General features: G+C 42.2%; 1 protein-coding gene across 2 annotated transcripts; it reads left to right on the forward strand.

Moving 5' to 3' along the window:
- The first annotated feature begins 2304 nt into the window (after positions 1-2304).
- SPSB4 (splA/ryanodine receptor domain and SOCS box containing 4) lies at positions 2305-213645 on the forward strand. 2 transcript variants are annotated; one of them, XM_077488280.1, is made up of 3 exons: positions 2305-2879; positions 87036-87901; positions 208877-213645. In XM_077488280.1, the coding sequence occupies exons 2-3, from the start codon at positions 87208-87210 to the stop codon at positions 209002-209004; spliced, it is 822 nt and encodes a 273-aa protein (XP_077344406.1). In that variant the 5' UTR covers positions 2305-2879; positions 87036-87207; the 3' UTR covers positions 209005-213645. The 2 variants fall into 2 exon arrangements, with proteins under 2 accessions (XP_077344406.1, XP_077344407.1); XM_077488281.1 differs by lacking the exon at positions 2305-2879 and adding an exon at positions 86446-86639.
- Positions 213646-288358: the final 74713 nt, after the last annotated feature.

Below are 288358 nucleotides of genomic sequence, written 5' to 3' on the forward strand. Positions count from 1 at the left end.
CTGCATTAAATATAGGTACTGCATGTGAACTCATATGAACATACACCCATTTATATCCATATGAGCTGAGATGTGTACTGCATTCTGTCCCCATGCCACTGATTACACACTATTGTTGTTTACGTGTCAGTCCTGAGCAGCAGCAGATAAGGTCGGTTTATGCTGTACTCATTTAAAGGGCTCTTGTACATGGACATATGGTAAATATAGGCCTATGGCTGTGCAGCATAAAATACACCTTTATTTGTGGCACGTTTGGGAAAGTACACCCATAAGTGTCCACATACAGTATAAACACAAGCCTCACTATTTACGGGCATATACCCATGTACAGTGTATTCTGTCAGTGCAGTTCTATGGGCAGAATTACACACCAGCTGGGGCTCCCATGCACTGCAAATACATGTGTATTTTATGTCCTTATTGCTTGCACAAATGTTTACATGCATACAGCATAAAATGCATCTATATTTGATGTGCCTTAAGGAATTTATGCCCATATGCATGCCTGTGAAAACAAAAGTACCATGTTTACAGGTATATACCAAAGTATAGTGTATTCTGTCAACAGTCCTATGGGCAGAATTATGCACTAGTTGGGGCTCCCGGGCAACACAAATACAGGTGCCTTTTAAGTTGTACGCCCATATGTCTGTATTTTCATGCGCATGAGTCGTTAACGTTAGCACTAACGTTTACTTCCATTAATAAAGGCAGACCATAAACACAGCTTTTTCTAGCTTTGGTTTGTATAACTAAAGACCAAAGTGGAGCAGTGAAACTGGGCCCATGGCATACAATACTGCTGCGTTCACATAATAAATTATGGATCTGAATGCAGAAAACTTTACACCCGTGTACATGAGCCCTTAGCTGCAGCAACAGTAGGAGTGGTATTATTAATAATTAATAATAAATATTAAAGAGCCCTTATTAGCCACAACACCAATAATAGTCATACCAATAATAAAAATAAGACAATGACGCTGACTGTGTTCCACAGCAGAGCCTTTATTAGCCACAACAACAGTAAAAATAATAATGATGATAATAATAATTATTATTATTTTTACTGTTGTTGTGGCTAATAAAGGCTCTGCTGTGGAACACAGTCATCATCATCAGCATCATTGTCTTTTTTATTTTTATTTAGTATGATTATTATTATTGTTGTGGCTAATATGAGCTCTGTTTTTAAATATGGTCCATATCATATTATTATTATTATCATCATCATCACATTATTATTTTTACTGTTGTTGTGGCTAATATGGGCTAAATAATAATATTCATACCAATAATAAAAATAAGACAATGATGTTGATGATGACTGTGTTCTACAGCAGAGCCTTTCTTAGCCACAACAACAATAAAAAGAATAGTGTTATAAATGTTGAAGAAACCGCGCTAATGTAATACAGGTAGTGGAGAAGATAAGTAAATAAAGATAAAAAAATAATTTTTTAAAGGAAGAATAATAAATAGGTTGCAGCCCCCCCCCCCCCCCAACAAAGAAATCCCCACAAGGGGTTTTCACAAATAATAAAGATCTAAAAAGATCTAGATCTAGAGCTAGATACCCCGTTTTTTAGATCTTTAATAAAAAGAATAATGATGATGATGATAATAATAATAATAATAACAATAATAATAAGATGATATGGACCATATTCCCCAGCAGAGCCCTTATTAGTCACAACAACAGTAAACATAATAATGTGATGATGATAATAATAATAATAATAATAATAATAATAATAATAATATGATATGGACCATATTTAAAAACAGAGCTTGTAGTAGCCACAACAATAACAATAATCATACCAATAATAAAAATAAGACAATGATGTTGATGATGACTGTGTTCCATAGCAGAGCCTTTATTAGCCACAACAACAGTAAAAATAATGATGATGATAGTAATAATGATAATAATAATAAGATGATATGGACCATATTCCCAAGCAGAGCCCTTATTAGCCTCAAGAGCAATAATAATAATAATAATAATAATAATAATAATAATATGAAAAGGACAATGTTTTATTAGACACAGTACTATTATTATATAGGATTTATATAGTACCACTACTAATAATATTAATGATATTAGAAGGAATAAGAAGATGTCAGTGTTCTGGATTGTGCAGAGTAATAATGCTGGTGGTGTCCCCCCTATTGGCGTCCAGGACTGGGCAGGACCTCTGTTGGTAGGGACCTCTTCCCACTTGCAGCCAGCTGGTGGGCTCATGTCATTGTGCTGGGAGAGGAGGCAGAGAAGGGGCGGCTCCATGTGCTCCTAATTCCCCCACCATTGGATTACTTAGTTGTAAGTGATGAGATCAGCAGGGATCAGCTTTCAGGATGGGGCACTGCTTCCATAGCAGGCTCTTCCCATCTGGGCTGTCTCTCTCCTATGCAGGCGCTGGGGGTGACAAAGGTAATCTTTAAACACAAAGCCCAACTGCCCCCTCAGGGCTCCGCTGAAAGGGAGAAGAAATAAAGGAGATCTGGAGAGGAGAGCCTGTGTGCTGGATGGCGGTGGTGGCAGCCCTGATCTGTGACATGCCGCTGAGAAGAGTAGATTTTGGGGGAGGCAGTTAGCTGTGCCTGCACTGCATCTGTGGATCGGAGAGAAGACACACAACTGTATTCCTCCTCTGTGCCTACATTGGGAGTACCATCATTCCTCCAGGAACTTTATCTGGATACCCAGGCTGCTGCTACTGCTGGAAGCTCTACCATCTACCCCCTGGCTAGGCTGGGGAGTTGTACTTTTCCAAGGATCCTGTTGTTTGTTTTTGTTTTTTTTGTTACTCTTTCTGGATTTTGGGGCTTTTATAACACCCTCTGGATGTGTGATTACTAAGTGAGAGGTAAGTGTTGTGTATGATCACCCCTGATCCAGCTTTATTTGATCCTGGAGGTTTGCAGGGACAGCATTGCTTTTATGAAGCTGTCTGGAGCCACAAGTCTATGTGTATTGCTTGCTTGTGATGTTCCTGCTATGAAAATCTGAAGATCTTTGTCTTAGAAACAGACATCTTGTGAGGTCAGCCAGCATCAATGAACTGGGTGCCAGCAGGACCTTCTGTGCTTTCTGTAGTGGTACTGAGCATTGACCTTTGTACATCACACTAGTGTCCATAGGCTGAATTCTATAGTGGTTCTCAACAATGATCTTTTTACATCACACTAGTGTCTATAGGCTGATTTCTATAGTGGTTCTCCACAATGACCTTTGTGCATCACACTAGTGTCCATAGGCTGATTTCTATAGTGGTTCTCAACAATGACCTGTGTACATCACACTAGTGTCCATAGGCTGAATTATATAGTGGTTCTCAACAATGACCTTTGTACATCTCACTAGTGTCCATAGGCTGAATTGTATAGTGGTTCTCAACAATGACCTGTGTACATCACACTAGTGTCCATAGGCTGCATTGTATAGTGCTACTCAACAATGACCTTTGTACATCACACTAGTATCCATAGGCTGCATTGTATAGTGCTACTCAACAATGACCTTTGTACATCACACTAGTATCCATAGGCTGCATTGTATAGTGCTACTCAACAATGACCTTTGTACATCACACTAGTGTCCATAGGCTGAATTGTATAGTAGTACTCAGCATTGACCTGTGTACATCTCACTAGTGTCTATAGGTTGAATTCTATAGTGGTACTCATCAATGAACTGTGTACACCAACATTCGTGTTCATAGACTGAATTGTATGGTGGGACTCCTCAATGAACAGTGTACACCTACATCAGTGTCTATAGGTTCATTTATATAGTGATACTCAACAATGGAGTGTGTAAATCCCACTAGTGTCCATAGGCTGAACTCTGTAGTGATACTCATTAATGAACTGTGTACATCAACATTAGTGTTCATAGACTGAATTGTATGGTGGTGGTACTCCTCAATGATTAGTGTACACCTACATTAGTGTCTATAGGTTTGATTTATATAGTTGTACTCGACAATAAGCTGTGTACATCCATGGTCAGTACTCACCATAACCTGTGTACATCCCACTAGTGTCCATGGACTGAATTGTATAGTGGTACCCATCAATGGACTTATGTAAATCCCATAGATGGAACTCTGTAGTGGTACTCATCAATAAACTGTGTACATCAACATTCATGTACATAGACTTAATTGTATGGTGGTACTCCTCAATGAACAGTGTACACCTACATCAGTGTCTATAGGTTCATTTATATAGTGATATTCAACAATGAACTGTGTACATCCATAGTCAGTACTAACCATGACCTGTGTACATCCCACTAGTGTCCACGGACTGAATTGTATAGTGGTACTCAACAATGATCTATATGTACATCCCACTAGTGGATTGAATTATATAGCTCAACAATGACCAGTGTACCTCTATAGGCTGAATTCTATACCGTTTCTCGGGCTTGATATGAATACACCTACATTAGTGTTTATAGGCTGAATTATCTAGTAATGATACTCAATAATGATCCATGTACATCACACTAGTTCCATAGGCTGAATTGTATAGTGGTACTGAACAATGAATTGGGTACATCACACTAGTTCCATAGGCTGAATCTTATAGTAGCACTCAACAATGAACTGTGTACATCCCAAGGGTGGCATAGGCTAAATCCTCATTGAATACTCTGGGCACACGTCATTTGTTTCCATGCATCATGAAATAAGCCTTTGTATTTATGTTTATCATCGCTTGTTGTGAGTTAGTATAGTGCTGATGTTTCCTTTGTTTGTTCTTTATTGCAGCATTGGCTTGCTCTGGCCACCCTTCTCACTTGATATTCTTGACATCCTTTTGTGCAAAGCCAAATGTCTATTGATTGTGTCCCAGGACAGCTAAATGCACTTTGTGCTGAGAAGCTGAATAGTCCCAGCAAGTTTCTGATGTTTTATCTGATCTTGTCCAGGACAAATGCTGACTACTTCAATTTTATGCTCCCCGCATCTAGAATTGTCTTAGCTATGGTAAATGACATGTCACCCTCCTTTAAGGCGAGGGCACACAGTGGGTGGCATATTACCAGACCTTTCAGGCAAGTTATTATCCTGACAATAATGACAATTGTGTGCTGGCCATTGAATTGGGATCTGCAATTATCCCTTATTACCAGCACTTGTCTTGCAGCAATTTGGACATTTGTGAGTGGATGGAGTGTCTTATGAAAGGCAGATTTGGAAATAAGGTTGGTGGTGTCTGGTTTATATAATCATATGTGTGGAATACACTGATAGTTTTGTTTCACAAGAATACAGCAGCAACTGAGGTCACCCAGAAAATCGAAAGTGTTCTTGTAGTTCCTCTTATGCCCCGTACACACGACCGGACTTTGCAGCAGACTAGATCCGATGGAATCAGGCCGTCAGACAATCCGATCATGTGTGGGCTAATCCGATCGTTTTTCGTAAAAAAAATCAGACGGACCTAGAAATAGAACATGTTTCAAATCTGTCTGATGGAATCAATTCCTATCGGGAAAACTGTTAGTCTGTATGCTGGTCCGACGGACCAAATACGATGCAAGGGAAGCTATTGGCTACTGGCTATTGAACTTAATTTTTTAGTCTCTTCCTAATCACGTTCAAAACAAACTGAATTTCGAACGGACTTAGTCCGTTCGTGTGTGGGCAAGTCCGTTCATTCGGAAGGTCCATCGGAACTCCAGTGAAGTCCGTCGGAACTCTAATGAAAGTCCATCGGGAGGACCGTCGGACCTAGTCTGCCGGAAAATCCGGTCGTGTGTACGCGGCATTAGGAGGTTGTAAGAAGCAGTTTATATATATATATAAGAGTGGACATCTGTGCTACCCCCGTGAAGTGAGGTTCAAGGGAATATTTGGAATCACCATGTCTCCCCTACTATCCCGTTTCTGATAAAGCTGATAGCCATCATTTGGTAATGTCCCAGGCATTATACTGCTCTAGGGATACAGTCTATTCCCATAGAATGAATGTATTTGTTTTATCCTGTCTTAATATAGTCCTGGTATGTTATATGGTAATGTTAATTTATTCACTCTTCAGTGCTATTTCTAATCTAATTGTGTAAACACAAGCACTAGAGTGACAAGCAGATAGGAATAATTGTTCCCCCAAAGATTCCTAATCCCGAACTCAATTGTAATGCACCAAATGCAAATGACCTGTTTATTGCACAGCGATTACCTAGATGGTAGCAGTGGGCTTTATCTGCTCTCCGGCATCAGATACAATTTACAGCTTGACTAATCAACTTTTTCAGAATTTAGGTCTGCAAAGTTATCTGTTGGGTTTATTTATACCATATAAACTTTCAGTTACTGGCCAAACATTATTATTATACAGGATTTATATAGCGCCAACAGTTTGCACAGCACTTTACAAAATAAATGGGGGGGGGGGGCGGCGATACAGGCACCATACACTTCAGGACAAGAGGGTTAGGAGGGCCTCATTCCAGAGAGCTTACAGTCCACAATGGGACAGGCAGTTGTTTCAAAAGATAATAGCTGTGAAGGGATGAGTTGATGTACAAAGTAAAAGTTCAGTTACTAGGTAGAAAAAGGAAAAAGCCAGCCATAGACAGATTGACTGGATGAATTTCTATCCTTCTATGAACAAGCTGGTTGTACTGAAGTCAATCTATCGATCAATTTCAGTACAGCCACCCTGTTGTATATTTTTCGTACACTATAGTGATCGCTGTATTCTGACGGTGGGGGAAACCTCCCGCTGTCAGAATACTTTAGCACAGCGGGAGGGATTCCTCCATCAACACTGACAGTGTCAATGGGGGAATCAAGCAATTTTCAAGCTTAAACTGGCCATACATGCATACATGGATTGAAATTCAGCCGGTTCAGTAGAGACTAGCTGAATTTTGCTCCATGTATGGGCAGGCTGGTTGTACTGAGTCAATCTACTGATCAACTTTTGTACAACCAGCATGTTGGAAAATTTCTGCATGATCAGCGTCAACCGCTATAGCTGATCAGTCTTGCCACGGTCAGAATACAAAGGCACAGCGGAACTGATTCTCCTATCCACCTTGAAGGTGTGGATGGGGGAATCAGGTCATTTTTTTCTTTCAACAGCCTATTTGTATGGGCTGCCATAGGTTTCCTGAATGTTGAGTAAAGGGCAAACATACCTAATATTTAAGTCAGAAACTATTTACTATTTAGTAGTATAGTAAAAATACCAGTATGTTCCCCCACCAGGGAAGCCACACAAGCTGCGTACAGCTACCTATAGAAGTCAATGGTTGTATGTGGCTATAAATAGGCATATGCATGATGGGTAAAAATCTAAAGGCAGGAGTTTGCACCCATACCAGAACATAAAGTTGTTCAGGCGTGGATGGAGAGTTGTACCACCTCTAATGTCTTTTTGTCAGTGCCCAGAAACAAACCTACAGATCAAGAGTTCTGATTGCACTCTGACTTATTCTGCATGGTTGTTCCAAGGTCAGTGGCTCAGAATGTTTTTTTAAACCATAGGATTAATATTAGCACCAGACAAATAGCATTTTAACCACTTCAATACAGGGCACTTCCCCCTTCCTGCCCAGGCCAATTTTCAGCTTTCAGCACTGTCGCTGTTTAAATAAAAATTGCGTGGTCATGCTACACTGTACTCAAACAACATTTTTATCATTTTGTTCCCACAAATAGAGCTTTCTTTTGGTGGTATTTGATCGGCTCTGCATTTTTTTTTGCTAAACAAATAAAAAAAGACCAAAAATGTAGAAAAAAAAAAAAAAAGAGAAGACGTTTTTCTTTCTTTCTGTTATAAAATTTTGTAAATAACTATGTTTTCTCCTTCACTGACAGGCGCTGATGAGGCAGCACTGACGGGCATTGATAATGTTGAGCCAATCAGATGGCACTGATGAGGTGCACTGATAGACAGCACTGATAGGCTGCACTGATGGGCACTTATGGGTGGCACTGATGGACACTGATGGGTGGTAATGATAGGCATTGCTGGTGGGCACTGACCGTCATCCCTGGTGGTCCAGGGTGGCATACATGGTGGCCATCCATTGCGGGCATCCCTGGTGGTCCAGTGTGGGCATCCGCAGTGTCAGGAGAGCCACCGATCAGCTCTCCTCTACTCGCGTCTGTCAGATGCGAGCGAGGAAAAGCCGATAAACAGCTCTTCCTGTTTCCACTATGATCAGCCATGATTGGATATGGCGACCATGTGGTAAAGCATCTCTGTCAGAGACTCTTAACCGAGATCGGTGTTGCGGTGTGTCAGTCTGACACACCGCACTACTGATCGCCGTGCGCCGGCTGTTATCCTGAAATCATATAACGTCCAGTCAAGATAACGGGACCATTGCCTGCCCATCATTCTGCTATAGGCCAGGCAGGAAGTAGTTAAGGTGGGCAGCAATATAGGCCTCTGGAGTTTTCTTAGCACAGGTTTCTTTTGAGTTCACACTAGTGCAAATTGGATGTGGGTTTCCCAGCATCCAATTCGCATGATAGGAGAGTGTTCCCAGCTCTCTGTGGAGCCAGTTCACACAAATCTCCGCGAGGGCCACTGAGTGGATTGCACAGAGTCCTGTGCGTCTTTGGCTCTGTTTCATGTCTGATTCATCCCTAAAATGGAGAACAGGAACACATCAAACCCCTGCTGTGAGCTGCATCTGCAAGTGTGAACCCAGCCCTAAGCTAACTACGCGTTCTTGTACAATAAGAAGAAACTCTGATGAAACGCAAGTATTAAAAGATTAGGGTTGCTAACTGTCAGTAAATTCATGGACAGTTTTATAATCCGTTATTTGTACATCTGTACATGAATGTTCATAGACAGATGTAAACATCATGGATTTTACAAACTGTCCATGAATTTACTGACAGTTGGCAACCCCGAAATAGATTATTGAAACTACCACACATGAAAAATTCTATTTACTATAAAATTAAATGACCCAGATCTGGAAAGAACAGTTCACAACATTGCAGTGAGGATCTGTTGTAGAAATTGACTTGCATTTTCCAGCATGGTCCAAGGACAATGTAAAGTATGCCTTGAAGCCATTAACGCATTTACTTTGCACGGATAAGCATGCATACTGCGTTTTTTTTTTTTTTTGATCAAACAAGGTTGCACAGCACTGGTGTGAACTGGGTCATAGGAAAGAATGAGCAGAAACTTTCATTGCATTACTCCTACAACTTAGATGTGATCAAAACTGCTATGTATAGAGATGGTCACTATGGAAAAGCTATCATTTGGCATATATTTTGTACAAAATATCATTCTTGTCCTATAATTTGTGATTTGCATGCAAAAACATTACTTCCAGTGCATTGCATCAAAAGATATTAGGACTTATGAACAGACACTGGATGTATCATTGGAGATACCACTTGACACTGTGCATCATGTATGCTCTGATGTGTATTGATGGTTTCAGGGCAATCACTCTTCCGGTCTATAGTGAAAGGAGGTTGGCATGGATGTGTAATACAGATTAATGCTGCTGCATACATTGACAGACTGCGAGTGTACAGTGGTATATGTTGGCATCTGCCAAAGTGTGCTGAAGCATTGTGCTTAACAAGCTCTATTCATCTGTAAGTGGAGCAACAATAAGGATGCCAGGTGCAGCTTGGGACATGTGTTCTCTGTAGTGAGTCTCGTCATGATTACGATAAGCCTGTGGTATGCAATCTATTGCTTTTACCTTTATTTAGAAAATGTTGAACTGGAAGGAAATGGATTGTGACTTCTTTTATTGGGGAATCTCTATTAACTGATATGGCTAAATGTAAACCATGGCTCTCCCTACCCAATTGTGACTGCCTTCCCTCCTTAGTGTTTGTACTGCACATTATTGTAATGAAGAAGAGTAAATCTGAAGGGTTAGTCAGCAGAACTAATTGGATAGAGTGCATTCTATACAATAAGATCAAGTCTGCAATCGTCTCCAAAATACTCCATTTCATCGTGCTTGTGGAGCACATGCAGCACACGCTCTGCCTTGCAGTATAATGCAGTACTATGCTCCTGACAAAGCCAAGGCTCTTCTAAATTGTCAATTCACTTTAACTTGGCAGCATTGTTAATACGTCTGTAGCTTGCCAACATGGTTAGAATATATTTCAGTGTTTTACATAGTAGAGAATACTACAGGAATGTACAATATATCTGTAACCACAGATGACCCCATTGAGGTTTCAGTTACGTGTGTGTGTGAATTTTCCCATTGCATGGCGTTATGTGTCCATATTTACCATTGTGCAGATGGACTATTTTAGATAGTGTTAAGTTCACCTTGAAAACCACAGTGCTGCCAATACAAAAACAATATTATATTCTAGTATGTAGATATAGTCTTGTAAAACACAGATGCCTGTGGATGTCCATTTATACTAAAGCAATGTACAGAAAGAACACAACAGCCAATCAGAAATGACTGTTCATTGTTCTGAGTATTGTAAATATAGCAACCTCCAGTACCCTAGAGGCACAATGACACCTAACAGAGAATGTGCCAATACTTAGCTCATGGCGGAATCCATGGCTATAATGGGGAATCTTGAACAGAAGTCGGGCGCTGGTCACTTTTTGTCTTTTCAAAGTTTTTAATGCCAAACTGGAAATGAGCTGGAAGAAGTGAGAGTTAGGGGGTCCAGAGACCACAGCAGGTCTCTTAACTTTTTGGAGCCAGTGCCTCCAGGCCCTTTAAGGGGTTTAGGATGCCGGAAGGTGTGTTTATAATCATGTGACTTCCGTGATTGGCTGTCACAGTGGTCACATGCAAGTAGCGATTGGGAGCTTTCCGTTAGTCTCCAAGGACTCTGCCTGCATCACGTGCCCTGGGCACAGCTGTATTTACACTAATGAATACAAATATGCCACCACTCGGCACCAAGGCCCACTTGCTGACAAGCCACCAAGGGGTTAAAGACTCTTCAGATCCATAATAAAATCCAGCTTCACAGTGCCAAGATTTTTAAGCCAACCTGGCAACACTGAAAGCCCGTAAGTCCTCCAAGCAAGTCACCAGGCCCTTCTGAGAGACCAGTCTTCATCCTGGCTCTCTCTAGCAAGGGACCTCCCCTGGATCTTCTCACCTTGGTACTGCTTCCTCCACCCCAGCAGGACAGCCTCAGGACCGCCTCAGCATACATAGGCTCCAAATAGGCCTTTGGGCCTAGTCACAGAGCTCCCTCCAATAGCATCTCCTTAGGCCTCAGCCTGAGGCAAAAAGACCCCACCCATCAACTGTGACAGAAATATATATCTTTCCCCGGAATGCATAAGTGGTAGAGAACCTGCAGTAACAGTGCTACCTACAGGCAACAGTGGGAAAATCAGACCCCCACTAAGCTTGGAGAAAAACAACAATTTGAAAACAATACAATCAGTCTGAGCTGCCTACAGCGGAGCTAGACTAAATTTACATAGTAGCCCCAGTTTAGGACCAGGGGGCTACATCAAGACCACATTTTCTGTAGGGCAGACAGACGGCCTGATCCTCGTGAGATTTGGCCATATATTATGACCTTCAAATTTCAGAAGTCTGGCAGTGTAATTCACTGCTAGTAATCAATGATAGCAATGTTCAAGGTGCAAAACTTCTTCATGGGATACTCCCATAGGCCTCAAAGAATAGTCACACATGTATGAATGAGATCACCATCTCTTGGTCTGCACACTCTGGACACATACATTGTACTGTTTTAGGCACTGAAACAAGGAGGGTGGTCCAGCTTTACAAAAAGTAGATACGGATATTGGCTTTTTTTTAGGTGAATCAACTTATTCCTCCAGGAACAGTCTACATGACTGTCTGAAGGTTAGTCAAAGACATTAGATTAGTTTGCCCAGTCTGTAAATCAAATGATGTGTGACCTTTTCATACTCTGGGATAACTGATGAGAACATTGGCTCTTTATCTTGAAAGTTGCCAGGGTTTACGTCTAGGCAGAATATCAGAAAGGAAGGCCTCTACCGATTATCTGTTTGTACATGTACATCTTAAACATATCTAAACCAAAAAATAAGTTTTAAATATATTGAAGCTTACCAGTCTGTAGATGAGCTGTTTGTAGCAGTTTTCTTTTTCAGGACTTTATTCCTTTATTTTCACCTTGTAATCCTTTGAATAATGCACTTCCTGCCTCTGGCTGTCTATGCTCACTCCTCTACTGTATCTATCGAGGGAGCCCTGGTTGTCACAGTAGCTGAACGATATATATGTAGGCCTTGGTTCGCATCCATTCCATGGGGAATGGGGAGCTTAGTACGGTAGCATATAGAAGAAACATAATATTGTTTTATGCTTCCAGTTCAGCTCACAGGAAGTGACAAGGATACTGAATTTCTTGCAAGGTCAGCAGACATTTTCTGTACTTGTTGGAAATTGTCTTCATTTAAGAAAAAAAAAAAAAAAAAAAAAAGGAAAACTAAAGCAGACACTACATATAAGGACTGGTAAGCTGCAACATATTACACTTTTGTTTCTGGAGTTAGTTATCCTATTCACATCAGACTTTTTTCAGCTTGAAGCTCTGAAAATGGGTGTAGTGCTACCCCTGTAGAAGCTGCTGGATCTGATGGGTACTCTGTTCTTTGCCTCAACTTTCTTAAGAGCCTCAGCCCCTCTGACACACCGATTTGAGTGTATAAACATATAATGTCACAGGAATTCACTGAAAGTAATACTTAGTACCCAGTAGTAGTGCTTTAGCAAAGAAAACTGGCACCAAACCAGGTAGTAAAGGCAAACTTAAAATGGGGTTGCACACACACAAAAAAAAAAAAAATCATTAATATTACTAAAAAAAAATGTAAAAAAAATGTGGAAATGTTTTTTTAACTCACCTCTAAATGGCTGTTGCTAGGGGGTCCCTCGTAATCTACGTCCTTCAGTGCCTGGGCTGGTGATATCACTTCCCCTCAGCGCAGGAAGGGCTCAGCTCTGCTCCCTCCTGCCTGTCAATCATCTGGGACACGTGACAGGTCCCAGGTGACATGCGCGGCCACTCATGGCGAGCGGCAGTGGCTGCCTGGCTGTGAAGCCAGAGCCGGGTGCCCACACTTACAATGCCGGCGCTGCCAGACGGAGGGGGGGACGAACAGGGCTTCGATCCCCTACATCGCTGGACCCTAGGAAGGTAAGTGTCCGATTATTAAAAGTCAACAGCTGCAGTATTTGTAGCTGCTGACTTTAAAAATGTTTTTGTTTTTAAATGCGCACCCCGCTTTAATATATTGTCTTCCAATGTGGTTGATAACTAGGCAAGCATAAAATGGAATGACCATAGCAATAACACAATTTAGATCAGCATAAACAGTAGAAAGGCTACCTCAAAGGCAAGAGTGAGTAGTAGTAAAGTTTAATCTACTGAGTGTTGGAACTATACCGCCAAACTGCCAAAGCACATTTACGGTGGCAATGCTAGTCCAAGACTGACTGGGTATGCAGTGTCCAAAAGAAAAGGAGGATAGTGAAAAGTGGGCTTGCAGAATAATTATTACAGGGGGAGGGGGGCAGTTCTTATGGTATTTTTTTTGCCTGCTATTGTTGGGGCCCTATAAAAGCAGTGCATTTAACAACAGTCCCAGTTAACCTGCATTCAGTATAGGTGCGGTATAGTCTCTGCACAGGTGCAGGGTAGATGTGGTTCAGATGTGGTAAAGGTTTTGTATAATGCGGCATAGAGTTGGTATAGGTACAGTCGAGATCTGGAATTAGAGCGATATAGAGTGCAGTATGGATTGGGTACACTAAGTGTCCTGCTCTCAGTGGTTCAGTCCCTGCTAACAGTATCGGCAATGGGAAAATAGCCCTCTTACCAGTTCCTGGGATGCTGTGGTGACCTCTCGTTGTAGAAAAGGGGACCCCTAGGTCTCTCCCTGAAAGTCTCCAGTCTGGTGATCAGCGGTGGGAAGCAGAGGTGAGTGGATGCTCCAGTCTCCCTGCTGCAGCAGTGCAGGAGCTATGATGTGAGTGGTGCTGTACCCCGGGTGCCCTCAGTCCTAGCCTCAGGCTTGGATCTCCGCTGGTATGGTCTCCTGCTGGCAGGTGAATATCCAGACAGAGGTGCTCTCTCTCACTCTCTTGGTTCCATGAGGAAGAACTTTCCCGGGCAGTTTAATAAAAACTTCTCCACTCCTCCTATTGCACAGTTCCTATTGGGATCTGTGGGAATGGAATGAATAGACTCCTTACAATATATGTCGGCTATCTCAAACTACAACTCCCAGGATTCATAGTGCTCTGCATAGAAGTCTATGGGCTAGCTTGGCTTTAGCTTTCCCCTTGCTATCTGGAGAAGAATGGTGCAGCATAACATCAGTATCTCAGTAGAGGGAGAGAAGTATATAAGGCAATGTCTCCTTCTCCATATTGCTGTAGCCCAGAACCTGGCTACACATGCAATGTTCAAACTCCCAAGGTCTTCAGCTGCGTCTGTTCACACCAGAAATTCAAGCTTGAAGCTCCAAAAAGCTTTTTTTTAACTACATGCTTTAAGGATTTTTGGCCTCAACAGACTTTAATGGGGGTGCCTGAAAAATGAACATGTCCCCCCTTTTTTTCCCCTTGTAAATAGCTTTCTATTGGCTGACAGTAATGAAAAAAAGGCTCAAGTCTCAGATGCCCGCAAGAACACTTGTAAAATGCTGAACAAAAAGCCTGCAAAACAGCAAGAGATGCACAGCTCAAATGTGCATGCCTCATTTACAAAGTGGTTAAAAGCCTGGATGTTTTTTGTGTTATAAATCATCCACCCCCTTGGCAAATCTTCCTATTGCAACAAGGATTTAGGAAGCGCCTTTGTGTTTGCAAACCTAGGTGAATCATTAACATGTGAATAGCAAACTAATTCTCTTGTCTAAGGATTTGGCCATTACTTTGAAGATTGCAGGTCAGAGTTCTGCCCAAGATAAAAACTTGCTTGTGACATCACAAAGACCTTAGCAGACAATCTAACATGACCACCATTATCTGGATGAACATATGCCTTGTTCTGTAGTCTCCAGTTCAAGCTGATCAAATGTGCTTCCCATTAAATAGCTTTGTATGACATTTATATAGAGTGTGTGCCTAGAAATACTGTCACTGTTCATTTCCGGGAAAATAAAAAATAGAAGAGAACTAAATCACTCAGAATTTTTGTTGGATTCTACTGGTAGAACATAGTTTGATATTCAGCAAACTAGGTCAGAGTTTAGCAATTAAGGTAAAAAACAAAAAAAAAAAACACCCTAATACCTTTCTGTGGCCCCCTGTCCCCAAACACCTGCAGTCACTGTTGGTGGCTCCCGTGACAACCTGCGCCACTTCCTGGATCTGCCATGCTATAGAAGAGGGAGGGTGCTGAAGTGAAGTGATAGGCCCCTGCTGCTGTCAGCCAAATTGATGGGTGCAGGAGGGAGCAGTCATGTTGCTTGCTTGGTGCTATGTGTGTCTATGGATGCACACAGCAGTGACCGGTAGCGCATGCACAGGTATCTCCTTAGCAGCTGGCTAGCTAGGGAGAAATCAGGAAACAGGCAGGGGGAGCTAGGGCTTGAGGAATGGCCACAGGAAACTCCACCAGGAGATACAGTTTCCTCTATGGGTGGTCAGGTGTAAGTGGACCGACCGGCTGTCCGTTTTATACATGACTGCCATCCGATCCGCTAGACAGAAAGGGAACAGATCCCCATCCATCTGTTTTTTTTTTTTTTATTGGATGTTTGCAGATGTAAGCGGACACATTTTCATTTACACCCGCCGCTCCATAGAGGAGAATGGAAGGTCCAATTGGGTCTGCCTGAAAAACTGACAGACAGACCCGATTGGCCCGCTTGTGTGAAAGGGGCTTTAAACAGGTAATTTTTATTAAAAGATTCATCATATCATGCAAGTGTACTTCTTTAAAACATAAAGTAAAAATAAGTTTAATGTTACTTTAAGGATATTGTGATGGTTGGAATGCTGATAACAACCACAAGCACCAACATAATTGTCAGCCCTCAGGGTATAGCACACATTCCCACAGAGTGAATAGAGTCAATGAATATGGCAAGATCAAGGAATTATTGTCTTATAATATCTATGTTGGCCTCCTTTTGAAAATTCTAGCTGACTGGCTGCCTTCAATAGTTCTTTAGAGTCTTCTGCCCCGTACACATGATTGGATTTTCCATCAACAAATGTTGGATGTGAGCTTGTTGGTGGAAAGTCCGACTGTGTGTATGCTCCATCGGACATTTGTTGTCGGACTTTCAGCCAACAAATGTTGGCTAGCAGGCTCTCAAATTTTCCGCGAACAAATGTTTGTTGTGGGACTTTCCGATCGTGTGTACACAAGTCCATCGGACAAAATTCTAAGCATGCTTGGAATCAAGCGATCGGTCTTGCAAAACTAGCGTTCGTAATGGAGATATCACGTACGTCTTGTACATTACTACGTTCGTAATTGTTGGCCAACATTTGTGTGACCCGTGTGTATGCAAGTCAAGTTGGAGCCAACACCTTTCAAACAAAAATCCACGTTTTTTTTTGTCTGAAAATCCGATCGTGTGTACCGGCATTATACCTGAACAGACATGCAGCCAGAAGTCAGGATACTTGAAAGTATTAATGCCAAATCATGAGCCAGAGAACTAGAATTTTCAAAAGGAGCTGTAAGGCTTAATGTACTTGGGACGTTTTTACAACCTCTCCTGAACGATTTAACTTGACAGATAGTAACCCATGTTTAAAACATCTGTTTTGCTGCGTTTAGACGCATTTGCATTTAGAAGCGTTTGAAAAATTTATTTTTTTCAGAATCTCCAAAAATGAAAAACTCCTGTAAACGAAACGTGACTAAATGCGAGTTAACGTGTTTAGCCGCGTTTGGCATCCTGAAATGTTGGAAACTTCGGTGTCTAAACTCTTTTTTTTTTTTTGCCTTCAAAGAAAAGCCTAAAAATGTCAATAAACAAACCTGTGTACATGTACACAAGGTTGTTTATAGTCATTTCTAGGCAGTTGAGTTTAGATAAGGGAAGGCAAAAAAATGGGTTCAGACGGATGTTCGGAGTCATTTAAAACTCCAAATGCCTGTAACAGCGTTTTATTTACAGATGTTTTTCATTTTAACAAAAAAGAAAAAAACTAGTTTTTTTTTACAAACGCAAAAAAATGGGTTCATGTAAACGCGGTTAAACGACTGTTTTTAGACACTGGTTTCTAGCTGTCAACTTAAATAGTTTAGGAGAGGTTGAACAACGTCCCAAGTTCATGAAAGAATAAGGACTAAGTTCCTTCAATAACAGGTGTACTTCAGTTCACAAGTAGTTAGCAAAAACACAAAAGCACACAAACATCTCCTTAATGAAATGGGTTGTGATGGCATGTCTGCAGTGGAGACAAGTCAGATTTTACAAGACAGAGACGATGGTATAAGCAGTCATGCTGAATGGGGTCACAGCTATAAACAAGGAGTTTAGTCTCATCATCGAGCTGGAGCCAGTTTGTCAGTACTGTCACCGGGCCAACATTCGCTGAATTGCACTTTATGTGTTAATTGCTATACTGGCAGAGATGCAGTGTTATGATGGGAGGTAAAATAGAAGTGGGCGTCCCTCAGCCATAATTAACTGGTCATGTGAATCATGTTTCAGACCTTTTTGGTTTCCTGTAATAATTGATGAGATCATGGAAATGAATCGGGCTTGTGCTAGTGGTATGTTCATAAAGCAGTGTGCTGTCAGCTGCTCCTCTCTGAGTGGAAGCCTAGTCATTGCGTCATGGCGTCCTGCATAGGGGGCCAGCTGTGGAGTGGACGCTCACATTGCTTTCAATATATATAGTGCAAAGTATATCTGCAGCCTCCACGGTGGATTCAGTTACACAGAATTATTATTATTTAAAGTACTGCCCTCAAGGAGCTTACAATCTAAGGTCCCTAACTCACATTCATATACTAGGGCCAATTTAGACAGAAGCCAATTAACCTACCAGCATGTCTTTGGAGTGTGGGAGGAAACCGCAGTGCCCGGAGGAAACCCACGAAGGCACAGGGAGGACATCCAAACTCCAGGCAGGTAGTGTCATGGTTGGGATTCAAACCAGCGACCCTTTTTACTGCTAGGCAAAATAAGTAGTAACTGTAATATTTATAATATATAAATATACATGTATATATCTATATATAGATAGATATAGATATATCTATCTATCTATCTATATATTTATTTATATATATATATATATATATATATATATATATATATATCATATCAAACTCATAAATAACAGTATTTCTGTCCTAGCTTTACAAAGTATGTAAACCCAACTTTTTTTATTCCTGATATGCACATGCTGTACCATGTACTTGTATGAAAAAGTATCCTGTTCTCTTTGTATTGTTCGCTTTGTGTGAAATCCCTGTTGTTCCTGACAGTCACTTTGCTTTCCTATTAAAAACTGACCACACGAAGTAAGAAAACACACTGTGGTCAGTTTTCTGGCTATGCTGGGAACTCAGTCTGCTTTCCTCCAGTGATCACACTTGTCCTGATGTTCCCACAACTACACAGACTTTCACTGGGAAGCTCAGCATACTGCTGTTTTTCTCTTCCCCTAGCTATTATTCAGCTGAGAACACAGGGAATGTGATCATTTAACCACTTTCAGACCGGACCAATTTGCTGGTCAAAGACCAGACCACTTTTTGCGATTCGGCACTGCGTCGCTTTAACTGACAATTGCGCGGTCGTGCGACGTGGTTCCCAAACAAAATTGACGTCCTTTTTTTCCCACAAATAGAGCTTTCTTTTGGTGGTATTTGATCACCCCTGCGGTTTTTATTTTTTGCGCTATAAACAAAAATAGAGCGACAATTTTGAAAAAAACGCATTATTTGTTACTTTTTGTTATAATAAATATCCCCCAAAAATATATAAAAAAACTTTTTTTCCCTCAGTTTAGGCCGATACGTATTCTTCTACATATTTTTGGTAAAAAAAATGCAATAAGCGATTATTGATTGGTTTGCGCAATAGTTATAACGTTTACAAAATAGGGATAGTTTTATAGCATTTTTATTAATAATTTTTTTTTTTTTTTTTTTTTACTAGTAATGGCGGCGATCAGAGATTTTTATTGTGACTGCGACATTGTGGGGGACCCATCGGACATTTTTGACACATTTTTGGGACCATTGTCATTTATACTGTAATCACTGCTATATAAATGCAGTGATTCCTGTGTAAATGACACTGGCAGTGAAGGGGTTAACCAGTGGGTGGCAGTGTAGGGGTTAAGTGTTCCTAGGGGCGTGTTACTAACTGTGGGGGGGTTGGGCTTTCATTTAGTGAACACTGATCTCTGCTCCAATCATATGGAGCAGAGATCAGTGTCACTAGTTGCTAGGCAGAATGGAGAAATGTTGTTTACAACGGCACTTCTCCATTCGGCCGCTCCGTGAGACGATCGCGGGATGCCCGCGGCGATCGAGTCCGCGGGTCCCGCGACCGGACTCACGGGGGTCCCGACCAGCGCGGGAGCGCGCCGCCGGCGGCGCGCTACCGAAGGCAGGGCGGCAAATTTAAAGGGATGTACATGTACGCCCATTTGCCTGCCCGTGCCATTCTGTCGACGTACATCGTCGTGCGCTGGTCGGCAAGTGGTTAAAAAAGAATGGAAACAAGGGTTTATATATATATATATATATATATATATATATATATATATATATATATTATTTTTTTTATATATATTTAATATATATCTAAACACAAATGTTTTGCCTTTCATTTCTATTTTAAATTAAATGGGTTGTTTTAAAAGGTGATTGTATAGAAACACTTTGGGGTTTATTTACTAAAGCTAGAGAGTGCAAAATCAGGCTTACTTCTGCATAGAAACCAATCAGCTTCTAACCTCAATCTGAAACCTGGAAGCTGATTGGTTGCTATTCAGAAATTAGCCTGATTTTGCACCCTCCAGCTCTAGTAAATGAATCCCTTTAAAAAGGAACAGCAGTCTGCTGACATAATTTGTGATAAAACATCTTTGCCATTCTGAAGCTTCCCTCCAACCACTTTGCATATTATTTTATATATACTGTCATGCTGTATTTGCCAAATATGCTGCAGAAATCTCCCTCCACTGAGTCTGGCTGCAACCATTTTAACTGTGGGCAGCTGAAGCTGCTGCCTGTTCACTTCCTGGATTTACACAGACATACAGAGGTGCATCTCCAGCGTCGCAGCTCTCATTGACCCTCTTATGACTCACCCCCCCACCCCCACCCTTCCTGGCAGACTCTCACCAGAGTGAGAGAGAGAGCTGTGCACAATGCCATAAGCCTAGGCTAATGACCAGACAAGAAACAAGAAGTGCCATCAATTTTCCAGTACATGGGAGTGTCATTAGGAATTATTAGCACCCTTGCACATTTGCTAACAGCAGCAGATTTTGCTGTAGGTGTGGAAAAGCGTGCGATTTACATGTAGTCCCGCACCCGCAGAAGTGTGAACGTAGCCTATAGTTCTGTATCAAAATTTTGATACTTATCTTAATCCACACTCCTCTCTCTGTCTGGAACATTAGAAGATATAAGCTAATGGACGGATTGCCATTTTTAACTGCAGATCTATATATACACTGCTTATGGAAACCTACATTGTGAACTCTGTAAAAACCGGATAATGTAGGACATATAGTTCAGGAAGTATGCTTGAAAGATTCTTGTTCAAACATTTTCTTTCCCTGCGCTGTTGTTAGCGTGTAAGTCTTGTTTGCTGAGTGCTCCATGTACTTTGTTCAGTGTTGAATGCAGTCGTCATTGTAATCTTTAAAGTGCCGTGACTCTCTAATTAGCAGGCTACCCTTTTTAAATACTATTTTCTCTTTAAACACAGAAGGTCAGCCAGATCATTGTCTGCCATATATTTTCTTAAAATTTATAAGAATAAAATCTGCAGTCAATCTAAATTATTAAAAGGCTGCCCTACATAGTTACATAGTAGGCGAGGTTGAAAAAAGTCCATCAAGTCCAACCCATGTGTGTGCTTATATGTCAGTATTATATGGTATATCCCTGTATGTTGTGGTCGTTTAGGTGCTTATCTAATAGTTTCTTGAAACTACCGATACTCCCCGCTGAGACCACCGCCTGTGAAAGAGAATTCCACATCCTTGCCACTCTTAGCCCCTGTACACACGGTCGGAGATTTCGACAACCAAATCCGTCGGATTTTGTTCGTCGGATCTTGTCCGAAACTGTGGCATACACACGGTCGGACAAAGTTGTCGAAAAATCCGATCTTTCAGAACGTGATGATGTAATTTCGTTACGATGGGACTACATTCAGGCTAGTAGCCAATAGCTTTGATGTAGGAATTTGATCTGAGCATGCGTGGCACTTGGTCTGATCAAAATTCTGTACACATGATCGGAGTATGTCCGATCGGACCAGTTTGTCGGGAAATATTTCCAACAAGTTTGAAAATTGGGTCCGACGGATATTCCGACGGAATCAGTCCGATGCATACCACACACAGTCGGATTATCCGACGACACATTATCCGATAGGACACATTCCGACGGATTCTCCGACCGTGTGTACAAGGGCTTACAGTAAAGAACCCTCTACGCAGTTTAAGGTTAAACGTTTTTTCTTCTAATTTTAATAAGTGGCCACATGTCTTATTAAACTCCCTTCCTAGGAAAAGTTTTATCCCTATTGTGAGGTCACCAGTACGGTATTTGTAAATTGAAAATCATATCCCCCTTAACCTTCCTAGCGGTAATCCCGAGTCTGGCTCGGGTTGGGATTTTACTAACACGAGCGGTAACCCCGAGCCAGACTCGGGATCGCATCACTGGATGCAGGGAGGACACAGGGAGAGTTACTTACCTTGTCCCCTGGATCCAGTGGTGTCCTCCGCGCTGTGTGATCGAGCTGTCCTCCACTCGATTCACAGTGCCGAATGCCGTTACGGCGCACGGGAGCGGAGATCGGCGGCAAATTCAAAAAAGTTAAAAGACACAAAACACACACACAGCACTGTAATCTTACAGATTACAGTACTGTATTAAAAAATTACACACCCCCTTTGTCCCTAGTGGTCTGTGCAGTGCCCTGCATGCACTTATATATTATAAATACTGTTTTTTCTGCCTGAAATTTGGAGATTGTCCATAGCAACCAAAAAGTGTCCCCTTTTCAGTGTTTTAGGATTTGATTACATTATTGAATAATTTTTATTATATTATAAACTTTATCATACCCGGGATGTCTAATAGACTCTGGTTTGAACAGATTTAAGAGAGTTATTCCTAAGAATTACAGGACTACAATATAAAATGCCAAATTTACATGCAAAATAATTGTACCGCTTTCAGCACCTAAGACCAGAATGAATCATACCGCCAGGGAGGTTAAGCTTCTCTTCTCCAGAGAGAATAAGTTCAGTGCTCACAACCTTTCTTCATAACTTCATTTTGCTCTCCTCCGCTATGTGTCTTTAGCATTCTATCTTAGCTGCTCTAATTGCACCCTTACATTTCTTGTTGCATTCGTTGTAAAGTAGGAATGCTGATGATGACACTGATCATTGTGCTCTGACAGTGTGGAAGGCCCCCTACCGTGAGAACACAATAGCGCAGCAGAAGTGATTCTTCCATCCACCTTGATTGTGTGGATGGGTGAAACGGCACTTTTTTTTTTTTTTTTTCGTTCAACTCGCTGATTGAACAAAAAAAAATGTATGTCTTACTTTGAACAATTGTAACCTTCCATAGTCTTCATCTTGTTTATAGGTATTTGTATGCATCTGCCTGTATACTTTTATCCAGCACTAAAAAATAATATAGCATATGCAATTACGCTTTAAATCACAAAACTTAAAATGTGCAAATTCATCAAGCACACGTTTGTCTGGTTTCCCGGAATGAAATATCTGTTACTAGTCTGAATTTTACTCTAGGCTGTTTGTACTATTTATTATACATGTGTCGGTCAAATGTTTGTCTGCTCGGCAATTTACCATAGTCTGTAGATTTAAAAATAGTAATAACTTGGGATCAGTGCAGACAGCAGCAAAGCAGACGGTTCATTTGAGCCCTGAAAGTAATTACTGAGATTTACAGTACACAAGTGAAGCACCAAATATTTATTGTTCTATAAAACAGTAATTGCGACATATTGCGTTTATGGCGTGATGCACTTGTTCAGAATGTGGCTAGTGTACAGTAAACACAAGACGCGCAGAGCTGGTATTTTCATGCGTAACAGTTACAGGAAAAGTGTAAGCCGGAAAATCTCTGAGTCACCATTTTTTACAAACTTTACAGTATTTCTAACTAATAATCTTACAAGCAACATGATTACAGGAAGAGAGTCAGAAAATTGGGAAAGCCATTGTATTTATAATAATGCACCTATAATTACAGTCTGTAATTATTATCCCTTATGTATATAGGGCAAACACGAAACTGAGGTTTAAAGACAACTGTATTAAAAATAAAATAAAATTGAGGTCCTGTAATAAGCAGATTCCAACCTGCCAGGCTGTAGGCATTAAGGAATTTCTTTCAATACTTTTCCTTTATGGGGTCATTGCAGTATGTACAACTGTCATAGACCTTTATACAAGGTGGACATATACTGTACACCAGGAGTGGAATGCAATGGTGGTGGTCTGTGTCAGATGGGCCATTATTCACTGCAAGCTATTTTCTACAGACCCAGCAGTCCTTATTGCCCCCTTGCCGGGGTTAGTTCTGCTATGTATTTTGTAAGGTACTTATACTCAGGGCTTTTTTTCACCTTGAACTTGGTGGAACTCAGTTCCACCACCTCTGGCTCGGGCTTCTGCTCCCTGCTCATCACTAGTAAACACAAAAGTCCAGCTTCTGTGTTTACAAGTGATACCCTGTTTCCCCTAAAATAAGACCTAGCGTGAGTGTCGGTGATGGCTGCAATATAAGCCCTACCCCCCAAACAAGCCCCACCCTCTTTCCCTGAAAATAAGCCCTACCCTGAGAATAAGACATAGAAGGACTTTAACTAGGGCTTATTTGGGGGGTAGGGCTTATATTGCAGCCATCGTCGACAATCATGCTAGGTCTTATTTTAGGGGAAACAGGGTAGCTTGTCTCAGTGGCTGCCATGGAATGGATCTCTTGAGTAAATCCCTCTGAGTGCAGAAGAGGCAAGGGAAATGCCGGTGCAATTTCCATTTTATGCCTGCATGCTAATGCCCCCCCGCTGGATGATCTCCCTGCCAGTGAAAGAGGCAGAGCCACTTACAGAGTGGTGGAGGGGAGTTTGTGTGTGTGTGTGTGTGTGTATGTGTGAGTGTGTGTGTGTGTGGGGGGGGGGGGGGGTACTCATGGTTGAGTTCTAGCACCTTTTTCTGAGTAAAGAAGCCCTGCTTATACTAGCTGTTTTTAAAGGTATGTGAGAGTACCGTACTACATGTAAAGGGAAATTTAGAATGTGTTGATAATCTCAGGAACATGAATGTTGTCATTTTGGCAAAATTCGGTATGGGATGCACAAGCATATTGTTAACGGGATCAGCAGATGAGATCAGAGAAGCAAGTGTCCATGCAGATACAATGTTCATCATTAGACCCATTGACACCTAAGTGATTTGAAGTGTACTTCCCAAAGAGCGTCATTGCTCAGCATCAAGATTCTCATTATATTCAGTGATTCTTGTTCACACTTGAGTGCCGTGTCGCTTGAAGCTTACCATGCAAAACTTGAAAAAACATAAATGTAATGGATGGCCGCACACTCCACAGGGATGATGCCAAAGGATTTTATTGTAGATCTCAAAAATCAATATACAAAAACATCACAGAACCTTGGCATAGCAGGAAGAATTGACCCGTTTCATGCTGAATAGCGCCTAATCATAACAAACAACAGCTGAGAGTGACTCTATTCAGCGTGAAACGCGTCAATCCTTGTTGTGCAGTGATGTTTGTTCTACAATAAAGTCTATTTGCATCATCCTTGTGGAGTGTGCGGCCATCCATTACATTTATATTGATGTGTCGGAGGCAAGCCGGGCGGGCCACCTCTAATACCGGGACGGAGGGAGAGGGGCTTACTTGCACAGACCTGCAGCGGTGCTTCTTTGGTTTGTGTTTGAATTTGAAAAAAACATGAACTTCTTTTGGGCAGATTTGCATGTTTTTGGCCCCCATGGAATTCAGTGGGAGTCCCTGAAATTGCAATTTTTCTTGTTTTTTCTCTAGTAACTAGCTTTCTGGCTAAACCTGAAATGATTAAGCCTGAAATCGGCCAAAAAAATACATGTACAAACAAAATTGACTGCAAACGCTTGTTCCCAAGTGTAAATGGGGGCTTAGGGTCAATTAACAAAGGCAGATAGGAAAGATGTAATTGGAATGGAGAGGTAGAGGGAGGTAAAGGCAGCTACAGAAGTGTAAAGGAGAGAAAACAGGAACAGCTGCATGCACGCTCATTAGCTGCTTGTGCTGAGAAGATGACAGCCGCCAGGAAGAGTCTGAGCACGGGGCGGTTTGACCTCTAGCTCCAGGACATTTTTCCACCAAACAGCCCTTTTGGTTTATCAGTAGCCACCAATATGGCAGCAGCCAAGACAATTTGACCCCTAGAGTGTAGATATGTGAGCTTGCCCCTACTAATCTTCCTGCTCAGCTCTTTGTTTGACTTGTGTAATGGTTAGTGCCTCCCATCCTACCTCCCTACCACTTCCTTCTCCTTCATGTCTTCTGGGGAAGGCACACCCTATGAGTGTCCTTCACTGCTCAAGTGACATTGTGTCAAATATAGGATATATGGATTTTAAATTCTACATAACTGGGTGATATTTTATTACCTGTCTGGAGTTCAGATTGTACAAAGTGAAGCTGACCACAGACATAATAAAGAGGGACATTATATTGTAGGTCACCAGGGTACATGGAAAGACGTTTTAGTTATTACAAAGTTAATTTGCAATCTCCATTTCTTGTCCGTGGTGCCAGCAAGCCGACCGTTTTTTTTTTTTTTTTTTTTAGCTAGAAATGGGTTAATGAGTTCTGGGACTAAAAGCTATGCTGCTCAATGCTGCTGTGACACAAATTGCATGCCAATTCCTCATGCCAACTCTAGGCAAATGAGACAGATGCAGTGAGGAATAGTAATGGTTTCAGGGCTGGGAAAAGTCTCCGTTTGCATTATGTAAGCCAAGAAATGAACCTTGACGTGTGCCTATTGAGGCGCAAAGAATTCAATCTTTGCAGAAGACACTTTTCATTCATTTGCAGAGCTAATTTATTTCCATTGTCCTGGGACCACAGAGCTGAGGTATTTATTATTTATTTGTTAATAATGATTTATATTGTACCATCATTGTCTGCGGAGCTGTAAAAGTGGACCTGCAGGTAATAGAGAGTAATACAGATAGCATAAATACGTTTAATAAAAATTGAAAGTATGAGTACATTAACTAAATGGAAAAATAAAAGTTTTTTTAACTTATGACTGCACTTTTTGCGTTGTGTATCATGCATCTGAATGTAACTTTTGATGTAAACGTGACATAATTAAATACTTGCTGTTACATATTTTGATCATTGTAATTGATACACGGGTTTGTAATTTTTCTTGCCTTTAGAGTCGGTTCACACTGAGGCAGCACAACTTGCAGCGTGACTGCCTCAAGCGACCTGCCTCTGACTTCAGCGGCGGGTTGCAAAATGACTTCTGTATAGAAGTCAATGCAAGTCGCCTGAAGTTAGCCCAAAAGTAGTACAGGGTACAGGAACCCTTTTCTAAGTCAGAGCGACTTGTGTCGCTCCTATTAGAACGGTTCCATTGTACAGAATGCGACTTGTCAGGCGGCTAAGTCGCCTGACAAGTCTCCCCTGTGTGAACTGGCACTTAGTGGCTGTCCTGAAAATCATTGTATCCTTGCTCTAAAAGAAACTTGACCCCTTCAGGCCTAAAACAAAGGGTAAAACAAGCACAATTTTGCAACTTTGATATGTTAGTTAGTAAAACCTTACATATCATCACTACTACTTTGCACATCCAAGTGAATTATACCTTTTTTTCAGGACAAATTGGACTTTCATTTGGTGGGAAATGGTTATGGATATCTTCCAATTTGTTATTTTTTTGTTTTTTAACAAAGGAAAACTGGCCCAAAATAGTAAAAGAAAAATATATATATTTTTAAAATGTTGCTGTATATTTCTTGCTACTGCCACAGCCTACCACCAAAAAACAACCCACAATAAATTCTCCTGCTCCTGAGGATCGCAGCGATACCACATATGTGTGTTATTTGTTGTCTTGTACCCGTAGTACAGCCCAGAAACAATTGCACGCATTTTGTGTTTTTTTTTTATTTTTGGTCCTAAAACACTGACACTGATACCATTTAAAAAAAAGTAAATCCTGCCCAAAATATAGTAACCCTGACCATGACCTTTGGCCCTTACTTGACCCAAACATTAACCCTGACACTTAACTAGGTCAAACCTTGATCTACCGTAGGTATTTTTTATTTATATATACATACAGCCCAGACTGATCACTGTGGAAGCCAATCAGAGGCCACTACATTGATTAGGTGACCTGTAATTGGGAGTTCTGGGTCTTGATTGTTCGTACAGGGCCCGAGCTCTTGGTGAGGCCTTGGTTTCTGTGCTGGGAGCACTCTCCCATCACAAAGGGAGACAAATATGCGGCCCCACGGAAAAAAAGCTCAGTCCAGTGGGACTGCATATTTGTGTTATGCTGGTGTCAAGGGGTTAAAGGAGAGGTATGAATAAAGCTCTTTTGGCCATAATTCTCCTTTGAGTCACTGTAGTGCACTTAGTTCTGCACTCTTGTGACCCAGAATCAGCCGACAGTGAGCTAATGCCTACTGTCAGCTGACATCACTCAGCAGGTTCAGGCTCTGCAGGAATCCCTACAGTAATATCGGGATCTGCCCAGTGCCTGACCAACACCTGGCTCAGCCTCTCAGCACGCCGCTGAGAGCCTGAGCCAGCTTGTCCCGCCCCCTGCACAGCCCGGATGCTCCAGTGAGCATTAAAGGGGCAGAGCAGAGAACTGGTGACTGTAGCCCCATACACACTATCAGATTTTCTGATGATTTTTGTCTTCAGATTTACCAAAACCATGTAGTGCAAGGGCCTGCCTGATTGCATACAAATTAAAACTCCTAAGGTTTGACCTCATATATTATATGGTTTTGGTAAATCTGAAGGAAAAAATCTGCAGAAAATCTAATAGTGTGTATGGGGCTTGACAGTCACCACTTTGTGCTCAGAGCAGACCAGGGAACCAGAGCTCCAGCTTGGATCAATGAAACAATGTATTTACCATACCTGGCAGATGCCCCTGGAAATCCATTAAGTAGACACTGCTACTCCAGTGGGAGTATGCCCTGGTAAATTGTGAACATGGTGTTGACTGCTCAGCACTTATGCAATTCAGAGACTGCTTTGAAAAGTGTGAGAATGCTTTTGAAAAAGCCCTAATGGTCACAACACATGTTACAGTCTGACTGTACATTCAATTTTAGATTTAACAAAACTATGCAACACAGAGAGCTTGATTTCAATTGATAATTATGATACATTTGTAATTTATCGATTGCATCTCTGATTTCACCATGTACGCTCATATTTTGATTAATGTATTCATGAAGGATGAAAGTATTAATAATTCTCTGCCCTGGTCAAATTTTGTAAATTGAGTCTAAATCTATTGGAATTAAGTTATGGCTATTCAATTATTTACAGATTTGATCATTTGATCACATTGAAAAGTGATTGAATAATAAAATGGAAGCATGTGTGGTTACCATAAAGGAGAAAATACAATTAGATTGTAATGTATAAAGGTGAGCTTTACTAGACTGAGCTTTATGTTACTTGACTAGCCAGAGGATAGGCACATAGCTGGCAATATGGCTGCCCAATGCAACCAACACTCAGTGGTTAAATGCCTAATGTGTACATACAGTATATAACCAGATTTAACAGCAAACTTCTGCTTCTTTAACAATAATACCCATTCTTAGCCATTATTTAAAAGGAATAGCTGTCCATCAGTTGCTTGTCCCATAAATACAGTGGTGTGAAAAAGTGTTTGCCCCCTTCCTCATTTCCTGTTCCTTTGCATGTTTGTCACACTTAAGTGTTTCGGAACATCAAACCAATTTAAACAATAGTCAAGGACAACACAAGTAAACACAAAATGCAATTTGTAAATGAAGGTGTTTATTATTAAAGGTGAAAAAAAATCCAAACCATCATGGCCCTGTGTGAAAAAGTGATTGCCCCCCTTGTTAAAACATACTATAACTGTGGTTGTCCACACCTGAGTTCAATTTCTCTAGCCACACCCAGGCCTGATTATTGCCACACCTGTTCACAATCAAGGCATCACTTAAATAGGAGCTGCTTGACACAGTAAGGTCCACCAGAAGATCCTTAAAAGCTACACATCATGCCGAGACCCAAAGAAATTCAGGAACAATTGAGAAAGAAAGTAATTGAGATCTATCAGTCTGGAAAGGGTTATAAAGCCATTTCCAAAGCTTTGGGAATCCAGCGAACCACAGTGAGAGCCATTATCCACAAATGGCGAAGACATGGAACAGTGGTGAACCTTCCCAGGAGTGGCCGGCCGCCCAAAATTACCCCAAGAGCGCAGCGACGACTCATCCAAGAGGTCACAAAAGACCCCACAACAACGTCCAAGGAACTGCAGGCCTCACTTGCCTCAGTTAAGGTCAGCGTTCATGCCTCCACCATCAGGAAAAGACTGGGCAAAAATGGCCTGCATGGCAGAGTTCCAAGGAGAAAACCACTGCTGAGCAAAAAGAACATCAAAGCTCGTCTCAATTTCTCCACAACACATCTTGATGATCCCCAAGACTTTTGGGACAACATTCTGTGGACCGATGAGACAAAAGTGGAACTCTTTGGAAGGTGTGTGTCCAAGTATATCTGGCGTAGAAGGAACACTGCATTTCATAAAAAGAACATTATACCAACAGTAAAATATGGTGGTGGTAGTGTGATGGTCTGGGGCTGTTTTGCTGCTTCAGGACCTGGAAGACTTGCCGTGATAAAAGGAACTATGAATTCTGCTGTTTACCAAGAGATCCTGAAGGAGAATGTCCGACCATCTGTTCGTGTACTCAAGCTGAAACGAACTTGGGTTCTGCAACAGGACAATGATCCTAGATACACACCAGCAAGTCCACCACCGAATGGCTGCAGAAAAACAAAACGAAGACTTTGGAGTGGCCTAGCCAAAGTCCTGACCTGAATCCTATTGATATGTTGTGGTATGACCTTAAAAAGGCCGTTCATGCTCGAAAACCCTCTAATGTAACTGAATTAGGACAATTCTGCAAAGATGAGTGGGCCAAAATTCCTCCAGGACGCTGTAAAAGCCTCATTGCACGTTATCGCAAACGCTTGGTTGCAGTTGTTGCTGCTAAGGGTGGCCCAACCAGTTATTAGGTTTAGGGGGCAATCACTTTTTCACACAGGGCCATGATGGTTTGGATTTTTTTTCACCTTTAATAATAAACACCTTCATTTACAAATTGCATTTTGTGTTTACTTGTGTTGTCCTTGACTATTGTTTAAATTGGTTTGATGTTCCGAAACACTTAAGTGTGACAAACATGCAAAGGAACAGGAAATGAGGAAGGGGGCAAACACTTTTTCACACCACTGTAAGCCTATTATTGTCAAAAATATATATATATTGATTTGCTTGACTCAGTTGTACATACGTTTAGGCTTGTTATCTTGATACTTGGGCATTATTTCAAGTGTTCTTTGTGATTGTTCTTCTATAGATGAGGGCTTTAAACAACTTCCTGTACAAGCCTGTGTTATCTGATACTACACTATTGTTTGTTATTATAAGGATGTTTCCTACTTCAGCTCTAAAACCCCGTACACACGGGCAGAATCGGCCCATTTGTATGTCGGTCTGTCCAACAGAAGCTATTCAGAAAACCAGCAGTCCACTGACTCCCGATCAGCCCTCTCAGCCAATGACAGAGAGCACTGATCGGAGTGTTCTGGCAGGAGGGCCGTCCCCCTGTCAAAACACAACAGCTCAATGGGGGAAATCACTGGACTAACCTCGCATGGTTAGTACAATGTCTCCAACCAGAGCTGTCAGGGTTTTTTGGGGTTTTTTGTTTGTGTAACCCACTGGGTTGCATGAAAAAAAAACCTGTAGTGTGCACCTGGCTTTTTTTCCCCCATTCACATCCAAGCATAGTGTTTTCAAGAGCGTGTGAAAAACATGCTAAAACGTGCATGTAGTGCTATTTTTTCTTAGTGGCACATCAAATGCACATGCAGAAACGTGTTACCAAACGCCTGTCTTAGTGTCAAAATTTTGTAGTTGAGCTTATTTGTCACGCTTTTCTGATGGCAGACAGCCCATTGAAGTAAATGGGCTGTTGGGTGAAGAACAACCCTAAAACGTGCGTCGCAAAATGAGATGCATCGCTAGGGTCAGATGTAAATGTAGCTTTATAGCTGCCCATACATTACTCTGTTTTTTTCTTTGAGCTAGGTGGCTGAACAGAAAAAACTGAGCCAATTTTCCCACCAGCTTCCTCCTAAACCGACCAAATTTTGTTCCATGTATGGCCAGCTTAGGTGTAGCATAAACACTCAAATATACTGTATTGTTTAGCTGTCCTCTCCCAGACACATGGGCATGGCCGCAAAGCAGGTGATCGGCAACCGTGGTCTGTGAAAGCTTAGTGCGGACCACATTTTCCACTCATCTCTTGCTATGCGGTCCGGTCAACGCTGGAAGCTGGAAATCACTATAGTAGGCACCACTACTTTAGGGATATCCACTAGCTTCTGGGTCTAGTTGCCCTACTGCACTGTGAACACATGAGTTTACCTACTCAGCACAGGCACCATTTGGAGAACACTTCCTATCTTCCTTAAATGGTGGCCTTGCCAATTGTACAAACCTCCTGTGTTCACAGGGCAGCAGGGCAGCCACTCAACATGGGACTAGCTAAAAGCTAGTGGAGATCACTAAAGTAAGGATATCTAATACAGTGATTTTTAGCTTCCGTGGGGATCCCACAGGCATGAGATATATATATATATATATATATATATATATATATATATATATATATATATATATACAGTATCTCACAAAAGTGAGTACACTCCTCACATTTTTGTAAATATTTTATTATATGTTATATTATGACAACACTGAAGAAATGACACTTTGCTACAATGTAAAGTAGTGAGTGTACAGCTTGTATAACAGTATAAATTTTCTGTTCCCATCAAAATAACTCAACACACAGCTATTAATGTCTAAAACGCTGGCAACAAAAGTGAGTACACCCCTAAGTGAAAATGTTCAAATTGGGCCCAGAGTGTCAATATTTTGTGTGGCCACCATTATTTTCCAGCACTGCCTTAACCCTCTTGGGCATGGAGTTCACAAGAGCTTCACAGGTTGCCACTGGAGTCTTGCATTACTCCATAATGAAATCACAGACCTTGTGCTCCTCCACCTTCCGTTTGAGGATGCCCCACAGATACTTAATAGGGTTTAGGTCTGGAGACCTGCTTGACCAGTCCATCACCTTTACCCTCAGCTTCTTTAACAAGGCAGTGGTCTTCTTGCAGGTGTGTTTGGGTCATTATCATGTTGAAATACTGCCCGGTGGCCCAGTCTCCGAAGTGAGGGGATCATGCTCTGCTTCAGTATGTCACAATACATGTTGGCATTGATGGCTCCCTCAATGAACTGTATCTCCCTAGTGTTGGCAGCACTCATGCAGCCCCAGACCATGACACACCCATGACCATGCTTGACTGTAGGCAAGATACACTTGTCTTTGGACTCCTCACCTGGTTGCCACCATACACGCTTAAAACCATCTGAACCAAATAATTTTTTCTTGGTCTCATCTGTAATCCAAATCCTCAGTCTGCTTGTCTTCAGCAAACTGTTTGCAGGCTTTCATGTGCATCATCTTTATAAGAGGCTTCCTTCTGGGATGACAGCCATGCAGACCAATTTGATGCAGCGTGCAGCATATGGTCTGAGCACTGACAGGCTACCCCCCCCCCCTCACCCTTTCAACCTCTGCAGCAATGCTGGTAGCATTTATACATCTGTTTCCCAAAGACAACCTCTGGATATGACGCTGAGCAAGTGCACTCAACTTCTTTGGTCGACCATGGCAAGGCCTGTTCTGAGTGGAACCTGTCCTGTTAAACCGCTGTATGGTCTTGGCCACTGTGCTGCAGCTCAGTTTCAGGGTCTTCTTATAGCCTAGGCCATCTTTATGTAGAACAGCAAATCTTTTTTTTCAGATCCTCAGATAGTTATTTGCCAAGAGGTGCCCTTTTGAGCTTACAGTGACCAGTATGAGAGAGCGACACCAAATTTAACACATCTGCTACCCATTCACACCTGAGACCTTGTAATACTAACGAGTCACATGACACCGGGGAGGTAAAATGGCTAAATGGGCCCAATTTGAACATTTTCACTTAGAGGTGTACTTATTCTTGTTGTCAGCGGTTTAGACATTAATGGCTGTGTGTTGAGTTATTTTGAGGGGACAGCAAATTTACACTGTTGTACAAGCTGTACTCACTACTTTACTTTACATTGCAGCAAAGTGTAATTTCTTCAGTGTTGTCACATGAAAAGATATAATAAAATATTTACAATGTGTAAATAATTACAATTACCAAATGGGAGGGGTGTACTCACTTTTGTGAGATACTGTATGTATATATATATATATATATATATATATTGGTCCATGTAAAACTTTCCATACCTGAAATTCGGCTTTAGGCACAGCAGCCAGAAGAAAATCTTTTAGAGGTCATTCTAGTGGTTAGATGGTGCTTGCCACCTGATTGCTTCAAGTGTTGTAATATTAAAGTGGTTCTACAGGCAGGACACTTTTTACTTTAATGCATGTGTTAGGGTAAAAAGTGTCCCAGTATTTGTTTTGCATCTTCGTTATCCCAATCTTCTAAGCCTGACCATACCCTTTCACAGCTATACCAGATTTTGCTGAAGGAATCATACCCAGTGCCACCTCCGTTCCTTTTGAAGTGGGAACAGCAATTCCAAGTCTCATGGGAAAATATGGAATGGGACAAAGTATTACCTATATCTTCTTAGATGTCAATCTCTTCCCAGACACAGGAGTGAAACTACAGTCTTTTAGCAAGGTGATATAGCTGCCCTACACTCCTCCATAAAATAGAGTTATCTGTTCCTGACACTTGCTGGTGGTGTTCGCAGGCCCCTGGCACCATGACTCATATTTGGGGTACATGCCTAAAAGTTTTCCCATTTTGCAATAAAATTTTACACTTGTTTGATAAACTTGTTGGACATAAAATTCCCAACAAACCCCGGATCACTATATTGTCAATGCTGCCAAGCTCCTATAGACAAATTACGAAAAGCTTAGGCATTTCATCACTGCTGCCCGCTCTGTAATCACAAGACAACAACAGGCCGAAGTACCATCGCTGACTGAATGGGCTTGTGAAATGGATAAAATTGACTATAATTGCGTGAGATGAGGATAACCCTGAATCCTACAATCTTATGTGGACAGTGTGGTCTCATTTCAGACTCATTCATCTCTTCGAAAGTGTGAAAGCTTAGTCACTTCGAAAAACTTCCCATTGGCTTTCCCTCTTCCCCCCCCCCCCCCTTTCTCTCCTATTTGCCCCTTATTCTTTCCTCCTTCCAACTTTTCTCCTTATGTCCTCGCTAAAAGTTTGGTCATATTACCTACAAGACCATATCTTACGTTATGTAGGTTGGGCTGGGGGGGCCCCTAATTTTTCAAGTACGTTTTCCTTTTCAGTTGATCTTGTATCTGGCACTGTTTATTAGATATAACCCACCTAATAATATACCCGATAATGTTCCTTATATGCATGTTCTGCTAATAATGTGTAATGCTATCTTCCAATCTGAATTATATTCCGATTTGTCCTAATCCCGAGCTGTCAATATTTGATCATAGAACATATAAATACAGAGCTCGCAAACATACTAAATGAAAAATGAAAAATATATACGATAAACCAACACAAAGTCCAAAACAAATGACTGAAGGTGCTCCAATCCAAAGTGAATGAATGGAAACTTCAGGTGCACAACACCCCCTTAAGAGTCCCCACTCACCAGATCCATGTGACCCCCAGCTTTTCAGTCTGGAGGGTCAGTTTAGGCTTGTTATCGATGTCTTTAGGATGGTGTGTGGAAAGCCAAGTCAGCAGATCCAGGGTTCCTCAATGGAGAGTTTGAGCCAGATAGACACGTACCCAGAAGTAAAAAAAGAACTAATAGTGAAGAACCATCAAAAATTATTTAAATAAAAGATGGGTACTTACAAAAAGAGGGATTGAAACAAGGATTAAGCCTGGAACAGATCATATGAAACCGTTGTTGGTAGCGAGTGCTGTATTTATATGTTCTATGGTTTTCAAGTGATTAGCACTTTGTGTATAGCAGCTGCAATTTTTTTCACTTTACGGATTTTACCTTTTTTGTCAAACCGTCAGCGCAAGTTTGTAAATTTAGTCTATATTTCAAATATTTGATCATATTTGCAGACTGGGCTCTGTTTTGTAGGAATATATTGTTTGCATTCTTCTAATAAAACTTGAATAAATATATTTCATATTTATCTGACTAAAGATAAATAAAAATGAATATATTTTATTTATGAGCTTAGCAGGTAAGGCAAAAAAAGCAAAGAACATTTTATTTTCCCTTTAAAATGGTTCACTTAAGTTATACTATATTTAATTCATCTTGGCTGTATTCCAGCAAACCGGTATATGACAAAGGACTGCTACAGATCCAAAACATCTTGTAATATAAGTGACTTCAATATATTTTATTTTTAATATAATTACGGACCACTCTGTGTCTCCTTCCATGTCCCCTTACCCCATATCTAATATAAAGTGCGTTGAAATTACCCAAGTTTTACTTCTGCTGTTGCATTGTTTGCGTACCATTCAGGAAACATCTAGCATGCACAGTGGGATCTCCTTGTAATGACCACAGTAGGTATGTGTTCTAGGAGTTCAGGTACAGAGTAGAAGTCATTCTCTGAAAACATATCTTAATCAGTCTTTTTGTTTATTCTAGGTTTAGAAAGCAGCATTATGATCATATCGCGTGATTGGCATATTCAATGATTTTAATGAACTAAATGTGCTGAATGTACATTTTAGTAGGTAGTCAGCATTGTTCTAGTGTACGTAGGATAGCTGGGAAAGCAGGGACTGATGATAAATAGCCCTCCAGAGAGAACAGTCTGGATGCGTTGTATATTCTGATAAAGGCATTTTATCTTCCACATGGACAAACAGATGGATCCCGGTGGCGTAAATGCAGCAGACTTTGCTCATCAGGAGGTATCAAAATAAAACCTGTGTACATTATAGGATATAGCACAGTAATAAAACTTCATGTGGATTTTTTTTATTTTGTTTGTGACTGACATACACACACTACGTTACTTGATGGAAAAGCTAATATTGCTTTACTTTGCTTCCCACATGGCAAAATGTGGATACTTTCTTTCCAGTTGTGCCTCCCCTAAGTGAAATATGGGGCCACCATTTCTAACTTCCTTTTAAAAATTCTAGCTGACTGATGCTAAGCCTCTGGCTTTAAAAGTTGTGTTGTTTTTTTTGCCACCAGCCAATACCAGTTGTGTTTTTTTGCCAACAGCCAACTGCTCCCTTAAGCTGCAATAGGCAGTGGATAAGGGGGTTTACATGCTGTGGCCGCAATGCTTCGTTTGTGGCAAAGTTGACCAGACATGTAGTGCTCGTGGGCAGTAAGCCCACCCAACGCTACACATTTAAGTAAATGAGGAAGTGCCACAAATGCATTGTACGTGATTGCGGAGCGTTTGTTGGCAAAAAATAGATTCAGGCTGGGTTCACACTGGTGCGAACACAGAAATAGCATGCGATTCATGCCGCATTGCTGTGAAGATCAAATGCGATGTCTGTGCGATACAAATTCAGCCATACATGTTGTATGACTGAATTTGCATTGCATTCGCACCAAAATGGTGCAGGACCCTTTTTTGGTCCGCACTGGAATCAGATCGCATGGGTATTCACACCCGTGCAATCCGATTCCTGTACCATTTGTCAGTTTGCACTGCGATCTGCGAACCGAACTGGGGGTGTCATTGACTTTCTATTGACACCCACATCAGTTTGCAGAGGGCAGTGTGAACTGCCTGCAAGTGACGTGATGCGGAAACCCACGCACAGGTATTGCCCTGGTTCCTGCATCGCATAGGTTTGAACTCAGCCTAAAACAGGTGGTGAGGAGGCATCGCATCGCTTCCTCTCTGCCTGGCAGTAGCCTCTGAGGCACTATCTGAACACGGATCAGACTTCAGATGCAGGAGAGATTTAAATGCAATGGACAAAGATAGCGCAGCTCAGGAGTGAGCCTGCATGAGTCCCCTTTTATCAGGTGGTTTGCAATGGGGACACTCAGTAGGGGGGAGGAGCCAGGAATGCTGGCAGGTGACACCAAAACCATTGCATGGAACAGTTAAGTATGGCCTGTTTATTATTTTATAAGAATGTACCTTTAGAATCAATTTAAGTTTTCCTTTTGCAAAAAAATAATAAATACACCCCAAAAAATAAGTATTTTTTATTTCTTTGCAAATGAGTCTGCAAAGCATTGTATCCACGATCAATAATAACAAATTTATACTTTAGGCTCAATTTGATATTTTAAACCAAGGACTCTCTGCTTGTACTACTTCCTTGCAGCTGCATGACTGTGACATAAAAGAATTATGTCATGTGTCTGTCTTTATTTTTTTCTTAATTCTGCATTGATACTGACAGTTAGATTATTCCTGGATTTGACTTTTCTTTAACCCAAGGATCCATAATTCTCATATTTGTATATGAAACACAGTTTATTAAAATGCTTCTGTAGCATACAAAAATATGGTGTTTTCTTAGTAAGAAGAAGATTAACATGGACGATGATATGATAAGGATATGTCTAATGGGAAAGCAGAATGTTTGTTTTTGTAGGTACACAAATTGAGTTATTTTGGCGTATGTCTGAAGTAATTTTTGATGTAACTTTTTTTTTAAACTTTTGATTAGTAATTGTCAAACCTCATTCACAACATAGTTACATAGAAGGTGAGGTTGAAAAAAGACACAGGTTCATCAAGTATAACCTATGTTATGATTTAATGTCAGTATTACATTGTATATCCCTGTATGTTGCAGTCATTCGGGTGTTTATCTAATAGTTTCTTGAAACTACCGATGCTCCCCTCTAAAACCACCACCTGTGGAAGGGAATTCCACATCCTTGCCACTCTTACAGTAAAGAATCCTCTACACAGTTTAAGGTTAAACCTCTTCCCTTCTAATTTTAATGAGTGGGCATGTGTTTTATTAAACTCCCTTCTGCGGAAAACTTTTATCCCTATTGTGGGGTCACCAGTACGGTATTTGTAAATTGAAATCATATCCCCTCTCAAGTGCCTCTTCTCTAGAGAGAATAAGATCAGCCCCCACAACCTTTCCTCGTAACAAAGGTCCTCCAGTCCCTTTATTAGTTTTGTTGCCCTTCTCTGTACTCACTCCATTTCCAGCACATCCTTTCTGAGGACACATGCGGCCAGACAGCATACTCCAGGTGCGGCCGGACCACAGTCTGTAGAGTGGGAGAATTATCGCTTTATCTCTTGAGTTAATCCCGTTTTTTAATGCATGCCATTATTCTGTTTGCTTTGTTAGCAGCAGCTTGGCATTGCATGCCATTGCTGAGCCTATCATCTACTAGGACCCCCAGGTCCTTTTCCATCCTTGATTCCCCCAGTGGTTCTCCCCCCAGTGAGTAGATTGCATTCATATTTTAGTCACCTAAATGCATTATTTTACATTTTTCCACATTAAACCTCATTTGCCATGTAGATGCCCACCCAATTAATTTGTTCAGATATACTTCCAAGGTTTTCACATCCTGCAGAGAAGTTATTGCCCTGCTTAGCTTAGTATCATCCCAAATACAAAGATTGAGCTGTTCACCCCATCCTCCAGGTCGTTTATGAATAAATTAAATAGGATTGGTCCCAGGACAGAACCCTGGGGGACCCCACTTTCCACCCCTGACCATTTTTTGTTTTTTTTGCTCTCCTCCGCTATGTGTCTTTCGTGCTCTATCTTAGCCACTCTAATTGCACCCTTACATTTCTTGTTGCATTCTTTGTAAAGTCTGAATGCTGATGATGATCCCTCAGCCTTGTATTTTTTGAAGGTCTTCTTTTGCTTTTATGTGCATTTTTCCATTGGATTTAAGCCATCCAGGACTTCTGTTTGCTCTTTTAAATTTATTTTCCAATGGGTTGCACGGGCTAATGCCCTTATTTAATATGCTTTTAAAGCAAACCCATCTTTCCTCTGTGTTCTTTGTTCCTAAGATTTTATCCCAATTTATATCTTCTAGCAAGGTTTGTAGCTTAGGGAGGTTGGCTCTTTTGAAATTCAGTATCTTTGTATTTCCCTTATGTTTCCTATTTGTGTGATTTATACTGAAGCTTATTGACCTGTGATCGCTGTTTCCTAAATTGCCATTTATTTCCACACCTGTGATCAGTTCTGTATTGTTGGTGATCAGTAGGTCTAGTAACGCTTTGTTTCTAGTTGGTACATCTACCATCTGAGCCATGAAATTTTCCTGCAAGACATTTAGGAACTGGCGAGCCTTAGACTAATGCGTGGTTCCTTCTGCCCTGTCTATGTCTGGATAATTAAAATCCCCCATTATGATGACACCTCCCATCCTTGCCGCTAATCCAATTTGTGATAGGAGGTCCGTCTCCCTCTCCTCCCTCAGGTTAGGGGGCCTGTAGCATACTCCCAGTTTTACTTTCCTCTTAGTTTCGTCCCTTTGGAGCTCTGCCCATAAGGATTCCACCTCCTCCCTAGCTCCCCTAGTGATGTCATTCACTTGTACATTATTCTTGATATACAGGCATACCCCTCCCCCTTTTTTACCCTCCCTATCCCTGAAATAAAGGGAATATCCTTGAATGGTTGCCAGCCAATCATGAGAGCTGTTGAACCTGAAATTCCGACAAAATCAAAATCCTCTTCGTACAACAATTCTCCCATCTTGTCCCCCATGCTCCTGGCATTGGTGAACATGCCACATAGTTTAGACGGGTCTCCTACTGTCTTCTTATTGGGTGTTCTGAGGTTGCAAATAGGACTTGTTACTATACTTACCTCGGGTTTATGTGCTTTAGTCAACCTACCACTAATGCCCCCAATACTACCCTCTGGAATATGTTTCGTGCTGACTATCTCTACCTCTGGACCCTCCCCCCGTCACCTAGTTTGCAAGCCTGTCTAACTTTTTGGCCATCTTCACTCCCAGCTAACCTGCTATCTGCTTTGTTGCAGGGTAAATAATATTCACTCTGGATCGCCATCTAAAATTCAACTGTTAAAGTGGTTGTAAATGAAAAATAAACATAGCACATCCTTCTATTGTGTGTGCGTGCCTCAATCCAAAGCACTGAGTGTGATTTCTATCTGTAGTCTCGTCCCTCTGCTATCTGCATGAGTCATTTCTGACTAGCTGTACTGACTCCAAGAGATTAAGGGGTACAGGGAAGGGGACGACCTCCAGCACACAGCCTGTGATTGACAGTCTCAACTGTATTTTTCCCTATAGGACTGTATAGAGAGTTGTGTGTGTCTTCCCTTCCGCTGAAGTCTCAGATTACACTTTGCAGCTTTGTGCTGTGCAGTGTGTGACATCAGATCCCCTCCCCCTGTAGGCTCAGAAAAGCTGTGTAAAGTCTGGACTTTAAAGTGTTACTAAACCCAGTAATATGAAAATAGTTCATCCCTCCCAGTGCCCACAGCTTATAAATCTTCTTTTACCTTAAACTACTGACACTATGTACATTTTTGGCTGATCTGTATACCAAGGTCACGTAATAAACTGCAGTGTCTGTCCAGTGCTGAGTGTTCAGGTAGGAGGAGATTATCACTATAGCCTGCATTTTCATGCTATTATGGGAGGTGGATCTTCCTTGAAATAAGATGTGACATCCCACCCACTGTGTTCTTTTTTAGTTACTGGGCATGGAGGAGGAGGGAGGGACTGGGCTGTCATTTAGAATCTGTATACACACCCATGTGTGATGTGATATCATGTGACCTGAAAAGCTCAGCTCAAGACAGGAAAAGTTCTCTCCAGCAATAGAGACCAAACTGAGCATGTGCAGAACTACCCTTACTGTGTATTATCTGGCCTTGCCAAGAGAGAACCTACAGGAGGGGGAGGATACATGCATACAGGATCAAAGAGCTTTTTAAAACCATACAGATGATATGGGGTTAAACAAGCAAGCTATTCTGCATATACAGTCAGATTTTACTGTTGTGGGTTTAATAACACTTTAAATAGAAGTAGGAGAGATGAATGCAGATAAACACTTCCAATTTATGTAGGAGGATTTGTTATCTTTGTGTATCACCCAAGGCCAGTCACTTCACTGGGTAAATGCAAAGGTTTACAACCACTGTAAAGCAGTTGACTGACCGCCTATCAAAAAGAGAATGGGTTAGTAGATGATGACATATAGTCATCATATGCATAGCTCCCAACTGTCCCTGATTTTGAGGGACTGTCCCTCATTCAGAACAAAGTCCCTCTGTCCCTCTTTACTCCTCATTTGTCCCTCATTTTGGTCTGATCTATATAGTTGTATATAAAATGTATTACTTATCTATCAAAAAGTGTTTTGCAGTGCTAAACCTTTCATCCGATTTTTAAATCGCTACATTTGTAAATTCCAAAATCATTTTTTTGTACAAGGGGGGTGTGGCAAGGGGGTGTGTTCTATGCCTACATACTATTGCTAATTCTCCTCTCAGAAAGTTGGGAGGTGTGCATGTGGCACATTGCCTCCTAGGTGGATCCTCATGCTGTAGATACCCTTTTTGGACTTTACTTTGCTCATATTTGGATTTGGTAAAGTATAACTAAGAGCAGTGAGGTCGTGGTGTTTTAGCAAATCCACAAAGTCTGTGATGCTCCATGATTGAAAAAACGAATCTCCTAATGACCTGTGGTGGGTGGAGGAGCCATGTTCTAAAAGAAGCAAACTCCAAAAGATCCCTTTTTTAAAGTTCATTGAGTTGATTGTAGTTCCAGAAGAGTGAATCAGCCTTCTGCATCAAATGTCCTACACAAAGGTGCAATCAGTGTAATGCAGTACTGAGCAGGATACACATCTTTATAGTTATTGATTTTAGTCACGAATATATGAGATTTCTGCCATCCATGCATGACAAACACCACCTCGGAAATGGCGACGGCATATTCTGTCAGCACCATTTAATAGTTGATGATAGGGCATTCTCCGTTAAGACAGCACATTCCTGATTGAACTGCCAAGTTTATGTGCATTTCCAATTCTCCATGCCACTATATGCCAGGAGTGAGATATCATTATATTGCATGAATATTACCACCATTTCTAAACTGGTTCTCCCATTTTTTAGTCTTGCACAATATGCCTTAAACTACCCACCAACCTATCTGAACATACCCATGCCCATGATTTGAATGCTTAAAGTAAGTCTAAACCCTAACTGGATGCCATTATTTTCCTAAAATAGTGTGTATCATAAGCAAAAGTCACATTTTCTCTTTTCCTCGTTGTTTTTTCTATATCAGCACTGCTGATCTGCAGTCTTTTCAGCCACTTCCTGTGCCTGGCCACAACTTCAGCTTTATATCATTGCTCTGGACCAGCTTCTTGATAGTGATAGCAGAAAAAACATTCCTGAACAGTGTAGGTCTGCATGGCCACTTGTATTCTTTGCCAAGGGCATGTGTGACAAGGAGCATGCAGGGGCAGAATTGGCAGCAGTGCCTAAATAAGAACCCTAGAAAGCTGCAGAATTATAATAATTTTGAAATGACATTAATGCCGCTTTCACATGGGAAGACTCCGCCAGTCGATCCTCCTGTCCATTTCCATCCAAATGTCATCCGATCGAATTCACCAGATGGATGGGGAACGGATCCCCCATCTGTCTGTTTTTAGCAGATTGGACACATTTCTGTTGACATCCACCGCTCCATAGAGGCCAATGGATGGTCCAATCAGGTCCACCTGTCAGTTTTTTAGGTGGACCTGATTGGTCTGCCTGAGTGAAAGGGGGGCCTAATATAATATTTTAGAAATTAGGTTTAAATTAGCTTTAATAAACATTTGATGGATTTGTGATGGTGGTGGAAGTGGTGACAACCAGTTGGGCCATTTAATTCTAATCTGCCACTAATTGCTTTATGAATGGGTCTGGAACACAAAAAGGTTTCTGAGATTAGTTAGTGGTTGACAACTAAGCTTTGTATAGGTGAACCAAAGTAAACAACTCCGAAAAGAAGAAAATGGAACCACACACAGGGAAGCCACCCTAGGTTCACAGATTATCAAAAAGGCTTCACTCCTGCCTCCTCCCAAGCCACGTCCTCCAGCGCATTTCACCCGCTCATGGGCTTAGTAGTAGAGGCTAAGGTAGGCAACCATTGTAGCTTCATGGGAAGATATTGATATACATAGGGATTAAATGTTGAGAATGGGTCCCCACATAGATAGAACCTATATCATAAATAGCACAAGTGATATCCATTTGGAGAATTCTGCCATTATTAAATGCTACAATGTGCTACTTCCACAGCTTACATCATAAGGAACCATTTATTTCATTTGTAAAGTGATCTATCTTTACTCTTGAAGAGGAAGTAAACCCTGATGGGTTTACTTTCTCTTTGATTCCCTGCAAAGGTAAAGCATAATGGACTACTAGGCATCGCATAGTAGTCCATTATGTGTCACTTACCTGACACAGGAGCCAGCAAAGTCACCGCTGTCCCCTGTAGTCCGGAGTAGTGATGGCCGAACGGTTCGCCCGGCGGTCGTTTCGCGGCGAATTTCCGACTTTCGCCGTCCGCGGGTTCGAACGCCTTTTTCCGTCGTTCGCCCCGGCGGACTTACGTGTTTAATGTATACAAGAACTTTAACCTTTCGTGACACGTTTATCATGTGTTACAGGACAACCAATTGAGACATGACAGCTCATGGACACTTGGACATTCCCCCTAACCTATAAATACACCCGATCCGGTGGCCATTTTACATTCTTTCTTCTGTCACTGTAGGGAAAGGATCCTGTGTGGAGTAGGGACAGAGAAAACGCTAGCTATTTGGTACACAAAAGTTCTTTTCAGGACTGGTATAGGTGTTAGGTCAGCAGCCTGAGTTTCTTTTGTCAGTTTAGATAAAGGGACAGAGCGCTGTATGCTGCTATTTTAGGGACAGCTCAGCCAGATTAGTCTTTCTTCATCATCATCATCATCATCATCATTAGCTGTTACTATCAGGTCCACAAAAGAGCTGTTCCAGCTAATCGTTCCAGCCTACTCTTTTTTGCTAATTTGTATAGGGACAGGCAGGAAGCAGTGTGTCAGGCAGTGAGGATAATTTTAAAGACTTGCTGTTACTATTAGTTCCACAAAGGTTCTTTTCAGGACTGGTATCAGTGGTACGGTAATAGGCTTGTACACGTATAATATTCTTTCTTCCAAATATAGAAAGAATATTATACTTGACTGCTGCCCTTCTGCTGCAGTCTGCTAATCATTCACAACTCACTTGTTCCACAAAGCTCTTTATCAGGACTGGTAACTTGGTCTGTCTAGGGTGCTACGGTACATAGGCTTGGGTGCGGTACAGTCTGCTGTTCTGTAAGGACCGCTATCGGTCCACAATAGATAGGGTTGCCGTGCACTACTGCTGACCGCTGCCCTATACTGCAGCAGTCCTTCAGCGGTATAGGGACTGACGCACAGTCTGCTAAACACTAATACACAACCTGCTTGGTCCACAAAAGTTCTTATAAGGACTGGTAACTTGGTATAGGGTGCTACGGTACATAGGCCTGAGTGCGTTACAGTCTGCTGTTCTGTAAGGACCGCTATCGGTCCACAATACATAGGGTTGACGTGCACTACTGCTGACCGCTGCCCTATACTGCAGCAGTCCTTCAGCGGTATAGGGACTGACGCACAGTCTGCTAAACACTAACACACAACCTGCTTGGTCCACAAAAGTTCTTATAAGGACTGGTAACTTGGTATAGGGTGCTACGGTACATAGGCCTGAGTGCAGTACAGTCTGCTGTTCTGTAAGGACTGCTATCGGTCCACAATACATAGGGTTGCCGTGCACTACTGCTGACCGCTGCCCTATACTGCAGCAGTCCTTCAGCGGTATAGGGACTGACGCACAGTCTGCTAAACACTAATACACAACCTGCTTGGTCCACAAAAGTTCTTATAAGGACTGGTAACTTGGTATAGGGTGCTACGGTACATAGGCCTGAGTGCGTTACAGTCTGCTGTTCTGTAAGGACCGCTATCGGTCCACAATACATAGGGTTGCCGTGCACTACTGCTGACCGCTGCCCTATACTGCAGCAGTCCTTCATTGGTATAGGGACTGACGTACAGTCTGCTAATCACTAACACACAACCTGCTTGGTCCACAAAAGTTCTTATAAGGACTGGTAACTTGGTATAGGGTGCTACGGTACATAGGCCTGAGTGCGTTACAGTCTGCTGTTCTGTAAGGACCGCTATCGGTCCACAATACATAGGGTTGCCGTGCACTACTGCTGACCGCTGCCCTATACTGCAGCAGTCCTTCAGCGGTATAGGGACTGACGCACAGTCTGCTAAACACTAACACACAACCTGCTTGGTCCACAAAAGTTCTTATAAGGACTGGTAACTTGGTATAGGGTGCTACGGTACATAGGCCTGAGTGCAGTACAGTCTGCTGTTCTGTAAGGACCGCTATCGGTCCACAATACATAGGGTTGCCGTGCACTACTGCTGACCGCTGCCCTATACTGCAGCAGTCCTTCATTGGTATAGGGACTGACGTACAGTCTGCTAATCACTAACACACAACCTGCTTGGTCCACAAAAGTTCTTATAAGGACTGGTAACTTGGTATAGGGTGCTACGGTACATAGGCCTGAGTGCGTTACAGTCTGCTGTTCTGTAAGGACCGCTATCGGTCCACAATACATAGGGTTGCCGTGCACTACTGCTGACCGCTGCCCTATACTGCAGCAGTCCTTCATTGGTATAGGGACTGACGTACAGTCTGCTAATCACTAACACACAACCTGCTTGGTCCACAAAAGTTCTTATAAGGACTGGTAACTTGGTATAGGGTGCTACGGTACATAGGCCTGAGTGCGTTACAGTCTGCTGTTCTGTAAGGACCGCTATCGGTCCACAATACATAGGGTTGCCGTGCACTACTGCTGACCGCTGCCCTATACTGCAGCAGTCCTTCAGCGGTATAGGGACTGACGCACAGTCTGCTAAACACTAACACACAACCTGCTTGGTCCACAAAAGTTCTTATAAGGACTGGTAACTTGGTATAGGGTGCTACGGTACATAGGCCTGAGTGCAGTACAGTCTGCTGTTCTGTAAGGACCGCTATCGGTCCACAATACATAGGGTTGCCGTGCACTACTGCTGACCGCTGCCCTATACTGCAGCAGTCCTTCATTGGTATAGGGACTGACGTACAGTCTGCTAATCACTAACACACAACCTGCTTGGTCCACAAAAGTTCTTATAAGGACTGGTAACTTGGTATAGGGTGCTACGGTACATAGGCCTGAGTGCGTTACAGTCTGCTGTTCTGTAAGGACCGCTATCGGTCCACAATACATAGGGTTGCCGTGCACTACTGCTGACCGCTGCCCTATACTGCAGCAGTCCTTCATTGGTATAGGGACTGACGTACAGTCTGCTAATCACTAACACACAACCTGCTTGGTCCACAAAAGTTCTTATAAGGACTGGTAACTTGGTATAGGGTGCTACGGTACATAGGCCTGAGTGCGTTACAGTCTGCTGTTCTGTAAGGACCGCTATCGGTCCACAATACATAGGGTTGCCGTGCACTACTGCTGACCGCTGCCCTATACTGCAGCAGTCCTTCATTGGTATAGGGACTGACGTACAGTCTGCTAATCACTAACACACAACCTGCTTGGTCCACAAAAGTTCTTATAAGGACTGGTAACTTGGTATAGGGTGCTACGGTACATAGGCCTGAGTGCGTTACAGTCTGCTGTTCTGTAAGGACCGCTATCGGTCCACAATACATAGGGTTGCCGTGCACTACTGCTGACCGCTGCCCTATACTGCAGCAGTCCTTCAGCGGTATAGGGACTGACGCACAGTCTGCTAAACACTAACACACAACCTGCTTGGTCCACAAAAGTTCTTATAAGGACTGGTAACTTGGTATAGGGTGCTACGGTACATAGGCCTGAGTGCAGTACAGTCTGCTGTTCTGTAAGGACCGCTATCGGTCCACAATACATAGGGTTGCCGTGCACTACTGCTGACCGCTGCCCTATACTGCAGCAGTCCTTCATTGGTATAGGGACTGACGTACAGTCTGCTAATCACTAACACACAACCTGCTTGGTCCACAAAAGTTTTTATAAGGACTGGTAACTTGGTATAGGGTGCTACGGTACATAGGCCTGAGTGCAGTACAGTCTGCTGTTCTGTAAGGACCGCTATCGGTCCACAATACATAGGGTTGACGTGCACTACTGCTGACCGCTGCCCTATACTGCAGCAGTCCTTCAGCGGTATAGGGACTAAGAGTTTTGTCACAGGGTGATTTAAAAAATGACAGGCAGAGGAAGAGGCAGGCCCTTCCGCAGGGGTGGTAGGGGTAGGGCAGGAGCAACAGCCTTGAGCCAAAGTGGGAAGTTGCAGAAGGTGCGTTCAATTACTTTAAAGGACGCACCAGACTTGGTTGAGTGGCTCACTCAGCCTTATTCTTCTGCACCCTCCTCATCCTCTCGATCTGCACCCTCTTCTTCACTCTCTGCTATGTGCACCCCCAAAGACACTACCACCAACAACACCACCACCACCACATACCTTCCGCTTGAGTGCAAATGGGGGCCTTCATGCTCCAGTGTTTTAATAGGGACCCCCGTATAAAAAGCATGAGGGTCAAGGACCAGTACTGGGTGGCAACGTACTTAGATCCCCGGTACAAACACAAAATGGCGGAAATGTTACCGCCGTCGCAGAGGGCTGTCAGAATGCAGCACTTCCAGGCCTTGCTTCGAGAAATGCTGCATTCTGCTTTTGCGTGCGCTGGCAGAGGAGCAATTCCCACTCCCAGAGAAGGATTTGCGGGTACCAATCCAACAGCGCCTGCAAGAAGAGGCCGGTTTGAAGATGTGTTGGTGACTTCGGATATGAGGTCATTCTTTCAGCCGACCCATCGACAGGTGTCATCCGGATCCAGCATCAGGGAACGCCTAGACCGTCAGGTGTCCGACTACATTGGGTTAACGGCCGATGTGGACGCTCTGAGGAGTGATGAACCCCTAGACTACTGGGTGGGCAGGCTTGACCTCTGGCCAGAGCTTGCCCAATTTGCAATCGAACTGTTGGCTTGCCCCTCATCCAGTGTCCTGTCCGAAAGGACGTTCAGCGCAGCAGGGGGGATTGTGACCGATAAGCGTACTCGCCTAGCTCACGACAGTGTTAACTACCTCACATTTCTAAAAATGAATGAGGCATGGATCTCGGAGGAATTCAACACATGTGATCAGTAGACCATGTATATGTCTATAAACAATTTTTGGAATCAAGCACACAGACCTTCTTAATTCATTTGGCTCACTTCCCTGACCCAAAAAAGCACACCGTACTATATGCCCCTACCCTCCTCTTTGAAGAGGTTGAGCGGTGTCATATTTCTACTGGGGCTGCTTATTATGAGGGGTTCCCACCATCCCTGTGCTGTGCTGACTTCCTCCTGGGTGTTCTTATTATGAGGGGCTCCCACCATCCCTGTGCTGTGCTGACTTCCTCCTGGGGGTTCTTATTATGAGGGGCTCCCACCATCCCTGTGCTGTGCTGACTTCCTCCTGGGGGTTCTTATTATGAGGGGATCACACCATCCCTGTGCTGTGCTGACTTCCTCCTGGGGCTGCTTACGGTGCTGCTGTCAGCGCTGTATGTCACGGAGCTGCTGTCAGCGCTGTATGTCACGGAGCTGCTGTCAGCGCTGTATGTCACGGAGCTGCTGTCAGCGCTGTATGTCACGGAGCTGCTGTCAGCGCTGTATGTCACGGAGCTGCTGTCAGCGCTGTATGTCACGGAGCTGCTGTCAGCGCTGTATGTCACGGAGCTGCTGTCAGCGCTGTATGTCACGGAGCTGCTGTCAGCGCTGTATGTCACGGTGCTGCTGTCAGCGCTGTATGTCACGGAGCTGCTGTCAGCGCTGTATGTCACGGAGCTGCTGTCAGTGCTGTATGTCACGGAGCTGCTGTCAGCGCTGTATGTCACGGAGCTGCTGTCAGCGCTGTATGTCACGGAGCTGCTGTCAGCGCTGTATGTCACGGTGCTGCTGTCAGCGCTGTATGTCACGGAGCTGCTGTCAGCGCTGTATGTCACGGAGCTGCTGTCAGTGCTGTATGTCACGGAGCTGCTGTCAGCGCTGTATGTCACGGAGCTGCTGTCAGCGCTGTATGTCACGGAGCTGCTGTCAGCGCTGTATGTCACGGTGCTGCTGTCAGCGCTGTATGTCACGGAGCTGCTGTCAGCGCTGTATGTCACGGAGCTGCTGTCAGCGCTGTATGTCACGGAGCTGCTGTCAGCGCTGTATGTCACGGAGCTGCTGTCAGCGCTGTATGTCACGGAGCTGCTGTCAGCGCTGTATGTCACGGTGCTGATGTCAGTGCTCTGTATTACGGTGCTGCTGTCAGTGCTCTGTATCTCCTGCACCCTCTTGTTTGCCTACCCTGGTCCCTGACCTTCCCTCTCCTCCATTGCCTTCATTAGCTCCATAGTCCTGAATTGTCAGAACAATTTCCCAAATAAAAAAAAAATGCTTGTAGTTATCGATCCCAAATTCACCTCATACATGTATTATGCTATTGTCCAGGTGGTGGGACTACGTGCTACCCCCTAATAATTACCACGTGGCCGCAAATTCGACCTAAAGGTTTGCGAAATTCGCCTCCCATTGAAGTCAATGGAGCCCGCGGCGAACGGTCGTTTTCGCGAACGTTTGTGTCCGTTCGCGTTTCGCGTTCGCGAAACGTCCCGTCGGAAGTTCGTCCATCACTAGTCCGGAGCATCCATCTTCTCGGTGGGTCTCACTGCTCCGCCGCTGTCATTCGACGAAGCCGCGATGATGTCACTCCCGCGAATGCGCACGGAAGCCGCCGCTCGCGGCATATCGCCGTTGACAGTGACGTGCTCAGTGGTGCCTGTCTTTCGGCAAATATCTCCTAAACCGTGTAGGTTTAGGAGATATTTCTTGGACCTACAGGTAAGGCTTAATCTAGGCTTACCTGTTGGTCAAAGTGGTTTGTAAGGGTTTACAACCACTTTAAGGGTCTGTTTATCTTTGTTCTCACCCAAGATTCACTTAACTTTCGTCCAAGAGTCTCATATTTTTCAAATTGACTCTTAGGTGAAAAATCTTACTTTTGGGTGAAAATTGTAAAAATGGAGTGATTATTGGGTGAAAAAATTAATAAATATTCTCATTAGTGTTTAATTGTTAATTATTTCCATTGCATGATTGAGCTAAAAAGCTCCCCTGTGTTCCTGACCTGGTCTTGTTCACACCAGGAGCAGCACTGAGCCACTGGTGTCCCCATGAGCTGGTCCACGTTGACTTTTTTATTAACACTTATCACAAATGACATTTCATTCAATTCTGTTCATCGCAGCGGCATTACTATCTTTTTATTGTTGTGTGAGTTCCCGTTGGGAAGATTTCCTTTTGGTCTTCATCTTGATGACCGTGGTTACGAGGAGTAGAAGTCTTCCTAATTAGTACCCAACCAGCTATATGAAGACTGAGGAAGGAAACCTTTTCGTTTTTCTATCCGGAAAAAAAAAATGTTTTCATTGGAGCTATACTTTAAATAAAGTTATTATTATTGTGGGTGCTGTTAATAATACAAGAACGGGAATTAGGTCCAGACACTTTAGGCAGTATATCTTTTTAAACAACCAAATGGATTTTCCAATAGCTTTTCTTAGTAATAAGGCAAACCTTTACAATCAGTGGAATATTTCAATGGAATGCCAGGGCTATTATATGAAATTAAGCCATAGAAAGATGGAATTTCACTGAAAGCTTTCACTTTCCTCTCTGTGCAGCTATGAGTGTCCCTCCTGACTACATCTAACAGCTGTGTTATATCAACTTAAGCAGTGTGTAATTATAACTATGCATCAGGCACTTTTTTCATTGCATAGCTGACATTCATGTTTGAATGGAGCAAAAGAGTCTTTATGCACAATTTTCAAGGTTTAAAAAAAAATATGTAAAAGGAATTCTGGGAAGCAACATGGCAGTTGTTCTTTCTTCTAATTTTCTTTGCTTCGGATATGCACATGCATTAGTGTTTGCATTAAGTGTATGTAACTCTAATGATGATCTTTCCTTCTTAGCTCCCAAGTGTGGCTGATATCTCAAACTATTGTTAAAGAGCAAGTAAACTCTGGAACAATGCTGATCTTAGGCATGTATGTGTGTGGCCTTGGGTGAGGAATGCCCTGACCATGGATAATTGGCCTGTACAGGTGACGGCTTCCAGGCATGCTGGGTTTGGATCCTTCTCTGAACACACCCAAGCTTATCACTACTGTGGAAGATGAGCCCAAAAGAGGCAAAGGACTTCCCCAATATTATATCTCTGCAGATGGTCTTTTCTTCATTGCTGGCTTGCCATGCATAGTTCTGTACTGTGTCTCTGTGTGGAGATGACCATTATGGTATAGGCAGGGCTTTTCTTCTTCATCTTAGAGACTCCAGTAGGGAGAAGAGTGAACAGCACAAAATTCACCAAATGTCACTCCAAATCTCCTGAGATTATTAGGCAGAGGCAGATCTCAAACTGCAGATTTACAACTTTAAATTAATGGTTTTGCACAGAGCAGCCCCAATCCTCCTCTTCCCGGGTCCCTCATCTGCACTCCTGGCCCCTCCCTCCTGCCGAGTGTGTCTGCTGCACAGAGAACTTTTTTTTACCTTCATGCATAGATTGCATGAAGATAAAAGCCTTGAGCCTTTACAACCACTTTTAGCCCCTGTACACACGGTCGGAGATTTCCACAACCAAATCCGTCGGATTTTGCCCGTCGAATTTTGTCCATCGGATCTTGTCCGAAACTGTTGCATACACACGGTCGGACAAAGTTGGCGAAAAATCCGATCTTTCAGAACGTGATGACGTAATTTCGTTATGATGGGACTACATTCAGGCTAGTAGCCAATAGCTTTGATGTAGGAATTTGATCTGAGCATGCGTGGCACTTGGTCCGATCAAAATTCTCTACACATGATCGGAGTATGTCTGACCGGCCCAGTTGGTCGGGAAATATTTCCAACATGTTGGAAAATTGGGTCCGATGGATATTCCGACGGAATCAGTCCGATGCATACCACACACAGTCGGATTATCCGACGACACGGTCCGATAGGACACATTCCGACGGATTCTCCGACCGTGTGTACAAGGGCTAAGGCTGCAAACATCAGAAAGTGCTGTTTTCATTGCAAAAGAATACTGCTTTGGCTCAAATAAAATGGTACTAAACCCAAAAGTAAACATTTAATATATTGCAGCTTACCAATTCTAAGATGTGATGGCTGTATTTGTTTTCTTTAGGCTTTTTTACCTTTATTTTTACCTGGTAATCTAGCCACTAAGTCTGTTTTTCAAGATGTATCAGTTGCAGGAATGAGGCACACAATTTTCCACTGACAAGGGTGCTTACAATGATCAGTTTCTATTTACAGTATGTAAAACTTTTATTCCAAAAGGAAAAAAAATGCTCTAGCTGCTAATAACGTATTAGCTGGTGTCTAAATAAATCTGCTAGTGTATCTTAGGCCCCATGTACACTGCTGCTGGTAAAAGGACATTTAGGAGCAGTTGGGCATTTTTTTTCAGCTGCCCCTGAACTCTCCTGTATGTTATCTTATCAGTAAATGTACACAAGGTCTTTATAGGCGTTTCTAGGCAGTTGTGTTTAGAAGCATTTTTTGGAAAGCAAAAATATGGGTTTAGATGGATGTTCAGAGGCATTTGAAATGTCAAATGCCTGTAACAGACTGTAAACGCTGCTAAACCTGGTACCTCGCGTTTAGCAGTGTTTCGTTTACAGACGTTTTTCATTTTAACAATAAAATGCAAACGCTTCTAGATGCAAGCGAGGTTAAACACTGCTAAACACAGAATGTAAACACAGCTAAACGGAAGTTTTTAGATGCGGGTTTCTAGCTGTCAAGTCTTTCAGGAGAGGTTAAACAACGCCCCGTGTACATGAAGCCTGATGCCCTGTACACACAGTCAGACATTCCGACAACAAAATCCGTCTGATTTTTTCCGACGAATTTTGGCCCAAACTTGTCATGAATACGGTCGCACAAAGTTTTTGGAAAATCCGTTTGTTCTGAACACGGTGACATAGAACACATACGATGGGACCATAAAGAGGGCAGTAGCCAATAGCTTTTGTCTTGTAATTTATTCTTAGCATGCGTGGCACTTTGTCCGTTGGAATTGTCTACACACGATCAGAATTTTAACTTGTGTGTCGGAAATTCCGATGGAAAAAGTCAGATGGAGCCCACACACATTTTCCGACAACAAGATCTGATCACACATTTTTCGCCGGAAAGTCCAACCCTGTGTACAGGGCATAACTCTTTCCTTTCCCAAACTGACAGTGCTGCTGTCCACTCGTGCCCCCTTAAAGGGGTTGTAAACCCTTGTGTTTTTTCACCTTAATGCATCCTATGCGTTGAGGTGAAAAAACACTTGGCAGTCACCAGCCCCTCCCGTTTTACTTACTTGAGCCCTGGAATTTCACCCAGCGAGGACGCTTCCTTTGCCCGGGGTTCTCAGCTCTTGAGTGGATGGATTGATAGCAGCGCAGCCATTGGCTCCCACTGCTTTCAATCAAATCCAATGACCCACAGGGGCCGAGTCCGGCATTCGTGTCTATGGATGCAAATGCTGGACTCAGGAGCGTGCTTACACCTAGGGGGTCATCTGATAAAAGGAGCAGCGAGAACCACGAGGGACCCCAGAAGTTGGTGTTCGGGCCACTCTGTGCAAAACGAACTGCACAAAAACTGAAAAAACCTTTACAATCACTTTAATAATCCAGAGTGAGGGCACTCTAATACTGGAGGTTTGTTACTGGCCAGATCACCAGGTGAAAACAGAGGGGGGGGGGCTGAAAAAATAAATCCAATGCAGCCACAACATCTAATGATTGGTATGCTGCAATATATCACATTTTTGGTTTGGGTTCAATATCACTTTAGTAGTTTTAATGTTCACTATAAAACATAAAATCTTAATTTCTGAGTTAAAGTCCACTTTAAAGTACATTTAAAACCAAGAACAAAATGTAAGATATGATGGCTGTATCGTTTTTTTTTTTATGTGCCACATAGACAGGTACCTCCGTGCAGAGGGTAATGTTTATTCACCCCTAATGTTCAGCTTTATTTCAGTTACTGAACATGGACCGTGTCGGTACCCTCAGTAGAACTCATTTTATATGAAAATAGTGAGACCCAGTTTATTTGATACCTATTTAATTTTTCCACATATAAACATGTCAGCACCATGTTTATGTAAGTAGCACAATAACCTGATTGGCCATTATCAGAAAAGCTATTTTATAATCGTAAAAAAAAGCGCATCAGGATTTTCTATTCATAAGTCCAGCTACAATTTTAGCTCTGACGATACCTGAAAGGCATAAGTAGCAACCAGGGAGCAACAAGTACCTCGCACTCCATTACAGTCTTATTTGATTGACTTGCCAGCTGCAAAGAAGCCAATTATTAATAATTATTTACAAGCCTGGGGAATCTTCCAATAATTTGCCTTCCAAATGCATGGAGGAGAACAAAATACTGGTAACCTATCCGTGAGAAGAACTTCAATTACTAACTTCAATTATTAATATGCTTACACGACACAGAAGTAATTTTCTGGGGAATTTTAATAATTTGTTTTATTCTTTGTGAGTAGCAAATCTACTAATTGTTTTACTGTCTAGATCATTTTATAAATGGTAAAATTATTTCATTTATTTTACTAACATGGAATTATAGAAACGATTTATCAGACTGCTACACTGTTCAACAATCTTTACCTTATGTAACTAATTTATATAATATCTACAAGAGTTTTTTTTTTTTTGTGAAATTCCAGCTTGAACTTAAAGCGGAGGTCCACCCTAAAGTGGACCTTCCACTCATTGGAATCCTCCCCCCCTCCGGCGCCACAATTGGTACCTTTCAGGGGGGAGGGGGGTGCAGGTACCTGTACAGTACAGGTATCTGCACCCACTTCCGGGATAGCTCTCTGCGGAAAGGGGCGTAGATTACACCCCTTTCCGAAAGTCCCCCGCTGTCTGCTGGGAAACACACAGATCCCAGAGGCAGCGGGTCCATCCTTATTGCACAGCGCGACTCGCGCATGCGCAGTAGGGAACCGGGAAATGAAGCCGAAAGGCTCCACTTCCTGATTCCCATACCCAAGATGGCGGCGGCAGCACCTGAGAGACGATCGAGAGATCGGCTTCGGGTGCCGACATCGCGGGCGCGCTGGACAGGTAAGTGTCACTATTTTAAAAGTCAGCAGCTGCAGTATTTGTAGCTGCTGGCTTTAAAAAAAAAAAATAACGCGGAGCCCCGGCGGACTCCCTCTTTAACTAGCCTTAAAGAAGTGTGAGAATCAAAAAACAAACCTTCATACTTGCCTCTATGGCTGCAACATTGCTATGATGCAGCAGCTGTACCCCACCAGCACTAAATAAAATCAGCTTCCACTCATTTCAGATCTACCCTTTAGATTAGGAGGGCTTTCACACTGCGCCACCCATAGTGTCGGTGGTAAAACACCGCTATTTTTAGCAGCGTTTTACCGTCGGATTTGCGGCGGGTTAAAACCGTCTGCAATAGACCGCAATAACGCCGTTTTGCCGGTGGTATTGCAGTGCTGCCCCATTGATGGGGAGCAGCGGCGGAGGAGTGGTAAACACACTGCAGCCAGAAGCTGCTGGCAGGACTTTTCCTGACGTCCTGCCAGCACACCGCTCCTCTGGCTTTCACACGGGAGACAATGGTGCAGCAGTTTGAGGGCGGATTGCAGGCGCTATTTCTAACGCTATAGTGCCTGCAAAACGCCCTCGGTGTGAAAGGGGTCTTAGAGCGACTGCAATTCCAAGTGCACTGCCAGTGTGAATGAGGACCTACACCCTATGCACAAGAGGGCATCCAACTGCATAGCATGTATTCCGGCACTTTAGTGCGCCTGGGAGAGGCAGGTGCAGCGATTAGCCCTGTCGCCTGTCAAAGTCTATGGCTGAGATCGGATGGGGCTGAATGCTGTACTGAGTGGTTCTCATGTTTACGGCCTATATGTTCAGGGACAAAATGCCACGGATAGCAGCTAAATGTCCCCATATGCAAGGGACCTTGGATGTTTCATTTACTTACAAGATCAAGATAAATAGTAGTTAAGATGAGACAATTACAGCACCGTCACAGTCCTTGCCTGACCCCAATTTAATTATGGAAATAAGGAAACAAGCAAAGTCTGTTATTTTCAGCATGTCTACCTCCAAATGCAGCCGTTTTCATGATCAAAAACAAAGAACAAAGTAGCGCACAAGTATCCTTACATGACTCCGTAGATCACTAGAGACTTACCTAGCAAGAAACACAACTGTTTCTTTTGTTTGTGCTGCAAGCAGAACATATGCTAATATGGATATTATCCTTAGTGCATTCAGTGGATATTTAATTGAAATGATATTTATTGATATTCAGTTTTTGTAAACAAAAGGATTGATAATTCCTACATATAATTATCATCAGGGTATATTTAAAGTGGACCTTCCGCTCATTGGAATCCTCCCCCCCTCCGGCGCCACAATTGGCACCTTTCAGGGGGGAGGGGGGTGCAGGTACCTGTACAGTACAGGTATCTGCACCCACTTCCGGGATAGCTCTCTGCGGAAAGGGGCGTAGATTCTGCGGAATCTACGCCCGTTTCCGAAAGTCCCCCGCTGCCTGCTGGGAAACACACGGATCCCATAGGCAGCGGGTCATCCTTATTGTGCAGCACGACTCGCGCATGCGCAGTAGGGAACCGGGAAATGAAGCCGAAAGGCTCCACTTCCTGATTCCCATACCCAAGATGGCCCTAGAGACGATCGAGAGATCGGCTTCGGGTGCCGACATCGCGGGCACGCTGGGCGGGTAAGTGTCCTTATTTTAAAAGTCAGCAGCTGCAGTATTTGTAGCTGCTGGCTTTTAAAAAAAAAAAAATGGCGGAACTCCTGGCGGACTCCCGCTTTAAGTATATATTATGAGTTTTTGAGACAAACAGCTCATCTCATCCTAGTGGAGCATATGTGTCACTCCGAGTCCTGCTCTGCAGGCTGCTGACTTTCATCACTATCCCCGGCAGGGATGTTTACAAGAACTCTGGACCAATTCATGCCGGAGCTTGATGCTTTTCTGCCTCCTGAGCTTGCATGAATGAAGCCAAAAGTTACCTTAGTGGTAGACAGATGTGGAAGGCCAGTTTAGAATCCAGTAGGTACTTTTAGGACATGAGCTTACAGTTGCGTCAATATACAGTATAAGGTTCATTAAAGTGAGAAGTTGTAATTTGTATTTTTATTTTTTTTTAAGATGTACCCTGTAACATTTAAGATGTACCCTGTAACATGATTTGTAAATAATTGTCATGGGTTACTGCACGTTTGACTTATAAAGTGAGCATTTCTTCAACATTCCACCAGATGCAAAAAAGGTATTAATATTGCTTGTGTAGCTAACTGCTGCTCTCTGCTGTCTGTGTTTGTAAATAACTTTTGCTTGTTAATTACCACAGAGTTGGTTAAAGTCCCTGTTAGCTGGGTCAGAAACTCCAATTGGAGGACTGTGATATTATATAAAGTGTATTTTCCAGGAAGTGGACACAGAATTGGACCACCTGATCATCTATGCAGGAGCTGCTGCTGTATCCAGGCCCAAAGCAGAGGCTATTAGGCAAGTGTTCCTAAGTGAATCATTTACTATCCTTGCCCATAGCTACTGGGTGTGTATGTATATATTTATGTACAATATATAATCATTAAAGAGGAAGTAAACCCTGATGGATTTACTTCCTCTTTGTTTCCCTGCAAAAGTAAAGCATAATGGGCTACTATGCATTGCATAGTAGCCCATTATGTGTCACTTACCTGACACAGGAGCCAGCAATGTCACCATTGTCCCCTCTTCGATGGGTATCTGGGGGCTCTGGCGCTGTGATTGCCCAGAACCGCGATGACGTCACTCCCGTGCATGTACTAATGGCATATCACCCTTAGCAGCGACATGCTCAGTGTGCCTGCGCGCCACTGTCTACGGCGCACGCGCCATAGACAGTGGTGCCTGTCTTTTTGCAAATATCTCCTAAACCGTGTAGGTTTAGGCAATATTTCTTGGACCTACAGGTAAGCCTTAATCTAGTCTTACCAGTAGGTCAAAGTGGTCTGTAAGGCCGTGTACACACGGGCGGATTGTCTGCCCAACTAAGTTCGTCAGACAGTCCGACAGACAGTCCGTCCAAATTTTGAATGAACGGACTTGACCACACACGATGAACAGACAGTCCTCTGAAAACTTGCACGATGACCTGTACAGCACGTACGACGGGACTAGAAAAACGACGTCCAATACACTGCAATGCAACCTTCGGCCGTGTAAATCCTTTCTGAGCATGCGCCATACTTAGTCCGTCCAACTTGCCTACACACGAGCGGACTGTCCGCTGAAACCAAGTTTGGACGGACAAAACCAAGTTTCAGCGGACAAAATTACGGAAATTCCGAAAGACAAAGTCCGTCAGACTGTCCGCTGAAAAAGTCAGCTGAAGCCCACACACGAGCGGATTGTCCGCTGAAACACGGTTCAGCGGACTAAGTTGGGCAGACAATCCGCCCGTGTGTACGCGGCCTAAGGGTTTACAACCACTTTAAAGACTGGTGACAGAAGTAGATCTTTCCTTTTGTTATCTCACATCCACTATGCCAGATAGAGTCTGTAATACAGTGTGTGTGTGTGTGTGTGTGTGTGTATTGGTCACCTTGCTGTATGTTAGTAGGTGAACCTGTGTATTGCAATAGAGTTTATATGCAGCTCCTATTATTTTAGTTAACTCTTTCCCCCCTGGTCTAAAATACTTTAAGCAGCATAATCAACGACCACTTGGTAGTTAGAGGTCCAGTAGAGTGACAGATTGGAAGCTACTAGGGATTACAACACAGTATAGATAGTCTGATTTTGAGTTCTAGTGCCACACCACAATTTCTGTTGGTGAACAAATGGGTTCCAGGCTGGTTGGACAGAGGCTGGTGGGTCTCCCCATTATCATAGATCTTGTATTCAGGTCTCTGACACCAAGTCAGATGCCACATAGTGACCAGGGGCACCTGTAATTGGACTTTGCTGCAAAATGTATCTAGAGATACCTTTATTAGTAGCAAAACTCTATATATGTGTTTCACTAGGACTCTTGTTAGACCCCTTGCTGATAATACCTGTTTGCACATTGGATCTATGTACTATTATTAATCTTTTCTTTTGTGAAGCTTGTATTATTTCTATATTGGTATGCAGCTATATACTTTATGGTTAAAGCGGGACTGTACTGGGGAAAAAAATATTAAAAGCCAGCAGCTATAAATACTACAGCTGCTGACTTTTAATAAATGGACACTCACCTGTCCCGGGGTCCAGCTCGGCTCTCGGCTGCTGTCGCCACCATTCTAGGTGAGGGAATCAGGAAGTGAAGCGAATCGGCTTCACTTCCCGGTTCCCTACTGCGCATGCGTAGGAATTGTCCGCGCTGTCTCTGGGACCTGTGTGTGTCCCAGCAGACAGCGCGGCAGGACAGAAAGAGGCATAGACTCCCACGGGAGTCTATGCCCGGAAGTGGGTGTAAATACCTGTCTTTGACAGGTATCTCCACCCCCTCCCCCCTGAAAGGTGCCAATTGTGACACCAGAGGGGGGGAGGGTTCCGATCAGCGGAAGTTCCACTTTAGGGTGGAACCCCGCTTTAATGTTATTTGCTGGTTGCAGTAGTTCATCTGCTTCCAATCACATTGATTATATTACTGGTTAATTTCCCAAGAAGGGGCATTTCTGAGTTCATAGAGGCCTTGTCCTGGGTGGAGGCACTGCCAACATTATTATCAAACTCACTCTTCCACTTAGCAAAGCTTCTGGTTCTCTTATTTATTTATTTATTTTTTTGCTTTTTTTTAAACTAATTTTTATTGAGTATATGCAGACAAATGTACATTCACGATGAAACATTTTGAAGGCAGACAAAAAAACATTCTGAAGGCAGAAAAACACAAAGTGTCTTGTCATCAAATAACCAGCCTATAAAAGAGGTTACAGTGAACAAATGTAGTCAAGAAGCATTTACATCTGTGGTAAATGCATCCAAACTTTTTTGACAAAAAACACATAGCGTATTGTCAGTCAACCCAAACCGAGGTGAACGTCACACAATGTTTTAACCTATAGGAAAGAGGGTAATTGTTGTGCTCACCATTATTGTAATCGTAATAAACTGATTGTTCCCACATCCCCATATGCAGGGGTTCAGTAGAATGCCATTGGAGGGTTATTGATTTCCAAGCATAATATAGAAAAACAGTTTGGACATAAATATCAAGGTCCTCAAACATGCCCAATAAACACCATTTAGGGTTGCATACATAATACTTGACAAAAAAGGTCTAATTCTATCACAGTACTATACCTGGTTCTCTTATTTACCTACAACACACTATCCTGAAATATATGGTTAGCAGAAATTGTAAGTCTTCTATGTGCCCTGCAAACTTTTGAAAAGCATGAAGTTAATCACGATTTTTTTTTTTATGCCTAAAACCTACAGCTTTTTGTAAGCTTTTGATTCACTAAAAGAAAATGCAATCTATTTGTACATTTGGAAAAGTAAATAGTTTGTTCTGATGCTTTTATTTATGCTGTGAAAGACCCCGTTATGGAGCCTGCTGCTTCCACTTTTCTGCACATTAGTTCAGGTCCGTGGTGCCTAAGGCTTGTCGTTAAACTTGAAATCCCAACAAGCACTGCTAGGCACATGAAAACTAAGACTGAAAAACAATTCTAGCATAAGAGTCACAACAGCAATTATTCTATACAGCAGGAGATTAAAAGTTTGTTTAGTCAAAAGTTAGCAAACAAAATTACTTTTTGTATAATAATTTTTTTTTTTTAAATGCTTGGCTCACGTTTGGCTATTTTAGCACCCTAAGCCCTTGTACACGCGGTCGGAGATTCCGTCGGAATGTGTCCGATCGGAGCGTTTTGTCGGATATTCCGACTGTGTGTGGTCTGCATCGGACTGTTTCCGTCGGAATATCCGTCGGACCAACTTTTCCAACTTGCCGGAAATATTTTCCGACAAAATTCTCCGATCGGACATACTCCGATCATGTGTAGAGAATTCCGATCGGACAAAGTGCCACGCATGCTCAGATCAAATTCCTACACCAAAGCTATTGGCTACTAGCGTGAACATAGTCCCGTCGTAACGAAATAACGTCATCACGTCTGAGTTTCTGACAACTTTGTCCGACCGTGTGTATACAACAGTTTCGGACAAAATCGGACGGACAATATCCGACGAATTTGGTTGTCGGAATCTCCGACCGTGTGTACAAGGGCTTAAACTGGTCATGCACTGTAGGATTTTTCTCGTTCAGCCCATAGAGATTCATCCCATGGACAAATACTCTATTACTAGCCTACAGGCTATTGTATTCTGGCAGTTTCCAATTTTCTGCCTAGCGTCTTCAGTTTTCAGATTTCAGGATATGAGGTGCGAGGGTGCCGACTGGGCTCCCTACTTCTGAAATTTCATTCAGTTCATCAGGAAATGGCCGAAATTTGTTTCACAAATGACCAGCTTAAACCAGACCTCCACCTGCATGACTTTGCATGGTTGCAGTCCTCCTCCCTCCAGATTATAAAAAAAAACAGACATGGAGGGAATTTTAGGTGATTCCTAAAGAATCAGCCAAAATTCACTCAGTGGGTGGCACTGTCATCCACTTTTTGCTTGACATCCCTTTGAAAAATCAAAGGAGCCAGACGTAAAATTGTTGAACGAACAATAAACAGTGCCTGCATCCAATCGGCTGTCAAAATACTACAATCACAGCAGGAGATTCCTCTATCTGCACTGTGTAGCATGGATTAAAGAATCTGTTAGTCCAGGGTTGTACTGCCAAGCACATATGTGAATCTTAGCCAGCGTTAACCCTCAATTAGCAGTGTACAGCCATTCCTCGCAGGCCATTTCATTGAAGCTGTACACTGCACCTGTGGCTTTCTTGCCCAGGCTAGTTATGCTTTGTACATGCTGTACATGCTCTTGTGCCCTTGCTCATGAAGTCTAAGGCCGTCAGTGGACCTGCCCATTTAGCAGGATGGAAATGTATACGATCTGCCAGACGGATGGTAAATGGTTCCCCATCCACCTGTTTTTAGTGGACAGGATCAAATCAGATGTCAGTGGATGTCTGACATACTCTGCTCCATAGAGAACAATGGATGGTCTGATCGGATCTGCCTTCAAAACTGACAGACGGACCTTATCGATCCGTCAGTGTGCAAGGGGCATAGAAAGGAATCTCGCTCTCTCCACAAAAAAATCTGTTTGCATGCCCTTTACCTTTGCTACTGTTTTTTTTTGCTGCCAGGCAAGGCTGTGCTGTTTGGAGAAGTTGCGTTAATCTTAGGACTGGATGGGCAACAAAACAAATCCTCTGGCAGGCATAGCAGTTCAATTCCCATATTTGTGTATTTAGCTGTTAGCTTGGCATTCAGGTTTTAAGTGACACTAAACTCTGGTTATAATATCTATTCAAGTATATATTCGTAACTTTAAAAGTACCTTCTACTGCTCTTGACCTCCTCCAAATCTCAAAATTCCTTTTAATGGTTGCTTTAATCCAACTTCCAATTAGAGGGTGGTTATGTTTGCTCCCCATGGTCCCACTGTATGTAGGTACATACATAGCCATCCTCTCTTGCTTGCTCCCAACATAGACTGGGGACCAATGGCGGCTTGTGCTCAATATTTGGGGGGGAGGGGCAGCAAAAAAAACCTGCCCCCCTCACTCGCATATACCCTGCAAAGGCTGGCCTCGGTACTCACACTGCTCTCCGCACCGGAAATCTCTACATCCCGTCTGCTCCTTCTTACACTGCTCCTACAGATATCATGCCAGTGTTTCTGCAATAATTCTTTTTTAATACTAGCATCAAATTTGGGTTAAATTTCAAGCCCAACGTATGAAGGACACAAGACCTAATTTTTAGAAACAACTAAAATTTCCTAAGCCAAACAATTTTGTGGACTCGTTCAAGTATTATAAGTTTAGGTTCAAAAACTTTCAAAAGCAATAAGATACAGTATGTGGGGTTATTTACAAAAGGCAACTCCACTTTCAGTCGCTTTGCAGTCGCTCTAAATCTAAGGGATAGATCTGAAATCAGTGGAAGCTCTGTCGATTTTATCATCCAATCATGTGCAAGCTAAAATGCTGTTTTTTATTTTCCTTGCATGTCCCCCTTGGATCTACAGCGACTGCACTTGAAAGTGCATTTTCAGTGCAAAGTGGAGTTTCCTTTAGTAAATAACCCCCTATATGTCCTAAAGCAGGGATATGCAATTAGCGGACCTCCAGCTGTTGCTAAACTACAAGTCCCATCATGCCTCTGCCTCTGGGTGTCATGGTTGTTGCTCTAAGAGCCTTGCTATGCATTATGGGAATTGTAGTTCTGCAACAGCTGGAGGTCCGCTAATTGCATATACATGTCCTAGAGGATATTAAGCAAAATGGTATTGATAGTTATATTATCTAAGTTGATATATCACTTGCAGTGGCAGAAATAACCGTGGAACCTCTGTAAAGTTAGAATTGAATGAAGGTTTCCTATCAAAAAAATATATTTGGACTTTTTGAGCACATTGAGAGTTGTTGGTAAAAAATATAATTTGTTTGAGTGTCTAGGGAGTGGATTTTAATTTTATAAGCTCACTAGCTGCTTCGTAGTTAGACGTGCAAATGTTCAGTAGATGTATATAGATGAAAAATCATTAGGGTATTAAAAGTCAAAATTAATGTATAAATAGGCTACTGAAGTATGTTGCTTTATTGAAAATTGGGCTACTGGAGCTAATTAGATGGAGTTTAATAGGCCCACTCTTATTAATTATTAATTCTGGCATCTGCCAAAGTTCCTAATTTAGCAGTCTAAGTCGGATTACTATTATACTACTATGTATGGCCATTAACGGATTGAATTTCTGCTGATTTTCAATGAATCGTCTAAAATTCATTCTGTGGCTGGCCCCATTGGCACCTGGTTGCCAGAACACAATAGCGGGCACTGCAGAATCAAGTGATTTCTCTGTTCAGTCACGTGTGTATGGACAGCTTTAATCTCTGCCCAATATCTTAAACCACACGCCTATTGCACAGCGAACAAAATATATGGCTGACAAACTTAAGCTGAAATATAATGTTCAAGAGATGTAGAACAGAGCAGATCATTTGTGTATTAGTACCACCATGACCAGTGATCACCACCCAATTCCTCCACAGAATCATTCCTATCCTCCCCAGCAATAATAAAGACACAGTGTAAATGCCCCTCTCCCAGTACTAATAGTAATCACCACAGCAACCTACCTACCTAATAGGGCACTGCTGGGTTATGTGTTTTTTAGTCTGGGATGGCAGCAGTTGAGATAGCAAGCTAAGCAATCCTAAATCCACTGATGCTCAGAGGAGGGTCAGCATCTCTCATCTTTTCTTCAGTGCTGCAGCTCCTCTCCCACTGAGAAGAGCACCACCATCCCTCATCTTTTCTCCAATCATAGGACCAGGTTGTATTGCTAAATTACACTAGAAAAAAAGAAAGGGCTTAAAGATTTACTAAACCCAGGACATTGTATTCGCTATATGGTCTCCCACAGTACACAGAACATGGAAATGCATTTTTTTTTAGTAAATATAAACTGCTAAATACCCTTTTTCATCAGCAGTTAGAGCAGTCTTGTGACTTTTATCAGTGCCTGGTTAAGGTTTTTTGGAGGATTTTTTCAGTGTTCACTGACTGTCCTATAAGGCTGCAGGACCCCTGACCCTCTGTCTGGACAGTGTTGATTGGCCCTGTACTAAATACATGCACCCTCCCAAGAAAAAAAAAAAACCTATCTAGAAATACACACCAGTGTGTGCAGCTTGTCCCCTAGCCTTTGTTCTATCAGCAGATCGATTGGGGACTGTGGAAGAAAGGGAGGATCTGAGAAGACAGTATCAAAGCAGCCTTTTTACAGTGTGGAGTATTAACCTCTTAGGTTCCACAATGAATATAACAAGCATGCTTTACTGCATATACAGACTGATTTTGCTGTTGTTGGTTTAGTAACACTTTAAGGTGGTTACTGTTGGCAGGGCTGTGTAAATCTCAGGACTCGCTAGGCAGAAATACCAATTCTTTGGCAGTTAAAACAGCTCCCAAAAGTCATTTTTTTAAGTTATCTAGAAGGATAGAAGTAAAACTGAGCTGTTTTTGAGTGCATGATCAATGAGTATTGTTCCTGTTTTTTCTTTACTGCTAAAAACTATTGGCCATGCCGAAACACCAAATAAACGACATTGAAGTGCTAAAACTTCAGATAGGCTTGTTGTAGGTAAGTCGCTCTCTAGATGACGGAGCCCCTGAACTTGTATTTTAAAAACCACATTGGTTTTTAGACAACTCCCATATTTCTATACTTAACAATGATTGCAGTTATTAATGCTAACAAAGTTGAGATTCTTAATAAATTGATTTTTATACACAAGGATTGTTATGTTTTTCCTACCCACAATGTAAAAGTTGTGGATTCCTTTATTTTTTCAATTTTTGCACAACGGACTGCTGCACAGAGAGGGAGCTTAAAACATTTTTTAATTTTTTTAATTTTTACATACTTTCTTACTTGAGTCTTCGGTTTGGTCACATGATGTCCCCATGTTACTAAACTGAAGATCCAAAGAAGATGGGGATTGAATAAATAAAAAATGTTTAGGTGCATCCATGGCTATGGATCAAGAGAAATTGGGCGCACACCACCACAAGTCTGATGCAAAAAAAAGTAAGTGATTTAAGTGTAAAACGCATCAACAGTTTGTCCTACCTTGCTTTCATTACTGTGAAGGCATTAACCACTTCAGCCCCGGAAGGACTTACCCCCTTAACGACAGGGCCATTTTTTGCGATAAGGCACTGTGTTGATTTAACTGACAGTTGCGCAGGCGCTCAACATTGTACCCAAACAAAATTGATGTCCTTTTTTTTTCCACAAATAGAGATTTCTTTTGGTGGTATTTGATCACATCTGCGGTTTTTATTTTTTGCTATACAAACAAAAAAAGACTGACAATTTTGAAAAACAAAAAACAATGTTTTTTACTTTTTGCTATAATAAATATCCCCCAAAAAATGTCTTCATTAGTTTAGGCCAATATGTATTCTACATATTTTTGATAAAAAAATCACAGTAAGCGTATATTGATTGGTTTGCGCAAAAGTTATAGCATCTACAAAATAGTTGATATATTTATGGCATTTTTATTAAAAATGTATTTTACTAGTAATGGCGGTGAACAGCAGTTTTTAGCGGGATTGCGGCGGACAAATCAGGCACTATTTTGGGACCAGTGACATTATTAGTGCTAAAAATAGCCACTGATCACTGTATAAATGACACTGGCAGTGAAGGTGTTAACACCAGGGGGCGATCAAGGGGTTAAGTGTTCCCTAGGGAGGTGTTTATAACTAAGGGGGAGTGTACTGACAGGGAGTATAGAGAGATCGCTGTTCCTGATCACTAGGAACAGTCGATCACTCTGTACACCCCTGTCAGAACGGGGTTCTGTCTGTTTACATTGACAGATCCCTCGTTCTGGCTCTCTGTGGAGCAATCGTGGGTGGCCGGTGAACATTTTGGCCGCCGGCCATGCACATCAGCTCTGGCGATGCGGGCGCACGTGCCTCCTATAGCTATTAAAGGGGCTCCGTGGACCATTTTTGGGGTTTAGGAATAGTTTAATACTGATATGTAAGGAGTGGTGACAGAGCCTCTTTAAAGTAGAACTAGAGGTAAAACGTATTTGTTTCATTTTGGATAGTGTAAGGGAGGGTTATGTAATATTTTTTGCCATCTATGTTTAATTGGGGAGATTTAATTTCACCTCTATTACCTAAATAGGAAGTGAGAGGAAATCCCTCAAACCTGAGTTGTCACTAGTTTCACCAGAACTAGTATCCCAATTGAGAGATTTCCATTACTGCTCTGGGGACAACTGAAAATGTGGGATTTTCTTTCACTTTCATTCTTTGTGATAACGATCACCAGGACATTAAGAGGCGCTTTTCAGGTGCTTTCATGCTAAAAAAAGCACCTGAAAAGCTCACGAAAACCTATTTCCATTAAAATCAATGAATGCTTTCACACTGGGGCAGTGCGGTGAAAAAACGCCTCTCTCCATTGAAATTAATGCAAAGCTCTTCAAAAGAGTTCAGTATTTTACTGGCCTTGGAAAGATGAATCTCTCCCCTAATAGGGGCACAGACAGCAATAAAAACTGACAGGAGTTCTAATACCTCTCTACTCTCTCCGAAACAGAAAAAAAAGTACTTTGTTATACTTTAAAGTGCCCCTGATTGCTAGTATGTTCTTGTACTCAATGACATTAGTCAATAAGTCTAATTAGTCTTTCTCATCTGCCCCTCCACTGTAATCCCCTGTACATCTGCCCCTTCCACTGTACCACCCTGCTCTTCTGTCCCACCGCTGTAACCCCTTTCTCATCTGCCCCACCACTGTACTTCCATGCAAGTCTGCTCCACTACTGAACCATCCTCTCATCTGTCCTAACACTGAACTTATCTGCTCATCTGCCCCATCACTGTAACCCCCTTTCTCATCTGCCCTCACGAAACTGTACCACCTGCACATCTGTCCCACCACTGTTCCCCCTGCTCTTTTGCCCCACCACTGTAACCCCCTGCTCATGTGTTCCACCGATATACCTCCTTTCTCCTCTGCACCCCTCTGCACATCTGCCCCACCTCTGTACCCCCTGCTCATCTGTCCCACCACGGTAACCCCCTGCTCATCTGTCCCACCACTGTGGGAAAAAGTGGTTAGGTGTGATTTTCATTGCGCTGAATACTGGCTGTGGCTTAAAGGGACTCAGTAGTAAGTGACGCAAAGGTTTAGTAATAATTTCAACAAAGTTTCCAGAAGCTCAACATTAATTCCACAAACTGTCATCTGATTGTGGTTTTCTCAATCACAGTGAAATCCTTTCTTTCTGAGATTGGTAGTGGCAACCAAGCGAGTCATCTTCCTCCAGATGGTGAACCAGGCTGGAAGGACTGTGATTGGCTTCAGCAGTGGCCAAGACAGTCCTCCTCCTCCTGAAAACAGGGAACCCCCCCCCCCCCCCTCAGCAGAACTGCACCCAATCTCTTCCCAATGACGATCGAGCTACAGCAAAGTTTCCCATCTTTTACAATGTGTGGGAGCACAGTGCCTTGCCCACAGTGCAGTCGCGGTGTGGGGAACTCTGAAATTGGAATGCATTAGTGTCTCACTGACATTTTCCTGCACTGCTCTGCTGATGGGGAGGGAGTCGAGTGCTTAAAAAAGAGGCTTTGAGTGCCGCTTGCGGCACCAGTGCTGGGGGTTGCCTACCCCTGGTCTATAAGACCAGCCTACTGTTGTGCTCTCAAAGATTTAACGCACAGTGGAGAAAAAAATTTGATCCCCTGCGGATTTTGAGAAAAAAATGAAGGGTCTATAAATTTTTATCATAGGTGTATTTTAAATGATAGAGACAGAATTCAACCACAAACACAGTACAAATGTTATACATTGAGTTGCAGTTCAGTGAGTAAAATAAATATTTGATCCCCTACCAACAAACAATAATTCTGGCTCTCACAGAGAGCTTATGTGGTACACAGATTAGTCCTGTCAATTTAAGAATGTGCTCCTAATGACAACTCGTTATGTGTATAAAAAACACCTGTCAACAGAATCTCTTTCTTCCATTCAAACTCACCATAATTGGCAAGACCAAAAAGCTGTCAAAGGATGTCAGGGACAAGATTGTAGACCTGCACAAGGCTGGAATGTTCTACAAGACCATCGGCAAGAAGCTTGGTGAGAAGCCAAATGGATTCGCAAATGCAAGTAATACAAAATAACCATCAATCGTCCTCGATCTGGAGCTTCATGCAAGATTTCACCTCATGGGATAAGGATGATCATGAGAAAAGTGAGGGATCAGCCCAGAACTACATGGGAACTACATGGGAGGAGCTTATGAATAATCTCAAGGCAGTTGGGACCACAGTAACCAAACAAACTATTGGTAACACAATACGCCGCCATGGACTGAAATCCTGCAGTGCCCACAAGGTCCCCCTCCTCAAGAAGGCACATGTACAGAATCGTCAAAGTTTGCCAATGAACATCTAAATGATTCAAGGAAGGATTGGGAGAAAGTGCTGTGGTCAGCTGAGACCAAAATTGAGCTCTTTGGCATTTACTCAACTCGCTGTGTTTTGGAGGAAGAAAAATGCTGACTATGATCCTAAGAACACCATCCCTTCCACAGAGGTGAAAACATTATGCTTTGGGACTGTTTCTCTGCTAAAGATACAGGCCAACTTTGCCACATTGAGGGGCCAATAGACAGGGCCATGTATTGTAAAATCTTGAATGAGAACCTTCTTCCCTCAGCCGGAACACTGAAGATGGGTCATGGATGGGTCTTCAAGCATGACAATGACCCAAAACATACCGCCAAGGCAACAAAGGAGTGTCTCAAGAAAAAGCAAATTAAGTTAATGGAATGATCTAGCCAGTCCCCAGACCTTAATCCTATAGAAAATTTACGGAGGGAGCTGAAACTTCGAGTTGTCAAGCGACAGCCAAGAATCTTTATGGATTTAAAGAAGATCTGTAAAGAAGAATGGACCAAAATCCCTCCTGAGATGTGTGCAAACCTGGTCACCAACTACAAGAAATGTCTTACACTCTGTGCTTGCCAACAAGGGTTTCTCCACCAAGTACTAAGTCATGTTCTGCTTGGGGATCAAATACTTATTTTACTCATGAACCAACTCAGTTTGCATGTTTTTTTTTTCTGGATTTCTGGTTAATAGTCTGTCTCTATCATTTTAAAATACAACTATGATAACAATTATAGACTGATTATTTCTTTGTAAGTGGGCAAACTTACAAAATCTGCAGGGGATCAAATAATTAATTTCCCCACTGTATTTGCTATCACTATTAAGTGTATGTCGAATGCATTGTGTGCCTCTCTTTCTTTAAGTAAATACCGCTATATTATTTTCAGTGCCTCTTTGAAGTCTTTATTAAATAGAATTAGCGGAAAGGAACAAGCCAATTCATACAAAATGTTTAGTAGGTGTTGAGAGCTACGTCCTAGAATGAACTTTCAAGTAAATTCTTTACTCTTCTGGAGCCATAACTTCCTTCCATTTTCACTGAGATATATAAAACTGGGAGGGAGAGCGTGTAATCGTTTCCATTTGTCCACGTTACATGGAGCCCAAGCGTGTACCTACTGCCGTGCATCACATTTCCTGACTACACTCCAAGCATGTGTGACATAACAGGAAACTCCTTGTTACATGGAGATTTACAGTATTTCTAGGAATTCTTGTAGAACAGTACACTGAACCACACGTGTCTTCTCACATTCCCAAAATAATATGTCCCTGGCAGAGAGAGCAAATCAACGTCAGGAGGGCTCAATGCCACAGGACCTGCTTTATTCTGCAGGAAAAATTGATGGCGTAGAAAAGAAAAACACCAGCCTTTCCTAAGATCATAATGTTCTTGCCATTTCACTTTTCACATTTTTTTGTTTTTATTCTTATGCAAACAACAAATTGGTTTTAGTAAAGTACTGTAGCCTTCATGTTGTAACAAAAACAAATATGTTTGCACCCCACTAGCAAAGTCGCGGTAGCTGCTTATAGTCCAAATTATTATTATTAGACAGGGTTTATATAGCGCCAACAGTTTGTGTAGCACTTAACAAAATGAAGGCAGACATTACAGTTACATTACAATTTGGTACAAGAGGAATCAGAGGGCCCTGCTCATTAGCACATACAATCTAATGCCCTGTACACACGGTCGGACATTCCGACCACAAAATCCGTCAGATTTTTTTCTGCTGGATTTTGGCCGAAACTTGTCATGTAAACACACAAAGCTGTCGGAAAATCCAATAGTTTGGAACGAGGTGACGTTCATTACGTATGACGGGACTACATAGAGGCTAGTAGCCAATAGCTTTGGTCTCGTAATTTAATCTGAGCATGCGTGGCACTTTGTCCGTCGGAGTTCTCTACAAACGATCGGAAAAAGTCAGATCGGATTTTGTTGTCAGCAAATTTTAGATCCAGCTCTCAAATTTTTTCCGGCGGGATTTCCGACAGAAAAAGTCCGATAGAGATCACACATGATCGGATTTTCCAACAACATAATCCGATCGGACCTTTTCCGTCTGAATTTCCGACCGTGTGTACAGGGCATAAGAATGGTCTTGAATCTAAAAGATGCAATAAACGCTGGACAACAGTTTCCCATAAAGATCCGTTAACATTGTAGTATTAACGCTCTACCTTCATGGGGAGGAATAGCATTGAGCCTACACTGGTGTGTTTGGAACACTGCATGTGATTTGCACAAGAATCGCACGCATTCCTGTGCACCTCACATTTTTTATAGTTCATATCGCATCGCATCTGCACCAAAATGGTGCAGGGCCCTTTTTTTCCACACCTGAATCGCATCGCACCCATGTTTACACCCACGCAATGCCATTCTGGCAGTCGCACTACATTTTGCAATCTGTTTTTGGGTGCCGTTAATCTAACATTGACACCCGCAGCATATTGCATGTATGCTGTGTGATTGCTAATCAGTGCATTGAGATGGGGGAAAATGCAGTGAATCTTGTGTGTTTCCGGCATCTCTTCAGTGTGAACCAGAGCTCAGCCCTGGTTCACACTGATGTGATGCGGGAAATGCAGTGAACTCTCCTGTGCATTTCCCGCAGTGCATTGCAATCACACATCGTCCTTGTGATCTGCTGTGGGTGTTAATGTTAGATTAATGACATTCAGGTGCAGAAAAAAAAAGGGGTCGCACGAGTGTGATTAAGGTGCGGGGGGAAAAAAGGGTCAGCAGACATCGCATGTGATTCACACAGGAATCACAACGCATTCCTGTGCACATCACATGTAATATATGTGTGTGTGCGGTGCAATTTCAGGCATACATTTTGCCTGGGTTCACACTGCTGTGATTCAGACATCACATTTAATGCACACACAGGAATCGCAGAACATTTAGCTTAGGTGTAGGTTAGCTTAGTGTTCTTATTTTAACAGACACTGCCTCTTATATATATATATATATATATATATATATATATATATATATATATATATATATATATATACACATTTTTTTCTCTTTTTTTTTTACTGCAAACTTACCTTTAAATAAAAAATTAGGCATGCTGTATGAATGGGAACACATAACAAACATGATTCTTAGATTGTAAGCGCTAACGATGTTGTAAAGTGCTGCACAAACTGTTGCCACTATATAAATTCTGTATAATAATAATAATAGTGTTCTCTCAAATTTGCCTGCAAAAGTGCAAGTATTTTATAAAGCAAATTTAAAATCAGTCACTAAAATGTGGAAATGTTGATATTAACATGAATACTAAAGACACAAGGCCATCAGGTACAGGGGTCAGTTCTGACCTCTTGGTTTTATGCCCAGCTGCTTTTACTCCCCTGGCAGGGGAAGGGTTATCTTGCGCTGTATTAGTGACATTTTAGCTTCCGCATAGCTGATATGTACACAGAGTGCTGGTCAAGCCCATAGGCATTTCGTTTTTTTCCAGCATACTTATGTCATCTTGCTGCTAAAATTAGTCCAGTTTAATTGACAGGAAATACAGGAATCTGATATTCAGAGATGGATGGAATATCCCGCAGGCCTCACTGATTTGTCTAGTCTGGTCAAAACACAGCAGATGACACGGCCTGCTATTAGCAACAGGCCCCCCGACCTCAGCCAACCAGATTATTAGATCCTGATCAGATTATTCTCACCCCTCAGTGTATCGCATAACCCTTTTATTGTTTTTCCATAGACCATAGACAGACACATTCCCAGCTTTCAGTCATTAGGCCATATTTGTAGAATTGCATTATATCTACCAATTTGACCCCTTTGCTCGATATTCACTTAGAAATGTGTGCAGTATTTGCATTAACATAGATTAAACAATGGAAAACTTCCAGCAGAGAAGTTACAGACACATTTTATGCCACCTCACATGCTTAAGGCAGACCTTCATCCTCTCCACCCACTTTTAATCATTCTACTACTACCCCATTCTCTCTTACAATTGGAACTTTTATTTATTGGAACAAATTATTTATTTTACCTTTTTTTGTGGAACCCTCCTCTATCCCCCTGGGGTATTAACATCAGGCATCCCAGGAGGGCTACTATACTGTGTACAGTGCACCTTTAAGGGGTTGACTTCTTCTTCCAGATGATGTGGCACATGCAAGTCTTCTGGGGGCCATTTACAAGAACCCCGAGACAGTCAGCCCCTGATGAAGTCACAGTGAAAGACGGTTGTGCAGGACCTGGTGCACAGCAGTAACGCAGTGGGTCCTTACAGAACACTGCTGAATCATGCTGAGACAGCGCGTCTTGGGGCAACCTCAACACGACTTCGGGTGACTTACAACACAACTTCAAGGCCAGGCGCCTTTGGCTGTGGCCAATCACAGAATAATCAGCTCTCGAGGGGGATCTCCACGCCAAATTTTAAATAAAAAACCGGCATGGGTTCCACTCCAAGAGCATACCAGGCCCCTAGGTCTTGTATGGATTTTAAGGGGAACCCCTACGCCAAAAAAACGTCATGGAGGTCCCTCCAAAATCCATACCAGACCCTTATCCGAGCACGCAGCCTGGCCGGTCAGTAAAGGGGGTGGGGACAAGCGAGTGCCCCAGGCTGCATGCCCTCAACATGGGGGGGTGGGTGCTTTGGGGAAGGGGGGCACCCTGCTTCCCCCCCCACCCCAAAGCACCTTGTCCACATGTTGATGAGGACAAGGGCCTCTTCCTGACAACCCTGGCTGTTGGTTGTCAGGTCTGCGGGCAGGGGGCTTATCAGAATCTGGGAGCCCCCTTTAATAAGGGGGCCCTCAGATCCTGGCCCCCCACCCTATGTGAATGAGTATGATGTACGTCGTACCCCTACCTATTCATCTGAGGGAAAAAAGTGTCAATAACAAAATACACTAGACAGGTTTTTAAAGTAATTTATTAGCCAGCTCCGGGGTCTTCTTCCAACTTCGGGGGTCGCTTCCGACCTCTCCGCTCTCTCCGGCCTCCAGAAAGTCCAGGTGCCTGTATACACCTAAGGGTCTATTTATAAAAATAAGTATGCTGAGCAAATATGCTAGCATTTGCATAGCCACCAGGAATAACCCTCTATAATATTTCTAATATGTTTATTTCCTATGATTGTCAGCTCTACCTAGTGGCCATAATGTGGTATTTTTTCTGGAATACTTCAATCAGGAAAACACTGCATTATGGCTACCAGGGAAGCTGACGATCATAGAAAATAAATATATTAGACACAGTAGGGGGATTATTTGTGATAGTCCCCTAAGTCTTCCTGGAGACAACTACATTATCCATATTTCCCAATTGGCTGTATTTTTTACTAATGGCAAACATCAATATTAATGTGAAACAGTCACAATGCTCCTGTCAACCATCAACCATGCAGTCTATGTTGCTTAAGCTGGTCGTACATGGATCTGAATTCGGCTGGTTCAGCCACCCTGTCGGGTTTTTCTCGATTGATTAGTGCTGCAGCACCGATCAATGTATTCTGACAGAAAGGAAGTCTTCGTGCTGTCAGAATACAATAACTTAGTGGGAAGGATTCCTCCAACCACCTCAATTGTGTGGATTGGAGAATTGGGTCATTTTTTTTGTTCAACCCGCTGGCTGCCTTAGAATTTAGGTCACTTGAGGGAAGCTCAACAACCGCGATTTCTTATTCATGATAAAAAGGGGTACATTTTACACAAAGTATAAAGCAATTCAGTAATGTGGATTATGTACCTTATTGATTCCTGTGAAGTGTATGTTTCAGTGGGCCACTTTAAATTCATAACTTGCTATTCATGTGGTTCACAAAAAAAAACAGCAATCAACGGAGAACTAACAGTGGAAACTCACTTCCCCAAATCTACCGCAGACCCTGATTTTTAATCCCATTTTTTTCTGCATACAGCTGGAGTGTTCATGCTGAATCACAGTAGCCGAGTCTCCTCTTTTGTCTGTTACGTGATTAGTGACAAAAGCAGTTTTGTGGTTAAACCAATCCCCATGCCTCCAACTTTCTATTAAATATAATGAGCAATCATTTGGACCTCTGGACTTGCTCAAACCTGCAAATTGCATTGAAGTATTTTCAGCTGGATTAAATATAAGGATGGGTGTGCAGGCCTTAATAGCTTGCAGTGAAAAATGACTTACTGTGTAATTAAAGTTACATTCGTTTATCTCTTCGCACACGTTTCTCTGTATAATAATTTATTGATAATACTTTTTATTTTTTTAATCCTGAATTTTTTTCTTAAAAATATGTGATTTTTCATAGAAATGGGCAAACACAGAGACTGCACCCTGCTGCCAATTTTTTCGTACTTATGCCACCATGCTCCTGATCCAAAATATTACAAATATTTGCCAAGCTTCTCAAGTTCCTGCTCTCTGATGAATATTCTGATGGTTTATGCTTGCCTACCTTCTTGATCTTGTCTTTAAAGGGGTTGTAAAGGTACAGATTAAAAATAAAATAAAAATAACAGACGTGTTTTACTTAACTGCTCTGTGCAAGGGTTTTGCAAAGTGCAGCCCCAAACCTCCTATTCTGGGGTGCCCCACTGGCGCTCCTGGCTCCTCCTCTTCATCGGGTGATCCCCACGGAGAGCGGCTTTTAATGGGGGCAGTTGTGCGTGCACGCTCCCAAGTCCAGCTGCTGCATTCCATTGACGCAGGACACGGTCCAAGCTCGCCCCCCCCCACTCCTATGTCGCTGGATTTGATTGACATTAGCGGGAGCCACTGCCAATCAATCAATACAGTGAGGACAGAGACAGCGGCTGGATTCACTGGGCTCCTGCACATCATTGGAACGAATGGACTCAGGTAAGAAAAAGGGGGGCTCTGGGGCGCAGCTGCAGCAAAGAAGGTTTTTCACCTTAATGCATTGGATGCATTAAGGTGAAAAACCTTGAGACTTGAGAACTGACCACTATGCCAATTACACTGTACAATTTCCTTTAGATTTTCCAAAACTATGCACAGGTAATAAGAGGACACGCCTAAACAACCCGTTCAATTTTTTCAAACCTGTCAGGCCCTTATACTATATAGTTGATCTAAATAATATTGTACCATCAAATTGTATAGTGTATAGTCACCTTTAGGGTGTACTCACACTGGGCACAGTGGAAATGAACCTTGCTCAAGTTCAATTGTCCCCCATCCCTAGTGCCTGCTGGTATGCACTCACTCTGGGCACTAGGCATGATCACCTCTGCCAACAAGACCACAGTAATCACTGCTTTTGTACTCAGTAATCTATGGAGATTCTCTGCTTTGGCACGGTTTGCACTCACACTGAAGTGAACCATACCAGACTACAAGTGAACAGTGCCCGGGGCCACCTCTCCCAAGTAGTTTCAGGAATGGTGCACTTAAGTGCTATACTGGGCATGGTTTAGAGGGCTTACACTACACAAACTAACCGGACTAAGGGGGTGAACTATGCCCAGGCTCAGTTAAAACTGCCATTGCAAGTACTCCCTTAAGGACTATATAATTTACCATTGAATGGTACAGTGAGGGTACTGACACTGGCTTTTGCTCTTTGATATTCTCTTAAAGCAAATCTAAACCCCAAAAACAATAATTTATATATTGCAGCTTACCAATCCTTAGTTGTGGTGTCTGCATTTGTTCTTGTTTTCTGTTTTTTTTTCACTTTATATTCACCTCACTGCTCTACTGTATCTAAGGGGTCAGCCATGATTGTCACATAGACTAAACTTCAAACATGTCTGCCTTTGTTCATCTACATTACATCGCAGCTGGATTAGTAGTTTACAAAAGAAAGATAAGACCAAACTCACAGGAAGTATCAAGGGCTTGCTGAAAGAGTCATAGCCTGAAAGGCTAAAACTTAAAGTGTACCTAAAGGTAAAACTTGTTTTTCCACTTTAGAGTAAGTGAGGGTTATAACCCCTGTCAGGTTATTTTTTGCCATATGTGTCCCATAGGGGTGATTTTCCTTCACTTAATGTCCCATAGCCAAAACAGGAAGTGAGGGAATCAGAGTGTGTCATCAGAGCCACCAGAACTAGTGTTTCAATTGGAAGATTTCCCCTCTATTACTGTTCCGGTGTCAACCCAAAATTTGGTATATTTTTTTTACTTGCACTTTGAATAATAATGGTAAACATCACAAATAGAGATGATTGATTTCCCTAATGGGGTATGCCTGCATTGGATTGCATGGACCAGTAGTAACATGCAATTTAGTTACATTGTGTTTCCAAAATGAGTGCATGCACTACTTTTGGTGTGGTGCAGTGCGATTTAATCCAGTCCAATATGAATGGGTTAAAATCGCGCCGTACTGAACCACATTTGTATACTTACTTATTCTGAGGACATTCCAATCCGGTCACATGATTAGGCCCCAGCTTCAGTGTAAAGGAGGAACACTCAACAACGGTGGACCCATAGTAAGCCTATGAGTGACATCATTGGCCAGGCTTTGAAGCCATTGTCACTGCTCTCTCTTCTGCATTGAAGCTGGCGCTGGGACCGGATCATGTGACCAGACCAGAGCAGCTTCAGAATAAGTAAGCACACACATCTCTTCTGTTACAGGGTAGATAGAATAGTCTTAGAATAGGGGTGGGGGTAGGTTTAGCTTTCCTTAGAATTTGACTGGAATTACACAGGAAGAGATGTGTTTCTAATTGATGTGCAGGTAAAAAAATGGCTATGAGGTCAACTCTTAGATGGTTTACCACATGCTTTAACGTGTAAGTAAACCCTCCTATCATTTTCAGCCAAGGAAGATGCCATATTTGCCTCTGTTCAATCTACAACTGCCATGATGCTGTACATGTTATCAGTTTTGACACCAGCCATTGGATGGTTTGACAATTTGGTTGAGAGCACAACCAATTGGAGTGTTACATTTCTGGCACGTGCCGTAAATGAAACGGTTTTATGGATGGATTTACTTCCACTTTGATTGTGCATTGTGTTTATCTGTGGAGAAACATTGTCTTGTTAACAAAAAGAATGGCCTCATATGGTCAATTATTTATGACATACGGTATTTCTTGTCGTATTTTACCAATGTAGCTGATGACATTTGGGATCAAATGTCGCACGCATGTAAATTTAGTTTTTTGCCTCAGAACAATAAAGGTTCTGAGAGTTAATTGTGTAGGTAGGCCTGAACACCAGTCTGGCCAGGCTGAGTTTGGAAGTTCTGCCTGGTCATGTGAACGGTGAGGTGCACATGACAGGCCAGAACCAGGTCTGGTTGGATCTTCTCGCAGCCAATCAGTGGGAGTTCAGGGCAGAAGAAAGTGAAGGGAAATTAATTATTTAACTTTATTTTATTTTTGCATGAGTGAGAAAGTGTTACAACCTTGCTGCTGATGCCTATTTCTTTCATATCTGGTGACTTTTATAAGAAAGTGAAGGGAAATTGTAGATTGTTCAATAACATGATGAGGAATTTGGTTGGCCTAATCAGAGGAAAAAATATTCAGCTAGTCAAGAATATGTGATCTCAATGACTTGGAAGAATGGACACACTACTTCCACTTTGGTTTTGTGGCAATCTCAGACAGCCCCCATAAGCTACATATTTTAGTCTTTACCACGCAGAAGCTGATATTGTGTGGAATGAAATTTTGTCTTATGGAAGGCAAGGTAATGTTCATACTGTTGAGCTGGATATTGGACGGAGCCTATGTTTTGTCAGCACGGTATGCTCACTATGGAAAATATTCTCCTATTTGGCAGTTGAATGTTTTGGAAGGATCCTGTGCCATGAATCTAGTACTCTTTTTGGAGACATATTTTTCTATGAAAAGAAAAAGAACAAATTCTAATCTAAAATCTGTACTGTGACTTGGCATTATGATTGTTTATTCAAGAAAATGTAGAAGCCCTTGGATATAGGCCTGTGATTGGGGAATAATAAAACTCAGAGCGAGACAAGAAGCTCCACATATCTTTACCTCACTAAATTTCACTTTTAGGGTTTGTTCCCACATGCATACTAAAGCATATACATGTACAAAGGGCAGTGTTTGCCCACATGGGATGCACAGGGGTTCAGTGTATCCATGTACAGACAGTGCCATTCATGTCAATTGGGATGCAGTGGCTGTACAGACACAGTAGCTACTCCCAATTTGTGGGTGCAGGCAGATGTGTGTTCCTGAATGCACACACTGTAAGTTTGGGGACACATACCAGCTAGTGTGACTAAGTGTCCCAGATTTCCCGGAAAGTCACGCATTTTGCAGGTCTTTGCAGGTCTTTTGAAGGCACCTTTATTCTAGGACAATACATTGTGCCAGAATGAAACTGACACAACCACCATGCACAGTGCATTCTGTGCCCTGATTGGGCAATACTTTGCCCAATCAGGGCGCAGTAAGAGCTGTTTGTTAAAGATCAGGGGCCAGGAAGCCAGCCGTGGCGTCCTTAATAACTGATGAGTTATCATCTTTCCATGGGCTTCCCCACTGACAGCTGAATAATAAAAAAAAATTGCAATAAAAAAAAATGGCGTGGTGTCCCACGCCATTTTTTTCTTTATTTAATTTTTTTCAATAGCCGGGTGCTGTCAATTACAACCGCGAGTCAATTTAAATGGGATTTGACTTGTTTTGTTTTTTTCACTGGACATTTCATTTTTGCTGCAGCATGTTTTATGCATGCTACAGATGCGCCACTTTGCAGACAGACTAAGGGGACCCCCCTTTATGTACAAAGTATGATGTACAAAGCGACTTAGTTAAAGCAGATGCATAATTGTATTCTACCTGTCTAAACTGGTGACCACTGTTTGCTTTTCGAAAAAGTGGCAAAAAAAGGTAAGAATCGTCTTTTTTTTGGGGGGGGGGGGGGTCCCTTTAATGGCAGTCTGGAAATGTAGTCACCCTACTACCAACACCAACACAAGTGTGAAATTGAGAGCAGCGGCTGTGTCTGCTGAATGGGACAGCCTGCATAGGAATGCACAGTGCACACGTGCATCCCATGCGGGCAAACATGCCCCTTCTCATGGGTGTATGCTAATGTGATTAACCACTTCAATACCAGCCACTTATACACCTTCCTGTCCAAGCCAATTTTCACCTTTCAGCACTGTCACAGTTTGAATGACAATTGAGAGGTTATGCTACACTGTACCCAAACAGATTTTTTTATTATTTTGTTCCCACAAATAGAGCTTTCTTTTGGTGGTATTTGATCACCTCTGCGATTTTTATTTTTTGCGCAACAAATAAAAAAAGACCAGAAATGTTGAAAAAAAAAAGTTTTTCTTTGTTTCAGTTAAATTGTTTTGTAAATAAGTAGTAAGGTGGCACTGATGGGCACTAATGATGGGCACTGATAGGTGGCACTGATGGGCACCGATCGGTATTACTGATGGGCACTTGTAGGCAGGACTGATGGGTATTAATGGGTGGCATTGATGGGTACTTATGGGTGGCACTGATGGGTACTTATAGGTGGCACTGATAGGTGGGCACAGATGGCACTGATAGGTGGGCACGGATGGGCACTGATAGGTGGCACTAATGACATTGATTGGGCATATGTTGGCACATGTGGATGGCCATGGGGGATGTACCTGGCCATCCACATTTTATGTGCTTCCCTGGTGGTCCTGGCGGCTTTCCCGGTGGTCTGAAGTAGGCAACCGAGGGGGGGCTGTGCTCTCCTCTACCCGCGTCTGTCAGACGTGAGTGAGGAAAAGTCGATCAACAGCTCTTCCTGTTTACATCGTGATTAGCCATGATTGGACAGGGCTGATCATGTGGTAAAGAGCCTCCGCCGCAGACTGACACACTGCACCACCGATCGCCACGATGTATGCCCCCACGGGCGTGCGGAAGCTGTTATCCTGCAGGGCGTCATATGACGCCCAGTCAGGATGACTGAACCATCGCTCGGCCATCATTCTGCTATAGGCCGGGCGGGAAGTGGTTAATGTAATGTAACATATGGGGGTTATTTACTAAAGGCAAATCCACTTTGCACTGCAAGTGCACTTGGAAGTAAAGTCACTGTAGATCCGTGCGGGACATGCAAGGAAAATAAAAAACAGCATTTTAGCTTGCACATAATTGGATGATAAAATGAGAAGAGCTTCCACTCATTTCAAATCTACCCCTTAGATTTAGAGCGACTGCACTACCAAGTGCACTTTCAGTGCAAAGTGGATTTACCTTTCGTAAATAACCCCCATTGTGTTTCTCATATTCAGATTTACCATCCTGTAGTCAGAAGGTGGTAAGTGTAAGTCTGGTATTCAAGAGTTCAGGCTTGCTTACTGTGGTGCTGTGAGTACAGGCCTCCATAATGGAGAATAGTAGGATCCCACAAATCCTGTGAATGTGAATCCGATCCTGTGAGGAAGGAGCGAGGGACAAGGCCGAGCCATGCTGTGTGTGTCTATGGGCTAGGGCCTACTGGGGCCAGGAAGTGTTTTATTTGCAGGATTACCAGGTGAAAACACATGGAAACAAACGTTTGAAAAATCAAGTGTTGAAGGCACCTCATCTAAAGACTTGTAAGCTGCAACATATTCAATTTGTTTGGGGTTCAGAGACGCTTAGATCAAATATGAATGTTGGAAGCCCTGAACCTCTCCGGCTGTTCCATTATGACAGACAGATACACAAAGCATGTTTAATCAGATAATGTAATAAAAGGAGATGAAAGTGACACAACAAGCCCAGCAGATGTAACAAAACTTAATTAAACAGCAAGAAAAATACAGTACATACAGTGCACAGTACAGTCTGTTTACTTGGTTGGAAAAACACAACCGTTAACCTTGGTGGTTTTGAATTGCTGTGATGGCATATGATGTAAATGTCTGCTGATGATTTGCAAAACTTTAGTTTAGTGTTACAAATGATGTTTAATGTTCTTGTCTGTAATGCTTATATAGTGACTCACACTCCCCCCCTGTACAGTACATAACAAAATAGTGTTAGAAATCCTGGATTGCTGACACTGTCTGCACGGCCCATAGGAAATCAAAGTGCATACAGCTTTTCTTCTGTTCTGAAAAGTGCATACTGCCATGTTGTATCATTTAATCTCAGCACTCATTTTTCTTCATTAATGCTAGTACACATGTATAATACCTTCACTGTTATATTTGCAGTGTTTTTTTAAAGTTTGTATAGGTGTTTTTGCGTGCATGATTTTATTTTTAGTCAATGAAAGATTAGTTACTAGGCAATAAAAATTAGTTACACGAGTTTTCGCTTGTTTTTCAGGCACTCCCATTAAAGTCTATTGAGGCCAAAATGGGCAACCCTGCCCCAAAAGAAGCTCATGTACTTTTTCAAGTGATGGGCTTTAAGTGATACTACACTTGTGTGTGAACGAGCAATAATCAATACAATGGAAATCCTAGTGTCAGTTGGGGACACTGGCGTAAGGGAAGATTACACATATACTGTACATTAAAGTTTCAGTTTGCCAAGGCATTCATTTGTAAATACGCTGTTGGATCACCTAATTATGCTAATGATTCAGCATCTGGTTAAAATACATATGGGCCACTTAAAGTTGGCTACACACAAGCTTGCTGTATTCTGGTTTTCAGAACTGAGAACTAGGAAGCAGTCCAAAAATAAAGAGCTATATATTACCACATGGTGTTTAAACTGAACCTGTAAATTGGCCATACAGAGCAAAGCAACACGCTCAGTTAGCTACCGGCCTCCCTAGCTGCATATTCTCCCTTTCTCTTCACTCCACCACCATTACGTTAGGCAACCAAACTCAAAGAGAAATACCTGGTACTTCCACCTATGGGGAGCATGTGGCCCATTCCCCTTTCTCTCACAGCTAGCACTTGCTGATCAGCTAGTAGGACACCCAACACCCAGCATTGTCACATTGATGCAGAGAGACTCTTTAGCCCAGTGTAAGGTTTAAGTTTGACTTGGAGTTTACACCAAGATCCCCTCTTTGCTTCCAGAGCGACAGCAAAGTGAAAGGAAATTTGGTATGTGGAACTGGGAAAGGCAGCAGTTAAGTTGTTCCAGGGCTGGACAAGAGATAGGTAGCTCATGCTCCTTAATTACAGCTGGTGTTTAAGTTTAAGGTTTTCTCTTGTTGTCAGTGGAGCTGGCTACAAAAAAATAAAAATCCAACTGTCTTCTGAATTGGACAGATTGATTCCAAAATTCCATATAAATTTGTCCACCACTGGGTTAACCTGTTATTTTAACTTGAATGCGCAAAGCACTTACCTTCATTTGTAGTTTTGCTTGCAGCCATTGCTGTATGAATGTAGGTATGTATTATTAAACCATGTTACCCTAGGCATATATGCTAGATGCCCCCCATTTCTTTATAGTATCCATACCTTGTGTTTTATTTTTTGGCTGTTGGAGGCAGTATACGGTCTACACTGTCAATCTACAATACAACCATATAATCTTCTTAACAAGAGAATAGAGATCATTAAACGCTGCCCATGATACAAGGAGTCTTGTAAATACTTTCAACAACAGGCGCACCACCTCGTTCCTACAGTTCCATTGAAAGATTTATCCATAAATGTCCAGAGATATAAATAAAAAAATAAAATAAAAAATTTAACATGGACACAATAGACAATATAGGGACCACAGTTGGAGTTTTCCATTGGGGCTTAAAATGTAACGTTAGCAAACTTTATGGATTATGGTCTGCAAATATATTTAGGAAATTGTTCTCATGTTATGAATAAAAATCATTTTTTTTCCTGTTATCATTTCAGAAGTTTTTCCTGGATAATGGCAGGACTGAAATAGACACAGTGTTACCTTAGCCCAGTGTTTTTCAACCCTTTGTGAGTTGAGGGACCCTTTAAAATGATGCACAATCTCGAGGCACCCCATTCCAAAATGTAAAAAATGAAGCTAAAAGTATTACATATTGTATCAACATGCACACACTTAGGACATCCACGTTAGAAGTGATTTATTCTTCCAAAGCAAACACAATGGTACTGATTAGTATTCCATTGTTTCTCTTTTCCCTCAGTTTTTCTGCCTTAATCAGCTAACCTGACCCCAATGCTGATGGAGATGGGCAGAGAAGGGGCAAAAAAGAATCCTGTGCAGGTGCCCGACATCCTCCTTAACTACCGATGATATCATTAGTTGTGAGGACACTGGTGGCTGGAAGGTTCTAATACTGTGCAATGGAAATCTATGGCTTTGTGTAACATTTCTGGGCAATTTTTAGAGCAATTTTGGGGTATTTTGCTAAGGCACCCTTGAAGAAACTTGAAGGCACCCCAGAGTGCCTTGGCATCCTGGTGGAAAAAGGCCGTCTTAGACTCTATTCCAGCAACTATTGTCCTGATGTTATCAAACTTTAAGACTGGGTTCACACCATTGCGAATTGGATGTGGATTTGCAATAGCATCAGATTTTGGAGGCGATTCACATATCTCCGCAGCAGGTCCAATGCGTTTTGCACAAAAACGCAGTGCGTCTTTTGATCTGTTTCAAGTCGGAATTCAGCACAAAATTCAGGCTGAAATCGGACCTGAAATGGTGAACCAGGATGCATCAGATCCCTGCTGTGAGCCGAATGTGCTGATGTTGTGAACCCGGTCTGAGTGTTCGAACAGTATTTGTAATGATTTATTGGTTTACTGTGCTTGCCTTTTATCCCCAGTTTTGTAGAGTATGAGGTCTCATGCACACATTGGATGTTTTTACAGCTGCTGTTTTTGGCTTCAAGCATGTGTTTCTGCAGCCGGTAAACTCCCCAGCATGTTATCCTATGTGTCCATGCAACTTAGGCTTTTATCAGCGTTTTTTGGCAGGGGTGTTTTCTGACTGGAAAAAACCCCAAAACTAGTGGGTTTGAAGAGGAGTTTTTCAGCTGTAAAAACGCTCTAACTCTGAAAAACGCTGAAAAAACGTGGCTATTCTGTGTTCACAAGCATTTTTGAGCCATAAGCTTTTGTGGGAGTATATGCATGTGCTCCCACTGTTGGAGACTCTCATAAATTCACAAGAGTTAGGACTGCAGGTAATACAGGGTGCGGTGAAGAGGCTCTGCAGCTTACGCATGCTTTTGCAAATGTGTGCTAACTAAACCCCTGTTTTTAACGCATACTGTTGGACAGGTTAATTCAGTTGGTAAGCAGACTGGTTGTTGAGTTGAGCTGAGAATTTTCTCTGATTTTGTCTTTGTGGGAGTATAGTCTTGCTAAAAAAAAAAACACAAAAAAGCTTTAACACTAAAATACGCAAACACGCTAAAAAATGTGGCGTTTTTAATGTGGCATTCTACAACTAAAGCTACTTGTGTTTTTATAGTAAATAGTTTAAGGACTGCAGTTCAGAATGTAAAAGGAGGATATTATATCTGACACAGCACCAGAAATATGTGTTCTCTGATCTCCAGTGCAGAACCGTTAGTTAGAAGTATGTGAATAATGTTCTGACATCCAAAGGCGAGGCTTTGGCTAGACTGATGTGGAGGGGTGGAGGGAAGGAAAGCGCTGTTTGTCTGTATCCCATTATGAATCAGAGGAAGTTATTGTCTGTGAAGCACACTGTGAGCTCTGTACATTCTCAGGCACATTTTGTTTTCCGGACACTCGTTCGCTTAGAGTCTGTCCAGGAGGAGTGTAACTGTCATCTACAGCTGATGGCAAGGAAATGTATGGAGTTATGTGCATCTCAAGAGGTGGCTTCTGAGGTCTTAGAAAAGTTGCATAGTCTCCCGTGACAGGCAGTTTAAGGTATTCCAGAACATGCCCTTCTGGGCAAAACCTTTGCTGACATGCCTTTTCTTTAAACAATGCAAATTACTACATGTACAGTAAAACATTTTTAGATCCTGACCAGGTAATGTTAAAAAGTACTAGCTTTTTGCATTGAGCTTTCTGTGCTAAAAGCTACTTTATAGCAATTCCTTCCAGCCTTTCTAGACAAAGCACTAAATGAATGTGTGCGTTGAAAATATTGTGCCGTAAAAGGAGAATGAAGCAATGTCTGACAAATGAAAGTTTTTTTTAAAGATAAACACTGTTTAGGAACATGTAGTCCAAGGCTGAGGTTATTGATCTTCATTTGCGTGTGTAATTCCTCCTCTGCCATTTCATTGTGCTCTAATATATTCTGCTTCTTTCTTCCAGGAATAAGGACTGAGAAGACTGACATTCTGCTAAAGGTCTCCCAAAGACAGCTGCAAGTGGACAAGTAATGGGGTTTCCAGATAAAAAGTGTTCATGAGGTAACAGAAGGAAACACAGGAATACCTTCCCTTCCCTTACCCTTTCCCCTTTTGTGTTAGCCCACAGACAAGAAATGGGTCAAAAGATCTCAGGGAGCATCAAGTCTGTGGATGTGCGGGATCCACCTTACAGACCAGTCAAGAGGGAACTGAGGGGTCCAGACTTTTGCAAGCCTGCACGATTAGATATGCTGCTGGACATGCCTATGGCCACTTTGGACGTTCAGTATAAGCATGCATGGAATAATGAGGATCGGTCATTGAATATTTTTGTGAAAGAGGACGACCGACTGACGTTCCATCGACACCCAGTTGCACAAAGTACAGACTGCATCCGAGGGAAGGTTGGCTATACAAGAGGCCTTCATGTTTGGCAGATTCATTGGCCCACCAGGCAAAGAGGAACCCATGCTGTTGTTGGAGTATCAACTGCTGATTCCCCTTTACATTCTGTTGGATATACTTCACTGGTAGGAAGCAATAGTGAGTCTTGGGGCTGGGACCTAGGACGAAATAAACTCTACCATAACTGTAAAAACCAACCTGGTGTTACATATCCAGCCTTTTTAGAACCAGATGAATCATTTGTACTCCCAGACTCCTTGCTGGTAGTGTTAGATATGGATGAGGGGACTCTTAGCTTCATAGTCGATGGACAATATTTAGGAGTTGCCTTCAGAGGATTCAAAGGGAAAAAACTTTATCCCATTGTTAGCGCTGTATGGGGTCACTGTGAAATTACAATGCGATACATCAATGGACTTGATCGTAAGTATTACATTAATGTTCCGTCTAGCTTATAGCAAATTGTTTGCAAATCCTACAAAAATATGTTTGATAGTGTGTACGCTTATCTTATTATACAGTGTATCCTTTGACATGTATTTACTATTTAAGTCAGTTGGATGATTGAGGTCACTGTGACATTGTAAGCATTATATGGCTTAAAGATGGAGACTATAAAAATACAAATGCAGATGAAAATTTATTTCAAAGTTCTTCTGAAGAATGAGTAATTTGGGAAGCAATGCTGCAATTGTAAAGGTTGTCCTAGATTGCAAGGAAATGAAAGGGTGAGATTGCCTATAAAATGAATGTTTGTGGGTTATCCTCAACTTGTGCAAACATGCTCACTCATTGATCTCATTGGAGATGGGATGTCAAAAAAGTCGGCCTGCAAAATGCATAAATATGTGCACTCTTTGAACCATTGTCTTTTGTCTGTTGCTAGAGCTAAGCTAGCTATGTATATATCAAAGGAAAATCAGAGGGGTAGGCACAATCTAACCATCTGAAGGTGTCTTTAGGTCAAGTTTCAGTTATAAACTTAAATGCCTAGGTCACCCAAACAATCATGTTTATAAAATGCATGAAGAGACATATAACAACTCCTCTCAGTGGAGTAAAGCCTATTACACACTGCCATTGGCAGAGAGCACTGATCAGAAGTCAGTCAACTGCTGGTTTTCCAGCATGCACGTCTGATAGAAGCCTGCCAGGCTTATGTCAGGCAGACAGACATACACATGGGCTGAACGTTGGACGTTTTTTTTTTCTTTGAACCGGCAAATGTCTCCCAACATTCAGGTCGAGTGTACCCGGCTTAAGGCTATAATACTTGAAAGGAAAACCAAATATGTGCTCTTTACTACTATTCTAATATAGTATTTCATTCAATGATAATACTGATATTTTAGATTCTGTATCTTGTCTTGTGGAATTACAGAAAGTATATGTTGCGAGTCTTATATGTATGCATTGCAGTGTGTTATGATACAAAAAGCAGCAGGTATAATTTTAGGTCATTTGTATTATACTAGGCAGTCCATTCTAATTAAAGGGCTGCCGTATCACAATGAATATTAAGATACAAAATAACATGGGTTAAAACGCAGTGGACAAGACCAGCATAAATGGGCCCATAAAGAATATGTTGCTAGTTTTGGAAAGAATAGGAGACAGGTAGAACTCATGTTGGGTTGTTACTGCTATCCAGGCTCTGTTCGAAAAATGTACCCATGGTGACATCCATTTAATCAGACAAGGAATTAAAGAACATCTGAAAAAGGACAAAGACGGAAACAAGAACACGGAATAGGGATCTAGCCTTCCTATACTCCATACTACTAAAAAAATGCAATTCTCTATATGTTGCTGTTGGAAATGTTTCTTTATTTCCTGTCTGGTTAAACTGTTGTCACCAGAATAGTAATTGAGGTGAAATCTCTCTATTGGAGCCTTGGATTGCTGTAATACCCTAACAGAGTTTCTAATCCTCCCCCACAGTGTACAAACATAAGAAAAAGAGCTAGATATACAATTGTAATATGGTAAGGCTGAACACTTTAGTAGATAAACACCTAAGGAACTAATTTGTAGTCTTCAAACCAGTCATGCATAGGAAGCTGCCAAATCATTTGGAGCTTTGTCTATCGTGGTCAGTGGAAACACATGTCCTTTGCTCCCCTAAATAGTCACGAAAACGGAACTGACTCAGATACACAAAAATATTTCTACTTGTAATATTATTATCATCATAATCCTCATTGTCGTAAAACCACTAATAGAAAATGCGATAGAGCAAGTCTCAGCCATACGTACATTGTGTCAGATTATGTTCGTCATATACCATACAATATAGTGTAACCGCAGGAAGCACACAGCCAACTTTACACACTGAGAATAGAGGAATACAATGGCACACATAAGCCTGTTCTTAGAAAGTACATTAGTCCCACTCATGCACTACATACAGCATTTTGTCAGCTTTCCTGCTGTTAGTACACAATGCTCTCTGTAGCAGGATAAGAACATTTAGCAAGTCAGCAGAATGTTGACATCTGTGTGGCTCGCTCCCCCTGACTTTAACCCTGCGCAGGTTGCTCAATAATGTGGAGGCAGCGACCAGCAAAATGTGTGCTTACCAAGGTGGTTTTTATTCTTTTTTTTTTTGGTTTTGCTTTGCCAGTAAACAAAATTCCTAAGAGCTGAAGTGTTCTGGAGAGAATTTTTTTCCCTTTCATTTTCTTGGAATCCTAAATTAGACTACCTTAGGCCTACCATTGTAAATAAGATACAACTTCTATAGAGATACTGCACTTAACTACAAAAAATTAGGTGCACAATATAAAAAACATAGTGTAGTACTAAATAAAACTTAATTAAATATCTGAAAAAAAGTATAAAAGCATATAAGAATTGATGATAAGTGCCTACATGTAGCTTTATATGACTGCCCATCATTAAACAGGTCAAATAGAAAGGGGCTCCCTCTTGAGGCATAGACTCACTGTTCAGCTCAAAGAATCCAAGATGCAGGAGAGTTAAAGCAGAACTTTACCCATAACAGTTTGTTAACAATTAATGCTCTTTAACAAAAGAACATACATACCACATTGATAATTATGGTACCAAAATTAGTGTGTGCTGCAACCTCCAGCATTGCTCCTGTTTCTTCTTGCTGGAGGCTGTCATTTTGTTGAAGCCCAGAACCATCACTTCCTTATTGGAAATTCTCCCCTTCTACTTGGTTTCAAAAACTATATGTCACTTTCTTTCAAATAAAATATGTACATTTCTAGCCTTGTTTGAATGTCTTGGGGTAGCTAGAGAGGAAGGCTGACAGAAGCTTTACAGTACCAAAGTTTACAGGCTGTGGATGAGTGAGAAAGTAGAGAGAATCAGGGAGATAAGACACTATCCTTGAGATGTAACTCTTTTGTGTCTACCTGGCAGCAGAATTTGTCCTGTCACCTCTCCTGATTTACTTTTTTCCTCTATTTAGCAAGAAGTGGGTGAAATTTGGGTAATGTATATCCAGCTTAAAGTGGTAGTAAACCTAAATTTAGATTTTTACCTACAGGTAAGCTTATAATAGAGCTTACCTGTAGGTAAAACTTATATTTCCTAAGCTCGCACCGTTTTTAGTGAGCTGGTGACGTCACTGGCGCATGTGCTCTACGGGGATGGCATACCCATGACATTCCTTCAGGGCTGTGGCCGAAACCCGGAAGGAAGACCTGGTGAAGAAAGAAGCCTCTGCAGTATTGACAGCATACCGCTGGAAGGCTTTGTTTCAAGGTCTTTCATAATGTGCTTTTTTTTTATATCCAAAAGTTTACTACAACTTTAAAGAGTGCACAGAAAAACACACATTTTACTGCACATTACCACAATGCAAGTTAACACACATTGAATTTGAATTTGAAAAGGGGGTCTTTGTTTTTGTGTGTGGTAAGGTGCACTACCAAGCCCTTTGATTTGAATTAACCGGTAATGAACAATGGGGTTTATTTACTAAAAGCAAATCCACTTTGCACTACAAGTGCACTTGGAAGTGCAGTCGCTGTAGATCTGAGGGGGACATGCAAGGAAAATAAAAAACAGCATTTTTGCTTGTACATAATTGGTTGATAAAATCAGCAGAGCTTCCCCTCATTTCAGATCTTCCCCTCAGATTTAAGGCGACTGCACTTCCAAGGGCACTTGTAGTGCAAAGTGGATTTGCCTTTAGTAAATCAACCCCAATGCGATAACACAGTGCATAGTGTGAATGGGCAAAAAGCATTTTCAAATGATCCTCAAAATGATTTTGATTCATGGTGGCTACACTTTGCTCCGTCTTGTAAATAAGCATGCCATTGTCTGCCCAGCTGTTGGTGTTTTACCAATAATGTGCAGTACGGCTAATGCAGAAGGTCATCACCTCTACCACAAATTGAAAATTCAAAGGTTTTTAGAATAGTTGTAAAATTTAACTGGGTGACATTAAGACCCCTTTCACACTGGGGAGCTTTGCAGGAGCTAAAAATAGCGCCTGCAAAGCGCCCTGAAAGAGCCGCTGCTGTGTCTGGGGCTTTCACACTGGAGCGGTGCGCTGGCAGGACGGTAATAAAAGTCCTGCTAGCAGCATCTTTGGAGCGGTGAAGAAGCGATGTATATATGCTCCTTCGCCGCTCCTGCCCATTGAAATCAGTGGGGCAGCGAGGCTATACCACTGGCATAGCGCTGCTGCAGAAACATTTTAATCCTTTCTCGACCACTAGTGGGAGAGGCAAAAGCGCTCCGCTAGCGGCCGAATAGCGCCACTAAAAATGTGGCATTTTACCACATACGCCGCCCCCGCCACAGTGTGAAGGGGGTCTTAGTTTGCTAAGCACTGTGTATCATAAACAATTGACATTTTAAATACAGCTTTTATCTTTATTTTTATCCTTTATTGCATCTCAGTGCTGCTGATACCTCCATCCCCTTTCACATACTTCCCGCACTGGCTCCAGCATCAGCCGCACATCATTGCATTGGACTAGTTGACAATACCCGTGTAATTTGTGTCGGCAAGGCCACTGGCAGTCTCCATCAGAGGTGCATGTGATAGGGTGGCATGCAGCCCAGGATAACAATAGGAAGACAGTTGTCAGATCATGGATAGGATAGGAAAACCAGGTAGCTTTTTTTTTTTTTTAATGAAAGTTGCGTATTTAATAGGATTTAAAACAAAATTTGAAAATGCATTAATATTTTGCCCATGCTGTGTTCATTCTGGTGCATTTCCCCTATCTGGGAAGCCTACAGAAATGCATGGCTGTGCGTGGCTGTACGTGGGTGCATGCGTAAACACTCATGTAGTTAAAGCTTTGCAAGAATAGAAAATGTTCTATTCTTGTAACCCGCTCATACGTTATACGAGTGTTTATGTGAATACAGCCGCACACAGCTGTATGCAGCACCTAGGCCTCCCAGCAGGGGGCATATGCCAAAGTTTATGTTGCATTGGCTCAGGGCACCCGTGTGCAAGAGCCTTTAGGGCTAAATGAATTTTTGTGACTTCTGCTTTATGCATACTAGGCAGATTCCGCCTGATTATTCCATTGTGCCATTGTGTCAACAGAACATTCATAATTCTAGAACTGTATATTGCAGCTTATATAGATTAGTTTAAAACTGCCTTGCTTGTCAATGTCTCCATCCTGTTTTCAGACCTGGTTAGTTTGCACTATCCTCAGTGTAAGAGATCTACACAGCCTGTTACTGATGAACATCTATTATTGATGTCTGAGAAAGACTGGAAATAACCAGTCGTGCACCTGAATAATAACCCTGGGCCAGCAGATAGGTTGATTGATTTAACAAGTGAATTATCCCTGCTTGTTTACTTTGCATTTCTCAGCAGGGCTGATTGCTATGGAAGTGTAAATGTGTGCTGTTTGGAAGGCTGCCTTCAGCCCTGGCACTCCAAGAAGGATGTTTGACTTGGCAGTACAAGCATGCCCTACTATTAGGACAATAGACGTGTTTTGGAAGGTGGCCTCATCATGCACAGGCCTTTTTAATATGAGTAGGTATCTTTAAATTTTAATGATCAGCTGTGCCTCCTGAATTGCATTTACACCTGCGATTAGATGAACCTCAAAGGGGGTTCCCGTGGCTAGCTGCGGGAGGCAGCCCCATTAAAAGCAATGGGAATCTGCTGGCTCCTGCAGCTAGTTGTGACCACTTGCATTTAATCACTCATGCAGCAATCAAATGCAAGCGGCGGGAGCCAGCAGCCTCCCATTGTTTTCAATGTGGTTGCCCCCCGCAGCTAATCACGGGGACCCCCTCTTGGGTTCTCACATCTAATTGGAGTACAGGTGCATTCGCAGGAGTGAATGCACCCTAAAACAGTTATTGGTAGATGAAGACTACATAAACATAGACCGTGCATGGGCAGTGCACCCAGAGTTGATAATATGGTTAAGGGTGGGTACTGGATGTTTGAATCCTCCTACCTTTGTTTTTTTTTATCCTAGATATGTGATGACTATAAGTATTATTCACTAAGCTATAATGATTGTTACTTACAATAATGACCATTATTTTTAGTAGCAAGTATGAAAAAATGAAACAAGTCTGGCAATGGTAACACTGGTATCTTAAAGTGGATGTAAACGCGATTCATGAAATTTGATCTGGGCACATATATCTGCAGTGTTTTATTATCTCTCTTCAAAGCACTATGTCCCGTAGCTGTCTCCTGCTCCGTTCTTCAGTTATCAGCCTGATAACGTCTGACAAGTTCTCCGACACATATGATAAAAGCAGCCTGAATTTTGAGTTGGGGAGGATGCTATTACTGGAGCCCTGAACAAGTCAGCAAACAGAGCTGAAAGTCTCTGCCTGTGAGGAGAAGGGGGTGTGTGCCTTTCCTCCAATCAGCTGTCTTGGCTGTATGTACAGACTTCACTGCAGTGTTAACCAGGAAGAGGAAATCTAACACGATCTGAACTTTCTAAACAGTGTATAAAGATGAATACAGCAGATATACATGTAAAACTTATATCAGGAGAGGAGATTTGGAGATAGGAGATTTGTTTCATCCCTGTGTATCATCTGAGGCTGTTCACTTTACTGGGTGCAGCATGTGTTACATGAAAATGTATTTATAAGGGATTAAAAACACTCACATTTGAGTAGATAATAACCAGCATAGTAACATTAGTGTCCGTTCATCCGTGTGTATCCCGAGTGGTGGAGATGTCAGGGGCCGATGGGGGGGGGGTCCTTTATCCTGGGTCCTGTGTCCTAAGGCTCCCCGGAGGTGTTGTAGGTGTTCAGCGATTTTGGGTGGTAGGGACACAGGGGGAGAACACAAAGCACTGCCGCTTGACCCTGCTCCTGGAAATGAAGCCACCAGCATAGTGTGGAGCATCACGGAGCGTTCTCCACCTACGTCCCTAGGGACACAGGACCTATAATAAAGGACCCCCTCCATCGGCCCGTGACATCTCCACCACCCGGAATACACGCGGATGAACGGACACTAATGTTACTATGCTGGTTATTATCTACTCAAATGTGAGTTTTTTAAACCCTTATAAATAAATTGTTGTATAACACACGCTGCACTTAGAGGGTGCCGTCCTCTCTCCTTTTTGTTTTTGTTCCAGATCCTCTTCTAGCTTTTTTGAACTGGCAGCCTTCTATGCTCTCAGCACCCCATATCCATATGGATTAATGCTTGAACTTGAACTGTTACTATCTACATTACCACCTAACTTCCCTCTGCCCTCTCCCCCCTCCCCCTTAGTGTATCACACCCTGCCGATTTTTTACTTTTTTCTTAATTAATCATTTTCATTTATATTGTATGTATATAGCTAAACTCTGAGTGCGCCATATTAACCCCTTCATTGGCTGCTTGTCAGTCAGCAGCTCTCTGCTCGGGGAGCTGTGAGAACCGACCCATCAGCGTTGTTCAATCGTTTGGTTCTCATTGTAGAGGTGGCGATGCTGCGTCCACCTAGGCAAGTATGATGGTGGAAAAAACCCCAAACCCATACTCTTTTAAGCTTCTCTCATTCAATCCATGGGCTGAATGAGGAAAAATCAACCGATTCTCCCATCTACCACAACAGCAGAAGTTTTAGGCCTGGTTCACACCTATGCTTTTCTTTGCAGACGCACACTAGAGTCCATTTAGCATGGTTTCCTATGGGTCACATTCACATCTGTGCATTTTCCTCCAGTGCATTTTTTGGAAAAGGTCCAGGGTTTTTTTTCATGCAGCAGATTGTGCTTTTGGTTCATAAAGGCAGTGCTTGCTGTTTTGATGCTTTTCTGCTGCGTTTTTTTCTGCAAGACAATAGACACCCCCCAAAAACACAAAATTAGCCGTACAGTGCGATTCAATTCTGTACGGTGCACTGCTATTAAAGTGATACTAAAATCTGTTTTTTTTTCTTTAAAAATAACAAATATTATACATACCTGCCCTGTACTGGGTTTTTGCACAGAGCAGCCTGGATCCCCCTCTTCTCGGGTCCCTCGTCAGCACTCCTGGCCCCTCCCTCCTGTCGAGTGCCCCCACGGCAAGCAGGTTGCTATAGGGGCACCCAAGCCGAGCCACAGCTCCCTGTGTCCATTCAGACATGGAGCTGTGGCCTGGCCCCACCCCCTCTCTCTCCTGATTTGCTGACTGAATTTGATTGACTGCAGCTGGAGCCAATGGCTCTCCTGTACATCGCCAGACAGAGATGGGGCTCAGGTAAGTATCAGGGGGCTGCTGCACACAGAAGGTTTTTATATCTTAATGCATAGAATGTATTAAGATAAAACACTTTCTGCCTTTACAACCACTTTAAGTTCTGCATATCTACATTTTATCACACCACACTGCAGCACAGCCTCAGACTGCATTGAAGTGGAATGGGACACATAGGAAACAATTGTTTCCTGTGTCCTTGTGGTGACAGATGTTTTACAATGCATTAAAACGTCTGTCACCATACATTGTGTGAATTTGTCTTTAAATCGTCTCTTTTGTCAAGCCAGGTGGTTCTTGCAAGGCTAGCCATGGTTCGAATTTCAGTCAATTCAGCAGCAATCAGCCAAAGGCAAGCCATCTATGGGGACCAATAGAGTAGGGCATTACTATCAGTGCCGGAAACTACCAGTGTCAATCTACAGATGCTGAAAGCTAATGTACAGGCATACCCCACTTTTAAGTACCCAATGGGGTTTATTTACTAAAGCTGGAAAGTGCAAAATCAGGCTACTTCTGCATGGAAACCAATGAGCTTATAACCCCAGCTTGTTTAGTTAAGCTTTGGTAATAAAACCTGGAAGCTCATTGGTTTCTATGCAGAAGTGAGCCTGATTTTTCACTCTCCAGCTTTAGTAAATAAACCCCATTGTGTACGTAAACGTGGGGTATGCCTATATCGCTGCAGGATTGTTAGAACTAAATTAACGGTAAATCGCTAATAGTTGACCACAGCACAGCTTGGTGGATGGCATAATTAATTTACAGGAATACAGTGCCGCCCTATTTCCACCCCCAGCCTTCTGATGAAACAGTGAAAGAGCAGCAGGCGACTGATGAGATCACCCTCTGCTAACACTGTTTTCTCCACATTTCAGCATGCTTATTATCAATACGTTGGCATGCAGCACCCCTGATTGGTTACCAGTGCTGTTTGTATCTCCTAGTTGGAGTGCTACAGTATAAAATTGTAGTAGGCTAGTACCAAGTCAAATTCAGTTACTTACACTAGCTGCCTTTAAAAATGCATATAAAGATGTACTAATAGAGCTGTATTACAGCTGTAGAGCTCTACTCACTTGAGATACTGTATTTTGAACTGCACTTCAACTGCATATACAGTCCAAAATCAAGGTAATCCTATGGGCATAGTTCACATCATTGCAGTGCAGTTCAGTGCAGTTAAAAAGGTAGAGCATGCTGCATTTTTACGCACCGCAAGGAACATGCTACAAATGCGCTTCAACCACACCCGCAGCGCACCGCGCCCTTTAAGCCAAGAAAGCCAAGCTCAAAATGTGTGGAAAGATGCACTGCAAACGCAGTGCTAAACACAATGTGAAAAGCATTCAAGCACTCGCCAAGTGCGCTTCAAACGCAAATAAACATGCAGTCATAAATGCACAGTTATGTGCAGTTTCTGGTGTGAATGGGCCCTAAGGCAAATTACGCAAGTACAATAAATAAACCGCGCACATGTATAAAATAAATATGTGCAAACAAAATTTAGCAGCAAGCACAATAAGGGATGTCACTTTATATACACAAACCCAAATTAATCGCTACATGTATATATTTATATAAGAAAAAATAAATGAACTCGGTGAGAATTAATAAATCAGTAGATGCACACAAATGTGGATTAAACAAAAGTTCCCCAATATAAGATAGTCTTTGAATGTAGCAAAAAAACTTGGCGGCTTCTCCAAAACAGAAAGTGCTCAAAATGGATCCATCACCTTCACCCAAAATGATAAATTCTAAGCTTACCAGATAGACATGACCTTCTAAAGAGTCCTTTCCTTCAATTGACTGCACCACAAGGCTCAAGGAGAAAGAGGGTAAATAACACCCCACATACTGCAGAAAGTTTTACTTAAAATTCTTTATTAAAACGTAACGGTAAGCTTATACCTTATCACATTGGGTGAAGGTGGTGGATCCATTTTAGGTACTTTCTGTTTTGGAGAAGGCAAGGACCTGGATGACCACAGTGGGTGATGGCCAAGTTATCATTATATAAATGCATCGGTGGCGTCTATCCGTCTGTGGCTTTGCTTTACTTGACTTCTCTGTAGTTAGAAGGTCATGTCCATCTGGTAAGCTTATACTTTATCATTTCTGGTGAAGGTGATGGATCAGTTTTGAACACTTTTTGTTTTGGAGAAGAAGTCATTGTTTTTTGCTACATTCAAAGACTTTCATTATTAGGAACTTTTTGTTTAATCCACATTTCTGTGCATCTGTTGATTTATTCACTCTCACTGAGTTTATACTTTTTTATTATATATATATATATATATATATATATATATATATATATAGTATGTAGCACAAAACATTAAATGATGCAAGTATAAACACCCACAATTCTTTTTTTGCATTTCATTTACATTTTTGCATGTGTGTTTTTGATGCATCCCAGTGGCTTTTTGATGCATTTCCAGTGACATTGTCCCTCTTTTCTTCTTCATCTCAATTGATGACATGCTTTCTGGTATGTTTTTATTTTTTATTTTATGCATGTCGCTGCGTTCCAGATGCATTCCATACATATATGTTCTATAGCCATTATAAACATGTTTTCCCTGTTCGTTGATATGCTTTTTATTCTACAAGGAACGCAGCAGGAAGTAGCTACAGTAGCAGAGGTAGAAAGTCTAAAGTGCCATACCCACTATCAGATTTTCTGCTGATTTTTGTCTTCAGATTTACCAAAACCATGTAGTACAAGGGCCTGCCTGATTGCATACAAATTGAAACTCCTAAGGTTTGACCTCTTATTATATGGTTTTGGTAAATCTGAAGGAAAAAATCAGCAGAAAATCTGATAGTGTGTATGGGATTTTAGACTTTCCACCTCTGCTACTGTATAATATGCAGTTACATATGTGTGTATGGAGAGAAGTTGCTGCAGGAGCCCCTGGCTGAAACTAATAAGGATAGGTGCTGAAACCTGCCAAAATATATGCAGAACTGAATATCAGACCTAATTGATATGATCTTTCAACAGCAGCATCAATTTCAGCGAAAGCAATAAAAATGTAATCTTTTAACTGCTGTCATTTTTACATATTATTTTAATGGAACAGTGAAAGTTGATTAGTTGAAAAAAAATTATCAGAATCTGTCATTCGGGGTACAAATGATATGCCAGTCAGCCTGGTAGTCTTTTCATTATACAGGTGATTGACAGTAATAAAAAAAACAAACAAAAAAAATGATGTTTAAAAAGTTAGTAGTGAAAAATCATTAGTAGCAGTTCTCTTTTGGATGTTATCTGACATTGAGACAGACCTTAGATGTAGATGTATATCTAGCATTATAGGGTCAACCCTAACAAATAGATATTTCCATTTTGGGTGGTTGCCAGAGATGGCTAAATCACCACATACTGTATGTATTATATCTCTTGTGAACACTATTGGAGAGATCCAACCCATGTGCCAGATTCTTCCTTCTTTCAATGTCCCTGGGGGACCTTTCAGTCCTTCTACTGCATTCGGGGAAACAAGGGATGGCATATATGGTTTCACCTGCAATGAAGAGTCAGGACAGGAAGTGAAGGAAAATCTATCTGCATTATGCAAAAAATATTGGAAGTAAAGTATCTAAACCAAAGAACAGAAATACAAAATATTTCAGCGTACCAGTCTTTGCATTTTTTGTTTTTTTGGGTTTGGATACACTTAAATGGCTTTGCTTTTATCCATGAACATTAATCTACTTGTCCGTTGTTGGAATTTAAAACAGAAAACGGATGTATATATGTTACGATAGATCTAAACCCTAAGTGGACAATAAATGATGTTCCTGATCATGTTCACAGGGTGCTTTTGCAAGGAATTCTTCATTCCCTTTCTATGGAAAAGGAAACAACATGCAATTCACATTACATTTCCCAGTATGTAGGAAGACCTTTTGTGCCCAACCCAACTAGGTGGGTCACGATCAGTCACACTGTATCCCATGCCATTTGTTGTAATCATGCTTGCTTATTCTAGTTGTGAATATTTTAAAATGCATAGCGAGCAGGATTGAGAAGGATTGAAATAGCTGGAATGACTGTATCGTTTATACAAGATAGGAGCAGTAGTAGGCTAGTGTGATGTCCTGCCTTGGAGCGTACACTGCGCACTGAATAAAACCCCAGTCCCCGAAGAACCTTTTTTATTTTTAGCTGCAGCCTCTCATGTAGCCTCTGGTGTATTAGCACATAGATACTGTTTCTGTGTTCAGGCTTTAATGGAGTCATGAAGCTCTACGCCAGAATATCATGGCTTAAAGTAGACAGTAGGAAGTCACACCGTCATTCGTAACTCCATTTAGACATCTATTTAGAGAGTTTTCTGATTTCTTTTAAGTGTTCTTATCCATTAGCATACTGTTACAGCATATAAATAGGACATCTGGCTATATATGACGTCTCTTAATAATTCTCATTGGACTTTCACAGTCTTGTCAGTTCCATTACTGCACGCAGTATTACTGTCACACATGATGAGAGGAGGGAGGGGACCTCTGAAGCTCACATCCACCTTATAGATATGCTGTGCATTTACCATCTTCTCGGGTATTTTAAATTACTTTATTTACCCTTTAAAATGAACTTGTTACCAACCTGCACAAATCAGACCATGTATATAAAAAAATAAATAAAATGTAGAGTTTATCTTTAGTAAAACCTACACATCAAAACAATCAAAAGATCAAGAATTGTAGTCAGCTGAACATTTATGTAAATCTTGACTCTTCTTTGTAGCCCAGCTTGCCCCCCATCTTGTTCTACCTCAACCTATTGGTCCTCCAGGCCTCATGCACACTGGCGTTTGCCCAGCTCTCCTGAATGTCTCTCTCCGGGCAGGAGAAAAGCAGCATCAAAAACGCTCCTAACGCTGTGGTGTTGTAAACGCGCTTTGGCGTTTAATAATTATTGTGGCCATTGAAATGAATAAAATAGAAGTAGGGGAATTTGTTTTATTTTAGAATTATACTTACATAGGTGGATGCAACATTGGTTCGATGCTGCATCTGTCCCCGCCACCGGCTCTAAGGCTGAAAACCAACGATCAAACTCCGCCGATCGCTCAGTTCTCAGAGCTCCCTGAGCAGACAGGTGGTGACTGTCAGTCACCGCTGTCTGCTCTGCATGTTGCTAACGCTTACTGGATTGCTGGCTGTGGAGGTGCTCACTGAGAGACTTAGCAAGGTGCCAGTCCAGGCATGTGGGTTTATCCTGACCAAATGGTTGCGATCTTTCACAAACCTGGACCAGCTCTGTGATGTCAGCTGACAGCAGGCTTTAGGCTGCTGTCTACTGAAAACGGGTGACAGGAGTGCAGAACGAACTGTACTCCTGTGATCCCCAGGAGAAGTACAGCCAAACAAACTTTGGCTGTACTTCTCGTTTAATGCTCAAGCGCTAAACGTGCCGTGCCTAGCGGTAACTCGCGTTCACAACATTTCTTTGCTAAAATGTTGCTGCACCTGGACACACTGGCAGTGTTTTTTTTTCCTGCCTCTAAATGCCCGTAAGCTCCTATGTGTGCATGGACACATAGGCTAACATTAGGGAGCATTTAGAGTTAGCCAACAAAAAAACATCAAACACTCCTAAAAGTGGCGTTTAATTCCCAGTGTACATGAGTGTAAGGCCGCGTACACACGGGCGGACTGTTCGCTCAACTTTGTCCGCTGAACAGTGTTTCAGCGGACAGTCCGCTCGTGTGTGGGGCTTCAGCGGACAGTTTGACGAACAAAGTTTTTCGGAAATTCCGAAAAACTGTCCGCTGAAACTTGGTTTGAGCGGACAGTCCGCCCGTGTGTAGGCCACTTTCGAAATGAGCAAACTGTTCCCGCTCGGAGGAAAGTCTGCTCATTTCGAGCGCGTCTCCAGGTAGGCGGAGCCCGCGAAGGAGACGTCGCGGGCCCCGCCGCCTGGTATGGACTTAAAGGGGAACCCCAACGCCGAAAAAAATCGGCGTGGGGGTCCCCCCAAAGTCCACAACAGACCCTTGTCCGAGCACGCTACCCGGCCGGCCAGGAAAGGGGGGCGAGCGAGCGCGCCCCCCCTCCCGAGCCGTACCAGGCCGCGTGCCCTCAACATGGGGGGTGCCTTGGGGAAGGGGGGGCCGCGCGGCCCCCCCACCCCAAAGCACCTTGTCCCCATGTTGATGAGGACAAGGGCCTCTTCCCGACAACCCTGGCCGTTGGTTGTCGGGGTCTGCGGGCGGGGGGCTTATCGGAATCCGGGAGCCCCCTTTAATAAGGGGGCCCCCGGATACCGGCCCCCACCCTATGTGAATGAGTATGGGGTACAATGTACCCCTACCCATTCACCTGTAAAATAAAAGTACCCCAAAAAAAAAACACAACACACGAGATAAAATATTTTATTGCACAGCTCCGGGGGTCTTCCGTCTTCGGGGGTCTTCTCGCCGGACTCCTCCGCTATCTTCTTGTAGCTCTTTTGCTAGCGGAGGAGTCCGGCTTTCTTCCTCGCCGCCGGTCTCTTATCCCGACTTCGGGGGTCTTGTCCCCCTCTTCGGTTCTTCTGCCGGGCCACCGCGCCTTCTTATAGCTCTTTTACAGGCGGTGGCCCGGTCTTCTGTCGCCGCCGCCTTCCGTTCTTCTGCCGGGCCACCGCGCCTTCTTATAGCTCTTTTAGAGGCGGTGGCCCGGTCTTCTGTCGCCGCTGTCGCCTTCTGGTCGCCTTCCGTTCTTCTTCTTGTTCTTCTTCTTCTTCTCCAGGAGATGTTGACACGTCGCTCTCTCCGGCCGGAATGCCAGAGCCGCGCTGTGCGGCCACTTATATAGGGACAATGGGGCGGTGTCACATGGTATATGTCACATGGGTTGGTCACATGGTGACCCCGCCCCCTTCCGATGTCATAGTCCCCATGTGACATCAACCCATGTGACCAACCCATGTGACATATACCATGTGACACCGCCCCATTGTCACTATATAAGTGGCCGCACAGCGCGGCTCTGGCATTCCGGCCGGAGGGAGCGACGTGTCAACATCTCCTGGAGAAGAAGAAGAAGAAGAACAAGAAGAAGAACGGAAGGCGGCGGCGACAGCGGCGACAGAAGACCGGGCCACCGCCTGTAAAAGAGCTATAAGAAGGCGCGGTGGCCCGGCAGAAGAACCGAAGAGGGGGACAAGACCCCCGAAGTCGGGAGAAGAGGCCGGCGGCGGGGAGGAAGAAAGCCGGACTCCTCCGCTAGCAAAAGAGCTACAAGAAGATAGCGGAGGAGTCCGGCGAGAAGACCCCCGAAGACGGAAGACCCCCGGAGCTGTGCAATAAAATATTTTATCTCGTGTGTTGTGTTTTTTTTTTGGGGTACTTTTATTTTACAGGTGAATGGGTAGGGGTACATTGTACCCCATACTCATTCACATAGGGTGGGGGGCCGGTATCCGGGGGCCCCCTTCTTAAAGGGGGCTCCCGGATTCCGATAAGCCCCCCGCCCGCAGACCCCGACAACCAACGGCCAGGGTTGTCGGGAAGAGGCCCTTGTCCTCATCAACATGGGGACAAGGTGCTTTGGGGTGGGGGGGCCGCGCGGCCCCCCCTTCCCCAAGGCACCCCCCATGTTGAGGGCACGCGGCCTGGTACGGCTCGGGAGGGGGGGCGCTCGCTCGCCCCCCTTTCCTGGCCGGCCGGGTAGCGTGCTCGGACAAGGGTCTGTTGTGGACTTTGGGGGGACCCCCACGCCGATTTTTTTCGGCGTTGGGGTTCCCCTTTAAGTACATTCCAGGCGGCGGAGCGCGCGACGTCTCCGTCGCGGGCCCCGCCTACCTGCACACGCGCTCGAAATGAGCGGACTGTTGCCTCGTGTGTGGGCGAGTCCGTTCATTTCAAAAGTTGCGCGGACTTAGTACGACGAACAAAGTTTGCCGTATTTGTCCGCTCAAAAAGTGCCGTGTGTGGGCATGTTCGTTCATTCAAAAGTTTGAGCGGACTGTTTGACGAACTTGGTTTCGGCAGACAGTCCCCGCGTGTGTACGCGGCCTAATAGGTAGCTGAATAACCATTAAGGAAGCTTAGTATATGGGCAGTAGGGCTGAATATGATTTTTACTTGGTAAACTCCAGATTTAAAGGCAATTTCCAAGTATCAGTAGATCTGCTCTGCTCTACCTCATCTTGGCCATTAACTTCAAGTGAAACTTTAAAAGATTTCTAAACCCAATAACAAAAATGTAATTTTTTGCAACATGCCCGTTCTTAGTTGAGGTTGCTGCTTTACTTTTCTTTTTTGCAGGATAAGTGTATTTTCTGCAAATACAGAAATACAATTTTATCTGCCTGTAATGCACAATTCCGTTTACAGCAGCCTATATCGCACTCAGAAAAGTCTTGTCTTTAGTAATTCTGTACTGCAATTGCTTACTTTTACTTACTGATTTAACTGCACCTGCTTTGCCTGCAGTGCAAAGACATATCAATAGAAAACACAAGACATTCCAAATACAGCCTCCATACAGTCATCCACATTACACCATTAAAATAAATAGAAATCTGTAGGAAAACAGACATCCATATGGTACAGTACTAACTGTGCTGAAATGAAAATGGAGAGGCTAATTTATCAAATCTTCAAAACAAAAAATATACACAAAAGTGGAGGTATTTGCCAGTCGTGATCATTAAATCCACTTGTTTTTTTTTTTTCATTGAAAATAAAAGATGAACCCAGATTGGTGGCTATTAGGGATGAGTGGATTGTTTTCTGCAAAATTGTTTTAGCTGCCAGCAAGCGTCACTTATTGAGCTGCTTAGGAACAATTTTTTATGTAGAGGGTGCATGTTTTTAGGGCTATATTTAGAGTTCTTATCAGACTCAGGTACTTTGTTTATTTAATTTAGTGTTGTTTGCAATTTAGCATTTTTATTTTATTTATTTATTTACTCTTGTGTATTTTTCCCCCTTTTTTTTATTGAATTTTCACAATTGTACAACAAAAATATTTATCCAGAAAGAAAAATCCAGATAAGATGACTGAAAATAAAAGTAATAATAAAATAAACGGTATAAAATAAAAAGAGATAATGATGTGAATGTACAATGTATGTGTAAAGCACTGCGTAAATTGACAGCCCTATATAAGTACCTGAAATAAATAAATAAATAAAATAAGACTTGAGTTTGTCATGTCAAAAGACTATAGTCTTGTCCCTTCTATTAAAAAATGTAGCTGTGTTTACATATATGTGGGTGCAGAAGTGTATGTAAATCACATGCATTCCTGCAGCCACACAGAAAACATGGCGCTGCACAGAAAACATGCGGGAGTGCCAATAACGCCTAATGGCACCCCCACACACGAAAAAATGGGGTGCGGTTTTGGCGCACACAGAAACTGCATGGTGCTCTTCTGTATGGCCACTTTGTAGAAAAGGCGCAGGGACCTTTTATCAGCATAAAACACAGGCACAGCAGCCCATTCAAGCGAGTGAGCTGCCCTGCTCATGCATCCGTGACATGCAGAGCTGCAGCTGGAACTGATAGGGGGCTATTTTTTCGCCCAAATACAGATCTAATATAGTAGGAAGCAGATTTTGAACCCTCTGATTATTAAAAGCAATTGTACCCTTAAAAACCACCTTAAAGCAATTGTAAAGAAAATTTTTTTAACCACTTAAGCCCCTGACCATTTTTCAGCTAAAGGACCAAGCCCCTTTTTGCGATTCGGCACTGCGTCGCTTTAACTGACAATTGCGCGGTCATGTGACGTGGCTCCAAAACTAAATTGGCGTCCTTTTTTTCCCACAAATAGAGCTTTCTTTTGGTGGTATTTGATAACCCCTGCGGTTTTTATTTTTTGCGCTATAAACAAAAAAAGAGTGACAATTTTGAAAAAAAACGCATTCTTTTTTACATTTTGCTATAATAACTATCCCCCAAAAATATATAAAAAAAACTTTTTTTTTCCTCAGTTTAGGCCGATATGTATTCTTCTACATATTTTTGGTAAAAAAAATCACAATAAGCGTTTATTGATTGGTTTGCGCAAAAGTTATAGCGTCTACAAAATAGGGGACAGTTTTATGGCATTTTTATTAATATTTTTTTTTTTTACTAGTAATGGCGGTGATCAGTGATTTTTATTGTGACTGCGACATTATGGTGGATACGTCGGACAATTTTGACACATTTTTGGGACCATTGGCATTAATACAGCAATCAGTGCAATCAAAAATGCACTGATTACTACAAAAATGTCACTGGCAGTGAAGGTGTTAACCACTAGGGGGCAGTGTAGGGGTTAAGTGTGTGTGTGTTTTTTTTAAACTGTAGGGGGTGTGGCTTGGCGTCTGACGTCACTGATCGTCTTTCCCTATAACAGGGAACAGACGATCAGTGACAGGCTCACTAGGAAGCACGAGGAGAGGTTTGTTTACACTTACCTCTCCTCGTTCTTCAGCTCTGTGGCCCGTTCGCGGGACACCGGCGGCGTTTGGGTCCACGGGTCCCACGGTCACGGAGCTCAGGACCGGGTCGCAACCGGGCACTTAAAGAGCAACGTACCTGTACGTGCTTGTGCCCAGCCGTGCCATTCTGCCAACGTACATCGGCGTGAGGCGGTTAAATAACAAACATCTCTATACTTACCTGTACCAGGGACATTAATATGATGTCGTTGAATGACAGTTTTATTAATAAGCACTGGCGGTTCAAGACAGCATTCTTCCCTTGGCCTTAAGTCCACTGCAGAACTTTGTTTTTTTGGTCCTTGAATGCCCCGTATGGTCACCTTTCACACATGGTTTTCTGGACGCGGTTAGACACCTGTGACACTTTAGCGATTTGACCAATATTTCAAGAGACCAGGAAGGCTTGTACCTCTAGCTGGACAGCATCCCCTGAAGAGGCCTGATATATGGGTGAAACATGTTGGTAATTCTATCCTTTTATGCTGTATCCACAAAATCTTGTTGATTTGTACTTGCCAATTGTTACGTCTTTAACAATTTTTTATTATTTTTTCTAAAATAAAAAAACTTTCTTATATAATATAGTTTTTTTCCAAATCAATTTGCACCTTAAAAATCCAATTTTCCTCTCTCTTTATATACATCTTTATATACATTTATTAAGGGATGTGGAGCTATTACTAAGTAGAGTTGTCCGTGATCCAAAATCTCTCTCTCTATACTTACCTGTTCAGCGGCCCTGAACTGGGGGAATCACGGGTTCCCTGCTGGCTCCTCTTCTCTGCTCAGTGCCCCTAGGTGAAGCTGCTACTCATGGGGGCACTGGTGCATGCTCGCTCCTGAACACCACTACTGCGTCCATTGATACAGACAGCGAGACTCAGTCCCCCCTACTCCCTGGTCACTGGTGTTGATTGACAGGAGCGAGAGCCAATGATTCCCACTGTTATCAATCAGCCCAATGAGGAAGGAAACAGCGGTGAGAGCCGCTGCTACCTTGCACGTTGCTGGATTGGATTGGGCTCAGATAAGAATAAGGGAGGGCTGGGGGTATCCTGCAGTAGACAAGGTTTTTTACCTTAATGCATAGAATGCATTAAGGTAAAAAAACGAGGCTTTAGAACCACTTTAAAGTGCTTGTTAACCTTTATATTGCACTTCTCATAATTGGTCCCTTTTGTTCTACTAAATAAATAATTAAAAGGGTTTTGTTATATCTGTTCGATAAATGCAAAAAATAGCGGCTGATACCAGAAATCTTGTCAGTTGATAATCTCTGAGGACTACATAGCCCCTCCCTCTGTATGGAGAAGAAGGAAAAAAGTTTGTAGCCTTGTATACAACACTGCTTCTCCATAGATACAGTACAGTAAGTGAGCAGTGTTGTCCTAGGACAGCAATTGTGTTACTGGCACCAAGTGAAAATAAGGGAAAATAGCCTGAAACAAGAAAACAAACACAGTCACCACATCTAAGGACTGGTAAGTGGAAATGTATCAAAGTTTTGTTGTTGGATTTTTATGCACTATAATTTAGCCAAATCATTTCTCCAAAATGACACATTTTTGCCAAAATCTCCTAATCGTTGCAGAAATTTTGTGGAAATCAAACCTTTCAGTTTAGCTCATCCTTGATGGCTGAAGAACAATGAGAGAACTTGTCCATTCTTTTTAGAAATAGTCTGTTGCTTTGTTGAGTTAGGTTGAATTCACATGGGTGGCAAAAGAGGTAGTAAAAACAGATGGTTTATCCATGTTTTACCACCCCCAACCTGCAAAATAACACGGAGCTGCTCAGGTCCGTACGCTTGAGCTGGTCATACATTAATCATTTATCGGGTCAAAAATGACCTGATTCCCCCATCTACCAATTTGAGGTGGGTGGGAAAATCGCTCCTGCTGTGCCATTGTATTCTGACAGCAGGGAGGCTTCCCCACCATCAGAACACACAGATTATTGCTGCCAGCTACAGCCGGTGTCCCTCATCAGGAAAGCTTGACTTCGGTAGCTCGACTCCTGTACAATCATCATGCCCATTTATGGATGGAAATTCGGCCATTCTCTAATGAACCGGCCGCTGTTAGCTTCATGGTGCTACAAATTTAACTGTACATTTGACGTTTGCAGACAGTGCCGCTTGACAAATGTGCCCATTGAATTCATTGGGACCATGCCCAGTGAATGAAACTGCTTGGTATATGGTTGTGGAGCAGTATTGAAATGCAAAATCCACCTTGGGATTGAAAAGAGAACAGGTATTTAAGAAGCAACATTATCACCTTCTGAACACCTACAAGCCACCACTCCACTTCTTCTAATAAAAGAGGGGCAGAAAACTCTGCCACCAGTGTAAACAAGGTTTAAGCCTAGAACACATTATTATTATACAGGATTTATATAGCTCCAACAGTTTACACAATGCTAAGAGGGCCCTGCTCAGAAGAGCGTACAATCTAATAGCGTGGGGCAGGTGGTACAAAAGGTTGTAACTGTAAAAGATTAGTTGGAGGCATGATAGGCTTCCCTGAAGAGATGAGTTTTCAGGGATCGCCTGAAGGTAGCAAAAGTAGGGGATATCTGGGCAAGTTGAGGTAGCGAGTTCCAGAGGATGGGAGAGGCTCTGGAGAAATCCTGGAGACGAGCATGGGAGAAGGAGACAAGGGAGTTTGGGAGTAGGAGGTCTTGAGAAGAGCGGAGAGGATGATTTGGGTGATATTTGGAGACAAGATTGGTGATGTAGCTCGGAGCAGAGTTGTGAATGGCTTTGTATGTTGTGGTTAGTATTTTGAATTGAATTCACTGGGCAATTGGGAGCCAGTGTAGGGATTGGAGGAGAGGGTTGGCAGACACTGAGTGGTTGGTAAGGTGGATAAGTCTGGCAGCAGCCTTCATGATAGACTGAAGAGGGGATAGCCTGTGCAGTGGCAGGCCAATGAGAAGGGAGTTGCAATAGTCAAGGGGAGAGATAACAAGGGAGTGAATGAGGAGATTGGTGGTTTCATTTGTTAAAAGGGGCGAATTTTAGAGATGCAACACATGGGTCAAATGTCAGGCGACGATCAATGGAAACCGGCTGACATTTGGTCCGTGTGTATGGCAGCTTCTCCGACGGAAGACGGACGTTCGCTCGGCTTCTGTTGAAGGCTCATGACGAAAAACGGTCTGCAGACCAGCTCCTGATGGCTGAGAGCACTGACTCTAGTGTTCTGACGGGGGGGGGGCTGTTAGAACACAATAGCACAGCAGGGGAGATCACTGTACTACTAACATTGGATTATTAGTACATCGGCTCTGACCTGAGCTGTGAGTTTCTGAATGAAAAAAATAAATTAGTAGTGTGTACTAGGCTTTACTGCATCTCCGTGCTCTTTACAATGCCTGATGAAATAATCTTATTAGCTTTCTAGTTGAGAAATGGCCTATGAAAAAAAATGTTGAGACGTTTTCCAGATATGCTTGAAATATTTGGAAAATGTTCCATATGTTAACTACTTTATTACTCCTAAGCAAAGCATCCCCATGGTAACCCAAGAGTTAAATGAGGATGACATTCCTGAGCAGAACGAGCGAGCAGGGGGTGCTGGGTTATTTTCACTGAGGTCAGTTGTTCTTGCACCGCAGCCAAGTGTTCGAGCTCTTATTTAGTGATTCACAATTTATTTTCTTCTCTGTATGTGACTCACAATGTCCCAAGTATTCACAGCCATTCTGGATATTATGAGTAACTTCCTTGAATGCATTTCAAACATTTTGTGACCACATTTGAAGTGGGTAAAAAGTGACCACCTGATAGGTGAAGCGGGATTATTCGGAGGACATGCAGCCTTATATTCATCATGCATCTGCTTGTTTTGTAACTGAAAACTTGAGGAGTGGTCATTGTTAGATGGTTATTAAAAGTGCATAATACACATTACCTGGCCTTTGCTTCACTACCTTGGCAGTCCAATAAATTTTTTCTGCAATGGAGGTACAGCACATACCAGGTAGGTACAGCACACGCCCAGAAGGTATCCCTGTACCATTGGCAGCATATAGGTGTGTATTGGCCCATCATAGATGATACAACACCCCTGCCCAGTGTCCCAATCCCTGCCCAACCGTCTGCCACCCGATACAGCCCCACCCCTGCCGCCCTGGGCCCCTCAGGTCTGCTCTATTCCCCTGCTTCGCTTGTCAGGAACTCGGCTTCACCACTAACACCCAGGTGGAAGTGAGCGCCAGCCTCAGTCACCCCTGCCTTAGCCAAACGCTGCTTGGCTATTGTTTAACCAATTGGGAGCTGGCAGCAGCCTCAGCGCCAGGCTTGGAGCATGCAAGGTTAGTGTCAGCTTGGACTGTGTGATCCCAGTAGCTGGGCTGACAAAAGCCCAGGTGCCAGGACACAATATCTAGTTGCCATAGCGACCTGGCACCTGCGATTTGTTGAGCCCTACTATATTATCTTTATAGTGGTACACTTCATGATTCATTGCCTAGGCGAGAATGACAATGCCCCATCTGCCTCCTAGGATGTCCTCATCACACATCCTAGGAGGCAGTGTTTCAGTGAGGGGCGTATGGCTGCTGCAGGATTCTGCACAAGAGCAGAAATGCCACAGGTAGGTATTGCAGGTTTGTGTGGTCATGATATTCCTGTGGACATGCCACAGGTCCCAATTTCCTGGCAGCAATCTGCACCATGTGTGCGCATGCGCAGGACTATCAATAAGTCTTCCTTAAACAGAAGTTTCCAGATGATGACACAAAAGCAGAGCAGCACAAGTAGAATTTTGGCTGCATATAAGGCAACACTAAACTTCATGGATTAGTAAGTATTGTATGTTTTTTTTTTTGTACAAGAATGATTTTTAAATAGATTGAATTTAGCTTTACCCAAGTAGAGTGAAGTTTCTCTTTAATAACCTGCAGCTCACCAGGACTTTTTTAAAGGAAAGATCCCTCACACTCATGAAGTCCTGGAAAGCGTTAGGCTGACCCCTATTAAAAATACCAATAAATAGTTATATATTAATAAGTAATTACATTTATTTTTCAAGTGCAACTAGTGTAAGGTCTAAAAATTAACTTTGCATGGGCCTCCTGTCATCCCTTGTACAGCAGTGCTCAGACTAAAAAAAGGAAGAGCAGCACTAGAAGCCAATCAAATATGGTTCAAGCACATGAGCTGAAAAGGAACTGACAGGAGGAGAGAGCAGAGTGAGCATGGGGGTGAGCTGCTGCTGCTCTTTTGCAGTCCAATCACAGGTTCGGGGCAGAGGGTTGACCTTGCTGCATTGCTTAGCGGTAGCAAGGAAAAGTCAGGTCACCACTGGCTAGCAGGACGGTGTAAATCTCAGGACTGAATTGACAGGATTATTTATCAGTCCATAGTCATGTTTGTATTTATCTGCTTGTCTGGAATCCAGCTTTATCTATTCCTAAAGTAAAAAAAAACAAAAAAAACACTAAATGGCAGAAACATGGATGAAATAACACCCACACAATAACTGCCCTAAATGAAAGGCAAATGCACCAACATATTTAGGGCTCATTCACACCAGACACATTGGCACACATTTTGCAGTGCAAATAAAATACAAAAACAAAAATGGATTGTTTCCTGTGTGTTCTACACATTGCCTTTTTTATGTTTTGCCCTGTATCATCCCATTCAAAGTAATTCAATGGGAGCCTTCAAAATGAAAGTACGCAGCATGTAAAAAAGCACGGCTGTGCTGTTGTGAGCATCATGCCCCGTACACACGGTCGGAATGTCTGACAGAAAAAGTCAGACGGAATCTTTTCATCATATATTCTGATCGTGTGTATGTCCCATCTGACTTTTTATGTCCAAATTCTGACTGACCTAGAAATAGAATGTTCTATATTCTTCCGACAGAACCAATACCTATCGGGAAAACCGCTCGTCTGTATGCTGTTCCGACGTACTAAAAATGACGCATGCTCTGAAGCAAGTACGAGACGGAAGCTATTGGCTACTGGCTATTGAACTTCGTTTTTCTAGTCCCCGCCATACGTGTTGTACGTCACCGCGTTCTTGACGGTCGGAATTTGTTGTGATCGTGTGTACGCAAGAAAGCTTCAGCGGAAAACCTTCAGAGTTTATTCCGACGGGAAAAGCGGTCGTGTGTACGCGGCATTACACTATGAACCAGTGATTGCATTTCCACTCTTTACAAACTGAAAACAACTGCATGGCTCTTGAATATTTTCCCAGTGCAGTGCCTAGGTGTAGAGCTCCATTTCATAATAGTAATTGTAACTCGTTTCGGTCATATTGTTTTATTGTGCCGATGTTCCCCCAGACTGCAGTGCTTCTTTGTTTCCCTATAATATTGCAAACATTGTTTAATTCTCAGCAGTCCGGTTATGATATATAAAGTGTGAAAATAATATTTTTTTAAATTGCCTGCTACAATAGGAAAATGATGTGATGAAAGCTTAATTGCTATACTGAGCATAAGCAGTTACAGCCCTCTATTATATTGGAGTCTAGTTCTGCACTCACTGATTTCCAAAATAATGTCACAGGGAGTTATAATGAAGATGATTAATGTTTGATGCGGGCCATTTTTTTCTCTGATGCAGTTATTTTATTTTAACCTAACCCACTAAATGAATGATTCATTTTTATGGTTATGAAAGATCCCAGGAAAGTTCTTAAAGAGTTTGCAAACTAAACACTTCATATTCCTGATGTGTCTGCTATACCGTGTACTTGTATGAGAAAGTATCCTGTTCTCTTTGTATTGCTTCCTTCATGTGAAATCCCTGGTGTTACTGCCAGTCCCTCTGCTTTCCTATTAGAAACTGACCACATTAAACTAACCACACTAAAGAGAACACACCGTAGTCAGTTCTATAGCTGTGCTCCTCCAATAATCAGACTTGCCCTGACACACCCTCTCCCTACACAGCCATTTATTTAGAAGGTCAGTGTGCTGCAGTTTCTCCTTCCCCAGCTCTTATGTAGCTGAGAACAGAGGATTTGTGATAAATGGAAAACAATATGGTGATGAGGAAAAGAACGCTGCACGCCCTTATGGCATCAAAAAAGGAGAAAGGTTCCCAGTGGGGTTTTGAGTTGCAGCAACCAAATGCAAAAATTAGAAACAATATATAATTTTATTAACCACATCAATACTAGCCACTTTCGCCCTCCTTCCTTCCCAGGCCAATTTTCAGCTTTCAGCGCTCTCGTATTTTCAGTGACAATTGCGCGGTCATGCTGCGCTGTACCCAAATGAAATTTTGATCATTTTGTTCGCACAAATAGAGCTTTCTTTTGGTGTTATTTATTTAGGACTGCATTTTTTATTTTTTTGCGATATAAGCGGGTGGAAATTTAGAAAAAAACAATATTTTCTTTATTCTTTGTTTTCTTTTCTTGTGTTTTACACTGTGTGTTACTATGGTGGTGATCAGTGTGTAAAAAGCTGTAAAAATCAGCTCATGCACACTGATCACCAGCTGGTGCAGCGATCTGCTCTCCTCTCCTCACCGACAACTAATGTGTGAGGAGAGGAGAGCTGATCGCCTAGCAACCGGTTCTCTATTTACATCATATGACGGCTGAGATTGGACACGGCCGTCATGTGATCAGGAGGGCCAATCACAGAACCCTCCTGCCGATCTGAGATGCACCGTGTCTGGGTGACATGAACACATCAGGATCGCAACGCTGAGCAGGCGATCACCCTCCTTCTGAGGGACATTCCTGAATGTCCACTCAGGAGAGAGGGTAGGAAGTGGTTAAGAAGAAATAATTGCATCAAAGAGACATACTGTAGTTTATGTTAAAACATGAGCTCTGTGGGTGAGGCTAATACATGTGCATAAAAGTACAGCAACATAGCATGATATAAGTATGTAAATCATACTGAAGAACCCCAACGTGTTTCGACCTTTAACAGTATAGTAGATTTGTGATCACTTGTAAAAATAGGGAAACAAAGGCATTACTAATGTTTTTTTTTTTGTTTTTTTATATCTATACAACCACATGGTTTGCCTTTTGTTCCTATTTTAAACTGAATGGGTTGTTTTACAAGGTGATAGATTACAATCACTTCAAGGCCCCCCATGAACTTGTTGGAAGGTCTAGTAACTCCAGTCATGTAGCTGCCAATGCCCCAAATGATCTGCTTATAATACACAGAAAATATGTATAATTTGATTGCAGTAGAGAAGTATTAGACATACCTTCCTGTTTCTGGTGGGCATTTGTCCAGTTATCCATTTCTATTTTATTGTCGCTGATATCTGTTCCCCCATTACAGCTGACTGGGCTGGTTTTACATCCAGGGGACCTTCACTAGGGACCATCATTGTCTAACTATCTTTGATCCCTCTGAGCTAGCATCTTTGTGTCTGTTAATATGACAGCAGGTTATACCATGAAGATGTGCTGCTAATAAGTATGCAGCCAGTCACTCAACTAATGTACAGAGAGCAGTTAATGATCTTCTGGGCACTATTAATAGTACTAAATTGTCTGGAAGGGTCCAGACCTGTTAAAAATTAAAAACGTGTCCTATGATTATATTAGTCCTGTGAATAGTCCAGATTTACAGATCTAATGAGTGAGAATTTCCCGAGGTGACTTCTAGGAATTTCCATTGTGCTCCAGCTGCCTCTTCATTTGCACTTCAAACCAGCTGAGTACTGTCTGTGGCATCTCTGTGATTTCCCGCAGTTCTTCTATCTATATTACACACATGGATAAGCCGAAATAGGATTTTTCACTTAGAATTGCTGTGTGTAGTGAATATTTATAGGTTTTTTTCTCTTTCCTTCTCTCTATATAAATATGCTTATAAACACCCTAGGTATCAAAAATGTAATTTAGTAGGCCTATAAATTATCCTTATATAAAAGTAAAATAAATAAATACTAGTCCATGAAGTGCAGTGTTTTGTTCTTGCAGGTAAAGTTCCCTTGACCTGGCGCATGCAGACATGCTATCCCATAGACCTGGCAGAGCCTGGCAGCATGTCTGCACATGCCCCCCTCATGTATGTACAGCCATGTCAGCTTTCTGAGAACGTCATCTTCGACTAGGCGAGAACTAAAATAAAATTTCTGCCTAGCACTAACTATCCTTAAAAATGTCCCCCCCCTCCCCTCCTGCTACCTATGCTGACTAAGCTGCTGTGTAAAAAGAAAATGTGTATACCTGCCTGTTTACCGATAACCTGAGAAATCTTAGAAACATTTCTTCAGATTGGGGTTTATTTACTAAAATTGGAGCGTGCAAATTCTGGTGCAGCTGTGCACGGTAGCCAATCAGCTCCTAACTTCAGCTTGTTCAATTACAGGCATACCCCACTTTTAAGTACACATTAGGGTTTATTTACTAAAAGCTGAAAAGTGCAAAATCAGGCTCACTTCTGCATAGAAACCAATGAGCTTCTACCTCCAGCTTGTTCAATTAAACTTTGGTAATAAAACCTGGAAACTCATTGGTTTCTATGCAGAAGTGAGCCTGATTTTGCACTTTCCAGCGCTAGTAAATAAACCCCATTGTGTACTTAAAAGTGGGGTATGCCTGTAAAGTGATTGTAAGACCTCATGCACACTGGGCGTTTTTGGACGTTTTTACAGCTGCTGTTTTTGGCTTCAGACGTTTTTTTCCTACAGTCAATAAAATCGCCAGCATGTTATCCTATGTGTCCATGCACAGTTTCACACATAGGCTGCTATCAACTGTTTTTGGCTGTAAACCCCCCCCCCCCCCCCAAAAAAAAAACTAGTGGGTTCTGAGGGGAGTTTTTCAGCTGTAAAAACACTCTAACGTCAAACACCGATAAAACACTCAAAAGCGCGTCTCACCAGCATTTTTGATCCCATTGAAGAAAAACAAAAAAGCTGAAAAATAATTTTGCAAAAATGCTGAAAAACATTGAAAAACTCACTGCAAAGCTACTGGTGTTTTTATAACGTTATTATAATGTCCAGTGTACTTGAGGCCTAAAGTCTAGTTTTTAAAAATAAAATAACAAACATGTTATACTTACCACCTCTGTGCAGTGGTTTTGCACAGAGCAGCCCAGATCCTCCTCTTCTCTGGTATCTCTTCGCTGTTCCTGGTCCCTCCCTCCTGTTGAGTGCCCCCACAGCAAGCCGCTTGCTATGGGTGCACCCGAGCCGAGCTGCAGCTCTGTGTCCATTCAGACACAGAGCTGTGGCTTAGCCCCACCCCCTCTCTTTCTTGATTGGCTAACTGACGTTGTTTGACAGCAGTGGGAGCCAATGGCACTGTTGCTGTGTCTCAGCCAATCAGGAGGGTGTGTCCTGGACGGCCAAGGGACCCGTGGACATTGCTGGATAGAGATGGGGCTCAGGTAAGTATTAAGGGGGCTGCTGCACACAGAAGAATGCATTAAGATAAAAAACCTTTAGCCTTTTTAACCCCTTTAAGCTTTGACAAAAAAATAAAAAACTTGAAGCTGATTGGTTTCTATGCAGAGCAACACCAGATTTTACACTTTTCAATTTTAGTACATGAACACTATTGTGTTAGATGTAAAGCCTATTTGGATCTCCATTTTATCTCTTGAGGGTAAAACAAAAAAATAAATACATGTAATAAAAACAAAAGTTAAAGATATTGTTCCAGGCACAAATGCTAGTATTTGCAGTAGATCAGACACATATTAGCGATTACTTTTTTAGGTAGAGCTTAGCTGATTTATAAAGCTTTTTGGTAGAAGGAGGTGTTCTGTAGTTCTAATACACTTTCTCCTCTCGGCTGAGTATATTGCTTTTACAGTACATTGAGCGTTGTCATTGTAGGACAGAAAACGTGGTATTGGAAGGATCACTAGGTAAAAATAAAGGCAAACAAACACCAATAAGAACTTACAAATCTATGTACAACACCAGAATAAAAAATAGTGCTGAAATTCTGTTTGCAAATACATGTCAAAACAAGCAATTGAGTTGTTCTTCTGAAGTCTGAAAGGTCCATTGAGGCAATAAATATGGGTGGCGGGATTTATCTCCGCACACCAGGAAGGTTAAACGTATATTCCATGCTTCGTGGCCTTGCTAATCACGTAAGGATCAGTTGATCTCAAAGGCCATTGTTCATCCAATTCTATCCTCCAGAACGCCTCAAACATCTGAAAAGTTTTTCTTCCTTAAAAAGTTGCCCAGTATGATTATTATTATCATTAAAAATGAGGTTACTAAACACAGACCTACAGATACCTTCAGCAATTCACAAACTGTCCTTTTCACCTCTTGGGTGAATGTTGTTTGTTTGCTGTTGATGTGGACATGGGGATCAATTCAGAAAAAAGAAAACCCAAGCAGTACAGCTGCTAAATGATCTGATGTGGAGCCTGACCTTTGTCCTAACCCTTAAGTGATTAAGAGAGATGGCCTATGGCCCTTTTGTGGGAGGTTTTCTTTTTTTTTTTTATGGAAATTGGACTCAGCGTGGGGTCCCTACATCCCCTGGCACATTCCCAAGATCCTTCTAGTTAAATCTGAACTGCAAGCAGATAGCTAAATATACAGATCACATTTATATCAGAGTTTTTATTGTCTGCCAAAAAAGATTAGCATTTCTGTTAATCCAGTCCTGAGATTTACTCAGCTATGCCACACAGCACAGTCCTGCCTGATGGGAGAGACGACCTGATCTTTCTCTGCTAGTTGTATTTCTCTTCCCCTCCCTGTGACTGGACGGTGAAAGCAGCAACAATAGACTGATGAATTCATCTCTCTGTCACTCTGCTCCCAACTACTATTGGCATGCTTATTACACTGCAGCACACCTGATTGGTTCCTTGTGCTGCATCTCCCTCCTGCTGTTTGAGTTCTGCTGTACAGGAACTCGAAGAGACGGAAACAAAGTAAAATTAATGTACTTATGCTTCTTGCATTAAAAAAATACATTTATAATTATTATACAGGATTTATTTAGTGCCAACAGTTTGTGCAGCGCTTTACAACATGAGGGCAGACAGTCCACTCAGGGGCGGACTGACCATTCGGCCACACTGGCACCACTAGGGGGCCCCATCAGGGTTTCCAGCTTCAGTAAAACCAGGGACAGTATGTAAAAATCTGTGTGTTTTATTTTACATCTGTCTCTGAAATGTCCCTTACCGACATCCTTTTGGTCTAAAAATCCAGAGATTATAGCTGCCCCACCTCTCCAGTGCCTTCTCAGCCAATAGAAACATGTCTGTGTATGCTGTGTGTACATGTACATGTATACTGTGTGTGTATACTGTGTGGCCCCATAATCTCTGATTACCTGGGGGCCCCATAATCTTCTATTGCCCGGGGGCCCTATGAGTTGCCAGTCCGCCCCTGAGTCCACTTACAATACATATTCAATACAGGAGGGATTAGAGGACCCTGCTCATTAGAGCTTACAATGTAGAAAGGAATTTACTTATAAATTGATTACAGAACTGCATTAAAAGAGAAGTATGGGTTTGTTTTTTGTAATCATACATACCCAGGCAGATGCAGCATCATTCCGATGTTGCATCTGTCCCCCACTGGCTCCAACACTGAGAACCGAGCGATCAAAGACAGCCGATCGCTGGGTTCTCACCCCTACGTGTGCAGAGAGCTCCGTCACCAGCTCTCTGCTCTGCCCCCCCCCCCCCCCCCAGTGCTCACTGGTGCGCTGGGCTGTGGAGGGGGTGGGAGTAGCCAGGGCAGGCTCTCAGCGGCTCAGAGAGAGGCTGAGCTGGGTGCTGGTCCAGGCATATGGGTGGATCCCGACCATATGGTCGCAATCTTTCTCAAGCCTGGGCCGACACCGTGATGTCAACCAACAGCGGACTTCAGCCTGCTGTCAGCTGAAAATGGGTCACAGGAGTGCAGAATGAACCAATGAGCTTTGGTTGTACTTCTCCTTTAATCTGTGTTTTTTATATCTGCCTGGAGTTCAGCTTTAAGCCCCCGTATCACATCAATGCGACTTCTCATGCAGTTTGACAGGTCAAATTGCATGACAAGTCGCATCCTATTGTACGCAATGAAACTATTCAAATCGGTGCAACGCCAACTTTGCGGTGATGCACCGATTTGAAAAAGTAGATTCTGCACTACTTTTGGAGATTTCAGGTATGACTTGCATAGACATCTGTGCATGAAGTCGCACAGATGTCAGCCAAGTCGTACCTAAAGTCACACTGACATGCGGCTTTGAAATCGTGTGAATTGTTGCAAAGTGGCATTCAGTGTGAACCAGGGCTAAATTTTAGAGGGCTTGCATTACTATGGACCTCATGATCTCTTTAGATTATAAACTCTGATGAGCAGGGCCCTCTTAACCCCTTTTGTATTGAATTGTATTGTACCTGTGTTGTCCCCCTTACTTTGTAAAAGGTTGTTGGCACTATATAAATTCTGCATAATAATAACTTAAGGGCATATATTATAGTGGGTTAACGAGATGGGAAACACCATGCTAGCGGCCATTTATACTGAAGATTAAAAAGTATTTCACATTACAATGTGTTAATACCTGTTAATACACACCATTACCCATTCTAATGGTTGTGGCAATATATACAGCCATAAGCAGGGCCGGACATAAAGCGGTTGTAAACCCCTGGTTGTTTTTTTTTTGCTTTTTTTTTTTTTTTACCTGCATGGTAAAGCCATAATGTGCTAGTGTGCATCGCATACTAGCACATTGTGTGACCTTACCTGAAAATTAAGCATTCCAGCAATGACATTTCCTGCTTTCATCCTCATCCGCCTTGCTTCTGGCCATATGATCTTCTGCCTAAACTTTAGATCAGATCAGGGAGTTTGAAGAATGTTATTTCATAAATCTGACACGTGCCCTGTTGATTTGATTGAATTTTAATGATGAGTCCACTATAAAGATACTTGCACATGGGCACAAAGCACATAGAACTTGATTTCCTCCGGGCACTCCTGTTTCCTCTCACACTCCAAAGACATGCTGGTAGGTCAATTGGCTGCTGTCTAAATTGTCCCTAGTATATGTATGTATAAATGTGAGTTCATCTTAGATTGTAAGCTCCTAGATGGCAGGGACCGTGAACGCAGTGTATGTGTGTATAGCTCCTTTCACACAGATGTTCCGACCGATTGGGTCCGCCTGCCATTTTTTCGGGCGTACTGATGGGAACTTCCAGTCTTCTCTATGGAGCGGATGTTAGCAGATCTGGTCCACAAAAAACAGACAGATGGGGATCCATTTCCCCTCCGTCTGGCGGATCAGATGACAGTCGGATAGAAATGGCAAAGTCCCTTTCCATCCAACTGCCACATAAAGAACAGTAGGCCGTGTGGATCTGCTGTCGGTGTCCACCCCGTGGTAAGGGGCCTAAAGCACTGCAACTCCTTTGAAAGCTATGGGTACAAGTCAGATAGATGTCGCCTTGAAGTAGTATAGGAACCTTTTCTAAAGTTGAAGCGACTTCAGTAGTGGTTATTAAGATTAATTAACCTCTCATTGACTAAAATGGGATTTCGAGTCATGCGACTTGAAGTATCACAAGTTGGATCCTAAGTCGTGGCAGTGTGAACCGAGCCTAAATGTTGTAGCGTCATTAAAGGTAACCACATTGCTGCACTTAGAGGCGCCTCTCTTCTCTTTTATACTCAGTTGTGACATTATGCTACTCTTGTTGCAAGACCTTGCTCGTTTAATAAGTTAAAGTTTATAAAAAAATGTTGCTCATCTTGTAAAACAATCGCAGACCAAGTTACTCACAATCCAAGGTTATACTGTACCTATAATAAATAAATTGGGAGGTATAAAAGCTCATTTATGATGCTTGTATGAGCTAGGTCTACTCTGGGGACAGAAACTGCACAGACTTGTGTCCTTGTGTCTGCTGACGTGTATCTGTGCATGGGACAGCAGGCCAGAATTTTTTTCCATAACTTTTGAAATAAGACAAGAAGACAAGTGTTTGGATAATAATGGCCGCGGTTGTTTATTATTGGTTTCAAAATGTTGTACATAACTCATCAAAACTCATCCAATAAACTTAAAGCTAGCCCAGTCACTACGGCTCAGGCAGCAACACAAAATCCCCAAAAGGGCAGGAGGACCTAAGGCCAACTGCCCACAGAACCCCAACCCGCGGCCATCTCAACACAGTAACTTAAATTTACATTGAAAATATCCAAGCCAATATCAGACAGATGGATGCCATCCTGCCTGAAAAGGCCAGGGATACCCCCTTCCAGCTCAGTGTGCCTAAAGGATAGCATTCCCAATCTTGATAGCAACTTGGATACTGCCCTATTCACTCTCTTCCTGATTTTTTCAAAAGGACGTACAGAAGGATGAGAAAGCCAACTTATCCTCTGCACAATTTCTGAAAAAAAAAAAACACTACTGAATTGGGAAATGACAACTGTATCCTAAATGATAACTGTATCTTCTGTAGATCATCCCTAATCCGAAAATTAAGGTCCAAAGTTTTATGGTAACCAATATCATTACCACTTATATGAATAATTAAGATATCCAGAGAGGGAAAATGAAGAAGAAGCTGTGAAATAAAAGAAATTAGGTCTGACCATAACATTCCCCTCTTTCCACACCAAAAAATCTTAAATTTAGAAGCATCCAATCCTAACCAAAAAATCTTAAATTTAGAAGCATCCAATCCTAAATTGCTAGTATAAACTCGTTGCTGAGCTCTCAAATTCGCCCAATAGATGAAGGAGTGTCCAATCATCCATACAATGCGAGTGTTACCTGAAATAAATCATAGTATTGCGTTAGGATGAATATAAAGCAAATACCTATCCGACTTCCATCTATCAAACTGTTTAATAGATCTAACATCAAAACCCAATCTAGTGGCCTCTGTTGCTGCTCCAATCCGAAAAGAATGCATCGATAAATGTTCCTGATCTAAATTTAAGGCCTTCAAACATCTCCTGAAAACACTTAAGAACTGGTATTTAGTAGGGGGTAACCCTGATTCATGAATGAAAAACTTAGAAAACCCCCAAAGGCCTAATTGATGAATATTGACTTATTAGAGCCACCGGGCAAATGCTAGTACTCATACACATATCTAATGTTAACCAATTACCTTTACCTACCTGATCCGTTTTGGATCTGCTAATTACATTTTTTTTATGAACTTTCAAAAATAACAACTTCAGACATGTGTATTTGAACCAGCTCAGATACCCTAAGCGCCGCAAAAAACATAACTGAAAAAACCGCCCAAAAAAGAACCGATTCAAAATGAGAATTTTTTTTTTTTTTTATCCATCACGGAGCAAAGCTCACCCAGTACTAGAGGAGTGATAGGCTTCCTTGAATCAGGCCTAAAATTAATCCTTTTGTAATTTTTTAAAGCTTGTTTTATAGAAAAATACTGCATGCAAGATGGCATGTTATTTAATTTCAAGAAAAATAAATTCCCGACAGGGTTTTATGTATGTACGACCAAGAAATAATTCTGCTCAAACAAAGAACCAACAAACTTCAATAACAGCAATTCAGACATGGAACCCAACGGTTCACCTAATATGTTTAAAAATTCTTGATACATAAACCAAGCAGATTGATAACCTGCCCAAGTAGAAGGTGCCAAAGAATTGATAATGTTCAAAATAAGGAAAATAAAAATAAAAATTGTAGCTGTCGTGAAGCAAAGCAGAACCAAGAAACTTTAATAAACAGTAACAAACTTAAAGCTAGCCCAGCCACCACGGCTCAGGCAGCAACAACAAATAAACTTAAAGCTAGCCCAGCCACCACGGCTCAGGCAGCAGCAACAAATAAACTTAAAGCTAGCCCAACCACCACAGTTCAGGCAGCAACAACAACTCAGACAAGGAACCCAACGGTTCACCTATCATATTCAAAATTATTATTATTATTATTTTTTATATACAAAAACCAGGCAGAATTGATAATATAAATAGAAATAGGCCTTAAACCAGGTCCCATAAATTGATTGGACAGGAGTGTCCCACACGATCCGCCTCCAGAAGTAGCTTGAAAAAAAAACGCTCCACCTGTGAACGAGACAACTCATCTGCCAAATCATTGTCCTTACCTGGTACATGTAAAGCCTTTAACCAATATGTTCAAACGTAAGCATTTAAAAATCAGGTATCTTATAAGGACAATGACTGGCGGAGACTTGGATGTTAGACAATTAATAGCGTACATTACTCCTTTATTATCTGTACGTATCAAAATTATTTTATTTTGGAAGAAAGAACAAAGCTCAAATGCAACAATGATAGGAAATAATTCCAATAAGACTATGTTTTTAATGTAACACTTTACTAATCAAAAAACATGCCAACGTTCAGCGCACCAATGCTTCTGCCAAATTGCGGCAAAAAGCCATGTGACCCTGCTTCATCAGTGAAGAGAAGGAAATCCGAATCTAGAATGAAATCCCCCTGCCATAAGGCCCTACCATTGTTAAATGTGAAAGAAATTGCAACCAAACCAGCAAATACTCCTTCACATCACTGTTTTTTTTTGTTTTTTTTTTATTATTAACTTGAACAATAAAGAGGCTATTTTCTCAATTTTTTCTTCTGATAACCTAAACTCCATTAACCAGTATGAATAATGATATCTAGAAATTCCAGACAAGTTGAAGGCCAAATAGTCCTCTACTGAGCCAATGGGATACCAAAATGGTCGCAAACCTCAAAAATTTTCTGTAATAAATTAATACAAAGGAAAGAATCGGGAGGGCCTAAAAACAAAATCATCTAGATAATGAATTAAAAATTGTGAACCGGAAATGGCAAAAACTACCCACTCTAAAATGAAGAGAAAGACTCAAAATAAAAGCAAGACAAGGAACAACCCATAGGTAAACATTTATCAAAATAAAAATCATCAGTAAAGAAAAAACCCAAGGGAATTAAAAGATAAAGGATTAATGGGAAGTAAGCTAAAAGCTGACTTGACATCCGCCTTTGCTAAAATAGCTCCCTTCCCCAACATTCTTTACTTTACTAGAGCACCTCCAAAAGAAGCATATGAAACGGATGACATACTCTCATCAATTTGGTCATTAAGGGAATTGCCTTTGGGAAAAGATAAGTGATGAATTAATCTAAAATAATTATTTTCCTTTTTTTTTTTTTTTTTTTGGAACTACACCTAAAGTAGAAATCCTGAAATTTGAAAACTGAGGGAAAGAAAAGGGGAATTTGAAAATGGAGGGAAAGAAAAGTTGCCACCCGTCCTTCTGAAATTTCAAAATTAACCTCATCTAAAACTACTTGAAGAAATTCAGATACTGATTTGAATTATTAACTATGGTACAACCCTGACCTTGAAATATAGGCAATAAAAAACCATCCCTAAAACCTACAATGAGAAGATGGGCCTTCAACTTGTCTGGAAACACCTGAAGCCATGGGAGCATGTTTGCTAATATCACTGGTGTGTGTGCTGTTTGAAAAATCTCCAGATTACAAATTTGTTGCTGTTTTTTTTTTTTTTTTTTTTACTTCAGACGAAATGCCTCATCAAAATTAAACCATGCCACTTAATGTCTAAGTGTTGAAATAAACCCGTACTTTTTTTAGGTGATATTTCACATAAAACACCCCCAAAAATACAAAAACGCCTGTAACCAGTTATTAAAAAAAATAAATAAAAATTTTTTGATACAGGTCTACGTCTGTCGTCATCCTCTTATTTATTTATTTATTTATTTATTTATTTTTTAATAATAAAATCTTTAGCGGAAGGAAAAATGAAAGAATATAAAAAAAAAAAAAAAAAAATTCCCCCCGCCAAATTTTTCCTTAACAACCTGACACAAATGAAATCCCAACGGAAAAATATCACAGGGCATGGACTCCTTTAAACAAATTTCCAGCAAGTTTTGTGATTTAGCATTACTATAATACACATTGATATTCTGTTCTAAATGAATTGGCAAAGCTGGAGTGCCATTAGCAGAGACGCCACTAGGTGGCGACCAAACTTCCATAGCTGAAACGTCAGAGGCTAAAACATTACTTATAGCTGGCTGACAAAACGATTTCTGAATAGCTAATTCTTTAGACACTTTAGATAATAGTACCATTTAATAATTCATTAACAGAAGGTTCATACATACCTGCACTCCCTTGATGTAAAGCAGGCCCACTATCAAGCCCTGCTTCAGTGAAAGGCAGCATGGTCGGTTGCCTAGGTGATACCTGACGCTGTGGAGGGGGAGCCCACTCTCTCAGAGAGGTTGCTCCACCTTCCGTACCACTTCTGGCCCCAACCACCGCTTCAGACGTGGATGCTCTTCCGCTCAGCTGGCCTCTCTGCCTGCCCGCTCCAAGCCTTCCCCCGCCCACCTGCCCTCTGGTACGGTCCTGAGAAGGACCAGCTTTTCTGAATAGCAGGGCGCGGAGGGTAGGCGAATAGCTCCGGCGGGGGTTGCGCTTCTTTTTCGCCGCCCCATCCGACCGAACCAGGGGCGGCGCTTCCTTGCTGACGCGCTGGCTCCTCCTCCACATCTTCGGGATCCGCTTCTTCCTGACGCAGCGACGGCTCCCGGGCTTCCACCGCTGACCACTCTCCTCTTCTTTCCTCCGGACCAGGATGGCTGACAGGCGGTGTAGCTCCCACCGGAGCCTCTTGACACGACGGACGGGTAGGTCTAGGCATTGGCGAATCCAGGCTTCCCTCCTCTCTCATCTTCCTGCCTCAGAAGAGACTGTTTGTTCAGGGCAGAACCCAGAGAGAACACCACAGCTTTTCTTCTGAGGCGAATGAGCCCCCTCAGCGGAACCCCCTTTTTATAACCCCAAGAAAACTGGTTTAAACCAGTTCTTCCCAGGCTTTTCACATGTCATGAAGAGAGGTCACCTGTACCCCTTCTCAAAACATGTGACTAACAGCTGTTTCCCCACTGGCCACAGGCTCTGCGGGGGAACTTGAAACTGCTGATCCAGCCGCTCTCCCATGAGGAAAAGGGGGGGCAAGAAACTGCCCTCTCCCTTTTCCTGTCATTCTGTGTATATACGGCAACCTCCATTCCCTGCAGAGGAAAATGGAAGATTTTACAGCAGTGCAGTCCACTATCTTCACAAGACAAATATATTGGGTTTGACATTGGACCCAAAGCCTAAAGCCCCATACACAGTATCAGTTTTTCTGCTGAGTTTTTGCTTCAGATTTACCAAAACCATATAATATGAGGTCAAACCTTAGGCGTTTCAATTTGAATGCAATCAGACAGGCCCTTGTACTACATGGTTTTGGTAAATCTGAAGGAAAAACTCTGATAGTGTGTATGGAGGCTTTAAGCTGTACCAGACTTTCTCCAGTCTAAAGCACTGGTTCTAATGTAATACATTGCATTTTACCAATCCTTAGATGTGGCAAGTGCATTCATTTTCATTTTTTACATTTTTTTGTCCCTTATATTCACCTGGTGATCCTGCCATTAACACACTTCTATTCTATGGTGACAACACTCACCGTACGGAATCAATGCAAAAGCTGTTTTGTCTCCCTGCTGAACAGGAAATTAGTTGGTACCAGGGTGGATTTGATTTACATCAAGTCGATTTTAAATCTTGATTTAAATCACTAGTAAAAAGGCTTGATTTAAATTAACCCGATTTAGTTCATATTTTTTAAAGAGCAACTGTCATCTTTGTCCCACAGCAGCTCCTCCTCTGACCCCGCTGTTGACTCACCAACAGTCCCATTCACTTTAATGGGATGGCTGGTGATGTGGCAGTGACACAACAAGGTGAGGGACATGGCAGCAGCAGGTGAGTGGATGCCCACTAACAGGCGCTGCCATGATGGATCTGAAATGACAGGTGATTTTTTTTATTTTTTTGTGTTGTCATTTTTTTATTCATTTTTGAGGTTGAACAAATATTGAAAGTCACTGTTACAGTAACAAGAATTGTATAATAAATTGGAAACATGACAGGTGCTTTTCAAATGTAAGGACTTATTCTTCCTGGTAGTTAGAATCTTTATTATTTATTTGAAAACAAAATAAAGGTTTCCTTTTTAGAATAATAGGCAATATCAGAACCGATTCAATTATACAGTTTGTAGTGTACATAGATTTGCAAACAAAAAATGGCATAAAGGAATATTCCTGAACTTATCTCATGGTTACTTTGACATTGTGTGAATGCATCAATGCAGTGCATGTCATCTCAGCTTGCAGAGCTTGGATTTATTGAATGAGTTTACCAAAAAATGTAAATATTGCAGAATATACAGCCTCATGCTCAGGGCAGGACTTAGGGTGGTGGGGGCCCCTGGGCTTGAGTCACTTTCGGGTCCTACCTTCTATACATTACCGTATTTATCTGCGTATAACACGCACCTCAAGTTTAGGAGAGAAGTTTAAGGAAAAAACTTACATACCCATCAATGCAGCCTTATCAGTGTCCATCTGCAGCCTTGTCCAGTGTCATTGCAGCCTTGTCAGTTGCAGCCTTGTCATTGCAATCTTGAAGTTTCAAAATGGCGCAGCCGAAATACAGAGTTCTGTGTATCTCGACGGCTCTCGGGTCCTCTCAGCGGCTATCTGGTCCTCTCGGCAGCTCTCGGGTCCTCTTGGGTCCTCTTGCAGTCCCGAGCAGAGCAGACGAGTGTACTCGGCTCGGCTCACAGTCATGCCTTGTCCCTGTGTTATGTCCATCATAGGGCGGGACTGGGCGTGACTGTGAGCCGAGTTGAGTGCACTTGGCTATGTATCCCGGCAGGGCCCACGGGGCCCCCTATTGGGCAGGGCCCATGGGCTTGAGCCCAGTCAAGCCCAATGGTAAGTCCAGCCCTGCTCATGCTACATAACTAAGCTCCATTTCATGCTGAATAAACTCAAATATTAATGTATCTTAAATAGAAAACTATCTTTAGATAGATTTTTACACCAAAAGCATTTTATTAAAATACATTTGATAAAAATCAAAAAAATCGATTTAAATCACAAAAATCTGCTTTATTTTTATCTATTTTTTAAAATCATCGATACATAAGAAAGAGGTTGTTCTTGAGATGCACAGTGTCTGGCTGTAACCAATGTTAGCTGATGAGAATACAACACAGGAAGTTATCAGCGTACAGACTTTCTAGCTGGAGCAACAGGCATTTTTGCATTTAATGAATAGATATAAAAAAATGCTTTCAATTGTATATTTTACAGACCAAAAGGGAACAAATAAAATAATTGTTATTGTTAATGGTTACATGCACTTTAAAGAGGAACTCCACCCTACTTATCAAAATTGATATTTCAAATACACAACACATTTACAGACCCAACTGGGCCAGAGGATCTTGCAGGGGACTCTTACCCACTGACTTTGGTCCAGGGAGAAGACTAGGGATGTTGTCTGCTTCTTCTGTCAGAGAATGGAAAAGAGCTCAGTTCAGCCTCTGATCCAATGAAGAGAGCAGATCATTCTCTATTGATGAACAACAATGTGATGAACACTGAGAGCAAGGCTCGGATTAATTGTCTGAATAAGGACAATAAAGTGACCCTTCTGGAGTGGATGGAAAGGTGTAATATTAATCTTGTACAGGTTAATAGTCAGAGGAAAAATGGTGGCCCTCTTGTAGACTAAGTTGGAGAATTCCCTACATTTGGGACAGAAATATTTATCAACAATATCCCTCTAGAAATCTATGAAGCTAAATTAATTTCCCTTTTTCAGACTGCTGCAACATTGTATGAGCTTTGCCTCATAGATTGTTGTATACTGGTTCCCGGACAGTCTGAGGTGGGGTTTGGATCCCTAATTAATCAAAGCTTCATCTGGGTGGGCAGTGACCTGAGTCACCTAGGCTTGTCTAGGTGACTAGTTGTTAATTAGATCACTGTTGACTGTTCCTTAGATGTGTTAATGGCACTACTGTTTACCGTTTGCATTGTTAGGATAATGTAATCAAGCTCTTACTTCATTTTGTGTGGTGTATATATTCTGTGTGATTTTACAATAAAGAGAGTTCCAGTTTGCACCTAAGCTAGTGTCATCTAGATCTTGGGTGGAAAATTCTGCTAAAATACCTGGTTCCAGAGTGGAGGAAGCTGTATCTTGACAGAGGCATCCAAGCTGTGTGCCCGGTGGTCCATTACAACCACCTTACTAATCAAAAATGAAATTTCAAATGGTCAACATTCATCCCTGTAAAAAAAAAAAAAAGAAAAGAAAAACATGCTTTCTAGTACATGGAAGCCAGCATTATCTTTCCTTTAGGCAAAGTTCTCCCTATGTCATTCTCCTCCTGCACCCTATCTTGATGCACAGACATGTCATGGATCTCCGCTAGGTCTATGGAACCTGGCAGAGAGACCAGTGGTGGGCAGAGTTAAAGTGGAAGTAAACCCATCCATAAAACAGTTTAATTTCTGGCACGTGCCGGGAATGTAACACTGCCATTGGTTGTACTCTCAACCAAACTGTCAAACCATCCAATGGCTGGGGTCATAACTGATCACATGTGCAGTATCATGGCAGTTTTAGATTAAACAGAGGCAAAGATGACAACTTCCTTGGCTGAAAACAATAGGGGGGTTTATTTACACTTTAAGTGCAGCTGTCTCACTGAAGTAAGTAAGCAGCTGGATAAGGGATTTCTAGGTTATTTTTAGTGAGGAAGACTAGGTCAGGTGAGCTTGTAAATGTTTTGCTGATTTAAGGCAATTTAGTTGTGTAAACTCCATTTGAGACGTTACAGAGTGTAGTCGCCATGTTTTCGCAGATGTATAGTCAGCACATTTCTTGGCAGCAGTTGGCAATGGTGTTGGGAGTATGCCTTCACCTTTGCTTCCTGACTTATAAACACACCAGGCAGAGAGTTCACAAGATGTCAAAGTGAACAGATGAAACAAGAAACAGACCCCAGAGTGTAGGGTAAAATAGTATTTTGTTACAAACAAAAGTCCTGCATTTCTTGTTCTACAAACATCTGGAAGTTTGACCCCAATTACTCTGACTACCTGCCAGTCTGGGACTATAAACGCCCAAATCATTGTATGGCTGAAAGTTATATATTGGGTTGTCTGTGAGTGCTCTGAAGGCCTTCTTTAAAATAGACGCAGTAGGACGTTAATGAAGTCAGACTTGAATCTTATTTGTATGCGTGTATGAAGAATCCTTGTAGCATCTGCTTTGTGAAAAAGCTCTAGAGACTTTATTAAAGTGAATAAAAATGCTTGCAGTTACTGAAGTAAAATATATCGCTTAGGTCTGAACTCTCTGCTGTTAGATCCAATGCTCATTACCGAGTGTTTTAGGCCAATGCTTTAAAACAGGTTTTTGAATTAGGAAGCATGTTTAGACTTAGGCATATTAGATGTTTTTATGCTAATGTCTAATGTGCTAAACAGTTTTAGAATAAATGTAAAGCAAAGGCCAACAATAACTAAAAGTTTCCAACAAGTTTCCAGAGTGAAGGAGATTTAGGGTTTAATTGATGTCTATATACCCATTATGGTGACTTACCCACACTTCTTGGTCCACTGGCATGCAGGGTACATCCATAAGCTGAACATTCTGTTTCCTGTCTCTGGAGTGCATCCTTATTCTGTGTTTTCTTTAGCTGAGTCCACTAAAGCAGCAGTTCTTAGCCTTAGGTAAATCGAGGCTCTGTAAGTTCTTTTAAAACCTTCTATGCCCCAACAGGAGCATAATCAATTGGTATATTGCCATCAACCTGTTGCTGACACCCATTTTAAACCTTTTCTAGTGTATCTATACCTGACAAAAAAGCGTGGGCTATATATACATTTTAAATCCATAACCTAGTATCATAAGAAGCTATAGGGCTGATCCATTAAAACTGAAAAGAAGAAAAATAGCACCCAATTGCAGTTGTATCCCACAGCAAATGATCAAATCTATATAAATAAACAGTGAAATCTATTTGTTTCACATAAGTTACAATTAAGTTCTCTGTGTAATTTCAATTCTAATTTTTTATGTAATAGTGTCTGTAACCCAGAAAAAAAAACAAATAAAATGCTTCTGTCCCTTTAAAGCACAATATATAGCATAGTGTGTTTGTCAATTGTCCCATTCCATGTTGTACAATACCTGGTTGATCATGCCTGTTGCTGTCTTCCCTTCTGTAATCTGACCACACTTATCATGGCTGCTCATCCATAGTAGTGTGGTCAGTTTACGTCCCTCCATCATCCTGCTCTCTCCTCAGCATCTCTGCACCTCCTCCTCTCCCCCTCCCTCACTCTCTATCATTTCTGTAGTCTGTGTGACTGCCAGTCTCCTCCCCATTCCTCCTATTCTGCCTTGATTAAATATTCTGCTGCAGCTACTCCTCCCCTTTGGTAAAGTAATTGTAAAGTAACATTTATTATACTTTTATCCTCTATGTTTTAGGAACATATTAAGTACAGTGTGTGTGTGGGTGGGTGTTTTTAAATTATAATGCTCAATATCTTCTTTGCTCAGCTCTACTGTGTTATCTCATGTTCTCCCCATGCATAAACCAAAGGGGAATCTCAGCACCTCCCACTGTACTAATTGGATCTAGAAGGGGAGCAGAGGGAGGAGATGTGACCACACAACAGAGCTGGGCAAAGGTATTTAGCATTAAAACTGCATTTAATATGTCCCTAAAACAGAGAGGATAAAAGAATATAATAGGTGTGACTTTACAAGCACTTTAAGTCCCTGGAGCATACATTTTTGGATGGTGACTCGTTGCATGAATGCACACACCAATCAGAACATATGCAAATGCAACAAGCAATTTTAAACTGGGTATCAGTGAAAAAGGGGCAACCACTGGGGCAGTAAGGAGTCTGACAGACAGAAAAGACAAGTTTTCAGGACAGTGTGCAGCTTCGGCAATAGATAAGAACTAAGGAGGAAAATGTGAACGCAAGTGCAGTACAGCACATGCTTGCAACATGCAATGTCTATAAGGACTTGGCAGGAAACCAGGCCTTGGCAGGAGGAAGGCTGCAGCATGGTACCGGGCCACAGCCCAGTGGTTGTGAAACTTGCAGTAGGGAGCAAGTGACATTGCCATCAGTCTATGGTGGTTCCTAAAAGAAATGTATGGCTAAAGCATTTTAGAGAGGGGATACTTTTTTGTTTTTATGTTTAGGAGGCAGGTAGATCTGTCATGTTTCAGTAAGCGATCTGCCCACATACAATTTTGCATTTAACAGAATTTGTTATGCTTTACTTATGTCACTGTTGTCTTCATGACATTTTTGAATTTGTTTACAAAAAAGATAGATATTAGATATCGATATTACATCGCATAACACTTAATCTCATTGGGTATACATTAGGATTATCACGTTCAACAATTACTAATACGGAAAAATATAAATGCTACTAGAAATGTTGAAATTTACCATCACACAGACTCACTCCCCTCCCTCCCACCCCCTCCTGTCTTTCCTCTGTGGTTCTCTAATTTATTTATTATGTTATGTGTGTTGAATGAAGTGTGATGAGCTCTGTCTTTTTATTTTTATTATTGTTACAGGGTATGATTGAAACATTAACAATAGAAGGCCAGAAAATGTCAAAGACATACTCACCTACCCCACTGGTACCTTGTTCATGCTCCAATGATGCCCTCTACCTTCTCTTCAGTAGCCAACCATCCACTTCCTGTAGGTGACTTAATCCGTTGGGAAGGATTAGGATGAAAGCCTTGGAGCTTGCATTAACAAGTCACTAATGACTGCTCCAATATTTATATCCTGACAGATTCTCTTTTTAAGCAGTACCTGGTGTGAAACCTTTGAGATGGATGGGTTTGGGGACTGGAAGAACAGAGAAAATTATATCTCAGCCACAGAGCCCCTACACTCCCCATCACTTCATTTTTTCTTCAGATCTCTGGCTTATTTCCTTAAAACCTTTATATCTACTCTGTTCACCCGGATACCGTAAATATTTATATAGCACATCATTATCATTCTCATTTTAGTTTTATCCTTTTACCCCGGTATCATTTTCCATGCATTTCTCCAGTACTGTTCCTTGGCAACTCTTGGTGTGACACTGAACCAGTAAATGTGTTCTGTATTGTAGCAAGGCTGTTTTAAACACTTATGAAAAATTCAAAGCAACAACCAGATGTTTCTCTTTCCTTGACTTCCCCGAGCATCATCAAAGCGCCCATTGCTTTCTCTTTATACATTTCATCTCCAATTTATTTAAGCTCTACTTCAGAGTCTTGAAACACCGCTAAATCACTGTTGGTTATTTACTCCAACAGATGCATATGTCTAAAATATCAGGCTGGGCATTTCTTCAGCTGAATAATTAACAATTTCAATGCCTGCCTGATATCTAGGGCTCTTTTGTACTTTCTGGCGAGGAGTAGCAACAGCTGCTTTGAACAGCATGAAGTCAGTGTCTCAATTTGGGATTCTTACCCTTCACTAGCTAGAAGACAATGCAATTCAAGTCCAATTAGAGCAACACCTTCGTATTCTTAGTACATGACTATCAATTATTTAATACTCTTTTATATGCATTGCCAGAGTATTGTGTATAGCTTTCTATTCCTTTACTGGTACTTCAAACATATTTAAACACTTTGATACACAACATGTCACAGATAATCTACATTAACATTCTTTTTATGCAGTGTTGTTAGCTGCTACATTACCTGATAGTAAGGTTATATTATTTAACAGCAAGGATGCTAATCATACAGTGCTGACATATGCCACAGTGTTTTACATTGATAGAATCATTCATAGCCATTGTATGTTATGGGCACAGTAGATATGGCCACATCCAATCCTGTGTGTGCTCACAAAACTATCACTTCTAATCATCCACTATTGGTTCCTGTAATGCCTTAGAGATAGATTAGAAATATGGCTTACCTGCATGGGTATACAAAATGCTAAAGATCAAGCTATCCCAATTAAGAACCCTGGTTGGGTTACAGGGTTAAACCAGGTGAGAAGCAAAGGGGTATTTACCCCCTGGGACCAGTACAAATATATGTTGGGCTGTTAGCCTTGAGTAGAAATATTCCCCCATTTAAACCTCAATCTGAGCAGGACTTGCAGTCAGTGACAGCTAGTGTTTCAAAGCTACCCTCTTCCTTTTCAAACCTTCCATCATCTAGTTCCTTTGTGGTTTTGAGATGGTATGTAAACAAATGCAGGGGGCTGCAAAGGACGTCCATGATGGAAGAATGAAAAACTGAGTTGTGTTTATTTCTTAAATGAGAGTGATGATATGGGGTGATGCCATTGTTTTTTATTTATTATTTGAATTGGTATTTTATTGAGGTAAGTCCATATCACATTCTGTAGCAATAATTAGTATTAAGTGCAATAAACAAATCTTACAGATATTTGTCTGGTGGTTTTTCAGTCATAACTCAACATCCACAAGATAATAGAATATACAAACATAGTTAACAAGACACAATGTGAGTCCAGTAGATTAAACCTCAGTTCAGAGGCAGGTTCTGGGTCCAGGTGAAGCTGCTTGCAGCTTGAAGAACAGGGATAAGGTTACAGTTGAATGATTCCAGCAGCCTTGCCATAAACTGGAACTCCATTCCGAACATTCAGATTTCCAATGCCATCAGAATGTCAAACCTGAATGAACCAGACAAGTAAAAGTCTCCCAACAAGAGGGGCTTTAACCCTTTAAAGTCCACGTTTTTCAATGAGTTAGCGTGACTCAAAATGTGCTCTACCAAATGGTGGAGCAGAACGTTAAAGGGCTAATAGGGAATATAGAAGTTAAAAAGAAGAAAAGAGAAAAATAAAGAAAAAGAGAAAACTTCCTCTCAGCCAAGAATTTACTGTATGTCATCTGCACCTCGGTCCACCCTCTCAAACTCAAACAGAAGATTGTATATCGTCCACATCAAATTTCACATAGAAAAAAATCATATTGTTCAGCTCATAAAGTATTTTCACTTAGAATTAATTCCTTACAATTCATTGATTTTAGCTTACACAGTACGTGAAGCGGTCTATTATAATAAAATGTTCACTAAAACAACGCCTACCATGGCCACCAGTCAATGTGGTACCACCTCACATTCAGTGTGGGATACTTTCTTGTTCACAGTGAATTGGTTGTATTTGCTTCCCAGGCCAAAAGTTCCCACTCCTTGCCTGTTGAGTTAGATTTTAAAATGTACTAGCCTGATGGAGCTGTAAACTAAAAATAAACATTTGCCATGAATATTGTTATATTGTGAAGCTCCCAAAATTCTAAAACATACCGGAAAGTCAATTGACTTCCTCCCAATTTGGCCCTAGTGTATGTATGAGTGTGGTAGAGACTCAGGAGCATAAGGCACAGCAACCAGATTGAATGGTTCTTTATGTTTTGTAAAATTTTACATAAAATGTCAATTCTATACAAAATATGAGAAATGTATTAATAAAGATAGCAAATGGCACATTCTATATAGTTTGTTTTGTTTTGGAAATAGTAAAGTTTCACAAGTTAAATCTTCCATTTTTAGGACGTAAGTTCAGTAATGAACTATAGTTGTCTGAATTTGGAGATGTTGACAGAACAAAAATTTGTAAATACTGTATATTCTGTTGGAATTGACAGAGCCACCATAAAGGAAGGAAGGACTGCCTGCACTTGTGTAGTAATAAAGTTTATGAAAATTATTACTGTGGCCTCTGTTACAATCAATAACCAACCAGCATGCTTCTTTTCTGCAGATAAGTAAAAATGACCTGTAAACCCTGAGAATATCAGTTAGTTATTGTAATGGATGTCACAGTAATTTGTTTCTTTAACTTCATTTCTTTTTGAAGCACCAGCGATTCTTCATTTCCCTCTGTTTGACAATGTTATTGTCTGCTGTGCACCATGATATATTTCTCCTACTCTATAGATTATGCTGCACAGGATATCAAATTGACTAGATGCAAACATGTGAGAAAAACCATAGCTCCCAGCCGTCCCTGATTTGGAGGGACTGTCCCTGATTTAGAGCAATGTCCCGCTGTCCCTCTTTCCTCCTCATTTGTCCCTCATTTTGGTCTGATCTATATAGTTGTATATAAAATGCACTTTTTATCTTTCAAAAAGTGTTTCCCAGAGCTAAACCTTTCATGCAATTTCTAAATTGCTGCATTTGTAAAAAAAAAAAAAAAAAATTAAAGCCAATATAAAGGAATAGTACTGGTTAAAAAAAAAAAAAAAAAAGCCCTTGTGGATTTAATGAACGTTTTTTTTTGGTTAATTCTGCTTTAAGGGGGTGTGGGAGGGGACGTGTCCTATGCCTACATATGTTTGGTTATAAGTGTTCCTCATTCCCATCTCAAATTGTTGGGCGGTATGGAGAAAAATGTTTAATCTAGAGCTGTATATTTGTACACTTTCTCGATAGAAATCCAGTAATCACGAAAAGGCTAAACAGGGAAAAACACCTAAAACTGTGCTACTGGTAAAAACAGGAGTACAGTTTGCTGTATTCAGATCTGTAATTTATGTATATCTGAATGCATGAATATTGTGTGCTATAGGCTCATGTACTCTGCTCAGTTTTGGTCTGTAACATTTAGCTGTGTGAACTAAAACTAGAAAAATCTGTCTTCCCGTTCTTGTGTTTGGACAGAAATGTACTGTGTATGCTGTTGTGCTAAAGAATATACCCTGTTGTCAATGCTCAGGGCCAAGATGTAAACAACAGTATGTAATCAGGGAGTACCACCACTGCTGATCACACACCATTGTTTAAATGTTGGCCCACTGCTGCCTAGTTTCTCCCCTGCTACAGTCTTTTGCTACTGTAGCAGGGGAGAAACAGAATGTATGCCCATATGAACATTGATGCAGTACAGACATCTTTTTATGCAGGATCTTGCTGCCAGCAAGATCCTGCATAAAATCAGTGCAGTGCAGCTGTGTGCGTTGGGGTCTTAGGACCACACTAATACTTTTTTGCTTTTATTAAGTCATATTATATCAATAAAGCATTATCTATGGATTTTAAACAAGATTCAGCTTTACGGGAGGTAAACGTTTATGCGTTTTTTCTTTGTATTTTCATTAGCATTTTAATTGATCTAAAGAGAGACTTGAGCATCATGTCACAGATAGTTTTGGCACTCAATAGCATGTTGCCTTTGCCAATGAATTCAACCAGTGTGGCCAACAAGTTTACAAGAGTATGTTTGACTGTACCTCTTGGGAATTGTAATTCTACAGAACCCGAAAGCTGCCCACTCTTGTTCTAGTAAGGGTTATCCTGGTGCCAATTCAATTTAATTGTCCAGCGCATGGCAGCTAGCAGAAAGCATTGCTCTCACTTTACATAGAACATGCACAGATAAAATCCATGATCTGTGTATTATCTGGCAGCAGTAATGTGTATTGATTGCAGATTGCTTAGCAAAATGCAGCAGTGCCTTATATTTAACACTGATGGGATTCCTGATGCAAGAAGAAAATAAGCTGACTGATTTATATATTTTATATTGTTAATGGGGCTTAAGTGACATTGAACAATGTCACCCTTAACTATGAAAGTATAGTACTTCTAATATAGCTTATTTGTTATGCAAGCATGTCCGTCTGAAGAGGATGGAAGTATTTCCATGATGTGGGGTTTGGTTTAGTAAACTGCTGTGTAAGGACTACTACTATCCTACAATCGTATGCAAAATGATAAAACAACATTATGCAGAATTTGTGATGAGCTTTCCAGTAATAAGCTCTTTAAAGGGGCTAATAAAACTGTGCCTGTACCTGTATGTATGTATGTGTGTGTGTGTATGTATATATATATATATATATATATATATATATATATATATATATATATATATATATATATAGTTGTACACAAGTATTACACTACTCTGTTCCTTTTACTAATCAGCATAGTCTGTGGGTTCACTTAGTGCATTAAGTCAATAAATTTGTGGTTAACTGTAATGTTGGTCTAGCCAGCAGCTTATTCATACCTTTCCTCCATACCTCCACTATCCTGTTCAGCTGCTGGGAGGGAAGATCCATTGACCTGTGTAAGCTTCAAGTTAGCACCCTTTAAAATACATTTTTATTGCTTTTCTAAACGGTTGCAAAGAAAAACTGACAAGATACATGTCATATCATCCAAATTTTTAGGACAAGCTTTCGGGGGGTGAACATCTTTCTTTGAAGTCCAAGAAGTACTAATCCACTCAGTCCCAAAATAGACCAAAGTGGGTACAAATATTAGGTATCCCATTCTTTTTTATAGGACTTGTAATCTGAAGCCAATAAGACCTTATTGGAGAGCATTTCCACACCTTGTGATGAAATCTGGCCTCTCCATGAGGGCACCTGAAACAAGATGAGAGAAAACTCTTCTCATCCTAGTTAATACTTGACTCTTTGTCCACCTGCATGTGAGAGCTTTGGGTACCTGAAGGGTCAATCACCAGTACAAGGGCTGTCGCATGGATGGAAGCTGGTTCGGCAAATGCTTCCCCATACCCAGAAGTACCTGTTTTTTTCATATAGAACAGTTGGGGTCCAACGAAAAAGTAAGTATAAACTTTTGGTGGGACTGGTATTAAAGTGAACCTGTTGTTTTTGTCTGCATGGACAAAGCAATTGTTCCCTTTTAAAGGCACACCTCCCCAAAATGCATATTTCTGCTTTGTGTGTTTGCTAGCGAGCTGAATACAAAGCTGGTCGTGTAGGGCAAGCTAACCCTAACAGATTTCCTAGTATCATATAACTACCAGAGCCATTGCAAAACAAATGATGATGTTCCACTTACCAAACAAATTTTCCATAATATGGAATAAATAATGAACTCAAGATTCAGTATGTAAGAGGTTGACAAAATGTTTATGGCCTTATTGGGGGGAAGTGTGTGATATGATCTCCTGTGAGGAAATATTACCATTAGTTGCATAGAAACAGAAAAAGCCTAAGGGTGATTCAGGCAATTCAGGATCACACAAAATTAAAACATCTGTTTGGATAGCCGTAGCCTTTTTAAACATTTATTGAAACAAAATTCTAAATGCTCTTTTTTATATTTATAATGCATTTGGCTCACTTTAACACATTTGCTGCATAAACAAACCCATAGTGAACACCTTGTCTAACTATTTCAGATTATCATTGATTATTATTCAATGAGGTCCACTAACTATACCATGCAGTGCCTTGAAACGTATTCATACCCCTTGAATTTTTTCCCATTTTGTCATGTTACAACCAAAAACTTGAATGTATTTTATTGGGATTTTATGTGATAGACTAAGCCCTTGTGCACACAGTCAGACATTCCGACGGAAAATGTCCGATCGGACCATGTTGTCGGATAATCCGACTGTGTGTGGGCTCCATCAGACTGTTTCCGTCGAAATATCCGACCGACAAAGTTTTAGAGCTGGGCTATAAAATTTTCAGACAACATGATCTGATCGGACTTTGTCTGATCGATTGTAGAGAATTACGATCGGACAAAGTGCCACGCATGCTCAGATCAAATTCCTAGACCAAAGCTATTGGCTACTAGCCTGAACGTAGTCCCGTCGTAACGAAATAACGTCATCACGTTCTGAACGATCGGATTTTCTGACAACTTTGTCCGACCGTGTGTATGCAACACCAGTTTCAGACAAAATCTGATGGATTTGGTTGTCAGAATGTCCGACCGTGTGTACAAGGGCTAACACAAAGTGGCACATAATTGTGAAGTGGAAGGAAAATGATAAATGGTTTTAATTTTTTTTGTACAAATAAATATCTGAAAAGTGTGGAGTGCATTTGTATTCAGCCCCCATGAGTCTTACATGAGTATACTTTGTAGAACCAACTTTTGCTGCAATGTCAGCTGCAAGTCTTTTTGGGGATGTCTCTACCAGCTTTGCACATCTAGAGAGTAACATTTTTGCCAATTCTTCTTTGTAAAATAGTTTAAGCTCTGTCAGATTGGATGGAGAGTGTCTGTGAACAGCAATTTTCAAGTCTTGCCACAGATTCTCAATTGTATTTAGGTCTAGACTTTGGGCCATTCCAACACATGAATATGCTTTGATATAAAACATTCCATTGTAGCTCTGGCTGTATATTTAGGGTCATTGTCCTGCTGGAAGGTGAACCTTCGCCCCAGTCTTTTGCAGACACTAACAGGTTTTCTTATTATATTGCCCTGTATTTGGCTCCATACATCTTCTCATCAACTCTGACCCGCTTCCCTGTTCCTGCTGAAGAAAATAATCCCCACAACATGATGCTGCCATCACCATTTATGATGGGGATGGTGTTTTCAGGGTGATGTGCAGTGTTAGTTTTCTGCCACACATAGCGTTTTGCTTTTAGGCCAAAAAGTTCAATTTTGGTCTCATCTGACCAGAGCACCTTCTTCCACATGTTTGCTGTGTCCCCCACATGGCTTCTCGTAAACTGGACTTTTTAAGGCTTTCTTTCAACAATGGCTTTCTTCTTGCCACTCTTGTGTAAACGCCAGATTTGTGGAGTGCACGACCAATAGTTGTCCTGTGGACAGATTCTCCCACCTGAGCTGTGGATCTCTGCAGCTCCTTCAGCGTACCATGGGCCTCTTGGCTGCTTCTCTGATTAATGCTCTTCTTGCCTGGTCTGTCAGTTTAGGTGGACAGCCATGTTTTGGTAGGGTTGCAGTTGTGCCATACTCTTTCCATTTTCAAATGATGCATTGAACAGTGCTCCGTGAGATGTTCAAAGCTTGGGATAACCTAACCCTGCTTTAAACTTCTCCACAACTTTACCCCTGACCTGTCTGGTGCGTTCTTTGGCCTTCATGATGCTGTTTGTTCACCAAGGTTCTCTAACACACCTCTGTTAGCTTCACAGAACAGTTGTATGTATTCTGAGATTAAATTGCACACAGGTGGACTTGATTTACTAATTCGATGACTTCTGAAGACAATTGGTTCCACCATATTTTAGTTAGGGGTATCAGAGTAAAGGGGGCTGAATACAAATGCACTTTTTAGATTTTTATTTGTAAAAAAAATTGAAAACCATTTATCATTTTTTGTTCACTTCACAATTATGTGCCACTATGTGTTGGCCTATCACAAAAAATCACAATAAAATACATTTACGTTTTTGGTTGTAACATGAAAAAATGTGGCATATTATGAGTATCGCCTCTGGTCTAAATCTTTATAAATATTGTATAATGTACCATCATCCAGAATTTGTAGTTAAAGGAAAGAGGGCTTAAATGGAGATACCGGGTAGTCGCTCACACCAAAACTGCTCAATTCACATGGATACACTTGACTATTCACGGTTGGTTTGCTAACAATTTTCACATATATTTATATTAAATACTATGGTTTAATCACTTTTGACCTTATACCTCTGGTAATTATATGTAGTCACCTGGACCATTTCACCTTCACTCCTTTTTCCCTCCCTTCCCCTTTCCCTTCCCCCCTCCGCCTCCCCCCCCCTTCCCCTTCCCCTCCCCCCCCCCCTCCCTTTCCCCCCCCCCCTCCCCCTTCCCCCCCCCCTTTTTCACCTCCCCCTTCCCCCCCCCCCCTTTCCCCCCCACCCCCACCCTCCCCACTCTTCTAGTCACCCAATATCACGGTTTCACCCTCACGAGGTCTTTCTTTCTTCTTTTTTCTTCCCCCCCCCCCCTTCCCCTTCCTTCCTTAATTCAAGATATACCCCTACCTAATTGATAAATTATTATAATATTATTTATCCAGAGCCGGCGTTTACCAATCCCCCATGTTCACCGTGGGGGGACTTTGCGGATCTCCTTACCTGCAGCCTGTTCCTTGAAGTAGGGTGAGCTGACCTCCTTTTTTAAACATATAGGGAATTTGTGTATGTAAAATCAATAACATTATGATAACTGTATTGCTTATATCTTTACATGTGTGTATTATCTAATGACTGTGATACTTTTATATAGATATCCTCCTGAAGAAGCGGGCCTTTTCCCGCGAAACTAGTCGAGGAAATTTATTGTGCACTCTCTACGGTTGAATGTTCCCTATGGAGAACCCGTCAGGAATACCTCAACTGTGATGTGCATATTACTGTACTTCTTCAAGTGATATTTCAGTGTTGTTTTGTTTTATATCTTTATTAAACATTATATTGATTTTAAATTTTATTAGTGTTTTTCCATTACCAAGTACCGGTATAGTCCAATCTATTATATGGCTGAATGGAACTACATATGGGGTTGGTGTGAGCGACTACCCGGTATCTCCATTTAAGCCCTCTTTCCTTTAACATGAAAAAATGTGGAAAATTTTAAGGGGGGTGAATACTTTTTCAAGGCATTGTATCTATATATAATGTGCAGCACTGTGTACATTCAATTTTATCATATTTCTATCATATTTCAGGTGGCTGCATTTGGCTGGTTCAGTGTGTCTATTACAAACATTAACAAACATAATAAAATATTAATAAAAGTGTAAAAAATTGTTCCAAGAGCTGTAACCAACCAATAATCCTCAGTAGGGATGGGCCAAACACCCCCTGGTTCGGTTGACACCAGAACATGCGAACAGGCAAAAAGTTTGAGCGAACATGCGAACCCTATTAAAGTCTATGGGACACGAATGTCCCCTTAACCTGCCTGTAAAGTGGCGCATCTGTGCAATGTGTACAACAGTGCGGCAGCAAAATTACATTTCTAAAGGAAAAAATTTAATTTAAACTTGCTAGCCGCTGTAAATTTATTGCCGGCTCCCCGCAATATCACTGAAAAATCAAGGAAAAAATTGACGTGTGTCCCCCCCTCCAAAATCCATACCAGACCCTTATCCAAGCATGCAGCCTGGAGGACAGGATGGGGGGGGGGGCGAGCACCCCCCCTCCTGAACGATACCAGGCCACATGTCCTCAACATGAGGAGGATGCTTTTGGGTCCCTGGCCATTGGTTGTCAGGGTCTGTGGGTGGGGGGCCTATTGGAATCCGGAAGACCCCTTTAACAAGGGGGCCCCCAGATCCCACCACCCATGTGAATGGGTATCGGGTACATTGTACCCCTAACCATTCACCAAAAAAGTGTAAAAAAGTAAAATCCACAATAGAACTTTCTTTCTTAAAAAAAGAAAAAAAAAGTGTCCCGCGATGTACATCCATAGGTCAATAACGCCGCACGATGGACCCGAAAAAAAAGGGGAAAAAAACAAAAAAACTCCACCTCCATAGGAAGCCTCTCGGTTACTGCTTTCTTTTGGCTTTGACAGCTGTTATATAGACAAGGGCAGGGCCACCCGCTGACGTAACCGGGTGACCCTCCCCCTTTGATGTCACATGATATCAGAAGGGGCGGGTCACTCGGCTACATCACCAGGTGGCCCTGCCCTTGTCTATATAACAGGAAAAAGGGAATCCCAATAATCGCAGAAAATTCTCAGTCACCACATCCCAAATAGATTGTACAAAAAGGAGAAAAAAAAAACAATAAAACGGGACTTTATAAGTGACTGAAAACACGAGTAACAGATACTATTACAATATTTTATTAAATACAAAAATTATCTTTAAATATGCATATAAAGCATTTAGAAAAATGCATCATCACAAACAGCACAATATGATACAGATCCTGCCCTTCTTCAGGGGGTTTCTAGACCTTATACAGAGCCCACTAATAAAAAAACACATATAAATATTAATGTATTAATTCACTTACTACTTACATTTAACAAAATATATCATAGTCAGAAGCATGGAGAGACATATAAAAGTTTTTTTACATTACCAATAAACGTGTCACGTGGAATATCAAACAGATTCAAATTTTATTGGTAATGTAAAAAAACTTGCTTTGGTCAATCAGCAGCAGTCAATGCACTGCGATCTCGCAGCATAAGTTTAACACCCAATGTTTGAGACGAACTTGCGTTTGATTTGAGCATCGGGACCATTCCTAATCCTCAACATGATCCTGATGCCGCGTACACACGGGCGGATTGTATGGCGTACTTAGTCCGTCGAAACACATTTCAGCGGACAATCCGCTCGTGTGTGAGCTTCAGCGGAGTTTTTCAGCGTGCAGTCTGGAGTACTAAGTATTTCGGTTTTTTCGAAATTCTGTCCGTCGTACTTTGGTTTCAGAGGACAATACGGTCGTCAGTATGCTAGTTCGACGGACTAAGAATGGCGCATGCCCAGAAAGGATTTACACGGCGGAAGGGTGCTTTGCTGTGTCTTGGACTTCCTATTTCTAGTCCCGTCGTACGTGCTGTACACGTCATCGCGCAAGCTTTCGACGGACTGTTTGTGTATCCGTGTGTGGTCAAGTCCGTTCAGTGGAAAGTACGACGGACTGTCCGTCGGATTGTATGATGGACTAAGTACGCCATACAGTCCGCTCGTGTGTACGTGGCATAACACTTAACTCAAGCCCTAGTCCTTTCATCAAGGTCTGCTTATCCTTTATACCCCCACCTCATACAAAAACAAGGCACTAAACATACAAAAAAATAAAATAAAAATTTAGGCAATAAATTAAAGTACACTTTCCTTATAGCCCGACTTCTGCCAGTAGCAATCATTTTACATTTTCTTCTAAAATTTGTTCTTTTTAGTTCTGCATTTTTTCATTCATTCATTAACTATTGACCTAACTTACCCTTTAATATTAACAACTAACTCCTAACTCTGGAAATGAACCCTTTACCTGAATCCTAAAACTGGACCCATCAGTTTTAACTTTTTAATCCATAACATTAATCTTCCATCTAACCTCTAACATTAAATTAATTCTTAAAGAGCCCTACCTATTATACGGGTGCTAGAATGCTCTATGACAAAACATAGCACAGAAATTGGAGCTGAACATTTAGAGAAAAATACATATTAAAAACTGTCATTAAAAATGCATTACCCATGTGCATGCATTATCAGAGGACACTAGTGATCTCTGTGAGTAGCTACCTGAAAGGTCATTGCGCAGACTACAGATCCTAAATGTGTTAAATGATGGTAGAAAGGGGCCAGTGCACACCATATGGCTTCTTAGGACTTCCCGTCACATATGGTGCAGAGTAACCTGAACACAGGGACTTGCTCAGCCATTATGCAGCACCAAAGAAGCTGCAGGAAGTTCAGGTCTATGAAGAGCTGAATAATACATGACTGGCTGACTCACAGCTGTGTTTGCTGCCATTTTTGTTTCAGTAGTAAACATAACTTTTGGAGGGGAATTTCATTTTATCCCCCCCCCCCCCGTCTTGAATCCACTGTTGTCTTTGATGCTAATTACGTAAAGTTCTGATGTTAGCAGCAGTGAAAAGATTCTATACCTCTACATGTCTATCTGTTCTGATACTCGTCTTAGAGGTCATCTAATGGAATTATAGATATTGTGTGCCATGCTGACATTAATAATGCAAACTGAGCCACTCCGTTCATTGATTTTTTTATTTTTGTGTGTCTGTGGGAGGAAACCAGCACAGCAGAGTATATACGATTTTTGTCTCTGGAGATTTTGCTTCTTTTCTCTCTTTCTAATCCACATCCTTCTTATAACCTTGTGCCAGAATAGGAAACATTTAAGATGTGTTTCATGCACTAAACGGACTGAATATGCAGTGGAAATATACTCAGCATCATATACATGATGTCAGGGCTGGACTGGGACAAAAATTTGGCCCTGGACTTCATCCAGACCAGCCCACTTTAATTTTGCAAACAAGCACAAAAACAGTTTATAAAACTATACGCAATTGTGCAAAAAAACATAAGTAGTATAACATAAGGAGTCCTCACTAACCTCTTTTATTATTTCACTTATTCTCCTCTGTATTTTTCTCATCTTTCTCACATCACTACGTGAAGTTGAGGGCGAACCACGCAGCCATTACTTGTCACTGAAACCGGCCCACTGGGCCATCGGCCCACCGGGAAACTCTCTGTAGTCCCAATGGCCAGTACATGCCTGCATGACGTGTATTAACAATAATTGAAGCCACTAAGCAGTTGGGTCATATTTAGGGACTGGCTGCCCTAGGAGCGCCAATTCCTATACACCTTAACCTTTTTTTTGTTTTCAGGTTTATTTTCTGAGTATAAACTATGAGAACCATAATGCCTTAATGGAGGTGATGTCTTTTTCATATGCAGAACAAGCTACCCAATATACGCTTCCCTGGTACAACCCCTGTAGACTAATGCCCCGTACACACAATTGGATTTTCCGACAACAAAACTGTGGATTTTTTCCGAAGGATGTTGGTTCAAACTTGTCTTGCATACACACGGTCACACAAATGTTGGCCAAAAATTCCGAATGTGAGAATGCATACAACACATACAACGAGCCAAGAAAGTTAAATAGCCAGTGCGGCTCCTTCTGCTTGATTCAGAGCATGCGTGAACTTTTGTGCGATGGACTTGTGTACTCGTAGACTTGTGTACACATGATCGGACATTTGAGATCCTGCTCTCAAACATTTGTGGAAATTTCAACAGATCTCATGGTCGTTTTGTACCATGCAATCTGGGGAGGCAAACTGCACTGCATTTACGTTCTGTTTGGGGTGTCAATAACTTTGTATTGACACCCGCATCAGATTGCAAACACAATGTGGTGGGGGAAATGCTCAGGGATCGCAGTTTTTCCCGCACCGCATATGTGTGAACTGGGGCTTAGTAAAACTACAGAGTTAATTTATTTCTCTACTTTTGGATTCCTTTCAGTGGTTTACCTTCAAGTGTACAGTAATGACCAGAGAAGAAAATTATATAAGGAAATGTTAAAGTGCATCTAAAAGCAAGGTCTTAGGACTCCCTAATAGGTTTTTATAGCTGTTTGCACCCCAGCCAGGGAGATTCACGTTATCTATATGTCCTGTTGATCATTGTCATTGGCACTGAAAGTTAAAGAACAACATCCAAAATGATGACTTTGTTACCAGAACAGAAAGAGATGGAAAGTCTTCCAAAGAAAACTGTCTGAAGGCTCGTTCACACCAGCCTGCATGTTAAAACATGTGTGTTGGTGTTTGTTGTGTGGTGGTAGTGAGAGGCGGTGCAAGGCGATGTTACAACACAATACACTGTTTTACACTTTTTTTCAAAAAACTTTTTGGAAGTGTGACAGCTCTCTGCACCGTTGTGCATTGCGATGCAGAGGCATGCAATGAGGTGTGTTGCGTAAAATTGCATCACATCTGCCTTTTTTACACAATGCATACCATTCAATGCAGCATTGTGATATAAAGATGCGTTGAACCTGCGTGAATTTGTGCAGTTCAACACAGCTCAACTGATGTGGTGCAAAAGAGTCCAAGGAGAGATTTTCCCACACTTCACAGAGATAAAGGGTCCTTCCACACGGGGCGGATCAGCATATCCGCTTGTTCATCAGGGATCGCCGGAGCGATCTCCACTGAGCAGGAAGATGACAGGTCCATCTCTGCACACTGCACAGGGATGGACCTGTCACAGCGCCGCTCTCCCCTATGGGAGATCGGGTGACGACGGACCGCAGTGTCCGTCGTCACCCGATCCGATCCGATGACGGATGGAAAAATAGCTTTTTCCTCCGTCACACTTTTTCGGATCGGAGCGGGTTGGATGTCAGCGGACTTGTCACCGCTGACATCCGACGCTCCATATAGCTCTATGGAGCATCCGTTCAGGTCCACCTGAAAAACTGACAGGTGGGCCTGAATGGAACGGTAGTGTGAAAGGGGCCGTACTCTCAATACCTGTTGCATCTATAGGAAGTGAAGGGAAATCCCCACAATTGGATACGTCGTCAATGAAAATCTTGATTCCCTACTCTGCCCAAAATGTAAAGAAATAAAAAGTATTTTATATAAACTTTAAAGCATGCTCAAGCTCTTTCAAATGCCAGCCTATTTTACCTGCACCCTTTTATCATATATCCTAAACTAGGAGTCAGCAAACTTGTAAAGATCTACGGTACTTTAAAGTGTTACTAAACCCAGGATCCTGCATTCACTTTATCTGGTCTTCCACAGTACACAGAACATGCAATTATTTTAGATAAAATGAACTGCTAAATACTTTTTTTTTAACAGGAGTATATAGCAGTCTTGTGACTTCTATCAGTTCCTGGTAATGTTTGTAGGAGGAGTTTTCATACTGCACAGGGCTGTCCTAACAGAATCAAGGACCCTGACCCTCTGTTTAGACAGTGCTGATTGGCCCTGTGCTGATCACATGCACCCTCCCAAGAAAAAAACTCTCTAGCAACACGTGCCAAACGGAGCATGTGCATTTTGACTCCAAAGGCTCTGTACTACTTGTTCTCAAGTCAATGGAAGAAGAGGAGGATCTGTGCATACAGGATCAAGCAGCCTTTTTACACAATGTGGAGGATTAACCCCTTAGGATTCACAATGAGCATAAAAAGCATGCTTTACTGCATATACAGACTGATTTTGCTATTGTGGGTTTAGTAACACTTTAAGTACCCTAGAGCATTATCTACAACCGTGGTTCTCAACTTCTGTCCTCAGGGCCCACTAACAGGTAAGATTGGCAAGATAACGGAAATACATCACAGGTGATATCATTTGCTGCTCAGTGGTTGCAGTATTCTAGTCTGCATCTCCCCAAGATAATACTTAAAGGCTAAGTTAACCTTTTTTTTTTTCTAAATTTCAGCTCTCCTATGCACCCATAGAGCATTCATGTACTTTTTTTGCAAAAATATTAAAGCTTTCCATAAAATCTACAGACACGTACCTTACTGCCCTCCATCCATGATTCCAAATGTATCTATTGCTTCTGTCTTACGTCCTTACAGACTATAGGTTATGACACAGGAAGGAGTTGACCAGCTGACCTTATTAGCACACACCCTACATCATCTACCCTCCCATTCCCAGGTGCACGTTTTTTAAATGGAATGCAATCAATCAGTGATCACCCTTTTCACTAAATACACAATATAAAATCAGATTGCATAATATATGGCGTTTTTGTGGGTTGCGTCTTTTTTACTGTGCGCTTTGCAGCATTTGCCACTCGTTTTTTCACATGGCAAAATGTGTGTTTGCTTCTGTGTTTGGTGTGTTGTTAACAATTATTGGCACTGAAAGCGCAACTAGTAATTTCAGGTGTATAAAGTTAGCCATACACCATACATTGTACAGTCTCCTTTAGATCCTATTATATAAATTTGGTAAATCTATATTTTGGTAAAATGAGCCACAAAGTATTTACTTCCACTATGCTAGATGTGAATGGGGCCTGAAAGTGAAATTGGTGCGATAACACTAGAACAATGAGGCTCTACTCACATCTGTGCATTTCCTTGCATTTCAGAAATGTGCTGCACCAAAAATCGCTGTAGAACGCACCAAACCTGCTCTAAAAAAAGTTCTGAAGCTTTTTTGGATTGCTGTGTGTAGGGCAGGTCATTCAGGTGAATGGGCTGGCTTATGTGTAATGAGGGAAAATGCTGAAAAATACCTCCCCCTCGCAAAAAAACAAACAAAAAAAAAAAACACATGTAGGCTATGCAGAGATGTGATTGGGGCTTGACAGCTGAGTGTTTTTGTCCACTCCCTTCTATGTACACTATGCATTCTGATTGTGCATTTAGTGAAAAGGGTGCATGATGCAGGGTGTGTGCTAATGAGGTCAGCTGGTCAACTCCTTCCTGTGTCAAAACGTACAAGCTGTAAGGATGTAAGACCAAAGCAATAGATCCATTTGGAATCATGGATGGACAGTAAGGTACATGTCTGTAGATTTTATGGAAATTCATTCATTGAGACTTTTTAGTGCAGGTTTTTTAATTTTATTAGATTTTATGGAAAGCTTCGATATTTTTGCAAAAAAGGTACACGAGTGCTATATTGGTGCATAGGGGAGTTTGAAATTAGAAAAAAAAAGGTGAACTTAGCCTTTAAAATCTGGAGTTGAGAACCACTGGTCGGCAATGACATTAATGGTGTTTGATTTTTAGAATATTTTCAGAAGTAGTAATTGTAATCAGGGAAGGAAAGAGGATAAATCTGGTAAAGAGGTTTTTTTTTCACGTTTAAGCGGAAACTGAAAATCGCTGCACAAACTCGCAGCACTGCCGAGTAGCTCTGAGGCTGCCAACACTCGATAAGCTGCTTGGCTTTTAATAGCAAGACGCAGCCCAGACTAGGAAATTCATAATTTAGTTTTAGCTACACTATGCATATGTACACAGCTGCAGCTTTTCTCAGCTGCCCTGAGATAAAAAAAAAAAAAAAAGTGGGGGGCTTTGAGCCGTACCGGTAAAACATTTGGTTGGTGGCATGTCTGCTGAATAGCAGTGAAGGATATGTGCATGGCTTTACCACTTTCTGCTTGAACATGGGAAACCTCTTTAGGAAAAGTTACTACCCTGCAAACGCCATTACATATAGCTGAATTGTCAAATTTTAGTTGGCCAACCTGATAATAAGTCACTGTAACTTCAGCAAAAGAAGGAGATAAAAGCCAGATAGTAGGCCAAGGCGGAGCAATTAATAGGGTTGATTTACTAAAGGGCAGTTGCCCTCTGCAAGATCAGTTTCTCCAGAGCTAAGTAAATGAGCAGAAGCTCTGTTGAATTCCATCATCCAATCATGTGCAAGAAAAAGTGCTGTTTTTTTATTTTCCGTGCACAGGATTGGGTACTCTTTGCAAAGTCAAGCCTTACCTCATTTAATAAGCTCTGGAGCAATTGCACCTGCAGGGGGCAACTGCCCTCTGCAAAGTGCACTGTCTATTTTCCTTTAGTATATCAACCCCAATGTGTATAATTTACTTGGTATGAGGCAGAAAAAAATCAAATACCAGGTTCACATTATTGCCCACCCTATGCGCTGTATTTCCTTACTGTCCTTTCTCTTCCCTGTCGGCCGATGTTGCTGCTGGGAAGGAGCAAACAGGGGAAGCCTTTTTTAAGTCTCAGGCACACAGGGACAGCAAAACACAAACACTCAGGCACATGAAAACTACCGGTAACCCTGGCCATAGATAAATTCAGGAGTTACTTTAGCCCTACCTAGCTAAAATACCTTGAGATCTTGCAAAGCTGCATCTCTTATCTTCTATCGTGTCAGGTGGTGGTTTCTATGTATTCGGCTCTTTACCATAATTTAGGTATTGTGGGTGTAATGAAATGCCCTGGCCTATTATTTGCTATGCAAATTGTAACCCTCATTTTATGTTGTTCCTAAGCCAAATATAAATTATACATATATATATGACTAAATACATTTTGCTAATTTTTCAATTTAAATTTACTGGATTTTCAAAGCTCAAATTTTTTCTTTATCAAATCTATATTTTATTGTAAACTTGTAGACAAACTATGGATTATAGAATTTAGGTATTTACATATTAGGCCTCATGCACATGGCTGTTTATGTCCCTAAACATAAAATCCTCAGCAATTTTTCACACTTGGGAAGCCGCATATATGCAGCACATTTGCCCAAATGCAAAAGTGGCATGTCCAGGGAAATATGCCAAACGCACATGCGCAGGTAAAGTCTGATGCAGAAGCTACATACAGCCATTCACTTGTGTCAGCGACTCCCGGACATGGGAATTTTGTGTTTTGGGACATAAACATCTGTGTTTTCATTAGGTCTTAGCAGGTTAACTTGCATTCACACTTGTAGCACATGAACTCTTGCAAAAATGTGCAGATTTGCGCACGCTCACGAAAGGCAGAGAAAAACACGTGTGGTGCTTGCAGTGCCATTCATTGTTAATTGAGACACAAACATGGCAAGAAGTACAGTTAAAAACTTAAAAAGATACTTGAAATTTTTTTGTTGTGTTTGTTGCATACAGGCCATCCCACTGAAATGAATAAGCCACCCTATTCAGGGGGAAAAGAAGGAGTGCAAATGTACAACACCTGACGTCACACTAAGACCCCTTGCACACCACATAGCCTATAGCGTCTGCGGTAAAACGCCGCTATTTTTAGTGGCGTTTTACCGTGGGATTTGCAGCGCATTTTGGCTGCTAGCGGTGAGCTTTTACCCCCCTTTCCAGAAAGGGTTAAAACCGGCCGCAATAGCTGCGTTTTGCTGGCGGTAATATAGCGCTGCCCCATTGATTTCAATGGGGAGCAGCGGTGGAGGAGCGGTAAACACACCGCTCCTTCACCGCTCCAAAGAAGCTGCTGGCAGGACTTTTCCTGATGTCCTGCCAGCGCAACGCTCAGGTGTGAAAGGGGTCTTTGTAGTGTAAATAGGAGCTAAATGAGCTTTAAAACAAGCCCTTACTGAACCGTTTAGCTGCAGGCGCTGTGGAGCACTTCCTCCGCAAAGTTCACAGCAGAAGTAATGAAGTCATATCATGTACCTCCTACCCCCTCCCTTTACTGGGCAGCATTTAAGCCATTTCATCAATAATATAAATACAGATCAGGTGCTCTGAGTAAATGTGAGGGGCTAGGTGCAGGGAGAGCTTAGTTCTCTGAAAGAAAGTTCTTTCTCCCTGGCCCTATCTTTTAACTTTGTCACCAGAAAACAATGGTTTTCACAATCACCCTCATCTGATCGTTAAGCACAGTACAGATCACAGTAGCCCTTAGGAGAGACGCAATGTATGATGACCATTTTTACGTTACATACCACCAGTTTAGTTCCTGAATCAGAGAATTATTTTTGTACCGTTAAAATGGAAGTAAACTCCCCTATCGTTTTCAGCCAAGGAAGCTGCCTTCTTTGACTCTGTTTTATCTTCAACTGCTATGGTGCTGCACATGTGATTCGTTATGACACCAGCCATTGGATGGTTTGATAGTTTGGCTGAGAGCACAGCCAATGTGCAGTTAGCATTCCTGGCATGCCTTTTTTTTTAACTGTTTAAATCGATGGGTTTACTTCCACTTTAAGGCAGGTGGTGGTAAGATGTTCTAGCATGAGCAAATCTGCACTAATAGCAGCTTTTCCCAATCTCCTTACCATGGGGGAAACATGCAGCATACTAAAGCCGCGTACACACGGGCGGACTGTCTGTCCAACTTAGTCCGCCGAAACACATTTCAGCGGACAGTCCGCTCGTGTGTGGGCTTCAGCGGACTTTTTCAGCGTGCAGTCTGGCGGACTAAGTATTTCGGAATTTCCGTAATATTGTCCGTCCAACTTTGGTTTCAGAGGACAGTCCGCTCGTGAGTAGGCTAGTTGGACGGACTAAGTATGGCGCATGCTCAGAAAGGATTTACACGGCGGAAGGTTGCATTGCTGTGTATTGGACGTCCTATTTCTAGTCCCGTCGTACGTGCTGTACACGTCATCGCGCAAGCTTTACACGGACTGTTTGTTCATCGTGTGTGGTCAAGTCCGTTCATTCGAAAGTAGGGCGGACTGTCCGTCGGATTGTCTGACGGACTTAATTGGCCAGACAGTCCGCCCATGTGTACGCGGCCTTAGATTATTTGACACTGAGAAGGGATACCTTATTAACATACGCCTGTTCTGTATGAGAAAATTATTTTCAGTAAGGGTATTTTTACACAGGGGCAATGGGGGGCGTCGGCAGTAAAGCGAACATAACATGTCACACTTTAAAATTGCGTCTGCCCGTGGAATGGCGACAAACTACAATGCTTAAAATTCTCCATAGTAGAAACTTTAAACGCCCTTTACAGGTTTCCAGTTTGGAGTGGCACAGGGGTCTGGTGCTAGAATTATTGCTCTCACTCTGACCTTCACGACAATATGTCACATGTGTGGTGCGATCACCATTTACATATGTGTGTGGGAGTAACGCACATGTTCACATTTGCACATAAGCGTGGTGGGACAGGGGTGCTTACATTTTTTTAAATTTATTTTAAACAAAGAAAAAAATATATTTTTTTTTCTTGTACTAACTTTTACTATCACAAGGGATGAACAACATCCCTTGTGACAGCATGGGCCATGACAGGTCCTCTTTATGGACCCAAAATCTCTCCTCTGACCTCCCATGAAGCCGATCAGACACAGATCCGTCTGATCAGCTGCTTTCCTGGCAACTGTTGGCCAGGTAAATGAAGGGGCATTACCGGAAGTGGAAAACTACTTGTCGTACCCAGTTTCCAGGGCAACCGCTCTCTGTACAGGGCGGCCATCGCCGCAGGCACCATAATGGAAACAGAGAGCCCAGGAGAGGCGTGGTGGCAGGAGGGGGTGGGACCCCCTTCCGTCACCCGCAGAAGTGAACGAGTGACTAATTAGCCACTCAGATCACTTCAGCCTGAAAGAGAATCGGTGGCTGAAAAGATCAATACCAGGATGATGCCTGTAGGTGCAGGCATCATCCCGGTATAACTACTGAAACCCAAGGATGTCCGTGTAAATAACTTGGGCGTCAAGTGGTTAATAAAGGAAGATCACATAATACAGACAGTGAAAGCTGTAGTGCACATTTACAGCGGTAGTCAGTAAAGAAATATCTATTTACATCTGTGGTCAGTCTACTGCCCCCTTACATTGGTGGTCATCGGGGAAAGGGTCCCCTCGTCATTGGTGTTGAGGTTGGGAAAGACTGGGATCATAGCTTAAAATCAGTTTTTTGTCTTAACAATGGGATCTATAGTTTCCCAATATGAATGTGGTATAAGTCCAGCGTTGTTCTCCAGCCGGGGCCTAGGAACAGAAGCAGCAATTTCGGTCCCTAGTTTTTATGAAAAGTCAACAAACAGAATCTACTGAAAAGGGTAGATCCACCATGGCAGCCAAGGGTTTTAATACTAAATGATAAAGAAAGGCTTGAATGTATGAAGTGTCTGTATGCCAGAGAGGGCCTTGTGCTAGGAAATTCCAGGTAGTCCTACTCTACAGTTCCATACGTTAGCCACTATGTGCTCCCCCCCAGCTAGTTTCGATAAAGAATAATCCATGTAAGCATTTTCTCAATAGATTGCTAGTACCGATTTTTTACATTTCTCTTTTTTTGTTTTTTAGTATGAGTGTGTTTTTTAACAGTTTGAGTCTGTTTACTGGCATCAACAACTCTATATTTATATCAGACAGGCTATAAATAATAAAATGTTCCAGCTTCTGCACAAGCATCAAATATCTCCCTTCAATCACCCGAGGTTAGTAGATGGCAGAAGCTCTTTGTGGATGTAGATTTTCTTTTTTTCTTTTTTTTTTTAGAATAAATGGATTCTTCAAGGTTGGTTCCATCAGGTCTGCTTCCCATTTAGTTAATTTCTAATGAATGTTTAATGCTCGTACTTTCTGATTGGCTGACCGCTATAGAAGATGTAGTTGTATCTCAGCTTGATTACCGTTACTGCTTTTATACTCAAAAAAATAATTATTTTGGTCATAAGTATACTGGTACATAGTTAAACGTAACATGATTTATATAACCCTTTTTCGGCCGCCAGCGGGGGTTAAAACCGCCCCGCTAGCGGCCGCATACCGCCGCTAAAACAACGGTAAAGCGCCGCTAAAAATAGTGGCGCTTTACCGCAGACGCCCTCACTGCCCCAGTGTGAAAGGAGCCTTATCGCTGTTTATAGCTGGTCTATAATCACTTGATGTAAACTGAATTTTTTGGTTGCTATGGACAATCTCCAGTTTCCTGGCATAAAGAACAGTATTTATAATATAAAACTGTATGCAGGACACTGGACAAACCACTAGGGACAAAGGGGATGTGTAATTATTTGATACAGTACTGTAATCTGTAAGATTACAGTATACTGTATCTATACTGTGTTTTTAACTTTTTGAATTTGGTGCCGAACTCTGTCCCCGTGCGTCGCAACTCTCGCAGGGAACGGAGCTCGGCACTGTCACAGATCGAGCGAGGCATGGCGGCCCCAGTGACCAAGTAGGCTTTTCTGGTGGTTAAAACACCCCCAGATGGAATGTCAAATGATTTTATTATGTACAGGAATCAGTATCCTGGTTTACCCTAAATATAAGCAACATGCAACTGGGTTGATTTACTAAAGGCACGTAGACTGTGCTCTTTGCAAGTGCAGTTGCTCCAGAGCTTAGTTAATTTGGTAAAGCTTTACAATCACAAGCAAGGAAAATAAACTGCATTTTTACTTGCACGATTGGATGACGGAAGTCAGTAAAGCTCCTGCTCATTTACTAAGCTCTGGAGCAACTGCTCTTGCAGAGTGCAACTGCACTTTGCAAAGTGAATAGTCCATGTGCCTTTAGTAAATCAACCCCAATATGTCACTTTACATTATAGAAGATTGCCAATGACATTTTTACAGCCATTCAATGGCTTAAAGCTCTAAACAGCTTTGAAGTGGTTATCCATCCCCCATCTATCCACACTTTCTATTCTTAATGTGTATATTAATTAGTTGCATTACACATGTTAAAAAGAAATTACATTGCTGTTCATACAAAGAAAACCCAGTACCTAAAGTGCTATGAAACCACTTAGTATAAAATAGAATAATTGGCAGCTATCCCAGCTCACTTAAAGCCAGGCATAGGTGATAAAAATCGCTTAGTAGAAGCACTAGGGTAGTTACTCTCTCCCAAGTTACCAATCATATCTGCTCATGTTACCGATTCAGATACCTCTCTACCCACCAAACCATTACACAACGTGAAGTCAATGCAGTGTCACGTGTATCTCTTTCTGTAGATTTTGTTGACCTCTCTGAGGTGATTGTCTAAGTTAACTTCAAAAGTCATTAAAATTCTAGTGTGTAAAAAAAAAATTAATATGTATGTACTGTATGTATATATATATATATATATATATATGTACTGTAATATACACTATAGTTTCAAAAGTATTGAGGCGCCTGCCTTTACACACACATGAACTTTAATGGCATCCCAGTCTTATGCCCCGTACACACGATCAGATTTTCCAACAACAAATGTTGGATGCAAGTTTGTTGGTGGAAAGTTCCGACTGTGTGTATGCTCCATCAAGCATTTGTTGTCTTACTTTCCACCAATAAATGTTGGCTAGCAGGTTCTCAAATTTTCCACCAATAAATGTTTGTTGTCGGACTTTCCGATAGCGTGGACACAAGTCCATTGGACAAAAGTCCACGCATGCTCGTGATCATGTATGAGCCGGAATCGCTCGGACTTGTAAAACTAGCGTACTAGCGTAATGGAGATATCACGTATGTCTTGTACGTCACTACATTCGTAATTGTTTGCCAACATTTGTGTGACTCGTGTGTATGCAAGACAAGTTGAAGCCAACATGCTTCGAACAAAAATCCACGGTTTTGTTGTCGGAAATTCAGATTATGTATGGGGCATTAGTCCATAAGGTTCAATTTTGAGTTGACCTACACTTTGCAGCTATAACGGCGTCACCCCAAGTGACCAAGAAACCACTTAATTCCTCCATCCTTGCATATAACTTGGATGGAGGAAGTTTCAATAGGATGTGACCTTTTTAAGCCAATTTTTATTGCCAGTTCAGACAAAAGGTACAGTATATTTCATTTGCTATTTTTCTTGATGTAGAATGTGTAGTCGAATTCTTATTTTACATCAAAGGAATCCATGCTGCACAAAACACTATATGCCTATAGCTAGCCATTGCTTATTTCCTTTTGCAATGCTAGATGCCTGGCTATTATACGGATTCAGTTGCTTTGGTACTTTTCTGAGTGGCAGCAGTTCACATGCAGCATGGTTATTCTGGATCATTGACCAAAACTGTTGAAACCAGAGAGTGTCAGGTGGACAGATCCAGGGCCTGGGGACCAGGTATCTCTCTGTTGGTTCCTAAGAAATTAGAAGTATTCAGATGGTTAGTCCACACAATAGCATCTACCCAAAATAAAACAACACGGTTATGAATACATCAGCTCGGAACAGTGTTGCTGTTTTTCAAACCATACTATACACATTTTATTTAAAAGCTAAAAGAATTAGACATAATACTGTAAAAGCATTGCTAAAAGATGGGTAAAATGCGTTGTTTTTTTGTGGCCAGAGAAGCAAACACACTGTTGGAATCCATGGCCGCTCTGCAAAGACTGCGAGACGACAGGATGAATCAGCTTTCAGAGGGGACGATGCTGTATATATCCTGTCTGGAGATTCGGTTCCAGTAATGTGTGTAAAATAGCTGGCAGCCTCCAGAGAGGACACATCGCTCAGCAGTAGTTTGCAAACAAGACGCATATTCTTTTATGTCCCAATCACTCAGTGCATTTCTGGAAATGTGAAGAGATATGTGGCATTTACCGTCATCTAGGTGTGCTCCAAAACATCTGTTCATGGGAAGGAGTGGAAATGAGTAACACATGTAGACTAGGGTACATTGGTGCATGGTCACATGCAATTGGTGCAACAGATCATGTAGGGAAATTCTGTTATACTTGCCTGATTCATCATTATCTTTAAAAGTTAAAGAGAAAAACAATATATTGTATGAAATAAGATAATAATATTTATATTTCTTCCTTATGATTTATGTCATTAAAGCATATGTCAGGGTTAAAAATAAAAAAAAAACAAAAAAAAACAACATATGCAATATATCTCTAAAATACATATACATTTCCCAAGTTACATAGTAGATGAGTTTGAAAAAAGACGCAAGTCCATCAACTCCAACCTATGTGAGGCAGAACAGGGAACTGCCTTTGTAAACAAGGTGATTCCCCGTTCTGACAGTGATCGGGAACAGTGATCTCTGTCATGTCCCCTAGCTTTTTATTTGTTTATAGTGCAAAAAATAAAAACAGCAGAGGTGATCAAATACCACCAAAAGAAAGCTCTATTTATGCGAAAAAAAGGACATCAATTTTGATTGGGCACAGTGTTGCACAACCGCGCAATTGTCAGAGCGATGCAGTGCTGTATCGCAAAAAATGGCCTGGTCATTAAGGGGGCAAATCCTTCTGGGGCTGAAGTGGAAGGCCCTGCAAATACAGAAAAATATATTTTGATCTGCCAGAAATGCACTCAGCTCCTAAATCCATGTGGGTTGACAATGCACATTATTTTTGTGGACTGATTGGTGTCAGCCCTGCCCAGCATCTTTTTCTTAAAGCGGAGGGCCGGTTATAAAAAAAAAAAAAAAAAAAGTCAGCAGCTGCAAACACTGCAGCTGCTGACTTAATAAACACACTCACCTGTCCAGGGCGCCCGCGATGTCGGCCGCCCGAGGCCGACCCGTCCCTCGGCTCTCGGGTCCCGGCGCCGCCATCCCTTGTAAGGGAAACAGGCAGCGGAGCCTTATGGCTTCACTGCCCGTTTCCTACTGCGCATGCGCGAGTCCCGCAGCTACTGCGCATGCGCGAGTCCCGCAGCGCTTTCTGAATGGGACGCGCTGTGTTCTGGAACACACAGTTCCCAGAACACAGCGCGACTCATTACCCAGAAGACGCCGCGACGAAGACAGAAGATCTCCGCGGAGGAGGAAGAGGAAGATTAGGAGAAAGTGCCTAGCAACAGGCATTTCTGGTAAGTAAAAAAAAAAATTTTTTTTCATTTTTTTTTTTTTAGATTTTTTGTAATTTTTAAAATTTTTTTGTTTTTCCGGGTGGCCCTCCCCTTTAACTATTCAATCTCCTTTTCTCTGATCTCTACAGCAGAAATGCTAATAAGAACTAGAAGGGCTCTTATGCCGCGTACAGATCAGAATTCCAGCCAGAAAAAGATAGATGAGAGCTTTTCATCGGAAAATGCGACGTGTGTATGCTCCATCGGAATTTAGCTGTCCGAATTTCCGCCAGCTAAAAATTGATAGCATGTTCTCAATTTTCCAGACGGAAAAACGTTCTATCAGAAATTCAGATCGTGTGTATGCAATTCCGACACGTCAAAAATCACGCATACTCACATTCAACTAAGAGACGGAAGCTATTGGCTACTGGCTATTGAAATTCCTTTTTCTAGTCCCGTTGTACGTGTTGTACGTCACCGCGTTCTAAGCGATCGGAATTTGGTGTGACCGTGTGTAGGCAAGACAGCTTGAGCTGAATTCCGTCGGGAAAACCATCAGAGCTTTTTCTGTCGAGAATTCCGATCGCGTGTACGCAGCATTAGAGATGGCACAGGAGGTGTGAAACGGAAATAAGACTGCTTTGAATTTCTGGCTACATTAAAGTGGTTCTAAAGGCAAAAGGTTTTTTACCTTAATGCATTATATACAATTATGCATTAAGGTAAAAATTACCTTCTAGGTGGAGCTCCCCCTCTTAAACTTACCTAAGCCCATTCTCAATCCAGCGATGTGCATGAGAGCAGCGGCTCTCCCATGTCGCTCTCTCCTGATTGGCTCACACAGCAGCAGGAGCCACCTGCTTCTGTCAATCACAACCGGTGAGAGAGCGGGGGTGGGGCCAAGCCACACTCTTTGTGTGAATGGACAATATCCATTCACAGGAGAATGGCTTCGGAGTGAGCCTGCTCGAGTGCCCCAATAGCAACAGGCTTGTTACTGGGGGCACTCGCTAGAGGGGAGGAGCCAGGACCGCTGTCAGACTCAAAAAGAAGAGGATCGGGGCTGTTCAGTGCAAAACCCTTATACAGAGCAGGTAAGTATCCAGTGGCGGTGCGTCCATTAAGGGCGCACAGGTGCCACCCCCTCTTTCCAGCCACCCCCTATATGGATAATGGATAGATTCATACAATGCATGTATTTATCCATGGCTGCCGCCGCCACCCCCTGTTCAGGCATCCGGCCCTTTTTCGGACACCTGAATTACAGCGACGGGAGTATATTTATGAAGCACCTGATTAGAGCCATAGGCCCTAATAGGCTTCAAAAAAGGTGAACCTTGAGCGCAGAGCTTTGTGCTCGCATTTCACCCAGGTGTCTTAGAACAGCGAATTAATATTTTCTGTTATAACACTGAACCGCCTCTCCGCCAATCAGAAAGCGGGGGTGTGTTACTCGTCACCTGCTGCACCACCGAGATAGGGTAAGTGCCGGGCATACGGCGAGCGGGCGGAGGGGTCAGAGTGTTATCTTTTGATGGGTGCGGTGGCAGTATTTGATGGGCACAGTGGTGGTATTTGATGGGTACAGTGGCTGCATTTGATGAGCACAGTGGCAGCATTTGATGGGCACAGCGGCAGCGTTTGATGGGCACAGTGGCTGCGTTTGATGGCACAGTGGCTGCATTTGATGTGTACAGTGGCTGCATTTAATGGGGCACAGTGGCTGCAATTGATGTGCACAGTGGCTGCAATTGATAGGCACATTTTTTCTTCATTTTTCAGTTTGTTTGCGCCCCCCCCCCCCCCCAAAAAAAACAAAAATTGAGCACTAGCCGCCACTGTTATGCCCTGTACACACGATCAGAATATAAACATGTTCTATTTCTTGGTCTGTCAGAATTTTCCTAAAAAAAAGGCAGATGAGGCCCACACACGATTGGAATATACGATGAAAAGTTCTGACTTTTTCTGTCAGACATTCCGCTCGTGTGTCAGCAGCATAAGTATGACGTCTTCAAAAAGAATCACAATAAAGTTTTTGATGAACTAATAAAAAAAAATCCCTCCTGGATACATTACCCTACATACAATCAAACTCAACTAAAGAATCTGTGTTATAACGGAAAGTGTGAACTTAGCCCAGATGAGTGGGACTGCAAAAGGTATAGAGTTTTTATTTTTATGCAATGCAGTATATTAGTTATGTTTGAGAGCAATAGGATTATTTGAACATATGCATGCATCAAAGTTCTGTTCAACTTATAAGTAGCTTGACTTGAATCTAATGGTTTTATAGACTTGATATGAATGCCGGTTTTTGGATCAATAAAGGCTAGTAGTAGTTAGTCAGATTCAACTCAACTTGGATGAGTCGTAAATTATCCTATAATATTACAGTCCAGTTGAATGTGGGTACTACTAGCTCTACCAGGACCTGGATAATTGAGAACATTTACAGAAATATAGGTAGTTTAATAGAACAGTTCATCCCTATACTTTATAGTCTCTAATGGTACACTAGTAATAAAAATAAAACTTGGATATCCATATATAGAGAGTTTTTATCTAGTCATTGCTGTGGTGTACCAGTTCACCATTGCTGGTGATGCAGTAATGAGATACATGCCTGCATGGAATATTGAATATGATTGATGATACACAAAGTAGAAAGGTTAGTTGAGGTTGCAAAGCACATTTTTCAGGAACTACGCTCTAGTTGACCCTGAGAGGTGCTCTTTTGATTTTAGCTGCAGGGGCTTGCAGAGAACTCAGATTAAAGCTTAGCAGCAGGCAATAAGCTAAATACACATTGGGAATGTATATATGGGAACTGCCATACCTGCCAAAAGATTTGTAATCATCTTCAGCCACTGTGACCCATATAAGCAAAAGCCCCACTCTAAGCACCAATACTTTTGCACTTTATGACTCCAATAATTGTTGGGTTTCAGCATCCACAGGGCCCTTCTGGCCCTGTGAAGATATCAGGGGAAAGCATCTGGGATACACACCAGCAAACCCCCCTGTCTCAGTGTATAGCAGATTGGCTTCATCTCTTCCAATCCCTAAGCCATGCCCCTCTAAACGACTGACTAAGCCCATAGGAAGGTGAAACGCGTTATAAACTTTTGGCTTAGGGAGAAGATGAGCTAAAGCCAATGTTATACACTGAGACTGGGCAGTTTGACTGTATATGCTCTAGTGCTTCTTTCTGACAAACTCTTCAGCCATTATTGTTTATTCAGGTCCTGCACTGAGAACTGTCTGCAGAAAACACTGCAGTTGGGCAAAATAGTCTGCTCTAGGACCCATCCCAGCCTGTGATTTGGTAAATAAAAGATTAGCAGCACACTGATGAACTCATTGCTCTGCTCTCTCTTTTTAGAAAGCTTTGGACACCATTGTGCGTTGTTTAGCATACATGCACCCCTCCCTCTATTAGTGCAAGTATGGCCATTAAGAGGACAACAGAAGGCTGAAATCAAGATGGGCTCATACTAATTATGTGTAATATGCCTGCAGTGAGTTTTTCTATAAATGGATTAAACAGTGGCATTTATATTTAAGGTATGTTTATTAATTTAATTTCTAAAAGCACTTCAGAGTTTAGCCTGCCATACATGGAACGAAATTCGTCTTGTTCAGTAGGGACCACTCGAGATTAAATCCATGTATGGGCAGGCTGATTGTACTCAAGTTGATCTATTGATAGTACAACCAGCCTAATCAGATTTTTCCATTCGATTACTGCTGCTAGCAGTAATCATTCTACTCTGCTGGCTGGGAAAGCTCCCTGTAATACCCCACCCCCAGCCCCCCACCCAGGATGGAAGCAAATAAAATCAAGTCATCTATGAGCTGCTTTTCATGGTTTGCATTGTGATTAATCTCACTTGTTGCCTGGAGTTAGGTCATAGATGAATTGAAATTCGGGCAGTTCTATTGGCATTCCCATTCATGATTAACTGGCTCATAAATGGCTTGTTGGAAAATTTTGCTTTGATTATCGGCTGCGGCCCTGCTCAGTGTATGTTCTGATGGCAGTGCAGTCCAACAGTCAGAATACAATGACACATCGGGGAGGATTTCCGCATCCGCATCGAATGTGTGGATGGAGAAATTGGTTCAGTTTTTTTTTCATTCTGCCCATTGACAGAACAAAAAAGCTGAGCCATGTATAGCCAGCTTTACTGTTTGTTAAAATGTTTGACTATAAAAAAATGAGGGCATGACTTAGTAATATCTCTGTTTGGTTTCGTCTTCGTGACATTGTTTTTGGTCTAGTAGATACCACCTCCTGTATAGAAAGAGTATATGTTTACTCACACAGTTACCATTAATGTGAACAATTTCCAAGGCCGAAAGCTCAGTTGGGAACAACAAAAAAGGCTCCGCCAGATGACATTTTTCCCGAAATGTATTTTCTTAAAAACACTAACTGATAATCATTGTCATCTATTTTCTTAAATCATTATTGAAGCTGAAGTGTATAGCCAGCAATGGTTCAGGATTTGCAGTTTCTTACATTATTGAGTAAAACAACAGGAAAGGGATTATTCAAAACTATCCCCTCTTGCACTGCTGAGCTTTTCAAAGAAGAAAAATTCACTGATCAAACACTATTTTATAAGTCTGCCTAAAAAGGAGCCAGACAATTGCCGAGGCCTATATATGCACTGGCAGAATAGAATTTCTGAAAAATGACTATAGCTTCCTGTGCCCAAACTGTGATTACATTAGCTGAACAGCACTGGCACAAGAAAAAAGGCCCTTCAGCCTGTTTCCAGCACGCAGTTGCAAGCCTTTGTAATAAGAGCAGTGTTTTGGCCCATATCTTCTAAGTAGTGTTGTTACCCAAGACAGTTTCTGGCGCCAAGAGACATGTCACAGTTTACTTAAGTGAACTAGATGCAAGGTGTTTTGTGAAGCTTAAAAACAAAATATCCAAGACCTGCTACTGTAAGTCTCATAACTTTATACAGGGGTTGCTTATTATGAAGCTATAACAAATAAATTTTGAGTTTTCTCACTTCTAAAAGCTCTTTTGGCATGTAGTTCTGATACTTTATCTTAAATAAAGACTTCACAAGTCATAGTTGGTGTTAGCGATATGTCACAATGGTTTACAAACAGACGCCCAGTAAGGGTATGACTCAAAAGGTTTATTCAACACAGTACAGGTTGTGGGACATAACAATAAGGCACCTGTAGTAGAGAGAATCCTAACCTGGAAAGTCATGTTCTGATATTTTGGAGTGTGGAATGAACTATGGTCAGACCTTTATCAAATGGAGGCAAGCCTTTATTCTTGAATGTTTGATTTCGATCTTTTTTTATGGCTTTTGGAAGATCAGCTTGTGAGCCCTTTTCCCATTGAGATATTGTGCAATATTACATGAATATACCCATACTGGATTGGCATGCACAATATGATCATATGGTAAAGTATTTTGTTTTATTTTCTTTTGTTCTAAGTTGTCCCAAGCTTGTAGCAACCCATAGAGTGGCGTTATGAGGATATCTACTGATGTATAACGTTGTAATACTGGTTAGATGTCAGTAGCACTAATCTCTCCTCTAGTCTTTCTATTATTCTTTACTGTTTTTAAATGCCAACTAGATACTAAATGTGAATAGCGCTATTACACAGAGATGCCAAGAAAAGCATTTTTTCTAGTTTTTGGTAGAACAGGGATGATATGGCGCCTCTGCCCAGTTTGTAATGTTGCCTTAAGGAAAATTAAAATTTTAATTACCACTGCACCAGGAATAGTGGGGAAATATCCCAATTGAGATTCCCATTCCATTGTCAAGTATCAAGGGTAAGGTCTTCCTTCACTTTAGGAAGATTTCCCTCTCACTTTTTGTTCTGTGAGGGGAAATCTTCTCAGCACAGAGATTAATAAGAACCTAGCAGAGATTCCAACCACTCACCACTCTATCGAAAAACCAGAAAAAAGGTTTGGCTGGATGTTTTTCTTTAAATATAGCTAACTTAAATCCACTTAAAACCATAAACCCCAATAAAAGGTAAGATAAAAAGCATATAGCACCATTTAGTTGTGACCTTTACTCCAGAAATGGTTTTCTGACTGCAGCCCACCCCCTCCAAAACGTAAGTGATTTTTTTTGTCCTGTATCTGCCCCATTCCCACTCGCAACATCCTCACCTAAGCTACAATGATGTGCCTGATCAGACTAGAAACAAGAGGGCTGTATTAAAGTCCTTGTCACTGGGTTATTAAATATTCAGCTTCCCCCCTTTAGCAGATCCCCCTACCCCGTTCATCATAGGAAAGTAGAAAACTCTAAAGCAGATATCAGCTAAAAGTACCTTATCTCGCTTTGTATGTGCTTATGCCTTAAAAAGTATACAAGCCTCCATGCTTGGCCAAGCACTGAACTGGGGGAGGAAGGGAGGGCTGTCTCTCGGTTCACATAGTTTGAAGGTACCAGGCTTTTGGAGTGCTGAAATGGCAGCTTTGTGTAGTGAGGAAGCATGACAAGGTAAGATCAGATACCTTATGATGTGTGCTACCAACATCCAATATGGCCTTTTTGTTTATTTTTATTTATTTTATTTTTTTATACAGAATGACGTTAATACCCTTGAAAATAATAGAGCTTCACATTGGTGACACAGCTGCCCCATTGGATCACATTGTATAACCAATTTTGACCTCTCTATTACATTTCTGTAAAAGTCCAATTTAGCCATGGTTTGAAGATTGCAAGTTTTCTCTGATATATTTGGTAAATGGCAAATGGTGCTTTAGAAAGGAGTCTGCAAACATGAGGTTGCAATATGGAGAAGGTCTGCTTTATCTCTTCTTCACAATTGTTCATTTTCCTTCCTTTATCATCTGCTGCATGGTCATATACTGATCATAAATGTGATAAATGGCAGCAGTAAGTGGCAAACTATCATCACGTGCCTCTTTCCTGTCTTAACACATCAGTCTCTTCTTCTCAGGAAAGGTCTGAAGTCAGTAATGGGTACATTGAAAATAAAAGCTCACTCGTATTAGCCCTTTTTAAAACAAACTGGTCTGAAGCTCAAGGGGAACCTGTCAAAATATTCAGTGTAGACAGAGTCAAGGGAAATTAGTGTACCAAATGAATCTTGCCAGTACTCAAAAAGGGGTTATCAAAAGTGTAATGCCTGTTGAGAGACCTCCTTCTGGGTCAATAATTAAAAGTTTAGATGGGCCTTAAACTGAATTTCTAAATGTCAGTGTGAAAATGGGGCCTTATGTTTCTAGTACCACCACCTTGAAGCAAATAATCAGTGTTGCCATCAACTGGAAACAGAAAACTGGTATTTAGGCCATATTTACATGTGGTGGCTTCTGAAACACTTTGGGTTTCAGAACTCTGCATATCCACAGTCATTTGCCACAGCTTAGTTCTCCCTATTCCCCTTACTTGATGTTTTACTGGCCTGGCTAATATAAATTTTACAGTGTTATTAATAGGAAAGAAATCATGATGCTGGTATTTTTTTCCATAAAAGCCGAAACTTTAGTCACAAAGAAGGCAAGGCTAGATGTATCACTGGAGGTCTCTGGCTGATTAAGGCCAGGACATCTTTTACACAGGAGGAAGCAAACAGACAAAGAACCCTTTGCTATGAAAATAAGTAGTCCAAAGGTGCAGAGTGTGCCCAAAGTAAAGTTGGCCTTACACTGCTCGAAATTTGGCTGTTTCAGAAGAACTGTCCACACTTGACAGAAGCCAAGCATATCTCAGAGTGTTTCTCAGCTTAAACTGTATTTAAAAATAAATAAAAATAAAAAACTCCGCTATGTGGCAGACATCAAAATCAGACCTCAGCCCTTGTTTTGATGTGAGATCCATACTAGATCCGAATTCATTAGACGTAATATGGGTCTGTTAAGCTCCAGAAAGGCACAGCTGAATGGACAGTTGCTATTTGAATCCAATTAAGTAGGGTATCCTTTCAAGGATCCCCTGCTAATTGTAATGGACAAGGCCAATATAAAAGGGCCCTAGCAGTGCATGTTTTCCAGGTAGTTTCAGATCTGGGCCAGTGACTCAGCTTTTACAAGAACCATGTAATTAATATGTTTGATCTGGTGAAGATATCTAGGACTCACGAGATGTTTGTGGAAAACTTTGAGAAGCATTCTTCAGTGAATGTGGCAGCCATACATAAAATAAGGCAATTTGCACTTTTTATTATTATCCTGGGTTAGATATATTTCCTCTGAGTGTGTGTTGCTAATTTATAATGTAATCATACATATTTTCTCTTTTATGGCAATTGAATAATTGGCAAAAATTTATTTTTTAGTGTGTCCTGAGATTGGCGTGTTTCCTTTCCCTCCACAGATTAAGGTGAACTAGACCAAAATGCTGGGCATGGCTAGCCGTGCTTGAGTGGCTGCTTAAGATAGAATGAGCTGCATTGTAAAAGTCGTTCTCCCATTTACAATGTCTGAGGGAATCCTTCCATTTTTTTTATGAGTTCGGAATTTTTCCCTACATATAGTTTATGATCATGTCCTGTGCATTATAGCTATTATAAAACAAGGTAACTAGCATGCTGGGTTCGGGAAGCCTGTCAATATTTCCTGCCCTGTGATTGCTTTACTGGTACCTGCGTGTGTCGTTAGCTTTGTAAAATGCAGTCAGTGCACAGTAAAATGATGGCCCTGTATAGATAATATAAGACCAATGCTCATGGGCCATTTATACTCCATTCACGGCTGATAGCATCTGTAGTTAACAGGCATAACAAAGTTACTCGTTAGAGGTTTGTTTTTTCTCGGTATTACCTGGCATTTCCCTCAGTGTTGAAAGCCCCGTGGATGCTACATCCTGTGTTGCTACCATCCACAAGAGAAATCTATTACTGATACCTTTACACACTGCATCCTGCTATGTTAAGGATCTTGCGCACTAAAGTGTCTAGCCTCTGTGCATTCAATCCCAGTGTTTTAGTGTGTCTTGGAGGCACAGGTGCAGCTTTCAGCCCTGCTGCCTGCAGCCCGTCAAAGTCTATGGCAGGCTGAAATATGCTGTAGCTAGATGGGGTTGAACACTGTATTGAATGGTACTGTCAATTAGGGCCCTATGTGTCCATGAACGAATGCCCAGAACATAGGTATTCTGTGGCGCTGGAGGCTGCACCTGTGCACAAAAATGCTGGGATTGAATGCACAGGGGCCAGGCTCCCTGTGTGCAAGGGGCCTGGCATTACTAAAAATATTGCATATCCCTGTCTGTTGTAACCCAAGCGTTACCATTAATAAATGGGAACCTTTTATTTTTTTAAACTAAAGGAAAGAAAATCAGGAATAGAAGAGGGGAGCATGCTGACAGCAAATTTGTTGGAAAAAAAGTGGAACCTGACTGGGGCCCATGGGCACCAACTACGCTTTTGTTCCTTGTTCTTATTTCCCAAATACAATATCAGTATCTTGAACTCGAAGCTAGGAGGCCCAGGGTGGAGCTGTGCTGCCATTATCTTATTAACTAATAACAACAATCTGTTATTCATTAATTTATTCTCTTTTAAAACCATTACAACTTTATGGTCAGATTTATACACTCTGTAAGCTAAAAAAAAGGCCATAAAAATGCTGGATAAAAAGACCTCATAATAGCGTTTTTGTGTCAGCTTTTGGCAGAGTTTTTTCTGCTCCTAACAGCTGAAGCTTTAAAAACATTGTAGACTAAAATAGTGTGCATGGACAGAAAAAAACACTATTTGCTTCTAGGAGCATAAAAAAAATGCTCAAAAGCTGCTGCTAAAAGCATTTTTTTAAACTAGTGTGCATGGAGCCTTAAAGCGGGGTTCCACCCTAAAGTGGAACTTCCGCTGATCGGAACCCTCCCCCCCTCCGGTGTCACAATTGGCACCTGACAGGGGGGAGGGGGGTGGAGATACCTGTCAAAGACAGATATTTACACCCACTTCCGGGCATAGACTCCCGTGAGAGTCTATGTCATTTCCTGTCCTGCCGCGCTGTCTGCTGGGACACACACGGGTCCCAGTGACAGCGCGGACAATTCCTATTGCGCTGCGCGACTCGCGCATGCGCAGTAGGGAACCGGGAAGTGAAGCCGATGCGCTTTACTTCCTGATTCCCTCACCTAGAATGGTGACGGCAGCAGCCGAGAGCCTCGGCTGCCGGCATCGCTGGAACCCGGGACAGGTGAGTGTCCATTTATTAAAAGTCAGCAGCTGTAGTATTTATAGCTGCTGGCTTTTAATATTTTTTTTTTTAGGTGGAATCCCTCTTTAAAGTATTTTAAGCCTCCTCTCTATCCAAGTCTATATTTTCAGTGAGACTGAAAGTGGGGGAAAAGTCCACGATTTTGAGTTGCCACTGGAACAAGAACAGGAAGTCTTCCATTGGAGACACTTAGCTGTCTTAGCCCTTGTACACACGTTCGGACATTCCGACGGAAAATGTCCGATCGGACCGCGTTGTCAGATAATCCAACCGTGTGTGGGCTACATCGGACTGTTTCCGTCAGAATATCCGTCCGACAAAGTTTTAGAGCTGGGCTATAAAATTTTCCGACAACTTGATCCGATCGGACTTTGTCTGATCATTTGTACAGAATTCCAATCGGACAAAGTGCCACACATGCTCAGATCAAATTCCTAGACCAAAGCTATTGGCTACTAGCCTGAACGTAGTCCCGTCGTAACGAAATAACGTCATCATGTTACAAACTATCGGATTTACTGACAACTTTGTCCAACCGTGTGTATGCAACACCAGATTCAGATAAAATCCGACGGATTTTGTTGTCGGAATGTCTGACCGTGTGTACAAGGGCTAAGAGAGGATTTCCCATAATTTGGGGAGATTTTCTCTCACAACTGAAACAAGTTTAGATCAACAAAGAATCGATACGGCTATGTCTTGCTGTGGTATTATAGAATTTGATGTCTGCAGTTAACAATTAATATATTCTAAGAAAATAATATGACATTTTATGGTGGTGTCAGTATGATCGGTGTAGCACACTGAGCCTTATTTAGTATCTTGGATGTGTAAAGAGCAGTGATATGCAGTGACCACTAACAATTTATGACCTTTCATTAGACTGACCACACTGTTAAAGTCTAAATGGCTGAAATGTGTTAAAAAGAGCCAGAGAGAACTGAAGTACTGTATGGAGCTATCACTGTTGAAAAGCTGCCAAAGGTGCAAGCTCTGGGGCTTTCACCTGACCCTGGTTTCACTGCCTACTTAGTAATTGATTTAAAACAACCATGCAGCCATTAAAGTCTAAAAATTCTGAATGCCCATTCTGAAGACTTGTTTCTAGAAAGCAGTGCCAAAATTGGGGGGCTCCCTGTACCTTAAAAGCAATAGCAGTATTTCAATCCGTACAGATGGTCCGTCACTGTAGTTTGTCAATTGCTAACACTTTGTAACACTTTTTTGCTTCCTCGGTTCTGTGGTATTTAAAAATATACTTATTACTTACATTCAGTAGTGAAAGTACTTTGTCTCTTAGCTAGCGATAGCACAAGGGTTTTCTGTTTGCATCCCTATACAATACAGTGAGCTTGCGAGCTACACATGTAAATGTATCATTTGGTAGATCACATTTCCTCAGTGTTTGCATATGGAAACATCTGCACCCAACAGGGTGTAATGAGGAGCCATTAAAGCTCTCGTATAAGAGAACTCCCTGTCTCTCAGTGCCATGAATTTGAAATGAACTCCAACAGTGAAAATATCTTTATATATTGCACTCAAACACAAAAAAGTGTATGTATGTTTCTGCTCTACACAATTTGATATTCAGGCTGTGCATACATACTAAAACAAACCGATACATAAATGATATTGCTGTTTTGCATGGTAAATTGTGCATTCGTATGTGCATGTTCTGTATGTAGTTCTTATGTTATTCAGCAGTCTCCTGAGTGGTGGGAGTCATTAAAATAAGGGACTTTGGTGCTATGAAAAATTACCTATTATTAAACAGGCAGATTTTTACACTGCACTTGGATTAACAGTGGTGTATTACTCTTTTGAGTGTACGTGACAGTTTGGTGGGGTTAAGAGTGCATGCCATGCAGCGCATATTAACTTATTTATGTTAGGCCTCAAAGCAAGGAAATACCAGTTTCCATGACGTTGCTCCTTTGTTGGACTGATGAGCAAGGTGTCACTCCCTCGCTGATGATAGTAAACGAGGGAAGGGTTTTCCTCAATGGGGAATAAGCAAGGGAAGTGTTTCCATCAACGAGGAGAAAAGCTTCATCTGGTCAAAATACCTATCGTACCTGACACTGGTGAGCTAATGCCAATAACTTGACTCAGTTTATAGTGAGAAGGTTCTAACAGTTTCTCTTTGGTTATCAGATAATGACTGATGAAAATTGACTGGAAGTCTAGCAAGGACTTGTGTTTTGACTAAAATTGTAACACTGAAAAGCATCTTTTTTCTTCTTTTGGAGGTTTGAAGGTAGCCACTCAGGTTATGTAAAGGATCCAAAAAAAGACTTTTGCTAAAATTCAGTAGATTATTATCTCCTTAAAACAGAGGGTATTTTATAATATCTTTTTTGCCGTGCAGCACTGGGAACCTGGTTTGAATTCCTATCCGGACACTGTTTGTTTGGAGTTTTTATGCCCCCCCTGTGCTTTTTTGGGCTTATTCCATGTACTCCAGTTTCATGACAAGAAAAAAAAAAAAATACTTACAAACAAACCCTTCTAAATTTGACCAGAGTCTGCAGTATACAACCATAGAATGCCTGAAGGTTGAAAACCTTGAGCCTTTAGAACTACTTTGGCTATTGTCCAAATTGGCCCTAATATGTGTTTATGTATGCATGTCAAACAGGGACCTTTGACTGGAAACTCCTTCCAGGTAGGGACGGATATGAATGTACAGTATGTAAAATGTTACGGAAATTGTTGGGCCTCTATGAATGCCTAATATAAAATGGATTGAAAGGTAGAGGCTGTTTTGCCTAGAATTATGGTGGGGAACATAAATGGTCACCCTGGTCAGTAACTTTTCAGTATACACAGAAACCATGGTTCTCCGACCTCCAAGTACTGTGCATTGTACATAAATAGGTTGATTGTCCACTGGACCATTTAATGGTGTTTTACAAACTTCCTTCAATTGCCTTTGTGCAAGAAAGAAACATATCATTCACTTCTACCCTTTTGCCACTTTAAAGAATAGCTTCATGAAAGAAGCCTCTTGTTTTGCAGAGCATGCTTTATAGCACTTCCTTTAATAGGACTGTAAATAACTCTTCCTGGTTGAAGAGAGGTCATGTAATTCATACGCTGGAGATGAATTGCTGAATTTACCAATTCTTCTGGTAACAGATAAACAGGGACCTATAGAAGATGGTTAAAGAGACAAACAGTGTGAACAATTCCATCAATTGTTTATGGGCAAATGAGCCCTACTAATGAATTCCAGGCTTATTGGGGCCTTACACTATACTGACAATTGTGTTGTAAACTTGTTAAGCAATTGTTTTTGGGCTCTCTAAAGCAATGGAACTTAGAAATCACTAGAAACAAAATAACTCTAAGCCCTTGTACACACGGTCGGAGATTCTGACGGAATGTGTCCGATCGGACCGTATTGTCGGATAATCCAACTGTGTGTGATCTCCATCAGACTGTTTCCGTCGGAATATCCGACGGACCAAGTTTTCCAACTTGTCTATAAAATTTTCCGACAACATGCTCCGATCGTACATACTCCGATCATGTGTAGCCTACTCCAACGGACAAAGTGCCACTCATGCTCAGATCAAATTCCTAGACCAAAGCTATTGGCTACTAGCCTGAACGTAGTCCCGTCGTAACGAAATAACGTCTTCACGTTATGCAACAGTTTCAGACAAAATGCATCAGACAAAATCCGTCGGACAAAATCCAACGGATTTGGTTGTCAGAATGTCCGACCGTGTGTACAAGGGCTTAGGTCTGTGAAAATATCTGAACCTGCTGATTTGGTCACTGAAGTACATCCAGCTTTTGGGGCCCACCCTTTTTTGAAGGCTATTAGAGATTATAATCACATGCTGTAAAACCCCCCATTGGAATCCATGCATTCGGCGCCCTGCATGTAGATTAGAGGGCCGGACGCATGGATGGGGGGGCAGCGCCAGTGCGCCCCTAATAGAAGGGCCACCGTAGACTTTCACTGGGCAAACTCCTATAAGAATTTGTTATAAATACACTACAGTGGCTTTGACCATAGTTCTGAAAACAGTATTTGTGATGTCATCACACTGTACAATCAACCATAGAACTACCAAAACTATGTAATATGAGGCCTACCCAATCTATCTAATCAATTTGTATCCAGTCAGGCAGACCCTTGCACTGCATAGTTGTTTGTACCATCCGATTGTAACATGACCTATGAGCTTTACAGCTATTGAAAGGTGAACATTTTTGAAACTCACCAAACACGTGCACAACCTGATTGTACTATCTTCTTTAGATCTACCAAAAGTTATGCAGTGCAAGGGTTTGCCTGATTGGATACGAATTGATTGGATGGATGCAGTAGGTTCTTATACATAGTTTTGGAACCCTAAAGTAAAGTTGATTTGACAAAGATTGTATGGCCAGTTGTAAAGTGTTTGGTGACCCTTATTGGGTATAGATTAGACCAAATGCAGACCAATTAAAATTATGTGAATAAAAAAATATACCCAGTTGTAATAAAACTGTATCACTGAATGATGTCACAATCGTGTTGTAGGTTACATGGATTGGTGTCAGTCAGTGCCCTACTTACTTCAAGAGCAAAGCCTTTTCTCTTTTTTGTTTGTTGATTCAATTTCTAGATTTTTGATTAGTCAGATTTTTTATGAAACAGTTTTGGGTAGCAAATACAAACGGGACGTGTTTGTTGTTTATTCAAACAGCCAAAAGGGAACAGTTAATAATATATGTGTCTGGTTTGGCGTGTAGAAAAACGCTGACCTTTCTGCAGCCATTGAGGTTGCCGTGGGTACATCTCATAAATAATTTAACCATTTTAGAATCTTGGATTGAGAGGCCTATTGTTTTAGAAATCTAATACTGAGCCCATATATGCTTCAGAAACCTGTGAAACAGCAATGGTAAAACTGTCAAGACGCATTGTTCTTTCATTCAAGTCCACGTTAAAGTTTGAGAGAAGACAATTATTCAGGGATGGGCAATGATGTGCCGATGTTGTTTTAGATGATGTGGATTACAGCCAACTTGTATATGGATTCATTATAGTTTATATATTTATCAGTTTCTATGTGTATATTAGTGTTATCCTTCTTAAAGTAGATCGCTAAAATTTAATTTAGGCTTTACCATATTATATATTTCAAAGAGTTGTTTTTAAAATTCTAAAGAATATCTGGTGCTTTTTTTGGGGGGGGGGGGGGGGGTGATTTGTTGTTGGGCAGATTTAAAAAGGAATTTTCGACCAGCAAAAGACTGATGAGAGCTTTTCATCGGAAAATGTGACCGTGTGTATGCTCCATCGCAATTTAGCTGGCCGAATTCCCGCCAGCAAAAATTTGATAGCATGTTCTCAATTTTCCCGATGGAAAAACCTTCTATCGGAAATTCTGATCGTGTGTATGCAATTCCGACGTGCAAAAACTCACGCATACTCAGATTCAACTATGAGATGGAAGCTATTGGCTACTAGGTATTGAACTGCCTTTTTCTAGTCCCGTCATACATGTATGTCACCGCATTCTTGGCGGTCGGAATTTGGTGTGACCATGTGCAGGCAAGACAGTTTGAGCGGAATTCCGTCTGAATTCTGACGGGAAAACCATCAGAGCTTGAGGACTGAAATTGAGAAACACTGCCTTAGGCTGGATTCACACCTATGCATTTTTAGTGCTTTTTGCATTTTGCAGATTTGCACTAGAGTCCATTTAACATTGTTTCCTATGGAACACCTTCTGTAGTGCAAATCTGAAAAATGCAAAAAGCACTAAAAATGCATAGGAGTGAATCCAGCCTTAGGACTCTTTCACACAGGCAGCAAGGGGGCAGGGAAAATAGGTGGCATTTGCAGAGCTAAATCAGGTGGTGAGGAAGCAATATAACATCTTTGATAAGTGTTTTGAACACAAATCTCTCGCAGGGCACCTCAAGTGTAAAAGAGCCCTTACTGTAATTTCATTTTATCCAGTTCACAACTGCTCTTGCTGTTATGGAACTAGACTGAGACATGAATGCACACACAAGGAATTCTAAAGATAAACTAATTATATCACATCTCAGTGCCAGCTTGTATATTTACAGTATACCTGTCATCAAGCAGAACTGAAACAGGCACGCTATGGTAGAACCAATCTTTTACAGAACGCAGGCCGTCAATCTGCTTGTAATATAGAAGACACTTCTAGTTGCACAAATGTCAAGAATATGCTGCGGGATCAACCCACACAATGATGTTCTCTGTAGAAGTATAATGTTTATGACTGCGCCATTTTAATCTCATTGTTATATGGATTTTGGAAGCCCTGGTAGTTGGTATTGTTATAGTGTACAGGACATACTGTGATGTGACACAGAAAGTGAAGAAGCACAGAAACGGCACAGTCAGTTGAAAGTGGTGGCTCTATAAGAAAAAAAAGGTAGCACTGGCATTAATAAGCCACTACCTGAATAGACTGATAGTTATTTCCATTTGTCACGGTGGGGGTTTAGCATCAGTTGTTCATGAATCCTGTTCAAGCCACACTCTGGAAATTATCCGTGAACAGATCCCCTGCTGAATCGGGGCAAATAATACAGACTTTTTTTTTTTTAACATTCATGTCCATTTATTTTTTTCCTGCTGGAGTTTAACTAGCCCATGTTAGTTTTATTGGCAGGGAGATGTTATTAGACATCTTTTAGGTCTGATCTACCATGTTTAGATCTGAAAAAAATGAAAATGAACACAATTTTTCTGAGTTAAACTGAATCTGATTTAAAGAATGTAAAGTAAATTTTTATTGAACTATCCATAAACTAACACAGAGCTTCCGTTTTGACTCATCTGAAAAACTGACACGTGGATCTGATCAGACCGCTCATGTGAAAAGGGTCCTAATACTTACCCTATTCCTTGCAGCATCAGGCCTTAGGCAATCTTATCTTGCTACACGCATGGTTGTTTGTGGGCCCTTGGCATCCTTGTGTACAATGCAGGGCTGGGAGGGAGTCTGCTGGAGTAAGCAGTAGGGTAAGGCTCGGTATTGTTTTTGTTTTTTTTCGTTCAGCCAGCAGGCTGAGGTGGATGGAGGTGTCCCCCTTACTGGGACTCTGACAGCGGGACTCTTGCTGTCAGGCTACACTGATCAGTGGCTGCAGCCAATGATCACCAAGCGTTCTCCAGCATGACCGTTTAACAGAAGTCAATCTAGCGACTGACTTCTGTTGAAATATGAGGGTCACACACTGACCACAATTTGGCGGGTTCCTGAACAGACCAAATTTTTTGTCTGGTCCCTGAAGACCCATACTATAACAAATCAGACGGTATTAGGTAATTTTATGTTTGTGGGGCTGCCAGCAGAGAGTACCACAAATTATGCCTTCTGAGCAATTGTCATTTTCTAACATACCTGTAAGGCTGGATTCCCACCTATGCATTTTTAGTGCTTTTCACATTTTGCAGATTTGCACTACAGTCCATGTACCATGGTTTCCTATGGAACACGTTCTATAGTGCAAATCTGAAAAATGCAAAAAGGCAGTGTTTCTCAATTTCAGTCCTCAAGGCACATCAACAGGTCATGTTTTCGGGCTGTCCATTATTTTACACAGGTGATTTGATCAGTTTCACTGCCTTGGTAATTACCACAGCCGTTTCATCTGAGGGAAATCCCAAAAACGTGACCTGTTGGTGCGCCTTGAGGACTGGAATTGAGAAACACAGCTGTAAGGCCTCATGCACACTGGACGTTTTGAGAACTCTCCTAGAAGTCTTTTCCCCTGGCAGCAGCGTTTTCGTAAAAAAAAAGCCTGACACTTGTTAAAGTGTCTAAAGCTTTTACAAGGTTTTAGGTGCGTTTACAGGCGTAAAGAGCTTTGGCGTTAATTCTGGCTATTGCAATGAATAAATATTCAAGTGCTAAACACGCCTGCCGTTTAGATACGTTTAAATGCGTTTAGCAGCGGCAAGCATTTTTTCTGCCCAAACTCTGCTGCTCCCGGATGCACTGGCAGTGGGTTTTTTTCCGGACTCTAAAAGCCCCAACATTAAACGCTGCTAAAAAGCCTATGTGTGCATGGACCCATAGGCTAACATGCAGGAGAGTTAAGAGGCAGGGAAAAAAAAACACTTGACTTTCCTAGAAGCAGCTGCAAAAATGTGCAGGGTGTATGAGGCCAAAAAATTGAAGGAAGCCTTTACATCATCTGATTAAATTTCAACAACAACAAATGATAATAAGAACAAGCTATGTATTCTGATGATTTCTTTGGCCTGATTATCAAAATTTTAAAGTGCAGAGATGTGACCGGACTTTCCCTTAAACACAGGATATCTCTGAGACATTAATCCTGGAGGGATGTGTTTGGATGATGTCATAGCTTTGTAAGTGTTGCCCATTTATTGCAAGCTTGTATATTTCTTATACAGGTGCTTCCTTGCAAGGGTTACTTTGTACTCTGTGATATTTTTACTTAATGTAGATAGCAATAGTCAGTGCTGCTACTGGGTCTGAATATCACATCAATCACATCATGCATAGCTCCCAACTGTCCCCGATTTCAAGGGACTGTCCATGATTTGCAACGTCCCTCATTTTGGTCTCATCCTTATAGTTGTATATAAAATACACTATTTATCTTTCAAAAAGTGTTTCCCAGTGCTAAACCTTCCATCCAATTTCTAAATTACTGCAATTAGAAAATTTAAAGCCAATATAAAGGAATAATAGTAGTAAAAAAAACGAACTAATATTTATTTTATGTATAATTCTCCTTTAAAGGGGGTGTGGCAAGGGGTGTGCCCTATGCCTACATTCTTTTGCTAATAGGTGTCCCTTGTTCCCATCTCAAAAGGTTGGGAGGTATACATCATGCAACAGAGAAATTCAATTTGTTTAACCTTTATTGCTTTATTAGTTATAGAAATAAGTACATAAAACAACAATACTTTACTAAGGGGTATCATGTAATAGAATAAACAAGATGTCATATGACATATGCACAATACATACTTTGGTATGTCAAACGCATTAAAGTGATACTAAAGTCTTGTTTTTTTTAGTTAAAAAATAAGACCAAAAATATTATACTTACCTGCTCTGTTGCAGTGGATTTGCACAGAGCAGCCCAGATCAATCTCTTCTCGGGTCCCTCTTCTGTTCTCCTGACCCTCCCTAATGTTGAGTGTCCCCATAGCAAGCAGCTTGCTATGGGGGCACCCAAGCCACAGCTCCCTGTGTCTATTCAGACACCGAGCCGAGCCCCGTCCCCTTTCTCTCCTGACTTTGATTCACAGCAGCAGGAACAATGGCGTCACACTGCTGTCTCAGCCAATGAGGAGAGGAGTCCCAAGCAGCCAAGACACTCCTGCAACATCCCTGGATCTAGATGGGGCTCAGGTAAGTATTAAGGGGCAGAGGGGGGCTGCTGTACACAGAAGGTGTTTTATCTTAATGCATAGATTGTACTCTGTGGAATACCATATATGTGGGTGTTTATATTGATTGGAGGTGAGAGTTCTATAAGCACAGTGATGGCACACATGTTTGGATCATAGGAACACGTTGTGATTATTGTTGTGGGACATTAAGATCATGTAATAAAGGATATATTATTAACACTGGATGTAATAGAAGTCTAATGCCCCATACACACAATCGGAAATTCCGCCAGCAAAATTCAGATGTGATCTTTTGGTTGGAAATTTCAACCATGTGCATGCCCCATCGGACTTTTGCTGGCGGAATTCCTGCTAGCAAAAGATTGAGAGCAGGTTCTCAAGTTTTCAGTCGGAAAAAGTTCCGATCGGAAATTCCGATTGTCTGTACCAATTCTGATGCGCAAAATTCCTACGCATGACCGGAAACAATTCGAAGTATGCTTTGAAGCATTGAACTTCAGCATATCACAGCGATCGGCTTATTCACCTTTTTGGACTTTATGTTCACTTGCTTATATTATTTACTTACCTGTGGAGTACCATATATATATTTGTGGTACTTTGTTTATTTTTTTATGAGTCACTTACCTGTGGAGTATTGTTTAGGAGTATAAACGTATGAGTAGGTATACACAAGTAATAGACACCATGCACAGATTGTAGCACAGATTGTAGCGAATTTATCTCTATTCATTGTTGTTAGCAGCACAGCCCCCCATTTTTTTGACTTATTGACTTTAGTTGTGGGAATACAATTAGGTGTTAGCGGCAGACTAATCTATTATTCACTGGATCAGTTAGTTTGTTATTTTTATAGTGCAGGATCCCTTTAGGTTTATACACCCAGATTGGTTGGTGACCTTTATACCACATCATCTAAAACTTCACTAGAATTGCACTATATTCCTGGACTGATTGTGCTTGTAGTTTTGTCAGGTTTGTTTTTCTATAATAAGATAGCTCTCCAATAGTCCGGGTCAATCAGTTTTGATCATTTAAACGTTGACAAGGATTATACAGTGCCTGAGTAACTTTATTATTCTATAAAATATTTATTTTACCATTCAGTTAGAACGATGCCAACGGGACTCTGATCACAAACAAATGAGCACCAATAACCTTCTCACAGAAAAGGTCCCCTTAAAATAGATGTTGGGTTGAAGAACTTGTACCAATCAATAAGCAATTACATTTTCATTTCCTTCTATGTGTGTGCATAAACTTTAAACGACAGTAGATTGTACATGCCTGGAAGTTGTAGGCACAAAAAAAAACTTTATGTTCGCAATCAAAAACTTCCAAAAAAGCTTAGTGTGGCTCCTCAGAATAACGGCAGTGTTCTGTATTTCATTTTAAAGGGTCATCCCACCCACAACTGATATTAGGCTTTGATTCTGGGGAGTTAAAGTGCCCAATGGTTTCTTACATCTCTTAGGGAAGTCAGAGGTAGGTACCTGCACTTGTTTAGGTCTGCATACCTGCCGTGATTATGATGAGGGCTCTATTTATGATGCGTTCTTTTATACGCAGCAGAAAGAATAGAGCCCCTCATGGAATCTGTGTCAGGAATTATGCAAGAGACATTTGGTCACTGGAGTCCCCAACAGATTTAGAACAAGCCACTGTGTGAGTTTTTCCATCAAGACCCAGGGTGGAAAAAAAGAATGAGAGGATAAATGTGGGACCCAAAGCAAGTAAGGAGGATTATGGGGGTGTGCACTGCATTCAGCACTCCTTATATTGAAATATACTGTACAATACTGCACCTAGCATGCCCCACACTGCACCCAGCATGCCCCACACTGTACAACACTGCACCCAGTATGCCCCACACTGTACAGCATTGCACCCAGCATGCCCCACACTGTACAACACTGTACCCATCATGGCTCATACTGCAGAAACTGTGGCCAGCACACCACGCACTGCACCCAGCACACCTCATCCAGCAGAACACTGCACCCAGAATATCTTCCACTGCAGAACACTGTGCCCAGTGCACCTCACACTGTACCCAATGCACCTCATCTAGCAGAACGCTGCATTCAGCATCCCTTACACTTTGTCCAGCATGCCTCACACTGCACCCAGCAGAACTCTGTACTCATCATACCTCACACTGCACCCAGCAGAACTCTGTACTCATCATACCTCACACTGCACCCAGCAGAACTCTACTCATCATACCTCACACTGCACCCAGCAGAACTCTACTCATAATACCTCACACCGCGCCCAGCAGAACTCTGTATTCATCATACCTCACACTGCACCCAGCAGGTCTCATGCTGTAGAACACTGTACACAGCATACCTCACACTGCAGAACACTGTACACAGCATACCTAACACTGCAGAACACTGCACCCAGCATGCCCCACACTGCAGAACACTGCACACAGAACACTTTACACTGCAGAACACTGCACCCAGCATGCCCCACACTGCGAAACACTGCACACAGAACACTTTACTTCAGAACACTGCACCCAGCATGCCTCACATTGCACAACAGCATGGAAGATGCAAATACGCAACAATTTAATCAGCATATGAATGTAATCTTCAAACAGTCATTTTGTTTATCCCCCTGATATGAATGGGGGATTCATTATCGATTTTTGAGATATGGACATCACTTGTTATTGAGAAGCAATCCCAAGCAGTTTGATCATGGATAGGCATGAAGCCACTGGCTCCTTCACATGGTAATATCCTAAACGGCGCACGTTTAGGAGATATTTACAGTACCTATAGGTAAGCCTTATTATCGGCTTACCTGTAGGTACAAGGCAAAAAAGGGAGTTTACTCACACTTTAACTGACAAAAAAAAAGTATGTCATTGTATTCACCCAGTTTTCTAATTCAGACAACCTTATCAGTCAGCACAACTAATTTCTGACCATTTCTGTACTCCCCTTAAAGCAAGACAACTTGGTAAAGGATCTCCAGAGTCTGTAACTAAATAAGGAAGGAGCAGCAACACAAAGCCAGGGTTATCCTTATGACCTCCCTTCTGTTCTGAAGCATGATTGGCTCCCAGTGCTGCCCTTCCTCTTCCAGACTGCTATGTTCAAGGAATTGAAGGGCAAATGTAAAGACAAACTGGTGTACTGTTTTAAACAGAACTGGCTAATATTGACCACCCAAATAACTTTTTCCTGCAGTCTCCTAGATGAACCAAAGTTGTGACTACTCCAGGAGAGTCCATTCCCTAGCACAGCCCATCCCTCCTGGAATGCCCTCTTCTCTTCTAGGAGAGTCTAACTACTGTCTGTGCTAATTCCTCCGCCCCTCCCTTCACCTTCCTACATAACCTTTCATTTAGCTGCTGTGGGTAAATTATAGAGGAGTGAAAACTATGGACCCTGTTCACTGTCCTTCATATCTTAGAGGAAGTCTGATTGTGGCCAGTGGGAATAGAGATTGCCACGGCCATCAGTGGTCAGTGGAAGTTAAAAATGCAGGAGAGTCAGTGGTCCAGAAGGGGTAGTGCCCCATTGTTGATGTCAGTGGAAGTAGTAGTGCTCCATTGGTGTCAGTACAAGGAGTAATGTTCCATTGTTGGTGGAATGAAGAGTGTTGTGACAGTGGAAAGAAGAGTGTCCCATCATATCAGTTTGAGAAATAGCGCCCTAAGGGTCAGATACAGGCCAGAAAAGAGCTTGAGTGACAGTTCTGAATCTGCTGGGGCTGTAGACATCACATCAAATAAATGTACCCAGCAGTAGTCTGAGACCTTTTATATGTCTACACAAGGAAAGAAAAAACATGCCTAAAATACTGTATGTTAAATGTACATATTTTATGGGATTTTTTTTAAATGAATGGCCTAGTGACAGGGTTTCTTTAATGTTATTAAATAAACTTAAAGCAGACCGTCATCCAAAAGGGGGAGTTCCACTTGTCTGCCTCCTCCTCTCTAAGTTTTGGCACTTTTTTAGGGGGGGCAGGTAGCTGGTTTTGACAGGTATCGGCTCCCACTTCTAGTCGGTTTGCTGCGCCCCTCCTTCCCCGCAGCATTCTGGAATGCGTCACAAGTCCCACGAAACTTCAGGATCATTTACAAAGCTCGACGTGGCTCACGCTTGCACAATGGGAAGCCAGCTGTGAAGCCACAAGCAATCACAGCTGACTTCCCAAAATCAACATGCTGGTGCCTGGACCCGAAGATGGCAAAAGAACCAGCTTGGGAGAGGACAGTTCTGGATCCCTGATAAGGTAAGTGTTTATAGCTCCTGACTAAGGATGAGCTCCGGGGTGTTTGCACAGCCCACGTGCAGAGCCTGCCAGGAAGTCGACACTGCGCTGCGAAAATCACAGGCAGTGGGACATTTCCCAATCTCTGCAGCCACGCATCGGGAAAATGTCTTACTGCCTGTGATTAGCGCAGAGCAGTGCCGACTTCCTGGCGGGCTCTGAACGTGGGCTGTGCAAACACTCCTGAGCTCATCCTTACTTTTGACTTATAATGTTTGACTTCTAGGGTGAAAAAATGCTTTAAATGTAATGTTTTCCTTATATAAGTATATAAAGTACAAGATATGGGTGTATGTATTTGCATTACCAACAAGAAATGAATAATTAACAAGTTTGTGCTTCCTGTATAACAAGGAACTTTGTTTGTAGAGTGTTCCCACTCTCTCATTTACTGCACTGCAGCTGGAGGACCATGCACATTTCCTTAGGGTCAGGCACAGGAAAGCAAGGTCAAACAACGCTGTATTTTACAGAGGGAAAATGGCATTCTTTTAAATAAAGTTTCCCCTTGTGCTTGGCGACCCATAAATTGTTTAGTCTGCCGGGGAGTTGAAGCATGAAAAGCTGCCTTTCACTTTAGAAACTGATGAACAGCACCAAAAACTAAAAAGGCGAGAAGCTCCTTTATTTACAGGTAAAATAAGAGCTATGCCATAAATTAGTGAGTGTTTGGGAATTGTGTAACTGTCAGAATGAAGCATTCCTATGAACAAATCCTTTCTGAGAGTGTCATAAAGAGGAAGCAGACAACTTATGAACAGATTGACACGTTCTTAGAATTTTGGAGAATAATAAATTCACTGCCTGCTGAAGAGTGAGCTGAAGCTTGTGCACCGGAAGAAATAAAAGCTGATACATAAACATAAGACAAAAAACATCTTTAACAGCAAGTACATACAGCTTCTCAAACCTTTCATAGTCTAATCCCGTCATTTAAAAAAGCCTTTAAATTGATCCGTTTCCAAGCAGGCATGTAAACTTAGTGATTCTTTCAAATTCTGCAAAATCAGCCATATCCCGAAACACTCTTCTGTCTTCAAAGTAAACAAAGTAGATTACATAGCACTGTTAGTGATATGGACATTTTTGTCCTTTAATGCTGCCTCCCAGCTGCCCTTTAAGTGGGCTTCAATGCCTGGGAGGTGGTGTGGCTTCTGTATGATAAGGCTACTGTGATTGCCTATCACATCAGTGACTTGGTGGGAAATACGTCCCAAGCAGAATTTTTTTTTTTCTTTCAAATATTTTTATTGAGGTTTTGACAGTACAAAATAGCAGTATAAGTAACACAAAAAGCAAGAATGACATATCCATTTAAAATAAGCAGTATATTACGGTGCTATATCAGCATACAAGCTGCTATCTACCCAAGATTACCGTCTGACATAGGGTTGTCACCTGTCTGGGATTCACCCGTAGAATACGGGTTTTGAATCACGTGTCTGGGTTTTACTCTGCTTCAAACCCGGACACATTATTCAGACAGGAATGTGGCTCAGAAAAGGGCCTGAGGGTGAGGGGCCACTATGTGCTGCATAATTCTCTTTGGAGAGCCAAAAGGTGTCCCAGTCAGTTACAAACCTATAGTATATACTAGAAGAAATACAATTAGCTGTGTGCCGCTAAATTGTTCGGGTTTGGCTTGAAGAAAAAGTGGCAACCCTAATCTGACATCAAAAGTAGATCTAGTATTCGCTTTATGAGAGTACACATTTTGAAAGCAGTAGTGAAGATTGACTACGTTAACTACTTCCGAGGGGTTTGGTGCATGGTTTTGTGTCCAGTGTCTTGCAATGATCATTTTTGCTGTCGATAACACATGAATTACAACAATTCTGCATTTGTGGGGTGAAAGATCAATACCCAAGTGTAGTATCTCAAGACCAGGGTCTGGCTTAGTTAGAGAAAATAGACTAACATCCTCACTTGGTCACATTTTCTCCAACAGGAGGAAGAATTAGAAGTCGAAAATTTGGCCAATTAGTACAGAGTCAAATATCAGTGCGTTAATAACTGCGTTAGCTTCCAGTGTGTGACACAATGAGATACGTAATAGATAAAGTGTAGCGCAGCAACTTACTGCTTCTTTTTGAAGGTCTGATTCCCATTTCAGCATTGGAGAGGTTTTGGTATAACTATTTTATTTGCTGAAGAGTGCTGTAAAATAATGAAATACCTTTATGATGAGTGTGGGCTGCTTTAAGGTCAAGGTGGATATAAAAATCGGTGATTTAAAAAAAAAAGAAAAATCAGATTTTTTGGAATTTTATCAAATGTATTTAATAAAATGCTTTTGGAGTAAAAATCTATCTAAAGATAGTTTTCTATTTAAGATACATTAATAATTTAGTTTATTCAGTATGAAATGTAGCTTATTTATGTAGCATGATGCTGTATATTCTGCAAATTTTTACATTTTTAGTGAACTCTTTTAATGAATCAAAGTTCTGCAAGCTGAGATAACATGCGCTGGCAATTAATTTAATTTAATTAATTTAATTAAATAAAAGAATTTGAGTAGTTCTCCAACTATGTGAGATTAACCTAAAATCGGTTCTGATATCGCTGTTTTAATAACCTGACAGCTTATTATTCTAAATAGGAAACCTTTATTTTGTTTGCAAATATTAAAGATCCTAACTACCAGCAAGAGTCCTTACATTTAAAGAGCACCTGCCATTTCAGATCCATCATGGAAGTGCCTGTTAGCGAGCATCCACTCACCTGCTGCCGCCACGTTCCTCACCTTGTGTCACTGCCGAATAACCAGCCGTCCCATTAAAGTGAATGGGACTGTTGGTGAGTCGATAGCGGAACAAAGGAGGAGCTGCTGCAGGACAAAGATGACAGTTGCTCATTAAAAATTATGATTTAAATCGAGTTGATTGAAATCTAGCCTTTCTACTAGTGATTTAAATCATGATATAAACATGATTTAAATGGACCCTGATTAAGGTATTGCCGCACTTCCTCCAGAATCCCTACAACTGGAATTTAGCTGTAACAAAGAGAACATTTCTCAAAGTGCCTGGAACGTGAACATTCTCTATTAACCATTATATTCAGGGTAAGGTTCAGTTTATTCAGTCACAGGCTTTATATCCTACACTATATTATACAGTGAAGAGTACGTGGTTTTAAAATAAACGTACCCTAATGCCAGCAAAGGGCAACTACAACTCGGAACATTTTCTTACCTATATATATATAATGAGCACACATTTCTGTAGAAGAAAGCTTGCTGTTGCAATTTTTATAAAAGCTTTAAAGCTGCTAGCATAGCATTTGTAATGTTTTACTCCTGATAGGAACAGACAGCACGAATGGATGTTGTTGTAAAGTTTATACTGAAAAGTGCAGGAATGTCAGAATCTATAACATTTACTATGAAATATCAATCTCATTTCTAAAGTGGAATCAAGAGCTGAAATAAATCATATGCAGGAATACCTTATACAGCTCTAAAGATGGTAGAAGGTAGAAGACAGTTGTGAACTGCCATCCTTCTAAAAGACCTGGTATACATTCCTGCCATCTTTCTTGTGTGCATCACTTATATCTGCTACAGTGTAGCTTACTAAAAGTGGCTGTAAACCCTTACATATACTCCGTGAAGGGACTGTCTTCAGGTGATACACAAAGATGAAACAAATCCTCCTACATAAGTTGTAACTATTTATCTGCAGTCTTCTATTTTCTACATCCAATCAAAGTGCTTACTTTATAAGCCTTTCTGAGAGTTCAAAAAAAGGGAGCAGAGAGCTGAAGTTACACTCTGCAGAGCTCAGTGAGGAGAGTTCTGAGCGCTGATTGGAGGGAAGCGACACCTCCCCCCCCCCTCCACACAGCACACAGGAATAGAGCTGAGACTGTCAATCTCCTGGAGCTCCCTTCTATGTCACCTTTTTCTTGGTGTCAGGAAAACTTGTCACAAGTGATTCATGTTGATAGCAGAGGAATGAAGCAGCAGACAGAAATGACATTTTGTGCTCTTAATTGAGACAAGTAAACACTATGGAGAGATATGCTTTAGCCCCGGAAGATTCGAACCCCTTCCTGACCTGAGCACTTTTTGCGTTTGGCCACTGCGTTGTTTTAACTGACAATTGCACGGTCATGCGACATTTCACCCAAACAAAATTGATGTCCTTTTTTCCCACAAATATAGCATTCTTATTTTTTGCGCTTTAAACAAAAAAATTGACAATTTTGAAAAAAACACATTATTTTTTACTATAATAAATATCCCCCAAAATGATATAAAAAAAAAAAAATTTCCCTCAGTTTAGGCCGATGTGTATTCTTCTACATATTTTTGGTAAAAAAAACCGCAATAAGCATATATTCATTGGTTTGCCCAAAAGTTATAGCATATACAAAATAGGGGATAGATTTATAGCATTTTTATTATATTTTTTTTTTTACTAGTAATGGTGGCGCTCTGAAATTTGTATCATGACTGTGATATTATGGTGGACACGTCAGACAATTTTGACACATTTTTGGGACCATTGGCATTAATACAGCGATCAGTGCGATTAAAAATGCATTGATTACTGTAAAAATTTCACTGGCAGTGAAGGGGTTAAGTGTGTCCTAGTTTGTGTTCTAACTGAAGGAGGATGGGGACTGTGCAGGGGAGATGACAGATCGTCTGTTCATACTCTGTATGAACAATGCACAAGCCAGGAGTAGTAAGTAAGTATTCATTATCAGTTTTTTCTTTACAGGTACACTTTGGCCTTTCTGATAGCTAGCAATCTCTCCAGAGGGCCCTGAGATAATATGTGGGCCATGTATTTTATTGCAAGGTTTCTTTTAAGTATTTGTGCCTATTGATACTTCTCAATAGCATTGAGTGGAACTCAAATATAAGTTCGCACCCTTTAAGTGTCCATCTGTCAAAGATGTCATGACTATATCACATAGCCAAGTATGTGAACACCTCTCCAAATGTTTGAGTTCAGGTGTTTCCCATGATAGGCACTGTTATTGTTACAAAGACATTTTAGAGAATTGTGGGCATCCCATTCTTGTGGCAGCAGTTTGTGGAAGGTCCCTTTCTGATTCAAACTGACTGTACAAAGCTTGTTTTGATGATCAAACATGGTTTGATGAGTTTAATATGGAGGAACTTTAGACGTCTGCATAGAACATTGAGCTTTACCTTTTAATAGGATGATCTGAAAGGCAAATTGCAAAAATCTCTCCAAAATCGCATGGAAAGCCTTCTCAAGAGACTGGAGGCTGCTATAGCCACAAAGGGTAGAGGACTCCACAGGGGCGGACTGACAACTCATGGGGCCCCCGGGCAATAGGAGATTATGGGGCCCCCTGGCAATCAGAGATTATGGGGCCACACAGTATACACACACACAGTATACAATCACACAGTATACACATACATGTACACACAGTATACACAGACATGTTTCTATTGACTGAGAAGGTACTGGAGAGGTGGGGCAGCTATAATCTCATGATTTTTAGACCAAAAGTATGTCGGTAAGGGATATGTCAGAGACAGATGTAAAAAACAGACAGATTTTTACATACTGTCCCTGGTTTTACTGAGGCTGGCAACCCTGATGGGGCCCCCTAGTGGCCTGGGGCCCTCGGGCAGTGCCTGAGTGGCCGAATGGTCAGTCCGCCCCTGGGACTCCATCATCTTCTGCCCTAAAATTTGTCCTGGTATACCATTTGAAAATTCTGATAAAAATTATTACATCAGAAGTGCCGTTGTTTTCGATAATTGTATATTCGTGTTTTTCTCGAGCCTTGTTTGTCAGACTGATCATAAAAAACTGAAGCCAATCACAGGCTTTTTAACCAAGCAACCTGTACCAACCAGGGAAAATACAGAGGTCCCTTGTGTAGCTTCAGACTTTACACTGTACTGTCCTTACTGAAAAAGATTTATTGAGAGTTTGGATTTTTGGGTCCCTAGGTCCTGCTGTTTATTTGTGCTTGAAAGCCTCTCTAAGTGACACAAGTAATAGCCTGAGGATAGCAGTTTGCTGTGTTTTACATGGTAAAGGTTTTCTGCTTTCTACGTTTTTTTAAATTATTGGAACTGTATCATTGTTCTCCTCCAGGAGAGAAGCCTTTGTTAGCCAAATGCAAGATTATTCTTGAGAAAAATGGCAACGATTTAAAATGAGTTACATCAAATTTGTGTGTTTCTTAACATTATACATCTTTTTAACCACTTAAGGACCGCCTCATGTAGATATAAGTTGGTACTTTGAAGAGAGATATCTCTGTAATGGCAGCAGCTGCTGCCACAACCCCTCTTTACAGGAGGCGGTCCTGTGTACGATAACGGTGGTCTCCGCGGCAGGTTCGCCGTGAGATCACCGTTATCAGCGGCGGGAGAGGTGCCACCCCCTCCTGTCGCTCTCCCGTGCCCTCCGCCACTTACTGGAGACGTCGGTAGCGGCGGAGGCGATCGGGTCCTGTCTGTGCCTGGGTATGGAGACGAGTGAGGCTAAGATGGCCCCCACTCGTCTCTATACCATAGGAGGGTGGAAGCGACGTCAAAACGTCACTTCCGCCCATACCTCTTAAAGGTACATTTTTTTCAATGTAATTTTTTCAAATTACATTTTTTTTTTTTTTATTATTGCATTTAAGTCCAAATATGAGATCTGAGGACTTTTTGACCCCAGATCCCATATTTAAGAGGACCTGTCATGCTTTTTTCTATTACAAGGGATGGTTACATTCCTTGTAATAGGAATAAAAGTGATTTTTTTTTTTTTTTTAAAAAGGGTAAAAATAAATAAAATCAAGTAAAACACCCCGTCCCGACGAGCTCTCGCACAGAAGCGAACGCATACGTCAGTAGCTCCCGCATATAAAAACGGCGGACAAACCACACATGTGAGGTATCACCGCGATCGGTAGAGCAAAAGCAATAATTTTAGCCCTAGACTTCCTCTGTAACGCAAAACATGCAACCTGTAGAATTTTTTAAGTGTCGCTTATGGAGATTTTTGAGGGTAAAAGTTTGACGCTATTCCACGAGCGGGCGCAATTTTGAAGCATGACATGTTGGGTATCAATTTACTCGACGTAACATTATCTTTCACAATATAAAAAAAATTGGGCTAATTTTACTGTTATCTTATTTTTTTATTCAAAAAAAGTGAATTTTTTCCAAAAAAAAGTGTGCTTGTAAGACCACTGCGTAAATACGGTGTGAAAAAAAGTATTGCAATGACGCCATTTTATTCTGTAGGGTGTTAGAAAAAAAAACAAAATATAATGTTTGGGGGTTCTAAGTAATTTTTAGCAAAACAAACTGTTTTAAACATGTAAACACCAAATCTGAAAAAGAGGCCTGGTCCTTAAGTGGATAAAGAAAAAAAAAAAATACACATGCCTGTGCTGAGGTTATTCGGTGGTCCTAAAATACTGTTCAGAGATTTTATTCTGGTGTTAAACATATCCATCGATCCAAAAATAGGGAGCCACATGACATGAGACTTGGGCTTAAAGGATCGAAGCTAGATTTTGTAGACATCCAGTTTATTCATGCCTTTAGAAAGTTTTAAAGTCCATAGGGCAGTTCTCAAAGTCGTTTTCCATTTCATGGATGAAAAATTGAGTAAGGAACGATTTTTGGTTATGAGTGCATTAGCATTCTAGTTGCTGAATTCTGAACTAACTGCAGGCTGTGTAGATCTTTATCTGGGAGACTAGGGTAGAATATTTAACATAACACAGCAGCAGGGTGCAATAAGTATCAAATAGGGACTTATAGGACAGCTTGCAGGAATATAAACACCCTTTTACATATAATCATAAAGCTTGTTGCAAAATACAAAACATAATATATTTATCTACCAAGAATAGAGCAGGTGGATGGAGAAAATTTAGCAGCTGCTGAGAAGGAGATGGTGGACCTCCATTGTGACAACCTCACCCCTAGATTCATCCAGGAGGTTTATAAAAAAACAGCAGGTGGTTAAGTCCATATTGTTCCCAATCAAAGAAACACCAAGATAAAAGTTGTGGACAAAACCACACCAATCTAAATAAGCCTGCACCTTCCTGGCACAGAGTGGGAGATATTGTAGACAGCCAGTGGAAACCAGACATGGAGTACTGTTTATTTTGGAGTGCCATTTTTATCGGCCGTTTGGTTGATTGTGGCATATTGCCCATGTAGAATTTTATGTGATCTACAACTAATAGTTTACAGAGCTGTGATTCACTGGAATAATGGTTACCCACACGCCTTGTCTCAATTAGCATACAGAGGTTCCAGTTGTCCTTGATGGCTAGATTGAGAATGCTAAGAAGATATTTCAATGTGCTGTATTAACCACAGTATACAGTATCTCACACCCCTCACATTTTTGTAAATATTTTATTACATCTTTTCATGTGACAAAACTGAAGAAATGACACTTTGCTACAATGTAAAGTAGTGATTGTACAGCTTGAGGGCCGGTTCACACAGCGGGCGATGCGAGGCGACACGACTCGCCTCGCCTCGCTCCCGCAAGTCGCCCCCGTTCTGTACAATGGAACCGTTCTGAGAGGAGCGACTCGAGTCGCTCCGACTCAGAAAAAAGGTTCCTGTACTACTTTCGGGCGACCTCGGGGCGACTTGCATTGACTTCTATACAGAAGTCATTTGCAAGTCGCCGCCGAGGCCGCTGCAGGTCGCGGCGAGGCAAGTCGGAGTCGCCTCGCCTCGCCTGCAGTGTGAACCGGCCCTTAGGGTCCTGGCAATCTTCTTATAGCCTAGGTCATCTTTATGTAGAGCAACAATTCTTTTATTCAGATCCTCAGAGACTTCTTTGCCATGAGGTGCCATGTTGAACATCCAGTGACCAGAATGAGAGAGTGAGAGCAATAACACCAAATTTAACACACATGCTCCCCTTTCGGGTTAGGGAAAATGGCTAATTGGGCCCAATTTGGACATTTTCACTTAGGGGTGTACTCACTTTTGTTGTCAGCGGTTTAGACATTAATGGCTGTGTTTTGAGTTATTTTGAGGGGACAGCAAATTTACACTGTTATACAAGCTGTGCACTCACTACTTTACATTGTAGCAAAGTGTAATTTCTTCGGTGTTGTCACATGAAAAGATATAATAAAATATTTACAAAAATGTGAGGGGTGTACTCACTGTTGTGAGATACTGTATGTCATGATTTAACATGCTTCATTCTTGTTATTTTAGTTGAACAGGCGTTTTAACCTAATAAACTCTACTTTCTATTGAAGCAGTTTCAATTCAAGCAACATTGCATTTGTAAAAAAAAGTTTTTTTTTTGTTTTTTTTTTGTTTAAAATGTTTAAAATTGAGAGTTTTCCATATAACACTAAAACACTATATGCCCAGACGCTATGGTGAAATGTACCAAAAATTCCACTTGACCACACTGCACAACCACAGTAAAGTCTTATTAGAACAGATAATATCTGCGCTTTATATTCCATTACAAATGCTAAAAATCAGGAGATTATTCCTTATGTTAGAATAGTGGGTAAGTGGCATTTCTTTATGGTCCTTGGCCAACTAAATGAGGAATATCCACTTATTGTTGGTATTTGTGATGAATGAGACATGTCGATTCTTCTGTTCTAAAAAGAACTAATATGTTTCAGTGGAGGCCCTTTTTGTTCCTTTTGGCCAACCTCACTATAACCTGTCTGGTTATACTTTCCCATTGGTCCCCAAGCCCTCTTCTATAGAAGCTACTACATCGATTATTGGCCTCAAACTTTAAGACGGCCATAGATGATGAGATTTTCTATGGTTGCAGGAAAGAAATTTGCTTGACTTCCCCATTAGCACAGTCAGTGTTGATGGGGGAATTCCTCCCATGGAGCTATTGTGTTCTCCCGGGAGGGGGGGTGTGGGGAGCCTTCCCCGCCAGGAGAACAACCAATGATTATTGCTAGCAGCTATAGCCGCTAGCAATAATTGCATGTAAAATCAGACAAGCTGATTGTACCCAAGTCTGTCAATAGATCGATCCACCAACTTGGGTACAATCAGCCTGCCCATAAATGGTTCATAAATGGTTCTAATCCCTAAGGTCGAGATTCGAACCGTCTATGGCTTTAGGCAATTGCAGTTTGGAACAAATTGCTCTATAATATTAGATTTATTTTGTACTATACAATAGTGGTTCTTAATTTACTGTTGTGCAGAAGTCATACAGATATTAATTTCTTGACTCCACCCACTATCCTAAAATGAGGACTTATTCCCTTAATGTTGAGATTTGTAATGGAATGTGACATGTAGAAACCTTCTGTCCTAAGAAGGCTGGACTATATTTCCCTGTAACCACAGGCCTTGCCTCCTTTACAGCATTGTCTGTCAACCAGCTGATGTGACTATGGCTAGGGGTATGCATAGTAGTTCTTCTGTCATTACCAGGAAAGAAGTTGCAGGTGATAAATAGTTATATTTAGTGTGTGTAGTTCCGTTGGATTCATGTAGGCTTGGTCATTAATGAAAGTGAAAAGTGATGTAATGCATAGCAACCAGTCAGAATTCAGTTTGAAGTCATACCAGAATAAATAAATAAAATAATAATTAAATAAATAATAATGTATTCAAGTTAATTGCAACAACGACTACACTTTGAACGCTTACTTTGCTCACTGTGTGGTTTTATTGAATAGCCCCGCTACAGATTTTAAGTTATATTTTATGTCTACAATCAATGAGCTATGGCAAAATAACTTTAACAAAAACTATACTGACGCATTACTTTTCCTATTTCAATAATGTTCACTGTATTGCACTTTATTTTCTGATAGAAAATGACTAAATCGCTCTTATAAACCACATCTACAAACCTTGGAATAAAGGAAACAACTGTCTGGAGGCAGGAAATGTACTACAAAGAGAAGCATAATATATGACCTAATGCATTACTCTACCTTGCACACTAGCGCTACCATTCAGTCTATACCATCTCCGCTATCATGTTAGCTGTCATCACTGCAGTTTCCACCCTGTCATGGCCCGGAGATTGTTTAGTCTGCTGAGGATCTGGGTTATCCATAGGGAATAGGGAAGATAAATGAACACAGCTAGCTCTGCTAAGGATGAGACGTTATTCTAATTCACAATGTACAGGCACAGAATACAAGACGTCCCATTAGCTACAACATAAACTGTTGAAATAGTGCGCCCTAAATTGTCCCTGCCACAAAATTGATTTAAGTAAAGTTTGCAAGATGGGCACATTTTAGTAAAGGCTGGTAAATTATAGCCATTAATCCTGCATTACCGCAGCGGGAGACATTACTTGTTCTGACACTGTTTGGTACATTACTGAGACTGTTTGTCATGTGGCGGAGTTCCCCTTAGTGGCAGTGGCAGTTCCTCGTTGCTGTGCAGTGGGATTGCTGTGATCTCATTAATGCCCGCTGCTCCCATTAATGACTCAAGCATACATTATTTTCCCATGTAAACAATAAACACATCACAGCACATCTATAGTATTTTCTTTATGGATGTTTTTTGTAATGTGGAAATATTTGTTTGGTATTCATTGATGATTGTACCACCATAGCAGCCTTAACAGGCACTATGGATCCGCATGATTACCCCCCACCCCCATCCCCCTCCTTCCATTTGTCTACTCCATAGCCTAGGCAGCAGAGACAGGCAGTAAAATATGTTGTGATTATGCTGCATTTCTCCTCCATCTATGTGCTGTTGAAGAATGTGCAGTGCAGTATTTCCTGTGATCACAGTGATATACAGTGATGTTATTGCCTAGCGTTGGGTTAACCATCTGCTGGCGTGTGTTCCATTCGTATGTATTGTGATCTAATCTAAAAGCAAGGTATTGTGTTACCTATAAGCACTGCTAAATTGACAAGCTTTAAAAAGGTTAAGGTCCCTTTCACACATGCGGATCATTTGCCTGTTTTTCATCCATCCGTTGACGGATGAAAAACGGACATCAATGCATCTCTATGGAAAAACTGATGTAAAAAGATGATTATCCATTTACATCTGTTTACATCCGCTTCTGTCAGCATCTTTTTTAGAATGGATCAAAGCCCTATTATTCCATTAAAGAACATAGATGTAAACGGACAAACCATCCACTTTTGCGTGAAAAAAATGTCTCAAGTGGTTAAAAGGATAGTTTACCTTTACAAAAAAATTGCCTATGCAGGGATGTTTGTAGTTTAAAACAAACTTTGCGGCTCTGACTAAAGATGAATAATACTCCTGCTATAGGTGTAGGCGATTCACATACAACGTGAGGCCTGACTGGACTACTCCCAGGACGTTGCTAAGTGAGGCCTAGTGGTCACTGCTCACCTCCTCCATCACAGGAGTGAGCTCTTTCTGTGATTTAAACCCCCTCACATACTCTTTGCAGTTTTGATCCCTGCATTTGAGAGTTCACTCCTGTGATGGTGAAGGTGAGCAGTGATGACTAGGCCGCAACGTCCTGGGAGTATTCCAGTCAGGCTTCATAAGATATGTAAATGGCCTACACCTATAACAAGGGCTTTATTCAACTGTAGTCAGAGCTGCACAGTTTGTTTTTGTCTACATGTTCCTCTTATCTGCATAGGCAGTTTTGTGGTAAAGGTGAGCTATTTCTTCAAGGACTCTAGCTGAAGGATTTAAAAAACTGATGTAAAAACGCACGAAAAACCGATGTAAATTGAATCAGTTTTTTCTTTAAAAAACCATGACTGAACTGATGAAATGAACGGTCTGCATGTGTGACGCTTTTGTCTATTTTTTTTGCAATACTGGAGCAGCTTATAAGCAGTTCAGGATTAAAGAGGAAGTAAACCCTGATGGGTTTACTTCCTCTTTCATTCTCTGCAAAGGTAAAGCATAATGGACTACTATGCATCGCATAGTAGTCCATTATGTGTCACTTACCTGACACAGGAGCCAGCGAAATCACAGCTGTCCCCTGTCCCCCCGGCGCATCCATCTTCTTGGTGGGTGTCGCTGCTCCGCCGCTGTCATTCGGCGAAGCCGCGATGACGTCACTCCCGTGCATGCGCACGGGAGCCACCACTCGCGGCATATCGCTGTTGGCCTGCCCCTGTGCGCTGCTGTCTACGGCGCATGCCCTGTAGACAGCGGTGCCTGCCTTTCGGCAAATATCTCCTGAACCGTGTAGGTTTAGGAGATATTTCTTGACCTACAGGTAAGCCTTAATCTAGGCTTACCTGTAGGTCAAAGTTGGTTGTAAGGGTTTACAACCACTTTAAGACATCCTCCAAATTTGTTTGCTTGTTCTCACCCCCTCCCCTAAATTACATTAATCAATAGAACAAATGCCTGATGGGTGTCCAGGGGGGCAATCTACTACTTTCATGCATCTGCAGTAAACCAGGGGGGGTTATCCCAGTTAAACAGAGCTGTACACCTGTCTGTTACTTCACAAAGGAGGATGCACTTGTTGTAGGCAGTTGCCTTCTAATGTGAGCTTGCCAGTATAGATCTCTCTGTACTATTCCAAACGTTATCTGTTACAATATAAGTATTGTGGGGGGGGGGGGCAACTTCTACTATACCTAGGGTCCAATTCTGCCTTAAAGTAGAACTATAGGCAAAACTTATTTTTTTCAATTTTGGATAAAGCAAGGGGGGGGGGGGGGTTATCCCTGTTAGATTTTTCTATGCCATATGTATCCCATTGCAGATGTTTTCCTTCACTTCCTGTCCCGTAGCTAAACAGGAAGTGAGAGGAAATCCCTGCAAATTAAGGGAATTCCTTGGGGACCCCAGGTCACCTGAACTAGTGCCTCCATTGGAAGATTTCCCCTCTATTACTTTTCTGGGGACAACCCAAAATGTTGGATTTTTTTTTTTACTTTCACTTTAAAAGATAATCCTAAACAGGACAAATAGAGGCTGAATCTGGGGGCACAGGACATATAGAGAGGCTGAATCTCCCTAATGGGGGCACAGGACATATAGAGAGGCTGAATCTCCCCAATGGGGGCACAGGACATATAGAGAGGCTGAATCTCCCCAATGGGGGCACAGGACATATAGAGAGGCTGAATCTCCCTAATCGGGGCACAGGACATATAGAGACGCTGAATCTCCCTAATGAGGGCACAGAACATATAGAGAGGCTGAATCTCCCTAATGGGGGCACAGGACATATAGAGAGGCTGAATCTCCCTAATGGGGGCACAGGACATATAGAGAGGCTGAATCTCCCTAATGGGGGCATAGGACATATAGAGAGGCTGAATCTCCCTAATGGCGGCACAGAACATATAAAGAGGCTGAATCTCCCTAATGGGGGCACAGGACATATAGAGAGGCTGAATCTCCCTAATGGGGCACAGAACATATAGAGAGGCTGAATCTCCCTAATGGGGGCACAGAACATATAGAGAGGCTGAATCTCCCTAATGGGGGCACAGGACATATAGAGAGACTGAATCTCCCTAATGGAGGCAGAGGACAAATAGAGAGGCTGAATCTCCCTAATGGGGCACCGAACATATAGAGAGGCTGAATCTCCCTAATGGGGGCACAGGACATATAGAGAGGCTGAATCTCCCTAATGGGGCACAGAACATATAGAGAGGCAGAATCCCCCTAATGGGGGCACAGGACATATAGAGAGGCTGAATCTCCCTAATGGGGGCACAGGACATATAGAGATGTTGAATCTCCCTAATGGGGGCACAGGCAGCAATAAAAACTGACAAGCATTTTAATCCCCCTGTACTCTATCCAAAACCCAAAAAAATATTTGCCTTTAATTATATGTTACCCATCTATAGATAGACAACAATATAAATAGTGTGGCTATTGCACAATGTAATTTTGGTTCAAACTTAACTTGCTTATGGAGAAATAGGAATAGCCAGACAGGGCCTTCTTAATTTTAGATTATACGTTAGAAGAATTTAGACATCAAGACTGAGTATAAGACTGGAGAATGGGAATTTCCAACAATATGTTTAATTGCACTACAATGCAACTAGCACATATATAGGTGTATCTTATTTGTGGGTGTACATATCTGAAAAAAGATAGAACAACTTCTGAAATAAGGTCTGAAAAACAACTCTGGTTGAGCTCCAGTCTTCACATGCTGGGGGGCACACTATGGGAGGCCAATCAGTCAATTTGTCTTATTAGAATAGTAGAGTAGAGATTACTGAGAGGCAGGAATTTTGTTTAACTTCGGAATCCTATTGTTATGCATGATTATTATATTTGCACAATATTCAATAATGAATAACATTTATGTATCAGATGTAATTGACTGAAGTGAATTGCTTGTTCTACACTTAGGTTCCATTCTTCTACAGCTGTATTGATTGCGCCAAAGGAAAATCAAACATCTGCCAATTACATTGCAGGAAGATACATTCTTTGGTAACTGAAATAGAATTATTTTTACTCCCTGAAGAGATACCTTGTCTCTTTTGTGAAAGAACCAAACATCTAAACTAGATGTTGACTTGTGCTTACAGTGGTTCTAAAGTCTCAAGATTTTTTTTACTTTGATGCATTCTATGCATGAAAGTGTTACTGAACCCAGGACCCTGAATTCACTATGGTGTTGTACACAGAACATGGAAATGTAATAGATTTAGTAAATATAAACTGCTAGAAACTGCTTTTCTCATCAGCAGTTAGACCAGTCTTGTGACTATCAGTGTCTGGTTAAAGCTTGTAGGAGGAGTTTTCATTCTCCCCTGATTGTCCTATGAGGCTGTAGGACCCATGGCCCTCTGTGTGGATAGTGCTGATTGGTCCTGTGCTGAGCGCATGCATTGTCCCAAGAGAAAAAAAATGAACTCTTAGGATCAAACAGCCTTTTTACACAATGCAGAGGATTAGTCCCTTAGGTTCCACAGTAAGTATAACAAGCATGCTTTACTGCATATACAGACTGATTTTACTGTTGTGGGTTTAGTAACACTTTAAGGTAAAAACCCTTCTGTGTCACTGACCCCCCTCCCCTTTATACTTACCTGAGCCCCATCGCCATCCATCGCTGTGCACGAGAGCTGCAGTTCTCCTGGCTTTGTCCCTCCTCCCTGGGCAGCTCAATAGCTGCACCATTGGCTCCTGATCCTGTCAATCAACTCCAGTGACGGGGCTAAGTCCTTCTGTCTGTGTCAATGGGCACAGCAGTGAGTCTCAAGAGGGAGCCCTCACGAGTACCCCATGGGAATCAGCTTTCTATTGGGGGCACCAGCAAGAGAGGAGGAGCCAGGAGCGTTGGCAGGGGACCTGAGAAGAGGAGGAATTCTATTGCACAGAGAAGATAAGTATAGACATGTTTGTTATTTAAAAAAAAAAATCTTTACAGACACTTTAAAGTGGAACTTTATCCATAAAAGTTTGATAACTATTAATGTTCTTTGACAAAAGAACATCCAATCCACATTAATATTCATGCTACCAAATGTAGTATGTGCTGTAAATTGCCTCCAGCATTGCTCAAGTTTCTTCTCGCTGGAGGCTGCCATTTTGTTAAACTCCAGAGCAGTTACTTCTTTAGGCTAGGTTCACATTTGTGAGGGTGGTTGCCACTGTGGGTCCGCACCTGTCCCCGCAGCCTCAACCACCCAAACAGAAAAAAGTACCACCACTCAGGAGATGCATGGGGGTACCATAAAACCTAATGGAACCCTCATGCACTGGGAACCTAACTGCACTTAGGTAGCGTTTAGAAGCATTCAGCATTTTATTCTGCTGGAAAAACACTCCTAGACGCTGAAGCTCAAAAAAACGCTAACAGCCTAAAGTAGTGTGCATGGACCCATAGGATAACACTTTTTAGCTTCTAGGAGCAGAAAAAAATGCTAATAGCTTCTAGGAGCTTAAAAAATGCTATTGTGCACGAAGCCTTCTTATATTTTATTACTTTATTACTGTCATTATAAGACTGATAAGCCACTGAGTGATAGTATATTCTATGTGACAAGTCCTCTTTATGGAGATTTCAGGGGCCTATTACACCTCTGATGTTTCTTCTGCAGTTTCCAAATGAGTCCACTGCTGATAATACTTGATTTGTTTACATCCATAGCCACCATCGGGCAGCCAGTTTCACAAAGAGTGGGAGGACCAAGGAATGGATATTGGTACAGGGTTTCACACATTATGGTGATGAACCACATGCACTGGTGAACCGGCATTCACATGGCTAATACAGGCAGTGAGGAGGCAACATATCACCTCCTCATTGCGTGTCAAACACCTCTGAAATGCAATTCACTGCATAGTCCTTTTCAGAGGTGCAGCAATGACAGCTGCACATCTAAACAAAGCCTTGTTTTCCTCCCTTTGTTCTGATAAATACACACTTGAAAGGGTTTTGTTATATCTGCTCAGCATGTGCCCTCTTTGTATACTGAGGCTGATTTCATAAAGGACTTGAGAATCTTCACATAATAAATGGTGTAAATCATGTTTAAAGCAAATTTATTTATTGTGTGAAAACTCTCAACTCTTTTAGTTGCCATCCATCCTTATATATATATATATATATATATATATATATATATATAGTGTGCAATTTGTTACTATTTCAGGCTTTTAGGCAAATCCTATGTAAGAGGAAAGAGTATGCCCCCAAATCAAGTAGAAATACCTCCTGCGGTGCAGACATCACTAGCGGGGAACCAGTGTTTTAGACAATACAGAAAGTCAGATGATTAGGACCTTGTGCCATCACTATGATTTGATAAAGCAATTCTTGAAGTACAGAATCACATTTTGCCAGCAGAGGGAGCTACGATGCAAAACCAGTAGCAGTTGCCAATTCTGTTAGAACTGGGAAGCCGCTGAAAGGGGGGGGGGGGGGGTCAGAAGCGCTAAACAGGAAATTGCCTTGCGGCTAGGCCTGCAGTGTCTTAAACAGGCCTTCTTTGAAGAAACAAGGTGGAATTAAGTGTGTTTAGTAGGATCATCGCTGGCACAGATGGTAATGACTCATTTTACAGTTTAATAAATGCTTAGAGAAGATGAAAGAAATCCTACTATAGGAAAAAAAAAAAAAAAACAGATGAAGGAAGATCTAAGAAATTTATACTAGTTGCATTGATCAAAGTCTTCAAGTGAAGCTCAACAGAGGTCTGCTCTCTAGTTAGCAAATATTTCCTCTGGACTAAAGTTTCAGCTAATATGGTAGAATGTAGTATGCAGAATATATCTGGGGTTGTGTTGGGGCCAGTATGGCTGTTCCATGCAAATATAGCATGATAAATGAACAATATCTTATAAATAAATTCTGTTAACACTACATGGGAAGTGTGCATTTCTGTGATTTGTTGTTGGTCACAAGATGATCAGGAATCCTTTATAAACTCCAAATATGTTATCATGGTTCTTTAAAAGAGAAGTATGGGAATTTAAAAAAAATAAACATTCATACTTCCATAGGTGGATGCAGCATCAGTCTAATGTTGCATCTCTCCTCGCTGCATCTAAGACCAAGAACTGAGTGATCAAAGACCTCTGATCGGTCACTTCTCGTTCTTTAGTGAGCAGAGAGGCGGTGACTGTCATTCACTGGCTCTCTGTTCTGCCCATCCAGCGCTCACTGGAGCACCAGGCTGTGCAGGGAGTGGGAGCAACTGGCTCAGAGAGGCCAAACCAGTTGCTGGTCCAGGCATTTGGGTGGGTCCCTACGTTAAAGTCGGGATCGCTCCAGTGCCTGGATCAGCTGACAGTGGACTTTAGACAGCATCCTAACAACTGATTATATAATGGATTGATAAGGAGCACACTGGGTCTCTGCACAGCATCCTTGCTGGCACTGCCTCTCTCCATCAGCACTGAGGTCACGTTAGCTAAGAAAAGGGAGAGAAACTGATAGAGACGAGAAACATAAGAATACTAGCCAGTAAAAATGAATTACTTCTAATGTTGGATGTCCTACGTATGTGGATGGTGCTGTGTTGTGTAAAACTATTTGTTTTTGTCTTTTATATTTTGTAATGGGGGGCCTCAAGATTGTGCAGAATTGTAAAGAGCGTCTTGAATGAAAAAAGGTTGAGAAACACTGATATAGACAATGGGCTGCACAACATAGGGCTTCAACAGTTTCCATGGGATGGGACGAAGTCTAGGACTGAAGCTCCACACCATGATATTAGTCCAGATACAAGTTTATTCCAATATAAAATCATATGAAACAAAGCCAATGCACTTGCCCCCCTTGATCAGGGCTAAATATGCTGGAGTGCATGTATGGAGTCAGAAAGTGGCTTTAGCAAACTACATGTTGTTTAGTTTCAAGTATATGTGAAACCTCACCTTGTAAAAGAACCCATTCAGTTTAATAAAGGAATGAAAGGCAAGACGTTTGTGTGTACATATAAAAAAAAGGGAACAAATGTATTTATGATATTTTGTATAAGTGATCACATACCCTCTGATCTCAGCTGCATAAGGGATCAGAGAGCTAGGGGAGGGGAAACAGCAGGAAACTGGTCTTCCTAGTGGTATGTGCCTAAGAGGGGGAGGAGGGGGGCATATCAGCACAAGTCTGATCAATGGAGAAGTGCAAGCTCCCAGCACAGCAGCACATCAAGTTAAAATCGATGTGGGGTGCAGTCAGTATCTGCTTTAGCAGTGTAGTGCCCCTTTACTTTATTTCTTCTAGCAGGTCCTCCACACAGGAGAATACCTAACCATGGACCAGCAAAGCAATGGTTGCCCAATCTTTTTCCAGTAGACCTTTGTACCTAGCCTAACATAAGGAGGAGTCATTTGAGTTTTTGTTCTTGTATGTGAACTGACTTATGAACCAGGAAAAATTCTGGCTTCCATTATACAATGGAAACCGATCCTGTTCTGAGTAATCAGTGCTGTCAGGATGATGTGGCGTAGGCTGGGCACAGGCACGCCCATGTGAAGTTGTTAGGTTATGAACAGTATATAAGCTTTTCCTCCAAGTAGCCTAGAGAATGAATTGGTTGTATTCCATTATTTAAACAGCTCCTTCTGGTAACACAGTAGTCTGTCTTTCAGTAAGGCCAGAGCTCCCCTTTAAATATGCAAAAGAAAATAATGCCGATCATTGATTGCTGGTGATTGCTGACAGTTAGGCAGTCAGCTCTCAGGAATTTTCATAGGAGTTGTTCTCACAGCCGAGCTGGTGCAGCAATCCCTGGAAAATGTTTGAACTCTACACAGTGTGTTACTGTACAAATGTGCATGACTAGTATTTTCATAGCCTATGAGGAAACCTATGGTTTCCTGTTGAAAGCAGAAATTCCACACCGCACTGCAGTGTCTGCGGCGTGCTCAGCCTAGAGGTGCACATTCCAAATCCCTTAATGCACTCTGCCACACTGGCTTGGCAATGCTTTTCAAACCGTTATATGAGATTTGAAGATTTGACCTTAACATGGTATGCTGGGCTGGCTCACCTCCCATTCAAACATGCAAGGATATAAATTAAATAAAAAATAGGCAGGGGTGATATGCTATAGCAGACAAGCTCAATTTATATTTTGCTTGAAGACAGGAATGAGGATAAACGTTCAGTATTCAATACACTAATTGCTAGCATTGCAGATATTCATGTAGTATTACGCATCAATAAAACATAAAGCTGAACTCCAGGCAAATAGATAAATATACAGATGAAATACAAGTATAGGAGAGCTATTTTAGCTGGCAAATTATTTGTATTTGTCCATCCAGTCCTGAGATTTATAGAGCTTTAAAGATATTCACATGCAGTGCCACACAATGAGTGCAACAATTAATCACAAAGTGCAACAATTAGTCACATATCTGTATAAAGTGCAAAAAGCAACATAAATATCACTACACTAATCCTAAAGTGCAGTATAATATCACAACAAAAATAAAGTATTTATGTACAAAGGTGCAAAAGTGTTAATTAAAGCTGTGTTCCAGCCTTTTTTTAAAGTCAGCAGCTACAAACACGGTAGCTGCTGACTTTTAATAAGGACACTTACCGGTCCAGGGAGCCCACGAAGTCTGCCTCCCCGGGGCCGATCTGTCCATCAAATCGGGTGCAGACGCCAACTAAGGGAAGGGAAATTGGCAGTGGAGCCTTGCGGCTTCACTGCCGGTTTCCCACTGCGCATGCGCGAGTCCCGGCGCCTTGTGAATGGCCAGCTTGTCTTCTGGGACATACACAGGTCCCGGAAGACAAGAGGGGTGCTCGTCGAAGAAGAGGACATGACATCCTGTGCTGCGGCCCAGCTGAATTGGAAGTACACGCGTACTTCCAAAAAAGGTACGACGGGAAAAAAACTAAAATTTTCAATATCCAAAAACAAGGGGTGGAGAGGTGGTCTTTCGTTTAAGACCACTTCTCAAAAGTGGATGGAACTCTACTTTAAATGCAAAAAGTCCTCTACCAACAACGTTTTTTTCCAGATTATTCCCAGTGTAAAGAAGCATATATTTATGGTTCAATATGATTTTTGTTTATCACCCTTTCTGCTAGCAGCCTCCTTTATCACAGTGCGGACTTTATATTAGATGTTTGATTTATACAGCTTTGCTGGACAGCCCCATCTGGCAGAGAAGAAGACCTGATTTTATCTGCTGCAGTTTAGTAAAACATACTCTCCTTCCCATTCCCAGCCTGTGACTGGTCAGTGGAAAGAGAAACAGCAAACTGAGTTCATGTTTGCCACTTTTCCTCCTAGCAGAATGCTTATTGTTAGCACAGGAGCACTACAGCATAGCTGATTGGCTACTTGTGCTGCTTCCCTCTAACCAGTTTTGCTATATAGGTGATTGCAAGAGGCTGATACCAAATCAAAGTCAGGTACTTGCATTTGAAAAAAAATTTTTTTGATGCACTGAATACAGAGCTGCACTAATTTGTATGTTTTATATCATCCTGGAGATCAGCTTTAGGCTGGTATCACACCTATGTAGTTTTAGTGCTTTTTGCATTTTGCAGATTTGCACTAGAGTCCATTTAACATTGTTTCCTATGGAATACTATCTGTTGTGCAAATCTGCAATATGCAAAAAGCACAAAAAATGCATAGGTGTGAATCCAGCCTTAAAGAAGCTTTCAACTTTTAATAAGTACATGGAAGACCTCTTCAGCTGCTATCCAATATTGTCTGTGTGCTGGGAGACCTTTAGGCCTGATTAACACCTGTGCATTTTTAGTGCTTTTTGCATTTTGCAGATTTGCACTGCAACCCATTTAACATGGTTTCCTATGGAACACGTTCTGTCGAGAAAATCTGCAAAATGCAAAACGGACTAAAAATGCATAGGTGTGAAACAAGCCTTACTGAGGAAGGATGAGCAGTTGCTAGTAAGTCTTCCACCAGTTGCTTAATAGACAGCCTTGCCCAGTATATTGTTTAAATAGGGAGTCATGGCCTATCTCTCCAGAAGCTGCCCAGCTAAGTTTGACAAAATCTGGCATGTAGGGTTAGAATCAGACAGCACAAACGCAAGACAATAGGCTCTAGATCCCCTTAAATGTACACTTGGGCTAAAAGTCTTGTAGCGGTGAAGACCTAATCTTGCTACTATCTGAAGGTTCTCCTGGATGAGTTATCCTCAGTCTCAGTATCTTTTCCTGTAGGGATCACCTGAAGTACAGGTTCCATTCTCCTTCCCCTTACCTCTCTATTTTGGCAACAAGAGCAGTTTAAGTTATAGTGGTTTATATAGAATAGTTTAAAACAATAGAGTTGTTATAATGTTTGTTATCTCAGCTGGGGCATGCCCAGAGGCTGTATAATGTAACCTTTTTGCACACGAAAAACTCAATAAAAAGAATAAAAAAATAAAATAAATAGGGAGTCATGAATGCATAATGTAATAAACTGGATCATAAATGTAATAGGAACCTGCTAAATATAAAGGACAGATGCTATTATTGTTTCCCTGCAATGTGTTTAGTTGTAGGCATTTTTCTTTTATTATAGGTATAGAGATATGTGTGATGGTCTTTGCATGTGTGATTATAGCATTTGCTTTAAAAGACTGTATCATTCTAAGTCCATTTAGATTTGTTTTGAGTATTGTAATATGCACTATACAGCAGGTGTGCTCTTATATTTGGTACTGTGGCTTTCTGATTCATAACACATGCAATAATTTTACTTGATTATGAAAAGAGAAAAACTTGTAAATGTACAGCTTACCTTAATTCTTACCTTAATTCTGTGTGCATTGCAAGGACATTTGTTGGTATAAAGACCATACACCCTATATGTATCCCTTTTCATTAATGTCCTGCTGGGGGGGGGTGTCATAAATATTCTCTGGTCACTTTAATGCAATAAACTCCCCGTTCATTTAGCATGTACTGAGGTTTTAGAGCTGCATATCTCACTGATGGTGTTCCTAGGTTCCAAAAAGCTATGCTTAGACATGACACTAATTCAATGTGTATTATTTATAGTGGGAGGGTCTCATAATATGCTTCGTTTTTCTGAGGTTATGTGTGAATTTCATGTGAATTAGTTCCAATACTTTATTCTACCGGTAGTGTCCAAAGTTGTTCAGGACATCAGAGGCTGTCCTTAAAGTAGAACTATAGGAAAAACATTATTTTAATTTTTTATTTTGGATAAAGCAAGGGATGGTGCCTGTCAGATTTTTTTTTTTTTCACCATCTGTGTCCCATTTTGGGGACAGGGTGAATCTCCTTAACAGGGGCGCAACCAGCAATAAACATAACAGGTGTTTTAATCCTTCTCCACTCTATCAAAAACAACAAAAAGTTTTGCCTTTCATGCACACTGGACGTTTTTTGACATTTTACAGCAGCTGTTTTTGGCTGTAGACATTTTTTTCTACAGTCAATAAACTCTCCATCATGTTATCCTATGTGTCCATACACACATAGGCTGTTATCAGCAGTTTTGGGCAGTGGTGTTTTTGAGCAGTAAAAAAACCCCAAAACTAGTTCCGAGAGACGGTTTTTAGCTGTAAAAACGCTCTAACGCTGATAAATGTCAATAAACGTTCAGAAACATCACTAACCTGCGTTTAACGCAAAAAAAGTTGAAAAACTCACTGCAAAGCTACTGACGTTTTTATAACGGTATTTTAATGTCTATTGTGCTTGAGGCCTAAAAGAGAAGTAAAGGAATATTTTCTTTTTCAGTTTCATACTTACCTAGGTGGATACAGCATCCCCCAGTGCCTCTACACTGAGATCTTTGCGATCAAACACTGCAGATGGCTCAGTTCTCCCCGAGCAGAGAGCTTATTTATTTATTTTTATTTATTTCAGGTACTTATATAGCGCCGTCAACTTACACAGCACTTTACATATACATTGTACATTCACATGAGTCCCTACCCTCAAGGAGCTTACAATCTAGGTCCCTAACTCACATTCATACATACTAGGGACAATTTAGACAGAAGCCAATTAACCTACCAGCATGTCTTTGGAGTGTGGGAGGAAACCAGAGTACCCGGAGGAAACCCATGCAGGCACAGGGAGAACATGCAAACTCCAGGCAGGTAGTGTTGTGGTTGGGATTTGAATCAGCGACCCTTCTTACTGCTAGGTGAAAGTGCTATCCACTACACCACTGTGCCGCAGACTGTCAATCAGCAGCTCTCCTCTCTGCTCCTCCACACTTACTGGAGTGCTGAGCTGTGAAGGGGTGGAGAGTGGCCGTCTCAGGCTCTCAGCGGCTCACTGAGAGGCTGACCTGCCGGATCTAGACTTCCATTGTGGCGATGACGCAGTGCCTGGACTGATTTCTGTGACTTCAGCAGAGAGTGGATTTCAGACCACTCTCTGCTAAAAACGGGTCACAGGAGTGCAAAACAAATTGCATTCCTGTGATCTATAAGATAAGTAAAGCCAAACAAGCTTTGGCTGGACTTCTCCTTTAATATAACTCTTTTTAGAACTCTAGCAGTGGTTATGTATCATTAAATATGGGTCAATAATCTTTTGTCCTAAACAACCAATAAGATGCCAGGTTTTCTTTATGCTGGCAATAACAATCTCAGTATTGAAGTGTGGCACCACCTAGTTCTGAATTGGACATTGGAAACTGATTATTCTTTTATTATTATTGTTATTTTTTTTTATTATTATTGTTATTATTATGTGTTAGAATTAAGTGTGATTTTGTAGCTATACAGAAAGTAGTTATTCTGTGATAATAATGGACATGTTCTCTGTTTTTCAGCGGAACCGCTGCCTTTGATGGATTTATGCAGAAGATCGGTTCGGTTTGCTATTGGCAGAGAGCGTTTGCACCAAATTGAGTCTTTACCGTTGCCTCAGTCATTAAAGAACTATTTACAATATCAGTGACAGCACCCTCTTGTAGCCTCAACAGGACAACAACAAAGGAGAAAATAAAAAGAAGATATAATGCAACTCAGCAGATATTGTTTACATGGGAACAAAATTCCTTTACAATGGTTACTTAAACATTATTTAATTTTTAATATATATATATGTGTGTATATATATATATATATTGATTTTTTTTTGTTTATTTTTTTGGGGATGCAGTGCCACGGGGCATAAATGAGGCTACTGGAAAAATATTGTGTGATGTTCCATCCAGTACTATCTCTGACATCAAGAGGATCCCTGGTTATCAATTTGATGTTCACCTTTCTGTATAGAATATTTGGAATAATATCAGATGGAGTAAATGAGATCATTTCCACCAATAAAATGCACGCATATTCTTGCTTATAAAGAAGTGTAGTAGATCAAAAAGGAAATCAGTAGAGTTGTTTCCAGCAGCAAAGAGAATGTCGTTACTTGAATGCAGCCACCCAACTAACCAGTAAACCAGTATGGATGTCTCTTTTGTCACCATTACAGGGAAAAAGGGACGTCCATCCAAAATTATTACTCATATGCACAAAACTGGTGGTGCTGTTTACGACAATAAGCTTGATTTCATCTTTCATTGTTATATACGGTAGGTTAGAAATTAAAATCTAGACTATGACCTGGTGGTTATGGGCAGTGTTTCTACTTACTTGCAGTAATTGCTTACTTGCATAATTAAAAGTTGCCTTTCAATGCCCATGCCTTAGTACAATATATAGGGAAACCAATATACATACTATACATACCATGTGATGTCATAATGAACATGCCCATGTCATAATGGACATCACTTCATATTGATGACAAGGCCCAACAGGATAAAGGAACCTTACAATTTCCCTATACTTTGTCACTTAACTGACAACTAAAGTCTCCTGTATGACAGTCTAAACACTACAGATAAAACTGTGAGGGTTCCAGAAAAAGGCAGTACTATCAATTCATAAAGCAGTAACCAGTACTAGGCTAGTGAGTCAGCAGTGACAATGCTGATAGCCACACCCCCTGCAACCTTTTTTCATCCTACTGTAGTACAATCAGGCTCAGCCTATATGAGAGTGTAAAAGCTGCTCTGAATTCAGGAGCAGTGCAGCATCGTTTCCACACTGTTGCAGGAAGCTGCATTAGGTGGACTTCACTGGCAGGCTCGAAAGATATTTGTGGTACTTTCCAGGGGGATTAAGAGGAAACTGGTTAAAGGAGAAGTACAGCCAAAGCTCGTTTGACTGTACTTTTCCTGTGGATCACAAGAGTGCAGTTCGTTCTGTACTCCTGTGACCTGTTTTCAGCAGACAGCGGGCTGAAGCCTGCTGTCGGCTGACATCACAGAGCCAGTCCAGGCTAGGGAAAAATCGTGACTATATGGTCGGGATCCGCCCACATGCCTGGACCGGCAACCGGCTCAGCCTCTCAGCGCGCCGCTGAGAGCCTGATCTGGCCACTCCTGCCCCCTCCACAGCCCAGCGCTCCAGTGAACATGGGGGGAGGGGGACAGAGCAGACAGCGGTGACTAAGAGTCACCAACTCTCTGCTTAGGGAGATCTGAGAACCAAGCAATCGGCGGTGATTGATTGCTCGGTTCTCAGCTGTGGAGCCGGCAGGTAGCCGCCTAGGAAAGTAGGATTCTAAAGAAAAAAAAAATCCCATACTTCTCTTTTAAAGCTGCATTCACACCAGTGATTTAGGCAAGTGTGAACTGCATCAGAAGGAATATTCTGATTCCTGCTGCTGCTGTAAGCAGCTAGATGTGGCTACCGCTCCCATTCAGTATATGACAGGTCACCGGCAATTTGCATTGGCTTAAATCACTTGAGTGAATACATCCAAAGTGCTGCAGCACTTATTTATTAATGGGAAACCCAATCCACTTGAAAAGGAATCACTGGTGTGGCTTTTGCATCTTTGTTTCTTGAAACAGCAATTGGGATCTGAGGCCTGTCCATACCAGTAGAGTGCACCTCTGTGGAGGATACTGATGTAGAACACAATGGAGATGTCATTTATTACTTCATATTCTATACTTGAGGCCCTTGTAAAATGTACAAGTAATACAAATATACTCTGTTCTACAATAACCCTATGCTGGGTGTTGTATGTACAGTATGGTGAAATAGGTGATTAAAATGGAACAAAAAAAGATGAATGCATACGACAAAAAAAAAAAAACGTAAACAAAACTTTAACTAATGAATGTCTACACTACTTGTGGACAAATCTGTGCTAGGCGTATGCCTAGTTTTCTCATTCAATTAAGCCTTCATTATAAATTATGATTGTGGATTAAAAAAAATAAATAAAGCTAATATAATTGTGATTAGCATTTTAATGGCGTGTCTTTTTAAGACATCATGGTTTGGAACATTTCAGACTCAGTCAATCTGTAGGTACTCAATCAACAATGACCATCAATACGTTCCATTATGAGATGTATGAATATGTTCCTTGTACAGTTGGATATACTGAAGATTGTTACAAGAACATGTCTGAGCAAGCACAACTTGGTTGTCATTAGCAGACTTTCAGTTAATCATTTAAAAAAGCTATCATGAATTTCACATTTATCGGTTATGGCCTGTAAGATTCCATTTAAAATAAATGTAATTTAATTAAAGCTCTACTTAACTATATCCTTTTCATTTGGTCTGGATTGCAGTGGTGGGCAGCCTGTGGGTAAATCTATACCATTCAGCCTCACTATGTACATATAGAATTATGATTTTTTTTTTTCTACGATCGTATCTCATATTTCTCAGTATTAGAATAATCCTGTTGAAGTTATTGGAGCTGACACCCAATCCTCACAGGTGAGAAGAGCAGAAGTGATAGAGTGTCAGATGTACTGCACACCACATGCACTGCAGAAAGGCTGAAAAGCAAGTATACTTTTACTCACAGCTCAAATATCTGCCACCATTAAGGCAAAATGAAGAGTTTGCTTACATGCCTTCTTCACTGGGATCCTCCACTATCAAACAATAGAAGGAAACGGCTTCTGCCTTTTAGTAGTGGCCAGTGGTGGGGTCTACTCTCTTGAACCTACACTGTAGCTATTCAGCACTGAATCCTAACACATCCCTTATACATAAAAAGTTCCAAGGCTACATTCAGGCAGCAAAATATCTTCAACCAGGGTAGCCATTAGCAAAAATCAGTAGCTGCTTGCCGGTGGTTGTAATTGCTGTTTGCACGCACTGTATGCGAACAGCAGCCGCTGTCAGATTTGTAGTCTGTACAAATCAATGTCTGACACCACTGCTGTTTGCATGTACCTGCTCATCCAAGTGGCTACACACAAAGCCTATGCTGGACACTGGGTGCTGCCAGGGCCGGTGTTTCTGTGGACACACAAACTGGCTGCAGCTTGTAGGCCAGTTTGTATTTGGCCATGAATATAGAATACTAGCCATAGATATTCAGCCATCTGCATGTAGCCCAACAGATTAGAAGTTAATTAAAGGATAACTCAGGCCATTTTTTTTCAGATGTGGATAAGAGTGGGAGATAAGTAAAATTCATGTCAGGTTTTATTTCAGTATATGACCCTGTTAGAGAGTTTGTTCCTCCTTTTCTCTTTTGACACCAGTACAAGAAATGGATGGCATCAGTATCACTGGAATAAGAAAGCATAGACAGCAATAAAAAATGTAAAAGATGCTAACCTTTTTTATCACTGATTTTAGGTTTTAAGAGATTTTCCATCACTGTCCTGGTGGGAAATAAAGGGCAACCTTCTCAATCAGGACATAAACATTGATAATAACCCGACAGAGGCTTTAACCTTTGCCAGCTCTATCAAACATGAAATAGAATGTTTTAGAACAGGGGTCTCCAAACTTTTTAAACAAAGGGCCAGTCCTTCAGACTTTAGGAGGGCCGGATTGTGGCCAGCAGGGGCAGAAAATGTCCCGAGCCTGGGCCCAGCATTAGCGAGAATAAATATGGCCTCAGGGTTCGGATAACGGCTAACAAAGGGCCACATCTGGCCCTCGGGCCGCAGTTTGGAGACCCCTGTTTTTGAAAGAGCAGCAGAACTAGAAGAAACACACAGTAAAAAGATGCAAAGTGTGCAGAAAGGTGACCATGGTGGACCATTGCAAGTGCTGCAAGACCACATTGTTACAAATATAGCCAAATTATGACCATTTTATAATAATCTGGTTATTCTTGTTATTTTGTCTAAATTATCTAATAAATTATGATGTATTTTGTGATAAATAATAAGCCATTGCTTTGCACTGTAATCCTGATGTCAGATTTCCCCTGATATCCTGAAGGCTATGAAATGTTGAAATCATGGAAATGTAACTGCTGAGTTCCCCAGGTTAAGCTGTTCATGGCCAGAACACCTCCTAACACTGACCATAAAATATCAGCAGACATTTACCTGAAATGTATTTGAATTTTTTCGAAAGAGGGAAATGTAATGTTCACCAAATCTATTGTCAAAAGTCCACCAAATCTACCACATCTACAAAATGATTCCATATCTATATAAATGCATATCTGTTTGCTTTGTCATTTATGAGAAAAGTATGAACTTGGCTAGCATTGCTTGAGATTTTTTTTTTATGAAAAAGTCTGAATAAATAAAAAATTCTAAATACATGTAATTTGTATGTTCAATGCTGTATTTTCCTCAACTCAAAAGGAAAGTGTTTTGGTACCATTAATACATACGTCTTTGCATTTATATAAGCCTTATTAATTTCTGTCTTGGTGCTGTCTCATCAAAGCTTGAGGGTTGTCGGGTTACAAGAAATAAAAGCTTTCTATCAACAAAGCTTAATGTAACAACTGCATTGTTCAAAGCACAATTCACCATAACGTGCTCTATGAATTAAGCATTTGTTTTCGTTTTTAGCTCAGTGTGCGCCATTTATACTTCATATAAAGAGCAGCTGTCACCTGAAGGTTTAAAAATCAACTCGGTAAAGCTTTTCAAAGACATAATTAAATGGGATATTGTTTACAGATGACCATAATTTGTGGGACTTGTCCAGAGGCATCAATTAATTGCTGCTTAATCCAGAAGATTGTTATTTAAATGATTAAATGCATATATGGGATCTGCTTTACTTGCAAGAGTATTTGTATTTCTGTCCATCAAGTTTTTAGGTTTACACAGCACAGCAAGGCAAATTATACCACTTTTCTCTATTATAGTAATGGACTGTAGAAGGGAATGATGCCTCTACCCCAAGCTTGTTGACTGGATAGTGAAGGAGCAGCTGATCATCCTTCTACTTCCTACTCCCGCCCCTACTCCCGCATGTTTCTTATCGGCATATATGCATGCATGACACCCAATTGTCTCTCGCCCAGTCTGCTGTGCAGGGATTGCAAAAGGCTGATACAAAGTCAAAGTTGGATACTTACAGTATTTTAGTTGCATGAAATTATAGTATATTATAAATAATAATATATCATAAATATTGTGATAGGCCGCCTGGCACCCAACCTACAAGATGCAGCTTCCTCCACTCCAGGACCAGAAATTCTAGTTGAATATTGCACCCAAGAACTAGACAACACTAGGTTAGGTGCAAAACTGGAACTCTTTATTGAAAACGCACCCAGAATTTATACCACACAAAAACAGATCAGAGATTCACATTATCTTTAACAAGGCAAACTTTAACCACTTCAATACTGGGCACTTTCACCCCTTCCTGCGCAGGACAATTTTCAGCTTTCAGCGCTGTTGAATTTTGAATGACAATTGTGCAGTCATGCAACGTTGTGCACAAATAAATTTTTTTATCATTTTGTTCCCACAAATAGAGCTTTCTTTTGGTGATATTTGATCACCACTGGGGTTTTTATTTTTTGCTAAACAACTAAAAAAAGACAGAAATTTTTGAAAAAAAAGTTTCTTTGTTTCTGTTATAACATTTTGTAAAAAGTCAGTTTTCTCCTTCACTGATGAGCACCAATGAGGTGGCACTGATGATTAGCACTAATATGCAGCACTGATGGGCACTGATAGATGGCACTGATATGCAGCAGTGATGGTCATTGATAGGTGGCACTGATGGGCACTCAGGTGGTACTGATGGGCACTTATGGGAGGCACTGATAGGCGACACTGATGGCTGGCACTGATAGATGGCACTGATAGCCATCACTGATAGGGATGCACAGGTAGGCATTACTGATGGGCACTGATTGGTATTATTTATGGGCACTGGCATCATTTATGGGCACTGATTGGTATACCTGGTGGTCATAGGTGGCATACCTGGTGGTCATCATGGGTTGGAATCCCTGGTGGCCCTGGGTGGGCATCCTCGTGGGGGCTGCGCTGACAATCAATCAGCCTCCCCTGTAAGGAGAGCAGCCGATCGGCTCTCCTCTAGTCGCGTCTGTCCTGTTTACACCATGATCAACTTTGATTGGACACAACCGATCCCATGGTAAACAGCCTCCGTCGGATGCTCTTTATCTAGATCGGAGTTGTGGTGTGTCAGACTCACACACCATACCACCAATCGCTGCTCTGAGCGCCACCATGGGTGTACACTGGCTTATTATCCTGCTGGATGTCATATGATGCCCAGTCAGGATAACTGAATCACTTCCTGGCCATCATTTTGCTATAGGCCGGATGGGAAGTGGTTAAAGTAATATCATCAGTACATCTAACAGTATTTATAATGAACAGCTAACATAAACACGTAAACATCCCACAATAGTTTGGTGACAAGGTGAAGTGGACACAATACTATCAGACAGACATAAACAATAGGTTACTCAATTAACAACGGGGATTTACACCTAGGTGGCACACAATGGGGCATTATACAATGAGAGAAAGACACCTTAATAAACAGATTACACATAACAGCAGGAGACACCTGCATCAGGTTGTTCTGAAGCTGATTATAATCTTCTGCTTAGAGTCTCTGAGTCTAGGAGGGGGGTTGAAGCAGTTGATGCTGGTTTGGGCACAGAGGCCCCAAATCTGTATCCAGGTCCTAGTTTCCCAGAGTTTGTGTGTTTTTGGGGGACATGGACCAGAATATGAAGCAAACTCCTCCAAAGGTCCCCCAGGTATTCACCTCCCAAAGAATATAGCTCTCTCAAAGGCCAGCATGACTGCATGTAGACACTTATTTCCCTTTTTAGTGTCACTGGATGCTTGTTTGGAGCTGCAATCTCTAGTAGTTTGCCCTTTTAAAGCTCTACCTAATGGAACATTCTAGAGGATTACTGCTCCATGCAAGCCTGTTTAAACCTACTCTTTTAAAACAAGGGCCCCACTGTTTGCTAGCAGAAGACACTAGTATTCTTCACCTCAGGACCTGCAACCTTAGGCCGCGTACACACGGGCGGACTGTTCGCCCAACCTTGTCCGCTGAACAGTGTTTGGGCGGACAGTCCGCTCGTGTGTGGGCTTTTAGCGGACAGTTTCAGCGGACAGTTGGACGGACAAAGTCTTTCGGAAATTCCGAAAAACTGTCCGCTGAAACTGTGTTTGAGCGAACAGTCCGCCCGTGTGTGGGCTTGTCCGCTGTACTTTCGAAATGAGCGGACTGTTCCCGCTCGGAAAGTCCGCCCATTTCGAGCGCGTGTACATGTAGGCGGGGCCCGCGAAGGAGACGTCGCGGGCTCCGCCGCCTGGAATGGGCTTAAAGGGGAACCCCAACGCCGAAAAAAATCGGCGTGGGGGTTCCCCCAAAGTCCACACCAGACCCTTGTCCGAGCACGCTACCCGGCCGGCCAGGAAAGGGGGGCGAGCGAGCGCGCCCCCCCTCCTGAGCCGTACCAGGCCGCGTGCCCTCAACATGGGGGGGTGCCTTGGGGAAGGGGGGGCCGCGCGGCCCCCCCACCCCAAAGCACCTTGTCCCCATGTTGATGAGGACAAGGGCCTCTTCCCGACAACCCTGGCCGTTGGTTGTCGGGGTCTGCGGGCGGGGGGCTTATCGGAATCCGGGAGCCCCCTTTAAGAAGGGGGCCCCCGGATACCGGCCCCCCACCCTATGTGAATGAGTATGGGGTACAATGTACCCCTACCCATTCACCTGTGAAATAAAGTACAAAAAAAAACACAACACAGGGAAAAAATATTTTATTGCACAGCTCCGGGGGTCTTCCGTCTTCGGGGGTCTTCTCGCCGGACTCCTCAGCTATCTGTGTGTAGCTCTTTTACTAGCGGAGGAGTCCGGCTTTCTTCCTCCCCGCCGCCGGCCTCTTCTCCCGACTTCGGGGGTCTTGTCCCCCTCTTCGGTTCTTCTGCCGGGCCACCGCGCCTTCTTGTAGCTCTTTTACAGGCGGTGGCCCGGTCTTCTGTCGCCGCCGCCGCCGCCTTCCGTTCTTGTTCTTCTTCTTGTTCTTCTTCTTCTTCTCCTGGAGATGTTGACTCGACGATCTCTCCGGCCGGAATGCCAGAGCCGCGCTGTGCGGTCACTTATATAGTGACAATGGGGCGGTGTCACATGGTATATGTCACATGGGTTGGTCACATGGTGACCCCGCCCCCTTACGATGTCATAGTCCCCATGTGACATCAACCCATGTGACCAACCCATGTGACATATACCATGTGACACCGCCCCATTGTCACTATATAAGTGACCGCACAGCGCGGCTCTGGCATTCCGGCCGGAGAGATCGTCGAGTCAACATCTCCAGGAGAAGAAGAAGAACAACAAGAAGAAGAAGAAGAACGGAAGGCGGCGGCGGCGACAGAAGACCGGGCCACCGCCTGTAAAAGAGCTACAAGAAGGCGCGGTGGCCCGGCAGAAGAACCGAAGAGGGGGACAAGACCCCCGAAGTCGGGAGAAGAGGCCGGCGGCGGGGAGGAAGAAAGCCGGACTCCTCCGCTAGTAAAAGAGCTACACACAGATAGCGGAGGAGTCCGGCGAGAAGACCCCCGAAGACGGAAGACCCCCGGAGCTGTGCAATAAAATATTTTTTCCCTGTGTTGTGTTTTTTTTTGTACTTTATTTCACAGGTGAATGGGTAGGGGTACATTGTACCCCATACTCATTCACATAGGGTGGGGGGCCGGTATCCGGGGGCCCCCTTCTTAAAGGGGGCTCCCGGATTCCGATAAGCCCCCCGCCCGCAGACCCCGACAACCAACGGCCAGGGTTGTCGGGAAGAGGCCCTTGTCCTCATCAACATGGGGACAAGGTGCTTTGGGGTGGGGGGGCCGCGCGGTCCCCCCTTCCCCAAGGCACCCCCCATGTTGAGGGCACGCGGCCTGGTACGGCTCAGGAGGGGGGGCACGCTCGCTCGCCCCCCTTTCCTGGCCGGCCGGGTAGCGTGCTCGGACAAGGGTCTGGTGTGGACTTTGGGGGAACCCCCACGCCGATTTTTTTCGGCGTTGGGGTTCCCCTTTAAGCCCATTCCAGGCGGCGGAGCCCGCGACGTCTCCTTCGCGGGCCCCGCCTACCTGTACACGCGCTTGAAATGGGCGGATTTGCCTCCTCCTTACGTGGGCGAGTCCGTTCATTTCAAAAGTTGAGCGAACTGTTTGCCCAACCTTGTTCGTCAAACAGTCCGCTCGTGTGTGGGCAAGTCCGCTCATGCAAATTTTGAGCGGACTGTTTGCCGAAACTGTTTGACGAACAAGGTTGGGCAAACAGTCCGCGCGTGTGTACGCGGCCTTACAGAACTGTGTTAACTGTACTTGTGTAACCCTTTTCTTTTCATTGTGTGTTTGCCTCTCATAGGTGTTTGCAGCCCAGAAGTAGGGATGGAGGAGGGAGTGAAGTTCCACTTTTCAGAAAGTAGAGGAAAAGGCATTACTTGGAGGGTTTTGTGGGATCACAAAGAATTTAGTTTTGTCTTCAGTCTTTCTTGATTTTCTGATTCTTTTTTGTTTGGAAAGAAAACCAAAGCATTTTTCTGTGAGGTTCAGGAGCTTTGAACATAAGATATCTGATTTTCATTGTTTTACACGGATCAAACACCTGCCAGTTTTTATTTGAGAGAACAAAAATCTCTTTATGTATTGTTTTTAATATTTTTAGATTTTTACTGAATATACTGAATATATTTTTCCTGAATATATTTAATATACGTTGTTTATTTTTCTGGTGTTATGAGATTTGTGTTTCATAAACCTTTTTTCTGCCAAAAGTCTGCCACTCTTCTGCTTTGTCATCCTGTATTGCAGCAAATTTTATACAAGGCAGACATAACCTAATTTCAGGTCTCCAGATGTATTCCAGTTGCAGTTAACCTGGATGTGTGCTGCCATATTCTACAAATTTCCTACAAATAGAGTCAAAGGGTGCCTGAAAGGGCCATTCATGCTGCCTCTGGCAGAATCTTACATTCATTTTTATATTTAGTACTAAGACAGGAGAGGAGAATCTGTTTGCTTGCTTTTTTTTTTTTTCGCAGTGGTGCAAAAACCTAAAAACAGAAAAACTATTAAGTGTACACCATGTGAAACACACACGTTGTACACCCCCTGAAGGGGTAGGACCTCTCCCTGATCCCCAGGGCGCAAGGCTTCTGACAGCAACATAGGATTCGAATGGGCTGCCAAGCCAGAAGGCCTCATACTTCTAAGTCTTGAATACTATATTGGAGTGCTGAGCTCTACATACAGTGGGACCATTGAGAGTAGGCATAGCCATCTTCACAGGAAGTTGGATCACAGCAGCAAAAAAAATAAATAAATTTGGAAGAGGTTGTGAGCAATAGAAGGTGTTTTTTTAAATACCTAAATAGAATATATTTCAATTTTAAACCAAAATTTACTGCCACTTTAACTACCGTACTTCCCACACAGTCCAATTCTGATATTTCTTTCCTACATGTAAAAACCTGTATTTTTTGCTAGAAAGTTACTCAGATTCCCCCAAACATTAGATATGTTTTGTTAGCAGAGGCCCTAGAGAATAAAATGGTTGTCATTACAATTTATGTCACATGGTATTTGTGCAGCGATTTTTCAAACACTTTTTTTGAACAAATCCATTTTAATGAATTTTAATGCAAAAAAACACAATATATAACCCAATTTATTTGTATAATATAAAAGATAATGTTACATTGAGTATATAGATACCTAACAAAACATGTCACGGTTAAAATTGTGCATGCTATGGTGGTGAATGGTGTGAAACTATGGTACTTAGAAGAAGAACTCCCCTAAGGTGGACTTTAAAGGCACATACAATTGTAGTTAAAAGAGTATATGAAGTATTTGTTGTACAAAAAATATTTATTAATAATTGCACATTATCACTAAAATTATACATATACATATATAAAGCAATGGAACGTTTAAACAATTTTGAATGCTATCAACATAATTACAATGCATATGAAGTATTCCCAACGCGTTTCAGAGTGTAATTTTTCTCCATCAGGGGTGTATGAAGAGTAAAATGCATCTATAACATAGTTAAGAAACCGTAAATTCTATTGTCAAGTAAGCAAGTTGTATACAAGGTATGCCCTATACACTTACATAATATTTAATAGCAGAATTTCAACATTCCATCATGTAGCGTTTAAAAGCAGAGAAAGATGTATGGCAGTACGAGCTGGATTTATAGGGTCGCCACTAGATAGTGTCTGGGTATCAAAGCCAGTCTTTGAATGGACTGATAAGTTGTAGAGGATCCCCACAGAGAAGGGTGGAGAAACTCCTATCACAGCATGAGATTGGCCAGCGGGAAATATTGGGGCCCAGGTGGGAAAAAAACTCGGGGGGTGTATAGAAATTAAAATTCCTTTTTATATATAAATTTATACAATTATCCTCAATGTAATAAATGTCAGTATATCTGAGTCTGATCGATGTATACAGTCCCTGACAAAAGTCTTGTCGCTTGTGTACAAATTGACCTGAAGTGCCGCTAAAATATATTTCTAATCAAGATTTTGTTACAAGAAATGGGTAATTTTAATCCCAACAGCTTTTATAATAATGTTTCAGTGCAAAACGAAACTGGCAAAAAGTACTCTAATATTCACAGCTTGGTAAAGCCCATTGAGTACATTTTTGCCAAGACATAAGTGTTGTCACCTTGTTATATGTGACTAATAATGGATCAATTAGGTCTCAGGTGTGTATAAAAAGAACACCAGTACACTAGACCTTCTCAACTGCAACTAGACCTCTGCAAACATGCCTAAGATTCACCCGGAGACTAAAGTGTTGATTATCAAGAGGCTGAAGACCAGATCCACTGCTGATGTTGCAGACACCTTCAATGTGTCTCAGCGTCAAGTTCAGAGGATAAAAAAAAGATTTGAAGAGACTGGAGACGTTTTGGACAAGGCCAGGTCAGGCCGACCCCACAAGACAACTGCTCGAGAGGACCATTTGTTGGCTCGAAAATCCAAGGCCAGCCCATTTTCCACTGCAGCAGAGCTCCACGAGACCTGGTCACCTGAAGTCCCTGTGTCAACCAGAACAGTTTGTCGGATTCTGTCTCGAAATGGCCTTCATGGTCGAATCAGTGCCCACAAGCCGGCAGTAAACAAAAGACAATTGAAAAACCGTGTGTTATTTGCCAAGGGCCACAGCCTGCTAAAAGGATGGACTCTGGAAAAGTGGCAGAAGGTGGATTTTTCAGATGAATCTTCTGTTAAATTACACCACAGTCGCCGCAAATATCGCAGGAGACCTACTGGAACCCACGTGGAGCTGAGATTTATCCAGAAAACAGTGAAGTTTGGTGGAGGCAAAATCATGGTCTGGGGTTACATCCAGTATGGGGGTGTGCGAGGGATCTGCAGGGTGGAAGGCAACATCAATAGTCTAAAATACCAAGAAATCTTAGCTACCTTCTATATTCCCAACCATAAAAAAAGCCAAATTTTGCAGCAGGATGGTGCTCCATCGCATACTTCCATCTCCACATCAAAGTTCCTTAAGGCAAAGAAGATCAAGATGCTCCAGGATTTACCAGTCCAGTCACCAGACATGAACACCATTGAGCATATGTGGTGTAGGATGAAAGATGAAGCATGGAAGACGAAACCAAAGAATATTGATGAACTCTGGGAGGCATGCAAGACTGTTTTCTTTGCTATTCCTGATGACTTCATCAATAAATTGTATGAATCCTTGCCAAACAGCGTGGATGCTGTCCTTCAAGCTCATGGAAGTCATACAAGATATTAAATTTGGATCTCACAGCACCACTACTTAATTTGCTGACATATTTTTGGATTTTCAGTAAAGTTGTTCAATTTCTGTATAGGCGACAAAACTTTTGTCTTGCCAAAATTTGACCTGTCTGTCTTGATTAAATTATAAATCTTTTTTCAGTGAAACTAATTTATTTCAGTGCATTAAATATCATTTGGGAGGGCTTTAGCTTTTCATATGAGCTATTTCTAATACCAATTGATTAATTAAAAGTCAGGTTAATAGCAGGAGTTTCTACAAAATAGAGAAGCGACAAGACTTTTGTCAGGGACTGTATAGCCAAAGCAAAAAAGGCGCAGCAGATGGAAAAGGCGTCAGCAACTGTAAAGTATATAACAGTAGTTTTAATCATTGGGAATATCAGATAGATAATCCAATGTATAGATTGTGTGTGTAGTCGGTTATCAAGGAAAGATAGTATATATAGCATTAAAAGGAAAAAATGTGTAGCGCTATACCAAAGTGCTTAAATCAGGGTTGCCCAACCAGTGGCCCGGGGGCCACATGTGGCCCACGGAGCCCTCTGATGTGGCCCGTGACCTCCTGCTCTGGGATGGTGGTTTGGCAAGCCCAGATTGCAGGTTGCCTAACCGCCGTGCCAGAGCATTAGTGTTGTGAATGAAGCCAGTGGTAAAGAAAGCCAGCAGCTGCGGAGCAGAGCCGCATAAGCCAATATTTCCTGTATAGCACTGGCTCTTGTCATAGGCGGAGTGATACCAAATGCACTCTGCCTTGGACAGCAAGTTTATTATTAAAATCAGTGTATATATGGACATATCTGTTCTGTAGTGGTTACTGGGCTGCTTTCAAACTGATCCACAGGTGTAGTGCAGTGCACCTGCGGCTTACCTGCACTGAGCCATAGACTTCTGGTTTTACCTGTGGGTTTGGTGCACTTTCAGAAAGTGCACCACACCTGCAGAAAATATTCAATGGACTCCTGCGCTTAAATGGGATTCATGAGGAATGCTCTTATTTAGTGGATGCCGCAAGCACTTTCATGAGACACCAGCTCATGTATATAGACTAAAAGAAAAAATGGTGGTGCTGCGCTTCCAAAAAAATGGGACCTTACACGAAAATGTTATAGAGCTAATTATTCAGATGGAGATATGTCAGATGATATATATTCAAACTAGTATGGTAAAGTAGTAAGGGAGAACTCTTATCCTAATGTAGAAATTCTTCTATCAATAGTGCCTGTAACAGTGTGTACACAATAATAACTGTCACAATCCCAAGTGCAACTTATATCTCTATGATTTAAAAATAGTGCTAAGTGCAAAACCACATACAGTGGTCTAACTATAAATCAGACTTCTATGACAGAAAGTGCTGAGTGCATCATAGCAAAACCAAAGTGACTGAAATATAAACAGTTACTGGCTATGTAAGCACAAACTAGTGACAATAATAAAGTGCAAAAAATGCAAAACTACAGTGCAAAAAATGCAAGCAAGCAAAAATAAAGTGCAAAAAATGCAAACAAAGTGCTTAGTGTAACACAAAATATTAATAAAAAACATATAATAATCGAACTATAGAACAAAACTCCATAAACAGAAAGTGCTGAGTGCAAAAAATTGGACTATATCCAGCTGTTAATGACGTGAACACAGTCCCGTGATGATGTCACATAAACATCTAAAGTGATTCTGTGCTGGGAAATATCTCAGAGGTTCTTCCTCCACATAAGTGATTCCATGCATAAGTGTGCACACTGGGTAATTACCTTCCCGCTATAAAATATAGCGTATATGCAGCCTCCTCTTGGATTTACCAGGAGTCCCAGGAAAGGGGGTGGAAGGGGGGCCTCAGGGGGTCACTCTCAGATCTCTGTCACAGTATACTTTAGCAAGATGTTCCAATATAGCTCAGAGAATAAGTATATAAATAATATAATATATATAAATATATAAATAATATAAAGAATAAGAGCAACCGTAGTGTAGTATGTTTTTAAAAATCACTACTTTATTAAAAGGTTAAAATTACTCACAAACGAAATGGGGTAAATAGGCAGCATTAGCAGCAAAACAGTTCAGATCGACCGCTCTGGTGCGAGCGTCACTTCCGGTCTCTGTATTCTGTATTACTAGTTACTAAGTTACTAAGAGTTAGGCCGCGTACACACACGGGGACTGTTCGCTCAACTTTGTCCGCTGAACAGTGTTTCAGCGGACAGTCCGCTCGTGTGTGGGCTTTCAGCGGACCGTTTCAGCGGACAGTTTGACGAACAAAGTTTTTCGGAAATCCCGAAAAACTGTCCGCTGAAACTTGGTTTGAGCGGACAGTCCGCCCGTGTGTGTGCCAGTCCGCTGTACTTTCGAAATGAGCGGACTGTTCCCGCCCGGAGAAAAGTCTGCTCATTTCGAGCGCGTCTCCAGGTAGGCGGGGCCCGCGACGGAGACGTCGCGGGCTCCGCCGCCTGGAATGAACTTAAAGGGGAACCCAACGCCGAAAAAAATCGGCGTGGGGGTCCCCCCAAAGTCCACAACAGACCCTTGTCTGAGCACGCTACCCGGCCGGCCAGGAAAGGGGGGCGAGCGAGCGCGCACCCCCCTCCTGAGCCGTACCAGGCCGCGTGCCCTCAACATGGGGGGTGCCTTGGGGAAGGGGGGGCCGCGCGGCCCCCCCACCCCAAAGCACCTTGTCACCATGTTGATGAGGACAAGGGCCTCTTCCCGACAACCCTGGCCGTTGGTTGTCGGGGTCTGCGGGCGGGGGGCTTATCGGAATCCAGGAGCCCCCTTTAATAAGGGGGCCCCCGGATACCGGCCCCCCACCCTATGTGAATGAGTATGGGGTACAATGTACCCCTACCCATTCACCTGTAAAATAAAAGTACCCAAAAAAAAACACAACACACGAGATAAAATATTTTATTGCACAGCTCCGGGGGTCTTCCGTCTTCGGGGGTCTTCTCGCCGGACTCCTCCGCTATCTTCTTGTAGCTCTTTTGCTAGCGGAGGAGTCCGGCTTTCTTCCTCCCCGCCGCCGGCCTCTTCTCCCGACTTCGGGGGTCTTGTCCCCCTCTTCTGTTCTTCTGCCGGGCCACCGTGCCTTCTTATAGCTCTTTTAGAGGCGGTGGCCCGGTCTTCTGTCGCCGCTGTCGTCGCCGCCGCCTTCCGTTCTTCTTCTTCTTCTTCTTCTTCATCTTCTTCTTCTTCTTCTTCTCCAGGAGATGTTGACACGTCGCTCTCTCCGGCCGGAATGGCAGAGCCGCGCTGCGCGGCCACTTATATAGTGACAATGGGGCGGTGTCACATGGTATATGTCACATGGGTTGGTCACATGGGTTGATGTCACATGGGGACTATGACATCGTAAGGGGGCGGGGTCACCATGTGACCAACCCATGTGACATATACCATGTGACACCGCCCCATTGTCACTATATAAGTGGCCGCGCAGCGCGGCTCTGCCATTCCGGCCGGAGAGAGCGACGTGTCAACATCTCCTGGAGAAGAAGAAGAAGAAGAAGATGAAGAAGAAGAAGAAGAACGGAAGGCGGCGGCGACGACAGCGGCGACAGAAGACCGGGCCACCGCCTCTAAAAGAGCTATAAGAAGGCGCGGTGGCCCGGCAGAAGAACCGAAGAGGGGGACAAGACCCCCGAAGTCGGGAGAAGAGGCCGGCGGCGGGGAGGAAGAAAGCCGGACTCCTCCGCTAGCAAAAGAGCTACAAGAAGATAGCGGAGGAGTCCGGCGAGAAGACCCCCGAAGACGGAAGACCCCCGGAGCTGTGCAATAAAATATTTTATCTCGTGTGTTGTGTTTTTTTTGGGGTACTTTTATTTTACAGGTGAATGGGTAGGGGTACATTGTACCCCATACTCATTCACATAGGGTGGGGGGCCGGTATCCGGGGGCCCCCTTATTAAAGGGGGCTCCTGGATTCCGATAAGCCCCCCGCCCGCAGACCCCGACAACCAACGGCCAGGGTTGTCGGGAAGAGGCCCTTGTCCTCATCAACATGGGGACAAGGTGCTTTGGGGTGGGGGGGCCGCGCGGCCCCCCTTCCCCAAGGCACCCCCCATGTTGAGGGCACGCGGCCTGGTACGGCTCAGGAGGGGGGGGCGCGCTCGCTCGCCCCCCTTTCCTGGCCGGCCGGGTAGCGTGCTCGGACAAGGGTCTGTTGTGGACTTTGGGGGACCCCCACGCCGATTTTTTTCGGCGTTGGGGTTCCCCTTTAAGTCCATTCCAGGCGGCGGAGCCCGCGACGTCTCCGTCGCGGGCCCCGCCTACCTTGACACGCGCTCGAAATGAGCAGACTGTTGCCTCGTGTGTGGGCGAGTCCGTTCATTTCAAAAGTTGCGCGGACTTAGTACGACGAACTTAGTTTGCCGTATTTGTCCGCTCAAAAAGTGCCGTGTGTGGGCGTGTTCGTTCATTCAAAAGTTTGAGTGGACTGTTTGACAAACTTAGTTTCAGCAGACAGTCCCCGCGTGTGTACGCGGCCTTACTAAGTCGCTTAAGTGGCCCTCGCTCTTCAAAAGGTTGGGCAGCCCTGGCTTAAACAGTAAATATACATGTAAACATATATATCCGAAAAAAAGAAATACATATGAATATAAATCTAATTCAAATACAATAAACCAAAATATAATGATCAGGACAATGTCCAGTGAAGAAATATAGTCAGTAGTCACTCTTTAAGGTGCAAGTGATAAAAACAATATCTGGTGAAAAGATATGATCGGTTTTCACTCTTTAAAGTGCAAAATGCCACTATAATCCTCAAAAGGGATCAGAATCAAAACCCGATTAGAATATACATTTCCAAAGATGTGCTCTACCCAAGTGCGACACCACCACCAGCGTGAGAATGGAGGAGGTTTACCGGAAATCAGGGACTTAGCAAGGCATATGCCTCCCAAGTCATAAAGGCTTATAATCAGGGATCGGCCCGATGACTGCAGGTAGTCCACAATCTCAGCTCACACCACACCGACAATTGTCAAAAAATCGTGATTATCCAATGAGATGTAGTGGTAGTATTTTGCATGAAACCATGGAAATAAAAATCTCACATAGAGTGATACTGTCATATAAAAAAGCTTTAATAAAAAGGTGAATAAAACACTCACATTTTGAAGGTATCTAACGGCATATACATAGATACAGGCAAGACAGGTCCTATTAATAGAGATGTCTGGGGTCTATAAGACCCCAGATATCTCCTCTACCCTGGAAAGTATGAGATAAAAAAACAAAGCATTGATCTCTGCTTTCTAGGTGGAAAAAATGGCAGTGTTTACATCTGACAAAGTCGGAAGTGACATCAAGACATCGCTTCTGACCTTCCAGAGTCATAGAGATGGCTAGGGACTATCCGGTCCTCGGCCAGCTCTGTGGTAACCCAGCACTACCACTGGATCAGATCTCATCTGCTTCCCAATCAAACTGAAAAGCCCAGGAAAGGTGCTGATGGGCGGCAGAAGGGGGGATGTCCCCTCCCACTGCCTGTAAAATCAATCCAGCAGCTAAGCATTACTAACTTACTAACTGACATATCAGCATGGATGTCGCACCACTTCCTTAAGCGAAATCTCTCTAAAACTGAGTTATTAATATTCCCCCCCTGCACGTGCCCCCTCCATGACTTTTACATACAAAATCAACAATGCAACTATCAGTCCCTCCCTTCAAGCCAGGGTACTAGATATAATCCTAGACTCTGAGGCCGCATACACACGCGGGGACTGTTCGCTCAACTTTGTCCGCTGAACAGTGTTTCGGCAGACAGTCCGCTCGTGTGTGGGCTTTCAGCGGACAGTCTGACGAACAAAGTTTTTCGGAAATTCCGAAAAACTGTCCGCTGAAACTTGGTTTGAGCGGACAGTCCGCCCGTGTGTAGGCTTGTTCGTCAAACTAAGTCTCGCGCATGCTCAGAAAGAATTTACACGCCGAAGGTTGCATTGCAGTGTATAGGACGTCGTTTTCTAGTCCCGTCGTACGTGCCGTTCACGTCATCGCGCATGGTTTCAGCGGACTGTTCGTTCGTCGTGTGTGGGCAAGTCCGTCCATGCTAATTTTGAGCGGACTGTCCGCTGAAACTGTTTGACGGACAAAGTTGAGCGAACAGTCCCCGCGTGTGTACGCGGCCTCACTTGTCATTTCAGCCCCAAGTCCAATCGTTGTCAAAGGTTTGTAGAATTCACCTCCGTAACATCTCTAAATTCAGCCCTTTTTAACAAATGAAACCACCAAGCTCCTCATTCACTCCCTTGTTATATCTCGCCTTGACTATTGCAACTCCTTTCTCTGCTGCTGCCAGACTTATCCATCTTACCAACTGCTCAGTGTCTGTGAACCCTCTCCTCCAATCCCTCTCCCCCAGCTCCCAATCGCCCAGCGAATTAAATTAAAAATACTAACCATAACATACAAATCCATTTACAACTCTGCCCTGAGCTACATCACTAATCTTGTCTCTAAATATCACCCAAATCGTCCTCTCCGCTTTTCTAAAGACCGCCTACTCTCAAGCTCTCTCGTCTCCTCCTCCCATGCTTGTCTCCAGGATTTCTCCAGAGCTTCTTCCATCCTCTGGAACTCACTTCCTTCACTGGTCCAGTTATCCCTTACTCTTCCTACCTTCAGGCGATCCCTGAAAACTCATCTCTTCAGGAAAGCCTATCACGTCCCCAACTAATCTCCTACCCAGGACAAGGGGTGGGCAGGAGGGGAGACTGCCCCTGCTGCAATGGTTTATTTCAGTGGTAGGGGGAACCCTGACCCTAACCCTAAGGGCAAGGGCGGCGCAGTTTGGCATCTTCACCCTGGGCGCTGGATGACCTTGTCTCGGCACTGCTCCTACCACTTCCATCAACTCATTCCCCACAGTTACAACCTTTTGTACCACCTGCCCCACCCCATTAGATTGTAAGCTCTTCTGAGCAGGGCCCTCTTAATCCTCTTGTATTTTACTGTATTGTCTCCTTTTATATTGTAAATCAATTTGTAAACTGTTGGCGCTATATAAATCCTGTATAATAAGAATAATAATTACAATCAGCCACTAGGATGGGTTTTACAGTGTAGGGAATCGGTAGGTGAAAAAAAAATATCTGGATGATGCCTGTAGCTGCAGGCATCATCCAAATATACCGTAAACCCTTAAAGTCCACAACATCATATGATGTCATGCGCCTGGAAGTAGTTAATATAGTTTCAGGTAAACTTTAAATTATTCTGCTATCTTGCCAATTCATGGCAAATTGTCATATGCCATCAAGTAATAATTCCGGTTGCAAAGTTTGCCAGGGAAACTAATTAACATATTGAGGACTTAATGCTAGACTATAATATATTTAAAGTGTTTGCAAAGTCATTTTTTTTCTTTTAAAATAACAAATATGTTATATCTACCTGCTCTGTACAATGGTATTGTACAGAACGGCCCCCAATTCTCCTCCTCTGGGGTCCCTGCCTGCGTTCCTGGCTCTTCCTCTTCTTGGTTTATCACCATAGTAAGCCAATTTCTATTGTGGCACACCTGTGGGCTTGCTTCTGATCTGTGCTGCCTGTGTCTATAGACTCAGTCCTGCGCCCCGGTCCCTCGTCACAGGATTGGATTGACAGCAGACAATGGCTCCCACTGCTCTCAGCAAAGCTTGTGAGAGTAGGTAGAAGAGGAGAGAGCCCCTGCTCTCGGGCACATCACTGGATCAGGTAAGTACCCAGTTAATTATAAGGAGGGGTGAGGGAGTGATACACATACTGAAATATTTTTACCTAATACTGGGAATGCATGTTTTTGCATTATAATCACTTTAGATATACATTGTATATTGAACTTTTGGCAGAATCTGGAGTTCTTCTTTAAATGCTTTCAAGATGCTTGTGGCTTTGATAAATGTTACTTTGCTCCCTTCTTGTTTTCATTTTCCTGCTCCCATAATGTCTGCGGACATAGTTTTACCTCAGAAATGAGATTGCTAATAAATTCATTGATTAGCGCTGTAGCTGTAGTTCTTAAGGGCGTCTGAGGACAAACTGCTTCCTGTAGAGGCGTAATGCCCAACCAGTAATTTATTGCACCAGAGAAGTGACAAAAGTTCAAAATTAAAATGTAAGGGACTAATACTTTATCTCTGAAGGGGGTTTATGTTAAAGCAAGAATGAGAGTAATTATGGTCTCTACTAAAGTGTATTGTTTTTGTTATAAATTTAATGTGTGAAAGCTTGTAGCACTGAGCTTGAAGCAGATAGCAGACTTTCATAATAAGCAATGGTTTCAGGCTTACATATACCCTTCATTAGGCTGGGAAAAAGGTGGGCTTTAAAGTAAACTTAAGGCTTCATGCACACTGGACATTTTTTGCTATCTCTCCTAGAATCAGCTGTGTTTTGGAAGAAAAACCGCTTGATGCTTGTAAATGCATGTAACATGTTTAAGCGCGTCAAGTGCTTGGGCATTCATTTGTTTTTTTGGCCAGAATAACAATTTATTCTGGCCATTGAAATCAATTAATGCTTCAGCACTAAATGTACCTAGCGTTAACAAATGTTTAGGCGCGTTTACCTGCAGTTAGGTGCATCAAGCATTTTTTCTGCTAAAACGCCACTGCTCCTGGATGCACTGGCAGGGTTTTTTTTTTCAGCCTCTAAACTTCTCGAAAATGCCTATGTGTGCATAGACATAGCCTATATATATATAGTTATTGAGGTAAGCTCAAGTCAGATAAGCCACACCTGCCTGTCAGCAAGGTAAATTATTATTAATGCCACAAAATCAACTTTTATTCTTATTAAATTTTTCAAACCAAAGTGTGGTCATTCTATTTTCAAGGCCCTAGCTTTACAAAAGCATGCAATAGCCGGATCATGTCACTTCCAGCGTTGATATAAATGCTTTGCACTCATATATATGTACTTCCTGGCTCATGACATTGTGGGTCCACCTCTCTGACCCAATAGGATGAGCTTCTCAATCTATAAGAGTGGGTGAGTCTCTTCCCTCCAGTGTTCTTTTTGTATCCTTGCTTCAGGCCACCTACTATATTGTTTCAGGAACTAAGAGCAACACTTCCTGCCAACCAGGTTCACCCCTTTCCTGTGTTTGGTAAACCAATAATGGCACAAGGGTAGAAATGTAGTTTTTTTTGGCATGGGATAGTCGCAACAGAGCCAAGCTCTGGTTGCTTGGTAAGATGGCCCAGTTCTTTCTCCAACACCTCTGCTGCAGCCAGCAGCCCACCCTCTGGCCAGCTGACATTTTCCTTCTTCTGGGCAGGCATTGATCGTTTTTTCAACTTGTTTGTTCTGCTTCTCGCTTACCTGCTCCTGGTTTCTCCCTTCTTAGGCAATATCCCTGGTTCTATCTACAGTATCTTTTGGTTGATGACTGGCTTGTGCTTTTTGTGTTCCTTCACTTTCCATTGGATCAGTAGGAGACTGAGTATCAGGGTCTGTATTTCTGTATTTGAACCCGAAACCTCCGAAACCTCTGCTGCGTCAGGCAATGTCTGTTCTTGCTGCACCACCTGGAATGCTGGAGGGTTCCCTGAACAACTCTTTGAATGATCCTGCCTTGAATCATGTTTTTTCCTAAATCTTAAACTCTTTGCTCCTCCCATGAACTTCCTGATTTAAGCCATGTCTCCACACTTCCTGTTTGCCAGAATATTACGCTCTCTCCAGCCAGTATCTTGCTTTTATCTTTCCTGCTGCCGTCTGTATCTTTACTACCACTCGTTACTTACCCTTGGCTTGTTTCTCGACTATGCTTCATCTTGATCCCAACCTGCAACTATTTGTTACCAACCTTTGGCTTGTTTACTGACTGTTTGATGCTTACCTGTTATATCTGATACTGGACCCCAGCTTACTCACTTCCTTTTGGGATGATCTTGAGGACTGCGACATGGTGCTAGCACACAGCTAAACCCATCTTCACCATCAGGAGCTCTGGTAAACACCGGTTAGTTCTTAGCCCTTGTACACACGGTCGGAGATTCTGACGGAATGTGTCCTATCAGACTGTTTTGTCGGATACTCCGACTGTGTTTGGTCTCCATCGGACTGTTTCTGTCAGAATATCCGATGGACCAACTTTTCCAACCTTCCGGTAAAATTTTCAGAGAAAATGCTCCGATCGTACATACTCCGATCATGTGTAGCCTACTCCGACGGACAAAGTGCCACGCATGCTCAGATCAAATTCCTAGACCAAAGCTATTGGCTACTAGCCTCTACGTAGTCCTGTCGTAACGAAATAACGTCATCACGTTATGTACAATCGGATTTTCCGACAACTTAGTCCGACCGTGTGTATCCTCACTTCCGGACCTCGTCCGGAATTAATCCGTTGGAATAACTCAGATGGATTTGGTTGGCAGAATCTCCGACCGTGTGTACAAGGGCTTAGACGCTGCACCTCAGGTAAGCCTTCGTTATTTGCCAGGGTGACCTGCTTGTTTATGTCAAGGCTGGCTAGCCCTTCCTCCTCTGGGCTGGCTGCTCAGCTGTTGGCTAATTGCCAGCTCTCAACACTCTCCACAGTTACCCAGCTGTTCCTGATCTTGCTCGTCTGACCTGCCTACTTAAAGCTGTCCAGCTCACTTCATCTCTGCCTTCGCCTTGTTCACATCACAATAAACCATCTCTTGCGTAAAGACTGGCTTGCTGACATCCCTTCTGGCTCCTTATCCTGTTTGCTGTTGCTGCACTTGGATCCCTGACTTCTGGCCTGGCTGATTACCCGATCTGGTTATTGAACTCTGGACTGACTGACTACTCGATCTGGTTACTGGACTCTGGCTGTGCTTTGACTATGCTTACTCTATTTACCTTTTTATTTTTTATTAATAAACAAGTGTCATTTAATTGTACTTCTGTCTCGGTCTGATTCATGGTTTATGACATTAAGGCAAAGGCCATGAATTCAGAAGATACAGTCAATCCACTTGTATGTAATATTTTTTCCAGATTGGATGAGCAAGATAACCGCGTGGATCAGTTTGCCCTGGAGTTACAAACGCTCCTTAGTCCCACGGCTCACCTGGAATCCCCCACTGTGGCTGCTCCGATACAGGCTGAGTCGCAGGCTGTCCCTGCTGCTGTGCCAGTCTCTGTGCAGGCACAGAGCCAATTTAACAGATAATTGTGCTGTCATGCAATGCTGTATGAAATGTATATCATTTTTTTTCACACAGATAGAGATTTTTTATGGTGGTATTTGATCACCACTCTTTTTTTTTATTTTTTTTTATTATATAAATGAAAAAAAGAAATGTTGGGAATATATCCAATTAAAAAATAAAAAAATAAAATTTCTTCATAAATGTATACCAAAATGTATTCTGCTACATGTATTTGGTAAAAAAAGAATCCCAATAAGTGTATATTGATTGGTTTGTATGAAAGTTGTAGCGTCTACAAACTATGGCAAATATACTGGAATTTTTATTTCCTTTTTTTACTTATAATGGGACTGTACTATTGTGACGAGAAATCTGACACTAACTGATGCTGGCTGGGGGGGGGGGGGGGGGTACTCTAACTGACTAACTGAAACCGACATTACTAGTGACTCTAATACAGCGATCAGTGATAATACTATACACTGTCACTGAACTAATGACACTGGCTGGGAAGGGGTTAACATCTCAGGATAATCAAGAGGTTAAGTGTGTGACAAGTATTAATGTGTTAATGTGAGTAATATGTGCTGCTTTTGTTATTTCTCCCAAACAAACAGATTGTTTCCTCTGTACAGAGCCTTGTGTGTATGTCAACACAGGGTTCTGGGCTGTAATTGAACACAACCGATCAGCAGGTCTCAGCCATGAATCATTGGCTGAAACCTGTTGACTAAATCCCGCTGTGTCCAATCACAGCAGGAGTAGCCGGGGGGGGGGGGAGGGGTGTGTGCCCTGAATCCTGAGACCTGGTTCCCGATTGAAAAAAAGGAGAAGTGTGCCCATTGGATGTGTACAGCATGGCCAAGAGCCTGGGCTCCGAGCTGCAGAACCTCACCGAGCAGTACGGGCCGGAGTCTATGTCTGCAAATGGTTCAGATGCTGGAGCTGCTGTAGAGTTTTGCGGCCGCTGGGAGAGAGCATGACCTCTCTAGATATGGTGCTGTAGTAGGCAGGTGTGCAGTACAATATGCGGTGTTGACAGCTGTGTGACAGACTGACCTACCCACGGGGGGTGTAGGGTACCCGACCAACTGGGGGGGGTGGCTGTGGGTATAATTTCCTCCCATCTATTTGCTGCTTCCTGTCCTTCCCCTTACACTGTGGAAGGGCATGCAGCCTTTGTTATTTTTGCAACTCCTTGAATGATCTTGCCTTGAATCATGTTTTTTCCTAAATCCTAAACTCTTTGCTCCTCCCATGAACTTCCTGATTTAAGCTATGTCTCCACACTTCCTGTTTGCCAGAATATTACGCTCTCTCCAGCCAGTATCTTGCTTTTGTCTTTCCTGCTGCCGTCTGTATCTTTACTACCACTCGTTACTGACCCTTGGCTTGTTTCTCGACTATGCTTCATCTTGATCCCAACCTGCAACTATTTGTTACCAACCTTTGGCTTGTTTACTGACTGTTTGATCCTTACCTGTTATATCTGATACTGGACCCCAGCTTACTCACTTCCTTTTGGGATGATCCTGAGGACCGCGACATGGTGCAAGCACACAGCAAAACCCATCTCCACCATCAGGAGCTCTGGTTAACACCGGTTAGTTCTTAGACGCCGCACCTCAGGTAAGCCTTCGTTATTTGCCAGAGTGACCTGCTTGTTTATGTCAAGGCTGGCTAGCCCTTCCTCCTCTGGGCTGGCTGCTCAGCTGTCGGCTAATTGCCAGCTCTCATCTCTCTCCACAGTTACCCAGCTGTTCCTGATCTTGCTCGTCTGACCTGCCTACTTAAAGCTGTCCAGCTCACTTCATCTCTGCCTTCACCTTGTTCACATCACAAGAAACCATCTCTTGCATAAAGACTGACTTGCTGACATCCCTTCTGGCTCCTTATCCTGTTTGCTGTTGCTGCACTTGGATCCCTGACTTCTGGCCTGGCTGATTACCCGATCTGGTTATTGAACTCTGGACTGGCTGACTACTCAATCCGGTTACTGGACTCTGGCTATGCTTTGACTACGCTTACTCTATTTACCTTTTTATTTTTTATTAATAAACAAGTGTCATTTAATTGTACTTCTGTCTCGGTCTGATTCATGGTTTCTGACAGTAAGGCAAAGGCCATGAATTCAGAAGATACAGTCAATCCACTTGTATGTAATATTTTTTCCAGATTGGATGAGCAAGATAACCGCGTGGATCAGTTTGCCCTGGAGTTACAAACGCTCCTTAGTCCCACGGCTCACCTGGAATCCCCCACTGTGGCTGCTCCGGTACAGCCTGAGTCGCAGGCTGTCCCTGCTGCTGTGCCAGTCTCTGTGCAGGCACAGAGCCATTTTAACAGATAATTGTGCTGTCATGCAATGCTGTATGAAATGTATATCATTTTTTTTCACACAAATAGAGATTTCTTATGGTGGTATTTGATCACCACTCTTTTTTTATTTTTTTGGGGGGGGGCTGTAATTAAACTGGCTGGGGGGGGGGGCTGTAATTGAACACAACCGATCAGCAGGTCTCAGCCATGAATCATTGGCTGAAACCTGTTGACTAAATCCCGCTGTGTCCAAACACAGCAGGAGTATCCGGGGGGGGGGGGGGAGGGGCGTGTGCCCTGAATCCTGAGACCTGTTTCCCGATTGAAAAAAAGGAGAAGCGTGCCCATTGGATGTGTACAGCATGGCCAAGAGCCTGGGCTCCGAGCTGCAGAACCTCACTGAGCAGTACGGGCCGGAGTCCATGTCTGCAAATGGTTCAGATGCTGGAGCTGCTGTAGAGTTTTACGGCCGCTGGGAGAGAGCATGACCTCTCTAGATATGGTGCTGTAGTAGGCAGGTGTGCAGTACAATATGCGGTGTTGACAGCTGTGTGACAGACTGACCCACCCACGGGGGGTGTAGGGTACCCGACCAACTGGGGGGGTGGCTGTGGGTATAATTTCCCTCCATCTATTTGCTGCTTCCTGTCCTTCCCCTTACATTGTGGAAGGGCATGCAGCCTTTGTTATTTTTGCATTGGGACAGGGTGGTATTTAGGCCTAGGACTTTATTTTTCATAAAGCTAGATCCCAGTGTGTGTTGCCATCCCTGCCAGTGTTTGCTTCACCAGGGTGGGTAAAGCCTCACAAGGAGAAAACAATAAAAATATAAATAGAATTTTAGTTTTTTTTCTAAATAATAAAATATATAAAACACATTCTGCATACTTGTCGTATACATACTGTAACATACACAACCTTCAGTCTGTGACACTCAATGTTCTCGTCCAGACTGTCTCTCTGTTTTCTCTCGCTCGAAGGGAGATTTGAGGAGGGTCAGAAAGCCTATGGCCATTGGATTCTACATTTATCTTTTGCTGGTGTTTGCTCTTTCCTCCCTTCCCTCCTCCAGTAGCTGCTGCGAGTAGGGTAGTATTGAGGCTTACAGTAAGACTTCCTTTTTGTGAAGGCAGTACCTGGTTTGCATTGCTGTCCCTGCACATGCTAGCTTAATCAGGGCAGGGATGGCCATACAAAGAAAAAAAAAAAGGCCACACTCCCTTTTTTTGGACTGCCAAATTTATTGAACATCAAATAACAGCAATTCTCAACTGACATTTTATTTCCTGTCAATCATGACTAGTGCAAGATAGAAGAAACTAAAATTGCTTTAACTTTATCTATTTCGATAAATATAAATGATACAAAATATACCAGTGAAGTGAGACAGACACCCGATTGCTGTTTTCATATGAATATTTTTTTAAGAAGTCTAATTATTTCATGATAAAGGGACAAAAAAAAAAGCAAGAAAGTGGAAACCCCTGCTTAAATTACAATTTTTGTTGCTGTTGTAAGCTAACAGTTAAAATTCATGCTTGGCTAAAAAAAGCACTCAGGACATCTCTGAAATACACAGTGCACAGTAAAGAAAGAATCTCTGGCGATCTTTAAAGAATCCAACAAACTTTTGTGCATGATGTGTAGCATGTGGTGTATCGCAAGGCACAAATTAGCATAAATGGGGTGTTTAGCATAGATGGCACGAAGATGCTGGGCATAGAGGTGATTTTGGGATATTTTTTTTTCTTCCAAAGTATTGCAGAAAAAAATAGCTAGTTGGTTGGGCTATGATGGGATTGGATGAAAAGGAGAAGGAAAGGAGCACATATTAGAATGCCAAGTAGTTACCTTGTGTCTTTGAGGAGGAGAAAAAGGAGGAAAAGGGCACATGAGCAGAACAAGTAAAAAAAAAAAGTAGCTCCTCCGCACTCTTAAGGAGGAGAAGGTGGAGAAAAAGGAAGTAAAAAAATGAGAGAAAAAAAAGAATGTTTTCAAACGTCAGTAGAGATATGGGATATTATGGGAGATAAAGTGGAAAATAGCACTTTCGAAATCCAATAAAATTAAAGTGGTTGCTATGCACCCTTGAGGAAGAAGAAAAGGGTTCATCAGCAGCACTTGCAGACATTATTTGTTCCATGGAGTCAGAGGATGAGGCTAGTGAGGAGATGATATAGGTGCTGGCACTATCAGAGAATTCTGAAGAGATTTAAGCTTTCACTTGACCCTCCTCACCGTGACCATATGATACTCTACCCTGCTTGAAGTGGGGTATCTATAGCCCTTGAAACCCCTTCTAAAACCTTTGAGAACCCTTAATCATTGGCTACCTAGGCTGTCCTCTCTGGAACTGCCTAAGAACCTTACTATTGGGGCTACTTTGAAAGTATGCCCTACAGATTTTGACTCCCATGGGATAGCACCTTTACTCTTGCTTTTACTTCCTATTTTTGATTATCCAGACTTTCCACAATGCATACAAGACAAATGGTTTCTTCAGATCAAAAAGGTCAAGACATGGAGAGGATCTGACATGGAAAAAAGGCTTAGTGACTCAATTATGCACGAAAACCTAGGAAGTGGGATGCACAAAAATGGCAGCAGGTGCTCTACTGATGAGTCACAATTGAAATATGTGGCTGTAGCAAGAGGCAGTTTGTTCACAAAAGGGCTGGAAAGCAGTACAAAAATGAGTGCCTATAGACAACAGTGAATCATGGTGGAAGTTCCTTGCAAGTTTGGAGCTAAATTTCTGAAAACGTAGTTGGAGATTTGGTCAGAATCAATGCTGTCCTCAGTGCTGAGAAATACAGGCAGATATTTATCCATCATGCTGTACCATCAAGGAGGCGTGTCATTTTCCCCAAATCTATTCTGCAGCAGGACAAAAACCCCAAACATACAGCCAATGTCATTAGGAAATATCTTCAGCATAAAGAAGAACAAGGAGTCCCTCAAGCGATGGTTAGGCCCCCACATAGCCCTAATCTCAACATAATCGAGTCTGTCTGGGATTACACAAAGAGACAGAAGGATTTGAGGTAGCCTACATCTACAGAAGATCTGAGGTTAGTTCTCCAAGATGTTTAGAACAATCTACCTGCAGAGTTCCTTCAAATACTGTGTGTGAGTGTACCTAGAAGAATTGATGCTATTTCAAGGCAAAGGGTGGTCACAACAAATACTGATTTGATTTGTATTTCTGTTCTTTTCATTTAGTTTCCATTTTGTTAACTGATAAAAGTAATCTATAATACTTATATTTCTGAAGGCATTCTTATTTTACAGCATTTTTTCCACTGTAACGTATATTCCAGCTAAACAGATACTTATGACATGGAACACGTTTCACACTTGTTTGCTACACTTTTAATGCTAAAATACTGTGCACAAACTGGCCACCAATACAATCAAGCAGCTCATGTTACGTTAACTTTCTCATTAATCTTGATGCCAAAAATAATTTATGCAATCTCAGTTACTGCTAAATCAGACAAAATAGCAGGGGTATAACCGAGTTCTGTAGTTGATTATTAAAATGATATTTTATTTTATTTTTATTAATGATGGATATCGATGCTTGTACCTTGCATATGCTTCTATTTGTTTTCTTTTTCCAAGGCAGTTTGCTTTTCTTTACAAAATGGTTTGTCAAAAATGTAAACTTAATTCATGCTGAAACTCTATAGGATTTGATGATCTGTTAGATCTCATGGGACGCTTACAGGGAGATCTCATTCATTTTGTGTTCCAAACTCCATTGCCTCCTGCCAGAGGCTGTAAACCATTTTGGTCAGCGTTATTTAGAGCCATGTTGCCTTATGCCTTTTAATGGATTTTCCACAGATACAATAAGAGAATCTTGCAAGGGCTAGGTGACAACACTGCTTGGCATAAAACCAACCAAGAAATGTTTGGCCATTAACAGAGGAACAAGTGGGGAACTGTGATGCTAGCTATATTGAATATGGTGTTTGCAGTCAGATGATGCCACAAATTGGCAGTGGACAGAAACAATGGGATCTCTATTAACATGGGCACTGCTATAAATAAAATTGTCTGTCCGCAAAGCAGAACTGAAGGATAGAGCAAGAAAATTACCTTCAGGGAAGGGGCTATTTGTAAGACTTCAGTAATTTAAAGCACTCAGCAAATGATCAAACCTGAATTTCAATATCTTGGAGTAGTGGGATAAACAAACTATGTTTTTTAATGTGCTGTGATGTGCAGAAAATGGGAATTAGTCCTAAGGTGAAAGCATTTAGGAATGCATTCAGTATGCAAGACTCATAGCGCTTGAAACAGCAACACAACAGCATAATAAAGCTATTAAAAAATGTTATTCCTTCAGGCAGAATGAACCTGCTAGTTAAAATCCAGGAGAGTCATTTTAGATGTACTATGTGTCAGCAGAGTTAATTTATGGTGCCTATCTGCATATGCTCTCGATGAATGTCACACGATGGAGATTAAAAAGGTACAATTCACCTTCCATAATGTAATGAAACACATCCCATCAGTCTGTTTTTCTTCATTACAAAGACAACCAGCATCATCTAACCTACATCTTTTATCTGACTCTCATGAGTTCATAAGATTCCATTTAAGAGCCATTTTGCTTCAGGATTTTTGCATTTACTCTTCAGGGCATGCAGAATTTATGTTCACTCTAATTTATAGAGCTCATAATAAAACTACAGTATCTGCTTACAGTAATTTAGCTTTTACTTTATGGTCATTTTCAAACATGCATACAGGGTTTGCTGTTCTTCTGTTATATACAATGCACAAATTGTTGTTCAAGGAAATGCTCTTTAGAAGATTAAAATTATAATTACCAAGCTTTTTGGTCTGCATATTCAACCGTACAGTGAAGCAACCAATCATTTGTAAGATTAATTCTTATGAGATGGTGTAAGCAATGACTCTAGTTGTGTTCCAGTTTTTGGGAATATGCCTCAATGTTATCTGTATAGGAAGACAAAAGGGAGAAAACAGGAAGTGCCACCTGAGTGTAGTATTAGAAGCAGCTTTAATGGCAAGGTAACAAAAACTCACTTACAAGAAGTAAGAACATAAAAGGCTCATCTGTATAGGTATGTGGATCCATCTGGAGGTCCCTGAATCCAGATATGGTCACTGTGTGTTGTTATGTGTCACATGTCCTGTAGCCACCAGAAGGCTCGACGTGGAGCCACCTCGTGGATGACGTCACGGTCACAGGAGCACATCTGGGGGGAACTTCTACGAAGAGAGAAGAAAGGACTGGCAGGCTACATGCTCGGAGCTTCAGCTCCTTCTATTGGCCTGGAGTGGCAATGTCCTAATGGTACATATGGTAGTGCTGTGGGACAACAGGTCCCAGTGCAGACAAAAGTATGGCAAAATTATGTTTGGGGGGCAAGTATAAAACTACTAGCTAATGGCAGCATAAGAGTAGGATAATAAAATCATTAAATAAAACCAATGAAATGGACAGCCAGACAAAATGTAAATTCTAATACTACACTCAGATGGTGCTTCTTGTGTTCACCCATTTGTCTTCCTATACAGAGAGTCAGCTCTCTGAGGACACTATTTTATTCTTTTATCTGAAATATTATTAACCCTTGAATTACTGACTTTACAATGGACTAATATGTTAGTTATGATTATTCATATTTGCACTGTATTTGCACTGATCGTTACTGTTACCCTTGTATCTGTATAGTTTCCATTAGAAATTGAGAGTTTTAATTTTCTCTAAGTTTCAGTGAAATTTCAGTGAAAATGGTGAGTAATTTGAGGTGGTATTTGGAGGTACTATGGGCTTTAAATGGCTCCTGAGGCTACGGAAGCTCAATTTAACTATCCCGAGAAACAAATACAAAAAATGCTAAATTAACCAAAATAAAAAAAAAATGCATTCCATCAAGTCTATTTCTTAAGCAAATTTCACTTAACAAGTTAAAAAAAAAAAAATGAAGAATTTTCATTTTGGTTAAATTTTGCTAAATTGTTTCACCAAAATTACTCTTTTCAACCCACAGTGCCCATAATGCTTTCTATGTACTGTGTATGAATGTCCAACAAAGTGGTTGGCCTGTAGAATGTCTTTAGTGTTGTATACAGTCATGGCTGAAATTGTTGGCACCCCAGAAATTTTTTCAGAAAATCAAGTATTTCTCACAGAAAAGTATTGCAGTAACACATTTTTTGCTATACACGTGTTTATTCCCTATGTGTGTATTAGAACAAAACATAAAAGGGAGGAAAAAAAAGGAAATTGGACATAATGTCACACAAAATTCCAAAAATGGCTGGTCAAAATTCTTGGTACCCTTTCAAAGTTGTGGATAAATAAGATTGTTTCAAGCATGTGATGCTCCTTTAAACTTGCCCTGGGGCAAGTAACAGGTGTGGGCAACATAAAAATCACACCTGCAAGCAGATAAAAAGGAGTTTGCTTATGCCACGTACACACAATCGGAATTCCGGACAGAAAAAGACCGATGAGAGCTTTTCATCTGAAAAATGCGACCGTGTGTATGCTCCATCAGAATTTAGCTGTCCGAATTTACGCCAGCCAAAAATTGATAGCATTTTCTCAATTTTCCAGACGGAAAAACTTTCTATCGGTAATTCCGATCGTGTGTATACAATTCCGACATGCCAAAAATCACGCATGCTCAGATTCAACTACAAGACAGAAGCTATTGGCTAAAACTTCCTTTTTCTAGTCCCGTCGTACGTGTTGTACGTCACCGCGTTAAAAACTATCGGAATTTGATGTGACCATGTGTAGGCAAGACAGCTTGAGCCGAATTCCGTTGGGAAAACCATTAGAGCTTTTTACGATGAGAATTCCGATCGTATGTATGTGACATTAGTCTTTGCATTGTGAGTCTGTGTGTGCTACACTAAGCATGGACAACAGAAAGAGGAGAAGAGAACTGTCTGATGACTTGAGAACCAAAATTGTGGAAAAATATCTCAAGGTTACAAGTCCATCTCCAGTGATCTAGATTTGCCTTTGTCCACAGTGTCCAACTTTATCAAGAAGTTTGCAACCCATGGCACTGTAGCTAATCTCTCTGGGCGTGGACAGAAGAGAAAAATTGATGAAAGGTTGCAACGTAGGATAGTCCAGATGGTGGATAAGCAACCCCAAACAAGCTCAAAAGAAATTCAAGCTGCCCTGCAGGCTCAGGAAGCATCAGTGTTAGCGCAAACTATTCATCGACATTTAAATTAAATGAAACGCTATGGCAGGAGACCCAGGAGGACCCCACTGCTTACACAGAGACATAAAAAAGCAAGACTACAGATTGCCAAAGGGTACTTGAGTAAGCCCAAATCCTTCTGGGAAAATGTCTTGTGGACAGATGAGACCAAGATAGAGCTTTTTGGTAAAGCACATCATTCTACTGTTTACTGAAAATGGAATAAGGCCTACAAATAAAAGAACACAGTACCTACAGTGAAATATGGTGGAGGTTCAGTGATGTTTTGGGGTTGTTTTGCTGCCTCTGGCACTGGGTGCCTTGAATGTGTGCAAGGCATCCTGAAATCTGGGGATTACCAAAGGATTTGGGTCACACTGTAGAGCCCAGTGTCAGAAAGCTGGGTTTATGTCCGAGATCTTGGGTCTTCCAGCAGGGCAATGACCCCAAACATACGTCAAAAAGCACCCAGAAATGCATGGCAACAAAGCGCTGGAGAGTTCTAAAGTGACCAGCAATGAGTCCAGATCTAAATCTCATTGAACACCTGTGGAGAGATCTTAAAATTGCTGTTGGGAAAACGCGCCCTTCCAATAAGGGAGACCTGAAACAGTTTGCAAAAGAAGAGTGGTCCAAAATTCCGGGTGAGAGGTGTAAGAAGCTTATTGATGGTTATAGGAAGCGACTGATTTCAGTTATTTTTTCCAAAGGGTGTGCAACCAAATATTAAAGTGGAGCTCCACCCTAAAGTGGAGATTCCGCTCATTGGAACCCTCTCCCCCTCCGGCGCCACAATTGGCACCTTTCAGGGGGGAGGGGGGTGCAGGTACCTGTACAGTACAGGTATCTGCACCCACTTCCGGCATAGATATCTGCAGAATGTACGCCCCTTTCCGCAGAATCTACGCCCCTTTCCACAGGTTCCCCGCTGTCTGCTGGGAAACACACAGATCCCAGAGACAGCGGGGACCATCCTTATTGCGCAGCGCGACTCGCGCATGCGCAGTAGGGAACCGGGAAATTAAGTCGCAAGGCTCCACTTCCTGATTCCCATACCCAAGATGGCGGCGGCAGCACCCGAGAGACGATCGAGAGATCGGCTTCAGGTGCCGACATCGCGGGCGCGCTGGGCGGGTAAGTGTCCTTATTTTAAAAGTCAGCAGCTGCAGTATTTGTAGCTGCTGACTTTAAAAAAAAAAAAACGGCGGAACTCCCGCTTTAAGTTAAGGGTGCCAAGAATTTTGACCAGCCCATTTTTGGAGTTTTGTGTGACATTATGTCCAATTTGCTTTTTTTCCCTCCTTTTTTGTTTTGTTCCAATACACACAAAGGGAATAAACATGTGTATAGCAAAACGTGTTACTGCAATACTTTCTGTGAGAAATAGGCCGCGTACACACGGGCGGACTGTTCGCCCAACTTTGTCCGCTGAACAGTGTTTCGGCGGACAGTCCGCTCGTGTGTGGGCTTCAGCGGACAATTTCAGCGGACAGTCTGACGAACAAAGTTTTTCGGAATTTCCGTAAAACTGTCCGCTGAAACTTGGTTTGAGCGGACAGTCCGCCCGTGTGTAGGCTTGTTCGTCAAACTAAGTTCCGTGCATGCTCAGAAAGGATTTACACGGCGAAGGTTGCATTGCAGTGTATTGGACGTCGTATTTTTCGTCCCGTCGTATGTGCCGTTCACGTCATCGCGCAAGTTTCAGCGGACTGTTCGTTCGTCGTGTGTGGTCAAGTCCGTCCATGCTAATTTTGAGCGGACTGTCCGCTCAAACTGTTTGACGAACAAAGTTGGGCGAACAGTCCGCCCTTGTGTACGCGGCCTCACTTGATTTTCTGGAAACATTTCTGGGGTGCCAACAATTTCGGCCATGACTTTATAGTGCAGTTATTATTTTGGGTGCAACACTGAGCATTGGTAATAAGGGTATCATGGTATTTTTTTAACATAACAATATTCAGTATATTTAAGGAACTTTGAAAATGCTTGTCAACAGTTAGCAATAATAGTTCATAAATCTGTCTGATTTTAGATGCATATTATAAAGAAACCAACACTTGCCAATAAAGTCACTGGACGTGAAGAAGATTGCATGACCTAAAGTTACCAAGGTCAGCCTTTAGCAATAAAGTAGCACTTCATCATTAAAATGTGTTCAACGGTTGTTTCCTTTTGTGTCTGGATTATAAAAAGAACACAGCTTGAGCTTTCACTCACGCAACATTCTCATCACAGTAGAAATATTAGAAGAACATTGGACAATGGGGAGGAACACGAGAATAGAGTGTATCTGTTTAAAGGTTGTTGCCAGTACAAAGAAAATCTGCCATCAGACAGAGGTTTAGTGCAGGTCAACTGCTGTTCGGCAATCTACACCTCTCATACAAATATAATATGAATGGAAAGTCTCTCAGATTCCGTGTTTCAGCTGCCGGAGCAAATGAGAAAATAACTCATTGAAGGATATCATTTATATCACTGTTCACACATTGTATGTTGCACAGCGGACTTGGCAAGCTGCAACAATGCACATCTGCAAAAATGGCTTGCATTCACAACATGTTGTGAAAGGCCAGTGTCACTTTATTGTAAATGCACTTAAATTTCTCAGGTTACTAGATCCTTCAAGACACAAGGTCTGACAACATTTTAATGTGAGGGGAGAGTGGTACTAGCTTACATATCAAACACTGATATCTCTGCAACAATCATTAACAACAACAATCAGGAAAAGTTCACTCATAACATACAGTATGAAATTTTATGCAGTCCTCACTGAACAGTCTGTATTATCATGACCTACCCTGACAGACAGGGTTTGTCCATTCCTGTGGCGTTTTAGTAACACAAAAACAGGGCACAGCTAATAGACCAGTTTGTATGTAGAGTGCAGCTACATCCAGGGGTGGCATTTAGCCTCCTGAAAACTCTGCAAACTATTCATACTGTCTGCCTTTGTGAATGGCGCCTTAGAGCTTCCTTTCCACAGTTCTGGTTTATCCCTTTTCACTTACCAACATATTTGATGCACAACAGATACATTTACCAAAACTGATTTATAGACACTATAGCAGAGTGCACATTTAATACCATATACTACCATATAAATAGTACCATTAGGACACTGCCACTCCAGGCCAATAGAAGGAGCTGAAGCTCTGAGCTCGTAGCCTGTCCGTCCTTTCTTCTCTCTTCGTAGATCACAGGTTCAGGTCAAGGCACAAGGACGATACCAAGGCAAGTGTGCGAGTGCTTGCCAGGTATTAATATACATCTCCTGCAATCAGCCTCAGGTGACGCCTGATTGCAGGAGATAATGTCGGCTCCACACTGCAGGGAGACACCCACTGGTGGACATCAGTACTGCGGCCCAAGGATCAGTGACACCAGCAGGTGAAAACCTTTCCTGACAGTTCCAGACTGCCAGGAGAAACCCGCTGGTGGACACCAGTACTGCAAGCCAAAGGTCTGACAGCGCTGCCAGCAGGTGGAACCTTTCCTGACAGTACCCCCCCTCAAAGGAGCCGACTCCGGCCACTCTAACTAGCCGCTGCCAATGGCATCAAGCCGGGCAGTGGACAGAGGTATATCAAACTGGGCATGAAAAAGTAAACTGGGCATGAAAAAGTCCAAAGCATCAAGCTGGGCAGCGGGCATATGCACATCAAGCTGGGCAGCAGGCACAGGCACATCAAGCTGGGCAGCAGGCACATCATGCTGGGCAGCGGGCACATCAAGCTGGGCGGCAGGCACAGGCATATCAAGCTGGGCAGCAGGGACATCAAGCTGGGCAGTGGGCACATCGAGCTGAGCTGCAGGCATAGACAAATCAAGCTTGGCAGTGGGCACAGACACATCAGGCTGGGCAGTGGGCACAGGCACATCAAGCTGGGCAGTGGGCACATCAAGCTGGGCAGCTAGCACAGGGACATCAAACTGGGCAGCATGCACATCATGCTGGGCAGCTGGCACAGGCACATAAAACTGGGCAGCAGGCACAGGCACATAAAAATGGGCAGCATGCACATCAGGCTGGGCAGGAGGCACATCAGGCTGGGTAGCAAACAGAGGCACATCAGACTGGGAAGCAGAGGCACATCAAGCTGGGCAGCCAAAAGAGGCACATCAGGCTGGGCAGCAGACAGAGGCGCATCAGGCTGGGCAGCGGACAGAGACACATCAGGGGGGGCAGCGGACAGAGGCACATCAGGCTGGGTAGCAAACAGAGGCACATCAGACTGGGAAGCAGAGGCACATCAAGCTGGGCAGCCGAGGGAGGCACATCAGGCTGGGCAGCAGACATAGGCACATCAGGCTGGGCAGCGGACAGAGACACTTAAGGCGGGGCAGCGGACAGAGGCACATCAGGCTGGGCAGCGGACAGAGGCACATCAGGCTGGGCAGCAGGTTCTAGGTCATTTAGCTGGGCATCAGGCTCTCGGTCATCTGGCTGGGCAGCAGGCTCTGGGCCGGGAAACAGGCACCAGAACTTCAGGCCAGGAAACGGGCATGGAACTTCAGGCTGAGAAATGGGCATGAAACTTCAGGCTGGAACATGGGCACCGGAACTTCAGGCTGGGAAACGGGCACCAGAACGTCAGGCTGGGAAACGGGCACCGGAACTTCAGGCTGCAACATGGGCACTGGAACTTCAGGCTAGGGCACAGACACTGAAACTTCAGGCTGGGACATGGACACCGAAACTTCAGGCTGGGATATGGGCACTGGAACTTCAGGTTGGAACACGGGCACCGGAACTTGTGGCTGGAACACGGCACCGGAATTTGAGGCTGGAACATGGGCACTGTAACATCAGGGTGGAACATGGACACCGGACCTTTAGCCTGGAACACGGACACCGGAACTTCAGGCTGGGACACAATCACCGAAACTTCAGGCTGGACAGCAGGCAGGAAGTTGGCAGGGTTAGGTGGGTCTTTCGGTTCAGTACCATCTGAGACTAACTTGACCCCATTAGTAAACATATGGCCCCATTGCCTGGTGTGGAGGCAGACTGGGTTAATGGCAGGATGGTATGAGTTGGAAAAAAACTTTGGCTTAGCCAGTGAAGTTCTGTAGGTGACTGCAGGACTGTAGGTAAGGGGTAAAGCAGACTGAAGAGAAGGGCTGGAATATGGCAAGGAAGAGGGAACGGAGGCTAGAGGAAGTTCTTGTGGGGTTGTTGTAGACAGCAGAGAAGAGGCAGGGGGACTAAAGGCAGGATAGGTGCAGCGAGTAGAAACGGGGTATTGATATTTAATGGGAAGCAGAGTATATTGGGCTGAGACTGAGGTTGCCATGGGTGATGGGGGGAAAAGACATTTGGGCAGGCAGGTGTCTGGTAGCAGAAATGATTTGTTGTGGGCTGGCTGAGGTTGATTGCAATATATCAGACCATGCTATGAGTAATGGTTGGACAAACTTCGGTTTACATGCTGCCTGTCTGAGAAGGGACTGTACAGAATAAACACACTCCATTATCACCTGTTGGGAACAAGCTGAGTAATGTTTGAAAAAGTATGTAAAGTAATCCTCCAAAAGCCACACCAGAGACCAGGGCCGTCTTTAATATTGATTGGACCCTGGGCAAAAATGTTCTTAGGGCCCCCCATGCAATTTCGCTCTCCACCTTCTCTGAGACATACAATAAATAGCAGCTAGACTTAAAATCAGTTTACTGTATCAGATCAGGCAGCGATTGCGATTGGTTGCCAGAGGTTACAGCATATCATTACTGCTTACTGACTGGTTGCTAGAGGTTACAGCACTCCTTAAGGCTCACTGATTAGTTGCTAGAGGTTACAACACATTTCTGCTTGTTGATTGGCTGCTAGAGATTGCTGTATAGTAATACTGCTCACTGGTTGCTATAGGTTACAGCACATCTTCTCCTCACTACAGGGGGGCATGATATACCTATGAATGCTGCCTTTATTTACATATCAATGCAGTTGGCCTCGGCTATTTACATATGCATGTCACTGCTATTTACATATGAATGCCAGTATTTACATGTAAATACAGGTCTGCAGGTGAGTCATCTGTACACAACAATAGGGCAGAGCTGGGCAGCATTAGTAGCAGCACAGGACTAAAACTTCAAGGGACAAGGGAATGTAAACTGGGATAGTTGGCAAGTATGAGGCAGCTGCTTTGGGCCCCACAACAATGACAGGGCCCAGGGCAGCTGCCCCCTTTGCCCTGCCTTAAAGACGACCCTGCCAGAGACACAACCTAATTAACACTGAAAGGGGGAGAAAAATCATCACGGCCCTTTGGAATACAGTGCAGGGCCACCTATGCACACATTTGAATTAAAGGCTGAACATCCTCAAACAGCATATAGCCCTGATCAAACAAGGAGTGAGCTAATCGAATGCTCTCCAGCAGCTGGTCACTGGTCCATCTTTCAATGTCTGGCAGCAATATTCACCACTCTCTGACGCCAGCAGAGAATATTAAACAATCTTATCAGAATTCAGTTTCCTCTGTGCAGCCACTTCTGGTCAGGGATGGCCTTGGTATTCTGTCATGAATCAGTTGTGACAAGAACTGCGTGGACAACAACATAGGTAACCAAACATATGTAAGTGAGATAATGTAATTTATTTAAAGTAAGTGAATATAGATACAACACCTCCAATATAACACAGTGCACAACAAACCAACTACCAGAGTCCCACAAATAACACTAAACAAGTATATACAATAAATGGGAGATACCAAAATCATAAACATAGCCAGGCCAGGGTCATTAATGGGGGATAAGCAGATAGGGCAAGGAACAAACAGAACAGGGAGAAGGTGGACAGGATCAGGCTGCAGTGCAAGGGTACAAGGTAACAGGAACACAAGAGGGTCAGGGACAGGTACAGGTTCCAGGTTCAGGTCAGGGCGCAAGGACGATACTAAGGCAAGTGTGTGAGTGCTTGTCAGGTATTAATATACATCTCCTGCAATCAGCCTCAGGTGATGCCTAAACATGTCGGCTCCACACTGCCGGGAGACACCCATTGATGGACACCAGCACTGCGGCCCAAGGATCAGATTGGTCCATCAGCAGGTGAAATCTTTCCTGACAGTTCCAGACTGGCAGGAGACACCCGCTGGTGGACACCTGTGCTGCAAGCCAAAGGTCTGAAAGCGCCACCAGATGCTGTTTATGAAGTTAATCGCAAATAGTTGTTTGTATTCTGCAGTCTATGTATGTTTTTGCCATCCTGATACTGTTTTGAATTATTGATTCTTACTTTACACCTGTCTAGTAAACTGAAAGTTACAGTTACCTTCTATCCGATCAGGTGGCCGATTACATACTGTATTTCGTAAAAAAAAAAAAAAAAACTAACTATGCTTACAGCACAAAGCAGATCTAAAATGTGGAATATATTGTACTATTACATTTGATCTCTGTGTCATGTACCTGATGGAGGTGGCTCTTGTCCAACACCCCTGGTAGAATAAGTGGAATGAGGGCTAATGTTGTTGATAGCTCCAACTGTTGAATGTGAGGCACAGATGACTGTGGACCACTGGGTAAGGATCAGAGGCAGAAACATGACAGCAATCAATCAGTAAACAGGAACAGAGCCAGGACACATGCTGAAGGTTGTCAACAGCCAAGAAGTGAAGTACCAAATCAAAAGGCAGGGACAGCATCAGGATACAAGCCACGGTCAGCAACAGCCAGACAGTGAGGTACAGGAATATAAGGCAGAAGCAGTATCAGTATCGCGAGGTAACGAATCAGAAAGCAGGATGTAGAGTTCAAAACACAGGCCAGGGACACAACAGGTAGATAAGAATCCAAAGCGAGTTTAGGGGCAAGTCAGGTTGTACACAGGAAAACAAAATTTAAATCCAAAACTATTTGAAGACCATTCAATGATTTGTTCATGTCACCTTCCAGCTTAATTAGCCTGTTGTGCACCAATACCGATGCTGAGCATCCATGTGTGTGTATGTGTATGCTGCTTATTGTGCACACTAATACATCCAAGTCTGCATGCTAACACACATCTAGCTTTGTTCTCTGCCTATTCACTGATCACCTTGTATTGGAACACCCTGGACCTTCCATACACTCAGTTTCATGTGTAATAAAGATATTCTTTTCCTGGGCCATAGGTTAATACCTGACTTATGGGATAAATAATCAGCCCAGTGTTTACCAATTACCATATAAGTATTTACATTAGCAATAAGAAAATGGAGAAATAAACTGTTAAAAAAAAAGAAAATGGAGAAACATTTGTGTTGCCAATAGTAATTGCATCTCAGTTTTATATCTTGTAGTGCCCAACATAGATAGAGAGACAGTTTTACCAATCAAATATCCTGCATTAATTCTACAGAAAAGATAAATGTAGATGGATGCCTAGTATTGACTTAATAATTCCACAGAAGATCATTGGGGATTGGGGATAATGTGATTTCAATAGAAAGGTCAATATTTAAAAAATGAACTAAGGGCAGCCATAGATATGTAATGATTGTCATCCAGTTTAGCTGCTTGTGGTCACGTCTGAAAATATTTGCCCCCTGCAGATACTCCCTGGCTAATAAAACTTTGAGGGGGGGGGGGGGGATTTTTAGATATATGCTGCAGTTATTACAGAACAAGTTCTGCTGAATGTAACTACTACTAGCCACATTTACACCTTTAAAGGAAGAAAATCTGTATTGCGAAAAACAGTGCAATGTTGACCTCTGCTTATGAAAATGCTAGCTGGATGGCTATATTGCTCATCCAATGAAATTCAAAATGTTCTGTTACTGACCAAAACAAGCAAGTCCAATAGAGGTTCTGACTTCAGCGCTGACCTGTTGAACCTGTTAGATCAATATGGCAGACAAGAAACCAGCATTTTTAGAGCGGAGCCAGTTAGGAAATAAAAAGCATCTGAGAAAAACTTGGTCTCAACTGGAGTGCAGCCAAACAGCTTTTAAATTTTAATTTTCTAAACTGTGTTGAAAAGAAATTAAAGATGGAAGCAAATGGGTTATTATGGACAACTGCACCAATTTTAGACACCTTTTATTAATTCCCACCTTACAGGCTGGACTATCAAAGTAAAGAATCATTTATATATTTCTGGCACTCAAACCTAATATTAGTTTATAGAGATGTAGAGGAAAGAGGGACAGGGGGGATTTTAAGGCTTACCTACCAGGGTAACACATACATAGTTACATAGTTAGTCAGGTTGAAAAAAGACACAAGTACATCCAGTTCAACCACAAAAAAAATTAAAATAATAATATCATACAATCCCATATACCCGATTCTATACCCACAGTTGATCCAGAGGAAGGCAAAAAAAAACAGCAGAGCATGATCCAATTTGCTAAAGCAGGGGAAAAAATCCCCTGAGAGGCAATTGGAATTTCCCCGGATCAACTTTACCTTTAAATGTTAGTACCCAGTTATATTATGTACATTTAGTAAATAATCCAGGCCTTTCTTAAAGCAATCTACTCAGCTGGCCAGAACCACCTCTGCAGGGAGTCTATTCCACATTTTCACAGCTCTTACTGTGAAGAAACCTTTCCTTATTTGGAGATGAAATCTCTTTTTCTCTAGATGTAAAGAGTGCCCCCTTGTCCTCTTTGTTGACTGTAAAGTAAATAACTCAACACCAAGTTCACTATATGGACCCCTTATATATTTGTACATGTTGATCATATCATACTCTTAATCTGCTCTTATCAAGAGTGAATAAATTCAGGTCCTCTAATCTTTCCTCATAGCTGAGCTCCTCCATGCCTCTTATCAGTTTGGTTGCCCTTCTCTGCACTTTCTCCAGTCCCTCGATATCCTTTTTGAGAACTGGTGCCCAAAACTGAACTGCATATTACAGGTGAGGTCTTACTAATGTTTTTTACAGGGGAAAAATTATATCTCTCTCCCTCTCTCTGCAGTCCATACCTCTCTTAATACAAGAAAGGACTTTGCTCGCTTTGGAAACCGCAGCTTGGCATTGCATGCTATTATTGAGCTTAGGTTCTACCAAAACCCCCAGATCCTTCTCCACTATGGATCCCCCCAGGTGTACTCCCCCTAGTATGTATGATGTATGCATATTCTTAGCCCCCAAGTGCATATCTTTACATTTATCAACATTAAACCTCATCTGTCACATAGTCGCCCAATTAGACAGAGCATTGAGGTCAGCTTGTAAATTGGAGACATCCTGTAAGGATGTTATTCCACTGCATAGCTTGGTGTCATCTGCAAAGACGGAAATGTTACGTTTGATGCCAGACCCAATATCATTTATAAAGATATTAAAAAGTAAGGGTCCCAGCACTGAACCTTGGGGTACACCACTGATAACCTTACCATGACCATTCAGAGTAGGAATCATTAACCACTACTGATACTGATACTGTAGACCTTACCTTACACATGAGTCGTGTGTGCAGAACTGTATCAAACGCTTTTGCAAAATCCAAGTATACCACGTCCACCGCCACCCCTCTGTCCAAGGTTTTACTTACCTCCTCATAAAACGAAATCAGGTTTGTCTGACAACTTCTGTATTTCATGAATCCATGCTGTCTGTTGCTTAAAATATTTATTTCTTGCAAGAACTCGTCTATGTGGGCAGCACAGTGGTGAGGGCGGCACAGTGGTGTAGGTCTCCAGTATTTTCCCAACTATAGAAGTTAAACTAACAGGTCTATAGTTACTTGGTAAAGACTTTGTTCCCTTTTTAAATATAGGCACCACATTGGCCCTGCGCCAATCCAGTGGTACTATTCTTGTCATTAATGAGTCCCTAAAAATTAGATACAATGCCTTTGAAATTACAGAGTTCAATTCTTTTAGGATCCGTGGGTGGATGCCATCAGGTCCAGGTGCTTTATCCACCTTTATTCTGTCCAAATATTTCTAGACTATATCACTTTTGAGCCATTGTGGATTTGGGGCTGTGTCACTACCACCCCCATTATGGACATGAGCTCCCCCATGCTCCTTTGAATACAAAGAGTTGATGAAAGTATTTAATAAATTAGCCTTCTCTTTGCCCCCAGTCACCCACTCTAGATTATTTTGTAAAGGGCCTACATGCTCGACTTGACCTTTTTACTATTAATATATTTGAAAAAAAATTGGGGTTTGTCCTACTATCTTTTGCAATCTGTCTTTTTTGAATTTTTGCATCCTTGATTTCCTTTTTACGTATTCTGTTATATTCTTTGTAAAATTTAAATGACACTAGTGTTTATATTTTTTAAAAGCTCTTTTCTTATAGTTTATAGCTTTTTTAACTTTGGCCGTGAGGCACATGGGTTTTATTTTTAGCCTTTAAAGCGGAGCTCCACCCTAAAGTGGACCTCCGCTCATCGGAACCCTCCCCCCCTCCGGCGCCACAATTGGCACCTTTCAGGGGGGAGGGGGGTGCAGATACCTGTACAGTACAGGTATTCTGCACCCACTTCCGGGATAGCTCTCTGCGGAAAGGGGCGTAGATTACACCCCTTTCCGCAAGTGCCCGCCCCTTTCCGCAAGTGCCCCGCTGCCTGCTGGGAAACACACAGATCCCAGAGGCAGCGGGGACCGTCCTTATTGCGCAGCGCGATTCGCGCATGCGCAGTAGGGAACCGGGAAATGAAGCCGAAAGGCTCCATTTCCTGATTCCCATACCCAAGATGGCGGCGGCAGCACCTTACAGACGATCTAGAGATCGGCTTCGGGTGCCGACATCGCGGGCGCGCTGGACAGGTAAGTGTCACTATTTTAAAAGTCAGCAGCTGCAGTATTTGTAGCTGCTGGCTTTAAAAAAAAAAAAAAACGCGGAGTCCCGGTGGACTCCCGCTTTAACTATCCCAGCAGTGCCATTACTCCAGTCAATTTCTGGATAGTTAAAATCCCCCATTATTATCACTGTCCTAGCCCTTGAAGCCCTTTCCATCTGTGCAAGGAGCTGAGTCTCCACCACCTCTTTATCCACCAGGTCCTCTTTCACACTCACTTTGAGATCACTTCTCACATACAGACAGACCCCTCCACCTTTCCTTTTTACTCTGTCTTTCCAAAAGAGTGCATAACCAGGAATATTAATAGCCCAGTCATGTGAGGAATGAAGCCAAGTTTCAGCAATACCGATAACATCATAGCTCTCCTGATGCACCAGAGTTTCCAACTCACCTAGTTTGCTTGGCAGACTTCTGGCATTGGTGAACAAACACTTTAACGCATTAATATATTTTGACCGGTCACATACTATCCTCTTTGGTGTTCCGAGATTGCAACTAGGACTTCCTACTATACTTATCTTGGGTTTATGTGCTTTGGTTACTCTATCACTAATGCCCCTAATATTACTCTCTGGAATATGTTTCACGCTGACTATCTCTATCTCTGGACCCTCCCCCCCCATTGCCTAGTTTAAAAACCCCTCTAACTTTTTGGCCATCCTTATTCCCAGCTGTTCTGCACCCTCCTCATTTAGGTGCAGTCCGTTCCTTCTATAGTACCGGTTATCAACTGAGAAGTCATCCCAGGCGTCCAGGAACCCAAACCCCTCCTTACTACACCAGCTCTTCAGCCACTTGTTTACTTCCCTAATCTCCCATGCATGTTAAGAATTAACATTCTGGAAAATTACTTAGAGCTCCAAAACATTATATATTTTGTGAAAGCAGAGACCCTGGAGAATAAAATGATTGCTGTTGCAATTTTCTGTCACACAATATTTGCACAGCCATTTATTAAATGCACATTTTCAGGGAAAAAATACACAAATTTATTTTAGTGCACACAAACACAATATAATACCTATTCTTTTTTTTTCCTTTTTTTGCATCAAGTGAATAAATACCAAACCTGCCAAGATTTAAAATTGTGCATGCCTGTATGGCGACTTACTACAGTACCTAAAATTGTCCAAAGGTGATGCTTTAAAAGTGTCAGGAGTGTGTGCACTACTGCTCCATCATAGGTGCTGGTTCCAGCATCCTGGTTTTGGCTGTAGCATTCTCCTTGTCTGTCTGTTTACCTGCAAGGTGCTTGATTGTGGTCAGTCTCTGGTTAGAGACCAAATCTGATTGAGACCAGTCAAGCCTGCAGTCTCATGCTTGTGATATTGAGTTTGTAAGAGGTGTTCCATGCTCCCTCTTTGTCTGCCTTGCTCTGCTAGATTGGATTCCCTCATTGATGACCTTGGATCAGATATCGACTACACTTTAAACTGTGCTTGCCTTTTGACTCAGATTGGTCCCTTGCTATTCTGAACCTCACCTGCCTTGTACCTGGACTGTTATTGAACCTCTCTACTTGTCTGCAAACCGCAAGTACCTGTTTGCTTTGCTCAGTTCATGCTTGCCCTGCATGATAGCCAGGCACTATAGCAAAAAAGCTTTTACAGGTTATCAGTTAAACCATGAGCGATGGTGCTATTATTATTTTTACAACTCTGATGTTCGCGGTGTGGTGTCCTGTGTGTGTTTTGTCAAGGGGGGGGGTTGGGGGGACGCCCTTCCGGGAGCTGTAAAAGTGATTAGGGAAGCTGTAAAGCTGCTCAAATCACTATTAGAGGAAAATTATGGCTCTAAAACAGCGACGGTCGGTCCACAAGGGGCGCAGGAACTCCGCCCAATCTCTGTGCCAGCCCCTAATCTCCATGTGGAGCGCCAGACGCATAGAGTTCTACAAGGTTTATTTAGGTTTATTTTGTTTTTTAAGCACATGATTAGAGTCGTAGATTGGCCCGGAGGAGAAGGGACTGGATTTTCCAGACGGAAAATCCGGGGAAGCCGCTGAAGCCTTCCTTGACCTGGATGGGGTAAGTGCGGGGCTGGCAGGCTGGCAAGCAGGCTAACGGAGCTGGTGAGCGGGCAGGCAGGGGGGTGGGGGAGTTTGTTTTCCACCCTCCCCAAAAAATGGAGCACCAGCTGCTACTGATCTAAAAAAAGTATCAAGATCATAGTTGCAGCTGCAGCAATGATTCTGGTTTAATCGCTTGCTGCCCAGCCTGTATATATACGTACACTGGGAAGCAAGCAGCTACAAAATTACGTTTTAGAAACTATTGCCCCCACAAGCACAATAGCTCCATTATAAACTGCTGTTTGGCAGAAAAACAAACAAAAAACAGGCATTCAGGAGATTATAGGATTGTTTCCAGATTGCCAAAAAGTGATTGACTAGCTTAACAGAATGAACAATTGACTGAACGATCACACAGAGATTAAAGCTAAAGTTTAGTATAATTAGTATAATTATTTGAGCTACAATACCATACATATTAGTTATTGTATGTGTATTGGTATTACCATTACCTGAAAGTGTCTGCATATGCTACAAATCTTACTACTATGCCTCTCCACAACCATTGCATACCATCCTCAGGGGCTGTTTTCTGGTTCTGTAATAGTTAACTGCAGCCTTGGCTACACAGAAAAGCTGTTCCACCCTCTCCTTTCTGCTCTCTCCTCCATTCATAGAACTCACCCTAACTACCATCCCACAATGCACAATGTTCTGTCATTCAACCACTCCACCACCCATTCACAGAAACATGGAATACAATGTCTCTGTGACTCTATCAGGGTAACATACAGCTACATTGCATAGTATCAGGGCTGGACTGGGACAAAAATTTGGCCCTGGACTTCATCCAGACCGGCCCACTTTAATTTTGCAAACACACACAAAAACAGTATATAAACTATACGCAATTGTGCAAAAAAATAAATTATTAACCGGTTCCCGACAAGTGCCGGTCAGGACCACCGTGAGTCCGGTCGCGGGTCCCGCGGACTCGATCGCCGCGGGCATACCCGCTATCGTCTCACGGGACGGATGAATGGAGGAAATGCCGTGTAAACAGCATTTCTCCATTCTGCCTAGCAACTAGTGACGCTGATCTCTGCTCCATGTGATTGGAGCAGAGATCAGTGTTCACTAAATGAAAGCCCAACCCCCCCACAGTTAGTAACACACCCCTAGGAACACTTAACCCCTACACTGCCACCCACTGGTTAACCCCTTCACTGCCAGTGTCATTTACACAGGAATCACTGCATTTATATAGCAGCGATTACTGTATAAATGACAATGGTCCCAAAAATGTGTCAAAAATGTCCGATGTGTCCGCCACAATGTCGCAGTCACAATAAAAAAATCGCTGATCGCCGCCATTACTAGTAAAACAAAAATAATAAAAAATTATTAATAAAAATGCCATAAAACTATCCCCTATTTTGTAAACGCTATAACTTTTGCGCAAACCAATCAATAAACGCTTATTGCGATTTTTTTTTACCAAAAATATGTAGAAGAATACGTATCGGCCTAAACTGAGGGAAAAAAATGTTTTTTTATATATTTTTGGGGGATATTTATTATAACAAAAAGTAAAAAATAATGCGTTTTTTCTAAATTGTCGCTCTATTTTTGTTTATAGCGCAAAAAATAAAAACCGCAGAGGTGATCAAATACCACCAAAAGAAAGCTCTATTTGTGGGAAAAAAAGGACGTCAATTTTGTTTGGGAGCCACGTCGCACGACCGCGCAATTGTCAGTTAAAGCGACGCAGTGCCGAATCGCAAAAAGGGGTCTGGTCTTTGGCCAGCAAAATGGTCCGGTCTGTAAGTGGTTAATCAATTACCATGGACAGTGGCAGTACATTTACCCCTACCCCCTCCCCCCACCCTGCTGCATATTACAGATATCACATGCCATGCAGCCTGCAGTTGATTATATTATTTAGTGCTTACTTGATGACACTGGTGAGGTGATGGATTTCTTTGTCCCTGGACCCTGACCCTGTCTGTGCTGCTGTCTGGAGTGGAGTCCTGGAGCTGTGGAGCAATGTTCTCGTTCTGGTTCCTCGTTCCTCCTCGGCGGCGCTTTCTCTTCACTCCCAGGCCAGGCGGCTAAGCTCGGGCTCCTCCCATATCCCCGGGCCGCCTCCGCCCTCCAGCCGCGTGTGACGTCACGGCGCTGGGACAAGGAGGCTGCCAGTAATGTTAGGGGAGTGAGTGGCAGCGTCCCCAGGGAGGTACTTGTGTGCCGGCCCAGTTACTGTAGCGGAGCAGCAGCCGCGGCCGCTGCCGCCGTTAACTATAAAAAGCACAATATAAACTCAAACTGACAACCGGCCCAGCGGCCCACTGAGCCAAGCGGCCCACCGGGAATCTCCCGGTAGTCCCGATGGCCAGTACAGGCCTGCATAGTATCTATAAGGCTCTAAAACAACAGGGATTATAGCTGAAAATCACTACTACAGTAAAGCAATTCAGAGCACAAACAGCTAATTAAAATTATCCTGACAAACATCATCTCTCTCAGTGAAGTCCAGGGTAGCTCTGGTAATAAAGGTGAACAGCTGGAGTGATGCAGGACCCAAGGACAAAGGGTCACCCCAGTGGGCATGAAGTATTCTAGAAGCAATTTGGGAGGGGTTTCCCACAGAAACTGCATCTTTTTGAAAAGCTTCATTCAATCCAGCTCTGACCTGGCTGCCTGCATGCTAATTCTGACAGTAGAGGGTCGCTCACCTGACTGCAGATCACTTACCAAGCTCCCTCTTCCACATCACGTGTGGCCTCTCTGAGCTGCTGAGGGGGGAAGCTAAGGAACTTATCTTCGCTGAGCAATTAAGGGGTTCTGTATCTGTGTAGCACCCTCCTAGGTAGGCTGCTAGGATGTATATAGTTAGCATAGTGTGGTCTACTGCTTAAAGCAGTGTTCCAACCGTAAAAAAAAAGATTAAAAGTCAGCAGCTACAAACACTGTAGCTGCTGAGTTTTAATAAAGACACTTACCTGTCCAGGGAGTCCGCGATGTCGGCCCCCAGAGGCTGATCCGTCCATCGGATCGGGTGGCGACACCGCCATTCTAAGTGAAACCGGCAGTGAAGCCTTGCGGCTTCAATGCCCGTTTCCTACTGTTCATGCGTGAATGGGTGGCTGTCATCTGGGACACACACATGTCCCAGAAGATCGCTCGCCCAATTTGCCAGAACACCACGCGAGGGATGAAGAGAAGGAACAGCTTTGCGGAGAAGGAAGTGGCAGATTTGGAAGACTGCCTAGCAACAGGCTTTTCGGGTAAGTAAAAAAAAAATGTTAAATGTTTTTTAAAAAATTTTTAAGAGCCTGTTGATGTAATTTTTTTTTTTATTTTTTTTAGGGTGGACCTCCATTTTAACAGGAAGGTAGACTAAATTTGTACAGCCAGGGAGTCCTGTGTGCTTAACAAGTGCTACTGGATTTGCATCAACTCATCTGTATCCAGGCAGTTTTGGAAATTGCTGGGTGGACAAGAGTGACTCATGCAGCTCAGTGGCATGAATATGGATGCCATGCCAGCCAATGACAGGTATAGGGGCCCCTATGCATGCTGAGAAGGAGTATTTGTATTTAGTGAGGAGACATAGGAAGTGGTCTTTGCCTGGAGAGGAGAGTCCAGTGAGGAGTCTTGCCCTTCTCAGCACCTAGTGGTGACATGTGGCCTCAAGCTGGAGGCCTGGAAGCTGAAGAGCTGTCCCACGTGTTCTGAAGAGCTGACTGAGTCGAGCCATGCCTGAGAGGATCCGTTTGCGACTCCTGTGAGTACAGACCAAAGATTTAGGGGCCTGTTTGTTTGTAGGCTAACCCTCTGTGCTAAGAAAGTCAGCTACTGGGTGCAGCAGTAAGGGGATACTGGCTAGTGTCCCGAAGAGCAATAGTCTGTCCCTCTCATAGAGGACTTGCAAGAGTGCATGTTGTTGCAAATAGGAATTCCACAGTCAAGTTGAAGAAGTTGTCCTCCCTGTATGTAGTTGAACCTGTAGTAAGCCACTATATTCCCTTCCCTATCCAAGTTCTCAAATAAAACATCAAAAACAACCAAAACCCCTAGACTGATTATTTAAGAAACAAGCCTAAGTGTGTGCCTGGCTGTGGAAAATACTGTATGCCTGGCTGAAGAATTAAAGCAAGAGACAGTATTCTAGTAGCTCCTACATGGGTAGTGCTACATCTGCTTCTAGGCATGCTGATTAAATGAGCACACCCTAGAGTACTTTATCAGAGATGACTTAAAAGATGGATAAAAAATATAGCCTACCCTTTCAATAGTGATGCAGTCATGGATATCCAGGTCTTTATATTAATGTGATATTCACAGCATAAATACAGCACAGTTTGCTGTATTAAACAGGAGTATTGATGTATATGGCCGTCTTAAGGTTAATTCAGGATATACAATGAATGACAGGACCCACACTGAATTCTATTACAGGAATAACACAATATTTTAGTTCTTCATTTTTAGAGTAAAAGTAAATGGGTTGCCCGGTAGAGCGGCTTCCCTAATTTACAATTCCAGTAATGACATGGCAGAGACAACACTGTACATCACCAATAAACGTGCAGTATTCTGACAGCAGCTATTTTCATCTGCAGTCATATCGGAAAATAGATCTCCTTCCTCTCTTCCTCTGTCAATGTGTGTGGGGAAGTCTCCTCTTCTGCTGATACAAGAATCCTATTCAAATGTCTGTGGAGTGCAAAGAGGCATCATTTATTGAAACCAAAGAACACTTAGATAACAAGGCAATATAAACTGCAGCTGATGTCACGTCTGCATATAATGGGCGAGAGAATTGGACCAAGAATGTCCTAGAAATCTCTAGCTTGAGAACCGCCCCTGGAGAAAAAATTGGTACACAACTTGACCACAAAATGTAATGACATCGATTGACAGCCATTTTAACGTTTTTTTAAACTAACTTTATTTAGAGATAACAGCAATATGTAGAATGTTTATAAACATATCAACATATTTTTTGTTTATAGAAGAATTCAAGGTCTTCAATATAATGTAGGATTATATAGTCAACATTGGAGTCCACAAAAAGAGGTTTAGTAGTCTTTGGGTAGGCAAGCTAACATTCATGTGTGCTCCAGAGAACTCCAAATCTTTTCTAGGATTTCAAGATATGTATACGTTTAAAAGGCCCGTTATATTTTTGTAAGTACTGGCTTTTTAAAAATCAATCCATCCTAACCAAGTACTGATGCAAGTTTAAACTCTTTCTTCTTTTACCAAATCATTTATCTGTGTCATTTACTTGGATACATGGGTGTGACTACAAATCACAGGACCCCATACCAAAGTTGTTAATGGGTCTCCTCCGTCCAACAGCATGTGTTCATAGTGCACAGCCCAGCAGTTATAGTTCATATTTTTAAATAAAGTGTTAAGGTATAGTAACAGGGTAATAGTCAGTAGGTGGAAACATGCTTCAGTTTTAGTGATCAGTTTACATTCACATTTAGGGGGAGCAGTGGCGGCCTCTCCATTAGGGGCACCCCGGCACTGCCCCCTCTGTCACGCCACCACCTCCGTGTAGAATTGATAGATTCATACATAGCATGAATCTATCCATGGCCGCTGTATCCACCCCCTATTCAGCACCCAGCCCCTTTTAGGACACCGGGCAGCTGAATTACAGCTGCAGGGGTGTTTTTTGAAGCACCTGATTAGAGCCATAGGCTCTAATAGGCTTCAAAAAGAGTGAACTCAGAGAGTAAAGCATTGTGCTGGGAGTCCACCAAGGTGTACCGCTTTTCAGCCAATCAGGAGGTGCCAGTCTAATACCCATGACCTGAATGGCTGAAGGCACAGGCGCTCTGATTGGATGCCTAGCAGGAGCCAGGAAGGAAGATAAGACAAAAGGAGGACACAGGAGCCACCACTTGACCTGCTGCTCAACCCACCATCCCACAGCTCTCTGCATTAACCCACTGCCTGATCCCCCACAAACATAGGGTAAGTACCGGGCAGTCAGAAAGTGGGCAGGCGGGCACAGTGGCTGCATTTGATGGGGCACAGTGGCTGCATTTGATGGGGCACAGTGGCTGCATTTGATGGACAAGTGGTGGCATTTGATAGGCACAATGGTGGCATTTGATGGGCACTGTGGCTGCATTTGATGCGCACAATGGCGGAATTTGATGGCACAATGGCTGCATTTGACGGGTACAGTGGCTGCATTTGACGGGCACAGTGGTGGCATTTGATGGGCACAATGGCTGCAATTGATGGGCACTGTGGCTGCATTTGATGGGCACAGTGGCTACAATTGATGGCACAGTGGGTGCATTTGATGTTTTTTTTTTTTCAGTATTTTTCTCAATTTTTCCGCCCCCCCAAAAAAAAAATTTGAGCACCAGCTGCCAGTGAGGGGGAGGTAAAAACACGCAACTGAGCTTGTTTTTTAGGTTTTGAAGAATACTATTGTGTTTCACAATAAGAAAGGACAGCATAATTGCTTGGCACAGGGAGTAAGGAACTCTGTCCACAGTTACCAAGATCATTATGAACCCAGCTGAGGGGGAAAATCAACCACAAAAATCAATGTCCAATTAGGTGCAAGGTTCAAGGCTCCTTGTGGTTTTGCTGGAACATAGAAGACTGGCTGGATGATGTAATAAGATCTTGCACTAGGTATCTACATTTCTTAACTTGATTAATTCAGCCTCTTCTGGTGAAAGATTCATTGAGTTATAAAAAAGATCCAAAGAATTAAAGAAGAGGATGGGATCACAGGAATCGAGGCCAAAGGCCCAGGACTATGATTTTCAAGTTTTTGATCTTCTGAGCTGGCTTACAAGCATTTTCAAAATTAGCACAGGTTTTGATAGGAAGGTAATATAATGAAGTCTAATGACCCTGATATAACTTGGCAATTTCGGGAGATGAGTAGCAATTTCTATCTATGTGTTTGATTCATTATATGTTAGAGAATAATTCTTTATTTGCTGCACTTTTTTCCTGATAACCGGTAATATTAAAATGTTATTTTGGAGAGTAAATTATATTCTGCATTTATAATTTATAGCTACGTGAGAAACTTGCCTTACGTTAATCAGTTCTTCCTAACTGTATTAAGACGGTGAACATGAAGAAGGTGGGAAATATTAGTCTAGATAAGAGAGTTGATGTAATCATATTTTTATTTTCCTTTTCATTTCTAGTTGTGAGTAATATAATTTGCTCAAAACATTTGTAGGATGTCCAGACCTAGGCTCACATCTAGAATGGAGTTTAGATTGAAGAATTCACCAAGGGACCCTAATTTGTTCAGTCAGTTTGAATCCAACTCAATTCTTTGAGTTCTTTAAGTGGAAGTTTATTCTTCATAAATTAGGGTATGGTCTAAAATGTCTATAAAGGCAGTTGTTAGTGTTGTGATGTCACTGTGAAAGAAAAAGGTAATCTAGTTGTGAAAATTGTTACGGTTAAAGGGTAGAAGCTATAATTCCTTTCAGAAGAGTTTGTGTGCCAGAAGTCACTAACAAATCAAATTTTCTTTTTAATGTCTACAGGTGCAGAAGGATTGTTGAGGAATTGCATGCATGGGACACGAATGTGAAAAATCAAAAGTGCTAATATTAAAAAGGAAGTAAACTCTCCCACTCTGATGCTTCTTTTCATTTAGTCCATTATAATAAGTAATTATCAAACTATAGCCACTGTAATCCAGCCCAAATCACATATTACTTACTGTTTAAAGAAACTTAAAAAAACTTGTTTCCAGGGGTAAGGCAGCGCCACCTTAAGTATTGTTTTCTGAGTCCACAGTAGAGTGTATTTCTGCCTTTACATTGAGCACTTCCTGTACTGTTAACTAAGCCTCCTTCTCAATCAAAAGTTTCTATGGAAACTCTGTTTCCCTGCTCATAGCTGACTTGCTTTATTTCATAGTATTTACTTGTGCCGATTATCTAGTGTTTGCCTATGTCAGTCTTATCAGCTTCAGCTGAAAAGACTGCAGTAATGCTGTCCGATGCCTTTTTTTCCACTCCATATGATGTCACATGCTCACATGTGGAGTAGGAGAAAGCTCTGAGTGATTATGCAGTCTCATGGGATAGCTAGACAAGTAAACAGATTGCGATGTGAATCATGGGAGATATGGGCATGCTCAGGGACATCATTCTAAAGAACAAAAAGGATTGTAACAATACTATGCAAGTAAGGAGATATCTACAAGCAGTGTTCATTAGGGTTTTTATGCTGATTCACATGGGACAAAGTTGGGAGTTTACAGTCACTTTAACCACTTTCAGACCGGACCAATTTGCTGGTCAAAGACCAGACCACTTTTTGCGATTCGGCACTGCGTCACTTTAACTGACAATTGCGCGGTCGTGCGACGTGGCTCCCAAACAAAATTGACGTCCTTTTTTTCCCACAAATAGAGCTTTCTTTTGGTGGTATTTGATCACCCCTGCGGTTTTTATTTTTTGCGCTATAAACAAAAATAGACTGACAATTTTGAAAAAAACGCATTATTTTTTACTTTTTGTTATAATAAATATCCCCCAAAAATATATAAAAAAACATTTTTTTCCCTCAGTTTAGGCCGATACGTATTCTTCTACATATTTTTGGTAAAAAAAATCGCAATAAGCGATTATTGATTGGTTTGCGCAAAAGTTATAGCGTTTACAAAATAGGGATAGTTTTATAGCATTTTTATTAATAATTTTTTATTATTTTTTTTACTAGTAATGGCGGCGATCAGCGATTTTTATTGTGACTGCGACATTGTGGGGGACCCATCGGACATTTTTGACACATTTTTGGGACCATTGTCATTTATACATTAATCACTGCTATATAAATGCAGTGATTCCTGTGTAAATGACACTGGCAGTGAAGGGGTTAACCAGTGGGTGGCAGTGTAGGGGTTAAGTGTTCCTAGGGATGTGTTACTAACTGTGGGGGGGTTGGGCTTTCATTTAGTGAACACTGATCTCTGCTCCAATCACATGGAGCAGAGATCAGCATCACTAGTTGCTAGGCAGAATGGAGAAATGTTGTTTACAACGGCACTTCTCCATTCGGCCGCTCCGTGAGACGATCGCGGGGATGCCCGCGGCGATCGAGTCCGCGGGTCCCGCGACCGGACTCACGGGGTCCCGACCCAGCGCGGGAGCGCGCCGGCGCGCTCCCGATGGCAGGGCGGCAAATTTAAAGGGATGTACATGTACGCCCATTTGCCTGCCCGTGCCATTCGCTGGTCGGCAAGTGGTTAAAGGCTTATATGCAAGTTATTGTCATAAAAAGTTTTTGGGGACCGGATACTGCCTAAGGGGATATGTATCAATGCAAAAAAAAGTTTTTAAAACTGCAATTTTTTCAGGAGCAGTGATTTTAAGAATGCTTAAAGTGAAACAATACAAGTGAAATATTCCTTTAAATATAGTGCCTGGGGGTCCCCTTAGTGTGTGTAAAGTAGCGCAATTGCCCCATGTACTGCAGCAAAATGACATTTGTAAAGGAAAACAGTCATTTAAAATTGCTCACAGATGTAATGTATTGCCAGATGCCGGCAATATACATAAAAAAATCGTTTAAAAAAACAGCGTGGGTTCCCCCCCTCCCCCAGTCCATACTAGGCCCTTCGGGTCTGGTACGGATAATAAGGTGAACTCCACGCCAACATTTTCCTTTAAAATGGCGTGGGGGACCCCTCAAAATTCATACCAGGCCCTCTGGTATGGATGGGGGGGAACCCATTCTGTTCTTTTCTTAATTCTGTCATAGGGCTCCCCCTTAACCACTTTAATACACTATATTGTATATATTTTACACTGCACAATATACCCTGCACTGTATTATATATACTCACTGAGTGCACTATAGTCTCTGAACTGCAGTATACTGTATATACTATACGGACTGTACTATATATGCTGAACTGCGGTATTTATACTATATGGACTGTGTTGGTGGTGGCAGAACATGGTAACCCCTGCTGTTAAATATTATTTCAAAATTTGTAATTACATGCCCCTGTTAAACAGGGGCAGAAATATTGGGGCTTAGGTTTTGGTGGTGCCAGATCGTTGTAATCCCTCACAGTTACTCTTGTTAGGTGCAGGAACGGTCCCTGCTGTTAAATATTATTTCAGAGGCTGCTTGACCTCTTTTAGTGGTCTGTGAGCACCTTCCTCTCCTTGGAGGCCTTCCGGACATGATGGGTATTTTTTTTTTTTAATCCAGGTACATTGTATAAGAGCGCTCTGAGCATGAGGACCAAGCAGACAGTATCTCTAGAGAGGCAAGGGTCCAATGATATATATCCAACACTGAGGGCTGCACTCAGAAAAGAGGAGCAAACTCCTCTTTTTAACACTGCCCTACACTATATTATATGCTGTGTACTGTGTACACTGCCTGAAGAGTATTCGAAACTGTACGCACTGTATTATATACTATGTACACTGCCTGCACTGTTTTAGAAACTGTACATCGCCGAATGCACTGTATATATAGGCTACGATGAATGCAGAGTGTATATATATATATATATATATATATATAATGGTCTATATACTAAACCTATTCTAGCTCAATCTCTCTATCTCTGTCCACTATAACACACTATACGGCCGCTGTGTAAGCAGCCTTATATAGTGTGAGGCGTGGACTTAGCCCCCCTGAGCCATGATGATTGGCCAAAGGCACCCTGCTTTTGCCCAATTATGGCTTTCGCTGAGGAGCGTGCTGAGATTGACCAAAGCATGCAGGTCAGGTGTATGCTTTGGCCAATCATCATACAGCAATGTACTGCAGTCTTGCAGTGTATTATGGGGTGCTCGAATTTGCTGCGAATGCCCCATAAAATTTGCTGTTCGCCATACGGGTGAACAACCAATGTTAGAGTTGAACTCAAACTCGTAGCTCATCACCTACATATTTGTCACAATGTGTGAAGAATTAGGGATAAAACCCTCAAAAAACGTATCCTCCTTTACTGTGCTTTATTTCTTCTTTTAGAGTAAATTGTACTGATTTTCCAAATAGGATTGAGACAAATTTTGATGTATTAGAGCAGGTGTGTCCAACTCGATTTCATTGTGGGCTGCATCAGTATTATGGTAAATGTGATGATCGGCGCTGATTAACTAAATAAATATTGCCAATTCTCAGTGATAAATATCAGTGATAAATAATATACTCACAACTGGTAACAGACAAAAATGAATTGGAATCACCCAAAACCACAAAATGCATCAACTTTACATAAGACAGTGCTTAACAATTAAAAAAGTGCAGTCATAAGTGCTTTATAAGTCCTGAACATATCTTCAATCATGAAAGAAAGTTCTCTGTGCAGAATCTATTCCAAAATGTAAATGAACATATAAAGAAGTGCTGCTTCCGCTGTGCAAATAGACCACCTCCACCGGCTGCACTGTACACCCAAATGTGCCTGAAATAGATGTATCCTTACCAGAAGTTGTTGACCTTATTGATTAGAAACAGGTCAAATAAGCCTTATGCAAGAAATCACTTGCTGCCATAACCGGAATGGACAATGTGGGGAATGACCACCTCCTCTTCACCAAAAAGGGTAGCCGGAAATTTATATAAAAAGGATGCAAAGATCGAAATAGTGTAATCCCATTTATTAAAATAAAGTGAATAAAAACAGATGCCAAATGGCTGCTTACATTCAGAGGTGCCTATGCCCGTCACTGGGGCTATTGCATTCGTAATAGGATGGAAAATCCGCTCTGCGTATGATAGTTCCTTGGCGTGCGTTCCACCGCTAGCCGCCGACAACCAGAGGGACCAGATGTGAGGTTGAATTGCGTAACCTTACACACCTCAACCTTACATCTGGTCCCTCTGGTTGTCGGCGGCTAGCGGTGGAACACACGTCAAGAAACTATCATACACTATCATCTATCCTGTTAAACTGCTGTTTGTACTTAGCCACCGTGCTGCAGCTCAATTTTAGGGTCTTCGCAATCTTTTTATAGACTAGGCCATCTTTATGTAGAGAAATAATTATTTTTTTTCAGATCCTCAGAGAGTTCTTTGCCATAAGGTGCCATGTTGAACTTCCATTGACCAGTATGAGAGAGTGAGAGTGATAACACCAAATGTAACACACCTGCTCCCCATTCATACCTGAGACCTTGTAACACTAATAAGTCACATGACCCAGGGGAGGAAAAATAGCTAATTGGGCCTAATTTGGACATTTTCACTTAGGGGTGTGCTCACTTTTGTTGCCAGTGGTTTAGAAATGAATGGCTGTTTGTTGAATTATTTTGAGGGGACAGCAAATTTACACTGTTATACAAGCTGTACACTCACTACTTTACATTGTAGCAAAGTGTAACTTCTTCAGTGTTGTCACTTGAAAAGATATATGAAAATATTTACAAAAATGTGAGGGGTTTACTCACTTTTGTGAGACACTGTATATTAAAGAGTGAAGTACAGTGAAAACCCAGATTGCAATTTAGATGAATGAAATCAAGGACTTGTATTTAACCACTTAAGCACCAGTCAGTGCAGTTATACTGCGGCAGCTTGGCTCCCCTGGGTGAATCGTCGTCATGGTATGCCGGCCGATTTAAGAGCTCTAGGGGCACGCGTGGAGCTGCTTTAAGAGCTCTCGCGATATCCGCCTGCCACTCGCGATCTCTCCTGACAGAGATAGAATGGAGATTTGTCAATGTAAACAGACAGATCTCCGTTCTGTTTTGTCAAGGGAGGAGAGACAGATCTGCTGCTCCTAAAGATTAGGAACATCGATCGGTCTCCTCCTCCAGGCAGTCCCATCCACCCACAGTTAGAACACACATGAGGAAACACATTTAACCTCTTGATCGCCCCCTAACCCCTTTTTTGCCAGTGACATTTATACAGTAATCAGTGGATATTTTTAGCTATGATCGCTGTATAAATGTGAATGGTCCCAAAAAAGTGTCCGATCTGTCCACCACTAAAAACTAGTAAAAAATAATAATAATAATAAAAAATGCCATAAATCTAGCCCCTATCTTGTAGACGCTTTAACTTTTGTGAAAACCAATCAATATAAGCTTATAGATTGATTAAGACACTTTTTTTTTTAATTTGGGGATATTTATTATATAGCAAAAGGTAAAACATAGGGCTTTTTTTTCAAAATCTTCGCTCTTTTTTGGTTTATAGCGCAAAAACCCCAGAGGTGATCAAATACCACCAAAAGAAAGCTCTATATGTGGGGAAAAAAAGGACATCAATTTTGTTTGGGTACAGCATCACACGAATGCGCAGTTGTGAGTTAAAGCGACGCAGTGCAGTATCACAAAAAATTGCCTGGTTATAAAGGGGGCAAATCCTTACGGGCCTTAAGTGGTTAAAATACATTTCTTGAACAAGCACAATGAAGATTCTCTGTTTTAAAGTTTCCCTGAGCTTTTCTCACGCAGGATAGAGCAATATCTTTACTTTGGTCACCCCCATAAGCTACATATACTTGCCTTCCCTCCTCTCTTCCACCACCATATCTGAATTTATACTTCTGTGTCTAGGCCAACTATCTTGTGCCACCGCCTCAACCACTGGAGGGAGTTGGGGAACACTGGAGAGAGATATAGAACACTGGAGTAGGTTTCGAGCTGTGGGAGGTATTGGGTCTAAGGAACTCCATGACATGAAATGGATTGGGAGGCATAGAAGAAAGCTAGAGTTACTGGCAGGGGGCTAAGGGGTGAGCCCTTGGAAGCTGCAAAGTGTGTTTATTACCTTTCCGTTAACTTGTTCCGTTCCTCAATCCACAAGCAGCAGACAAACTTTATCTTTGAAAAGGGCTTTATTTCTTGAAACTTGAAGAATGTTACATTAGAAGCAGAAGATATGTGTTGCCTCTGATAATCTGGTTCTTGGCTCTGTCTCTGTGTACTTTCCTTTGATGAACCGACCAGCATCACTCTGAATAATGCTGTGAGTTATGGATGTTAAAAGACCCAGGCCTCACCGCCTACCTTGACTCCTGTGATCCGCCCAGTGTCAGTTCTGGAAAGTGTCCCTCATTAGGTCACAAGCGAGTTGACAGATAAGCACCACTGGGTTGCACTCCCTTTGCTCTCTCCCATCGAGAGTCCATGATTGCCACAGAAGGTCGATCCCAGTTTCCTCCATCCGTTTTTTCACCTACTTCCTCCCCCGCATGGTCCGGAACATCCCAGGCTGGGACGCCCAGTTTTCTCCTCCAGATTACATAGCGACTGTGGGGGTTATCCAGCACTGAGGTCTCTGAACCCTCAGGCCTTCAAACCCGCTCCCGCTATCCAGCACTGGGGTCTCTGAACCCTCAGGCCTTCAAGCCTGCTCCACGCTCTATACATCTCTACTCCTTCTCCTCCTTATCCTCCCAGGAAGCATGGGACCCCCAGCTTATATGCAAGTCCTGCAATGCCAACACAAATTAATGATTGGTCCAGAGCTCTCCATACAACCTGCCTACCACTCCAGTCCCAAGTCTTGCCTCCCTTACAGAATATTTCCACTAAAAGGTAAAGGGGATCTCTCTGAGTCAGAGTGTAGGTGGCCAGACCCCCCTCTATTCTATCACTCCCCTCTCCCAAAATAAACAACCAGGCCTAAAAAGTGTAAGGCCCTGGCCAAATTTACCTATCACTACCTATAAAAACCCTATCTAGCACCCACCAAAATGGGGTGGGCGCTACATTAACATAAACAACAAGGGTGCAAAACAAATATACCGGTAATTTCCTGTTAATTGTTAATGTAGTGTGGTCCACAATTTAATTTGTTTTACTAGGGTTTACTTGATAGATTACAAACTCATAATTGGATTGCCTGACCTTTCTTTTGTACAGGTCATTCGGATTAGTGTCAGTACAGTCCAATAACAATTAGCCTATCAGCATGTTTATTGACTGTGAGAGGAAGCACACACAGAACACAGATGCAAACTCCTTGTACGTGGTGTCTCTAGTGGGAGTTACACCAAGGTCCCCGATGCCGTCATGCTAAAGGGCTTACTAACCATTCTGATAAAATTAAAGAAAGTTCTTCATAATAGAAAAACATACTGACAAGGATTTATTAGTAATATATACAATATACACATATACAGTAGATTTTATATATTATACACAAGGTCTGCCATCTACAGGAGCTCTATGTAAAATGTTATAAGAAATCTACAATGGGGTTTTATAGTATCTCTTCAACTACAGACAATGATATAAGCACCCTCTAGTGGCTGCATTTATTTTTACATTAAACAGTTAATTATTCATGTTATCAATGCAAAGTAAAGAAAAAAAATTGCAAATAGCTGGGCATGTCAATATCTATACCAGTCATTACAGCGGATGTAAACACAAACAAAAATCACAATAAAGTGTTCCTCTAGTCAAATCGTTTTTTTTGTTTTGTTTTTTTTGCATGGTATACAGAAGGGGTGGAACCTTTGTGTTTTTTGCCTATGCCCCTGCTTATTTATCCCAGTGCATAGCTCCCAACTGTCCCTGATTGGAAACTAGCAGCACAAAGATGATTTTCCCCTAGTTCCACCTACATTTTGACACTGGAAATACCATGTTAACGTTAGCCTATCCAAGGAAAAGTTAGGCTTTCAATGCAAGAGTTGTCCTCAAAGTTTTTTAAATTGTGGAATGGATGCTTGTCCTCCCCAGACCTGGCCTCCCGCTCATTAATTTTGCAATAGTTATTGCATTAACTGGTTTATCGTACCCTTAAACCTATAGGTTTTGATACCACCCCGTATATAAGGTCTCTCGAGTCATTCAGGCACATAATACAAACAGGATATACCATGTGTGAATTTCCAACAAGTACACACACAATGCCTTTTGGTTAAAATAATTGTATTATGCTGATTGCAAACATGCAGGAATTCTGTGTAATCTATGTGGTTAATACCTTTAAGTAATACAAGGTACATATTCTGCAGTTCTTCTAAAATGTCAATTGTCAATATGGAAGTTGCCCACTGTGTATCATGAGAAGGAAACACCCCCTGTTGGGGCCAATTTATTTTTCCTATTGCATTATTTGTACAGAAAGGAAAAAAAAATCGGAAATGTAAAAATTGCAAAACCTTCTCAGTAAAAACTACTTGATTAAGAAAAAAAAAGACAACCTTTGAGAGTTTAGTGATAATACTTACCAGTCCCATTGTTGCTGAATGGAATTTGCTTTCTTACAAATCTGCACCATAAAGCATAACTAAAAATAAGAATTTAGATGTGCTTCTGACTGGGGAATGGGGGATATCATAGTGTCATTATTGGCCGGAGGATTTTATAATATTGTTGACTTTCATAGTGTAATTGCAGGCTGCTAGAAATAACGTCATAGGGAATATTATAGTATTACTTTCTACTATAATGCTATTGCTGGCTGTTTCAATGCCATTGCTTCCTGGGGGTTAAAATAATGTTGAGGTGATATTTTAATGTCATTGCTGGCTATAGAAAGGTAACGTCAGATATTCTAATGTTATAGGAGTTGCAGTATTATGATGTGATGTCAGGATTTTCTGTAGGAAAAAGTCACCTCTGTGTTTTTGTATTCCAGTTCCTTATAGCCAGTTATTTGGGGGAATTTGGTAAAAGATACTGATTGTGTGTCTATGACCAATGGCTGAAATTACCACTTTTGACAATCCAGCTTCCTAAATTGCCAGTCTACTTATTTTCTGGGCTTTTTTTAACAAAAGACCTACATGAACAGGAATGTCTTAACAAAGGGTTAAATATTTCCAGGCCTGGCTGGTTCATTGTATGTGTATTTTTGTTGTAATAGTGTTGTCCCCCCTTATACATTGTAAAGCGCTGCGTAAACTGTTGGCGCTATATAAATCATGTATTATAATAATAATAATAATGTGTAGCACTACCCTCTAGGAGCCACTGATTAGGATGAACCCTCTACTCTTTACATTGACCTTTTTTCCAAAAAACCTCATCCCCTCTACCACACCAGGTTGAGTGTATAAATGTACAATATCACAAGAAATCACTGAAGGTAATATTTAGTATCCAATAGTGGTGCTATATATAAAAAAACAAAACAAAAAAACAGACACCAAACTAGGTAGTAAAAGCAATCTTAATATATTGTCACCCAATATGGTTTGTATGTAGGCAAGCATAAAATAGATTAACAATGATAATAACACAATTTAACATACAAAGTGAATAAGTGGTTGTAAACCCTTACAAACCACTATTGACCTACAGGTAAGCCTAGATTAAGGCTTACCTGTAGGTCCAAGAAATATCTCCTAAACCTATATGGTTTAGGAGATATTTGCCCGAAAACAGTCACCGCTGTCTACGGCGCATGCACCGTAGATAGCGGCGCACAGGCGCACTGAGCGCGGCATTCTCAACGACGGAGCTGCCGCGCGTGTCGGCTCCTGTGCGAATGACAGCGGCGGAGCTGCGAGACCCCACCAAGAAGATGGATGCGGCGGACTACAGGGGACAGCGGCGACTTCGCTGGCTCCTGTGTCAGGTAAGTGACACATAATGGGCTACTATGCGATGCATAGTAGTCCATTATGCTTTGTCTTTGCAGGGAATGAAAGAGGAAGTTAACTCATCAGGGTTTACTTCCTCTTTAAAAGTAATGACTAGGCATAAAATGTCATGCCCAGATCAGCATAAATAACAGAAAGGCCACCTCAAGTGCAGTAGTAAGCAGTAGTAGTAGTAACAGAATTTTTATTTACCAAGGGCTGGAACTATATTGCCAGAACACATTTATGTTGGTGATGCTAGTCCTAGACCGAATGTGTGTGCACTGTCCAAAAGAAAAGTAGGATGGTGGTGATGGCAGGGGGCAGGGCAACAAAGGGGATTTGTAGAATAATTATTACAGAAGGGGCAGTCCTTTGAGATGTTCTTCTGCTGGCTATCATTGGGGCCCTTTAGGAGCCTTGGTGCACCTGACAGTCCCAGTTAACCTGCAAGCACTATAGGTACAGTATAGGTATAGTCTCGACACAGGTGCAAGGTAGTTCTGGTTCATGGGCGGTAAAGGTTCTTTATATTGCAGTACAGAGTTGGTTTAGGTGCAGTGCAGGTTTGGAATAAGTGTTGTATAGAGTGCAGTATGGGTGTAATATGGAATGGGTGCACTTGGTGTCCTGCTCTCATTGCCTCAGTCCCTGCTAGTAGTATCAGCAATGAGCAAATAGCCCTCTCACCAGTCCCTGGGATGCAGCGGTGACCTTTCACTGTAGAAGGGGGGCCCCCTAGGTCTCTTCCAGGAGGGTTTCAGTGATCAGCCGTGGGAAGCAGAGGGTGAGTGGATTCTCCAGTCCTCCTGCGGCCACAATACAGGTGTTGTGATTTGTGCGGTGCTGCGCTGCCCTGCATGTAATCATTCCCATTCTTAGGCTCAGGTCTCCACTGGCATGGTCTCCCACTGGCTCATCCCAGTAGAGGGAGAGAAGAACAAAGGACAATGTCTCCTTCTCCATATTGCTGGAACACAGCACCTGGCTACATATGTTAAAAAGACTGTCCTTCACTTTTGTCCCCTATCTGTACATTGCCATCAAGTCAAGGCAACAGAAGCTGCCTTTAGAGTCCTGAGTATATTCCTACTCCAAATAAACTGCTAAAAATGTAAAAAATAATATTATTTTAAAATATTTTTAGGTATGCTTTGTGAATGGGAACACATAAACATAAAGTGGGGTTTTCCCACGATTGACTGAAAAAGCAGAAATATTACTTTAAAACTGAACTCAAGGAATTCAGCCACTTTCTTAAATGTGCTAACTTACTATGGGTTAAGTCCAACAAGGTGCATGCCACCTTGTGGACTTATCTCTTTATTTTACAATTTTACTGACCACTGGGAGTACAGCTATCGCTATACTTCCAGCGCTCCATTATCAGACCTTCGGGTATCAGCTCCTGCAGATGCAGAATCGTCTGCAGCTGCTCTGTCCATCCCTCCTTTCCTGTTGCCCAATCATGAAGCGTTTTGTATTGTGTGAACCCATTCACACAATACAAAGCCTTCTGTGAATGAACAGCAGAGGTGAGGGCAGGGGCAGTTGCTGTGTGAGAAAGCAGTGTCTCTTTTGTCAGAGCATATTGATAGCACTTCTGGATTTTGGAAAGTATCTGAATTCCTGGAATTCAGCTTTAAAGTACAGTATTCTTATACTCAAAAGAGTGGCACTAACCATACAGTATATCTTATTAGCGCATGCTGAGAGCTTACTAAGTGTTCCCTTTTTTCCTGATCCAGTGCCTAACCACTTGGTGTCCTGCAATGCGGTGGACGGGTATTTACAGTGGGTATAGAAAAAATCACCCCCTTTAAAATAATCACATTTTGTTGGTATGCAGTCTAAAATGAGGACAAACACTGTTTTTGTTTATTCCAGCTATATTTACTCAGTGCAGCTTATAACATCCAAGTGAAAGATATAACACCAGCAGGGCCAGCGAAAACCATAAGGCCGCGTACACACGGGCGGACTGTTCGTCCAACTTTGTCCGCTGAACAGTGTTTGGGCGGACAGTCCGCTCGTGTGTGGGCTTTCAGCGGACAGTTTCAGCGGACAGTTGGACGGACAAGGTTTTTCGGAAATTCCGTAAAACTGTCCGCTGAAACCTTGTTTCAGCGAACAGTCCGCTCGTGTGTAGGCTTGTTCGTCAAACAAAGTTGCGCGCATGCTCAGAAAGGATTTTCACGCCGAAAGCTATAATGCAGTGTATAGGACGTCGTATTTTTCGTCCCGTCGTACGTGCCGTTCACGTCATCGCGCACGGTTTCAGCAAACTGTTCGTCCGTCGTGTGTGGCCATGTCCGTCCATGCTAAGTTTGAGCGGACTGTTTGCCGAAACTGTTGGACGGACAAAGTTGGGCGAACAGTCCGCGCGTGTGTACGCGGCCTAAGGCAGCTAAGGCTGTGTAGCCACAGAATGGGGGGGGATTAAAATTCAGATTTTAACTGCTGCCGATATGTGCTTTTAACACATGCCAGGCCGCTATAGCTTTTATCAGAAAATTCGGTAATAAATTGCATTTTCTCCAGGGTGTCTACTTTCACAAAATATATGATGTTTTTGTGGGGTTGTGATTTTTAAAGCATGTTAAGAAATTCTGAAAATGGCTTTGGGACTCCAGTGGTTAAAATACCAATTCCTAACACTCTCTCCTATCAGGCGCAACATGGAAGATTTCGTTTTCCTAACCTGCCAGCTGCTCGTAGCCAATAAGGGTAAGCATGGAATGCACAACCGGGGGGGGGGCTCATTACACACTGCCGTTGTGGAGGGGAGGGAGAAGTAGTGGGAAGAAGGTGGGTATGGGAAAATACACCTTTGCCTAAGTAGACAAAAATCTTTGAACACCAACATGTCAGAAATGTTTTATTTTTTATTCAAAAACAAAGACAAACCCCCCCCCCCCCTTATGTCAGTATTTTGTTGAATTACCTTTTGCTTTAAATTACAGCCTTTAGTCTCTTGGGCTATGTCTCTACTAACTCTGCACATCGAGACTTTGCAAAATTTTCCCACTTTTCTTTGCAGAACTGCTCAAGTACAGTTAAATTTGATGGTGACCATTTGTGGACTGCAGTCTTCAAGTCATTCCACAGATTTTCAACAGGGTTTAAGTCTGGGCTCTGACTAAGCCATGCAAGGTCATTCAACTTTTTCTCCTTCAACCACTGTGTGGTCATTTTTGATGTGTGCTTTGAGTCATTGTCATGTTGGAAGATAAACCTTCTTCCCATTGACAACCTTCTGGCAGAGGGCAGCAGATTTTCCTCAAGAATGTGATGGTATTTTGCCCCATCCATTTTTCCTTCTATCCTGATAAGTGCTCCAGTCCCTGCTGCAGAAAAACTCTCCTATAACAGGATATTATCGCCTCCATGCTTTACTGTAGGAATGGTGTTTTTTGGATGGTGAGCTGTATTGGATTTCCACAATAACATTTGTTGTTGAGGCCATATAATTCTTTGTCATAAATTCCTGCAGTTGCTTCAGAGTTGCTATAAGCTTCTTGGTAGCCTGTCTGACCAGTTATCTCCTGGCTCTTTCATCCAGTTTGGAGCGACGTCTTGATATAGGGAGGGTCTGTTTTGTACCAAATACCTTCCACTTCTTTCAACAGATGAAAAACAAGCTCTGGACTGCCGCACTCTTCAGAAAACCACTTTCTTTTATTGGAAAATCACATCACAGCTCAACAAAAACAAAAATGTTTCCTTGTTCACTGTGTTTGTTGAGCTGTGATGTGATTTTCCAATAAAAGAAAGTGGTTTTCTGAAGAGTGTGGCAGTCCAGAGCTTGTTTTTCGTCTGTTGCTAGTGGTGATAGCCAGCACCTGTGGCTACCCAGCCGAAGAGACAGTTTACAGCCTGCATGTGTGCTCCTGGAGCAGTGAGATCCCTTCTCCTTCATATTACACCTTCCACTTCTTTATAATAGACTTCACTGTGCTTCTAGGCATTGATAAAGCCGTTTCATTTTTATATCCATCTCCTGACTTGCCTGTCCACAACTTTATCCCAGAAATCTTTTGACAGTGCCTTGCCACCCATAGTTGATTGTTTGCTTTAGTTGCACTACCAGGGACTGAAATGCTCCAGTAAAGCTCTTTTCATGCTAAGCTAATCAAAATGACTACAGCTGATCACAGTTCAAAGTTAAATGGCTTTTTGTGCCATTGAGAAGGTGATTAGCTACTCCTGATTGGGTTTACAAGTCATTTTTAAGAGGGGGGTGATCCTTTTTCCAACTCAGTGATTCTGTTTTTAATATTTTTTTTTCTGACATGTTGGTATTATATCTTTCACTTGAATGTTATAAGTTGCACTGGGTAAAAACAACTGGATAAAACAAAAACTGTGTCTGTCTTTATTTCAGGCTGCAAAGCAACAAAATGTGACTATTTTAAAGAGGAGTGATTCTTTTCTATACCTACTGTACCTAGTGTGATGATAAATGGTATTAGATAAAACATTCTCAGGCAGCTGTTCTGCCCATTACTGCAGATGACGCGGGGGCTATTCACTAACACTTTATACATAGCCGATCTAAACAAATCAGTTTGTGTGCACTGTGATCAATCATTGAGAGACCAATCACAGTGATCTCAAATGTAAACAGTGTATGTTTACATAAGAGAACCCTCCCCTTTCCTTTTACAATGGAGGAATGGGACAAAATAGGCACTAATGAATCTTTCACCCCCACCCCCTCCCCTCCTACACATCTAATCTCCGCACTGCAAAAGCAACTGGATAGGGTTCAGCAGCATTACTGCAAGCGAATGGGCTGTGCCACAACTTCTCAGCAAGTGCATGCAGTTTTGGCATGATGGTAAGGGCTTTACAGGGTTAAAATAGGCAGTGAGGACATAACACCTTCAAGCCACCTGTCATATGCCCCAGTGACCCACCAGGTTTGCTTTTTAGTGGGCAATGCAATTACTGTAATCCTGCACATTAAACTCTTGTAGGCAGATGTAGTCTGGGTTCTCCTCTGCAGGTGGAGCTTAACCCCAGCGGCAATGTAGGTGAGGGGGGAAGTCGAGAGGGACTTTGTTCCTCTAAGTTTTCCTCAGTCACAGTGAGGCAGCTATCCAATTGACTCTGGCGGCTATCTTGGGTCAGGCAGAGTCCAGCTCCTGGGTTTGATACGCTTGTGAGTGGCTAGCATCGGGAAAGGAATTATGTCCCTACATAGTATTAGAGATAGAGACAGGTTCCAGAGGAGAAGTGACAGTGCAGGGACTATGCCTACTTTCCAGAAAGCCTCCCCTTTTGGGTCTGGACCGGCCAGGCTGCATTCTGCTCCTCTGTAGCAGACGTTGTCAACATCTTCCTTTGTGCAACTCATGGGTCTATTGCTATCTCAGTTGTAAGTGGCTCTGGTCGATGTGCTTCCCGCTGAGCCTGATGTTTTGCTGAACTGTTCTACAATACACGGTTACTGCCAAAATCAGACTCTTCAGGTTTCCTGGCTGCCGCACTGCGCTGCACCTAACCCACACTCTTATTCCCTATTCTTCCACTGTGTTACCTGTACAATAATCTCTTCATGTCCTCCATCCTTTATATATGACCTATATCTCGTGCACCCATGTTTTAATCCCCACAATGCCAACATGTTTCTTCATTCTGAAAAAAATTGGGGTAAAAATCACTTTGGGATGTCTACTTTCCAGAAAGGGGTCAAACAAAATGTTTTAGGCCTCATGCACACTGGGTGTTTGCTCAACTCTTCTGAATGCCTTTTTTTCCTGCAGGAGAAAAGCCGCATTAAAAACACACCTAAAACCATGTTTTGCAAATGCATTTAGGTGTGTTTAGGCATGTTAAGGCACCTCAGGCATTTGGCATGAATTCAATTGTCCAGAATGTTATTTTATTCTGGACACTGAAATAAATGAATACTCAAGTGCTCAACGCCTAGCACTTTGGTGCATTTACATGCCTTTATGCATGTTCTGTGTTTTTTTCTGCTGGAATATTTCTTCATGAATGCGCAAATTATGTTTTTTTTTCTGCATCTAAGTGAATGTAAATGCCTGCATGCTAAGACACATAGGCTAACATGAAAGGGCATTTACAGTGCCTTTAAAAATTATTCATACCCCTTGAAATGTGTCACATTTTGACATGTTACAACCAAAAACGTAAATGTTTTTTAACTGGTATTTTATGTGATAGACCAACACAAAGTGGCACATAATTGTGAAGTGGAAGGAAAATGATAAATGGCTTTCAACATTTTTTCACAAATAAATCTGTGGAAAGTGTGGTGTGCATTTGTATTAAAACCCCCTCCCCCCCGCCCCCCCCGAGTCAATACCTTGTAGAACCACCTTTCACTGCAACTACAGCTGCAAGTCTTTTTGGGTATGTCTCTACCAGCTTTGCACATCTAAAGAGTGACATTCTTGCCCATTCTTCTTTGCAAAGTAGCACAAGCTCTGTCAGATTGGATTTAGAGTGTGAGTGAACAGCAATTTTCAAGTCTTTCCACAGATTCTCAATTGGATTTAGGTCTGGACTTTGGTTGGGCCATTCTAACGTATGAATATGATTTGAGCTAAACCATTCCATTGTAGTTCTGGCTGTATGTTTAGGGTCGTTGTCCTGCTAGAAGCTGAACCTCCACTCCGGTCTCAAGTCTTTTGCAGACTCTAATGCCCCGTACACACAATCGGACTTTCCGACAACAAAACTGTGGATTTTTGTTTGAGGGATGTTGGCTCCAACTTGTCTTGCATACACACGGGCACACAAATGTTGGGCAACAATTATGAACGTAGTAATGTACAAGACGTACGTGATATCTCCATTACGAATGCTAATTTTACAAGACTGAGCTTTTCCGGCTCATGCTTGATTCTGAGCATGCGTGGACTTTTGTCCGATGGACCTGTGTACACACGATTTTAAAGTCCTACAACAAACATTTGTTGGCGGAAAAATTGAGAAACTGCTAGCCAACATTTGTTGGTGGAAAGTCCGACAACAAATGTCCGATGGAGCATACACACGGTCAGACTTACCGCCAACAAGCTCACATCCAACATTTCCCATGAGAAAATCCGAACGTGTGTACGTGGCATAACAGGTTTTCTTCTAAGATTGCCCTGTATTTGGCTCTATCCATCTTCTCATCAACTCTGACCAGCTTACCTGTCCCTGCTGAAGCAAAGCATCCCCACAACATAATGCTGTTACCACCATGCTTCACGGGTGGGGTGATGTGAATTGTTAGTTTTCCTCCACACATAGCTTTTATTTTTAGGCCAAAAAGTTTAATTTTGGTCTCATCTGAGCAGAACACCTTCTTCGACATGTTTGCTGTGTCCCCCACGTGGCTTCTTGCAAACTGCAACCTGGGACGTCTTATGGCTTTCTTTCAACACTGGCTTTTTTCTTGCCACGCTTTCATATAGGCCAGATTTGTGGAGTGCATGACTAACAGTTGTCCTGTGGACAGATTCTCCCACCTGAGCTGTGAATCTCTGCAGCACCTCCAGAGTTACCATGGGCCTCTTGGCTGCTTCTCTGATTAATGCTCTCCTTGTCCGATCTGTCAGTTTAGGTGGGCGGCCATGTCTTGGTAGGATTTCACTTGTCTCATACTCTCTCTCTATATATATATATTTCCTGAATCTGTGTTAATGGCAGCATCTGGTCATCCTTTACACAGTGGCAGTGAGGTGAAAGAGTAGAAGCACTAAGAGCCAATTGGTTTCTGCTGCATGCACATGTGTTAAAAGGGAAACACAGGAGGATGATTGATGACATATCCTACTTTTGGATGAGCGGCTTTTTCAATCAGCATGCTGGATTGGGAGGTAACACCAATGTATTATTTAAAGTATATGTGAACTAATTACTTATATGGTTGATTGCTGTAGTGCAGTGGTCTCCAAACTGCGGCCTGGGGCCGAATGCTGCCCTTCTCTTGCTTTTATCCAGCCCTTCGGGTGCTATTTTATTCACAGTCACCAATGAAGGGTTTAATTCCTCCTAATGTCACCAATGATGGGGAAACATTCCTACCACTGGCATTAACAATGGGGCACAGTTCCTCCCAATGATGCCAACAATAGGTCCCAATGATACCAATGGTGGGGCACAATTCCTACCAATGACACCAATGATGGGCGATTGTATACTCCCACTGATGATGGGTCATTTATTTTTTTCAAATATATTGTTTATTGAATTTTCAACATGGGGCAAGCCCCTAAAGGGTACAGTAACAACAAAAAGAATGAAGGTCGCAGCCTCCCAACAACATATCATAGAAATCAATAACATCCACCTAACCTAGACATACTTGGATGGGAGCTTCATATATAGCATACACCGACATCCTCCTGTCATCCTGTGCAATAACTGTCTTACATCTCTAGCTGTTCAAGACAACAGACAGTCTACTCCTCTATGTTCCCAAAGATCTCTTACTCAGAGAGCAGGATGGATAAATTAGGGGCAGCGACCAATATTAGAAGAAGAAAGAAGAGAAGGGAAGATAGAAGGAAAGGGAGAACATGATAGAAGAGAAAAGAGGGGGGGGGTGGATGGGAGGGGTGGTGTAGGTAAGGCAATCTCTTCTGTGTATCCGGACAAGGCATCGCAGTTTGTCATGAGAGGCCATCTCGCAAAAGGGATTTACCCTCCCCTGAATGTATAAACATATTCCAGAGGGTCCAAGTTTTGTTGTACACTTCATGCCTGTCTTGAGCTGTCATAATTAGGTCTTCCATTTTATTTATATCTTCCACTTTTCGTAGCCACATTGCTGTGGTCGGTGGATGTTGCTTTTTCCAGAGCAGGGGGGTGCATGATTTGGCTGCGTTCGTCAAATGTCTAAGTATGGCTTTTCTATAGATTCTGGGAGATATAGACGATATATGAAGTAAAAAGAAAGCTGGATCGTTTGGATTCTGGAAGTCTGTAAACTTTTGAGATATTGTGCGGACTGTTGCCCAGAAAGTTGTCAGTTTACTACAAGAGCAGAACATGTGCAACATAGTCCCCCTATCCTCACCGCAGCACCAGCAATACTCTGGTGTGACCGGAAAGATGATGAGCAAGTGACTAGGTGTTAGATACTGATGGGTCATTTTTTACCCCCGATGGATACAGTCCAACCTCCTTACAGCCTAAAGGACACTAAACTGGCCCTTTGTTTAGAACGTTTGGAGACGCCTGCTGTAGTGTATGCATGAAGAAATGAAGTGGCTGCAAAGAGACTACAGTACTGAGATGCAAGAAAGTAGGACAAAAATTGAAATATTATTTTATTTAACCACTTGCTGGCCAGTCGTCGTCATTATACTGTATCAGGTCGGCACAATCCCATGCAACGTCATAGCTGTACGTCAGTCCCTTTAAGTGGGATAGCAGTCGCACGCGCCCGCTGCACTACGGGGGTGCCAATGCATGTGGCAGCGATGACCGCCGGGGCCCAGTGCGTTCTCAGGCATGAGAGCCAGAACAGGGATGTGTGTGTGTAAACACACAAATCTCTGTTCTGTGAGGAGAGACAGCTTACAATGATCTGTCATTACCTCCAGTCACTCCCATCCCCCTACAGTTAAAACATGCATTAGAGAACATAGTTAACCCCTTGATCGCTCCTAGTGTTAACCCCTTACCTGCCAGTGACATTTACACAGTAATCAGTGCATTTTATAGCACTGATCGCTGTATAATTGTCAGTGGTCCCAAAATTGTGTCAAAAGTGTCCAATATGTCCGCCATAATGTGGCAGTCTGGATAAAAACCGCTGACCATCACCATTACTAGTTAAAAAAAAAAAAAAATAATAATAATGTTATAAATCTTTCCCCTATTTTGTAGACGTTATAACTTTTGTACAAACCTATCAATATACCCTTATTGCAATTTAAAATCACCAAAAAATATGTAGAAGAATACATATTGGCCTAAACTGAGGAAAAAATTCACTTTTTTAAAAAAAGAATTGGGGATATTTATTATAGCAAAAAGTACAAAATAACAGAAAATGTATTATCAATACTTAATTATTGATAATGAATTATCCTTTGATCAGCATACCCACCCGCGTGAACTGGCTAGTTATTTCCCACACATATTCTGCCATGGAGCCTGTCAGGAAAACTGAAAATTTATTATCAATACTTACCGTCATTTTACTTTCCTGATGAACTCCATGGCAGACTATGTGTGGGTTACGTGTGGGTTAACCCCGCCTCCTTACAGACAAAATTGCTTTACAGATCCTACTTTACACCATGTTTACTATACAAATTAAACAGACTACCCTCTGCATTATGCTCTCGATGCGGTAGGGCAGATGGCACATTCTTTCATCTGATGTGGGAGTGGACCCCGATTAGGAAGTTCTGGTCGGAGGTCATGGCCTTCATCAGCTCCTTAATTCAGATACCCAATATCTGCAACCCTCTACAGCAGCCGTCACTAAATGGCGGCCCGCGGTCCGAGTCCGGACCAAGCAGCGCTTCTGCCCGGACCGCCATGCCGCCAGTGTAGCAAGCGACAGCAATCACTGATTTGCTGGGACCGCGGGTTTCCCCAGCAACCAGTGACGCTGCGCGCATGCGCCCGCCCCCTGCTCCTGGCCGCGTCTCTCGGAGCTGAAGAGACACGGGCAGTAGGGGTGTGACGTCACGTGCGTGCCCCGCCCCCCTGCTGCCCGCGGTTCCCGGGTCTCATCGCGAGGCAGCTTCAGTTGTGCCCACACTCCTGCAGTTAAGGTATGTGGGCACATTAGTTATCTATTAGTGATCAGTGTTGTGCACACTGTTGGGCATATTTTAAGGGGCTTTTTTTTGTAAAGGGCACGCTGATGGGAAAATTTTATGTTAAAGGACACTCTGATGGGCACATTTTATTTTAAGGGGCACGCTGATGGATATATTTTTTATGTGCACACTGATGGGCATGTTTTGTTAAGGTGCCCCTTAACAAAATATGCCCATCGATGTGCACATTAAAAATATACCCATCAGCGTGTCCCTTAAAATAAAATGTGCCCATCAGAGTGTCCTTTAACATAAAATTTTCCCATCAACGTGCCCCTTAACATAAAATAAGGGTCACGCTGATGGGTACCTTTTATGTTAAGGGGTAATCCGATGGACAAATTTTATTTTACGGGGCACGCTGATGGGTATATTTTTAATGTGCACATCGATGGGCATATTTTGTTAAAGGGCACGCTGATGGTTACAACAAAATGTGCCCTACAAAATATGCCCATCGATGTGCACATTAAAAATATACTCATCAGCATGCCCCTTAAAATAAAAATTGTCCATCAGAATGCCTCCTAACATAATAGGTGCCCATCAGTGTGACCCTTATTTCATGTTAAGGGGCACGCTGATGGGCACATTTTATTTTAAGAGCAACACTGATAGGTACATTTTATATTAAAAGGGGCACTTTGATGGGCAAATTTTAAGTTAAGGGGCATGTTTTGTTGTGTCCATCAGAGTGCCCCTTAATATAAAATGTGCCCATCAGCATGACACTTATTTTATGTTAAGGGAAATCCTGATGTGCACATTTTATGTTAAGGGGCACTGTGATGGGGACACCTGATGTAAAGGGGCACTGTGATGGGGACACCTGATGTAAAGGGGCACTGTGATGGGGACACCTGATGTAAAGGGACACTGTGATGGGGACACCTGATGTGAAGGGGCACTGTGATGGGGACACCAGATTTAAAGGGGCACTGTGATGGGGACACCTGATGTAAAGGGGCACTGTGATGGGGACACCTGATGTAAAGGGGCACTGTGATGGGGACACCTGATGTAAAGGGGCACTGTGATGGGGACACCTGATGTAAAGGGGCACTGTGATGGGGACACCTGATGTAAAGGGGCACTGTGATGGGGACACCTGATGTAAAGGGGCACTGTGATGGGGACACCTGATGTAAAGGGGCACTGTGATGGGGACACCTGATGTGAAGGGGCACTGTGATGGGGACACCTGATGTGAAGGGGCACTGTGATGGGGACACCAGATTTAAAGGGGCACTGTGATGGGGACACCTGATGTAAAGGGGCACTGTGATGGGGACACCTGATGTAAAGGGGCACTGTGATGGGGACACCTGATGTAAAGGGGCACTGTGATGGGGACACCTGATGTAAAGGGGCACTGTGATGGGGACACCTGATGTAAAGGGGCACTGTGATGGGGACACCTGATGTAAAGGGGCACTGTGATGGGGACACCTGATGTAAAGGGGCACTGTGATGGGGACACCTGATGTAAAGGGGCACTGTGATGGGGACACCTGATTTAAAGGGGCACTGTGATGGGGACACCTGATGTAAAGGGGCCTGTGATGGGGACAAATGATGTAAAGGGGCACTGTGATGGGGACACCTGATGTAAAGGGGCACTGTGATGGGGACACCTGATGTAAAGGGGCACTGTGATGGGGACACCTGATTTAAAGGGGCACTGTGATGGGGACACCTGATGTAAAGGGGCACTGTGATGGGGACACCTGATGTAAAGGGGCACTGTGATGGGGACACCTGATGTAAAGGGGCACTGTGATGGGGACACCTGATTTAAAGGGGCACTGTGATGGGGACACCTGATGTAAAGGGGCACTGTGATGGGGACACCTGATTTAAAAGGGGCACTGTGATGGGGACACCTGATGTAAAGGGGCACTGTGATGGGGACACCTGATGTAAAGGGGCACTGTGATGGGGACACCTGATTTAAAGGGGCACTGTGATGGTGACACCTGATGTAAAGGGGCACTGTGATGGGGACACCTGATGTAAAGGGGCACTGTGATGGGGACACCTGATGTAAAGGGGCACTGTGATGGGGACACCTGATGTAAAGGGGCACTGTGATGGGGACACCTGATGTAAAGGGGCACTGTGATGGGGACACCTGATTTAAAGGGGCACTGTGATGGGGACACCTGATGTAAAGGGGCACTGTGATGGGGACACCTGATTTAAAGGGGCACTGTGATGGGGACACCTGATGTAAAGGGGCACTGTGATGGGGACACCTGATGTAAAGGGGCACTGTGATGGGGACACCTGATGTAAAGGGGCACTGTGATGGGGACACCTGATGTGAAGGGGCACTGTGATGGGGACACCTGATGTAAAGGGGCACTGTGATGGGGACACCTGATGTAAAGGGGCACTGTGATGGGGACACCTGATTTAAAGGGGCACTGTGATGGGGACACCTGATGTAAAGGGGCACTGTGATGGGGACACCTGATGTAAAGGGGCACTGTGATGGGGACACCTGATGTAAAGGGGCACTGTGATGGGGACACCTGATGTAAAGGGGCACTGTGATGGGGACACCTGATGTAAAGGGGCACTGTGATGGGGACACCTGATGTAAAGGGGCACTGTGATGGGGACACCTGATGTGAAGGGGCACTGTGATGGGGACACCTGATTTAAAGGGGCACTGTGATGGGGACACCTGATGTAAAGGGGCACTGTGATGGGGACACCTGATGTAAAGGGGCACTGTGATGGGGACACCTGATGTAAAGGGGCACTGTGATGGAGACACCTGATTTAAAGGGGCACTGTGATGGGACACCTGATGTAAAGGGGCACTGTGATGGGGACACCTGATGTAAAGGGGCACTGTGATGGGGACACCTGATGTAAAGGGGCACTGTGATGGGGACACCTGATTTAAAGGCGCACTGTGATGGGGACACCTGATTTAAAGGGGCACTGTGATGGGGACACCTGATGTAAAGGGGCACTGTGATGGGGACACCTGATTTAAAAGGGGCACTGTGATGGGGACACCTGATGTAAAGGGGCACTGTGATGGGGACACCTGATGTAAAGTGGCACTGTGATGGGGACACCTGATTTAAAGGGGCACTGTGATGGTGACACCTGATGTAAAGGGGCACTGTGATGGGGACACCTGATGTAAAGGGGCACTGTGATGGGGACACCTGATGTAAAGGGGCACTGTGATGGGGTCACCTGATTTAAAGGGGCACTGTGATGGGGACACCTGATGTAAAGGGGCACTGTGATGGGGACACCTGATGTAAAGGGGCACTGTGATGGGGACACCTGATGTAAAGGGGCACTGTGATGGGGACACCTGATTTAAAGGGGCACTGTGATGGGGACACCTGATGTGAAGGGGCACTGTGATGGGGACACCTGATGTGAAGGGGCACTGTGATGGGGACACCTGATGTAAAGGGGCACTGTGATGGGGACACCTG

The sequence above is a fragment of the Lithobates pipiens genome, unplaced genomic scaffold (genome assembly GCF_037356315.1).
Source record: "Lithobates pipiens isolate NorthernLeopardFrog02 unplaced genomic scaffold, aLitPip1_a1.2 Scaffold_18, whole genome shotgun sequence".
Taxonomy (NCBI): domain Eukaryota; kingdom Metazoa; phylum Chordata; class Amphibia; order Anura; family Ranidae; genus Lithobates; species Lithobates pipiens.

Excerpts from the sequence above, each read along its gene's own strand:
- SPSB4 (XM_077488280.1), top strand. The coding sequence starts at position 87,208 with ATGGGTCAAAAGATCTCAGGGAGCATCAAGTCTGTGGATGTGCGGGAT. Across the intron at positions 87,902-208,876 it reads ATACATCAATGGACTTGATC|CGGAACCGCTGCCTTTGATG; the intron begins GTAAGTATTACA and ends TCTGTTTTTCAG.